Below are 278,869 nucleotides of genomic sequence, written 5' to 3'. Positions count from 1 at the left end.
GGCACCTAGGGAAAGCCGCAGATTTTAAAGCCCTGTGGAAGTTTGAGGGAGCGTGTCAAAGCCTGAGCTGAGATCTGGTGGTTTGCAGACGAAAAAAAGGGCTCCAGGAAGTGGGGAGTGGGGGGGGGGAGCCAAGCCAGCTGCTGGCATATCCCTTTTTCAATAAGCCGAGTGTGTTTGGAGCTCTGGAGGCAGTCTCTGAGAAGCCGGGGCCCGGGACCGTGGGACTATGAGCTACGTGTGTGTGAGAATCAAATATGGGGGTACTTGTGTCTCGAGAGGGCTGAGAAAGCTTGCTAGGGGTAGTGTCATTGCACCCGAATCCTTGGGCGCGTTGGGGCCATCAGAAGCCGTGCAGAGACTCCAGATGGCGGGAGACACAGTTCCCGAAGCTCCTTGAGTGCAGGCGTCTCTGAGGGCGCTGACGGGACTGTCTGTTGACTCTAATGTGGAAGGAAGATGTGTACATGAGCAGTGTGTTGCCTCAGAACCCCAGGAAAGGACCAGAAGGTGTGAGACGTCTGTGTCCTTAGCACATGAAACGGGCTTCCACTGCATCTCCTTGAAGGCGGATGTCGTCCTGAAACCTCACACTGCTGCCCAAAGAAGTGTGGTGGGTGCGGCTGCTCCGCTCTCAAACAAGTAGACTGGCCAGGTTGGTGGAAAGAAGGAAAGTTTGCTTTATTTCAGACGCCGGCGGGCCGGGGGGAGGATGCTGGACACCTGTCCAAAGGCCGACTGACCGCTCCCCCACCCAAAGCCTTCCTGGCAACCAGTGGGGCAAGAGCTTTTCCAGACAGAAGTGCGAGGGGGCTGCTATATGCTGAAACAGCACCATCAGCTGCTATATTTTCTCAAGAAAATACAGGAAAAGAACATTACTTAAGACGTGTTGCCTGACTAAACAAGGTTAAAACTATCTACTTGCTATTGAGTACTTTTGCACAGGGGCTGTCCCTCCTGACGTATAACTAAATTTGTCAGCACAAACTGGATGGGGAAGCTACAGGGGGAAAGGCACACACAAAACAGGTGTAGAAGTCATGCCGTTTTCAAATCCTTTCAATTCTCGTTCATAGTTCAGCTGATCGTCTTCCTTGAGACGCGACAAGGACGTCAAGTATCCCTCACCAAATCGTTGCCAAGTCGTTCCAAATGCCGTTTAAACCGGATTTGTCCGTATTGCTTCATCACGTTCTTTCTTAAAGCAACACGACATCTTGGGTGCAACGGAAACGAGAAACCAGTTTCTCGTAGCACCAGCAATCTTTCCTGTCAAACACTTCAAACTAGGTTTCATTGCACGCAGACAAACCAGTTCAATAAACTCCTTTAACACGTCTTGGTAGGGATGATTCATTTGGCAGAAAGCGCATCATCTTACCCTCGAGATAAGTCCACACAAGGTGCCTTAGACAACACAGGAGGAGGTCTTCCATAAGGAAGTCATTCTGGCTCTCTCGGAAAACATAATGAAGATCACCTTGCTTTCGGTCAGGCGGTGGCTGCGACTTAATTCGCAGGGGTGCCTGAGCGTCTCTGCAGAGAGGCCAGGGTCACTACAGACAGAAGCTGAAAGTCGTTCACCACTCTTGTAGTGAGGAGAGGCCCCGCACAGGGTACAGGCACCTAGGAAAGCCGCAGATTTTACAGCCCTGTGGAAGTTTGAGGGAGCGTGTCAAAGCCTGAGCTGAGATCTGGTGGTTTGCAGACGAAAAAAGGGCTCCAGGAAGTGGGGAGTGGGGTGGGGAGCCAAGCAAGCTGCTGGCATATCCCCTTTTCAATAAGCTGTGCGTGTTTGGAGCTCTGAAGGCAGTCTCTGAGAAGCCGGGGACCGGGACCATGGGACTATGAGCTACATGTGTGTGAGAATCAAATATGGGGGTACTTGTGTCTCGAGAGGGCTGAGAAAGCTTGCTAGGGGTAGTGTCATTGCACCCGAATCCTTGGGCGCGTTGTGGCCATCAGAAGCCGTGCAGAGACTCCAGATGGCGGGAGACACAGTTCCCGAAGCTCCTTGAGTGCAGGCGTCTCTGAGGGCGCTGACGGGACTGTCTGTTGACTCTAATGTGGAAGGAAGATGTGTACATGAGCAGTGTGTTGCCTCAGAACCCCAGGAAAGGACCAGAAGGTGTGAGACGTCTGTGTCCTTAGCACATGAAACGGGCTTCCACTGCATCTCCTTGAAGGCGGATGTCGTCCTGAAACCTCACACTGCTGCCCAAAGAAGTGTGGTGGGTGCGGCTGCTCCGCTCTCAAACAAGTAGACCGGCCAGGTTGGTGGAAAGAAGGAAAGTTTGCTTTATTTCAGACGCCGGCAGGCCGGGGGGAGGATGCTGGACACCTGTCCAAAGGCCGACTGACCGCTCCCCCATCAAAGCCTTCCTGGCAACCACTGGGGCAAGAGCTTTTCCAGACAGAAGTGCGCAGGGGCTGCTATATGCTGAAACAGCACCGTCAGCTGCTATATTTTCTCAAGAAAATACAGGAAAAGAACATTACTTAAGACTTGTTGCCTGACTAAACAAGGTTAAAACTATCTACTTGCTATTGAGTACTTTTGCACAGGGGCTGTCCCTCCTGACGTGTAACTAAATTTGTCAGCACAAACTGGATGGGGAAGCTACAGGGGGAAACGCACACACAAAACAGGTGTAGAAGTCATGCCGTGTTCAAATCCTTTCAATTCTCGTTCATAGTTCAGCTGATCGTCTTCCTTGAGACGCGACAAGGACGTCAAGTATCCCTCACCAAATCGTTGCCAAGTCGTTCCAAATGCCGTTTAAACCGGATTTGCCCGTATTGCTTCATCACGTTCTTTCTTAAAGCAACACGACATCTTGGGTGCAACGGAAACGAGAAACCAGTTTCTCGTAGCACCAGCAATCTTTCCTGTCAAACACTTCAAACTAGGTTTCACTGCACGCAGACAAACCAGTTCAATAAACTCCTTTAACACGTCTTGGTAGGGTGATTCATTTGGCAGAAAGAGCATCATCTTACCCTCGAGATAAGTCCACACAAGGTGCCTTAGACAACACAGGAGGAGGTCTTCCATAAGGAAGTCATTCTGGCTCTCTCGCAAAACATAATGAATATCGCCTTGCTTTCGGTCAGGCGGTGGCTGCGACTTAATTCGCAGGGGTGCCTGAGCGTCTCTGCAGAGAGGCCACGGTCACTACAGACAGAAGCTGAAAGTCGTTCACCGCTCTCGTAGTGAGGAGAGGCCCCGCACAGGGTGCAGGCACCCAGGGAAAGCCGCAGATTTTAAAGCCCTGTGGAAGTTTGAGGGAGCGTGTCAAAGCCTGAGCTGAGATCTGGTGGTTTGCAGACGAAAAAAGGGCTCCAGGAAGTGAGGAGTGGGGTGGGGAGCCAAGCCAGCTGCTGGCATATCCCTTTTTCAATAAGCCGAGTGTGTTTGGAGCTCTGGAGGCAGTCTCTGAGAAGCCGGGGCCCGGGACCGTGGGACTATGAGCTACGTGTGTGTGAGAATCAAATATGGGGGTACTTGTGTCTCGAGAGGGCTGAGAAAGCTTGCTAGGGGTAGTGTCATTGCACCCGAATCCTTGGGCGCGTTGTGGCCATCAGAAGCCGTGCAGAGACTCCAGATGGCGGGAGACACAGTTCCCGAAGCTCCTTGAGTGCAGGCGTCTCTGAGGGCGCTGACGGGACTGTCTGTTGACTCTAATGTGGAAGGAAGATGTGTACATGAGCAGTGTGTTGCCTCAGAACCCCAGGAAAGGACCAGAAGGTGTGAGACGTCTGTGTCCTTAGCACATGAAACGGGCTTCCACTGCATCTCCTTGAAGGCGGATGTCGTCCTGAAACCTCACACTGCTGCCCAAAGAAGTGTGGTGGGTGCGGCTGCTCCGCTCTCAAACAAGTAGACCGGCCAGGTTGGTGGAAAGAAGGAAAGTTTGCTTTATTTCAGACGCCGGCGGGCCGGGGGGAGGATGCTGGACACCTGTCCAAAGGCCGACTGATGGCTCCGCCACCAAAAGCCTTCCTGGCAACCAGTGGGGCAAGAGCTTTTCCAGACAGAAGTGCGAGGGGGCTGCTATATGCTGAAACAGCACCATCAGCTGCTATATTTTCTCAAGAAAATACAGGAAAAGAACATTACTTAAGACTTGTTGCCTGACTAAACAAGGTTAAAACTATCTACTTGCTATTGAGTACATTTGCACAGGGGCTGTCCCTCCTGACATGTAACTAAATTTGTCAGCACAAACTGGATGGGGAAGCTACAGGGGGAAACGCACACACAAAACAGGTGTAGAAGTCATGCCGTTTTCAAATCCTTTCAATTCTCGTTCATAGTTCAGCTGATCGTCTTCCTTGAGACGCGACAAGGACGTCAAGTATCCCTCACCAAATCGTTGCCAAGTCGTTCCAAATGCCGTTTAAACCGGATTTGTCCGTATTGCTTCATCACGTTCTTTCTTAAAGCAACACGACATCTTGGGTGCAACGGAAACGAGAAACCAGTTTCTCGTAGCACCAGCAATCTTTCCTGTCAAACACTTCAAACTAGGTTTCATTGCACGCAGACAAACCAGTTCAATAAACTCCTTTAACACGTCTTGGTAGGATGATTCATTTGGCAGAAAGCGCATCATCTTACCCTCGAGATAAGTCCACACAAGGTGCCTTAGACAACACAGGAGGAGGTCTTCCATAAGGAAGTCATTCTGGCTCTCTCGGAAAACATAATGAAGATCACCTTGCTTTCGGTCAGGCGGTGGCTGCGACTTAATTCGCAGGGGTGCCTGAGCGTCTCTGCAGAGAGGCCAGGGTCACTACAGACAGAAGCTGAAAGTCGTTCACCACTCTTGTAGTGAGGAGAGGCCCCGCACAGGGTACAGGCACCTAAGGAAAGCCGCAGATTTTACAGCCCTGTGGAAGTTTGAGGGAGCGTGTCAAAGCCTGAGCTGAGATCTGGTGGTTTGCAGACGAAAAAAGGGCTCCAGGAAGTGGGGAGTGGGGTGGGGAGCCAAGCAAGCTGCTGGCATATCCCCTTTTCAATAAGCTGTGCGTGTTTGGAGCTCTGAAGGCAGTCTCTGAGAAGCCGGGGACCGGGACCATGGGACTATGAGCTACGTGTGTGTGAGAATCAAATATGGGGGTACTTGTGTCTCGAGAGGGCTGAGAAAGCTTGCTAGGGGTAGTGTCATTGCACCCGAATCCTTGGGCGCGTTGTGGCCATCAGAAGCCGTGCAGAGACTCCAGATGGCGGGAGACACAGTTCCCGAAGCTCCTTGAGTGCAGGCGTCTCTGAGGGCGCTGACGGGACTGTCTGTTGACTCTAATGTGGAAGGAAGATGTGTACATGAGCAGTGTGTTGCCTCAGAACCCCAGGAAAGGACCAGAAGGTGTGAGACGTCTGTGTCCTTAGCACATGAAACGGGCTTCCACTGCATCTCCTTGAAGGCGGATGTCGTCCTGAAACCTCACACTGCTGCCCAAAGAAGTGTGGTGGGTGCGGCTGCTCCGCTCTCAAACAAGTAGACCGGCCAGGTTGGTGGAAAGAAGGAAAGTTTGCTTTATTTCAGACGCCGGCTGGCCGGGGGGAGGATGCTGGACACCTGTCCAAAGGCCGACTGACCGCTCCCCCATCAAAGCCTTCCTGGCAACCACTGGGGCAAGAGCTTTTCCAGACAGAAGTGCGAGGGGGCTGCTATATGCTGAAACAGCACCGTCAGCTGCTATATTTTCTCAAGAAAATACAGGAAAAGAACATTACTTAAGACTTGTTGCCTGACTAAACAAGGTTAAAACTATCTACTTGCTATTGAGTACTTTTGCACAGGGGCTGTCCCTCCTGACGTGTAACTAAATTTGTCAGCACAAACTGGATGGGGAAGCTACAGGGGGAAACGCACACACAAAACAGGTGTAGAAGTCATGCCGTGTTCAAATCCTTTCAATTCTCGTTCATAGTTCAGCTGATCGTCTTCCTTGAGACGCGACAAGGACGTCAAGTATCCCTCACCAAATCGTTGCCAAGTCGTTCCAAATGCCGTTTAAACCGGATTTGCCCGTATTGCTTCATCACGTTCTTTCTTAAAGCAACACGACATCTTGGGTGCAACGGAAACGAGAAACCAGTTTCTCGTAGCACCAGCAATCTTTCCTGTCAAACACTTCAAACTAGGTTTCACTGCACGCAGACAAACCAGTTCAATAAACTCCTTTAACACGTCTTGGTAGGGTGATTCATTTGGCAGAAAGAGCATCATCTTACCCTCGAGATAAGTCCACACAAGGTGCCTTAGACAACACAGGAGGAGGTCTTCCATAAGGAAGTCATTCTGGCTCTCTCGCAAAACATAATGAATATCGCCTTGCTTTCGGTCAGGCGGTGGCTGCGACTTAATTCGCAGGGGTGCCTGAGCGTCTCTGCAGAGAGGCCACGGTCACTACAGACAGAAGCTGAAAGTCGTTCACCGCTCTCGTAGTGAGGAGAGGCCCCGCACAGGGTACAGGCACCTAGGGAAAGCCGCAGATTTTAAAGCCCTGTGGAAGTTTGAGGGAGCGTGTCAAAGCCTGAGCTGAGATCTGGTGGTTTGCAGACGAAAAAAGGGCTCCAGGAAGTGAGGAGTGGGGTGGGGAGCCAAGCCAGCTGCTGGCATATCCCTTTTTCAATAAGCCGAGTGTGTTTGGAGCTCTGGAGGCAGTCTCTGAGAAGCCGGGGCCCGGGACCGTGGGACTATGAGCTACGTGTGTGTGAGAATCAAATATGGGGGTACTTGTGTCTCGAGAGGGCTGAGAAAGCTTGCTAGGGGTAGTGTCATTGCACCCGAATCCTTGGGCGCGTTGGGGCCATCAGAAGCCGTGCAGAGACTCCAGATGGCGGGAGACACAGTTCCCGAAGCTCCTTGAGTGCAGGCGTCTCTGAGGGCGCTGACGGGACTGTCTGTTGACTCTAATGTGGAAGGAAGATGTGTACATGAGCAGTGTGTTGCCTCAGAACCCCAGGAAAGGACCAGAAGGTGTGAGACGTCTGTGTCCTTAGCACATGAAACGGGCTTCCACTGCATCTCCTTGAAGGCGGATGTCGTCCTGAAACCTCACACTGCTGCCCAAAGAAGTGTGGTGGGTGCGGCTGCTCCGCTCTCAAACAAGTAGACCGGCCAGGTTGGTGGAAAGAAGGAAAGTTTGCTTTATTTCAGACGCCGGCGGGCCGGGGGGAGGATGCTGGACACCTGTCCAAAGGCCGACTGATGGCTCCCCCACCCAAAGCCTTCCTGGCAACCAGTGGGGCAAGAGCTTTTCCAGACAGAAGTGCGCAGGGGCTGCTATATGCTGAAACAGCACCATCAGCTGCTATATTTTCTCAAGAAAATACAGGAAAAGAACATTACTTAAGACTTGTTGCCTGACTAAACAAGGTTAAAACTATCTACTTGCTATTGAGTACATTTGCACAGGGGCTGTCCCTCCTGACGTGTAACTAAATTTGTCAGCACAAACTGGATGGGGAAGCTACAGGGGGAAACGCACACACAAAACAGGTGTAGAAGTCATGCCGTTTTCAAATCCTTTCAATTCTCGTTCATAGTTCAGCTGATCGTCTTCCTTGAGACGCGACAAGGACGTCAAGTATCCCTCACCAAATCGTTGCCAAGTCGTTCCAAATGCCGTTTAAACCGGATTTGTCCGTATTGCTTCATCACGTTCTTTCTTAAAGCAACACGACATCTTGGGTGCAACGGAAACGAGAAACCAGTTTCTCGTAGCACCAGCAATCTTTCCTGTCAAACAGTTCAAACTAGGTTTCACTGCACGCAGACAAACCAGTTCAATAAACTCCTTTAACACGTCTTGGTAGGGTGATTCATTTGGCAGAAAGAGCATCATCTTACCCTCGAGATAAGTCCACACAAGGTGCCTTAGACAGCACAGGAGGAGGTCTTGCATAAAGGAAGTCGTTCTGGCTCTCTCGGAAAACATAATGAATATCGCCTTGCTTTCGGTCAGGCGTTGGCTGCGACTTAATTCGCAGGGGTGCCTGAGCGTCTCTGCAGAGAGGCCCGGGTCACTACAGACAGAAGCTGAAAGTCGTTCACCGCTCTCGTAGTGAGGAGAGGCCCCGCACAGGGTGCAGGCACCCAGGGAAAGCCGCAGGTTTTAAAGCCCTGTGGAAGTTTGAGGGGGCGTGTCAAAGCCTGAGCTGAGATCTGGTGGTTTGCAGACAAAAAAAGGGCTCCAGGAAGTGGGGAGTTGGGGGGGGGGGAGCCAAGCCAGCTGCTGGCATATCACTTTTTCCATAAGCCGAGTGTGTTTGGAGCTCTGGAGGCATTCTCTGAGAAGCCGGGGACCGGGACCGTGGGACTATGAGCTACATGTGTGTGAGAATCAAATATGGGGGTACTTGTGTCTCGAGAGGGCTGAGAAAGCTTGCTAGGGGTAGTGTCATTGCACCCGAATCCTTGGGCGCGTTGGGGCCATCAGAAGCCGTGCAGAGACTCCAGATGGCGGGAGACACAGTTCCCGAAGCTCCTTGAGTGCAGACATCTCTGAGGGCGCTGACGGGACTGTCTGTTGACTCTAATGTGGAAGGAAGATGTGTACATGAGCAGTGTGTTGCCTCAGAACCCCAGGAAAGGACCAGAAGGTGTGAGACGTCTGTGTCCTTAGCACATGAAACGGGCTTCCACTGCATCTCCTTGAAGGCGGATGTCGTCCTGAAACCTCACACTGCTGCCCAAAGAAGTGTGGTGGGTGCGGCTGCTCCGCTCTCAAACAAGTAGACTGGCCAGGTTGGTGGAAAGAAGGAAAGTTTGCTTTATTTCAGACGCCGGCGGGCCGGGGGGAGGATGCTGGACACCTGTCCAAAGGCCGACTGACCGCTCCCCCACCCAAAGCCTTCCTGGCAACCAGTGGGGCAAGAGCTTTTCCAGACAGAAGTGCGAGGGGGCTGCTATATGCTGAAACAGCACCATCAGCTGCTATATTTTCTCAAGAAAATACAGGAAAAGAACATTACTTAAGACGTGTTGCCTGACTAAACAAGGTTAAAACTATCTACTTGCTATTGAGTACTTTTGCACAGGGGCTGTCCCTCCTGACGTATAACTAAATTTGTCAGCACAAACTGGATGGGGAAGCTACAGGGGGAAACACACACACAAAACAGGTGTAGAAGTCATGCCGTTTTCAAATCCTTTCAATTCTCGTTCATAGTTCAGCTGATCGGCTTCCTTGAGACGCGACAAGGACGTCAAGTATCCCTCACCAAATCGTTGCCAAGTCGTTCCAAATGCCGTTTAAACCGGATTTGTCCGTATTGCTTCATCACGTTCTTTCTTAAAGCAACACGACATCTTGGGTGCAACGGAAACGAGAAACCAGTTTCTCGTAGCACCAGCAATCTTTCCTGTCAAACACTTCAAACTAGGTTTCATTGCACGCAGACAAACCAGTTCAATAAACTCCTTTAACACGTCTTGGTAGGATGATTCATTTGGCAGAAAGCGCATCATCTTACCCTCGAGATAAGTCCACACAAGGTGCCTTAGACAACACAGGAGGAGGTCTTCCATAAGGAAGTCATTCTGGCTCTCTCGGAAAACATAATGAAGATCACCTTGCTTTCGGTCAGGCGGTGGCTGCGACTTAATTCGCAGGGGTGCCTGAGCGTCTCTGCAGAGAGGCCAGGGTCACTACAGACAGAAGCTGAAAGTCGTTCACCACTCTTGTAGTGAGGAGAGGCCCCGCACAGGGTACAGGCACCTAAGGAAAGCCGCAGATTTTACAGCCCTGTGGAAGTTTGAGGGAGCGTGTCAAAGCCTGAGCTGAGATCTGGTGGTTTGCAGACGAAAAAAGGGCTCCAGGAAGTGGGGAGTGGGGTGGGGAGCCAAGCAAGCTGCTGGCATATCCCCTTTTCAATAAGCTGTGCGTGTTTGGAGCTCTGAAGGCAGTCTCTGAGAAGCCGGGGACCGGGACCATGGGACTATGAGCTACGTGTGTGTGAGAATCAAATATGGGGGTACTTGTGTCTCGAGAGGGCTGAGAAAGCTTGCTAGGGGTAGTGTCATTGCACCCGAATCCTTGGGCGCGTTGTGGCCATCAGAAGCCGTGCAGAGACTCCAGATGGCGGGAGACACAGTTCCCGAAGCTCCTTGAGTGCAGGCGTCTCTGAGGGCGCTGACGGGACTGTCTGTTGACTCTAATGTGGAAGGAAGATGTGTACATGAGCAGTGTGTTGCCTCAGAACCCCAGGAAAGGACCAGAAGGTGTGAGATGTCTGTGTCCTTAGCACATGAAACGGGCTTCCACTGCATCTCCTTGAAGGCGGATGTCGTCCTGAAACCTCACACTGCTGCCCAAAGAAGTGTGGTGGGTGCGGCTGCTCCGCTCTCAAACAAGTAGACCGGCCAGGTTGGTGGAAAGAAGGAAAGTTTGCTTTATTTCAGACGCCGGCGGGCCGGGGGGAGGATGCTGGACACCTGTCCAAAGGCCGACTGACCGCTCCCCCATCAAAGCCTTCCTGGCAACCACTGGGGCAAGAGCTTTTCCAGACAGAAGTGCGCAGGGGCTGCTATATGCTGAAACAGCACCGTCAGCTGCTATATTTTCTCAAGAAAATACAGGAAAAGAACATTACTTAAGACTTGTTGCCTGACTAAACAAGGTTAAAACTATCTACTTGCTATTGAGTACTTTTGCACAGGGGCTGTCCCTCCTGACGTGTAACTAAATTTGTCAGCACAAACTGGATGGGGAAGCTACAGGGGGAAACGCACACACAAAACAGGTGTAGAAGTCATGCCGTTTTCAAATCCTTTCAATTCTCGTTCATAGTTCAGCTGATCGTCTTCCTTGAGACGCGACAAGGACGTCAAGTATCCCTCACCAAATCGTTGCCAAGTCGTTCCAAATGCCGTTTAAACCGGATTTGCCCGTATTGCTTCATCACGTTCTTTCTTAAAGCAACACGACATCTTGGGTGCAACGGAAACGAGAAACCAGTTTCTCGTAGCACCAGCAATCTTTCCTGTCAAACACTTCAAACTAGGTTTCACTGCACGCAGACAAACCAGTTCAATAAACTCCTTTAACACGTCTTGGTAGGGTGATTCATTTGGCAGAAAGAGCATCATCTTACCCTCGAGATAAGTCCACACAAGGTGCCTTAGACAACACAGGAGGAGGTCTTCCATAAGGAAGTCATTCTGGCTCTCTCGCAAAACATAATGAATATCGCCTTGCTTTCGGTCAGGCGGTGGCTGCGACTTAATTCGCAGGGGTGCCTGAGCGTCTCTGCAGAGAGGCCACGGTCACTACAGACAGAAGCTGAAAGTCGTTCACCGCTCTCGTAGTGAGGAGAGGCCCCGCACAGGGTACAGGCACCTAGGGAAAGCCGCAGATTTTAAAGCCCTGTGGAAGTTTGAGGGAGCGTGTCAAAGCCTGAGCTGAGATCTGGTGGTTTGCAGACGAAAAAAGGGCTCCAGGAAGTGAGGAGTGGGGTGGGGAGCCAAGCCAGCTGCTGGCATATCCCTTTTTCAATAAGCCGAGTGTGTTTGGAGCTCTGGAGGCAGTCTCTGAGAAGCCGGGGCCCGGGACCGTGGGACTATGAGCTACGTGTGTGTGAGAATCAAATATGGGGGTACTTGTGTCTCGAGAGGGCTGAGAAAGCTTGCTAGGGGTAGTGTCATTGCACCCGAATCCTTGGGCGCGTTGGGGCCATCAGAAGCCGTGCAGAGACTCCAGATGGCGGGAGACACAGTTCCCGAAGCTCCTTGAGTGCAGGCGTCTCTGAGGGCGCTGACGGGACTGTCTGTTGACTCTAATGTGGAAGGAAGATGTGTACATGAGCAGTGTGTTGCCTCAGAACCCCAGGAAAGGACCAGAAGGTGTGAGACGTCTGTGTCCTTAGCACATGAAACGGGCTTCCACTGCATCTCCTTGAAGGCGGATGTCGTCCTGAAACCTCACACTGCTGCCCAAAGAAGTGTGGTGGGTGCGGCTGCTCCGCTCTCAAACAAGTAGACCGGCCAGGTTGGTGGAAAGAAGGAAAGTTTGCTTTATTTCAGACGCCGGCGGGCCGGGGGGAGGATGCTGGACACCTGTCCAAAGGCCGACTGATGGCTCCCCCACCCAAAGCCTTCCTGGCAACCAGTGGGGCAAGAGCTTTTCCAGACAGAAGTGCGCAGGGGCTGCTATATGCTGAAACAGCACCATCAGCTGCTATATTTTCTCAAGAAAATACAGGAAAAGAACATTACTTAAGACTTGTTGCCTGACTAAACAAGGTTAAAACTATCTACTTGCTATTGAGTACATTTGCACAGGGGCTGTCCCTCCTGACGTGTAACTAAATTTGTCAGCACAAACTGGATGGGGAAGCTACAGGGGGAAACGCACACACAAAACAGGTGTAGAAGTCATGCCGTTTTCAAATCCTTTCAATTCTCGTTCATAGTTCAGCTGATCGTCTTCCTTGAGACGCGACAAGGACGTCAAGTATCCCTCACCAAATCGTTGCCAAGTCGTTCCAAATGCCGTTTAAACCGGATTTGTCCGTATTGCTTCATCACGTTCTTTCTTAAAGCAACACGACATCTTGGGTGCAACGGAAACGAGAAACCAGTTTCTCGTAGCACCAGCAATCTTTCCTGTCAAACAGTTCAAACTAGGTTTCACTGCACGCAGACAAACCAGTTCAATAAACTCCTTTAACACGTCTTGGTAGGGTGATTCATTTGGCAGAAAGAGCATCATCTTACCCTCGAGATAAGTCCACACAAGGTGCCTTAGACAGCACAGGAGGAGGTCTTGCATAAAGGAAGTCGTTCTGGCTCTCTCGGAAAACATAATGAATATCGCCTTGCTTTCGGTCAGGCGTTGGCTGCGACTTAATTCGCAGGGGTGCCTGAGCGTCTCTGCAGAGAGGCCCGGGTCACTACAGACAGAAGCTGAAAGTCGTTCACCGCTCTCGTAGTGAGGAGAGGCCCCGCACAGGGTGCAGGCACCCAGGGAAAGCCGCAGGTTTTAAAGCCCTGTGGAAGTTTGAGGGGGCGTGTCAAAGCCTGAGCTGAGATCTGGTGGTTTGCAGACAAAAAAAGGGCTCCAGGAAGTGGGGAGTGGGGGGGGGGGGGAGCCAAGCCAGCTGCTGGCATATCACTTTTTCCATAAGCCGAGTGTGTTTGGAGCTCTGGAGGCATTCTCTGAGAAGCCGGGGACCGGGACCGTGGGACTATGAGCTACATGTGTGTGAGAATCAAATATGGGGGTACTTGTGTCTCGAGAGGGCTGAGAAAGCTTGCTAGGGGTAGTGTCATTGCACCCGAATCCTTGGGCGCGTTGGGGCCATCAGAAGCCGTGCAGAGACTCCAGATGGCGGGAGACACAGTTCCCGAAGCTCCTTGAGTGCAGACATCTCTGAGGGCGCTGACGGGACTGTCTGTTGACTCTAATGTGGAAGGAAGATGTGTACATGAGCAGTGTGTTGCCTCAGAACCCCAGGAAAGGACCAGAAGGTGTGAGACGTCTGTGTCCTTAGCACATGAAACGGGCTTCCACTGCATCTCCTTGAAGGCGGATGTCGTCCTGAAACCTCACACTGCTGCCCAAAGAAGTGTGGTGGGTGCGGCTGCTCCGCTCTCAAACAAGTAGACTGGCCAGGTTGGTGGAAAGAAGGAAAGTTTGCTTTATTTCAGACGCCGGCGGGCCGGGGGGAGGATGCTGGACACCTGTCCAAAGGCCGACTGACCGCTCCCCCACCCAAAGCCTTCCTGGCAACCAGTGGGGCAAGAGCTTTTCCAGACAGAAGTGCGAGGGGGCTGCTATATGCTGAAACAGCACCATCAGCTGCTATATTTTCTCAAGAAAATACAGGAAAAGAACATTACTTAAGACGTGTTGCCTGACTAAACAAGGTTAAAACTATCTACTTGCTATTGAGTACTTTTGCACAGGGGCTGTCCCTCCTGACGTATAACTAAATTTGTCAGCACAAACTGGATGGGGAAGCTACAGGGGGAAACACACACACAAAACAGGTGTAGAAGTCATGCCGTTTTCAAATCCTTTCAATTCTCGTTCATAGTTCAGCTGATCGGCTTCCTTGAGACGCGACAAGGACGTCAAGTATCCCTCACCAAATCGTTGCCAAGTCGTTCCAAATGCCGTTTAAACCGGATTTGTCCGTATTGCTTCATCACGTTCTTTCTTAAAGCAACACGACATCTTGGGTGCAACGGAAACGAGAAACCAGTTTCTCGTAGCACCAGCAATCTTTCCTGTCAAACACTTCAAACTAGGTTTCATTGCACGCAGACAAACCAGTTCAATAAACTCCTTTAACACGTCTTGGTAGGATGATTCATTTGGCAGAAAGCGCATCATCTTACCCTCGAGATAAGTCCACACAAGGTGCCTTAGACAACACAGGAGGAGGTCTTCCATAAGGAAGTCATTCTGGCTCTCTCGGAAAACATAATGAAGATCACCTTGCTTTCGGTCAGGCGGTGGCTGCGACTTAATTCGCAGGGGTGCCTGAGCGTCTCTGCAGAGAGGCCAGGGTCACTACAGACAGAAGCTGAAAGTCGTTCACCACTCTTGTAGTGAGGAGAGGCCCCGCACAGGGTACAGGCACCTAAGGAAAGCCGCAGATTTTACAGCCCTGTGGAAGTTTGAGGGAGCGTGTCAAAGCCTGAGCTGAGATCTGGTGGTTTGCAGACGAAAAAAGGGCTCCAGGAAGTGGGGAGTGGGGTGGGGAGCCAAGCAAGCTGCTGGCATATCCCCTTTTCAATAAGCTGTGCGTGTTTGGAGCTCTGAAGGCAGTCTCTGAGAAGCCGGGGACCGGGACCGTGCTACTATGAGCTACGTGTGTGTGAGAATCAAATATGGGGGTACTTGTGTCTCAAGAAGGCTGAGAAAGCTTGCTAGGCGTAGTGTCATTGCACCCGAATCCTTGGGCGCGTTGTGGCCATCAGAAGCCGTGCAGAGACTCCAGATGGCGGGAGACACAGTTCCCGAAGCTCCTTGAGTGCAGGCGTCTCTGAGGGCGCTGACGGGACTGTCTGTTGACTCTAATGTGGAAAGAAGATGTGTACATGAGCAGTGTGTTGCCTCAGAACCCCAGGAAAGGACCAGAAGGTGTGAGACATCTGTGTCCTTAGCACATGAAACGGGCTTCCACTGCATCTCCTTGAAGGCGGATGTCGTCCTGAAACCTCACACTGCTGCCCAAAGAAGTGTGGTGGGTGCGGCTGCTCCGCTCTCAAACAAGTAGACCGGCCAGGTTGGTGGAAAGAAGGAAAGTTTGCTTTATTTCAGACGCCGGCTGGCTGGGGGGAGGATGCTGGACACCTGTCCAAAGGCCGACTGACCGCTCCCCCACCCAAAGCCTTCCTGGCAACCAGTGGGGCAAGAGCTTTTCCAGACAGAAGTGCGAGGGGGCTGCTATATGCTGAAACAGCACCGTCAGCTGCTATATTTTCTCAAGAAAATACAGGAAAAGAACATTACTTAAGACTTGTTGCCTGACTAAACAAGGTTAAAACTATCTACTTGCTATTGAGTTCTTTGTACATCGACTGTCCCTCCCAACATGTAACAGTTTTTCAACATAAATTGCATTCCCAAGGAAAACAGTGGCAGCTTATAGCCTGGGTTCAGTCTGGCCATCATGCAGTTAACATCTCCACGTGTTCCTTTGGTATCTATAACGTGGCTCACAGGCTATAGCTCAGAATATTATCTATAGCCCTTCAGAAACAGCTAAATATCCTTGACTATGCTTAATGACTACGTTATTATTAGTCTCTTTTGACTCCACCTTTGCTTTCCCATCTCTCACTTCTTTGATTGCAGTCATTCTTTGACTAAAGTTTTCCTCAGATAGAAGTAAGGCAGGCACATGGCGGGGCATGGGGCGCAAGGACCATAGGGTTCTGCTCCTGTTTCAATACCTGTGCTCCTGGAGAAAGGGGGATGCCGCTAAAACATTGTGTGCCCAGAGGGTGTGCAATGGAGATGCCGAGCCCTTGTGGTACCTGTGGGAAGCCTGGAAAGGGGGAATTGTGTCCCTTTGGGAGTGCAGGCTGTCTTAGATGAGAGACTGTTGACACAGGCACTGAAGAAAAGAAAATATGTGCCAGTTGTTGATTGAACAGAATCAGTGGTTTTGACAGTATTGGATATTGGGTCTGGGGGCTCTAATCGATGAAGCCGCAGTATTATTAGTAGTCATCCAGTATGGAATGCCCTAAATTTTCCCCCAAATTTTAGGCCAGGCAAGGTTCGGGTCTTAAACAGAGAAATGGGGATAATCATGCCTTTAGTAATTAGGGTTTTACAGAATTTTCATCTTTTAAGACTATGTTTTCATTTACTTTGGAGCACATTAACTGTTTTAACTCAGAGGGAGCGGTCTCTAGGATGCTGTTTTATGAAACCAATTCACAATCACAAGAAAATTGGTTTAATTTTAATGTATGTTACAGTGTCTCTGCCCATAAGGGATATTTTAAAACAATGGCTAGTATGACTGGAAATTTAGGCCAGGCATCAGTTACAGTGAAACATTATATTCTTCTATTTTATATGTAGATGGGCTTCCCTGGTGGCTCAGATGGTAAATTACCTGCCTGCAATGCAGTAGATGGGGTTCCATCCCTGGGTTGGGAAGATCCCTGGAGAAGGGAATGGCCACCCACTCCAGTGTTCTTCCCTTGAGAATTCCATGGACAAAGGAGCCTGGACGGCTACAGTCCATGAAGTTGCAGAGAGTCGGACACAACTGAGCAACCAACACTTTAATTTTTCATATGTAGTTACCTGCATTGCCAGCAGATTCTTAACCACTTAGTCCACTAGGGAATCCCCAGATGTCTTTTTATCCAAAATATTTCTGCAAACACTTTTCTGCAAACACTTGGACACACAAAACTCCTCATATATACTATTCATTAAGACAGGATCACACCTGGTTATGATGTGGCTCTGACTTCTGGGCTTTTATTTGTAAAAGCATGAGGCAAAGCAAACATCAGGGGCTCTTACTGGTCAAGAATGAGTGAGTGGATGTGGCGGGGGCCAAGCTTGCAGTCAACGCTGATGACAGCTATTCTCTCCAGGGTCGGGTGCTCTGAAGTCACAACCCCTACAACTTTCAGAGCATTTAGTGCAGCGAGAGCCGCTTCAGTTGTGTCCAACTCTTGGCAACCCCATGGACTGTAGCCCCCCAGGGTCCTCTGTCCATGGAATTCTCCAGGCAAGAATACTGGAGTGGGTTGCCATTCCCTTCACCCTGGCCCAGGGATTGCATTTCAGGCAGATACTGTATCATGCGAGCCAGTGAATTTAAAGTATGTCTAAATGGCTCAGCCTTGGGGAAGATGAATAGTCTCTGAAGAGCAGGGCTGCAGGCACTGACATTGGGCTCATTTAAATCTGGGCACATAGAACCTAGAATCCAGGAGGTTCCAGATGACCTCTGTGCTCATGAGGCTCCCTGTTATTCAGAGCTGTGGCTGATTCCCTCTGGGTAGATTCTGGGGAGAAAGGGCTTGTCTCTGATGAGGCTGGTGTCCCTTCCCATGTCCTCAGCGTCCCCTTTCTCACCTACAGCTTCCTAGTCTCTGTCTCCAATCCCTGCCCACAGTATGCCCTCCTGGGGTCCATGTTGAAGCTCCCCTAGTCTCGGTCTAGTCTTTCCCATCCCGCCTATCATATTGTCTAGGACTTCGACAGCCCTCCTCTGCTTGCTGAGCTCCTGATGAAGCACCTGGGAAAAGGCAGGGCAGAAGTGGGAGCTGTCTGTGGTGCTGGAGTGGATCAGCTCAGAAATCTTCCTAGGAAAGGAGGGCCCCAGGAAGGATTTACAAGGCAGATCACACTTGTGCTCTGTAGTGTTTTCGGTTTCTTCAACAGGACCACCATGCCTGAAAGGGTGAAAACTTCTCCAGCAGGTGTGTTTATTCCATCTGCAGCCCAGATTCTCACCCGAGTGGTCTAACCACAAATGAACATTCCTCACGTCATTTCCTGTTATTGCAATATGTTTTTCCTGTTTTATTTTATTTTTTTGGTGCAGTAGGTCTTTGTTGCTGTGTGGGGGCTCTCTCTCTGCTGTGAGTGGAGGCTACTCTCTAGTTGGAGTACACACACTTCTTGTTGTGGTGGCTTCTCTTGTTGTGGAGCATGGGCTCTAGGCAGGCAGGCTTCAGTAGGTGTGGAGCATGGGCTTAAATGCCCCAAGGCATGTGAAATCTTCCTGGACGAGGGATGGAACCCATGTCCCCTGCATTGGCAGGTGGACCCTTAACCACTGGAACACCAGGGAAGCCCTACATGTATCTTTCTTGTTACATGTAACTCTTCTTCATTTCAATGGCTAGATTGAATCCTACTGCTGTTGTGTAACCACTAAGTTGTGTCTGAATCTTTTGTGACCCCATGGATTGTGACCCATCAGGCTCCATTAGATTTGCTAGGCAAGAATCCTGGAGTGGGTTGCCCTTATCTCCACCAGGAGATCTTTCCAAGCCAGGGATCGAAGCCATGTCTCTTGAATTGGCAGGTGGGTTCTTTACCACTGAGCCACCTGACAAGCCCAGGGGGATCCTGAGGTATACCAAAAAGGGACTCAGAGCCAGGAAAAGCAAGATGATTGGCTAAAGGAAATCCAGAAGAAATGCCCCTTAAAAGTGATCCTACCTACCATGAGGCCCGACTCGCCCACTCTCTCTGAGCCCTCTGGCATGTGTACCCACAAGCACCCTTTCCCTCCTAATAAACACTTGCTTGCTTCACCATTTTCCACCTCTAGGTGGGGATTCACCTCTACATAGATAATGAGTCAGGGTTTGTCACCAGCCATTCACCCTGGTGGTCTAGTGCTTAGGATCCAGTGCTCAACCTCCCACAGCCCAATCTCAGTCTCTGGCCAGGACTGAAACCCTGCTTCAAGTCACTGCAGGCCGAGATCAGTCTCCTGCCTGGTTGTGTGCTGACATCCTTCCCCTGCTGGGCTGAGGATCCAGCCAGGCACAGGGCAGGGGAAGGACCAGATCTGGAGGAGCGAGGGCCAAGGGATCTGATCCCCCCTGGGTCGAGGGCTTGGGGAGGTTTTCAGAGGGCACATTTTGGAGGGGAGCCCTGAGGGGCTCACTGTGGGGAGCAGGGATAGTGCTGTGGCAGAAACCCGGGAGTTCGGAGGCCGGTTCCTAATCTGAGCAGAGTGGCCCTGGTGGTCTTGAGAGAAGCTGGGGGCACACAGGACCCAGACGCCAGTCTTCAGGGACTGAATAGGGTCAGAGCAGAGGGGAGGAGCAGCTCTTGTGAAGTCTTAAGAAAATGCACTGTTGTGTTAGAGGACTTATCAGTGTGAGATGTTTATGACCAAGATTTCAGTTTCCTTATGATTTACACATCCCAACTCTGCCTGCCTAACCAACAAGACTGATTTGAACCTGGAGAGACATTACTAACATGATGATAACAGTGTTCAGGAGACAAAGATTACCAGCTTGCCTTCCTGTATTGGTTTCACCACTGCAGGAACCAGGACAAAATATAGAAAAGGAATATTTGCTGTTAGCAGCAATGCACAAATGTTACCTTCCTGCCCGTGTGCCTATTCGGTGGTTCTTTGCGACCCTTTGGACTCTGGCCCCCCAGGCTCCTATGTCCATGGGGTTTCCCAGGAAAAAATGCTCTAGTGGCATGCCATTTCCTACTCCAGGGGATCTTACCCATCCAGAGACCAGATTCAAGCCCCCTCCATGTCCTGCATTGCAGGCATATTCTTTACCGTTCAACCACCCTGACAACGTGTACACTTCACCCTAAAGAAATAAAGGGCATCTGAACTCTCATGTGGCCTCCTGCCTGTTTCTGTGCCAACTTCCTTCTCCTGGAGGGCTGAGACGCCAGGCAGGGGCAGACCAGGGACGGGCCAGATTGTAACCAAGCAGGACCCACTGAGGCTTTCCCAGAAGAAACTCCCAGTCAAGTCCTCCACCAGCCTTTTATCTGTAGAAAATCTTTCACCAAATAATCCACTGAGGGGCTTCCCTGGTGGTCTGGTGGCTAAGACTCCACCAGTCAAATTCATGGGCTGAAGGTAGTAGGATCCAGGTCGGGGGACAAAGATCCCTCATGCCTTCTGGCGAGGATGGGAGAAAACAAAGAATAAATTTCATCAGAGCAGTGAGAAAATCCTGAAGGGGAAAATGTCAAACAAGACAAAATAATAATACTGAAGCCATCAAACAAAGTCAAGGACTTTTCTTCCTCAAGGTCTCTTGGTAATATTCTGTGCCTTATGTGTGAGCTATTTTGCAGTTACCGAAACCCCCACCAGGCTGAACAAGTGAACTGCTGCCCACAGCAGGTAGACCCCAGACTGGCTGGAACAAGAAGGTTGATGCTGCGGCCTCCCCACTGCCTCAACACCAGCCATGGCTCCATAAACACTAAAGACTCCACATACCCGCTCCAGGCTGGCACTCACGGTCTTGGGGGCACTAGGCCAATGTGGCCCATTTTTCCTAGCAAAGCAGTAAAGCTCTTTCTTTCTACCTCACCCAAACTTCTTTCGTACAGACTTCACTCTGCCTTGGTGTGCAGAAGCTGAATTTGGGTAACAAATTTGGAGTCCCGTGTGGAGTTGGCTTAGGGGTGACCCCCTGGGTGTCCCCTGGCTCCATCACACACTCTAGATTTTTCCTCCACGCAGCCTCTTTCCAGAAGGTTGGAACGCTGGGAAGATTCCTTCAGAGGTCTGATCTCCGAGGACTCAGCTCAAGAAGGCTGATCCCCAGTCATACTCGGTCCACCAAGCGGTCAGTGGGGACACCAACGGGGTAGAGGAGGGATGAGGAAGGGCCGCTCTAGAGGGTGGGGAGGCCACCTTCGCCTCAAGGATGTTCCTGTCTTCCTCCAGCCCATACCAGCTTGAATTTTGCTGCTCCAAGGAATTATTTTGAGGAAGGAGAAAGACAATGTCTGGGACATCGAGACATCTCGACCAGCATCTGGGTGAGTCCCCCGCTGTGTATCCAAGGCTCCTTCAACATGTACATCTGAGGAACATTTGTTTCCATCTGGGAACACTGAGTGCCTGTCTGGTTAGTTTTCATGTTGGAAATCCCACTTGTGAGGTCTAAGGACTAAGGTCATGGACTTGGCAGAAATTGGAAACAGCCACTCTGAGCTTTATGCTTTCTGGTGTCCTTCCCCTCGTATAAGGTTTCCATCAGCTAATGAGATCTGGTTTGAATTTCGCTCATGGGTGTCTGATCAAAAATGGGAAATGCTCCTTTGATTTCCTCTGATAACCTCCTAGGACACATTTTGGATGACTGGTGCAAAATGACCTACACGTTTAAACCTATCAATAAGGACAAAATAGTTTAACACCATGTAGTCACAATATTAGACTTTAGACTTTGGAGAAAATGGTTGAGATGGAACTCCTTTGAAATTTCAGAACTGGTTCTTTTTGCATGTGCAGTTGGAGAGAGATGGCTTGATGACACATTGTAGTTTTCTAGAACACTCACCCTGAGAGAACAAAGATATTCTTAGGAGAAAAGTTGATGTTAAGCTTCACCATGTCGCTAAGTATTAATACAAACACAGCCCACATTGCCTGCGTTTCAGCCTTGGCTTATTTAGAAGAACTGAAACCGAGCCGGGAGACGGGTGGAAGGAGGAAAGAAAAAGAAGCCTTTGACCTCAAGTGCGACTATTTGATGGTTCTCTCTGTTTTTCATCAACTGACAAGTTTAATTGCAGTGCCTGATTCATGAAATGTAAAATGATGATGAAACAGATCTCTGCTCGTGTGTATGTCTCCGTGTGTGTCTTTGTCTTTAGAAAATATTCCTGAGATTAACTTCTAAATGAGCTCTATTCCATTGACTAAAAGTACAATAAGCACTTACAAATGGAGTATTTCTGAGTCACAAAATCTTGGAAATGTTCAGTATTAAGTCTCTGTCTGGCACTGACATCAGTTTAGCTTGTTAACTGTGTCTGATTACTGGAGACACAAGACACCAACATTCTTTCACTGTACTTAGTTCTACTGCTAGTCACTAGGTCATACCTGTGGCAAAAGTCAGCAAGAAAGTTCACTCACACTGATAATTGTCATAAATAACTGAGATAAATGGTATAAAAGCTTTTAGGTAAGCTCTTTAAAAGAATTACACTTTATATTTTGGATGCTCAGGAATTTAAACCATTAGAGTTTTGCTAAATTAAATTCAATGATGAGAATTCATTGAATATTTAAATCAATTTTAGAGAAAACGGTGAAACATTGAGTTCTGAACAAGTCTATGTTTATTTACCTTTTCCTTTTATGAAAAAACACTAAACATTTTTAAATTTATTAAGTACATATCTCCTATGACAAAAGAAAAATTGTGCCCTAAAATATGCATGTCTTATACGTTATAAAATATACTTTTGATAAAAAAAATTAAATTGCCTATTTCTTGATTTTCAGTTTTAAGGGATTTTGCTAATATGATATGATTTAACATCTACTAAAAATACATGGGAATTTCAGCCTCAGCATCAGTCCCTTCAATGAACACCCCGGACTGATCTCCTTTAGGATGGACTGGTTGGATCTCCTTGCAGTCCAAGGGGCTCTCAAGAGTCTCCTCCAACAACACAGTTCAAAAGCATCAATTCTTCAGCACTCAGCTTTCTTCACAGTCTGACTCTCGCATCTGTACATGACCACTGGAAAACCATAGCCTTGACTAGATGGACCTTTGTTGGCAACGTAATGTCTCTGCTTTTTAATATGCTGTCTAGGTTGATCATAACTTTCCTTCCAAGTAGTAAGTGTCTTTTAATTTCATGGCTGCAGTCACTATCTGCAATGATTTTGGAGCCCAAAAACATAAATTCTGACACTGTTTCCACTGGTTCCCCATCTATTTCCCATGAAGTGATGGGACCTGATGCCATGATCTTAGTTTTCTTTTTTAAATCTTATTTTATATAACTTTACAATATTGTATTGGTTTTCTGAATGTTGAGTTTTAAGCCAACTTTTTCACTCTCCTTTTTCACTCTCATCAAGAGGCTTTTTAGTTCCTTTTCACTTTCTGCCATAAGGATGGTGTCATCTGCATATCTGAGGTTATTGATATTTCTCCCGGCAATCTTGATTCCAGCTTCTGCTTCTTCCAGCCCAGCGTTTCTCAGGATGTGACTTTAGCAAGAATTGTGTACATTTCAGGATTGATTAAGATTAAATATAAGTTAATTGAGTAAATGACTTTTATTATTAATAGTAAGCTGCAACAATCCTGGAATTTGGTTTTCTCTCTCTGTTAACAGAACACACTTTTTCTGGAATATGAGCTGCCTTGGAGAACAGATGGTAAGTCTCTTTCTCTAGCTAACTCTGAGTGTTCCAGAGGAACTGTGAGGCATCTCAGAGGGAAATACTAGATTAAGTAGCATCAATGGTATGTTAAACACCATGGGAAGCATTATCAAGTGAATGAGAAGCCTTCTCAGATTATACTGGGATGGATATTATTAACAGAGATTTGCTAAAAAAAATTATGAAATTCCTACGAACCTGGTAGGTCCCAATGTCATAATTAGGACATACCAGGGCATACCAACTTCTGCTACTGAGACATAATTCTGGTTATTGTAACCAAGTTTCTTAACCCATTACATTGTGCTCAGTTGTGTCACTATATCTTTCAGTCTTTAAGTCAGTCACACATAGTTGTTACACTCTGATGGTTTTGCAAAAGGTCTTCATCTCAAAGAAGATTCATAGGAGAGACCATTTTGACGAGCACTGCTGTCTGATCAGTTTCACATTATACCAGGCAACTAACTGGATAAGATATTTTAAAATCCCAGTTAAAAAACCCTGCTGGTATTATAAAAGTGTTTAACAAAAGATGAAATACTGAGTCAACTTGTACATATAGTTTTAAAGTTTATGGGTTTTTTGTTTTTTTTTTGCTCTGAAATATCATTGATCTGTTGGCTTTCTAGATAAAGCCCAGCCCTTCCCCTCAAGCTACTAATGATTGACAGCAATTGAATAAATGCCCTCTGTGAGTAAAACGGAAATATGTTACTTTTCTCTCGCTTGGTTTCTCAGAAGTTAGAGATGCTTAACTCTGAGCAGCCTTATCAGGTAAATAAAAATGACTGCCTCCTGACATTTGCAATAATCTTCATATTTGGGGGCCCTTATGAAGAGAGAAATCCGCAAGCAAAATCAAATGGCAGGATTTGGGCCTGGACTTCCTGAGGTTAGAATGGTGTTGGTTCCTTGTCTTCTGGAATTCAGTCTGAGACTCTCTTTTGTACATATGGTTTTATGATTTACTTATTTAGCATTCTTGGAGGCTGGTCTTTGACGTAGCACACAGGCTCTTCTTTGCTAGTGCGGGCTTTCTCTAGTTGCAACACTAATTGTGAGCGAGACAATTCCAGCTCTAGCCTCACAGCAAGGACCACTGAGACACCGCATAGTTATCACATGGAAACACTCAAAAACTCATCTTGCTTGTTGCCCTCTAAAATAGGAGGACTCTTTGGAAAAATATCACAAATCATTAATCATTATTCTCATTGTAATATGCTTTCATATTTTTCAAATGTTTGTCCAGGGGCTATGACAAGGTGATCAAAGAGAGAAATAATATTTCCTTAACACAAACTGTTGATGCTAACAAAGCTTGGAACTTGAGATTATTTCCAGCTCTTGTGTCCTTTCTTCAAATCAGATAGGTTGACTCCCCTTGGAATTGTAGCCAAGTAGGAACTTATGAGGCCTTCGTAGATCCCCATCCATGTGCACCTGCCTTTCATCTAGGAAAAACAACTTTAGTCAAGAATGTAATTAATCATAGCAGTGAGAAAATACAGAAAGAAAGGAAACTGTCAAAGAAGTCAAAATAATAATATTGTAGCAATTAAACAAACTCATGGACTGTTAGTTCTTCCTCAAGGGCTATCGATAATATTCGGAGCCAGGACCTTTGACCCCTTTTACAGAATCTGAAACCTCTGCCAGATGGAAGAAGTGAACTATGCCGCCCACAAGCAGGAAGACCTGAGACCGGTGGAACCACAAGGGTGATGCTGCTGCTCCCCAAGACCTCATCATGGACCCAACAGAAGAGCGTCCTCAAGTTGATCAGGCTCTGCTCCTTGAACAATATAAGACTCCTCAAACCCCTCCAGGACCAGACACATGGCCTTTCATTTATTTTAATATTTTATTTATTTATCTATTTATTTGGCTGCGTTGGTTCTGATTTGCAGATGCGGGATAGTCCCTACCTCTGGTGGGATCTTGCTTGTAGCGCAAAGACTCATCAGCTGTGGGGCAAGGGCTCAGCTGCTCCTGGACTGTGAGATCTTAGATTCCCCACCAGGGATCGAACCCACGTCCACTGCATTTCAAGGTGGACTCTAAACCACTGGACCCCCAGGGAAGTCCTAGGACACAGTCTTGAGGGCAATTTGCCTGCTTGGTCCCCCCTGTGTGGCTAAGCAGTAAAGCTAGTTTTTCCATTTCACTTAAATCTCTCTCTCAGATGTAATCTGGCCCCAGTACACAGAGGCCCAATTTTGGCAAGGAGATCTGGAGGGAAACCAGGAGCAATTGGAAGAACCGGATCCTGGGGGCAGGAGGGCTGAGGGACCTGAGTCCCAGCCGGGTGGAAGGCTGCGAGGTGCCAAACGGGACATTCCGGAGGGGAGCCCTGAGGAGGCGTCCTGTGGGCAGCAGGGGCGGCGCCCGCACAGACGGGCTCCTGATCTCAGCGGAGGGGCTAGAGGAACCCGGGCGGCCCCTAGAGGAGTCAGGGGCACAGGGCCCAGGCGCCAGTCTTCTAGGGACAGAATAGGGTCAGAACAGAGGGAAGGAGAAGCTCTGTGCACGGAGGACCCCCTGAGTGTGAGGACTGCCCCGGAGGGGAAGTGTGTGGACGACGGTGTGGCCTCCAAGAAGCTCCGTGCTTCCCAAGGCGGGGCCCAGGAGGCTGGCAGTTCCAACAGTGCTGGATGCACCTGAGGCCTCTATTTGCCTCAAGGAGGGAAACTGGGAATGCAGCCCCGTCCCTCCCCCATCAGAGTTATTCCTCACCCTGACTTTCCCCTCCCATCCTTCAGGGCAGTGCCCCTCTCTTCACCCCCTGCCCCCTAAACTCATCGCCCATCCCCAGCTTTTCTAGATTCTTCTGGGCTCTGCACACTCCTAGGCTTGCCCCATCCTCGATTCTCTGCCCCTCCCCGCACTCCAGGTTCTAGATTTCAGACACGCTGGGACCTGGGCTGCAGTGCTTCCACGTGGACACACATCTTGAGCCACAGACAAGAAGGAAAGGAGAAGGGACTAAAAACAACTCTACATACATGAACAGCTGGGGCAAATGATGCACGAGATAAAAAAAGAAAAAAGATCAAAACTCCAGTCACCCCTTTGGAGCTGGAGAACTAAAATGGGGTCCTGGACGTGATGCCTGCACACAGCACACCAGGCCTGTGGGCAGACCTGGCATTCAGCCCTCCCGCCCAATGCTGGACCCAGCCTGCCCTCACCCCATTTAGTGCACCAGATTTCCCATGTGTGCCCCTATACCCCCCCAACCCCCCAGGAGCAAACAAGGGAACTTGTCACTTGTTTGACTCCCTGTTGCACTCAGAGCCCCAATAAAACCTTGTCTGAATTTCCTGTCTGGCCTCTTATCAATGGAGCCTGGTGGACTACAGTCCATGGGGTCTCAAAGAGTTGGACAGGACTGAGTGACTGAGCATGCATGAAGGTCAACATGGGGACTACAAGTAACAGTGCAGTATAATAAAAAAACTTGTCAAGTCATTGCCCGTGGTCCTGTAATTTTCCAACTTATAGGACCGTCTTTGGTGTTCAGGAGTTCCTGGACCCCTTCAGAGTTCATGCCAACACTATGGCTCAGCGTGGGGGCCCAGTCATCCCAATGACCAACCTTGCAGTTAGGAGACGAAGGCCAGCCTGTCATCTAGGGATGGAAGTAGGGGTAGACATTGAGTTCAATATCATGGCCCGTGATTCAGTCATGCCTGCTGATGTGATAAAACCCAAATGAACAGTCTGAACACCAATGATCTGATGAGCTTGCTTCAGCATGGCTGAAGGTGATATGTCCCGACTCCATGGGGAGAAGACATGGGGGAGCTTGCATGTGGAACCTACCCTGTCTTTGACCTAGAGCTCTCCCTTTTGCTGCTTCCAAATTGTGGCTCTTGCTATAATAGTACTAATCATAAGCAGAGTATTCTCCTGAGTTCATGAGTTATTCTAGCAAAATACCCAATCTGAGGAAGTCATGAGATTCTGAATTTGCAGCAACTGGGTCAGAAATGTGAGTGGAGGGCTTCCCTGGTGGTCCAGTGGTTAGGAATCTTTAAACACATGGAACACGGGTTCGATCCCTGGTCTGAGAAGATCCCACATGCCTAGGAACAGCTAAGCCCATGTGCCACAACAACTGAAACTCATCCTCTAGAGTGCGTGCTCCTCAACAGTGAGAAGCTGGAGCACTGCAATGAAGAGCAGCCCCCACTTGTTGCAATTAGAAAGCCCGTGCACAGCAACAAAGACCCAGAATAGCCAAAAACAAATTTTAAAATAAAACTTTAAAAAAACAAACAAACAGGGACCTCCTTGGTCGGCCAGTGGTTAACATTCTGAGCTCCCGATGCAGGTGGCCCAGGTTCGATCCTGCGTCAGGGAACTAGATCCCAAATCCCACAACTAAGACCCAAGGCAGCCAAATAAATAAAATTTAAAAACAAACAATAAGAAGACAATGAAGCATGAGAGTTTCATGGCCTCAGGCACTATCCATGTCTCTGATCTCTCAGGTCTCCAGTATTCCAGGCATATGTTGGACCACCCTCCAGAAGGAGGGTACATTATTGTATCTTGTACCTCCTTGAAAGATGCTTTATGGAGCCACTGGCAGGACCTAATAAGAAAGCAGAAGTGCAGAGTCCTAGGAGCAAGGCCATGCCTCTAGAGCAATAGAAAAACAGTTCCTGGTTTTTCTATTTTTAAACAGGGGAGCCTAGCATGCTGCAGTTCATGGGGTAGCAGAGTTGGACACCACTGAGCAAACCGAACAACAATTTTTCCATGGGTCAGAGTTTGGGGTGATGGTTTCTGGATGATTCAAACATATTACATTTATTGTGCACTTTATTTCTAATCTAATGCTGCTGCTGATCTGTAGGAGATATCACTCTACATGACCCGGAGCTTGGGGACCCCTGGGCTAGAGGATGATGCAAACCAGGGACATCTGTGACTTGCTTTCAGAATATCTCGGGTTTTCATTGATTACTTTTTGTCACAGTCAAGCTTGCCATTGGAGGATTCTTTGAATTTTCAAACAAAGCCCAATGCCGCAGAAACCCTGCAGCGTCTCAAAATAAAACAATATTATAACCCAAAGGAAACAGGTGATTTCAGGGGCAGCTGAGCTAGCATGCATCAGCCACATCCTTCACAGCCCCCAGGAGATGCACACACGTGACCTCCTGCTGGCCTGTCCTGTACTGTGACCCTCAGCTCCCTCTGAACACAATTTCAGGCTCTCAGACTGCACTCACTGACCACAGCCAGACAGCCTTCACAGAAGTCAAATTAATGGAAGGAAATTGCTCTGTATAGGAGCCAAAGGAGAAGGAAAACAATGTTATGTCCCAAGCTGGTGGCCTTAATGCCTTCCATGCTTTAGCTGCCTGAGACATGTGGAATCTTCTCGAACCAGGGATCAAACCTGTGTCCCCTGCCTCAGCAGGCAGATTGTTATCCACTGTACCACCAGGGAAGTTCAATACAACCTTCATTAGGTTGAAAATTTTTGTCAAAAGCTTTTTCTGCATCTCTTGAGATGATCATATGGCTTTTATTCTTATTGCTGATTTGCAGATATTGAAAAATCGTTGCATCTCTGGGATAAATCTCACTTGACCATGATGTAAGATACTTTGAATGTATCATTGGATTCTGCTTGCTACTATTTTGTTGCAGATTTTTGCATCTGTGTGCATCAGTGATACTGACCTGTAACTATCTTTTGTGTGTGTGATGTCTCTTTCTGGTTGTGGTATCAGTATGATGCTGGTGTCACAGAATGTGTTCAGAAGCATTCCTCCTGCTGCAATTTTCGGGAATAGTTTCAGAAGGGTAGGTATTAGCTCTTCTCTAAATGTAGACTTTTGTTTGTTGGAAGTTTTAAAATTACTGATTCAGGGAATTCCCTGACAGTCCAGTGGTTAGGACTCTGCACTTTCCCTGCCAAGGGCCCAGGTTCAATCCCTGTTGAGGCAATTAAGATCCTGCAAGCCATGCAGTGTAGCAAAAAGTAATAATAAATAAATAACTGATTCAATTTCAGTACAGTAAGTTCCTTACATGCAAGCAAGTCCCATTCCAAGAGCATATTTATATGTCTAATTTGTTCATAATTCCAACAAATTTAGCCCAGGTACCAAACTAACATAATTGGCTAAATAGCACTGGACTTTAATAGGTCTATAATACTTTCCACACAACTAACAAATAGAAAACAAACACAAAAATGAAGAAAACATTTTTAATCTTACAGCATAGAGCCTTGAAAAGTGCAGTAGTACAGTACAACAGCGGGCATACAGGGCCTGGCATCAAGTGAAAAGGCAAGGAGAGTTACTATCCTTCTAGTTGGGAGAGAGGATATTCCCAGAGAAGTGAGACGTTGGCATATGTGAGAGCCTGTGCTCCCCCATCCTGGCCCTGACCCCTCTGTCTGTGCCTCCCCCATCCCAGCCCTGCTCGTCTTGGCTATTTCTATGTGTTAAAGTGTGCCCCCTTGCTGGGCTGAGCACTTGGAAGAGCAAACTTGGTGCTTACTTGGTCATTGCTGGATGTAGCTCAGTAAGTGTGGCATTGAGGACAGTACCAGAAGAGGGGGTGCTGCCCACACCCACCCAAACTCCCTGAGTGTTTGATGAAGGTGACTCCCCCATTGATGTCACCTCTATGTCCCAGGACATGGCCCAGAGCAACTCCCACCCAGACATCAGGGGCTACAGAACATGCTGGTCTTTTTTTTTTTTTTAATATTGATTTTTCTATTTGGATGTGTCGGGTCTTCATTGCATCATTCAGGATCTTTCATTGCTGCGCACAGACTCACTAGTTGTGACAAGCAGGCTCCGTAGTTGCAGCACGTGGGTTTAGGTGCCCCTTGGCATGTGGGATCTTAGTTCTCCGACCAAGGATCGAACTCGAGTCTCCTGCGTTGTAAGGTGGATTCTTAACCACTGGACCACCAGGGACGTCCCCTTGCTGTTCTTGAATAGTAAGTATTCCTTCCCAAATCGCCCCCATTGGAGAGCTGTCTCCCTGGGCATCTCTTCTAAAAATGTGGACTTAGGCAGGAGTGAACAGAAGCGCCCTACTTCTCTTCGGCAGCTATCTGCAGATACCTGCCCATCTCCTGCAGGTGGCGCTGTGACGCATTTGCATCGCGTCGGGGAACACGGATGAACCCTCGCGGCTCATCTGCTCACATCCACATTCCATTTTCAAACATCTGAAATAGTGCGGCGCAAGAGAAATACGGTGGAAGCCACTTATGTAATTTTAAGTTTTCTAGCAGTCATACTTTTAAATGTAAATAAGAAATGGGTGAATTAGCACAAGAAAATATGCTCAACATCATTAATCATTAGGGACTGCAGCCCGTCAGGCTCCTCTGTCCATGGGGATCCTCCAGGCAAGAATCCTGGAGTGGGTTGCCATGCTCTCCTCCAGCAGCTTTTCCTGGGATAGAACCTAGGTCTCCCGCATTGCAGGCAGATTCTTCACTGACTGAGCCACCAGGGAAGCCCAATCATTAGGGAAATGCAAAGTAAAACCACAATGAGATACCACCTTACACCTACTAGGATGGCTATCGTGAAAAAAAAGAAAGAAAATAACAAGTGTTGGCAAGGGACTTCTCCGGTGGTCCAGTGGTTAAGATTCTGCACTTCCAACTCAGGGGGCATAAGTTTTATCCCTGGCTGGGAACTAAGGTACCACAAGCCTCGGGGCACAGCCAAAAAATAAAAATAATAAAATAACAATAAGAATAATTAAATATTAAAAAAAAAAGTGTTGGCACGGAGGTAGAAAGTTGGAGCCCCTGTGCACTGGTCGTAGGGATGGGGATCGTGGTCATGGTCGTGTGGATGGCAAATGGTATAGCCAACAGCACAGCACTTCTCAAATAATTAAACAGAATCACCCATAGTCCAGCAATCCCACTTCTGAGTATATACCCAAAAGAATTTTTAAGAAAAGACTTCCCTCGTGGTCCATGGACTAAGGCTCTGCACTCCCAATGCTGGGATCCTGGGTTCGATCCTGGTTAGGGAACTAAATTTCACATGCCACAATTAAGACTTGGAACAGCCAAAAAATATATATATATTAAAAAAGAAAGAAAGCAGGGACTTGGACAGATATTTGTACACCCTTGTTCAGAGCGATGCTGTTCACCATAGCCAAGAGGTAGAAATGACCCAAGTGCCCACTGACAAATAAACAAAATGTGGTTGTTCATACAATGAAATATTATTCAGCCTCAAAGAGAAAGGAAACTCTGATACGTGTTGCAACATGGATGAACAAACCAGTCAGGAAAAGACAAATACCGTCTGATCCCGTTTACACGAGGTTCGTAGAGTAGGCAAATTCATAGAGGCTCAAAGTAGAAGGGTGGTTGCCAGGGGCTGGGAGAGGGCAGACGAGGAGTTGTAAAACAGGTACATTTTCAGTTTTGCAAGATGAAAACACATTCACACCACTACGTGAATGTATTTCACACTGCTGAATTGTAAACTTTAAAATATGGTTAAAATGGGGGCTTCCCTGGTGGCTCAGTGGTTAAGAATCCACCTGCCAGTGCTGGAGACACAGGTTCGGACTCCTGGTCTGGGAAGGTCCCATGTGCCTCGGAGCAACTAAGCCCGTGCGCCACAGCTACTCAGCCTGTGCCCGAGAGCCCGGGAGCCACAGCTGCTGAAGCCTGTGTGCCCTAGCGCCAGTGCTCTGCATCAAGAAAAGCCCCCGCAGTAAGCCCGTGCACCACAACTAGAGAGCAGCCCCTGCTCTCCGCAACTAAAAAGCCCGTGCAGCAACAAAGACCCAGCGCAGCCAAAAAAAAATTTTTTAATGGGCTTCCCTAGTGGCTCAGTGGTAAAGAATCTGCCTGCCAAGGCAGGAGACACGGGTTCGATCCCCGATCTGGGAGGATCCCACCTGCTGCAGAGTCACTCAGCCCGTTCACCACAACTATTCAGCCTGTGCTCCAGAGCCCGGGAACTGCCAGCTACTGAGCCCACACACTGAAACTACCGAAGCACACGCTTGAGAGTCCGTGCTTCAAAACAAGAGAAACCTGTACGCCGCAACTAGAGAGTAGCCCCTGCTCGCTGCAGTAGAGAAAAGCCCACGCAGTAAGGAAGACCCAGCACAGCCAAAAATAAATAAATAAATATTATTTAAAAAAAAAAATACAAACACAAAAACAACAGATAGGAGAAAGGCACTCTGACCTCCCCTTTGGTGGTGGTTTAGTCACTAAGTTGTGTCCGACCCTTTAAAAATGGTTAAAAGGGTAACTTTTATGTCATGTGTCTTACCACAGTAAAAGAAATTTACAAATAAACAGGTGAAATTAGCTTTAGTCATATTTTTATTTATCCCAACATACCCCAAATATTATCATTTCAAAATATAATTAACTTTTACAATTACTGAAATACTGAATATTGTTTTTATCGAACCCAGCTTGGAAATTCAGCATGTGTGTTACACTTACAGCAGACCTCAGTTAGAGCTAGCCACTCTCCAAGTGCTTAATAGCCATCTGCACACATCTCCATCATATTTGCAAAGACACCAAGAGTTTCTCTGCAAACCTCCCACAGCATCTAGAAACACCCCCACCATTCAGGGACCCACCCCTCAATCTCATCTCAGACACTTTCAGAGAAAGCACTTGCTCAAGGAGCACATGACCGTACCAAATTGGACATCTGCAGGTCAGTTTGACCTGCAAATCCCTCCCTTCCCCTGGCTTCTTACATAAGTTTGCGTATCATTCATGTGTCCATTGGAAGCACACTGGCAGGGCCTCAGATAGTCATCTCAAAGTCAGGGGGGCGGTGGTGGCCAGGGACTGGACTGGAGGCCCCCTCCAGTTTCCCTTTCAGCTCTCTGTCCTCCTCCTCTTCCTCGGTGTTCTCCTCTGCCTCCTCTTCCAGGAAGGCCACCAGTTCCTCCCGCAGTGCCCCCATCTCCAGTCCCAAGCTGCACAGCTGGCCCAGCAGCTGGACATCCACTCGGCGGAGGTTCCCCTGGGGTGGGAAGGGTCAGTCATGTGCATGACACTCCAGAAGGCAAAGGGCTAGTGTGCCTCTGCCTAGAAACCTGGGTGGGAGCAGCTCCCAGCTCAAGTCCCAACACAGATTCTTTGCCTAACCAAACTTTAGTCAGGATCCTGAACATTTTCAGGGGCCCATCAATACTTCTTTGTATCCGTAAAATCCAGTTTTAGCAAGAATCCCCCTCTTTGTATGTTTTGGGTTTCCCTGGTGACTCAGACGGTAAAGAATCTGCTTGCAATGCAGGAGACCCTGGTTCAATTTCTGGGTCGGGAAGATTCCCTGGAGAAGGGAAAGGCAACCCACTCCAGTATTCTTGCCTGGAGAATTCCAGAGACAGAGGAGCCTGGTGGGCTACAGTTCATGGGGTCATAAAGAGTTGGACTCAACTAAGAGACTAACAACACCCTCTTCCATATCTGATCAGATTCCTCGTCCTCCCCGCTCCTCCATCCCCCAGGTAATGGCTGATCACCCTGGCCTGCCTTCAGCAAGAATCCTGATAGATCAGTTTAGCCAGACTCCCCCCTTACCCCTGAGGTTGCCTCCTAGGAATTTTTCTTTTTTTTCCCCCCTTTTGGCTGTGCCACTTGGCATGTGGGGACTTAGTTACTCCACCAGGGATTGAACCCCAATCCCCTGCATTGGAACCTCTCTGAGGCTTAACTACTAGACCTCCAGGGACACCCCAGCCTCTTAGGAATGTTCTATCCCCTGACCCTGCTCCTTGGCCGTCAATTCCCAATTGCCCGTGCTATATTCAAAGTTCAGCCCAATCTCTCCTCTACTACAAAATCCCATCACAGCGGGTCTTTATACCTACAGCCTTGCCATCTTTAACAAGTGTCATCAATTACTTTTTCTTTAACAGTCCTGGCCCACAGCATGCGGGTGGAACCCTCACTGTGTCCCTGGACTCTGTCCGCCTGCTTCTGTCCTGTCTCCCACTGTCTTGGTCTCTCCATTTCATTGTCCCCTGCTTTCTCCACCTCTCTTGTTCGCTCCCTGTGTCTTGAGTCTTAGTCTCCGTCTCTCTTATTAGGTCTCCCTCTCTTGTTATCTGTCTCCATCTCTCTGTCTCTACTTGGCTGTCTCCCTCTCTGTCTTTTTAGATCCCATCTTTCTGTCTGTCTCTATTTCTCTGCCCCTGCCTTTGACTTTCTGCATCTCTGTCTTTCAGATTTAATATAAGCCTGTCTTTGGCTCTCATTCTCTGCATTCCATCTCTTGTCTCTCTCTCTCTCTCTGGGTCTCTCTGTCTCTATTACTGTCTCTCACTCTTGGTGCCGTTCTGTCTCTGTCTCCATCTCACCCTGTGTGTATCTGTCTCTGCCTCTGTTTCTCTATTCCTGTCTCTCACTTTCTGTCTTTCAGTCTCTGGCACCTTTTATTTTCATTCATCCCCATTCATTTATCCACTCCCCACTCCCCCATCTCTGATTCCTCTGAACCCCTCACTCACCAGCTCCTTCCAGATCCACAGCAGACTCTCCCTGGCACCTCCAGCGCCAGCCCCTGGGGACGCGAGGGTCTGACCCACCTTCTCCACTGGGGGGACTCCCCTCAGGGCCCGCGGGGGTGGGCCCAGCCCCGGGGGCACCAGTCCAGCCTGCCTCAGCTGCTTCCAGAGCTCCATAGCCTCTGAACTGCCGCAGCCAGTAACAGGAAGTAGCAAGGTCCAGAGTGACCTAGCCCCTGGGGAGTTGGGGGCGGGGGGAGGGGAGTAAAGGGCAGTGGAGGGTGGGGGAGCACCCCCTGGCATCACAAAGTCCGTTCTCCACAGAGAATCAGCAGCTTCGTGTGTGTGTGTTGGGGGGGAGGGGGTGGAGGATGTATGTATGTGTGTGTGTGTGTGTGCGCGCGCGCGCGTGTGTATGTGTGTGTTTTAATTGAAGTGTAACATCAGGTCTCTCACACGGATCCTACCTCAGCCCCTCTGGCCGGAGGTCAAACTCTACCCCTCCCTGCCTCTTCTCAGATGGACCCTTCACGTGTGAGCGGCCGCCCCGCCTCTTCTTGCCCCGCCCCCCTGGGTCCCGCCCACTGCTCCTCCCCAACGCCCCCTGCAGCCCTCTCCTCCACTTACCTCTATCTTCCCCTGGTTTGATCCTTGCCTATCTTCCCCACTCTGGCCCTTGCAGGGCTTCCCAGGCCCTGTGCCTGAGGAGCCAGGAATGGCTTCCAGGAGAACGATCCCTCAGCCGGAGTGCCTTGGTGTCCAGGCTGCTGGCCCAGGCTGAGCAGCAGTTCTGCCAACCCTGGACTTGTCCATAGACATTATCACTAGCAGTTCAGGCCCCGCCATGAACTGCAGCACACCAGGCTCCTCTGTCCTCTTCCGGGAGTTTGCTGAAATTCATGTTCATTGAGTTGGTGATCGATCCCTGGGTTGGGGAGATACACTGGAGAAGGGAGTGGCAACCCACTCCGCTATTCTTGCCTGGAGAATTCCATGGACAGAGAAGCCTGGTGGGCTAAAGTCCATTGGGGTCACAAAGAGTCAGACATGGCTGAGCAACTAACATTTACTAATGCCAGTTACAGAACCTAGGCAGTGACTTACTGTACAAATCTTCAACTTTTCTGTATATTTTCAAATTGTCCTATTAAAATGTTAGGAAGCTATGATGCTATTGGTCTCTGTCTCTTAGTGGAGACAGTTGATTCCTTTGGGAGAGTTCATTGGTTGAGATTTTCAACCGATGGGAGTTGAGTCAGTGCTCATGACTGATGGGGGAGTGTTAACAGAGCTTGGCAAAGCCTTTCCCTCCAAAGATGTAGTTCTACTGCTGTAAGCAATGGAAATTTAATTCAAATTCATTTAGGTAGAAATGGGAATCTATTTTTAGGAGCTTTGGGGCAGGCCAAGAGCAGACAGACATGCTGGATTCAGGCTTTAAATGATGTCTTTGTTGTTGTTCAGCTGCTCAGTCATGTCTAACTCTTTGTGATCCCATGGACTGCATGGACTCCCATGGACACTAGGCTTCCCTCTCCTTGACCATCTCCCAGAGTTTGCTCAACTCATGTCCATTGAGTCAGTGATGCCATCCAACCATCTCATCCTCTGTCATCCCCTTCTCCTCCTGCCTTCAATCTTTCCCAGCATCAGGGTCTTTTCCAATGAGTTGACTCTTTGCATCAGGTGGCCAAAGTATTGGAGCTTCAGCTTCAGCATCAGTCCTTCCAATGAATATTCAGGGTTGATTTCCTTTAGGATTGACTGGTTTGATCTCCTTGCTGTTCAAAGGACTCTCAAGTCTTCTCCAGCATCACAGTTTGAAGGTCTCAATTCTTCAGCTCTCAGCCTTTTTTCTTGTCATGATGTCTTTAGCAGCAGTAGTAGTTTAGTCGCTAAGTTGTGTCCGACTCTTGCGACCCCATGGACAGTAGCCTGCCAGGCTCTGCTGTCCTTGGGATTCTCCAGGCAAGAATACTGGAGTGGGACTCTGGTTTTCTCAATCTCTCTGCTCTCTTTGTCTCTTTTATTGTCTGGTATTATCCACATGGTGGTAGGAGAGTTGCTGGACGTCTCGTCTGTGGTAGATTGTATTATTTTCAAAATATTTTCTTCCCTCCCACTGGTCCTTCCCTTAGGAGAGGCTTTTGTTTCCCTCCTCCCCACTGACGAGTTTGGTTGTGCAACTTGTTTTGGCTGTGACTCCTGTTGGCCTTCTTTTGTACCCATAGGTTTCACTGGGTTCCAGGGACTGCTCTCTCCCTTTGACCCTTCAAGGATAAGGGTGTAATGGAGCCTCTCTGTGGCTAGTTTACAGGTGTTTGACCATCCCTCATTAGATACTCCTCACTTTGTAAATCGTGCTATTATTAAATGCTCAATTATCTTATTTGTGTGTGACTTACTTTTCTGCTGGGATCCTGACTGACACAGAATTCTGTTGGATAGATCTACCACAGTTTTTTTTTGTTTTTTTTTTTTTTTGTTTTTTTTTTTTTGAAGGGGCTTCCCTGGTGACTCAGCAGTGAAGGATCCGCCTGGCAATGCAGGAGATGTGGGTTCAATCTCTGGGTAGGGAGGATCCCCTGGAGCAGGAAATGGCAACCCACTCAGGTATTCTTGACTGGAAAATCCCTTGGACAGAGGAGCCTGGTGGGCTACATATAGTCCATGGAGTTGCAAAAGAGCTGGACACGACTTATCGACTAAACAGCAAAACAACAACCACCACAATTTATTGGTTGTATCTCATGCTCTACTGCTGCTGCTAAGTCGCTTCAGTCATGTCCGACTCTCTGCAACCCCATAGACAGCAGCCCACCAGGCTCTCCCATCCCTGGGATTCTCCAGGCAAGAACACTGGAGTGGGTTGCCATTTCCTTCTCCAGTGCATGAAAGTGAAAAGTGAAAGTGAAGTTGCTCAGTCGTGTCCGACTCTTAGCGACCCCATGGACTGCAGCCTACCAGGCTCCTCCGCCATGGGATTTTCCAGGCAAGAGGACTGGAGTGGGGTGCCATCGCCTTTTCCGATCTCATGCTCTACCACCTCTTTATTCTTTTGCCTTCAATCTTTCCCAGCATCAGGGTCTTTTCCAATGAGTTGGCTCTTCATATCAGGTGGCCAAAGTATTGGAACTTCAGCATCAGTCCTTTCAATGAATATTCAGGGTTGATTTCCTTTAGGATTGTCTGGTTTGATCTCCTTGCTTCCCAAGGGACTCTCAAGAGTCTTCTCCAGCACCACAATTCAAAAGCATCAATTCTTAGGCTGTCAGCTTTCTTTATGGTCCAACTCTCACATTCGTACATGACTACTGGAAAAACAATAGCTTTGACCAGACAGACCTTTGTAGGCAAAGTGATGTCTCTACTCTTTAATATGCTGTCTAGGTTTGTCATAGCTTTTCTACCAAAGAGCTAGTGTCTTTTAATTTCATGGCTACAATCATCGTCCATAGTTAGCATCAAAGATCTGTTAGGACTTCCCTGGTGGTCCAGTGGTTAAGAATCTGCCTGCCAATGCAGAGGCCACAGGTTTGATCCCTGGTCTCGGATGACCCCACATGCCTTGGAGCAACTAAGTCCCTGTGCCACAACTACTGAGTGTGCACAATCTAGTGCCTGAGCTCCACAACAAGAGAAGACACCGCAACAAGCCCACACACCACAACAGAGTAGCTCCTCGCTTGTCACAACTAGAGAAAGCAAAGTCTGTGTGCAGCAACAAAGACCCCCACAGCCATAAATAAATGAACAGATAAATATAATCTTAAAAAAGAAAATATAAATCAGACCATGGCATGCCTGTGCAAATGGAATAAAGCACAGTCAATTTCTTGCCCACTTCTCTGACCCAGTCTCCCACACCTCTGTGCAAGCTGGTCCCAGCTCTGGGTCTTTGCACTGGCTGTTACCTCTGCCTAAAACACTTTCCCCCCAGGCCCTTGAATGGCTGTTTCCTTCTCATCCCTCACCTCCACTTAAAAGTCAACACTTTACAGAGGTCTTTACCGATGGCCCTGTGCCTCAGTCACTCCCTATTATATGGCTTATTTTTATTTGCTTCTTATCAAACACTCTCTGCAATTATCTTGCTTATTCATTTGTTTCTTAACCATCCTCTCACTGACTGGAATGTTGGCTCCATTCCAGGGAGAGCCTTGGTTCCATGGTAATCTCACAACTCAGAACAGTGCCTGCCACATGGTAGGGACTCAGTAAATATTTGTAGAATGAATGAATGAATGAGTAATTCTACCCACAAGACTTCATAATGAATTTTCCCTTGAGATATAGCCTTGAACTCCAAACAAAAATTGCCAACACACCGCAATACTAGTCTTGAAATTCTGCCTCTGTCCCTTACCTTGAAATCTCAGATCACCATCTATTCGATTTTTCCCTTCCCTGACCCTGCTTTAAAGAAAGATGCGGGGCTTCTCTTATAGTCAGGTGGATAAGAATCCACCTTGCAATGCAGGACACACCGGTTCAATCCCTGATCCAGGAGGACCCGACGTGCCTAGGAGCAACTAAGCCCATGCACTGCAATTACTGAAGCCTGCTTGCCCTAGAGCCCATGAGCACAACAAGAGAAGCCAAAATGGGACCTGAAATGAGAAGCCCGAATATGGAAACTAGAGCAACCCACACTCTCTACAAGTAGAGAAAGCCCACCCTCAGCAACGAAGGCCCAGTACAGCCAAAAATAAATAAATATTTTAAAAAATAATGATTAAAAAATAAATACGTGGAGTTTCTCAGCACATCTTTTTCTGTTCTAAGGAAGCATTAACAGGTAGTTAGACCTAGAGGAACAGGAAAGCTCACAGGGACCTGTGAGTGCAGTCAGAGGGAAGGAAGGTACTCCAACAGCCCTCTCCTAAGGGAAAGACTGCTGGGTACCATTTTAACGCCCATTGGAAAGGGAGGTCCGACAGACTGCTAAACACAAGAAGAGTAATAAGTGTGTGCTCCTTTAAGAAGTGTTATTTGAAAAAGTGGGGAAAAGACCTAAGATCTCCAAAGAAGACATGCAGATGGCTAACAAACACATGAAAAGATGCTCAACATTGCTCATTATTAGAGAAATGCAATCAAAACCACAATGAGGTATCACCTCACACCGGTCAGAATGGCCATCATCAAAAAGTCTACAAACAATAAACGCTGGAGAGGGCATGGAGAAAAGGGAACCCTCTTGCATTGTTGGTGGGAATGTGAATTGATACAGCCACTGTGGAAGACAGTATGGAGATTCCTTTAAAAACTAGGAATAAAACCACCATATGACCCAGTAAAATCCCACTCCTAGGCATATACCTTGAGGAAACCAGGATTGAAAAAGACACATGTATCCCATTGTTCACTGCAGTGCTATTTACAATAGCTAGAACATGGAAGCAACCTAGATGCCCATCAACAGATGAATGGATGAAGAAGTTGTGGTACATACACACAATGGAATATTACTCAGCCATAAAAAGGAACAAATTTAAGTCAGTTCTGATGAGGTGGATTATTATACAGAGTGAAGTGAGTCAGAAAGAGAAAGATAAATATTGTATTCCAGGGAACATATGGAAAAATGGTTCTGAAGAATTTATTTACAGGGCAGCAATGGAGAAACAGACATAGAGAATAGACTTATGGACATGGGGAGAGGGGAGGAGAGGGTGAGCTGTATGGAAAGAGTAACATGTAAATTTATATTACCATATGTAAAATAGATAGCCAACGGAGAATTTGCTGTATGGCTCAGGAAACTCAAACAGGGGCTCTCTATCAACCTGGAGGGGTGGGATGGGGAGGGAGATTTGACGGAGGTTCATAAGGGAGGGGATACATGTATACATATGGTTGATTCATGTTGAAGTTCGACAGAAAACAACAAAATTTTGAAAAGCAATTAACCTTCAATAAAAAAATTTAAAAAAATGTTATTTGCTAGTCATGTCCAACTCTTAGGGACTCCGTGGACGGTAAAAGACAATAGTCCTCCAGGCTTCTCTGTTATGGAATTCCCCAGGCAAGAATACTGGAGTGGGTTGTCATTCCCTTCTCCAGGGGATCTCGCCGACCCAGGGATCGACCCCGAGTTTCCCGTATTGCAGGCGGATCCTTCATGGACTGAGCCACGACGGAAGCCCTTTAAGAGGAGCGCAGGAAAACGGAGGGGGCGTGGCCATAAGAGACCCGGTGGGTTGGATAAGATGAGCCCCTTCCGGTTACACAATCCTAGCAAGATGGCGGCGCCCAGGGCGGTAGGTGACCGAAGCTTTTAGAGCCCCCTAAATTAGTGTCCGCTCTGCTGTTTCTGCCTTCAGGACCTCTCTCGGCGCCCAGCGGACAAGGAGCGAGAAGGAGCAGGGGCTCTCTCCCGCTAAGCCTCGCTCTGGGCGCGGAGACCTGTGGTCGTCCGGGGCCGGGAAGGATCGGTGCGGGTCACAGGCAGCGAAGGAGAGAAACCAATGGGGAAGCAGGGCGTGCCTACTGAGAAAGTGCGCCAGACCAATCAGAGGGAGGGATCCAACGGGCTCTGGGAGTCGAGGGGCGGACTATAATGGGACCTGCAAAGGATAAGGGTTTGGAAGAAATTGGCAGAAAAACTGAGGTTTGAGGTCCAAGAGTAGGAGACCAAAGGTGAGGGAAACTCATGGAATAGTTAGGAATTATGATGGAAAACCCAAGAGGTGAATTTGGGAATTCCAAGGGAAAAGATCTAGGGGAAATTAAGGGGAGAATTTGCAATATTGTGGAAAGAATTTAGGAAGAATTCGCCAAAATCAAGGAATGGACCTAGGAAAATTAGAGTAAGGTTGGGAGCTTAAAAGGAATTTTAAGGAAAATAAGTATGTGGGCAAAACTATTGGGAGAATTTGGTTAAAGGAAAAAGAGAAACTGAAGCAGGTTAAGAGAAAACTTTGGAGGGGAACTTGAAGAGAGTTTGGGAGCTTCAAGAGGTAAGTTAAGGATGGTTTGGAGAGAAATTAAGATTATATTTGGGAGCTTCCCTGGTGGCTCAGTGGTAAAGCACCCTAGACCCCATTTCTCAGCAACAGGAGAAGTCACAGCATCAGAAGCCCGCACACAGGAATGGAAGAGTAGCCCCCCATCACAGCAACTGGAGAAAGCCTGCGCAGCAACAAAGACTCAGCATAGCCAAAAATAAAATTTTTTTAAAAATTGTTATATTTTGGGGAAAGGAATGCCTTATTTAGGAAAACTGGTGGGAAGTGGATAAAATTAAGGGGAGAATTTGTAGTACATTAAGAGTTCAGATAATAGAGGTTTGGTGAGAGACTAAGGGCTTGGGGGAAGTTAGGGGGAGAATTTAGGAAAAGCAGAAGACCCTTTGGCCAAATCAAAGATAAAGTTTTTTGGCAGCGCTAGGTCTTGGTTGCTGTGTGCAAGCTTTCTCCAGTTGTGACAGGCAGGGGCTACTTGAGCTGTGGTGCACTGGTTTCTCATTGCAGTGGCTTCTCCTGTTGCGGAGCACAGGCTCTAGGTCAAGTGGGCTCGGTAGTTGTGGCACACGGGCTTAGTTGCTCCGCAGCACGTGGGAGCTTCCCAGACCAGGGATCGAACCCATGTCCCCTGCATTGGCAGGCATTCTTAATCACTGGACCACCAGGGAAGTCCCAAAGAGAATTGAAGATTGATTAAAGAAAAGAACTTGGGGAAATTCTGGGGAAATTTGCAGATTCCAAAGAACTGGAAGGTCCTAGAAGATAAATCAGCAGGGAAGCATTGAGGAGGGAAAATTTGGGAGGAAAAACCGGGGAATCTGTCTGTGTGTCTCGCAGGAGGCTCTGGGTTCAGCTGCTCCTCCCCTCTCCTCCCCAGTCCTTGCAGCTAGTGGCCCCAGTATGGAACAGGGGTACCAGCAGCGTCCGTGGCCTGAGCAAGGCAGTGGACCCCGAGGGCAGTCAGAGGAAGGGGAGGACGCTGCTCCAGTTCCTGACTGACCGCTTCTATGATGTGGAGGCTGTGAGGGAGTACCTTCTCCGGAAGCAGGTGTTGAAGGTGCAAAAGAAAAATCGGTGAGAACCCCTGGCCTGCTCAGCCCTGCTGTCCAGGCCTCCCCGGTCTGCCTGCCCTGCCCTTGCCACTCCAGGAAGCCCTAGGGCTTCCACTGGGAGCCGTGCCCACGTGTCTCTTCATCTCCAGCCCACATGCTTCCCAAACTCTCCAGCTCATAAAAGCAATCCATTGCCCACTATCTCCTCTTGGAGGTCTAGCTGGCACTTCAGACCTCACATGGCTAACAGCAAACCTTGGTTTCCCCCTAAAACAGCCTTCTCACCCCCAAGCCTTCCCCATCCCAGTCAGTGGCACCATTGCCCATCTGTTGTTCAGACTACATTCTAAGGAGTTATCCCTCATTCCTGTCTGCTTCCCTTTCCTCCACATCCAGTCCATCAATAAAATACCAGAATATCCTAAATTTGACCAATGGTCACCTTCTGTCTGTAGCCTGGTGGGAGCCCTTTTATTTTATGGTTGGATGACTGCAGTTGTCTCCTGTCAGTCACCTTTTGGCCCCTGTTACAGTCTACACAGCAGCCAGAGGACTCTTAAGAAAGGAAGATGGATAACATTACCACTTTGCTTAAAACCCTCTTATGGTTTCCGACTGCAACTAGAATAAAAGCCAAACTCCAAGGCCAAAAATCTGGCCCCTTACTGAGCTTTGAGACCTCTGCCAGGGACGCCCACTCACCTCTCCCAGCCTGGCATCCTTATTGCCATTTATTCATCTTAATTCAAGCCTCTGAGCCTTTGCAACTGGCTTTTCCCTCGGCCTGGCAGACTCTGACCCTGAACTCTGCAATCCCTCTTTCATTCAGATCTCTCAAGTTTTGCCTCCTCCAACACGCAAACCAAATCACTCACCTCCATCTGCCATCCCGACCTGAGCCACTCCTAGTCTGTTCCCTCGGTATTAACTTCATCACAGAATTGCTACTCTGCGATTTGTTCTTAACTTGGTGGTTATCTGTTTCCCCTGTGAAATAACTGCAGGGGCAGGGACAATGATCCGCCTTGGTCACACTGTCCCCTAGTGCCCAGCACTTTAGAGGCGCTCAGTAAATATTTGCCATCTGACTCAGTCTGCCTGCATATCTCAGTCCCGTGCTATGGACTGTGACCCCCTCAGCAGCACCGGGGCCTGGCAAGGGGTGTGGTGCTTTAAGGCTCACCCTCGGCTACTCTTCTCCCGGCAGGTCCTTCACCTACATCAAGGAGCAATACGGCCCCTACGTCGCGGGGGCCTATTTCGTCTTGAAGCAGGGAGGCGCAGTCAAGTATGACGGCAAAGGTGTCAGAATGGGGGGTGGGGGTTGGGGAGGCGGGAGAGCCACTTTCTAAGCCTGGGGCTTATCCGTTGGATGGGCTCATGTCAGTCCGACTGGCTTCTGTGCACACCCTGGTCTCTGCCCGTTCCTGGCCATGTGGCTGGGGACTTGTTCCTGAGCTTCAGTTTTGTCATCTGTAAAATGGGATGGTGGTCATGTCTAACCTACACGGTGCGCTGTAAAGATTCAGAGACACTTTGCAGTCTGGACACTTGTCATGGGTCACAGGCCAACATAGCACATGTGCTCGGTCAGCACTGGTGTGTCTTTTCTTTCTTCCTTCCCCCTCCTCCTCCTCGTTTTCCCCCTTTATTTTCCTTCTTTTTTGAAAACACAATTCACATAGGCTTCATCTAGCCTTCTTCTTGGTTCCGATTAAGATTTTCACTTGTTTTGAGCACTTTCTCCAGCACCTTCCTTAGAAATGGTATACCTGTCTGTAAATATCTCAACGTTCACCCATCTCCAAGGATTCTTGTCTCATAGCTCTTTTTTCTCATGTTAATATCCATAATTTCTTACACCCTCAGCTTCCAGGTATGTAAAATTGGCCAAACACTCCATCTTTGATGGGGTTGTCAGGGGACCCAATGAGACCAGACATGTAAAGCCCTTAGCGCAGGGCCTGGTGTATAGTGAGTGCAGCAGGTTCTCTGATATGGTGCTAGGAGTGTTAAGAGGTTGGAAGGTTGTGGGACCCTGCTGACACTCGCTCTCTCCCAGGTTTCGGGACAGGGAGTGGATGCGGGCGAATGAGCAGGGCCTTTCCTCTCTCGAGTTCCGGAAGCTCCAGGAGGTGCCCGTGGAGGCTGTGGATGCCAGTGGTTGTGCCATCAACTACCAAGGCCTGGACAACCTCTGTGAGTGGGGTGGGGGGGGATGAGGTGGAGACGGACCAGGCTCTGCCCTTTCGTGGTGGGCTCCAGAAGGGCTGTCAGTGCCATCCTCCCTCTGCCCCCTGCAGTGGCCCTGAAGGAGCTCCAGTCCCTGTCGCTGCGGCACTGTCCCCACGTGGATGACTGGTGTCTCGGCCGCCTCTACCAGCTGGCTGACTCACTGCAGGAGCTCTCCCTGGCCGGCTGCCCCCGCATCTCTGAACGGGGCCTCGCCTGCCTCCACCACCTCCAGTGAGACCTCAACTCAGGCTGGGCCCCAGACCAGGGGAGGGCAGTACCCCCATCCCTGCCTCCTGGACAGACCTAGAGCTGGTGGTGGGTCAGCATAGATGAGCTGTGCAGTGAACCTCTGGGAGGGTGGGAAGACTCTTAGTCTTCCTGCCTTTTTGTATGAATGAAATTACAAGATATTTACACTGTTGTGGGACAGCAGGAGCCAGAGGTGTGCAGTTTGTAATGAACACAGTGGGTCTCATATACTTGAGCAAAGGTTTTATTCGAAAGCTGGGGGTCAGCATGGGGGCAGGTACACCCCCCACACTCACACACACAGACACCATCCTTACATGTGACCCACCCCTCCCCCCATCTTGCTTCCTCTCAGGAACCTCCGCAGGCTGGATATCTCCGACCTTCCTGCCGTGTCCAACCCGGGCCTCACTCAGATCTTGGTGGAGGAGATGCTGCCCCACTGTGAGGTTTTGGGGGCTGACTGGGCACAGGGCCTCAAGGTGGGGCCAGAGGAGCAGTCCCGGGATGCAGCCGGCAGCCCCATCCCCGCCTAGCCTTCGGCCCCTCCCCATCAAGCAAGGTCTCTGCCAGGCTGTGCTGAGTGCCCAGCAGCTCATCCTTCTGGCTCTGTTCGGCTCATTCAACTCGGGGGGTCGGGCTGGGGTGAGGGGAGGAGAGCCTGAGGTTGGGACATTTGTTCTCCACCGCCGGGGTGCTGTGGCTGGCTGCACCTAGCCTGAAGCTCACAGCTCCTCTCAGCTTGTCAGATAGCCCTCTCCACATGCTTCTCTCCTTCCCAGTTTCAGGAGCCCCCTTCTCTATCCTGGGGGAGGTAAGGGCCCCTGGCTGCAAGTAGCCCCGGGGAGCTGCACTCTCCCCTGTGGTTGCCCCACACCGTGCCCACTTCTCTGGCAAGAAACTTCTCTTGACTTCTGTCAGAAGTCGGATTATCCCACTTGCATGTGCTCCTGTTTCCTGCCAGGGGGCACTACTGGCATTCTACAGGGCTGATTCTTCCCTGTGTGGGACGACTCGGCTCACTGCGGGCTGCAGTATCCCTGGTCCATATCCACTACATGCGGGGAGTCCCACAGCGTTCTCCTTATTGACACTCAGCTCCAAATTCAACGTTGTTTGCTTTGGGCCTTTGAAGTATTGTCCTTTGCTAACTGGCCTGATAAGGGTTGCCAGTAGAGGGCGCCCGAGAGATGTTCTTCAAGGGAGGAAAGGCTTTTGCTTTGTGGCTCTGCTCAGGGGTGCTTGCTTCAGCTGCCCTGCAGTGCATGGTGGTGCAGGGCTCCCCGCATCTGCTGAGGTGAATCAGGTGGTCAGCAGCTTCCCCTGGCGCCCTCCACCCCCGACCCTGCACAGGACAGCCTCCACTGAGGTGTCTCTCTGAATGCCTCTCCACCATACCCCTGAAGGTGGATTTCCAGTAACTCCCAGGGCCCCTTACCAATGAATCCCCTCCTTATTTCATGTTGCTGTTAAAGTCATTGATTCTCTATATTAAACTTTCCCTGTTCAAATTACTGTGTGGCTTTTCTCTCTAGACTGGATCCAGACTGATAAGAGCCTTGGCATCTGGAGTGTTCCCAGAGATAAACTCACAAAGTGTTCCCAGAGATAAATTCACAAAGACAGGATTTGGGGGTTGGTTTGTTCCTGCCTTTGGCTTGATTGCACTACTGAGCTCCTTGGCAGTGGGAAATGAGACATTAGAAATCCATGGCCTAAATGTCATCAACAGGATGAATGGATAATGGTGCCTTTGGCTTGAGTCCACTGCTGAGCTCCTTGGCAGTAGGAAATGAAACATTAGAAATCCATGGCCTAAATGCCATCAACAAGATGAATGGATAACAAAGATGTAGGGGGTGTATGTGATACATAGTGAATACTACTCAGCCGTGAAAAAGAATGAAGTAATGCCATTTGCAACAGCATGGATTGACTGGGAGATTATCATATTAAGTGAAGTAAGTCTGACAGAGAAAAATATGATATCACTTATATGTAGAATTTTTTTTTAATGATACAAATGAACTTCAAAAACTCATAGACTTAGAGAAAAACCTAGGGCTACTGGGGGAAGGACAGGAGATAGCCTGGGAGTTTGGGAAGGACATGCACATGCTGCTGTATTTAAAAGAGACGGAGTTCCTTGGTGGTCCAGTGGTTAGGACCGTGCTTCCTCTACTAATGGCGTGAAAGGTTGCTGCCGTGGGCTGTGTGTTTCACCGGGACCCGTGACCTCCGGAGGAGAGGATTTCAATCTGGGGTCAGAGATGAGGCTTGACTGCTTGGGGAACTTTTTGTGTAACAAAAAAGTATAGAGATAGGAAAGCTTCTGACACTGACATCAGAAGAGGACAGAAAGAGGGCCCCCTTGCTAGCTTTTAGCAAGGTGTTTAATATCTGTTAGAAAGCTATTAATCAGATAAGAGAGACACCTCAAGGCTGAGGGAGTTTCACTAGCCCTCTCCCACAATAGATAGGATGGCATCCCCCAGCCATAAAACAATTGATAGGAATACTGGTTTGTTGAGCCATTATCAGCCCAAGGTTTGAGAAAAGAAAAAAGTTATTCTTGGGTGGAACCATTTTGAAGAAAGGCAAATTCTACAGCAAATACATAGTTTAAAAAACATTTCCACAAGAAAAACATTAGTTCGCTCAAAGCAGGTCGTCTGCCACTTGCAGTTTATTTCCTCCTGCTGCTTGGGAACCTCTGGCCTTCCTGCCTGTTACCCTCTCAGGCACACGTTCAATCCCTGGCTGGGGAACTAAGAGGGGTCAAACAAAAAATAGGCTAAATAACCAACAAAGACCTTATGTATAACACAGCGAACTCTGCTGCATGTTCTGTAATGGGAAACGGATTTGAAAAAGAGCGAACATGTACATGAATCACTTTACTGTACACCTGAAACTAACACACTGTTAATCAACTATTGTTGTTCAGACACTCAGTCGTATCCAACTCTGTGTACCCAAGGACTGTAGCTCACCAGGCTCCTCTGTCCTTGGGATTCTTGAGGCCAAGAAGACTGGAGTGGGTTGCCATTTCCTCCTCCAGGGAATCTTCCCAACCCAGGGATCAAACGTAGGTCTCCTGCATTGGCAGGCAGTTTTTTTTTTTTTTTTAAACCACTGGGCTACCTGGGAATACTCCAGTATAAAATAAAAATTAAGAAAATAACAATCCAAGGCATGCAGCAGCATTACAAAAATGTTATCGCCTGGGGTTGTGATGAGGTGCCAGTGAGGTGCCACGTGCCCTGGGGGGCCCTGTGGCTGCTGGGCGTGACACTGGCAGTAATGACAGCTCTAAAGATAGGGTTGGGCAGATTCCCTCAAGTGCCCAGCTCAGTCACCCGCCTCGGAATTGGCAAGCTCCCATGACAGCATTTCCCCCCCACCAAAGTTATTGCTCACAGATACTGCTGAAAATACAACCCCGTGTTTAGGTTTGTGGGTTGCTGAGTTATGACACTTGAATTCCCCAGTCTGGACAAGTTTCTTGTCTGGTGGTAGTGAGGGCGCTGACTGGTACACAGTGGGATCCAGAAACCTGGAGTCAGATCATCTGGTTGGACCCAGAGCAAACAGATGACCTCGAACCCCCGAGTTCCTGGAAGCCTTCCCTAACAATGTGGGGAGACCACCTGCGATTCTGCACTTGAAAACCTGGCCATGACCTCCCCTGTGCCTTGAAAGGAGACCTGCTTTTCTTGAGACTTACCACAAGCGCCCCCTGCTGTCACTAGACCCACAAGTGCCACGGGTCAAGCCTCAGCACGCTCCGGGGAGCGGGTGCTCATGGCGACCCAGAAGGGAACCGCTCTTACACAGAAGGGCAAGACCTGCAGACAGATGTACAGTCAACACTCAAGAAGCCGCACGGGAGTGGATTCTCAGGGTGTTAAGCCAGTGAGAGCGGACCTCACTGCACGGAGCAAAGCTCACTGATACAAGGCCGCTTACTGGAGACTGGATATAATGAGTTAGTTAGTGCAGCTGGTGTTGTCCTGACAGTTTTCTTGCTTGGCTGACTGGAACTTGGGACTCAACAGTGACCTATGGTTACTAAGGTGAGAAACCTGAACTGCCCAGGCATAAACTGGAGAGGGAAATCCAAAGACCTGGGGAGGCAGAAATGCAGGCTGGGGTCCACATTCCACCAGAAGGCACCCACCTCTCTAGTCACTCGACATCCGACCTCCTGTTCCAGTCGCTGGATGGTTTCTCTCACTGGAATGTCTGCAGACTAAGGCACACAGCAACCCGAACTGTCTGCCCTGCCCCTGGTCTGTGCTCTGGGAGTAGCTAGATGAGCCAAGAGTCGGGGGGCTAGACACCCCCTGCCCTGCCTGGGGGTAAAAAGGCTTACAGACCCCTTCCAGGAGCTCTCAGAGCCCTGCCCCAGCCCACTCTGGCTTTTACTCCATCAATAGTCCTCACCTTCTCCACACACTCTTCCTCCATCTGGTCCCATGGGCTCCATTACTCAAACTGCTGTTGCTGACAGGGTTCCTGCAGTGATTTGGACAGTTCCCAACCCAAGCTGGGGGTCAGGCCAAGCTCACCTGTGGGCGGGGAGGAGGGGGGTGCGGTTCCCTCACTCTCACCCCAGGCTCTAGGAGGTCTAGGATGAGCCAGCCCCACCAGCCTGCCTCCCCAGACAGCTGTAGCAGCCCCAACAGCAGAGGCCCCTGTAGGGCAGGGCCGTAAACACAGGCAGACACCCTCTGGTCCCGAGGGGGCCGGATGTGAGTGTTCCTGGAGTCACCGTGCAGCTGTAGGCGGGGCCGGCCCAGGGCTGGAGAGAGGGACCGGCAGGGACGGACTGCGGCCCTGCCAGGCACCCAAGGGAATGGGGGCGGGGGGGTGGTGGTGCCGGGGGTCAGCCCAGCTCCAGGGCTCCCGGTGCCCCCACTCGTCACCCTTCACTGCCCCTGGCTCGGCTCCCCCTCCACCCACTCGCTCCCCAGCTCCTCCCCAGCTTCCTCTCAGCCTCTCCCTGGCTCTGGCTGTTCGCCCACTCCCGGCTCTCTGCTTCCACCCCTAGTCCCTCCACCTGCCCCTCCACATTCTCTCCCCACCCCTTCCCTCGGGGGCTCCCCTTATCTCCTGCGGCTCCACCTCTAGCCTCTCCTCTGGGCCTCCCTGAGCCTCCCTCTCCTCCCGCCCTGCCCCTGTGGTCTCCCCGGCTCTCTGCTTCCTCAGCCAGAGTCTTCTCCTCCTCACTAGTCCCCTTCCCCCACCCTTGACTCCTGGCAACACCCCCCACCCCCCCACCGCCTCTGGCAAGGCCCCCTGCCCGCTCAGCACATTCACTGCCCGCCTCCTCCCCTGACCAGGCCCAACCCCTGGCCTCAGGCTTGGCCACTTTGGGGCTCTGCCTCTCCCTGGGTCACTCTGACACTTCCCAGCCCCAGCTAGGTGGCCCTCAGCCTCACCCTCCCTGGGACTCTCTCCTAGGCCCCCGGTTCTCCCCTCCTGGGTCTGCCGGCTCCCGTGCACCTTTCCCGAGGTCTTACCAGAAAACCAGCCCCGACACGCCCCAGCCCCATCCCTCAGGCCTGCCTCTTGCCCTCCCCCGCTCCCCTTCTCCCGCAGCCCCGCCCCAGCCCCTCCCGGCCCCTGGGGCCCTCCCAGCCCGCAGCAGCTCCCCTCCCCGCCAGTGGACCGGCTGGGCTGGGCTGGGCTGGAGAACAACACCGGCACCTCCGGACCGCGGAGAGAGCCGGACCGAGGCCCAGGGTGCTGGAGTTGGCCGGAGCTGGCCCCAGAGGTAAAAAGGAGGGAGTAGTGCCTGGGGTGGGGACTGTCGGGAGAGGACGTGACCCCTGTGATCCTGACTCCTGGTGGGGCGAGGTTGGGGGCAGGAATGGCGGAGTCACTGGTCTCTAGGGTGGGGATGGGGAATGGGGAAGACAGAAGGCTCTGGGCTGGGTGGAAAGAGCCAGGTGCCAGAATGGCAGTGGAGCGGGGATTCGCCGGTCCAGGAAGACCCGGCGTTGGGTGGTCGGTGGAGGGCTGGGTTAGGGTCTGGACCACAGAAGCCTCACAGGAGTTGCCAGGGCCCCGCCCAGCCCCCGCCCCAAAGGCCTCTGTGTCTCTTCAGCAGCTCCCACAGCCGCCCCTTCCCTGGGCCAGGTCATGCGCTGCCCCAAGTGCCTTCTCTGCCTGTCAGCGCTGCTCACACTCCTGGGCCTCAAAGTGTACATCGAGTGGACGTCCGAGCCCCGGCTGGGCAAGGCCTACCCAGGACCCCGCAGCACCCTGCCAGGCCCCACGCCAGCCAGCACTGAGCCCACCCTGCCGGCCAACCTCTCGGCCCGTCTGGGCCAGACTGGCCCCCTGCCCTTGGCTTACTGGAACCAGCAGCAGTGGCGGCTGGGGACCCTGCCTGGAGTGAACAGCACAGAGGCGGGGGTCTGTGGTGCTTGGGGGGCCGCCGCCGCGGCTGAGATCCCCGACTTCGCTTCCTACCCTGAGGACCTCCGCCGCTTCCTGCTGTGGGCCGCCTGCCGGAGCTTCCCACCGTGGCTGCCCACAGGTGGCGGAGGCCAGGTGACCGGCTGCGAGGATCCCGGTGACGTCCCCTTCCTGCTGTTGGCTGTCAAGTCAGAACCAGGGCGCTTTGCGGAACGACAGGCCGTGAGGGAGACCTGGGGCAGGCCAGCCCCCGGGGTCCGGCTGCTCTTCCTCCTGGGGTCCCCAGTGGGCCAGGCGGGGCCGAACCTCGGCACCCTGGTGTCCTGGGAGAGCCGGCGCTACGGTGACCTGCTGCTCTGGGACTTCCTCGACGTTCCCTTCAACCAGACACTCAAAGACTTGATGCTGCTGGCCTGGCTTGGCCGCCACTGCCCCGGCGTGAGCTTTGTCCTGCAGGCCCAGGACGACGCCTTCGTGCGCACCCCTGCTCTGCTGGACCACCTGAGGGGCCTGCCGCCTGTCAAGGCCCGGGGCCTCTACCTGGGTGAGGTCTTCACCCAGGCCAAGCCTCTCCGGAAGCCCGGAGGACCCTTCTACGTACCCGGGTCCTTCTTCGAGGGCAGCTACCCGGCCTACGCCAGCGGGGGCGGTTACGTCATCGCGGGGCGCTTGGCACCCTGGCTGCTGCAGGCAGCAGCCCGCGTGGCCCCCTTCCCCTTTGGCGACGTCTACACTGGCCTGTGCTTCCAAGCCCTGGGCCTGGCCCCCAGGACCCACAAAGGCTTCCTCACGGCCTGGCCGGCAGACCGCACTGCTGACCCCTGTGCCTTCAGAGACCTGCTGCTTGTGCGACCCCTCAGCCCTCAGGACAGCATCCGGCTCTGGAAACAGCTGCAGGACCCTGGGCTCCAGTGCAGAGCCCCAGAGGCAGAGGCAGGGAGGGGTGGGCAGGGCAGCCCCTGAGGGGTGAGGAAGGAGGTCCTGGAATGGAGGCTGCTTGAGCCCCTGCTGGGCCTTTTCTTTTTGTTTTTGAAACAAAAACACGCTCCGCATTCTGAGACCTGAAGTCTCTCTTGTCTACCGGAACCTGGGGTAGTGTACAGAGCAAGGCTCAGCTGCCCCCTGACCTTCACACCAGATGCTGCCCCCACCCTGGGCGAGGTCTGCTCTAATGGCCTAGCCGTCATGCTGGACACCAGCTCTGACCCATTCTTCAGGAGACCAGAGGTCATCTCTGGAGGGCCCCACCCCCATGCTATTCGCTGAAACTGACCCTCCAGCTTGTGAAAGTCTCTGGAAGAAGAAGACAGCTCAACAGCCTTGGCTTTACTCATCTCCAATGGAGGAGCTAGGGGAGTCCCAAGCCAGCCATGCTGGCCTCGCTTCCCATGTCCCCACTTCAGGAAACAGAAACCAGAGGTGGCAGGGAGCCAAACACAGAGACATAGTTTATTCACTACGTGCTGACCTCTCATTCTGAGTCAAGTTCCACAGACTGACCCACCACGTCTAGCCCCAGCCCTCAGGGGTGTCCAGTCCCAGAGGTGCCCTCGCCCAGCCCCTGGGAGAAGACTGTGTAACTCAGGGTGGAGAAGGGGCTGACCAAGGACCCCACCCAGTGTTACAGCCTAGCGGAACAGGAGCCACCTCAAGTACTGCCTGGCTCCTGAGCATGCTGGAGGCAGCTGTCTGAGGAAGCTGGCACCTTGCCAGTCCCATCTGCCCCTCAAACTGGGGCTGCCTCTTGGGGTAGTTGAGGCCCTACCCCAAGGGCTATGGGGCCTCACTTCTCGAAGTGGTCCAGCGGGTAGTGTTCACCATAGGTCTGGAGGTGACGTGCCAGAGACTCCTGCTGCTTGCGGAGCTGGGCAGGCATCTCCTGATACACGTCCGAGAAGATCAAGTTGGGGTTGGGCTTCAGCTTCCGCTCAGCCTGCTCAAAGGCCTCCATTACCTGGGAGACAAGGGGTGGTGGGCAGGCAGCCCATCCCTCACCCGGGAACCTACCTCCTCCTGTGGGACCTCGGCGAGGGGTTAAGACCTCTGAGCCTCAAGTTCCCATGCAGGTGACGGAAATAATCATCCTAACAGTGGTGACAGCTAACATCACCAATCCCAGGTCCTCCATCCTTAGTGGAACCAGGCACTGTACCAAGAGTACAGAATCATTTTGGCCTCTTAGCAGCCTTAAGAAGCAGGCAACTCGGGAGAGGAAAGTGAGGCAAAGAGAAGGACGTGTCCATGATGTCAGAGTCAGGAAGCGCGTGCTGCCCAACACCAGAGTCCACCCTGCCCACTGGGCTGCAATGTCCCTGGCATTCGATGACCAGGGCTGAGGAGGGCAGTGCACCGACTCTGGTGAGCACTTACACTGCATTTGGAGTAAGTGCAAGGCCTCAGACAAGCTTCTGAGGCGGGTACCCAGTATCCCTCTTCAGAGATGAAAGAGCTGGGGCCAGACATCTGCTGGGACACGGCCAAGGTGCACGTGTCTGGGCATCGTGACATCAGGGCTATCCCCAAGACTCCATTCAATGGCACTCCCCCTACGCCCCACAGCTGGGCTTCCCCGGTGGCTCAATGGAAAAGAATCCTCCTGCCAGTACAAGACATGTGGGTTCGATCCCTGGATTGGGAAGATCCCCTGGAGAAGGAATACGCCAGTATTCCTGCAAGAGAAATCCCATGGACAAAGGAGCCTGGTGGGCTACAGTCCATGGGGTCACAAGAGAGGCGGTTGCGACTTGAGCGACTAAACGACAACGAACAACCCCCCGGCCTCTCCCTTCTTGCACCCTTCCTTATGAAGCATCATGGCCCCTGGGGTGGGTTCCCACCGGGGCGGGGAAGCCCTGCCTCACCTTCTTGCGGGACTGCTTCCTCCAGGCCTTCTCCTGCTCGTCGTCCCACCAGCCGCGGCTCTGCAGGTGATGCCGCAGCCGGGAGATGGGGTGGTCCTGCTTGTCCCAGTAGTTGACCTCATCCACTGAGCGGTACGCCGAGCTGTCGTCACTGGTGCTGTGGTGCCCGATCCTACAGGGGGAGGGGAGGCCTGGGTCAGGCTGCGGCCCTGCAGGCAAGGGTCAGGAGGGCAGGGCTAGACTAGGAACAGAGGAGTGGGAATGGAATGGAGGCCAGAGGGTACAGGGGCAATGGGGTCGTGCTGTGGAGACAGTGACCAACGTGGGGGAGAAGCTGGGGACAGGCTGTCACGGTTGGGGGATGATGGGGGGCAGCCAGCAGGTACCTGTAGGTCATGGCCTCAATGAGGAAGGGCTGGTTCTCCGCCACGGCCCGCCGCCGGGCCTCCTTGGTGGCGTTGTACACGGCAAACACATCATTGCCGTCCACGCGGATGGACAGGATGCCGTACCCGGGGCCTCGAGCCGCTGTGGGGACAGAGAGGCCAGCCAGGCCCCAGGGCTCAGTCGAGACCTGAGCTGGCAGGGGAGGGGAGGGGAGGGGAGCGGAGGGGCGCCCAGGAGGGCCCTCACCTATGCCGTCCCCGCGGTATTGCTCCGAGGTGGGCGTGGAGATGGCGTAGCCGTTGTTCCGACAGAAGAAGATGATGGGGCACTCAAGGGTGGCGGCGAAGTTGAAGCCGGCATGGGCGTCCCCCTCGCTGGCCGCCCCCTCTCCAAAGTAACAGATGACCACCCTGTTGGCGTTGGCCCGCTTGGCCGCGTAGGCCGCCCCGACCGCTGTAGGAGCAGACACATGCGCGTCTCACCTGCGCTCACACCCCTGTTCCCTGACCCGGGCCTCTGGGGCTCAGGCTGGCGGTCGCCAGGCTCTGAGGGGAAGAAAACACCTGAGCCCCCGAGAAGCTCCCCACCTGGTCCTCTCCCCTCAGCTGACGGCAGCTCCATCCTTCCAACCACTCAGGCCAAAACCTTCAGCATCTTTGAGTCCGGTCATTCCCGCACCCGCTCCACCTCCAAAATGGGAATTAACATTTGACCTCTTCTTCAGCTCGCCCTGGTGGTCCCAGCCCCACCTCTGCCCTGCGTGCCTGAGCAGCCTCCCCCACCCCTGCTCCTCCCACCCACCCTGTTACCCTCCGGTTAAACCCTGAGCCAGGCCGACAGGGGACTCTCTCCTCTTCCTCCCCCAGCGGGGGTCCTCTGTGGGTCCAAGTGTGCTCAAAAGTCAAGAGCCGGTATCACACCCGGGCCGTTTTCCCTGTAGGCCTTATGACCCCTGACATATTCCACGTGTTATCTGCACTAGATGCCGTCCATCTTCCCCACCAGGGTCAGCACCCGGAGGCCTCAGCTCACTGCCTCTGCTCACTGCACCTAGAAGGTGCCCAGCACAGCACATGGACTCCGGACATATCCAACTGACTGACTAAACCGCTCACCCAAACAGAAGGTGGGGGCCCAATCCCACCTTATGGAAGTTCTACAGGATGGAGATCAATGAAAATGCTACCTCCACCCAGAAGGCTGCCCTGTCCACCTCCCACCTCAGACATAAACTGCTCTTGTTCTCAGATATCTAAAACTCACTAGGGGTGAACGTGCCCGGGACTCTGCTAAACCCTGCACACATCAGTTCAAGCGTCTGCCCTGGAGCAGACTGACCTTGTCTTTGCACTCTGTGGCCGCAGGCCTGGCCCCAAGTGGGTCTGCTTCACAAGCGGTCATCTTTAACAGAAGTCACACCGGCTGCGCTAAGCATTGTGAGCTCCCAGAGTCAGCTTCAGGGGAGTCAGACTCCGAGGACAGAGGAAGACCAGGGTTGGGGTAGAGAACCTGGGCTCTGGAGCCACCTGGTCCACAACATGAGAGCCAACTCTTGTTGCGACCTGCCAGTGACCTTTCGCGAGGAACCTGGCACACACTCAGTTCCACACGGCTGGCTGTGCCACTGAACAGACACGAGGTGAGCACAAGCACGGGAAACACAGAGTGACTGCCTGCCGAGCGCTACTAGAGCCCTCCCACGAGGGTCCCAGAAAGAGAGATCTTGTAAGTCTAGAGCCCAGACCAGTGCTCGGTCCTTGCGCCCATCAGGAGGCCCCGGTGGAGAGGTGAGGGCCCGAGGAGAGAACATCGTCAGTCTGCGTGTGTCGGGCCTGGGTGCGCATTCTCACCCTGGGGGATCTGCGTGGCCAGTGGAGAGGAGATGGTGACAAAGTGGCGCTCCCTGCAGCCGTAGTGGACGGGCATCTGGCGCCCCTTGCCCAGGTCGCTCACGTTGCCGTAGCACTGGGCCATGAAGAGCTCCAGGGGGTAGTCCCGGTACATGAGCACACCTGCAGCGGGAGGAGACAGGGTTACCTGGTGGGTATGGGGGGAGGCCAACCCCTGAAGGCTACCTCTTCGCCCACAGCCGCCTGCCGCCAGGCCCTGCCCCCCTGCCGGTACAGCCAGGGAGCCGGAGTAGGGCAGGGAAGGCGCGCAGAGCAGAAAGGCCTGGCTCAGTAGGGAGGCTGCTGTTCGGACCAACTGGCCTCTGCTCAGGAAGGCCACATGGTTTCATTTTTCAAAAGAAGGAGAAATTCAGCTTGCCTGTTTTTTCCTTTTGAGAAACAACCGATTTTTAAGTGTTCCTCTAATTCATTTACTTAAAAAAATCATACGAACCAAATAAATGTATGGGCCATGTTCATGACTCCTGGACTAAGGGAGGAAATATTCAAACCAGTTCTCAGCAGTAAAACCCCTGGTAGACACCCACCTCATCATCAAAATCCACAAGCACACACCTCTCTGACCCGGGCTTCATACCACTCGGTTGGCAGGGGCCCCATGCAGCCCCTCCAGTGTGAGGCTGGCAGGGGCCTCCGCTCCACTGTGAGGGGAACGGAGACAGGCCCCGGGAGCGCCGCCATCCTCAGTGCCCTTGTTCTCCCCACTCCAGAGACGGGAGACACCGAGTCAGCCAGGCGAGCAGCTGCCCAGTCAGGATGGGCAAACGGGGTCGGCCTTTCCTCCCGCCCCCCACAGGCGCCCCCTACAGCTGCCAGGATGCAGGGCATTCCAGGACCCGGGCAGGACGGCTCAATCCTGCAGAGGTTGTCAGGGCCCTAACAGCCCCCGTATGCAGGGCCCAGCTGGCGCCCGCAATGCCAGGCCCTGCCTGGAGCCCTCGCCAGAGAGAACCCCTCAGCAAAAACAGCGGGAAGCACTCGGCAAACCTTCCAGGGCCTGGCTTGTGGCCCACTGCCCGGGGAAATCTAATGATGCTGAACCAGAGTCATTATCATGGGGTGTCTGTCCTCCCAGAGTGTGTGGGGGTGGGGAGTCTGGTGCAGATGAGAGAGGAGACAGTTTGAGAGGAGATAGCCAGGCCAGCTGGTCCAGGCTCTGGACAGCCACCCTGGCCAGGCAACACCTCCCTGAAGAGCTGTTCAGGGTGCGAGGCCCTGGCCACAGCATCGCCTCCAACTTTGAGGGCTTATTCTGCACCGTATACCCTGTGCTGAGGGCTTTGTGTCATCTGCCCAGTGAAACTGTCTTGGGAGGGGTCCCCATCCCTCACGGTGAGGACGTGAGATGAGGAAGCTGAGGCAAGGAACCTGCCCAGGATCGTGCAGCACCTAAGAGGAAGGGGCAGATGGGGCTCCCTGCTGGGTCCCCACGCCAACAACTGCTGTGGAACCCCCAACTTCAGCTCCATTCTCCCCGCAGTCTCTAAATGCTCGTCCGTCTTCTTCATTCCTAGTCTGTGATCCTTCCATCCTCTCCCCCGTTCACTTAGAAATGGTTAGAACACACCGTTCACCTGCTTCTGCTGGGTGAGTGACCTGGCACCCGGATAGAGGCTGGCAGAGCCCTGAACATGTGGACGGGGGTCCTGCAGCCCTGCCTGCCCTCACCGCAGGCTCCCAGCAGCCCCACCACGCAGGAGTCACCACCCCATCGTAATCTCAATTTCTAGATGAGAAAAATGAGGCTCAGAGAATGGAAGTGACTTGCCCCAAATCTAACCACTGGTCACCAGCAAGGCATGGAAAGGTTAGGGGCACAGGTGCTTAACTACAGTACTGCCAGGCCTCTCGGAGGTGAAGCACCCCGAGGCTTCCCTGGCATCATGCAGCTCACAGAAGGGCACACTGGTAACTAATGTAGACCTCGCCTTCTGAGCAGGTGGGACTGAGCCTGACCTATCTCCACGGAGACCACAGATCCAGGGCCCCACTTCATAGGACCTGGCTGAGCTCCGACGTACCTGCCTCCCGGTATTGGCCAAACACCAGGTCTGTGTCGTCCAGGGCTGCCGCACTCCCCACGTGCGTCCCCTCTTCGCCATAGTTGGTCATGTAGAAGGATATGCGGCCCTGGGGGTAGAGGGGGGCCCGGGGGCCCGGGTTCAGTGAGGCCGGGCAACAACATACAAGTATCCAAATGCTGACTGCTGACTCTGTGATTCCGCAGATGCTTCCTGAAGGCCGGCTCTGGGCCAGGCCACACTGGCATGCCTGCCTCCATGGAAGAAGTGTCAGGTTGGTCAGAGCCAGGGTGATGGAAGCTGAAAGTGTACCCACTCCACCATGGAGAGGCATCATGGAGCAAGGCCTCAGGTGAGCAAACGTGGGGATGGTGGAGGTTTCCAGAGAGCCGGCAACAAAGGCCGGGAGGCCAGAAGGGCTGTGGTGTAAAGTGTGGCGGGGGGCGGCAAGGTTGGAAAGAGAGAGGCACCTGCTAGCTGGATGCGCCAGTGCCCAAGGTGACCCCCCTTCCTGAATGCCTCAATCCCAGGGCCTGGAAAAGCAGGTCCCCGGCCTCCCTTATAGTCAGAAGTGGCCCCCGGACACAGTTCTGGCCAGACAAGTGGAAGTCTGCTTTTGCTTTCTTGATAACAGAGATCACTGCAGCGCTGCCATCCATTTCCCCCACTTTGCAGAGCCATGAAGCCTGGACCTGTGGCAGCCATCTTGTGAACATAAGGCAACAATTACAGGAAGAAAGTCAAGCTGCCCAAGATGATGTAACAGAAAGGTAGGAAGTCTGGGTTCCTGACTGTGGTACTGAGCAGAATGGATTTCTAATTAAAGACCTAAGGACAGAGAGAATGAGGGGCAGTGATAGCAAAGGGACAGGGAACACTGCGGGTCTCGTTTGGGTAAATGGGTGGATGGTAGCACCCATCCCTGAGAAACGGCCTGAGGGAGAAAGAGAAGCGAGTCTGGGAGGAAGGTGCTGAGGTCAAGTCTGGACAGGCTGAAATCTGTGAGGGACACCCAGGGTGAGAAGCCAAGTAGATCTGGGGCTAAGAGGTGAAGTCTGGCTGGAGACCCGGGAGCCCTGGCACAGAGATGGGCGGTAAGCAGGACTGCATGGAAGGTAAATCACAGTCAGGCCGGGCTCCGCAGGGTGCCCTGTGCCCAGGCCTCATGTCCCACAGGCCTAGCCTCCCGTCACAAGCCGGGAACCAATGAATAATACTTGCTTCCAAGTGGGGAGCCAATTAAAAGTTAATTGACCGCCCGGTGCCAAGCGAGTGGGTGGATGCTGAGCGCTTGGCTGGGCTGTCAAGGTTGGCGTGGGGAGAAGCCTGAGAGGGGGGAATCCCAGGAAACGGGACCTGGGCTAGTGGAAGAGGTCACTGGCTGCCTATCCAGCACCTGATCCCTCTTCTCTTTACTAACAGGTCTCACTGCACCACCAGCAGCCACCGCCCAGACTAACAGACTGCTTTCTCAGTGTCCCTGGCAGCTGGGAGTGACCAGTGACACGTGTGCTGTTATTTGGTGGGACTACCTAGGAAGTTCTATAAATGTGGGTGTGGGGAGATAGCTGGGCAGTGCCATGTCCAGCCTTCCACCTTCCTTCTACTTCCTGCCTGGGGTAAGACGTGATGGAGGGCTCCAGCAGCCACTGTGCTCCTGAGGGGCCCTAGAAGCCAGAAGCCAGTACTGGGTGTCCAGTGACACTGTGGTGCATCAGTCCCAACCACCTGTTTCCACATTTCTTTTATGCAAGAGAAGGAAACTACTAATCTGTTTAAACTATTGCTTTTATTTTTGTCAGGATTTGGGAGGTGTTGAGGGAGGGCTGTCTGCTACTTATAGCTGAGCGTCATCCTAGCTAATAAAGGCTGGAACCTGATGGCCAAGCTGATCTTACTGAGGGTTCCCAGTGTTGGCCAATGGCCAAGTGACCTGATGTGTGGGTCTCACGGAACTCCCACTCCCACCTTCTGGGATGGGATGTGTTCTCGTTATTTCTACTTTTTTTATTTAATACACTAAAGAAACTGAGGCAAAGACAAGAAAAACCATCTGCCTAAAGTCCCAGTGGTGACTTGGGCCCATGTCATCAGGTTCCAAAGGTCCCGTGTGCACAGTCAATCCAGGGGCAGGAAGGAGCCCATGAACATGAGTGGATGGGAGGCGGGGCCTGGCCCTGAGGCTGTGCAGAGGGGAGCGGATGGCTGAGCGCCACAACGGGAGACAGGGCAGACAGGAAGGGCCGGTCTTGATCTTGTGGACGACAGGAGCCAAGGGAAGTTTCTGGGCAGGGTGGAGAACCCACACACAGCGCTGCTGTGAGCTGGTTGCCCGCATGATCTGCTTGGAACTGTCCTCGGTGGGCCTCGGGCTTCGTCCACAGTGGGGTCACCTGGGGGCTTGATACAAGTGCAGATTCCCAAGCCCATCCCCACTTCTGACCCAGCAGCGGTGGTGGAAGCTGAGGGACAGCCGGCATCCTCCCACTTTTCTAACAGGAACCCCATGCCCCTGCTCTTAAGTCTCTGCAGCCCATGAAGGACAGACTCCAGGCCTCTGCTCCCATGGTTCCCAGGCATGAGCACACAGCCCCGGCCTGGCCGGTCAATCTCACGGGTTGGTTCAAAGACGAATCTGTCTGTGACCAAAGCCTGGCCAATAAGCATCAGCCCTGGGCCTTCTGCTGGAATGTTAGGGACCAGACATTCTCTTTCCACTGCTAAGTAGAGAAGGTAACAACTACAAGGCTGGTATCCATGACAAATGCCAGTTTCACTGTTTCTCAGGCTATTATGTACGCCACCATCAACCCTCGCAGCAACCCGATAAAGTAGCTAGAAACCAGCAAACTGAAGCACTGGGAGGCTGAGCAACTTTCTCAGGATCACAAAGCTAGAGGGTGACAGAATGAGGACTCCAATTGCAGTCCTGCTCCAAAGCCCGCACCCTGAACCCTTTCACTGCCCCCTCTCTGTGAGCCTGTAGCTTCCAGAGACCACTGCGGCTTGCATGAGGGAAGCCAAGGCAAAGGAGAGTGGAAAAGACACTCGGAGAGAGAAACAGGTTTGATAACACTTTTTGAGGCCCCGGGTACAGCCATGCCTGAAACAGGGCCTTGTAGACTTGCAGGTATTCGAGTCAACAGGCTCCCTCTCTGCTGAGCCTCGGGCTCTGTCTGCTGAAGCTAACACTGCTGGGTGTCCCTCCACAGCGCACTGGACACAGGCGCTCCAGGAAGCGCCGAGGGTCACCCGGTTCTCAGGACTGTGAGTGTCTGAGACGAAGGGCCATCCAGTCTCCTCCTGTCTTCCCGCCCCAGCACAGCTAAGCCCCAGCCCAGCAGACAACAGGCTTCCTGTGATCCGGTTCAACCTTCTGCCCTGGGGCAGGACCACCCCTCATCTTCTTCCTCCAGAGCCCCAGGAGAACCCCAGGAGGTCTAAGGACCACAAGACAGGGATCTCCATTCCACTCCCTCTTCTTTGGGTGCTGTCTTTTGGCCCAGACACAGGTAGGGTGGGCAGGACCTCAGGTAATCCCAGGCCCCCTCCCCAGCCTGTCCCCACGCACCTGCCTCTGGGATTCATAGAGGATGCGGTCCATGGTGTTGAGCAGGGTCATGCTCTTGTAGAATTTGAGCACCTTCTCCTGGGGCAGCTGCAGACAGAGGCACAGACAGACGTGGGCCAGCTGGGGCCAGAGAGGAGATGGGCAAGGGGCTTGGGCATGGGAGGCACAGGGTTGGGGGGAGGTGGCCTCTTACATGGGGATCCTCGCTGGGGTTGATGATCTGGCCCTGCCGGTCCATGACCCGGTAAATGGGGATCCCAGAGATGACATTGGGCTGGATGAATTCGAGCTTGTCTATGAACTCCGCTGAGGCCCCTGGGAACTGCGGCTTGTCATCCAGGGACGAGAAGTGCTGCTGTTGCTGCCACCTGTGGCGGTGCTGGGGAGAGAGGGTGGAGGGGAACACCCAGGTCAGGAGCAGCAGAGGTTCCCTGTGCTGACAGGCAGCACTGCTGGTGATGCAGCTGCCAGGCCGCGGTGGACTCTGGAGCCAGACACACAAGGTCTGATTTCCCGCTCCATCACCTTCCCAGTGTGTGGCTTTGGGGAGGTTCCTGTAACTGCCCTGTGTCTTGGCTCCTAGGCTGTAAAACTAGGGTGAAAATCATAGTATCTATCATACAACGTTGTTGTGAAGCTTAAATGATCTAATAAAGTGGCAGGTGGCTCAGGAACCGGTAGCTATAATTACCAGAGGCCCAAATTCCTCTCCTGGCATTCAAGGACTCTCAAGGCTGACCGCAACTAGCCCCTCCTCTCATCTCCCATGGTGAACACACACACACACACACACACCCACCCAAGGTGTGCTCTTCACCGACCCCTCTACCCACAAGGAGACCACTCGAAGCCAGTCTCTCAGCTTAGAGTTTAAGTCTGGGAGCCCTTAAAAGTCAGCCTGCCTAGGCTCAAATCCCTTGCTGGGACCATGGGAATGAGCGTCTCCCTCCTCAAGTCTCCCTTTCTCACCTGTAACACGGAGAACACCTCATGGAAACACCAGGGAGGCTTAGACAAAAGCACGCGTATAGAACGGTGAGCAGAGTATTTGTACCTATCGTGAAGGTGCAAAGTAATGCTGATCCTTGTTTCTACCACATCTCTGCTCTCATCTACACTAGAAGGCCTCCTCCCCCATCTCCTGGCAAAGAGCTCCACACGCTTCACTGCCCTCTCCAGTCCTAACCCCCTCCAGGAGCCCAGACTGACTCATTCAACAAATATTTGAGCACCTGCTTCATTTCACAGCCTGTACTAGTCTGTGGGGACCTAAGAGAGGCAAGACACCTGCCCCTGCCGCACAGCAGGGAAGACAGATCCTCAACAAGTAACACCGGGGGGGGAGCCGCGGGTGATGTATGTTCTTCCAGGAGAGGCTGTGGGGTGAGAGCAGAGTGGAAAGAGGGGACAGTTCCCCTGAGGAAGTGATGTGAGAGCTGGGACCTAAAGGATATCTAGGAGTCAGGGAAGGAGCATTCGAGGCTGGGGTAACAGAACACATGGGCTTCCCAGGTGGCTCTAGTGGTAAAGAACCCGCCTGACGATATGGGAGATGTAAGAGACGTGGGTTCAATCCCTGGGTTGGGAAGATCCCCTGGAGAAGGGCATGGCAATCCACTCCAGTATTCTTGCCTGTATTCTGCCTCAGATATGCAGACGACACCACCCTTACGGCAGAAAGCAGAGGAACTGAGCAGCCTCTTGATGAAAGAGGAGACTGAAAAAGCTGGTTTAAAACTCAACATTCAAAAAACGAAGATCATGACATCCGGTCCCATCACTTCATGGCAAATACATGGGGAAACAATGGAAACAGAGACTTTATTTCCTTGGGCTCCAAAATCACTGCAGATGGTGACTGCAGCCATGAAATTAAAAGACGCTTGCTCCTTGCAAGAAAATCTATGACCAAACTGGACAGCATATTAAAAAGCAGAGACATTACTTTGCCAACAAAGGTCTGTCTAGTCAAAGCTATGGTTTTTTCCGGTAGTCATGTATGGATGTGAAAGTTGGACTATAAAGCTGAGCACCGAAGAATTGATGCTTTTGAATCGTGGTGTTGGAGAAGACTCTTGAGAGTCCCCTGGACTGCAAGGAGATCCAACCAGTCCATCCTAAAGGAAATCAGTCCTGAATATTCATTGGAGGGACTGATATTGAAGCTTAAGCTCCAATACTTTGGCCACCTGATGCGACCCTGATGTTGGCAAAGACTGAAGGCAGAAGGGGACGACAGAGGATAAGATAGTTGGATGGCATCACTGATTCAATGGACATGAGTTTGAGCAAGCTCTGGGAGTTGGTGATGGACAGGGAAGCCTGGTGTGCTGCAGTTCATGGGGTCGCAGAGTCAGACACGACTGAGCAACTGAACTGAACTGAACTGATTCTTGCCTGGAGAATCCCATGGACAGAGGAGCCTAGTTGGTTGCATACAGTCCATGGGTTCCCAAAGAGTCAGACATGACTGAAGTTACTTAGCACGCATGCACGGCAGAATAGGCAAAAGGCAGAACGTGAGGAGTGGCATGTATCTGTGGAACTGGGGAGGAGTCCTGTGGGAAACATCGCAGCCCCTGGCTCAGAGGTGGCCTGGCAGGGAAAGCCCGGAAGGCCACATGCGCACCAGGAGAATCGATCCCATTTCTCAGCTCTCCAATTAGACAGCCTTGAACCACCTGTGTCACAACAGAGCCCCTTTTAATAAAGGGGTGCCAGGCTGATGTCCCCAGACACAGCCCTCACCGAGTGCTCAGAGCACGTCTGGGAGGCAGGGCGCACTTACTATTGCCCTTCAGACAAGGAAGCTGAGGCTCAGGGTGCCCGTATCACCTCCTATACCAGGCCCCAGAGCTAAACCAGGCGGATAAGTCGGGACTGGGCTTCAAACCTGGGCAGGGCTGACAGCCAGACCCCAAGCCCAGGCTCCCCACCCCAGCTGTCCACTTCCAACAGGTAACCGGGGTCCTCTCTCGGCTGGCTAACTGTGGCTTCACTTCCCAGAGGAACTGAAGCACGCCGCCTGGGCTCGTCCTGAGCTGGGTCTCACACGGGGGTGCGCAAATGGGTTCCCCACCTTCCCTCCTTTAACTGAGGCAAAGAGGCCAGTGGGGGAATGTGAACGAGTGTGCGTTTCTCTGCATTTGTGGTGGTGAGGAAATAAAGGAAATTATGCTCCGACGGCAGGCCTGGGCCTGCCAAGGCAGGGCAGCTGCTCTGCTCTTGCAGACCACCCCCTGCTTTCAGGGTGCTCACGCGGGCTGGGCCCTCCCAGCCACCTGGAGGTGTCTTGTCTCCCCTACACACACCATGAGCTCTGGAGGCAGGGAGCATATCCACATGGGTTTACAGGGCACACTCTTCAACAGGAATTACTGACCCAACGCATGAATGAGCAGGTAAGTTCACTGGCTTGGAGTCAGACCAACCTGGATTCCAATTTCTTAGCTCACTGCACAGCCCTCTGCAAAACAGTGTCTCTGAATTTCTTCATCTGTGAAAAGGCTGCACAGGGTTACAAGTAGTACCTCAGATAAGGTATGCAGAAGGTTCACCACAGGTGTGGGACCTATTATATGCTCAACAACTGGTAGAAGGGGGAGGGGGGGGGGGACCAAAATCTAGGAAGAGAAATGAGAAAAATTGACTGGCACCTTGGGAAGATGGGGAAAAGGGGAGTTGGGGAGGACTGCCTGCATCTCAGACCAGATGCTAACTCCAGACCAGGCCCCAGTGGACACTCGAGACTGAGGTGCAGGGAGACTCCATCTGAGGCAGGGCTCTGGGACAGGAGGCCAAGGGCCAGCAGGACCCAGGAGGACAGAGTCGCAAGGCTCAAAGCAAACCCCAGTGTCAGGGCATGGCTATCTGCCTCCAGAGGCTGGAGGGCTACCGGCCGGGCGCTGTCCCTGGAGCCGGGCCTCGGCGGTGCCCCGCATCCGGGGCCTGTAGAGATGAAGGTGGTACCCATACCAAGGGTACTGTGCTGATTCCATGAGCTTTCAGAGGGCTCCGCACAGTGCTGGCCCTCAGGAATGGCTCCATCATGGGGCAGGGGGAGGGGGCGGGGGTGGAGGGCACTCTGTGAATCACATGCAGAGGATATATGCCTCTCCACCCATTTTCCTTTCTTTTTGGTGTGGGTGGGTTTGTCCTGGTGGAATCCTGCAGAAACTGCACAGATTTACACAAAGCCTTGAAGCCATGCCCTCTCCCAGCACAGGACCAAGACATGCTCTGGAAGGCCAGGTCTGCCCCACAAGTACTGAGGGGCAGTACTTGTGGGAGCCATAGCACCTTAGTTAAGGACAAGGACTCCGAGTCCATCACTGCTTCCGGGATGTGGAAATACAGCTCCCTCAGTTTCCTCATGTGTAAAGAAGGTTGGTGTGCCGATTAAGAACTCCTGTGTGTAGAGGACCTCGTGCCTGACATATAACTAATGGTGGACAAATATGAGTAGCTAACAAGTGTGCCTGATGGCTGTTGTGGTCAAGCAAGGCATCAGTGAATATTTGCTCTAAGTCAGGCCCTGAACTGAGGGCTGGAGACAACGGGGAGAGATGGATGATGGACACTGAACACAGGAGTTACAATCAGGAGGGGCGATCTTAGAGGAGGCAGGATCGGGAAGGGTCCACACAAGTCAGTTAGGGTGAGGGCTGGAGGGCTGAGCGGCCTGTGCTTGAATCCTGGCTCTCCAGTCAGGTCACATTGGGCATGAGACCACCTCCCTGAACCCACGAAGAATTTCTACTTCAACAGTTGGTGGTGGGCGGGTAGAAAGCACCTGCTATACCTGCTCACTATCTGTATAGTGTATAAGCCTTTCACCACCTCACTCTCTGTATCACGTGCAAGAGGAAAAGCCTCGGGGAAAAGGAAGAGGGAAGCTGAGGCCTGCAGAACGAGCAGGGGTGAGCCAGGCAAAACTGGGAGGGGGGAACATGTCAGTTCTCCGTAAGGACAAAGGCTGAGGCCAGAGGAGAGACCCTGGCACCGTGCAGACCATCTGGCTGCGGCACGTTAATGACAGCAGTTAGGACGTGCGTCTGGGCCACACCAGGCCCGTGCTGTATGATGTCCATGTCCCACTGGACCCAAGGAGGGCACCACGACCACACCGCCATTAAGAGAAGTGGCCCCAAGGCTCAGAGGGGTTAGGCAACCTGTCAGCGATCCAAGGAGATTGGGAGCAGAGATGCCAGCACATGAAGCCAGGTAACCTGACCACTACAGGGAAGCTGGAAAGGATGGTGGGGTCCATCCTGGGATGGCTCTGTGGATGGGGCCAGGGAACTGGGTCCTCTGAGGCTAGGATGGCTAAGGTCACCTCAGCCAGCGCTCTCACTGCCCTCAAAGAGAGCTAAACCCTGGCTCTACTTCCAGCTGAGGAATGTCAGTGCCCTCATGAGCGGCCTCCCTTTTCTGGGGCCCGAGTGGGGCCGGGGCCTGGCTGGGGAGGCCAGGGAAGGCTGGAGACAGGTCAGGCTTTTTCTGGCCTCAAGGACCTGGGGGGTTTAGCAGCACTAAGCTCCCCAAGGCACTGAGGGGTAAAGCATCCTTGCTTTGCATCAGGCAGAGCCACAGCAGTGTCGCTGTCCCTGGAGAAAAACAGCAGCTCCCATTTCCTGAGCCTGCATGGAGCGCATGGTGTGGGTGGCAGTAGTGGTTTAGTCGCTAAGTCGGGTTTGACTCTCTGCGGCCCCATGGATGGTAGCCCACCAGGCTCCTCTGTCCATAGGATTTTCCAGGCAAGAATATTGCCATTTTCTTCTCCAGGGGATCTTCTCCAACCAAGGACCGAACCCGAGTCTCCTGCTTGGCAGGAGGATTCTCTTCCGCTGAGCCACCAGGAAAGCCCTAGGTATGTGTCATAAGCGCTTCGTAAGAACCGTTTCCTTTAACCCTCAGATCTCTCTCTGAGGGAGGCATTGCTGCTATCCCTGTTCTACCGATTGAGACTGGTGGTGGGGGCGGGAAAGCTTCTCTGAAGAAGTGACCTGTCTGCCCACAATGGAAAGACCATATCCCTGCCAAGGCGGTGGGAGCTCACCCAAGGGAAGGGAAAATGCCAGTGGGGCTGAAGTGTAGGGAGGGGAGGGCACCCCACCTTGCCACCAGCCCCAGGCAGAGGCTGACAATGCACACCCAGTCTGAACTAAGCAGGATGCGGTAAGACCTGAACTGAAGTCCTGCCCCTGCTCCTCCGGGCAGTTCTGGAGTCCAGAGCTCCAAATTCAGACCTCACCTCTCTGAGCCTCAGTTTCCTCCCCTGTAACAGAAGAAAACTACCAGTACCATGCCTTGCAGTGTTAAATATAACAATGGTGTGAGCTGGCCCTGTCGATGAGAAAGTGCTTCATTAAGACACCAGCCAAGACGGAGATGATGAACTACTGTTTCATGCTGCAATATACTCTGGGCACCAACCACGTGGAGATGCTGCACAGGGCCCTGGAGTTCTAGAGCCCCCAGACACACTGCCTGAACAGCAGGGTCCGAGAAATACTATTACTGATAATTCACACAGACCCAGCTTTGAGGTGCTCCCTGACTCCCAACTGGGCAGGAGGCACTCCAGTCACCCTACCTGCTAAAGCTCAGAGAGGTGAAATGACTTGATCAAGATCACACTTGCTTCTTGGGGTAGTGGCTGAGAAAACAACTCAGGACTCCAGGACAATCAAGTTCCCTTCCTCCTCTTCTCCCTGAACAATAAAACGTCCGCTAGAAACAGGACTGAGGGCAGAACCAGCCAAATGCCTCCAAGGCAACAGGGCACAGCCTGAGTAAAGGGCAGTGAAAGGAGGGGCAAGCAGGCGGGGGCTGGGGGTGGGTGGAGAATAAGGAGCCTTCCTTCCAACAGCCTGCACCAACAACCCAATCAGTCCACTACAAGCACAACCTCCCAACCTGCCTCCAAGATACCATCTCCTGACTCCACCCTGACTGCCTAAAACTGCATCATCCAACATGGCAGCCACCAACCTCTTCTAGCTATTTAAAGTCACTAAAGTTAAATGAGAACTTCAAGGGCTCTGTCACACTAGCCACATTTCAAGGGCCCAGCAGCCATGGGTGGTTAGTGGCTACTGTACTGAACAACGTGGATATCATCATGAAAAGTCAGCCCGCCAGGCTCCTCTGTCCATGGGATTCTCCAGACAAGAATACTGGAGTGGGTTGCCATTCCCTTCTCCAGGGGATCTGCCTGAACCAGGGATTGAACCTGTGTCTTCTGCATTGGCAGGCGGGTTCTTTACCATCTGAGTCATGAGGGAAGCTGCTACTGGACACACCAGGCCCCAGATCTTTGAGTAAATGCTATTACTCCTTCCTCTTCCCTCCAAAAAAAAAAAAAAGGTTTTTTACGCTTAAAAACAAGTGAGATAATTTAAAGTGGAGAAGAAACAGGGACTCTCAAAATACACAGAGAATTCCCTGGTGGTCCAGTGGCTAAGACTCCACGTTCCCAATGCAGGGGGCCCAGGTTCGATCCCTAGTCAGGGAACTAGCTCCCTCATGCCGCTAGGAAGACCCAGTACAGCCAAATAAATAATTAAAGACCACCGCCCCCTGCTTCCCTCCCCACCAACAGACCTCACTCAAAAAAAAAAAAAAAAAAGGAGGGAAGGCCAGAGGGAAGAGTAGCAAGGAGACTGAGCCAGAAAGGAAGCAGATTTAATCAGCCATGAGTGACCTTTCCCTCCTCCCACTCAGTCAAGCTCACCCTCACTCCACAGGCTCAACCAATGGGCTCTAGGGATGGAGCTGTGGAGGATCTGACTGCCCAAATCAAAACCAAACCCCAAGAGAGACCAGCCCAAAGGCAGGGACTCTCCCACCTCCCTCTTGCTCCAGTAACCTTTTTGAAATTACCTGCTTCAAGTGACTCCCTTCTTAGGTCTTCCCACACATTATTCACAGCCCATCCTCCTCCCATTTCTCCCTCTAGCAAGAGCTTCTTCCCAGATTCCATCTTCCCTTCCTAATGGTTTGGGATCAGATGGTGAGATCCAACCCCACAAGGTCTGGATAGAATTCCCACCAAGGCCTTCACCAATCCAGGCCTTTCCCAAGTCACTCCCTTCTTCTTCCCCCATCTCCGAGGTGAGTTTTTGTCCCTTCCCTCCAACCTCACTTTCAACAGTGGCTAACACTCCAATTGCCCTCATCATATGCCAGATCCAGTTCTTAGCACTTTACAGATTTAATTTTCACAACTCTACAAGGTGACCATTGTTAGCATTTTACAGAGAGGAAAATCAGGTCCAGAGAAGAGCAGTCCCTTGCCCAAAGCTACAGAGCTAGAAAAAGGCAGATTACAGAACAAGGCCTCACATGATTTAGCATGAGCCAATCTTCTTAACCACTACTCTGTTATATGCAAAATCTCAGTTCACAGCTTTTCTCAGCCCCCTGCCTCTCTGCCTCTAAACAGTGGTTCCCATCTACATTTCTGCTGTGCGAGCCTGCCATTAGCAGCATCAATCTAAAGGGAGTCTGCTCCTTTTGACAAGAAACAAGGCATTTCTCCACTGTTTCTAAGAAATACGGACTAAGTGCTCTGCCAGGACCTCTCCCCTCATTAGTTCAACAAATATTTACTGATCACCCCCTCCTTAGAGTGACCAAAACCACAAGGTCCTTGACTACCATTCTATATCGGAGGCACAGGATCCACGAATTTTTATAAGTATTTTATCTTTATTTATTTGGCTGCACCGGGTCTTAGTTGTAGCATGCAGGATTTTTAGCTGCGGCATCTGATCAGATCAGTCGCTCAGTCGTGTCCGACTCTTTGCGACCCCATGAATCGCAGCACGCCAGGCCTCCCTGTCCATCACCAACTCCCGGAGTTCACTCAGACTCACGTCCATCGAGTCAGTGATGCCATCCAGCCATCTCATCCTCTGTCTTCCCCTTCTCCTCCTGCCCCCAATCCCTCCCAGCATCAGAGTCTTTGCCAATGAGTCAACTCTTCGCACGAGGTGGCCAAAGTACTGCAGTTTCAGCTTTAGCATCATTCCTTCCAAAGAAATCCCAGGGCTGATCTCCTTCAGAATGGACTGGTTGGACCTCCTTGCAGTCCAAGGGACTCTCAAGAGTCTTCTCCAACACCACAGTTCACGAACTCTTTAACTGCCAGCATGTGGGACCTAGTTCCCTGATCAGGGATGAAACCCAGGCCCCCTGCATTGGAAGGGCGGAGTCTCAGTCACTGGACCACCAGGGATGTCCCACAACGATTTTTTTTTTTTTTTTACGCAGTTTATTTAAAAATCAGAATTGGAGCAAAGAAACACGGGGAACCATAAAAGTTCCTGAAAGGGCAACTGATGTCTCTCTCTTCCTCCTTGAAAGTAGACTCTGTATTGAGAAGAAAGTCTTTCCCTTACAAACAATTTTCTCCAGCTCCTGAGGGGAGAGAGCACACCCTTCTCCCGTATTCTCCAAGCGGCCTCCCCTGGGGATGGGCGGCAATTAAGAAACTACCTCTCTCTCTCCAAGTTTTCTCCCTCCTTTAGGTCACAAAGGAGCTGCCTGGCTTTTCTTCTCCTAAGGAAGTGGAAGTTATTCCCTTGCATGTCCTGTCCAAGTGGTTCTCCCAGCCCTCGTCCTTTCTCTTAACAGCCCTTCCTTCACTTTCTACAGGGACCTAAGGGAACCCCCTCACTCTGAAGACCGCATAAACATTCCTATACCTCTTTCGAGAAAACTCTCAGGTGTCCCAGGTACTCACAGATCTAGCCAGCCCACGAGCCCCAAGCAGCCGCAGGAGCGGGAGGCCCGCCCGTCCCAAGCCTCGACTTGGTCTCCAAACCCTCGCCGCCGCAGCCGTCACCGCCATCTTGGCTGACCATCCCTCGGAGATCCGCCCCTCTCCTCGGCGAGACCGGGGCTGCCCCTTCATAAGCCTGACTCAAATGCCAGCCACACCCTACCAAGAAACCATACGCTACTAGTTCTGCAGCCTCTGGGACACAGATGTAGGTGCATAAAGCCACCTAACTTCCTAAAATTACTCTGACCGCCTCACGTTAGTTATTCCTGTAACCGGCAAAGAAGAGGACAACCCGTCCAGCGCCTCAGGGTTTCAGGGCCGGGGGCCTTGGGTAGGACGAGCTCATGCCAAGGCCCGCCCACTCTTCTCTTCTGTCCAATGGCTTTCCTGGACTTTCGAGGCGGGAGTGGGAGGGCCCAGATTGTTAGTAAACGCCGAGCCACGTGCGGGCGCCCCTCCTGGAGCCCCCGGGTCGGCGCGTGCGTACTCTGTACGCACCTCGTACGCAAGCGCGCGCTTCTGGGCGGAAGCAACAAGCCCCGGTTGCACGTGGGCTCCGGGGCTATGGAGGGGGAAATGCAGACTGAATCGAAGATCCGGGCTGATTCTGGGACAGAGCCCGGCCCTAGGGGCCCCGGCTGTAGCCTCCGGCACTTTGCCTGCGAACAGAACTTGTTGTCCCGGCCTGATGGCTCTGCCTCTTTCCTGCAAGGTAGGAACTACTAGGTTGTATTATTTTGGGGGGGGCGGTTACAGTGTACTGCTCTAGCTGGTAAAAATCTCTCTTGAACTGGTGCAGTTCTTGCCGGGGTGGACACTACTGCATACGCAGGTAGACATATATCTCTCCGTCCAGACTAGCAAGGAGAAGATTGTTAAGTACGCAGAATGTGAGAGGGCAGACCACCTCTAAAGAATGAATACTCCAGAATAGGGGAAATCTTCTTACCCGGGGGTCTCCCTTGACTAGGTTCCTCTCCGGTTTCCCACACACGCACCCTGGGTCCATACATCCCAGGCTGAGGCAAACCTGTTTGTTTGCATAAATGCCCAGTGGACTGTCACCACTTCCGGTTTACTCCCTAGCCCGGTGGCAGATCTTTTATCCAAATAGTTACTTCTCAGATTGATGGTGATGTCCCCAGCCCCACCTCTTGGGTTAATGTCCCTTTGGGATACACAACTTTCCCTATATCCCTAAGATTGAGGCAGTTCTTACCTATTAGGGAAATATCCCCTTTTCCTAGCTAAACAACTCTGAAACTAGACTCAGTTCCCTGATCCCTCTGAGGGAAATATTCCTCTGGGGATAGGCCTAAGGGTCACCCCCATAAATGCTTCAGACCCTGCTCTAGGGCATTACCTGAAACCCAAATACAAAACCTGCTTTCATTCATTCTTTCATTGAACAGGTACCTTTGCTTATTATTGTTCTGGGCACTGAGAAAAAGTAAATAAATTTTTTAAAAATCCCTGCTGTAACGGATTTGACATTCTTACATTCTAGTCAGAGAGACAGGCAAAAGATAAGTAAAATAGGTAGTAAAAAACTGGAGAAAAATACAGTAAGGATGTAGAATGGGGTGTGCCAGAGAGGGTTGCAGTCTTAATTAGGATGGTCAGGAAAGGCATCAACTGAGATGGTACCTTTTGAATAAACACATAAAGATGGGACTTTGCTGGTGATCCAGTGGCTAAGACTCTGAGCTCCCAATGCAGGGGGCCTGGGTTCAATCCTTGGTCAGGGAACTAGATCCCACATGGTGCAGCTAAGAGTTCGCATGCCCCAACTAAAGATCCCGTGTGTTGCAGTGAATACCCAGTGCAGCCAAATAAAAAAATTTTAAGGCAGTTTTTTTCCCCTAAAATTGGCTTTTTGCGGGGGGAGCAAACCCTAAAGAGATCAAGAGGAAAGCTTATAAAGCATTAGGAACCACAGGGCCCTGAGGCCAAAACTTGCCTGGTGTGTTTGAGGAACAGTCAGGGGGATAGGGGTGCCTGCATCGGTGACAGGAGGTGGGGTGGAGGTAAGGAGGCCTGCCCCTCATATAAAGTCTCGTGACTGAGAATGGAGCCATGTGATATGCTTGGAATATATTTTTATAGATTTTAGACTTTCTGGCTGCAGTGTTGATGGCAAAGGGCATGGGGGAAAGGAGGAGAGGAGGGTGGCACAGACCAGAGTGGGAGCAGGACACGTGGTGAGAGTCAGAAGGTAAAACCGACAAATCGCGGGTAGTTTGGTTTGGGGGTATGACAGAGTCAGAGATAACACTAAAGTTTTTTACCCAGACCAGCCGTGCTGGGAGAAAATGAGTTCAGTTGGAAACATTACATTTGCAGTGCCTAATAGACTTTCCCATGGCAGTGTGGATTCGGCAGTCGGACATACAAGACTGGAATTTGGGGGTCCTTTGGCTCTAGATGGCAGTTCAAGCTACTGATTGGATGGAATCACCAAGAAAATTAATATAGATGGAGAAGAGAAGAACTTAGAACTTAGCCCTGTGCCTTCTAGCCTGGGTGGAGCTAGGAAAAGACATTGAGAAGGAGCAACTAGTAAGGTAGGAGAAAAACCAAGAGAGGGTAGTGACCTGGAGCCTGGAGAACGTGTTTGAAATGTAAGGACCAACCAACTGTTTTGGTCCGGCTGAGAGACTGAATCATGTGAGGATGGACTAGACCTATGGGTTGACAACTTGGTTGTCTATTGTAGGTGGTTCAGCCAAGAGTCACTCTGGGACTTCCCTGGTTAAGATTCTGAGCTCCCAGTGCAGGGGACACGGGTTCCATCCCTGGTCCAGCAAGCTTCCACATGCCTTGCATCACGACTACTTGAGCCTACACACCCTAGAGCCTGTGCTCCCCAACAAGAGAAGCCAGTGCAATAAGAAACCTACGCATCACAACGAAGACCCAACGCACAGCCAAAAATAATAAGTAAAATTTCGAAAAGAAAAAGCTGTTCTGGTGGAGGGGTGGAGTCAAGGAGGAAAAGAGTCAGTGAGCGGAGACAGCTCTTCAGGAGCTTTGCTGTAAGAGGATAAGATAGATGGGCCAGGAGTTAGATGGATGTGGGGTCCAGAGGGGAGGGAATTGCTAGAGCCATGGCCTCGGGAAGATGAGAAGGGAGGCATTCTTGTGCCCAGGTGAAGCACAGACAGCACCTTTGGAGTAACAGGAAGGAAGACCCCACTGTGGATCTAGTTCTGCTTGGATAATTTCCTCCTCCAGGGTCCATTCTCCTGGAGTCAAGAGAGTCCCTCAGTTGTATGGCAGCTCTTCCTCCCCTTCCCCAGAACAAAAAAGCCTCTACCTGGGACCTCCCCAGGCTTCGCTCTCTTGCTCAGTGCAGGTGCCTGGAGGTTCTTAGAATTTAAGAAATACTGAGCCCCTTGTGTGTTCTAAAAAAGAAAGAAATACTGAGCCCCTTGTATGTTCTAAAACCCCAAAGCCCAGGACCCTGGAGCAGGATCCTCTGCAAACCCTCACTAGACTCTCCAGTGAGGTTAAAAGTGCCAAGCCCCAGAACCCACCTATGCCAACTAAGGCCAGCCCTCTTTGTGCTTATTGTTTAGTCACTCGGTCGTGTCAGCCAGGCTTCTCTGCCCATGGGATTATCCCAGCAAGAATACTAGACCAGGTTGCCATTTCCTCCTCCAGGGGATCTTCCCAACCCAGGGATGCCAGCCCTCTGTATTTTTAAATGATCTGCCATAGCGATTCTGGTTGCAGGCCTGTGTTTTGAAACCGTGCTGGAGCTCCATGTCTTCCCACTGCAGGTTGCAGGTCCAGCTGCACGTTAGAATGGTCTGTTGGAGCTCTGAGGCTCCCAGTACCTGAGCCCCAGCCCCCAGCAATGGGATTAAGGCTCTCTAGGGGAGGGGCCTGGGCATCTAGATCTTTTTAAAGTTCTGCAGTGAGCTCAGTGTGCATACAGGGTTGAGAACCACTGTGTTCACTAGTGGGTTTTTGTTTTTGTTTCCGTTTTATTTCTGTTCTTTGGTCAGGTCAGGTTTTAGTTGTGGTGCATGGGCTTAGTTGCTCCATGGCATGTGCGATCTTAGTTCCCTGATCAGGGATCGAACCGGCATCCCCTGCATTGGAAGGTGGATTCTTAACCACTGGACCACCAGGCAAGTCCCCTTCAGTGGTTCTTTGTAACTGAAATATAGTAGAAAATATCCGAGTACGTCAAAGCAGCAACAGTAAGAGTTGTTTTGGGAGGCGTTCATTCCATTTACATCCACACAGATTTGTGTGAGTTTTGGGTCCTGAAATGTATTTGAGTCTAAAATGTATTTCTTCCAGGGAGTTAGGATCAGGAATGTTTGGAAGCTGCTCTTGTAGTCCAGTCTACCCATTTTGCTGATGGGAAAACTGAGGCCCAGAGAAGTAGGCAAAATCAGCTGAGATTACAGAGCCAGGAGGAAATAAGCAGGTGCCAGGACCCAGCCCTGCATATTCATCCCTTTCTCAGGTGTCCTGACTGCTGCCGAGTTTGGGGATGTGAGCCAGAGGGAAGAGAACTCGGCCTGGGGGAAGCTTTGGAAGGAGAAGTTGGGACCAGCAGCAGTAAGAAGGAGGAAGGTTAGCACTCAGGAAAAACTTCCTGTTAAAGTTAGTAATAGTAGCTAAAGTTCTTTGGGCACTCAGCAACTTAGCAGGCAGCATCCTAAGTGTTTCTCTTTTTATCTCATTTAATCCTCATAGCTGTGAAGGATGTCCTGTAGGTGTTTGTGTTGGGTTTTGTTGTTGTTGTTTTTTTTTTTTTTTTTTTTTTTTGGCTGCACCGGGTCTTAGTCCCAGCATGCAAACTCTTAGCTGTAGCGTGTGGGATCTAGCTCCCTGACCAGGGGTTGAACCCAGGCCCTTTGCATTGGGAGCTCAGTCTTAGCCAGCAGACCACCAGGGAAGTCCCAGGGACGTACTGTAGTTATCCTCATTTTACAGATGAGGAAGTAGAGGCAGAGACATGAAGCAAATGCTCAAGGAATCACTGCCAGCAAGGGGTGGGCCAGAGTGAGGGTGACGTGGGGACCCCTGGCCACCCAGCTCAGGGCCCACAATGTTAAGTGCCTCGTGTCAGACCCCAGAGGCAGGGAAGATGCAGGTGAGCTCGCCCATGCTTTCTCCCCAGGGGATACCTCCGTCCTGGCCGGCGTGTACGGGCCAGCTGAGGTGAAGATCAGCAAAGAGATCTTCAACAAGGCCACGCTGGAAGTGATCCTGAGGCCAAAGACCGGACTGCCTGGTAACTGGTCCTCGTGCCCGGTGTCCCCGTCACTGCCCTTTCTGGTCTCCACTCCTCCTCTCAGCTCCCCTCAGCTGTTTCTTCTTCGCCAGCTCTCTGCCTGTACGTCTCTATCACTTTTCTTCCTCTCTCTCTCCATCTTCTCTCCCCCCTCCCCCCTTCTTTCCTGGCTCCATCTCTCCTCCTTTCCATTAATCTGTTTTTCCACCCTTTTACTCTCTGCCCCCCTCACTCCCCAGGGCTGGGTGCACTGGGATGGGAATGGATAGCAGCACTGGACATGGGAGAGCTCTGAGGTTCTCCTCCCCCGGGAGGCTCCCTTGGTGGGCGCTGGAGGTGGCGGGCATTAAGTGGGTGGCAGTCAGGCCTTGCCTCCCTCCCACTGGGACTCCTCTCTCATTCCCGCAAATTCTTCCCGGGCCAAGACTGCAGGCCCTTTCCTGGAGGCTTGGGTGGGACATATGGAGACAGGTGAGCCAGCTGGACAGGAAGAGCCTGACAGCCCAACCCCACCCCACCCCTGATTTCCGCAGGCGTAGCGGAGAAGAGCCGGGAGCGGCTGATCAGAAACACATGCGAAGCGGTGGTGCTGGGAGCGCTGCACCCCCGCACCTCCATAACTGTGGTGCTGCAGGTCGTCAGCGATGCTGGCTCTGTATCCTTTCCTCCAGGAAGTCCTCCAGAATCTCACTGATTGCCCTCCTTGCCGATGGCCATGTACACACCCTCTCCTAGTCTGCTTGACAGATGTCAACTTGTAGGAACAGTAAACACGGCTTGAGTGTTACTGTGTCAGGCAGTTTATACAGCACGGACAACTCACACTTCTAGGAACTGGCAGTGCCAGGACATGAGCCCAAGCCATGTGGTTCTAGAGCTCAAGGCCCCTAGCAGCTGGGTCCTGGTCTCATGTTTCAGGTGAGGAAACCAAGGCCAAGAGGCGGGAGGTCGCTTACCCAAGGTCACACAGCTGGAAGGCAGCAGAGGCTGAATTCACACACAGGCCCATCTGACTCCAGAGCCTGTGCCTTTGACCTCATTTCTGACCCTGAGCTTGGATTTGAGGCTCAACAAGTGCAGGAGCCCTGAGCAGGCAAAGCCTTTGGTTCGGCAGCTCAGCCTTGGAATGTGGCTGTGGTTTGGGTGCAAGAGGCAGAGGCCCAGAAATGGGCATTTCTAGACAGCTTTGTGGATGTGTGTGGCCCTGCATTGGGCAGATACTTCACAGATGGGGGAAAAGGAGTACTGTGAACCCACTTCACAGATGGGAGATAATGGAGGGTCAGTGGCAGAGGTGGGGCTGGCTGACTGTAAAGCTGGGCCCTGGGGAGGAGAGACTTGAGGAAACTGAGCTGGGGCTGGCGGTCTGACTCAGGCCTGTGCTCACCTTGCACAGGGCCAGGGCCACACCTCTCCCCTGGACTGCCGGCTCCCTGAGGACACTGACTCCTCCCTCTGTCATCCTGCCAGCCTGTCGCCAGCTAGCACTGCTTGCTCAATTCCCCAGCCCCGGGCCTGGTTCTGCCACTGCCTCCTTGTTTTATCTTGAAAGGCTTTTTACCTTTGTTTTGCTGAAGGTGCATACCTGCTGAGTATCATTGTGATCCCTGACTGAGGCTCAGAGAGAGTAAGTAGCTTGTTCAAGGTCACACAGCTTAGGGGTGGCAGTTCAGGTTTGGAACCCAAGGATACTAGATCCCAGGATTACTCTGCCTTTTTGTGATCGATTAGATGTCTGGTATTCACAGGCACTGGCCTGGTGAACCGGAGGCATGGATGTGTTCTGCTGACCAACTTTCAGTAGAAACTCTTAACATGGGAACTCCCTGGCGATCCAGTGGTTGGCACTCTGCACTGTAACTGCTGAGGGCCTGGGTTCAGTCGCTGGTGGGGGAACTAAGATGCCACAAGCCACATAGTGTGGTCAAAGAAAAAAAAAAGAGGAAAAAAGAAACTTAACCACTGCCTGTGGCACTCAGCTCCTGGCCTGTTGCCTGAATGCCGCCTGCATGGCCCTGGTGGACGCTGGTGTGCCCATGCGGGCCCTCTTCTGTGGGGTCACTTGTGCTCTGGACTCGGATGGGACCCTCATGCTAGACCCTACTGCTAAACAGGAAAAGGTAAGTATGAATGGTGGGGTGGTGAAAGGCCCTGGGCAGGCACCCTCCCTCTCCTCCTCCTCTGGGCCTCGCTTCTCCAAAACAGTTGGCTGGTACCAGCTCTAATCTGCTGAAGTGACAAGGGAGTTGATTTTAAGAGGTTCAAAAAGAAAAGCAAAAACTTAGAGTTTCTTCTTCAGTGGCTCAAGTTCACAATGTGCTGGGGCTCCAGTTATTCCCAGTTATCTGCTCAGGACTATGACAGTCACATCCAGTCAGGAAAGCAGAAAGAAACCCCTTGGGAGCTTCAGACGGGGGGGCGGGCGAGTGGAATTGAATGCAGGGAACTGGTCACAACAGCCGTGATGGAAGAGCTGAAGAAGCAAAAGGGAAGAAGGGAGGCCCCCCCTGAGATGAGAAGCCTGAAGCCAGCTCCTGCTGGGCGCTGTTGGGGACATGGGAGCAGTCAGATCTAGATGAAAACAGACAGTCTGGCTCTGGCCTGGCTGCTGAGGTCTGCAGCCACCCTTTCTCCATGACGACTGTGGTGGGTGGTACGCCCCAAACTCCTGTGAGGACCCAGATGCTGCTTTCTCCTTCCTCTCTTGTCTCCCACCAGATTCCCGCTAGAACCAAACTGGCAGGGGAACCTGGGAAATAGAGCTTGCTGGCTTCCAGCCCCAGAGAGCAGAGCACTCTGGGAGGCACTGAGGGATGACCATCACCGTGGCTGCCCCTCTGGGGCAGAACACTGTGCTTTGGAAGCCCCTGTCAGAGCCACGTGGTGGGATCACGTGGGGAGCGATTCCCTAGGGAGGGGGTTATGTGTAGACTCCCCTCAAAAAATACACTTGCTACGTGAGGGCCTGGCTGCAGGAAAAGCAACCCCCCCGCCACACACACACACCTGCTTTGGGGCCAGCTGAGATTGTATCTGAGGGGAGGGTCCCAGGTCTTCCACCTTGTACCTCTCATTCCTAGGAGGCCCGGGCAGTCCTGACCTTTGCCCTTGACAGCGTGGAAAGGAAGCTGCTGATGTCCACCACCAAGGGGCTCTACTCCGACGCCGAGGTACCACTGCATAATTGGGGGTGAACACCAGGCCCTTTCCACCCCCCTGACACGAGGTCCGGTCACTATTGTAAGAGGCTTAAGGGGAACCCCTTCCTTGCACCCCTTCTGTAAATAGGTTTTAAAGTTTGTGGCCATAGAAGCCTTTGTGGGAATTTTAAAGGGAAACCCAGATTTCCACCTGAGAAGAGGGGCTCAGGTGGAAATCAGGACACAGGGCACTTAAAGCCTCCCAGCTTCCAGCTCAGAGCTGTGCACCCTGGAGTTCGGGGTGTCTGAACAGAGTTTGGCACCTGCTGGGCCAAATGGTCACCAAGAACATTTACCACCTGGCCCTCCTGTGAATCCAGGTATACACGGCAGTAAAGATTTGGGGTCTCAAGTTCCATGGCTTTTAAGAGTATTCGGAGTCACAGGGCCTCTGGGTCTGAAATTCCAATCTCTGGGTCTGGAGCTCGGTGAGCCTGGGAATGCTTCTGGGGGCAGGAAGCCTGACGCTGTTGGTCTGAGGGCCTGGAGCTGTTTAATCAGCCCTGAAGCCTTCTCTAAGGAGACCATGAAGTGAGGAAGATGATAATGCACGTGGAGTAACCCCCTCACCACTACCCTCCCCTGGGGAGCGGGGCTCCCGGTGAAAGGGGAGGTGTTAGGTTTGGGGGTCTCTGGGAGTCAGGTGGGGCTCCCGGCACTGACCGCCCCCTCTCCCCTCCCAGCTCCAGCAGTGCCTGGCTGCAGCCCAGACTGCCTCCACACACGTCTTCCGCTTCTACCGGGAATCGCTACAGAGGCGTTACTCCAAGAGCTGAGGCAAGCCAGGGCAGGCTGCCCCTCCCACCACCTCCAGCGTCAAAGAAGCCAGCAGGCCGGCCCTGCCGAGAAAAGAGTGGCTATAGCCGAGAAAAGAGTGGCTATAGCCGGCCCCCTGGGCATGGGGGACGGGCACAGACCCCGCCCCACTCCAGGAAGACACTGGTAGGGTAGTGCATTCACTGAATGAAGCTACTCATTCTAACAGCCCCATGAAACCGGGACTGCAGTTAGAGTGCGCAAGCCCTGCTGGGTGCTAAGGCCTCAGCAGTGAATGAGGCTCAGGTTCGAGGAACGGTGAGGTGATAGACAAGTAACAGTAGTGTGTGTTGGATGGTGGATGCTATTTAAAAAATAAAACAATACTAAAAAAATTTTTAAAGGGGGTTTAGGTGAGTTCATGGTGGGGAAAGGGGACAGATTCAGTACATCAGTTGAGGACACCTTCGTGGAGAGGGGGCATCCGAGGGAAGTCCAGGAGGAGGCCAGGGATGAGCTTAGGGAATCATGGACACATGGTGGGGGAGGACCCCTTGGCAGAGATAGGCAAAGGTTCAAGAACCAGCAAGATGGCTGGTGCGGCTGGAGCAGAGGAAGGGAGGGCAGGAGGGAGGGAGGAGATGGTCAGGGAGACAACGGGCTTCGTGTGCCTTGGAGGGCAATCTACCTCTGAGCACTGCCTTTATCCAGCAACCCCCTGAGGTGGGGCTGTTATGGTCCCTATTTTAAGGTAAGGAAACAAACTTAGGAGCCAGTTAACTGCCAGAGGTCACTAGCTAGTTAGTGGTGGAACACGGGTCCCTCTTCAGAGTCCAGACCCAGAGTCCCCACTATGCAGACCCCAAGAGAGTCAGCACACTCTGGACCTCAGGTCCCTGACAGTGAACGGAAGTGGCTGAGGCCTGTTGATTCTCAAGTCGGGTGGTAGCACCCCATGAGGGGCTTCTGGAAACAGGTATATTTTCGGTTCTGATTTGACTGATTCCCACAGGTGGGCCACATGCCTGCCAGATCCTGTCTGCCACTGACATTTGGGGGGTTATGGTAAAAATGACATGTTGGGGAAGGGGGTCCTTTGCTGCAGCTTCACATGGGTGCACTGACTCACACAATTGCCCCTTTGGGCAGGTGTCATTTCTATCCCCAGTAACCAAGGAAATGCATAAATAGCTTGAAATTACGCTCCGTGAAAATGGTCAGGAGAGCAAAGACAGTGAATAATGTTTTCTTGCAGGATTAAATGGCAGTGTGCCTGTGCACGCTGAGTCGCTTCAGTAGTGTGCCACTCTGCAACTACGGACTGTAGCCCACTAGGCTCCTCTGTCCATGGGGTTCTCCAGGCAAGAATACTGGAGTGGGTTGCCATGCCCTCCTCCAGGGGATCTTCCTGACCCAGGGATCAAACCCACATCTTTTCCATCTCCTGCATTGGCAGGCAGGTTCTTTACCACTAGCGCCACCTGGGAAGCCCCAAGATGGTATTAAGTGGAGTGAAGAAAACTAAACAGCTCTCACTTCATTACTTGATAATATCCAACCTGGGGAGGTTGGCCATGGCATGTGGGATCTTAGTTCCCCGACCAGGGATGGCACCGTCCTCCCCTGCATTGGACATGTGAAGTCTTAACCACTGGACCACCAGAGAAGTCCCTCAGGCCCCATTTAATATTATCGGACAAGCACATTAGGCACAGGGCTATTTTGCTTGCTAGCACTTTGATGCTTTGAGGCTCCAGCTGTCCCAGTCTCAGGCTGTGGGATGCAGCTGCCTTGGACCCCAGGTGGGCCAGTGATAGGGTGCCTGGCAAAGACCTTGGTGGCACCAGAGCTGCCCGCTCCCATTTTCCTCCCCCAGGATGGGGAGCCTGCACAGTGGAAGCCAAGAGATGGGAGACCAGACCATTTCACTTGACACCCTGAATCCAGTTCTCTCTGTTTTCCTCCCCTTTGTTGTGTAAAAGAGTTAGATTTCTGCCACTGCTTTAAAGGAACTCAGGAGGGGACTGCTGTGTAGACCGTATGATTCATTTGGTCTCTACAACTGCTCCAGCTGTGGGGGAAATCAGTCCCATTTTGCAGATGGGGCAAAGTGAGGCTCAGACCACAGGGTTACACGGTGAACTCCGAGGAGGAAGGACTTGGAACCTCGCTTTCCCTAATTCCCTGCCGACCACCCATGTTCTGGAGAGAATGTTCTGCCATCTGGGAGCCCTCCGAGCCTCCATGGATTCTCCCTTCTCTGGCTCTGAGGTGTCCAGGAACACCCCGGGGGACAGCCTGTCACTCTGGCCCCGCCTGTCCACCTGCCCACACACTCAGACAGACACAGGTTTGGCGGCAAGAGTGTCTGGTGTTTAATCGCTCTCTGCGGCCTCCAGGAAGGTGGGGAGGGAGGGGGCGGCCCAGCCCACTCCCGTTTCTGGATGTTGCCGCTGCTGCCCCGTCCGCCGGGACTCTCCACTTCGACCGCAGACGCGCTGGGCGGCCGGCCTCTGGGTTCACAGCGGGGGCCGCAGGGGCAGCTAGGGCGGGTCCCGGGAGGCGAGGTAGGCGGCCAGGGTCACCAGGGCGGCCGCGTACGTGCACACGCCCAGCCCGACGGCCAGGACCCCCAGCAGGAAGGCTCGGCGGGAGGCGGCCCCTGCCCCCTGGACGTCCCCCTGGGCCCAAGCCTTGTTGGTCTGTAGAGGCGTTGGGCAGCGGTGACTCACGCGTCCCCTCATCCCACCCTGCTTCCCGCAGCCCGACCCCTCCCCCACCCCACACCCTTGTATTCATATGTTCCAAAAACAGCGAGCAGCTACCGTGGGTCAGGCACAGCTGGGCACTGGGTTTACTGGGTGACTAATAAAAATAGACATATATTACTATATGCCACAGTTCTAACTCATTGAGCTTCACAATGACCCTGAGGTAAGAATTAGTCATCCCCATTTTACAGATAAGGAAAATGAGGCACAGGCAAGTTAAGTGGCTTGACCACCACCTTACCAGAGGCCGGGGGGCAGGCCTAGGAGTGGAGCTCACTCTGCACTCCCCTCTGTGACAAACACGCCTCACTTCACTCCTGAATATTTCTACGTGAATCCTCTTCATCACTTCCTACCCCCTACCCCAACCCACCCAAGCAGGGCTCCTCTCATTTGTTTTCTTTCAAATCTCATTTTCTCTTTTATATCCAGTCCCCTCTCAACCCCACCCAGAGACTGACCTTCTGGGCCAGGCAGAAGGTGGCGATGCCCAAGGGCCAGAAACAGCACAGCATGGAAAAGACAGCCAAGCCGAGGTGGTCGTGGGGCAGCAGCGGGGAGAGGGGGCCGCCCCCGCCCCAGTCCGAGTCACTGTCACTGGATGAGACATCCTGTGGGCAGGAGACGGCCTGAGTGGGCATCTCCATCGCCTGAGTGGGCATCTCCATCCCCCGTCCCTGCCCCACTGCTCTGCTCCCCATGCCCCCAAAGACACCAAGAGAGAAAAATGTTCCCAGAGATAGACTCTTGACCCCTCTATATCCTGGATGCCTCTGAGGGGAAGCTTTGGACCCTGCCTCCTGAGAAAAACCTCACCCATGCTCAAAAGCTATGAGTTCAATTTCAAGAAGTTCACAGGTCCAGCCATGGGTGGGTATTACAGCTGCTCATAAGCCCTGAGTTATAAACCCCTGAAGTAGACACAAAAACCAGTGGGGACCAGAACCTGCAAAAAAGATGGAGATCAGAGGAGAGCGCTCTGGTGGCCTGAATTACTAGGACAAACCTGCCTGCTGAAACCACAGGTTCTAGGTTTACATATATATATATATCAGTTCAGTTCAGTCGCTCAGTCGTGTCTGTCTCTTTGTGACTCCATGGACTGCAGCACGCCAGGCTTCCCTGTCCATCACCAACTCCTGGAGCTTGCTCAAACTCATGTCCGTCAAGTCAGTGATGCCCTCCCACCATCTCATCCTCTGTCGTCCCCTTCTCCTGCCTTCAATCTTTCTCAGCATCTGGTCTTTTCCAATGAGTCAGTTGGAATGTATATATATATATTTAATCTTGCATCAAATAGCTCACAAGACTTTAAGGAGTTACTGTAAGGCCAAAACTGAAGTGAAAATCAAAATTAATTTAACAGAGAAGGTCCCTTCTGCCCAGCAGGCATTTCCCGATCCTGGAAAAATTAATCTTTCATTCACACCCTGAACTAGATTAAAAATGATCTCTGAATGGCAGTGCCCCTAGGCAGTTGACAGAAGCAGACCCAAATCCTTTGTGGACAAGGTACTTTGATTCTAACCCTCAAAACCATTTTTCAAATACAATAACCAACAAGCCATCAAAGATAACCAGGTACACAGGAACCATGGAGGAGAACTAGCAAAATAATAAGGCCCTGAAAGTCTTCAAATACTGGAATTATCAGACACATAACCATGTTGAAGTGAAGCTTACTGCCACGGTGTGGCGGACTGTTTCTAAAAATGGCCATAACCACCTCTCCCCTCCCACAGGCTCTTCTTACAGTGTGACTGATAATCTTCCCATCAAGGGGTGAGGTCTGTGTCCACTTTCCTTGAGTCTGGGCAGGCTATGATTCATCTGTAATTGATAGAATGTGGTGGAAATAATACCACACGACTCACAAGCCTAAGTCAGAAAAGGTGAGGCAGGTTCAGCTTTGTTGAAACACTCCTGCCGGAGGGCTGGAGACACATTCGGAGTGCTGCCCTGAAGCTTACGTGCTATGAGCCCAAACCAGCCCACATGGGGTGACTCCTGCGGAAGCCCTGAGACCACATTAAGAGAGAAAGACCCAACCAGACCCCCCTGCTGCTTCAGACCCTGACTGTTCCAGTTCTGGCCACTGGCTGGCCTCGACCTCATGAAAGACCCTGAGGCAGAACCACCCAAGTCCTTCCCAAATTCCCAACCCATGGAAACCATGAGCCATGATAGTGATTGTTGTTTTAAGCTACCAAGTTCTGGGTGATTTCTTAAACAGCAGTAGCAACAGGAAAACCATGCTTTGCAAATAAAAGACAAGCTTGAGAATATGGACACGGAATAAGAAATGATAAAAAATGACATTAACTGGAGGGGAGAAAAAAAGAGACAGGTGTAGAGATGCATCAGCTTTAGAGAGACAGAGAGAGAAAACAAGGGGGTCAGAAATGACTGGGAAGAAAGAGCCAAAAGGAACAAAGATGAGAGACGAATCTGGAGAGAAAAAGGTAAAGAAACCGGGGGAGAGGAAGAACAGGAAAAACCACAACTGGAAACCCAGGAACATGCATGCAGTTGGGAAGTGAGACTCCAGGCCAAAGATGGGCACTCCCCCTGCCAGCCTGCTGGATGTTAGCCACAGCTGGGCTTCCCGCCAGCCCCCTCCCCCAGTTCCCACTAGGGAGCCTTCCTTAGTGGTGCTGCTCCTACCTCAAAGTCGGGGGTCCCTGGCTCCCCTAGTCCTGCACTCACAGAAGGAAGAGATGGTGGCAGAAACTGCCAACCCTTCAGCGATTCCGCAAAGGCTGTCTCTCGAAAGGGAGGCCCCAGCTCAGGCTCACTGGACTTCTGGATGGGAAGCTCACCACCCACCAGTAGGGGCTGTTGGAGCTCTCGAAGACTGGGGCTGTCCATGGCTGGGGAGAGGCTCCTTCCTAGGGTAAGGGGAAAGAACAAGACAGGCTGTTAATAGTCTCACCTTCATCTCTCCCCTGACTCCTGGCTTTGGAGAGACTCCAGGCAGAGACTAGGTAACTGAACCATCCTAAGACCCATTTAAGCAAAACTGAGGTCTAAAGAGTTAAAAAGGGACTTCCCTGGTGGTCCAGTGGCTAAGACTCTGCACTCCCAATGCAGGGGGCCCAGGTCCAGTCCCTGATCAGGGAACTAGGTCCCACATGCCTCAATGAAGACTGAAGATCTCGTGTGCTGCAACTAAGACCCAGCATGGCCAAATAAATAAATAATTTAAAAAAGAGTTAAAGAGGATGGTCCAAGTTGTGGGGGGCGGGGTGGGGGGTGGGGGTGGACTCAGGAATCTGGACATCCAGTTCTGGGCTTCTCTCTCCTCAGGGCAAAACCACATACCTGTTCCACAGTTACTCCAAACCATGCTTTACACACTTACTTGGCCCATGAACTACACACCCATCCTGAGTTCACACTCCCATCCCTCTCCCGCACAGCCATCCCCAGTGATGCTTAGTCCACACACCCCCTGTGCCCCACAAGCCTGCATATTCAATACCCAAGTCCCCTGCCACACATACCCAACCAGGCAAGCCCAACCCCAACCTGTGCACACTCATGGCCCAAGGGACAGTTTGCCCCAAACAACATGAGCTCCCAGGAAACACCCCTCTGAGGCCTGCAACCTTCTTACACACTCACCCCAAACAACTCCTTGTACATTCATCCTAATCCCCTCAACATCAGAATTTCCCCAGATGTACGTATATGCACAGGCTTCCCACACATGCAGATGGAATACTCTCCTGTTTCCATCACTTCCCCTGCACACCTGCCCCAAACACCAGGGTCCACACACCCCTCTTACTCCACCCACATTCATGACCCACACCCACCTGCTCCCCAGACACCTCCTGTTTGACCAGAATCCACCGCTGCACCCCTCCCCCAGAACACCACCAACCCACCACACACTCCACTCAACCATAGAGAATATTCTTCTGGCCCTCACGATCGCCTGGGGGGAGAGGGGGGCGTCCCCAAGTCTCCCGCCCTCAGTCCAAACCTGGCTTGAGCCGATTTCCTCGCCAAGGTTTTGCTTCCCTGTCCCTAAACCCAAGACCTGGGGTAAAAGCGGTGCTCCCGGCCCGCAGCTGCGCCCCTCACTCACCGCCCACAGCCATAGGCCAGGACCTCCTGGGTTCCCTGCACAGACACCCGACCCGACCCTGCCGCCCAGGGTGGGGGCACTCAGTGAGCCTCGCCCTCCCCGGGGTCGCTGCGGGCTCAAGGTTTCCGCGCTCAGCCCAGAGCCCCTCTCAGCGCCCCGGGCCCGCAGCGCGCGGGGGCGGGGATGGGGGCGGGGTGACGGGCTCAGGGGCTCCGCCCTCCGCGGAGGCCCGAGGATGGGGCCTTGAAGGCCGACTCAGCGCTGGGCGCGGACCCCTACCACCCTGGGTGTGGAGGAGCGGGCGGGAGTCTCTAAGAACAGCGGGCCCTGACTCCCTGAACCCAGACCCTAAAGCTGCAGGACGGAGGAGGGAGCACCCCGATTCTCCAGGGCCTTCCTGGCTTGGCCCCGCCTCCAGCCCACCGCCCTCCCCGCTGCCCAACAGTCAAAGCAGCAACCCCAGCTAACTGTGGGCACGGTTCTTAGTGCTTTACATACACACGTTATGTATATACACGGACACGTTTATTCCTGAGAACGACCTGAGAAGCACTGTCCTTGGTGGTCCTCTCGTGCCCAAGAGGAAACAGGCGCCGAGAGTTAGAGCTTGCCTAAGAGCGTGCGGCAGGGTCGGTGGGTGCAGTGACCCACGCCCTGCCCCTGCGTTAGATGCCCTGCATTCATCATCTCACGGATTCCTCTCGATCTCTCCCTATTCTGCACATCAAGCAACTGAGGCTGAGAGATGTGTGTGAGTTCACTGGTCCGAGGTAAGCAACTAGTACCAGGACCCACAGGCAGATTCTAACCCAAGGCTGTATTTCTTGCTGGCCCACGTAGAGGGGTGAAAACAGAGGCAGAAGGTGAGGTGGGGGCTTCCAGGGAAAGGGCCGGCTGTGGAAGTGGGCCAGGGATGGTGTGCTGGTTATCAGGTGGTATAGGCGGTAGTTATGAGTTAACCGTTTGGACCCACACAGACCTGAGTTCCTTTCCAGGCTCTTCAAAGCACTCACTATGTGACCTCTGGATAATAGCATCACCTTTTTGAACTGCAATTTCTCCATGTGTAAAATGGATTAAGTACTCCCTGTCTCTTAGATTGTGATCACATATATAAAGCACTTCGATTAGGGGAAATTAACACATGTCCAGCATTTGCCCTAAACTAGGCACTCTGAACGTGTTTAATAGTGCTTAGGAATAGAATTATTTATTAATGTAGCCATCATCTTCAGTCTGATGAAAGAACTCTTCTCACCCTACAGGCCTCGACCTCCTTCAAGGAGGCCACCCAGTTTGCACTGGCTTCCCTGTCTCTCGGAAGCCTTCTGTCTCACCAGTCCCAGACAGCCAAACTGGAGGATTCCCTTCCTGATGTGGGGCCGACCAGAGTTCTCTCGCTCCAGGGCTCTGGGGCTCTGTGCCAAGAGTCCAGACGCTGGAGTTGGCACAGGCCCCACTCCCAGGGAGAGCAGATGGTGTCTGGAAGTGCACTTGGCTCAGTCAGATATTCTGGCTGACAACAGGCGGGGAGACCCACGGGAGGATAGAGGAGGAGAGGGAGCAGAACTGTTCTATCAGGAGAGATAACTGTTATTCTTTATTATCTCCTTAACCTTGCTCTTATCACTGTGAAACATACTACATACTTTGGCTGTTTGTAGTTTGAATTCCCCCACTTCAGTGCCAGCTGCAGCTGAGCTGGGATTTGCTCTCTTTTGTTCACTGCTGTGCCTCGGGGCCTAGAACAGTGCCTGGGTGCAAAGCAGGCCTTCAATACCTATTTGTGACATGGGCACATGAATTCTTACCAGCTTCCCTTTTTTACTGAGGTTGAATCAGTACATTTTACTGAGGCTGAATTTACTGATTTTTACTGAATCCCTGAGCAACATGGGGCCCCCTGACCCCCTAGGCCACCCTAGAGTTTTTTTTTTTTTTGGTCACTCTGCATGCAGGATTTTATTCCGTGGATGGAATCTGCACCCCTTGCAGTGGAACTGCAAAGTCCTGACCACTGGACCACCAGGGCAGTCCCGCACCCTAGAGATTTATTCACTTCACTACATTGTCTAGCCACCATCAGCCTTGTACAGTCTCCCTGCCCCTTCCAGGGTTCTTGGGCTTTGTGATGGTCCTGAAATACTGAACATGAAATCCCAGCCAGGGTTATGAACAGAAGCCTAAGCCACTGAGTGAAAGTTTGATAAGGAACAGGACATGTATTTAGTCTCAAAGGATCCCCCCACAGATAACTTATTACAAAGGGAAAAACAGTATTAATGGACAACGTCAGCAGACACCACTTAAATCAGGTGGTAGAAGTGAACATCACCAGTATTGGAACAGATCAACATCGTGTACCTACTGATGTGCACTTGAAAAGGAAGGACATGACATCATTTCTATGATGCTTCTGCCAAAAATGCATCATCTGAATCTAATCATGAGAACACATAGGACAGAACCAAATTGAGGGACACTTTATAAAGTAGCTGATCTGAACTCTTCAAAAATGTCAGTATTGGGACTTCCTTGGTGGTCCAGTGGTTAAGAATCCACCTTGCAATGCAGGGGACGATGCCAAGGATTAACTAAGTTCGTGAGTTGCAACTATGAAGCCTGCCTCCATTCTGGAGCCCATGTGCCACAACTAGAGAGCCTACGTGCCACAGCTAAGACCTAATGCAGCCAAATTAAATATATATTTTTAAAATGTCAGTGTCATGAAAACAAAACATAAAAATCTAAAAGTTGGCAGCCTGTTCTAGGTTAAATGTGACCAAAGAAACATGGCGGGCTTCCTAGGTGGCACTAGTGGTAAAGAACCCACTTACCAATGCAGGAGACATAAGAGGCTCGGGTTCAGTCCCTGAGTCGGGAACGTCTCTTGGAGGAAGGCATGGCAACCCACTCTGGTATTCTTGCCTGGAAAATTCCATAGACAGAGGAGCCTGACGGGCTACAGTCTGTGGGGTTGCAAAGAGTCGGACATGACTGAAGCGACTTAGCCCGCACACAAAGAAACATGAATCTGCCTGCAATGTAGGAGGCCTGGGTTCGATCCCTGGGTTGGGAAGATCCCCTGGAGAAGGAAATGGCAACCTACTCCAGTATCCTTGCCTGGAAAATCTCATGACAGAGGAGCCTGGTGGGCTGCCGTCCATGGGGTTGCAGAGTCAGACACGACTGAGCAACTAATACTTACTTACTTAAAGAAACATGACAAATAAACACAAAGTGTGATCCCAGATGGAGAGCAGATGGTGACAAGGTGTGTTATTGGGACAATGGGAGAAATTTGAATATAAACTATGAATTAGATGATAGTTTTATATCAATATTAAATTGATACTTGGGGAAATGTTAAACTGGTATTGATCTTGGAGAATTTTACTGTTAAAATAATATTATGAGTATAATATATGTATATGTGTATACATATATGTACACATATGTGTATATATGTGTGTATATACATACATATATATATGAAAAGAAATCAAGTGAAAAATTGAACAAAACTTCACAAAAAGAGAATTCAAGGTAGCAATGAACATTTAAAAATTACCCAACTAATCATCAGGCAAATGCAAATTAAAATCACAGTGTGATACCAATACACCCTCATCAGAATGGCTAAATGATAGAAGAAGCCACCAGGAAGTACTGGTAAGGATGTGGAGCAGGGGAACTCTCATACATCTAAAATTGGTTTAACCACTAGGCTTAATGAGCATCCAAATTGGTTCAACCACTAGGAAAACTGGGCAGTTTCTACTATAGCTGAACATATCTTGTGTGTGCGTGTGTGTACTTAGTCATGTCTGACTCTTTGTGACCCCATGGACTGTAGCCTGCCCAGCTCCCCTGTCCATGGTATTTTCCAGGCAGGAATACTGGAGTGGGTTGCCATTTCCTTCTCCAGGGGATCTTCCCAACCCAGGGATCAAACTCATGTCTCTTGGGTCTCCTGAACTGGCAGGTGGATTCTTTACTAGTGAGCCACCTAATGACCCAGCAATTCCAGTCCAATAAGATATGAACATATGTCCACCGGAAAACAGGTTCCCATCAACAGATGGATAAAGTATAGCATCTTCACACAGAGGAAACTATATAGCAATGAGAATGAAAGAACTACAGCCACGTGCAATGGCATGGGATAAATTTCACAAAGCACTGAGCAAGGAACAGCAGACACAAAGTAATACATACTGCGAGATTTCATTTATATAAAGTACAAAACCAGGCAAAATTAATGCATATTGTTAGGAGTCCAGTTAGTGGTTTCCCTTGGGGACATCCTGGATGAGGCATGAAGGGCATCCTTGGAGGTTAGTCATGTTCTTTTCATGAGTTGATTTCTGGTTACCAAGTATGTTCAGTTAATGAAATTTAATTCAGCTGTTCACTTATGATTTGTGCACTTTTCTGTACATATACTGCCAAACATTTATTTTTGAAAATGAGAGTTCTATCTAAAGATATGGATAACCTTCCAAGATGTATCACTGAGTGAAAAATGCAAGATGTGGGAATTCCCTGTGGTTCAGTGGTTAGGACTAGGCTCTTTCACTGCCGAGGACTTGGGTTCAATCCCTGGTCAGGGAACTAAGATCCCACAAGCCACTCTGCTTGGCCGAAAAAAAAAAAAAGCCAAGATATAAAAGAGGATGAACAGTCACTCTAATAATGAGTACAGCATTTCCTCCAAAAATTAAAAATAGAATTACTACATGACCCAGCAATTCCACTTCTTTGGGTGCATACCCAAAGGAACTGAAAGCAAGGTATTAAAGAGATGTGTGTATACACCCATGTTCATAGTAGCTGTATTCACAATAGCCCAAAGGTGGAAGCAACTCAACTAGATGAATGGATAAAGACAACAGAGTGTGTATCTAAAATGGAATATTATTCAACTTTAGAAAGGAAGGAAATTCAGTGATGTCCACTTTGTAATGTATAGAAATACCAAACCATTATGTTGTGCACCTGGAACTAACATGGTGTTGGAGGTCAACTATGCTTCAAAATAAATAAATAATTGCCATATAATTTTGAAACACAAGGAAATTCTGACATGCACTACAGCATGGCTGATCCTTGAGGACATTATGCTAAATTATGCTAAATGAAAAAACCCAGTCATAAAAGGACAAATATTGATTCCACTCATATGGGGTACCTACAGTAGTCAAATTCATAGAAGTAGAAAGTAAATAGGGGGTTTCCAGGGGCTAGAGGAAGGGAGGGTGGGGTGGGAGTTTTTGTTTAATCGGTACAGTTTCAGTTTTGCAAAATGAAAAGAGTTCTAGAGACATTGCACAATTATGTGAATGTACTTAAGGCCACTGAACTCTTCACTTAAAGATGGATAAAATGGTAAATTTTATGAGTATGTTCTCACAATTTAAAAGACTTTAAGAATAAAAACTACATAAAGAGATATTCAGTGTGCTTCTTGTAAAAAATATGTAAAATGTGCTGTCTCAGTAACAACAACATGAACAGTAAAAACCATCAATAATAATAGACATTTATAGTGCTTCTTATGTGCCAGGCACTACCCTAAATTCATTGGGCAGTTGTATTATTATTATTAGGCATTTACATTGTTATTATTGCTGCATAACAAAATCCTCCTAAACTTTAGTGGGTTAAAACAACAAATACTACCATCAGACATACTTTCTGTTGGTCAGGAATCTGTTGATGGGTTTGTGGGCTGACTCTGGGTCAGGGTGTCATGAAGTTACAGCTGGCATGGTGGCCAGCTGCAATAGTCACCTGAAGCTTTGCTGCAGCTGAACCATCTCCTTCCAAGATGGGTCTCTCACATGGTACTGGTTTGTTTGGCTTTGGTTCTTCCCCATTTGGGTCTCTCTGCTGGCTGCTTCCCTGCTGTCGCATTGTGGTGGCTGGGCTCTCTCAAGGTAAGCCATGCAAGAGATAAATGGAGGCGGAATCCTCAATGCCTTTTATGGCTTAGTCTCAGAAGTCACACAGTAACAATTGTACCAGGAGCTACTGGAGCAAGTTACAAAGTGCAGCCTATACTCAAGAGGGGCAGGCTCCACCACCTAGTGAAAGGAGTGTCAAGAATCTGTGGACATGTTTTAAATGTCCAGCTTCATACATTCATTAAATTCTGACCATAATCTAACACGGTGGGTACCATTACTCATTCTCCTGTTACAGACGAGGGAACTGAGAGGCTAAAGGTCAAACGGAAGGGCCAGAACTAAGACTTAAATCCAGGTAGGTGAACTGGGAAGCATTTTCTTAATCACTAACATTACCAGTGGGAAAGAAACCAACTGAAGAAAAAATATTTAAGAAGGAGCTTTTTATGAGACTTTTGTTTGTTTGTTTTGGGGCCATGCTGTGTGGCATGTGGGATCTTAGTTCTGAGACCAGAGAACGAACCCTGTGCCCAGTGAAGTGGAATCAGAGAGTCTTAACCACTGGACCACCAGGTGAGTCCCATGTATAGGACTTTGATGACTGGCTGGACATGAGACGTGTTGGAGTTGAGGATGACACCCATGACCTCCATATTCCTTTGATACTAGGAGATGAGATGTGTATCCAAGAGAAGTGAGACAGCAGGAGGTGAAGAACATAAAGTTTTGGGACAGAGTGAGAGAGAACTATGGGCTTCCCAGGTGGCACAGTGGTAAAGAATCTACCAACCAATGCAGGAGACGTGGGTTTGATCCCTGGGTCAAGAAGATCCCTTGGAGTAGGAACTGGCAACCCACTCCAGTATTCTTGCCTGGAAAATTCCATGGACAGAGGAGCCTGGCAGTCTACAGTCCATGCAGTCACAAGAGTCGGACGCAACTGAGCACGTAGCACAAGACAGAACTATGGTCGATTTGGTTTAAGGATAAATCATTTTGCCCTAATTTCTTCTTCTTAAACAAAGCTGATAATTACCCACCCTGTGGGATATCTGTGGGCTTCCCTGATGGTGCAGTGGTAAAGAATCCACCTGCCAATGTAAGAGACGTGGATTTGAACTCTGGGTCAGGAAGATCCCCTGGAGAAGGAAATGGCAACCCACTCCAGTGTTCTTGCCTGGAAAATCCCTATGGACAGAGGAGCCTGGCGGGCTACAGTCCAAAGGGTCGCAAACAATTGGACACGACTGAGCACACACATGGGATATCTAAGGATTAAAGGAGATCATGCTTGCAAAACAATCAGTTTACAGTGGCTGGCACAGAGAAATCACTTGATAAATGGTAGCTTTCAAATATACCTATTAGTGAAATATTATCGAATATATACATATTGAATTATTTTTTTCTATATAAATACTATCTGTGGAGCCCTACACCAAGGTCACAGGTGTAAAGCCTTGTACCAAGTCCACAAATGTGAAGGCCCGTACTAAGGTCATCTCAGGAACTGACCAGAGCCCCAGTAGCAACCATTGCCATGAGCGCCCCCCAGATCTAAACCATTCAATTCCTTGATCCCATATTAGGTAAAAACACCCACTCCATTATTCACCCTGTAGCATCCTAACCAATCACCTAATGCCACCCTTCCAGCAGGAGTTTTGTCTTGAGGCTATAAAAATAGGCTACCAGCGGATGAAAGGCGTTGGCTCTCTCTTGAGCCGGCCTGCTGTTCCAACAGTCAGCTCTCCCTGCTCTGTCAGGAGGTAGGCCTGCTGTTCTAAGGGCATCTCCCTCTCGAATAAACTCTATCCTCCTCTCATTCTGCCTCATGTCTGGAAAATCCTTTCTAACCTGCACACAATCCACGACACTGTCCCATTGAAATGTTGCCCCCCTTCCTATAACTTTGAGCTGGTGACTCTAACTTTTGCTGTCCCCATTTTACAGTAAGTAGGGGAATAAGTTCCCTTTGGACTCCTGGTCTGGGCTGGAGGAATAAGGCAGGAACTAAGGTTCAACTGGAGTTGGAGGGTGGAGAAGGTACTGCTCAGGAAATCAGAACGTGTGAGTGCCTCAGTCACTCCACTTGGGGTCATGACATGGATGAGATAACTGAGACCTAGAGCTGTGCAAGGTCCTAAGTTACTGACAGAGTCCAGCCTTCAAAAACAAGATTTTCTGCAGATAAAGTGGGCCTCAGTTCCTCATTTCTCACCCCTTCCCCCACCCCACCCACTCATTGCTCAGAATCAGCACTAACAATGAAGAAATGGGCGGTATTTCTGAGAAGGAAGTTGGATTTATCAGTCTTTGAGGAGCTTGGGGAAACTCTAAAAAGGAACCCCGCCAACCAGATGAAGTTTATTTCCAGTTAGGAGGCAAAGGGATGCATCCAAACTCGTGAGATTCCCCCTTAGCTCTGGCTCAAGTCGGTCTTGTGGTCCCTGTTGAGAGACAGTTTGAGGGGTAATGGGGCATGGATGGATTTGCTTATTTTGTTATGAGAATATCTGAGACAGACAGTGTTCAAACTTCTTCGCCGCACTCAACATGGCCACAACCGGGCGACGCCGCAAATGGCTGAACCGTGGGTCGTGGCTGGAGAAACTTCTTACCCAAAAATGGAGACGGGTGGGGGGAAGAAAATGTCAATCACAACACAGTCCCGCCCCCAAAATGCCGCTAGGGCCAATTAGCAACCCGCAGGGCGGGTGCAAGGCCAGGGGAGGAGGCTGCCGTTGCCCCAGCAACAACCTGGGAGGCAGAAGGCGGGCGCGGTCTCGAAGAGATCTGCGCCTCAGCTCTCTCGCTGCCAGGAAGGTCCTAGGAGAGGCGTGAGCCAGACCTGGGAAGTCAGCGCCTGCGGAGAGAGGGACAGGTCAGGCCCATGAACTCCAATCCCTGCCAGCGTTCTCGCCTCTCTTAACCGTTAGGTACTCTGGGGTAGGAATAACGCATGCGCGGACTCACAGGCGGGGCTAAGGCGCCCAGAGACGCATGCGCCTCATGGACTTGGGGGGTGGGGGCGGAAATCTAACGTGGGAGGCGGAGTTTTGTGTTGTGGGCGGAGCCATTGGGGCCCCTGGGGCGGGACTTTCCGCGGCGTTGAGTCTAAGAAGAAGTTATTTTAGAGGCAGTCTGAGTTACGCGCCAGCTCTTTGTAGAGTCCGTTTCTCGCCCCTCATTTTTCTGAGACTCTCCTGGAGAGGCAGTTAGTATCATGGTTGAAACCGCAACCTCAGTGGTTTGACGAAACTAGCTTGGAATCCCACGTATTGCTCCTTACTTGGTGGGCCTCAGTCTTCCTATCTATTAGGTGGAGATAATTGTACACTTTTCTCATAAGGCTGTGATTATATTTTCCCCTTTCAGGGCAATGGCTGAGGTGCACGTGATCGGACAGATCATGGGGGCCACCGGTTTCTCGGAAAGTAGCCTGTTCTGCAAGTGGGGCGTCCACACAGGTATTCCCCGACATGGTTCATTTCCCCACCGAAACCTCTCAGTCTAGCTGCTCCGCCTTCTTTCCTTGACCCCTTGGCTCAGTCCCTGGTCCTCAGCTTCTGTCAGTTCTCAGGACTCCTACCCCTGACCACATTCTGTTCATGCGAGTCTCAGGCTCCCTTCTTATCCCTTCCCATCCCACCTCTGGGAACTCTTGAGTTCTAGTCTCTCAATACACATTCCCTGAGGGCTTCCCATGGTGGTGCTAGTGGTAAAGAATCTGCCTGCCAATGCAAGAGACATAAGAGACATGGGTTTGATCCCTGGGTCTGGAAGATCCCCTGAAGGAGGGCATGGCAACCCACTCCAATATTCTTGCCTGGAGAATCCCATGGACAGAGGAGCCTGGTAGGCTACAGTCCATAGGGTCACAAAGAGTTGGACACGACTTAAGTGACTTAGCACACACAGCAAGGATAGGGGACTATAGGCTTGACACACCCACCTACCCCCAACACACACTCCCAATCCTCAAAACATTTAACAGCCCTAACAACACTATTTGGCTTTCATTCACTGTCTTAGAGGTACCTTGGGTGACTCCTCCATCTTAATTCTTTGCTTTACCATCTCCGTTTATTGAGTTCTTAAGGTGAACGGAAGTTTCCATCTTGGAATTAAGAGGAGAGACCACCCTCCTGTATTCATATTTCTCTGTGAAAACGTAGGAACCCGGTTCTGATCGTCATCCAAGTCCATCCACTTGGATGGATAAGCCCAAGAGGGACCTTGGAAGTCCCAGTTTTCATGCCTTTCCATCAGAGGCGGTAGAGGGTGGTGGTTAGTGTGATAGAGCCACGGGTCACCAAGTCTGGGCTCAAATACAAACTCCCTTACCTATTAATCGGGAGCCTTTGGACTTGACCTTTTTGAGCCTGTTCCCTTGTCTGAAAATGAAGCTAACAGCACCTAAGAGGCAGCAGAGTACTGAGAGGTTAAGAGCAGAGACTGCCTGGATTCAAAACCATCTTCTGTTTATTAATTATGTGACCTTGGGCACTTGTCTTTGCCTCGATTTCCCTGTCTGTACAATGGGAATAATAACACTATTTACCTCATGGGGTTCTTATAAGGACTATATGAATATCAACAGCCCTTAGAAGAGGACCTGGATTTGTAAGTCCTTGTAAGTGCTTGCCTGGCTTGTGTAACAGCTGGATGGGCTCTTGTTTCTAAGCCTGGGATATGTTGTCTAGCAGAGATACATGTCCATGAAATGAGTGTGACCATTGCCGTCATCATCGTTTTAGGTCCAGACTCCTTTGTGATTTCACTGGTGGATAGACTAGTGGCTGAGATTCCCTGGGAAGTTGGGATCCTCCAGTTGAGTGAATAAGACAAGCCTGGAATCAACTCGGTTTCCATCGCCCTACCACTCATCAGTTCTGTGACCCTGGGCAAGCGCTGTTCCCTCTCAGAGCCTCAGTTTCCTGGTCCGTAAAATGGGACTATTTGTCCTTCATAGCAGCGTCAGAAGTCTTGTATGTGAGAATCCTGACTCAGGGTCTGTTGCTTTCCTCACTTGGCCCAGAAGGGAGCAATAACCAACATGATTTTTATTATTTCAGGGGGGCTCTTCGCCAGGGAGGAGAGGCTCTCTCTTCACGAGAGAGAGCCGAGGGGCAGTCAGATAAGGGGCTTGGTCTCTGCTCTCAGTCAGAACTCTATTTGAGGAACTTCCCTGGTGGTTAAGACTCCACTTAAGTGGTTAAGACTCCACACTTCCACTGCAGGGGACACCGGTTCCATCCCTGGTCGAGAAACTAAGATCCCCTCGTGCTTCAAGGCATGGTCAAAAACAAATAACAAACAAACCAGAAACAAAACAGAACTCCATTTGAATTAGCTCCACTGTGGGATTTGGTCTGCTTCGGTCCTGCTGTAGGCCCAGCGTGGAGAACAGTGCTTAGCACAGAGAAGGTATTCAGTAAAGGTTTGTGGAATGAATGGCCAAGTGCCATTCCTTCTCAGAGTCTGTTTCTTTACCTGTAAGAATAGGATTGTATTAGCCTCCACCTCCTAGGATCATTTCTTTGTCCAGCAAACATGTATCGAGCACCTTCTGTGTACCAAGATCTGGGTTTGCGGTCCTAGGGATCCAGTACTTTATGAGATCCGTGCTCTCTTGGGGCTCACAGTAGGGGAGACAGAGAATAAACAAACAGATAAAGACATGAGTCCAATGATTAGAGATCGTGTACTAGGTCCTAGGAAGAGATGAGCTGAGAGATGATGTGAGAGGGACTGGTTAGTTTGGGGATAGGAGGGTGAGAGAGAACACCTCTGTGAAAGTAGCACTTGAGCTGATCCCTGAAGTATGAAAAAAAAAAAGTCTGGGGACATCCAGGAGCAGGGTTTTCTAGGCAAAGGGAACAGCCAGTGCAAAGGCCCTGAAGAGTGGAACAAAAATAGAACCAGTGAGGCCAGAGAGTGGTGAGGAATGAGGAAAGTGATGAGAGATGAGCTCAGGAAGGTGGTGGGTGGGGGCGGGGAGGGGGCAGGGCACAGGCCAGGCCTTGCAGGGCCTGTGGGCTATGGAGGAGAATCTGTAAGCAGGGGGTGGGGTGGGGATTAAGAGTCCCAGAAGGCGGATTAAATGAATTCATTACTAGAGCGCTTAGCACAGCGTCTGGCATTTGGTAAGCACTCAGTGCATTTTTGCTGTGACTGTCACCCTCGGTAGGATTGCTATAACGATGCACCTTTCACGATATGCTCTGTTCTTTTGTTCATGAAGGACACCCTTGGCCCCATCTTGGTCCTCGGACTAGGGCCTCTAAATGTGGAATGAGAATAGTAATATAATAAAGTGATACCCGGAGAAGGCAATGGCACCCCACTCCAGCACTCTTGCCTGGAAAATCCCATGGATGGAGGAGCCTGGTAGGCTGCAGTCCATGGGGTCGCTAAGAGTCTGACAAGACTGAGCGACTTCACTTTCACTTTTCACTTTCATGCATTGGAAAAGGAAATGGCAACCCACTCCAGTATTCTTGCCTGGAGAATCCCAGGGACAGGAGAGCCTGGTGGGCTGCCGTCTATGGGGTCGCACAGAGTTGGACACGACTGAAGCGACTTAGTAGCAGCAGCAGCATCAAAGGGATACCCAACACTTATTCAGCAGGCACTATGCCATGGACACTTCTTAGTGCTTCGTGTGTATTAATTCATTTAATCATCTCACAAACCTGTGAGGGATGCATTATTATTATACCCACCTTACAGATGGGAAGATGGAGGCAGAGAAAGTAACAAGCCCAAGGTTGCACAGGCAGGAAGAAATAGTGCCAGGATTTAAATCTAGACATTTGGCTCCAGAATCTACACTTTGCAACCCTTGACCACCACCCCCCCCCGGTTCGAGGGAGAAAGGGGGTTCTGCAGCCACAGTGGGATCCCCTTCCTGAGGACTGTCTCCTGCCCCTCGCCCTGACCTCATCCATGTCCTGGCTCTCACTTGCAGGGGCAGCATGGAAGCTCCTGTCAGGTGTGCGGGAGGGCCAAACACAGGTGGACACCCCCCAGATAGGGGACATGGCCTACTGGTCCCACCCCATCGACCTGCACTTCGCCACCAAAGGCCTTCAAGGTGGGTTCCCAGCCTGGGCCTCAGGCTAGACTAACTGGAGGTGGGTTAGCAGCACCCCCATGCTACCAGAACTGGAACCACCAAGTGCTGGCCCTGCTTCCTGTGCCTTTGGGTCCCTTTCCTGACCAGACTTGGCCCTGGAGAGGCTGAGCTGAAACCTCCCCAGGCCAGCTCTAGAGTTTGTTAGAACCAGGGCAGAGGCCAGGGTGAAGGGGGCAAGGTCAAGGGGCGTGTGGGGGGAGAGAGACGTGGCTTTCACAGAGACAAAGCAAGAGAATCTTCCATCAGAAGGAAGCTGGGAGGCACTTCCTGGAGGTCCAGGGGTTAAGATGCTGCGCTTCCAGTGCAGGGGGCCTGGGTTTGATCCCTGGTAGGGGAACTAAGGTCCCACACAATACTTGGCTCAGCCGAAAAAAGAAAAAAGGAGGAAGCTGGGAGAGGGTTATGAGAGAGACAGAGGTAAAGGCTAGTGGCTGTTCTGCAAGCAGGGTTTTTCTGCTGCTCAGAGAGTAAATGAATGTGTGAGAGAGGAGGGGTATCAGAAAACCTTTTCTGGAGGAATATTTGTGTCATTAGAAAGGAGTAGATTCCAGGAAATGGTCTAGATAAATATGCCATATATTTCTATCATATAAATAATAGTTACTGAGTACCTGCCCTGTGTCAGAGGGGGCCAAGGAGATGTCAGTGATGAGACAGCCCCTGCTAGCCCAGCTCTTTTCCCATACAGATCATCTCTAGGGAGAGAAAGAGCTATCCTGAGTGGCAACCCAGAGTGGGCAGGCCTGGATGAGGGATCCTGAAGGACTCTGGGAGCCCAAAGGAGGTGCCTTACTCTGCTGGGGAGTTCAGGGAGGGCTTCCTGGAGGAGGGGGAATGTTTAGCTTTGCTGTGAAGAGTCAGTAGGAGCCATTAAAATGGAAAGATGGAAGAGGGTTCTGGGCAGAAAGCCATGTGTGGAAGGGTCAAGGGGGAAGGTGAGTCAGGGGTATTTGGAGGATGGAGGGTGAGCAGGGAGACTACAAGGGGTGATGTGGCAGGGGACAGGGAACAGGCCCTGCAGGATCTTCAATGCCAGGCCACAGAGTGGAGGCCATATCTGGGGAGCCAGAGCAGGTGATTGACAAGTCAGATTTTGCTTTTAAAAGATCCCTCTGGGGACTTCCCTGGTGGTCCAGGGGTTGAGGATCCACCTTCCAATGCAGGGGAGATAGGTTCAATCCCTGGTCAGGGAACTAAGATCTCACATGCTGTGGGGCAGCTGGGTCCACATGACTACTGAGTCTGTGGGCTCTGGAGCCCTAGTGCCGCAACAGAAATCCCATGTGCCACAACTGAGACTTGATGCAGCCAAACAAACAAACAAACAAAAAAAGATTGCAATTAAAAAAAAAAAAAAAAAGATCCCTCTGGCTGCCTCATGGGTGCTGGATTGGAAGGTGAGGCAGGCCACAGTTCTTTCAGCTCTTAAGGATCCCAAATACCCTTGCCGTTTCTTTTCTCATTCTATTAGGAAATCCCATTAGCTCCACCTTTGGAATGCATCCTGAATGTCATCACTCCCCCCACCCCCATCACCTCTCACTCTGCTGTTACCATAGAGTCTTTACTGAGGTGTCCCTCCTGTGAACACCTAAGTCAGGCCACATTCCTCCTCTGCTTAGGACCCTCTGTGGTCCCCACATCACTCAAGGTAAAAGGCAAAGCCTTACCATGGAAGGACAGGGCCCTGCTTGATCTGATTCTGTCTCCCCTTCCCCATCTGCTCCAGCCACATCAGTCCCACCAGGCAGCTCCCACCTCAGGGCCTTTGCACTAGCTGTCCCCTGTGCTGGGAGCACTCTTTCCTAGATAGCCATATAGCCCCCAGTCTCTTCCCTCCTTTAGGCATTCCCTCCGATGTCACCTTCTCAGTAAATTTTTTCTTGATCACCGCCTTCTAAAACTGCATGCCTACTCCCACCCTACCCAGCTTATTTTTCTCCAGAGCAGTTATCACCATCTGACATACCCTATAATTTGCGTATTTACTGTGTTGGTTGTCTAAGATGTCAGCTGCACAAGGGCAGAAATTTTTGTCTGCCCTGTTCACTGCTGTATCCCCAGCTTCTAGAACAGGGCCAAGCTCAGAGAGACTCAGAAAGGAGGGTGAAATGGGGCTGGATCTCCCAAGCACTTTGCCTATAGGGTGAGGAGCTGAACTGTATCTTGAGTGAGGAACTGGGAAATCTATGGAAAGGAGAGAAAGATGCTTCCAGCTGCCAGGTGAAAGATGAGAAGGCAAGAAAGAACGCCCTGAGGCCAGGAAAGAGGACAGGGTGTGGCCATGGGGAGGGAAGGAAGGAGGCATCCAGGACAAGGCCCAACACCCTCACCTGGGGACTGGGCTCCCCAGAGGTGGGGATACAGAGGAGGAGGCCAACAGAGAATTCAACAGAGGCCAGACCTCACGGGTCTAGTGGGTTGGACTTTATACTGAGAGCATTAGGGAATCATGGAAGGGTTTTGAGCAGAGGAAGAACCTGGGTTCAGAAAGATCCCTTTGGCTGCTCTGTGGTGGTCCAGAGGAGGAGGGTGGGGCAGAAACCTGGCAGGGAAGCACTGGGCCTGGGTTCTTCAGGAGCAAGAGGCTGGGCTGTCCCCCTTTACCTTTCCTCCCTCCCTCCTATCCTGCAGGCTGGCCCCGGCTCCATCTCCAGGTGTGGTCCCAGGACAGCTTCGGCCGCTGCCAGCTTGCAGGCTATGGCTTTTGCCATGTGCCCAGCAGTCCAGGCACCCACCAGCTGGACTGCCCCACGTGGCGACCCCTGGGCAGCTGGCGAGAGCAGCTGGCGAGGGCCTTCGTGGGTGGCGGGCCTCAGCTGCTGCACGGAGATGCCATCTACAGTGGGGCTGACCGCTATCGCCTGCACACCACCTCCGGGGGCACCGTGCACCTTGAGCTGAGCCTGCTGCTGCGCCACTTTGATCACTATGGGGTTGAATGCTGAAGGAGCCTATAAGGATGGCTGGCCCCCAGTCATATCTTGGGACACCCCATAAGGGGAAGGATGGTGCAGTGGTCAGAAGCATGGGCTTTGGAGACTGTATGCCTTGACCCAGCCAAGGCTGGTGCAGCTTCTAACCTGACTAGCGCCTCAAGCCCAGTGGCTGCCACTCCCAGTTCCAGTTTTCCCATCTGTAAAATGGGGGCAGCAGGTGTGTGGGCTCACAGGGGTTGGGTGCAGAGAAGCTGCTGGCACATGGAAGGGCTCAATAAAGGTGTGGTGCTTTTCAAGTGTGGGTGCTTTTTTGACCTTCATGTGTCAGACGTGGGCCAGGGGTAGGGGGATTCCTCCTACTGTTACTCTCCTCCTCAAGCCCCCTTCCCTTGCCCTCTGCCTCAGCGTCTGACCCCCTTCCCTACTCTGGGTGATGCTCTTAAGGGCCCCCACTCCTTGGGGGTTCCCCCTGCCCTGTGCCCCTTTCCCCAGTGGCTCCTTAGCTTCTGGCTGACCCTCTTCCCCTCTGCCCCGGTTTCCCACTCTCCACTCGAGGCGGTTCACCTCGGAGCCCCTGTATTCTGCGTCCCCATTCTTTTAGCCTTGCGCACTACGTAGGTCTTTATGCTCTCGCTGACCCCCGGCCCAGTCCTCAAAGCCACACGCATCACTGCCGCCCGCTTCGGTGGCGCTCGACCGCCAGGAGGCAGCACCCTGTTGGTGGGGCGGAGCCGGGTGTCCGCCCCCTCCCCCCGGGCTAAAGGGACCCCCCTTGGAGCCCGCCCACGCAAGATGCGGACCATGGCCCGGCCCCCCCGTGCCCTCCCCCTGAGGGCCGCCCCCGCCCCGCGCGCTTCCTGGGTGGGGCCGGGGCGGCTTCAAAAACCCCCGCCGCCCCTGCCGGTCCCAGCTGCCGCCGCCCTTCGCGCCCCAGGCCGTCCCACCTCCCTCCTCCCACCGCGGATCCGCCAGACAGCGAGGCCCCCGGCCGGGGGCAGGGGGGGACGCCCCTCCGGGGCACCCCCCGGGCTCGCAGCCGCCCGCGGGGCCGAAGAGCAGCCCGAGGCCCCAGAGTCTGAGACGAGCCGCCGCCGCCGCCCCCGCCGCCGCCGCCGCCGCCGCCACTGCGGGGAGGAGGGGAGGAGGAGCGGGAGGAGGGACGAGCTGGTTGGGAGAAGAGGAAAAAAAGTTTTGAGACTTTTCCGCTGCCTCTGGGAGCCGAAGGCGCGGGGACCGCAACGCGCAGCGCTGCTCCGCGAGGCAGGACCTGAGGACCCCAGACAGCAGCAGCCCCCGCCACCGCCTCGGAGGCTTGCTCCCTCCCTGCCGCCTATACGGCATTCCCCAGGCACCCCCATTCCGGACCAGCCATCAGGAACCGCAAACCCGACTCCCGCGAAGACTTGACCCCAGACTTCGGGCGCACCCCCCTGCACGGCCCCCCAACTCCCCAGCCTCTCTCCTGAGCCCCCGCGCATCCGAGGACCCTTCTCCGGGATCCGGGATCTCTCTCAGACTTGCCTCAGCTTTCCTATTCAAGATCACCCATCTCTAGTACCAGAGCTCACCCATCTCGGTTTTTTTCCGTGGGATACCGAGAACCCACCCATCAGAGCCTCCCCTCCAGCTCTGCTCCGTTCTCCCTGAAGGCCTCAACTCTCCCCGCAAACAGACCCTCCTACCTTTTCCTCGGGAGACCCCCACCCACCCCAGCCCCTGTAGGGGCGGGGCCTCCCTCTTCCCACCCCAGCCCAGCTCGCGCTCTCGGCTGTGCCGGGGGGCGCCGCCTCCCCCATGCCGCCCTCGGGGCTGCGGCTGCTGCCGCTGCTGCTGCCGCTGCTGTGGCTACTAATGCTGACGCCTGGCCGGCCGGTCGCCGGACTGTCCACCTGCAAGACCATCGACATGGAGCTAGTGAAGCGGAAGCGCATCGAGGCCATCCGCGGCCAGATTTTGTCCAAGCTTCGGCTCGCCAGCCCCCCGAGCCAGGGGGATGTGCCACCCGGCCCGCTGCCCGAGGCCATACTGGCCCTTTACAACAGTACCCGCGACCGGGTGGCCGGGGAAAGTGCCGAAACGGAGCCTGAGCCAGAGGCGGACTACTACGCCAAGGAGGTCACCCGCGTGCTAATGGTGGAATACGGCAACAGTGAGCTCGCTGGGGCAGGGGACCCTGGAGGGGAGCCCCCAGGGGGCGCCGGAGTGCAGGGGTCACGGGGAGGAAACGCTGGTAGAGGAAACTGGCTGGAGGAAGAGAACCCCCGGGGGCGCCGGGAACGTGTGTGTGGGGGGGAGAGGTCCCAAAGAGATAGCGCTGAGCTCCCTAACCCCAAGGTATCTGGTCTTGAATAAGAGATAGTGAGCGAAGTGGACCGCTTTTAGAGGGCGACGGGATCATGCGAGATCGTGTGGGGAGTCCCTTAGAGTGAGAGAAGCGAAGCTATTCGAAAAAGACTTCACCTTGCAGGGTGCTCGAGAATGCAGGGGGTCGTGGGAGCGGGGCTGCAGAGAGGGATCTCGCTTTGGGAGAAACTAGCACCCCGGCATTTGGAAAAGGAGAGGTAGTGGGGAAAGCTGACTCAGAGTTCAGAGGCCGTGAGGCAGGAAGATTCAAGGACAGAAAAACAGAAGCGAATCCCAGAGGGGTGCCAGGAAAGTAGAGAGAGTGGACCCGCATGCACAGGACGCGAAGAACACGCGAGATTGAGGGAGGGCTTAGAAAGAGAGGCGGGGAGAGGGTGATAAATGTGAGGTCGGAAGGGGACGCGAGGTTGTAGGGTGCGGGAAACTAGCGGGAGAGAAGCGGATACCCTAGGATGTGCCCGGGGGTGGGGGCGGAGGGTGCCCAGGATGCGCCAGGAGGTGCTTTTAATATTTCCCAGACGGACTGTAAGAGGAGGAAACCCAGAGAAAGAAGCGCGCGCTCCCAGGAAACCTACAATACTGGGTCGTGGGAAGGGGTTTACAGAACGGGAGGATAAGCGTGGGAAAGGTGGGCCTGGAATGGGGTAGAGGAGCGACGGATGGTGTCATGCTGGGAGCAGCAGGGCCCGCCACCCTCCCGCCGCTGGCTGGAAGGAAGAGGGCTGGCTGAGTGAGGAGTCGTAGTAGGGAGAGAGAGCTGGGTGGATGCGACTCTGCGAGACCCGGGGAAAAGACTGAGCTTGTAGGGGTTGGAGAAGCCCCACGTGGGTGCCACGCGCGGGTGTGTGGGAGGAGCCTGCGCTTCCGGAAGGAACAGGAGGACCCCGCAGAGCTCTGCGGAGAGCCTAGACCCCAAGCTCCTAGTTCCTCTCTGCGAGGCTGGGGAAACCCCAGCGTCCGGCTGTCTAGCCCTCCCTTCCCTTTCCTTCTTGTGCCTCGGGGTTGGGGGCGGGGGGTTACGGGGCGGGGATCGCGCGCGGAGCCTGGGGCGAGACGAGGCAGGTCCGGTCCCCGCCCTCGCGACCGCGGCGACTCCCGCCCTCTTCACCCCTAGCTCAGGGCGGGGCTACCCTGGGCCCGCCCTGTCGGCGCCCGCGCGGGTACCCAGGCGTCCGGCTGGGCCCCGAGGCTCGGGGGCGAACCCCGCCCCCCGCTCTTAGTTTCCCTCGTGGGCAGTAGACGTGTGCGTCTCTGGCCCACTTGGGCGCCCAGTTGCGGCTTCAGTCAGATGACATCCCTACAGCCTACCCACCCACATCTCCGTCTCACCTTTTCCGTCGACGCTTCACCTTCGTTGGAAAGGTTTTTCCAATGCTGACACTTTCAGTTGCTCTTCAGCCCTCTTCTGTCTCCATCTCGCTCCCAAACCCTCCGTCTGTCTTCCCGTTTGTCTTCTGCCTTTCTGTCTCTCCCGCATCCGTGTTACTCTGACCCTCTCTGGGTCTCCTAGTTTCTCTCTCCATCTCTTCCCTTTTTCTCTCTTTTTCTCCTCAATATCCTACTTCCATCTCTCACTCTGACCTTTCTTGCTCCCTCTATCGCTCTTCCTCCCTGTCTCCTGGGCCTGGGCTCTGCCCTTCCGTTTGGGTCGGCTGAGTAACTCTTGGGCCAAGATAGGGCTTATTCGTGAGGGAAAGGGGCCAGCCCGGCTAGAGACGGGAGGAGCAGGGGAAGGAGGCGCTCAAGAGGGTCTTCCTCTGTCTTTTCTCAACATGTCTCCACCATTTCCATGCCCCCACTGCAGAGGCCTAACGAAACTGCTCCAGTTGATCATGGCCTGCCCGCCTCGTTCCCAGTCCCCAATTTTTCCTGAACTGGGAGTCTTCTTAATTTTGTTTCCCTTCCCCCACCCCTGCAGCCATCCTTATCTAGAATGAACTTTACTTTCTCTAACCAGTTAAGGGAGGAAATACTACTACTAATAACAAAAATAATGTCATATTAGCAGGGAGGGAGCATAGCCTAGGGATTAAGAGCATAGGCTCTGACCAGACTGGCCAAGTTTGAATCCCCACCCCACACTGTAGTTTCCTGGCTGTGTTGCTTAGGGGCAAATTGTTTCCTCTCTTTGCCCATCTATAAAATGGGTATACTAATAGAATCTTTCTCATGGGGTTGTTGAACACACATTAGAGTAACCACTGTATGTAGACTCTGTGCGACATACTTTATCTGCATCATCTCATCTATTTCACACTGTCATCCTGTCATCAGTCCTTGGCTTATAGGTGAGAAACTGGCACAGAGAGACGAATTCATCTGCCCAAAGTTCCACTGCGCTTCAGTTAGGAGAGCCTGGGTTGGGAGGCAGAGAACTTGATGTCAAGTAGATTTAACAGCTCCAAGAGGGAATGTGACTTGCCCAAGGTCACAGAAGGCAGCAAAGGCATAGTCTTATCCAAGCGCCCTTTATCTCTCTGCTTCAACATAACTTGCATTTGAGGCTCCAGGTGCTGGGGAGGCCTGAGCAAGCAGAGCAGCCCCACCCCCAAGCCAGCTTTGTACTGAGGGGCCACTTCCTACCTGATGAGAGGGAAGGATGGATAGGACCCTGTTTAAAGAGCTAGAGGAATTTCCCTGGTGGTCCAGTGGCTAAGACTCCAAGTTCCCAATGCAGGGGACCCAGGTTCGATCCCTGGTCAGGGGTCTAGATCTCACACGCTGCAATGAAGTGTTCGCATGCTGCAACTAAAGACCCCACATTGCATGAAGCCCGAAGATCCCACACAACAACTAAGACCCTGCACAGCCAAATAAATAAATATTTAAAATAATAATAAAGAGGTGGAAACAAACTCAGAGAGGAGAAGCTAGTTACCCAAGGTCACACAGCTAAAATGTGTCAGGGTCGGAGTCCAACCCAGAGCTCTTCGATTTGGGGTACACTAGCTCCCCTGCCCCCTTGCCAAACACTGACAGCCCCCCCACCCTCGACTCTTTCTGCCTAGAAATCTATGACAAAATGAAGTCTAGCTCGCACAGCATATATATGTTCTTCAACACGTCTGAGCTCCGGGAAGCGGTGCCCGAACCTGTGTTGCTCTCTCGGGCAGAGCTGCGCCTGCTGAGGCTCAAGTTAAAAGTGGAGCAGCACGTGGAGCTGTACCAGGTGGGGGCAAGGGTCCTGGAAGGTGGCCTGGGCTGGGGTGGTCCCAGGACGGCCGCAAGGCTGGTGGCTGCAGGGTCCACACGGACCAACCCTGAAGGATGAGGGAGCACAGAGTGTGGAGTCTCCTAGAGCCCTAGAATGTTAAATGCTTAGCAGCTGGAATCTTTGGAGCTGGACTCTGAAAACTCAGGACAAGGAAAGTTGGAATCTTTGAAAAGTTGGAGACTTTCAAAATGCCCTGTGCCCACCAAGTAGCCACTAGCCACATATGGCCATTTAAGTGGATTAAAATTAAATAGAAGAAAGAATTCAGTTTCTCAGTCTCACTGGCCATAGTTCAAGTGGCTCGTAGTCACATGGAGTGAGTGGCTGCTATTTTGGACATCACCGATAAAGCCCATTTGCATCGTCACAGAAAGTTCTCTTGGATAGCTCTGTTCTAGAAGAGTCTCCAGGAAGAGTCCAGAAAATCTGGATTTTCTTGAAGGTTATGTGACCTAGAAGCCCTGTCAAATGGTGTGTTAGATTCAGTGGTAGATGTTAGACTCTTACGACGAGGAAGCTTTGATACTAACTGCTCGGAATCTAGAGAACTCGGCTTTATGCTGCCAGTTCCCAGGGCGTCATTCCTCGTGGATGTCAGGCGTCTGCAGCGTCTAGGTTTCTGGCACATCGGACTCCTGGGTTTGTTGAACTTGAATCTCATAAAACTTCTCGGGTTCATAGAATGTGTAATTCTTGGGGTGCCACCAAGTGCTGGAGTTATGGAATGACTTCGAACATAACTTCTAGAAAGCAATAGACTAAGAATTCAGAGCTGTATCGTCAATGACCTCTATGATGTCAGTAGGAGAATTTTACCCTCATGAGCTGTCCAAGCTGAAAGGAACTGGGCATTTCACCAGTGAGGAAACTGAGGCCAAAAAAGAGAAAGGAATTTTCCACAGCCATGCCGGGATCAAGGCTGGAGGCTGAAATGCCTAGTCGTGGAGTTGGGTGGTTTCTGTGAAGCCCCTCAGTGTGGATGTCTGGGAGGGGGACTGATGGACTGTGTGGAGACCCATTTTGGGGAGCAGATGGAGTGAGGGGTGCAGGGTACATGGGTGTTTGTGGCAGCCTCTACCCACTATCTCACTCCCCAATCCTTCATCCCCCAGAAATATAGCAACAATTCCTGGCGCTACCTCAGCAACCGGCTGCTCGCCCCCAGCGACTCACCGGAGTGGCTGTCCTTTGACGTCACTGGAGTTGTGCGGCAGTGGCTGACCCGCAGAGGTGAGGACCACTTGTCTGCCCCACCTCTGTTTTGTAACCCATTTTTTGTCCTGGGACCACCCTGCCTAGCACCCCCCGCCCTGTGTTGGTGCCAAAGAGCCCAGACCTGGCCCTCCTCCCAGACACTCACACCTGAGTGATTAATGGTTAATCCATTCTTGAGCACCTGCGTTGTGCTGGGTGATGCTGGAGACACAGAAGTGACGAAAACAGCTTCATCCTGACCTTCGGGAAGCTCCTGCTCCACTGCTGGGGTTGGGGGACTTGGGGAAAGACCTGAAAACCGGGTAGTAATGTCCCAGTGTGGGCAGGGTTGGGATGGGGAGCCCAGGGGAGGTGCCTGATGGAGCCTGGGAGGTCAGGGAGGGCTTCCTGGAGGAGGGGATATTGGAGCTGTGTCGGAGGGATACATGGGGCCAGCCCGGGAAAGGAGGGAGGGGCAAGAGTGTTCAAAGCAGTGGGATAGGCTGTGCAGAGGCCTCGAGTCCAGGGAAAGCCTGACACACCTGTTCTGTCTGGAAGAGGACCATCTGTCCTGTCATGTCGAAGGCCCCAGTGCTCACATCTCCCTTCCTAGTCTCCCTCTCATTCATTCCTTCATTGGGGTAAATGCTAGTAGGTTCCTGCTCTCTGGCTGGCCCTGTGCTGGTAGGGTGGGGGAACACAGTGGTAACCATGACAACCTCTAGGCCTGCCCTCATGGGACCTGCACTCACTTCTAGATACCCAGGAAATTGTTTCCCAAAGCCCTAGCAGGCCATGATGGCCAGGGTGAGCAGGGCCGGGATGGGGGAGCGCATAAGTGCTATAGGAGCCCAGAGTGGGCACCCTAACCCCTCTGAGGGGATCCAGGAGAGCTTTCTGGGTGAGAATGATTGTGTTGAGACTCATGGAAGAGGTGATGGTTTGACCATAGGAAAGGATGGGAGTTAGGGGGCAGGTGCATACTGGGACGAGTGTCCTGAGCTGACTGCTGAGTCCAGAGCACCCGATACAGGGTCCCACACAATAGTGGGTGCTTAGGGAAGCATTCATTCAGCCATTCATTCAAAAAACCTTTCTTCTGGGATGTATGTATACATTCAGCTGATTCACTTTGCTGTACAGCAGAAACTAACACAGCATTGTATAGCAACTACACTCCGATAAAAGTTAATCTAAAAAATAAGAACAACTGATAAATACTGCTATGATTATTAGATATACATATTCTTTCAAAAGGGCTTCCCTGGTGACTCAGATGGTAAAGAATCCGCCTGCAATGCAGGAGACTAGGTTCAATCCCTGGGTTGTGAAGATGCCCTGGAAAAGAGAACGGCTACCTACTCTAGTATTCTTGCCTGGAGAATCCCATGGACAGAGGAGCCTGGTGGGCTACAGTCCATAGGGTCCCAGAGTTGGACACAACTGAGTGACTAACACACTATTCTTTAAAAAATTTTAATAAAACCCGTTACTTTTGTATATTAAAAAAAAAAAAGAAGGAAAACCTTTCTTCTGCACCTGCCTTGGGACAGGAGCCTAGGTCCTTGCATCCCATCCCAGCCCTGCCTGTGGGCCTTGGCTTCCTCATCTGTAAAATGGGAAACTTTGGTGAGGATTAAAGGAAATACCACACAAAGAGTGTTTAGTACAGGGTCTGGCACCCAGCGCACTCAGAAGATGTTTGTTTTTAAGATGGAGGGCCAGGCCCAGCAAGGAACAAGAAAACAAGGTTCCCTGCCCCTGTTGTATCCTGCTCGCCACTGAAAACAATGAGGGAAATAAATAGCCAAAGACAAATGTTAGAGCTACAGAGGTCAGTGCTTTGGAGAAAAAAACGGGTGTTGTCACAGTCGGGGGAGGGGCTGTGTCCCCGAGGGCCTCCTGGAGGAGGTGGCCTCCGCGCTGAGACCTGGAGGAGGAGAAGGAGGCTGCAAGGCCAAGAACTGGAGTGAGAGGGTGCAGTGAGGGGGCAGGCAGGGGAAGGGGCAGGAAAGAGATCCCCCCATACCCCAAGGGTTTGCGACTTCCTTCCTCTCCTGCCCACCCCCGCAGGGATGGGTGAGCTGCCCCCCTCATGCTGGCTTCCCTCTCCCCACTCCCACAGAGGAAATAGAGGGCTTTCGCCTCAGTGCCCACTGTTCCTGTGACAGTAAAGATAACACTCTTCAAGTGGACATTAACGGTGAGGCCCCCTCCCTGCCCCCCACCCCCGCCGACACCCGGCAGTGATGTGTCTGTCTGTGTGTGTGTGTGTCCTCCCCCGCCCATCCCCGTCATTCATCCATCTGAGTGTGTGTGTGTATTCCCAATCCTCCCCACCCCCCTGACTCCCAAAACCAAAGCAGGGTTCAGTTCCGGCCGCCGGGGTGACCTCGCCACCATTCACGGCATGAACCGGCCCTTCCTGCTCCTCATGGCCACCCCTCTGGAGAGGGCCCAGCACCTGCACAGCTCCCGCCACCGCCGAGCCCTGGACACCAACTACTGCTTCAGGTGAACCTTGCAGCCTTCTGGGCTGGGGGCGTCCTCGCCATCCGCTGAGCGGCCACCACAGGCTGGGCACGTGGCTGGTGCTCTGCTTGGGCTAGCGTCTCCTTCAGCCTGGAGGGTTCAGGGCATGAGGTCCGAGCCTGGGATGCTGGAGTGTGTGCGAACTGGGAGTCCTTGGATGTTGAGATCAGGCGGGTCTCTTGCTGGTTGGTTGGCATCGGAGATTTATTAGAATGTGGAACACTGAACATGTGGGACTTCAGTATTGAAAGGTCTCCGTGTTAGATTTCTGTACTGTGGGCAGATTGGGGTTTGAAAACGTTGGGATTCTAGGATGTTAGAATTTGGTATTAATTATTGAAATCTGAGAATGTTGGATTCAAGGACTGTTGGGTTCTTAGAAGTTGGGAATTCAGAACTGGAAGATTGCCCATGATGGGTACCATTGACAGACTGGAATCTCCCATTTTGGCAGGTTGGAGTGCTTGAATATTAGGTCCAGAATTGGTGGAATCCTGTGTTTAACTTTTAGCCTCCATAAATGTTGGAGTCGGTGAAAGCCAGAATACTGGCACCTTAGAATATTGGGACTCAGTCTTATTTATTTATTTATTGATCACACTGAATCCTCACTGCTGCTTGTGCTTTCTTTAGTTGAGGAGGCGTCTCTTGTTGAGGAGCATGGGCTCCAGGTGCTCTGTCTCCAGTAGTTGCGGCTTGAGCATATGGGATCTTCCCTGACCTGGGATCAAACCCATGTCCCCTGCATTGGCAGGTGGATTCTTAACCACTGGACCACCAGGGAAGTCCCAGTGCTAGAGTCTTGTTAGAATCTTGGAAGCCTGTGATCTTAGAAAGTGGCAGCTTGAACCTCTTGGGAGATGGGCTCAGAACTGTGGAATGTTGGAATGCAGTTTTGAAATATTGGAATTCAAGAATACCAAGATCAAAAAAAAAAAACAAAACAGAATGCCAAGATCCTCGAGAGTGGGGATGTGGGAATTCTAGAAAGTTGGAAAGCTGTTGCTATGTTAGAATCTTGAGATGCCAGTGTATTGCAGTCTAAGAAAACTGAGAAGTTGTAGTCTTGGAATTTTGAAATTCAGAGTTAGAATATGGCAAATTTAGAATGATAATCCGACGTTGGCCCGCCTCTGCTAAGTACTTTGATGGTGCCTTTGGGCTTTGTTGCATGCACTTCTCCTGTTGGAAAGTCAGCTCTGTTTCCAAGATCCTTCATCACCAGATCCTACCCTCTGCCCAACAAACCCATGAACGAATGGATAGATTAAAGTCTGAGTGCCATCCTGCTATAACATTAAGAGAAAGGCAGCCAGCCATGTGAGTGACACAGTGTCACTTAGGAAGTCTTGCCAAAAAATCAAACCTGAAGCCCATCAATAATGGTAGGTCCAACTCCCAATTTTCCAGAAATATAAGGACAGAGAAACATGTTAAACAGCCACCATGGGCATGCAGTCCGCAACATCTAGACTGTGGGAAACCTGACCCAGTTTCTTCAACAAATATGATACAAAGGGATGAAATAGAGAGATGGGTTTGTATAGATTTTTAAAAGAATCTCAAAAGATGTATCAACCAATAGCCATGTATTGACTTTACTTGAGTCTTTATGTATGCAGACTGTTTTTAAAATTTTATTTACTTATTTGCTTTTTGGCCTTGCTTCACGGTTTCCAGGATCTTAACCTGACCAGGGATCAAACCCATGTCTCCTGCATTGGAAGCATGGAGTCCTAACCACTGGACCACCAGGGAATTCCCCAAACTTTTTTTTTTAAGATATTGGGACTTCCCTGGTAGTCCAGTGTTTAAGACTCTGTGCTTCCAATGCAGGGGATGTGGGTTTGATCCCTTGTCAGGAAACTTAAGATCCCACATGCTACATGGTATGGCTAAAAAATAGATAAATAAAATAATTAAAAAGATACTTATGAGACAGTTGGGGAAGTATGAACTCTGACTAGATATTTGATGGTATCAAGGAATTACTGTTAATTTTTTGTGTGATGCTCTAAAGTAGTCTAGATTTCCTTGGAGATAGAAATATTTATGGATGAAATAATACGATGGATGACGTGGGTTTCAAAATCATTTGTCGAAGGAGAGAAAGTGGATGCGGGTAGAAATACAGTGAAACTAACCATGACTTGATGTTTGCTGGAGCTGGATGGTAGAGACACAGCAGTTAAATGTAAGATTCTCTGCTTTTGTGTATGTCCTATGCCTGTGCTGTGCTCAGTCGTGTCTGACTCTTTGCGACCCCATGGACTGTAGCCCGCCAGACTCTTCTGTTCATGGAATTTTCCAGGCAAGACTACTGGAGTGGGTTGGTGTATGTCCGAGACTTTCTGCAATAAAAAGTTATTCTTAGCTTAACCACTATCTCCACTGGGAAGCCTCCGTGACCCTTTCCCCAACATCCAGGGTTGGAGAGTAGCTCAGGGTCACCTGGAAGGCTTGTTAAATGTGGCCTGCTGTCTCCCAGCCATCCCCATCCCCCAGTTTCTGATTCAGTGCATCTGGGGTGGGGCCTGAGAACTTGCATCTCCCACAAGTTCCCAGGCGATGCTGCTGCCACTGCTCCAGGAACCCCACGTGGAGAGCAGTTGAGTTGAGTAACGGAATCACACACTTCAAATCAGAGGATCTCAGCACCCCAGCAGAGCTGGACCAGAAATGATAGATTTTACTGGACAGTGGTTCTTCCCCTTTTGTGAATCTAACACCTTTTTGAGAAGCTGAAAGCCAGGAACCTTTTCCCCCCAGAATATGTCTATACATACACACATATCTGGGCTTCCCTGGTAGCTTATCGATAAGGAATCCGCCTGCAATGCAGGAGCTACAGGAAACAAAGGTTTGATCTTTGAGTCGGGAAGATCCTTCAGAGAAGGAAATGGCAACCCATTCTAGTATTCTTGCCTGGAGAATCCCATGGACAGAGGAGCCTGGCAGACTGCAGTCCAGGGGGTCACAGAAGAGTCAGACGTGACTTAGCAACTAAACCACAACAACACACATCTGTGTGTATGGTTTAAAGAGCTCAGACCCCTCCCTGAGCCTGTCCATGGACTTCCTGATGTCTCCTCGGCCCTTAACAATATCTTATTTGATCTAACGTTCCCTGCATCTTTGTACAGATGAAGGAACTGAGGCCTAACCAGACTGAGGAGGGACCAGACTGAGCTCACAGGAATCTCAGTTTCCTGACTTCCTTCTTGAGGTCCTGTGGCTCTTGGAAAGGCCTTGTCTTGCCCTGGGAGAGCCTGTGGCATTGCCTCCTCCCGTTCTGCTTGAGCTGACATGGTTGGGCTGGGCAAATGAAGTCAGAGACCTCTGGCCCTGAGCTCTACCACCTACAGCCTACATTTAAACAGACAACATCCCCCTTTCTCTAAGGCTCAGGTTATTCCTCCTTCAAATGGGAATAATAGTATAAGATCTGCCTTGGAACTTCCCTGGTGGTCCAATGGCTAAGACTCCACACACCCAATGCAGGGGGCCTGGGTTCAATCTCTGGTCAGGGAACTAAGATCTTCATATGGCAACCAAAGAATTCACCTGTTGCTGCAAAGACCTGGCACAGCCAAATACATATTAAAAAAAAAAAAAAAAAGACCTGCCTCGTAGGAAACTCTGTATTGATTTTTAAATAGGAAAATACATGTACATGGACCAAACCTAGAAAGGATATTCAAAGACTCGCCAGTTCTGACCCCTCAGTCCCCCTCCAAACAGACTTTTATTATATTCGTGCAGGCTTTTCTCTAGTTGCAGTGTGTGGGTTTCTCACTGCAGCGGCTTCTCTTGTTGCAGAGCACGGGCTCTAGAGTGCAGGGACTACCGTAGTTGCAGCACATGGGCTCAGTAGTTGTAGCTCCTGGGCTCTAGAGCACAGGCTCAATAGTTGTGGTACAAGGGTTTAGTCACTCCACAGCATATGCGGTCTTCTCGGACAAGGGCTCAAACCCGTCTCCTTCATTGCAAGGCAGATTCTTTACCACTGAGCCACCAGGGAAGCCTGAGGACTGACTTTTGCATCTGAGCCTGGGACAGAGATCATGAGTACATGGCAGTCGTCTTACCCACCACCACTCTCCGATGTGCTTCTGAAAAATGTAACATATTGACCAATTAATTTATACAGCCAACACTTGTATACACTTGTATACAGCCAACACGCGGCAGGTGCTGGGGACTGTTATGGGCAGTGGGGACACCTTTAGGGACAAAATAGACAAAAAGTCCTGTCCTCAGAGGAAGACAGGAAATGAACAGATGAACAAATCAATCTCTAATAAAAGAGCAGGTGGCAGTAAGTTCTAAGAAGGAATATAAATCCAAGGAAGAGGAAAGAAAGAAATCGTTTTGATGATTTGTTTTTCCTAGTCTGATTTAAACTTTTTATTATGGAAACATTTAAATGTATAACCAAGATGGTAAAATGAACCCCATACACACTCATCTAGATCAACAGGCATTAAGATTTGCCCCCTTTCAGTTGCAGACATTTTTATATTTCCTTGCAGAACTGAAATGCCGTTATTACGCTAAATGGAATTAACTATCCTTTTTTTTTTTTTTCTTCGCTGTGCCTCATGGCATGTGAGATCTTTCCTGACCAGGGATCGAACCCATGCCCCCTACATTGGAAGCACAGGGTCTTTACCAATGGACTGCCCAGAAAATCCCTAGGAATTAACAATTTTTTAGATTGGTGTTTTAGGTAGAATCATCCAGGAAGGTCTCTGAGGCAATGACGTCATTTGTTTAACTGATATTTATTGAGCACCTACTGCATGCCAGGCAGTGTTGTAGGAGGGAAGACTCCCCAAAGTGAAGGATGTTTGAGCACATGTATAAATGGAGTGAAGAAAGAGAGCCAGAGAGGGTATCTGTGGGAATAGCAAGCCAGGCAGAAGGAACAGCACATGCAAAGGTCCTGGACTGGGACTCAGGAACAGCAAGGATGCTAAAGTGGCCAGAGGACAGTGAGAGAGGGGGAGTGGGGAGGGAGTTGAGATCAGCTAGATCTGGTGGCTCCTTGAGCTTGTGGCGAGGACTTGGGCATTGGGCTTGTTCAGAGCAGAGGGGCAACATGACAGTCTCTAGTATGTGGCCCCAGAAGGTAGGGATTTGTCTGTTTCATTTGTACTGAGTCCACAGTAGACCCCAGCCCAACACGCAGTAGTTCAGTAAACATTTGTTGCACACTTAGAACATATCAGTACACATGGACCTGCACTGTGTTGTTTATGTTGCAGTGTATAGATGTGGTGTGATCTGGGTAGCTGTCCCCTGTGGACAGTCATTTGGCTTCTTTAGGCTTGGTTTTTTTTTTTTGGCTGCACTGTGCAGCATGCAACGTGGAACTTCCTTGACCAGGGATCGAATCCACGCGCCCTACAGTGGAAGCTTGGAGTCTTTTTTTGTTTGCTTGTTTTTTGTTTCTTTTTTTGTTGTATTGAAGCTTGGAGTCTTAACTACTGGATGTCTCCCTGGGAACTCCTCATTTGGTGCCTTACAGGTGTGTTTTGAGCGCTGCCTGAGATAATGCTTATGAGGATGCCCTTAGTGCAGTGCTGGACTAGAGGAAGTGCTTTATCAGTGTTAGCGATGATCACTACTATTATTGCTGTTATTACCACAGAGGGTGCAAGGGAGACCAAGTTGGATACCATGCTGGAGGGCAACCAGGGTGAAACACACACACTCCAGGGGAGGAGGGGCAGCCTTCTGCTCTCCTGACAGTGTTTTTCCCTCCCGCCTGCAGCTCCACAGAAAAGAACTGCTGTGTTCGTCAGCTCTACATTGACTTCCGGAAGGACCTGGGCTGGAAGTGGATTCACGAACCCAAGGGGTACCACGCCAATTTCTGCCTGGGGCCCTGCCCTTACATCTGGAGCCTGGACACACAGTACAGCAAGGTGCGTCTGAAGCCTGACACCCCCTGCTCCCCAGCTGGGGGTGGGATGGGGGTAGCAGAAACCGAGGGAAGAGAGGGAGAAAGAGAAGTCAAATCAGATGAATTGGCAAGATGGTAGTCAGAAATACAGGGGAGAGGAAGGTTAGAGGGGAGGTGATAATGGGATGGGAGCAAAGCTCGAGGCAGGGTCTGTAAAGTTAGAGACTCAAGGGAGTGGGAGACAGAGATATGCGGAGACCTAGTGGTAAAGAACCCACCTGCCAGTGCAGGAGACATAAGAGACAGATGTGGGTTCAATCCCTGGGTCAGGAAGATCCCCTGGAGAAGGAAATGGCGGCCCACTCCAGTATTTTTGCCTGGGAAACCCCATGGACAGAGGAGCCTGGCAGGCTACAGTCCATGGGGTCACAGAGTCGGACACGGCTAAAGTGACTTAATCCCAACTTGGGCGAGGGAAGAGGTGGGGAGATGGAAGGAGAATGAAAAGGAGACAGAATGAGAGAGAAAAAGGTAGGAGGGTAGAGAATTCGGAAGATGGAAGGAGAAGAAGGACAGTGAGATACAGGCCAAGAGTGGAACATGGGGAGAGGCAGAGAACCAGAAAGACACGGAATGAGATAAGAGAGAGGCAGATGGGGAGAGAGGCTGATGGGGAGAGAGGCTGGCAGGGTGGCGGCATCCTCCCCACGACCCCCGACCCTGACCCCGCGCACCCGCCCCGCAGGTCCTGGCCCTGTACAACCAGCACAACCCGGGCGCGTCGGCGGCGCCGTGCTGCGTGCCTCAGGCGCTGGAGCCCCTGCCCATCGTGTACTACGTGGGCCGCAAGCCCAAGGTGGAGCAGTTGTCCAACATGATCGTGCGCTCCTGCAAGTGCAGCTGAGGCCCCGCCCCACCCCAACAGCCCCCGCCCCCATAGGCCCCGCCCACCCGGCAGGCCCGGCCCCGCCCCCGCCCGCCTCACCAGGACTGTATTTAAGGACACAGCACCCCCACCCCACTCCCATCAAGCCCACCTGGGGTCCATTAAAGGTGGCGAGAGGATTGGGTCTCTGTGTCGTTGGGCGCGTCACGGCGTTCTCCCTTCTGACTTCTCTTACCCCCCTCCCTCCCCTGCATCTGCCTCTTCCTGTCTTTGTCCACCATTCATTTGCCCCTTTTCACACACAAACTTCCTTTGCGCTTGTTATGTTCCTTACTCCTAATGAACATTTAGATTTATTTATTGTTAGGTTTTTTGATTGAGCACCTTGGACCCTATTTTAAGTGTCTTATAGTAATTAACTTTTTAAACCACCATAACAAAGCTCTGAGATAAAGAGATTGATAATACCCACTTTAAGAAAACCGAAGCCCAGAGAGGTTAAGGAATTGTTCCTGCCCACCAAGAACCTACTTTCTGGGGAGGAGACAGACATAGTAGCGTTGTGCAAAAATAGGAAAGCAGGATGGGCTAGAGATGGCTTTGGGGAGGAGGGAAGGCTTCTTGGAGGAGGTGGCATTTGGGACTTAAAGGAAGCCAAAATGGCAGCTTGGGGGAGGATGGGGGAGCGTGTTCTTGGTAGGAGGACAAAAGCAAAGGCCTGGAAGTGAAGATGAACTTGGGGTAAGCTACACAGGAAAGAGGCCAGTGCGGTTAGAAGGGAGGGGCATAGGGAAGGGTGTTAAGATCTGAGTCAGAAAGCAACACTCACAGGCCAGAGAGTAATAAAAACAATTCTCCACGCCAGGTATGGAGCTTCTAGCTCAGGGCATTCTCCCCACAGCTCAAGAAAGCAGGGGTTGGCAAACTATCTCCGGAGGCAAATTCTGACGGGCTGCCTATTTCTGTAAATCAAGTTTTACTGGACCACAGCCATGGTTGTTCCCTACTGTACTGTCTGTGGCTGTTTTAGTGCTACAAGGGCACAGTTGAGTAGAAACTGTGCAAAGTCAAAAACCTTTACTATCTGACCCTTGATAGGAAAAGCCTGACAACTCCTGCTACAGGGATCATTTGCTCCCCATTCCACAGATGGGAATACTGAGGCACAGAGAGGTTAAGTGACTTGTTAAGGTCACACAGCTAGCAAATGGCAAAGCTGGGATTCGAATCCAGGCAGCTGGAGTTGAGGGTTTATGCACACGAGTTCTGCACTGGTCCCACCTTCCAGACCCCAATCAAGGAACCTGTGAGAACCTGTTCTCTGAGGGAGGCAGGCACCATGACAGGGTTTTGAACAGAAGAGGGATGTGATTTGACCTGCTCAGAGGTTCCTTCTGGCTGATGGATGAGAGCAGAGTGAAGCGGGGTGAGGGTGAGTACAGGGAGACCGATTGTCCAGGAGAGAAATGACAGCACCTTGAGCTGGGGTGGGTTTCCCTTTGCTCTGTTTGTTCCCATCTGCTGGGGTTTTGCTGGTGAACTCTCCCCTGCTTCCTCTTTCTCTGGCCTCTGTTTCCCCTCTTCCTCCCTGGTTTCAGTTCCTGTCTCTCCCTTGCCCTTCTCCTTAACCTGTTTGGCTCAGTGACCCCCCTGGGGGAGGATGGTGTGAGTGCTGAGCTTCCTTTTTTGGGGGCGGGGGACAGCGGCTCTAGGTCAGGATGTATGAGTCCCAGCATCTGCCCCCTCTAGCCCAGACCAGCGGTAGACATGTGGTCACTACTCTTGCCCCAGGTCTGGGAGCCATAAAGGGCCAGGCGTGAGATGGGGGACCAGAGGAGGTCTCTGTTCAAGGAAGTGTCACCATTGTTAGCAGCCTCTGGTGTGGAGGTGCCGGCAAGGACGCGAGGATACAACGAGTAGTCACTGCAGCCCCACGAGGATGTGGCATATGTATGCACACATTCACATTCACACAGAGGTTCAGATACGGGTAAAGGTCCCACAGCGTCCCAGTCGCCTGAGTGCCACAATGGACACGCACACAAACACCTGCAGGACCCACGAGGCATTGGCTGGGAGAGCTGGTGCCAGTGTGACACACTGCCCCATTCCATGCACACAGTCCAGGCTTGGAGTTCCGCTGGGACACACCATAAGCAGAGACTTCAACGGGGACACGGCAAGACGCAGTGACCCAAGTTTTTCCTGTGGGGTCCTGGTCACAACCACCGCACAGCAGACAGACAGGAAGAGGAGTGTCACGCACACACTACTCGCAGCATCCGAGCCGGTCAGGAAATGAAACAAGAGACTCCGGTTGCGACCCACCAGCAGTTACACAAACATCCTCCAAGGGGTCACCGTCACCCACAGGCACAGCGTGCACGCACACGGCCTGACACGTCACGGCCCCACCCAGGCGCGTCCCACACACGGAGACCTGACACGTCAGGACCGCGCAGACTGCCGGCCGGGAGGGCGGTCGTGCCTGCTCGGCCTGACAGCTGCCGCTCCACACGCTCAGCCCGGGGAGTCCCCCCACGGCCCTCCGGATGGCGGCCGCCCCGTCATACCCAGACGCGCTGTCACACCCCGGGCCCCAGACGGAGAGTCCCCCACACCCAGACACACCCCCGGGGCCGCGGCCCTCACACGCCCGGCTCGCGCCTGGGCCCGGGACAAGTCCCAGCCGCGCACCGGGCCGCGCGCTCCCGCGGCCTCCGAGCCCCGGCCCCGCCCTCGGGCCACACCCCGCCCACCTGCCCGGGCGCCGGGGGCAGGGAAAGCTGCGGGCTCAGCACCTTCCGGGCCGCGGGGGCGGCCCCCGCGCGGCCGCTCCCGCACCGGGCCCCCGCGGGGAGGCTGGGCTCGGTCCGGACCTCGCAGGACCGGCCCCCAGCCAGCCGCAGAGGCGAACCCGGGGGTTCGGGGGGGCCCGCCGCTCCCCTCCCCCGCCTCCGCCGGCAGCCGGGGCGGGGAGGGAAGTCGTGGGGGGAGCCTGGGTTCCGGCTGGAGCCCCAGCTTCCCGTCCGGCCCCCACGGGGCAGGAAGCAGGGCCGAGGGAGGCCAGCCCAGGCCTTCCTGCCCCCTCCCCCAGACGTGCCTGGGACCTGGGACGGGGTCAGCGAGAGAGGGAGAAAGGGAGGGGGGCGGTGAGGCGGAGGGAAAGCAAATCCCCTTCTGCCTCGATCTCTGGACATCCAGTGTGTTGGTGTCTTTCGTGTTTTTAATGTGAATGTGTGTGTGTGTGACTGTGCTGCATTCGTGGCGTTTGCACCTGCTTTGTGTTTCTGCTGTACAAGCCGGTGTGCACTCTGGTTTCTGTGTCCTGACACCATGTGACTCGGTTAGTCTGTGTATGTAAATTTGTTGTGTCCCTGGGGTGTGTTATTTCTCTGGATTTTTTTCTCGACACCCTTGCTCTTCTCTAGGTGTAAATTTATACATTCTTAGCTTAAGTTTGAGTAGAAGTGTATTTAAGGTCTGTGAGAAAAGTGTGTTTCCAGGAGGTATAGTGTGTGTGTGGTGTTTCCTACTGAGGCTGTTTTCAGTATGTGTGTGTAACAGTTCCCAGTGTGTCTGTGGGCGAGTGGCTTCTGGGTTACATTGTTTCGTGATCAGTGTGTGTTGCTGGTATTCTGAGCATGTTTGTGTCTGTGGGGTGTGTCTGCCACATGCTTGCTGTCCTCGCGGTGTGTGTGCGTGTCGGTCTCCGGGACCAGTGTTCTCAGCCTCTGTGGTGTCTGTGAGCAGGTGGTGTCTACATTGTGTCCCCACATGTGGGCTGATGACTTCAGTGTGTGAGCAGCTGCGTGGGTCTCTATTTTGTGCTGTCGCTTTGGAGTTTTCAGTGGAGTGTGTGCTCACGTTCACGGGCAGCTGCATGTGTGGGGCTGCATTTGTGCTCTGGTGTCTCCAGGGCAGGGGAGCATCCTGTGTCCCCAGTGAAGCCGCTGGCGTCCCAAGCGACACGCCTGGCGGCCTCCGTGCCGAGTGGAGGCTGGCTGTGTCTGCGGCCGCGTCCCCTTGCAGGCTGGTGCCACGTTGGCTCGGGGCTGGCTGTGGCGGGCAGGGCAGGGCAGGGGCTGTGGTGGGCACTGGACCCACGCCCGGACCTCGGTATAAATATCTTGAGCTGCCGGCGGCTGTGTTTACTCGGCCCCAGCCCGGGGGCGGTAGCAGCCCGGCAGGTCCTTGGGGGCGGGGGGTGACCAGGCCACAGCAGAGTCACTTCCTTCTGGCCAGACAGGCCACAGCCTCGCTGCCCCTTCCCGCCCCCTTTCTGGGTGGGGGCGAGGTGGTGACCCCCTCATCCTGGGCTCCCAGGGGCCACCAGTGAAGCCCTGACCCGCACATTCCCGTTGGGCTTCCCAGGATCTGGGAGAGAGACCAACAGTGGGGACGAGGGGGGTGAGCCAGGAGACAGCAGAGAGGGGTAGGAAAAAATGAGGGTGAAGCCAAGAGGAGCAGCTGGGGCGGGGAGCTGCGACAGAAAGGTATGGGGAAGTAGAGACTGAGAGGGAGGGAAAGACAAGGAGAGAGAGAAAGGTGGAGGGCAAAGCGGCAGAAAGAGAAGGGGCTGAGAGAGGGGAGATGAAAAGTGGCAGGGAGATGCTGACAGAGCTGCAGAGACAGCCCCCCAGAGAGAAGACGGAGTGAGGGGAGGAGCAGAGGAAGGAGGGGACAGTGAGGAGAGGGGCTGGGACAGGTTTGGCTCTGGCGGGACACACAGAGGTGTCAGATGTGTGTGTGTGTGAGGGGAGCTGGCTGCCAGCAGAGCCCGAACGGGAGGACAGACCGGAGACACGGGGGTGGGGGCCGGATGCCCTCGGAGGGGCTGTCCCCTCCCTGACTCAGCCTTTCCGCCCACCCCAACCCCAGGAGCGGGAGCAGAGGGGTAGGCGCTTCTCTGGGCACCTCCGTGTCTCAGAGGCTCTGATGGGGGTGTGTCTCCAGGCTCCACCTCTGTCTCTCGGATACACACGCTCCTGCTCCGCCATCTGACTAACCCTAATTCTGACTCAAAATGCTGTCTCTCATCACTTAAAAAATTATGTAACAAATTTATGTATGGCACAGTATATCACAAATTTAATGATCAAATGAAAAACGCACAGGTCATCCAGGGCTGATATTTGTGGTATGAAAGACCCCTCACAACTCAAGGGCATGAACACAAGCACCTGAGACAAACATCCCCCTCTCTTCTTCATCTTTGCAAGCTGTGGGTCTGGCTGACACGGAGGGCCTTGCGCCTCCTCCGAGATGCAGTGTCAGTGCTGAGAGTATGTACTGCACAGGATCTCTGTGATGGTTCAGTGATTCAGGTACTGACTAAACACTAGAAGATTCCACATGTCTCTGGAGAGGAAGGGCAGTGCCTAGCATACCAGGAGGGCCCCAAAGGCGTTATCCACTGTTAGCGGCCTCAGCAGCTGACTCTCCTTCAGTCAGTACCCTTGAGAAATGGGTGTATCCGTCCATGCCACGTGGCCCTGAGAGTGGACAGGCAGGCCAGGCGCGGTGGTCTCTAAGACTTGGCCTTGAATATGTGACATCTCCTTTCTGGGCCACCCATGGCCCACACATGGAATGGGACGGAGCCCCTGCTTCCTGGGGCTGTCTGGAGGTTCAGTGCAGCATCAGGCACCTGGCTAGGGCCTGGCACAGGACCGAACTGCTCAGGAACTGGAAGCTTCCTTATTCAATCGAGCACCCCCTCAACTCCAGCCTCCATCCAGCTTTCAATTTCTGTGTCTGGCTCTAATTCCAGTTGACCCAGAGGGCAGAGCCAAGCCCTGGGGGTCAAGTGCTGTGACCCCAGGAGTCCTTGGGATCGCCCTTCACCCTGGGCCGCATGCTGGAGGAGGCAGTTTTGAGAGGGCTTTCAGGCCAGGCCATGGCCTGGCTCACGGGAGTGAGGGGTCCCCACACCCCTCTTCTCCAACGCATGGCCTGTGTCCTCCCCCCGCTAGCAGCCAGCCTCTTCTGTGTATGTCTGCTGGGGGAGCATGAGCTGAGTGCGGGGCCATGGGAAGGCAGGACGCCTGGGTTCCCACAGGCCGGCTGCTGAGTCACCAGGCGGCCATCTGGCTCCCATTAGCCCAGGGCGGCAGGGGGCTCCGCGGGGCTGGCTCTGTGGCTGGCTGGGGGCAGGGAGGCTGGGGCCGACTGTGTGTATATGTGGGATGACTCAGGACCCATGATAACAGCCTGTGCGTATTCGGGGAGTGTAAACAGGAGAGGGAGAGGGAGGTGGAGGAAGTGAAGGAAGGAAGGAAGGGAAAATTGTGGCTGGGAGAGGGATGCTGGGAGGGGAAGAGTCCACCCTACCCAACCTGGCAGGCCCATGGTCCCACGTTGCTCCTGCCCACCATTCCCAAACCTGAGCCCTGAGGGAGAGGTGAGAGCAGGTGGCCACTCCCAGGGTCTCCCCAATGTCCACAGCGAGGCTGGGTTACTCAGCAGCCAGGATGGGGGATGCTCAGGGCCTGGGGAGGGGGCAGGGATCCTGAAACCCAGAGATAAAGGCAGAGAGGGACAGAACCAGCACAAAGGCTGAAAGAGATGGGAATGTGTGGCCATGGATCCCGAGAGCTGAATCCACAGGAGACAGTAGGTACAGGCAAGGAGGTGCACCTGCGAGCCTGAGACCCCATTGCAGAGTGCAGGAGAGTCAGGGCAGGATTGGCGGGGGCAGAGTGGTGGAGCACTGCTCTGAGGTCAACCGGGCCAGTTCCAGCCACAGAGGGCCCCCTGGCCTAGGTCCAGGGGAGGATGTTCATCTCGGGCCGTTGTGGGGACAGGGGCCAAGGCACAGAAGGAGGGGAAGAAAGAGAAAGGCAGAAAGGAGAAATAGGGAGGTGGGGAGAGACAGAGACAGCAGGAGCTAGAAAGGCAGAGAGAAAGGGGGTGGGAGGATGCCCAGGCAAAGTTGGGGTGAGGGCATGGAGACCACCGCCAGGCTTGATGGTACCGGGCAACCGCCCTGCTTCTGCTTAGAGAAAGTCCCTGAGCTGGCCTGTCATCAGCGGCCTCGTGCGGGCGGGAGGCGGCCGCAGCCGTCAGTCCCCATCCAGCTCTGGGCTGGGCGCGTCCTCAGGCTCCTCCTCGTCGAAGTACCTCTCCTCCTCGTCCCGGGTCACGATGTCCAGGTTGTCAAAGTCGGGGTTGTCATCCACTGTGCTGCAGGGGGAGGGGCTGTCAGGGATGGGCTCTGCCTGCACTTGGGCCTCCCCAATTCTCACCCGGTGGAGGAGCTGGGGCCCGGGGTGCCCCCCGAAATGAAAGGCCATGTGCTGGCAGCTCTAAGTTGGAGCTAACTTACAGTTGGGTTAGGCTGGGTCTCTGAGGGCTTCACACAAAAAGTAACACTTGCCAAAGAAAGATCTTATAAGACAACTTCTGGTTTCCTCTTAAAAAGCTGGAAGATGCGGTGACCCATGGGCCCACACTCCCCGGAGGCTGCTTCCCAACCAGGAAGATTCTGCCCCCCACCCCCACCCCAGGGAACATTCGTTGTAACTGGGGACATTTTGGTTGTTACAACTTGGAGGGGGGCTGCTGCTGGTGTTCAGGAGGTACAGGCCAGGCAGGCTGTTCAATGCCCATTGCACGCAGGACAGTCTGCACAAAGGATTATCTGGACCAAAAGGTCCACAGTGCTGACAGGGAGAAACCTTGTCCTCAGGCGGCCAGGGGTCCAGCTGTGAGGAGGACCCTCCCAGGCCTGCTCACACTCTCCGGTGCAGGAAGCCTTGTCCGGTCCAGCCCCCTCCCCTCTGATGAGACCGCCTGCCTCCCTCCTCACCCCTCACCCACCCTGCCGGGAATGCTCTTCCCCCAGGCTTTCGCATGGCCTACTCCTCCCCTGCTGCAAGTCTCTGCTCAAATGTCACCTGCTCAGCCTCTCCTGGCCACCTCATCACCCACCCCGCTGCTTTTTCTCCCTGGCTCCCTCACTAGATTGTTTTTTTGCCTTCCTCACTGGAGTGGGATGCCCTTGGACAGAGAACCCTTCCACTGGTTTTGTTCGCTGCTTGATCCCCAGAGTCTGGACATGGCTGCGCTGAGAACCTAGTGGTGAATGCAGGCCAGCAGCTCCCCCACCCCCCGAGATGGGACAGGCTTCGGCCCACACCACTCCCCATACTGGGTCTGACTTCCTCGTGGGCACCTGGCTTTATGATGGCAGTGGTGTCCTTACCGAGTGCCCAGGCACCCCACTCACTGCTTTGTGTGGAACCCTGAGAGTGATAAATGTCGAAGTGGATTAGCCAGAATTGCCTCTGGAGCTGGGGATCCCAGACTGGACCAGAGATGCTCTAGTACCAGGGGCTGGCGTGGCTGAGGCAATGAAGACCGCCATTCTACTGATGAGACCCGAGGGGCTGCTTGTTCACGTGTTGTGGGGGGTGGGCCCTCTGCTGCCATACCTGATGTTTTGGACCACAAGGCGAGGCTGCCACAGTTGACAAAAGCATCTATCTTTTCACTCTGATACTTCACTCGCCTGTGTCCTTTTCCTTGATGCAAAATCTCTTTTCACCCAGGTGGCCTGGGAATCTTATCTCTGGGGTTGTACTGGAGAAATGAACAACCAGCACGGCACGGGCGCCCAGCACAGGCCCCTCCACACCAGGCATCACCCTACCAGTGATGACTTCTTGCAGCATGAGGAGGTCTGCGGTCCTGGGGACACTTCAATCAGGCCGCCATACCATCTACCTGGACAGGAATGTTTCGGTGGTCTATCAACGTGGAGCTGAATGTCAGCCCTGCTCAAATCCCTCTTTCAGGGGAAGGGACAGAGGCTCAGAGATGGACAAAGCTACTCCAGGGTCACCCACTGACCTCTGATCACCCCTGGGCTGGGTGAACCCAGGGCCCCTGTCCTGTGGGGTGCCAGGCTGGGGGACCAGAGGCGAGGGCAGGGGAGCACCTGTAGTCAAAGTCCCCATCCTTGCCATCCAGGAAGCGCTGGTGCATGCGGCTGGTGAACTCTTCCCGCAGGATCAGCCTCTCCTCCGAGTCAGGGACCCAGGCCTCCGAGTCTTTGCCAGGTCTCTGGTCTGTAGGGGAGACGCCCAGGGTGGGGGTGTGTGAGGGGTGCACAGAGAGCTGCGTCCCTCATGCTGGGTGGCCCTGGGAACAGGGCAGTGACTGCGATGGCCCCGTCCCTACCTTCCCAGGGCATACATCAAACCCGTGACAATGCGGTGTTTTGGAGGCCGCAGAACAGGGTGGACCTGACACCTGAAGGAGGGCGGTCAAGGGAGGGCCCTCCAGGCGGAGGGAACAGCATGAGCGAAGGCCTGGAGGTGAGGGATGTCCTTCAAGGAGGGGGACAGGGATGCTGGAGAGGATGGAAGGGCTGGGGGGCTCAGGGCAGCAGGGGAGGATGTGCCGTCTGTTCCTGCAGGCGCTGCCGCCAAGGAGCCAAGGCACACAGGCTGGGGCTGGGTGTGCCGACGCTGGGGCCCCCTGGCCGCTGGCCTCACCTTCCTCATCTTCATCCTCCTCCTCGTCCTCCTCCTCCAGGCAGGCCTCCTCCTCCTCCTGCTGCTGGAGCAGACGCTGCTGCAGCTCCCGCTCCTGGTAGGACTGGAGCAGCAGGTCGGAGAGCGGGCAGGTGGGTGTGCCAGGGGGGCCAGGCTTGGGTGGCCGGTGGGCCGGGGTGCGGGCGCTGAGCTCCTCCTGGGTCAGGTACTGCCCAATGTACTGCTCATACAGGAGTGGGGCACGGAAGCGCATCTGCTCGTCGCTGAAGTACTCGCCCCCTGCACGGAGGAGACAGGGTGGGCGGGGGGTCAGGGTCGGCGGGTGAGGCAAGGGGCTGGGTAGGGGTGAGCATCTGGGCAGACCTGTGTCCACCCAGGCATGGAACCATGCTGACCGGAAGCTGTAGACACACAAGTGTGTGACTGTCCAATTCAGGAATGCAGTAAAACATGCACAGATGTCTGAGGTCGTGACCACGAGCACTCACGAACGTGTGTGAGCACGTGAACGTGACCAGGCCTGTATCTACATGTGGACTCACATGTCGCAAGTTTGTCGGGTGCAGTCAGGTTGCTGGACATTCTGGCCCGAGGCCCTGATGGCCTGGGGCCCCTGTGCAGCTGTACTGGCAAGAATTTGCACCCCATGTGTGCGTGCACACATCAGCACACTGCTTGGGCCCCTGTGTCTCAGAGCTGGTGAGCAGGGCATTGTGAGCAGGATGCACACGGGAGCCAGTGTGTAGACCATGCATGCCTGTCTGCTGAGCCTCCTTCTGGCTGTTGCCTGGACACGCCTGCACTGCTGGGCACGTTAAGAATATATCTGCATGGAGCGGGCGTGCGTGTGCACGGGATCAGGTCTCGCAGGGTACCTGCCCAGGCGTGGGCATCCCTGTTGGTCTTCCAAACCCCACACCTCACCCCTTAGGTGGGCCGGGCTTCCCTGCCCCTCAGTCTCAGGGCCTTTGCACCTCCCCTGGCTGTCTGCCCCTGTAGAGGCAGTTCTGTCTCTTAGATAACGGTTCTGCCTGCTCAGCCCTGCCCTCAAGAGCCCTGTCTTGGGCTCCGTCTTGTCCCCCCTCTTACCCCCATGTCTCTGTTTCCGGTGTTTCCCACCACAGTCGGTTTCTCTCTCTCACCGGCACACACTCTCTCTCTGGGTCTCGGTTTCTCCCTCCCCTCCTCTGCCCCTGTCTGCCCCCGTCTCTCTCTCTCTCCTGCTTCCTCAGTTGCTTCCTCAGTTTCTACCATCTCAGCCCACTTCCTTCATTCACTCACTCTTCCTCAGCTCTTCATCCCTGTGCCTCATCTGTCACTGTGTCCCTCCCCAGTTCCCCTTCTCTATAGCCTGTGCCTTCTCTCTGACTAGAATCTTAACTCACCCTCTCCTTCATTTGCTCTCATCTTTTAACATCTTTTAGTTCTGGTGTCTTCGGTCACAAAGCTGCTTGTAATTACATCATGGTCAAAAAGGTACCAATGTTACACAAACATTTTTAAAAAATTTAAAAATTAAAGAAAAGAGAAAAAGGTACTAATATTTTCTTTCCTGTTTTGTTTAAAAGATTTTTTGAGGTGGACCATTTTTAAAGTCTTAATTGAATCTTGTGACAATACTGCTTCTGTTTTGTATTTCGGATTATTGGTCCTGAGGCACGTGGGATCTTAGCTGCCTGACCAGGGGATGAATCCGTACCCCCTGGACTGGAAGGTGAAGTCTTAACCACTGGACGCCAGGGAAGTCCCACTGATGTTTTTCTCCATGCTTTTCACATGTGTGTGTGTTTCAAGAGGCCTTTCCTGAACATATTCCCCGAGGTTTCTGGCAATGCCTCTTTGTACAGTATGAGGTAGGGACCTGGTTTTCCTGAGGGATGACCAGTTATCACAGTGCTGGACACTGTGTCCTTGACCCACTGGTCTGAAATGGCACTTCTGTCATCTGCAAGATTCCAGCCCTTCTCACTGCCTGTGCCATTCTCTCCCCGAGACCCTGCTTGTCTCTCCCTATCGCGCCCTGTCCCCTTACATTTCTGTCTCCGTCTCTCCAGGATCTCCGTCCATTTCTGCTCTCGCACCCGTTTCTACTTCCTGTGCCGCAGTCTCCCCTCCCCCTCAGTCCGTGTGCCCCCACACCTTGGATGAGCTCACGCAGGGCAGCGTAGCGGCGGTTACGCAGGCGGGTGCACAGCGTGCGGGGTCGGGTTGTGCCTTGCCGGGCCACCTCAGCACAGTAGAAGTCTGCGCGGTGGTCACCACGCAAGTGTCCAAAGCAGGCCAGATGCTCCTCCCGGAGGCCTGTGCGGAAGCGCTCCAGGAACACCAACGGCTTCTCGTGGTACAGCTGGCCCAGGATGGCCACCTTCTCCGGCTCCGTCAGGTCAGGCTCACCCTGCTGCTGGCTGCACACGGGCAGGCGGCTGGCAGCCACCGCGTGCAGCATGGCACTCACCGCCGGGTCCTCCACCTCAGGGGGGTCCGCGTCTAAGGCCCTTGGCATTCCCTCTGCTGCTTCCGCCTTGTCCTGGGGTCTGGGCAGGACCGGCGTCCAGCTCAGCTCCCCCCAGTGCCCAGGACTGGGCTCTGTGCAGCCTGTGGGGAGAGGGGAGATCAGTCACTCCAGGGATGGGAGAGGGGATAGAGAGTGGGTGGCAGGGACTGAGTGCTCACTCACTCACTCGTTTCACATTTAGCGAGCACCTGCTATATTCTGGGCACTGTTCTAGGCCTAGAGAGACCACCCTAAGCAAGAGATTGACAGTTCAGTGGGGAAGGCAGACAAATGGAAACATAATTAGTGAAAATAATAGTGTTAGGTGGTTCCAAGAGCTGTGCAGGAAAATTAAGAGGGAAGGAGGAGGGTATGGGGGTCAGGCTGCAGTTTCAAGTGGACAGTCAGTGAAGGTCTTGCCAAAAAAGTGACATTTCAGTAGAAACCTGAGGTCATCAGGGACTGAGCCATGAGATTCCTGTGGGAAGTGGCAGAGGAAAGAGCCAGTGCAAAGGCCCGGAGAGAGAAGTTTGCCTGGTGTGTTTCCTTAGTCCTTGACCACTTCATTCACTGATTCACTCAATTTTGCCTTTTCCCTTGTTCATGAAATCATCAATACATTCACTAACTCGTTCACTCATTCATTCATCCTTCTCTCCTACTCACACACATCCATCTAACCACTTTTCAGCAACTCTAAATCTATGCTGGGCCCGAGCTGGGCAATGCTGAGGATCCACTGAGGGATCCAAATCAGCTCCCAAGGAGCACCTGGTCTGATGGGAGAAGACAGACAAGGTCAAAGCCAGTACAGGCACTGGAAACAGAAAAGCTGAGGGCTGGGCAAGCCTTGGTGAGAGCTGTTTCTCAAAAGTGGCGGGAACTGGAGCAAGGCTACTGCAAGCAGGAAATAAGTGAAGAGGGGAAGTAGAGACAACTCCTTTAGGTAGCTTGACTTGGATGGGGAAGAGAAAGAGGGTGGTGATTATAGGTGCAATGGGCTTCAGGGAGTGTTTTAATCACTGAGGCAAGAGAAGACTGGGCTGGACCATGTAAGGGGCTGTGGAAGCGAGGACAGATTAAAAAGATGCTTGAGAGGCTGACTAGGACAAGTCATGGGATTGAAGGGCTGGAAGGTGAGGAAGGCATTCAGTTAAGGTCCAGGCCTCTGGCCAGTAAACTGGTCAAACTGTCCCTGACACACAGGCATGGATGAGGAGCACGTTTGGGGGAAGATGTTGAGACCAATTTGGGACATGGATGGTATGACAGGCCCAGGAGACACCCAAGGGAAGGCATTTATGAGACTGCTGGTACCTGGGGCTGGAGACTTCTTAGGAGAGAAGTGTTGCTCTGGGGACAGTTACAGAAGTCATCAGAGACAAGGAAAGCAGTAGAGCTGAAGGAAATAAGTCATGGGGAGGGTACAGGAGAGTGTGTGAGGGATGAAAAGAGAGAAGGGACTAAGAAAGAGCCATGACTGCATGGGAAGGAGGCTGTGAGAGGCTAAAAATGGCCCCCCAATATAGCCACATCTTAATTCCTGGAACCCGAGAATGTTAACCTTACATGGCCAAAAAATCCCACAAAACTCAGAAGGTCTTTGCAGATGTGATTAAGGTATGGACCTTGAAACAGGGGGATTCTCTTGGATTATCCTGGTGGGCCCTAAATACCATTACAAGTGTCCTGTCAAAGGGAGATTTGATGCACCCAGAGGAGAAGGCAAGGTGAAGTCAGCAGCAGAGATTGGAGTGATGTGGGAACAAACCAAGGAATGCAAGGAGCCACCAGAAGCTAGGAGAGGTGAGGAATGTGTTCTCCCTTAGAGCCTCCTCGGCCCTGCTGACACTTTGATGTCAACTCAGTGATACTGATTTCAGACTCCTGGCCTCCAGAACCGTGAGAGAAGAAATTTCTGTTGTTTTAAGCCACTCAGTTTGTGGTCATTTGCTACAGCAGCCATGGGAAACTAACGCTGGCTGAGCAGGAGGAGCCTGAGAGATAGGAAGGAAATCAGAAAGAATGGTGTCACAGAAACCACAGAAAAACATTCAGTAAAGACAGAGGGATCAATGGCATCAAATTCTGCAAGTAGTTTAATAAGAAAAAAACCCTGAACCTGGCCATGTGGTTTAACTACAGAGTAGGGCTTCCTTGGTGGTAAAATGGTTGAGAATCCACCTTGCAATGCAAGGGACATCGGTTCGATCCCTGGTCCGGGAAGATCCCACATGCCTTGGAGCAAATAAACCCGTAGGTCAGGACTACTGAGCCTGTGCTCTGCAACAAGAGAAGCCACCACAGTGAGAAGCCCACGCATCGGAACAAAGAGTAGCCCCTGGCTCTCTACAACTAGAGAAAGCCTGCATGCAGCAACAAAGAGCCACCCCAGCCATAAATAAATAAATACATAAATCTTTCTTAAAAAGTAAAAACAAAAACAAACTACACAGGGAGGTCACTGGGGACCCTAATCAGTGCAGTTTCTGAAGGTAAAAAAGCCAGACAGCAGTGGCTGGGAAGAGGAGGCAAATGTAAATGACTCCTTGGAGAAGATTAAATGGTATCTGGAAGGTGGCATGGAATCGAGGGATAGCTTTTTAGGTTAAAACTTTTTTTTATTATTATGGAATATTTCAAACATGCACAGAAGTAGTACAATGACACCCCCCTCCCCCCCAATATACCCATTATCCAGCTTCAACAATGGCCAATTCTTGGCCTGTGATGTTTCAACCAACCAACCTCCTAACCGCACCTCACCCCACATACCCTGAAGCACCAGGACAGTATTTGGATGAGCAAAACAAAAGCATTTTAGGTACTGACGGGAGAGGCATCAGGAGAAATAAAGAGGCTGAAAACACAAAAGAGAGCACAGAAATGGATTAACGACCCTGAGTAAGCACACGGGACTGTGGACTTTCGGGGAAAGGGAATTAGAGTGAAATGCGGGAGGCGTTAGCAAATAAGAGTTTGCGTGTGAGGGGAGGAGTCAAGGGAAGGAGGTAACATGAGAAAGCAAGGTTGGCTGAAATAATGGGAGAGTTAGCCCGGGACAGGGACAAGTTTGCTAGCTCGAGTTAGCCTGGTAAGGAAACGGGTTAGCCCGGGCCACGGAAACAGCTGGAAGAGGTTAATTTCGGGGGAGGCGATGGGATAAAAGAGGTCAGCCTGAAGCGGACAGGTAAGGCCGAACACAGGTGCCCTCTTTTATAGAGTCCCTCCTTCACCTTCAAGGGGAAACATTTCACAGTGACACTGCAGCCCCACCCTCCTGCCGCCTCCGCGCGGCCAGGACCTCACCTTCACCAGGTTCCCTCGCCGCGGTCGCTACGGCCTCCATCCCGATTGTCTACGACTTGTTACCCGCCGTGGCGAGATCCTAACACCAATTCCGGACGCAGGTCCTTAGAGGCCACTTCCGGCTGAGTACATGACTGGGACCGGGTGCTCCACGGCATTAGGAACCAAAGTTCCGGGACGAAGGAGGCCCTTCCTATGCGCACGCGTGCTGCTGTCCGACCCCGCTCACTTGAGCCGGGCAGGAAAAGGGCGCCAGGGCCAGATAGGCTCTTCCGGGCCACCCCCGCCAACCCGAACTGCTTCGAAATTGTGGGGTATCAGGAGGGAAGCACTGTTCAACCTGTGCGCTACTGACCCCAGAGCCCAGCATGCTTAATTTGGGAATGGATGTATCACCACCCTTCATGACCTTTGAGTACTTGGGCTCTGGTTTAGACCTATCCTCTTCACCACCTCAAACAATATTTGCTAAGTCTTGTAGCATGCCTGTCATCACACCCAGTCCCTGGTTAGCATGATTGGTGGTGAGATCAGAGACTGAATGTCCCACTCTGTTTCCAGGACCTGAAGAACCTGCAGGTGTGGAGAGAAAACCTTGGTCTTGATTTGCCCTAGGTGATAGGTAAGGACTGGCATTCAAGTGCTACCAGTGACCAAATGGGCAGGGCTGATGGACCCACAGGTTCAGCTAAGGGAGCTGTCCGTCCCAGTCTGGAGGGCCCAGGGAAGGTTTCTTTCTGGGAGTAAACGATACCCTGAGACCTGAAAGATGAGCAGGAATTAGGATAAGAGGGAGGAAGAGAAGGGTCTTATGTAGGAAGGGGGCAAGGCAAAGCCCTGGAAGGGAAGGCGGGTATCCATGGTTCTGTTTGCTTCAAGGACTTCAGTATGGTCAAGGAGTGAAGTGAAAAGTAAAGCCGCTCAGTCATGTCCGACTCTTTGCGACCCCATGGACTGAGGAGCCAGGCTCCTCAGTCCATGGAATTTTCCAGGCAAGAGTGCTGGAGTGGGTTGCTATTTCCTTCTCCAGGGGATCTTCCCAACCCAGGGATTGAACCTGGGTCTCCCACATTGCAGGCAGACGCTTTACCATCTGAGCCACCAGGAGTATGAAAGTTCTAACTTGGCCCTGACCAGACTGCAAGGATCAGAGAATCTCATGAACCTATGCAAAGTTCAAAATACACATGCATTTCCAAGGCAGAATTTCATGGCATTTAGAGCCTAAAAGGGATTTGTGACTCTCCCTGAACACCCTAGTGATCTGAAGTTTGAAAGGGGAGTGGCAAAAGATAAAGCCAATGAGGTCACCAGGCCCAAGCATGTGTGCCATGTAAGCTGAATTAAGTAGCTTGAGCTCCTTTATCCTGTGGAGAGCTAAAAGAGGGTGAGGGCATCAGGGTAAGGGACTGGAGGACAGCGAGATCTGTGAGGAGGCTGATGCAGTAACCCTGATATTATGGCTGAAAGCAGAGTAACTTCCTATTTGCACTCCCAGGATAAGGGATCTGGAGCAAAGTGGCTGAGTTGCTGCTTGGAATAGATGGAGACCACACTTAGATGTTGCCAAGAGGCCAGCAGAGGGCACTATTGCCCAACACATGGACCTGCAGCAAGGGGGATTTACCAGCCTAGAGGGCTTGAGGCCCTCTCAGCAGGGAGGCCACTCTAGGATCACTTGTAGCCCAGTTAGGCATCAACCTTGGCTCCATCTCATGTCAGATGCCTCACATTTGACCTCAAAGGTAGTCAACCTTCCTCTTCCCTTTTTTGTAGCCCATGTCCCCTTCAGAAGGCTCTGAGATAGTTCTGTGAGAGAAGAGGTGGGCTGAACTGGCTCCTCCTGTGTCCCAGCCTTGTCCCTCACAAGGGGCCAGAAGCACAGCATGCCCAGAGGGAATGAAGAAATGACTCAAGTTGCCAGGGAAGAAGGACAGGCTGTGGGGATGCAATCTTTTATCCCAGATCATTCCCACTTAAAAAAAAATTTTCCCCTTCTTCAGGAAGCCCTCACCACACCCTACACCCATCCCATGCTCTCACAGCTGATCTTGATGCTGTTACCATTCCACGAGAGGTCTGTGTCACTTCTGGACTAAGACCACCTTGAGGGCAGGGTCCAAGACCACCTAGATCATGCTGTGTCCTTAACACTGTCCAGAGTGGGTGGATAAGAGAGCAAAAACTGACACTTACTAGCTGGATACATTAATTCCTAGAACCCCACTAGCCTGGATCCAGGAGCAGTCAGAAACCATCTTAAGTCTAGCACCCAGGCCAGACCTAATGTAGATGGGCAGTCACACCCAGGGGTGACCCCAACAGTCCAGCCCTAGTTCCCAAACACCGACCCTACCTTGCTGTCTGCTGAGGGACCTGTTACATCCTATTCACAAATTCTGGGAGGGAATGGGGGCTGTGGGTGGACTGAAAGGTGCAGAAACCAGAGAACCACTTTAAAAGTGAACTAGTGGATTTTAAACTGAGGGCCCCAGGTTTAAGGGGGCACACCCAGCACCAAAAATGGGGAAAGGCACACAAATCCCACCAGTCCATCCTAAAGGCGATCAGTCCTGGGTGTTCACTGGAAGGACTGATGTTGAAGCTGAAACTCCCAATACTTTGGCCACCTGATGCGAAGAGCTGACTCATTTGAAAAGACCGATGCTGGGAAAGATTGAGGGCAGGAGAAGGGGACGACACAGGATGAGATGGTTGGATGGCATCACCCACATAGTACGTGGGTTTGGGTGGACTCTGGGAGTTGGTGATGGACAGGGAGGCCTGGTGTGCTGCGGTTCATGGGGTCGCAAAGAGTCGGATACGACTGAGCGACTGAACTGAACACAAATCCCACAGTAAGTATTTAATGAATGAGTAAATAATGTCCCCTTGTAAAGGCCCCCACCCCAAGTAAAGGCCAACTGCAGTAACACTTCAGCGTTGAAACCCTGCTTCCTTCCTGCTAGGAGGTGCCATGTCATTTATTGAAAACAAAACAAAAACAAAAACAAAACAGGGCAAACACATTTCTTAATAAGTGCAGTTTGTTAAAAGTTCTGTTAAAACATATGGGTCAAGGGGAAGTAAAAATAATCAGAGGATCACTGTAGGAAAAACCTTTAGGTCTGGCACTGGGAGACCTCTGAAGAAGAGCAGTGGGAGAAACTTCATGTTCTGAAGGGTAGGAGCCCCCCAACTCCCTTCTTCCCTCTCACCCGCTTAATCCCACCAGAAACTACCAAGACGCCCAGAATAAAAGGTTTCAAGTTCAATAGTCACACTCTCTCCAAATACAAAAAGCAGGTACAATTCAACTCAACACAGAAGCTTGTGTGCAAAGTTATGGGAAACTGAGACATTGTATAAAAAGTTAGGTTAAAGATGATTCTGTGGTTTTGTTTTGTGTGTGTTTTGAGGGTGTGGTTCTTCCTCTGTCACCTGAACTCAGCAAAGAAATGGTTATCCTGATGAAATATCAACAGCCGACCCACAGTAAAAACGGACAAGTTCTAAAAATTAAAAAAAAAAAAAAAAAAAGCATAATTACCAAAAAAATATCTGTCACTGCTTCCTCCCTCTGCATTTTGCTTTTTAAAACTTGTGTTTTTTTAAGTTTTTGATTTTTTTTTTTTGTTTTAAATCCTGAAAAGTAGACAGTAAAACAGCTCCTGGAAGAATTTACAACCAACTGCATGAGAGTCTGGGAAGCTGAGGGGCTAGAGCAGGGCTGGGAGGAGAGGACAGGAAGGGGCCCTCCCCTCAGCCCTGTAGCCTCACTGTACGACCAAGGCAAGGGATGGGGGTCTTTAGTCAAAAAGGAGGAAGGGAGGAAGAGGAGGGTAGAGGGACGAACAGAAAATAAAAGGTCATTGTTGCCTGTTTGAATCCAGAGGAAATGCCCGGCCCTGTGTGGGGGAAGAGCCCCTCAGAGGGGAGGCAGCCCTGGGAGGACCCATCCCCCAGCACCACGGGACCCGGTAGGGATGGATAAGGAGGGCTGAGGTGGGCGCTGGTGGAGGAAGCCGGCAGGGGCCTCCAGGACACATGGCTACTGTGTGCTTGTGCCCCCCTGTGTGTTCCCGGAGTAGCTCCCGTAGTCATAGTTCCCGTAGTATGGCGGCCACTGGCCCTGGTTCTGATAGTACTGGTTCCACTGCTGGGCGTACTGGGGAGAGAGAAACCAAGAACACGACATGTTCATACAGACCCACATCTGGCTCCTCCCCGATCACCCCCCACCATGGTACAGTGACGTCAGTCAACAATAGGTCTCCTGACAGAGAAACCAAGGTACCTTGGGAGGACAAGTGAATGACCTGATGTAGCATGGGTGGGCAGTTAGAGACTGAAGCCCAGGTCTCCTGGCTTGCCAACCTACTGCCCTTTCAAGTATAGCTAGATGTGTGTGTGTTACACCACAATCAAAATACTCAAAAATAGGTACGATGGCCCAGCACCAACCAATCAGAATGGACACTGGCCATGGTGCTGAAGCAGGGTTTGTGGCCCCCTTTGCTTGCTGCGCTGGGGAGAGGAACTAGAATGGCAGTTCCTACACTTAGCAGCCAGTGTGGCAGTGGTCACCAAATAGAATGGCTATACTCGATGGACACCAAAAGACTGCCCATCTTCTTAGGGATAAGCAGGGACATGAGTCTGGGAATACACATCCATGTGGGGCCCCATTCTACCTTCCCTGCTTCTGGCACTTACCTGTTGATACTGGTTATAGCTGGGCTGAGGGTAGGTCTGTGCCGCTGGGGGCGGTGGTGGGGTGTAAGGGGCTGGATTGTAGCCGCCATAGCTCCCATAGTTGTAGGCAGGTGGTGGCGGAGGCGGAGGTGGTGGGGCTGTGTAGCCCTGGCTGTACCCTCCCTGGTTGTAGGGAGGTGGCTGGCTGAAACTCGGCTGGAAAGTGGAAGGGAAAAGAAAACCAGGTCTCTGTGAAACAGCCAGCTCAGCTGGGATGGAGGAAGGGCCTTTATAAGCAGTGGGCCCACAAAGGAATGTCCATGGGGGAGGTTGTTCGAGGGCTAAGAAGGGGGTGGGTCAGCTCTGTGACCTGGCAGGACAGGGAAGGATGCAGAGCTCTATCCTGGACTCTAATCCCAGGCCTGAGACTCTCGGGAGCAAGGCACACAGCATCTCTTGAAAACCTAGGCGTTTCCCCACCCCCTGCCCCTGTAAAATGAGAATTACAACAGGACTACCCCTTTGGACTGCCTTGCGTATTCAGTAAGCTTATGTGCACACTCCATTGAGCACAATAAATGGTGGTATTTGTTACAGGAAGACCAGCTAAGGAAAACAGCAGTGGCAATTCCTAAGTGCTCCCCATGTCCAGGCTGTATCCTTAACTCATCTGACCCCCGATCAACTCTCTGAGGTAGGTTCCATTGGCTTTATTTTATAGAGAAAGAAGGGGAGGCCAGGGAGGTGAAATCAACAGGGCCCAAGTCACACGGGCAAAAAGTCGTGACTTGCCTCCAGGTCCGCCTATTTCCAGAGCCTTACCTGCAAAGCTATAACGTTATCTTTCCCTCACAGCAAACCTTGGAAGTGAGTTCTACTAACATCTGTAGGTCTTTATGAGGAAAACAAGGTTCTGAGAGGTAAAGCTGTTTGTCCAAGGTCACAAAACCAGAAGGTTGTGAGGCTGGGGCTTGAATTTGCATCTGTTCAACTCCTGTTCTAGGAAATATTCTGGTTAGACTGGGACTAGACCATACACCTGTGTCCCCTGGCAGCTGCCTCCAGGCGTGGCGAGTGGAAGGTGCACAGTCAACGGGGACTGCTGGTTACAGGGCCCGTGCACACCAGAGCCGAGAACTGGCTCTCTGAGAACTTGAACTGAGCTGGAGCTGCTTAGCAGTGAAGCTCTCAGGGCAGAGGTCAAGTCCTCACCAACCTCAGGGTCTGTCTCCACATCCTAAAGACAAAGGGTCACCCCTTCTAGCCTGGGCAAGAGGTAACTCCAATGCAGTGCTCTCTTGGGAATTCAGTGAGGCCAATGACAATACAGCCAAGAGAAATGCACTTGCTCGTGACAACACAGATGGCCCCGCGGGTGACAGAACAGGCAGGTTCCCAATTTACTCTGAGTCTGGGAGGATCTGGGAATATCTAGGGTCTGTTCCAGCTGAAAGCACTGGCAACAAAGAAGAAAGGGCAGAGCTGGAGCTAAGAGTGAGGACCCATGGCCCCACCTCCTCTCACCTGTACCACACACACACACACACGCACGCGCGTGCGCACGTTCATCCTCTCACCTGTACCACACACACACGCTCCTCGTCTCACCTGTGGAGGGCTGTAGCTGCTGACAGGAGGGGTGCTGGTATTGGCGCCTGAGCCGGGGATGTTGCTGTTCTTGTTGTAGCCGCTGGCCCCTGGGGGGTTCCTAGCAGGGCTGTAGGTGGGCGGCGGTGGAGGCTGCTGTGGTGGCGGCTGTGGTGGTGGTGGCTGCTGTGGTGGAGGCTGTTGCTGGGGAGCCCGGTTGTAGCTGCCTCGGTTGTTGGAGTTGTTGTTGTCCCGGTTGTTGTTACCCCAGCGGTTCTGGTTGTAGCCACCACCTCCACTGCGGTTGAAACCTGCATTGGAGAAGCAAGTAAGAGTCCCCACTGTTCTGACTGGTTGAGACCCTCAGGCGTCGGGCTGTCTTGGGGACTGCTGTGGCTCCAGCATGACCATGCACAGAGAAGGTCCAGTGAACAAATCAAGCACCCCTCTGGCCTTCCCCAGAGCCCTGGGAGCACCCAGTCATCAAGGCCTGCTGACAGGTTTGTCCTGCCCATTGGGCTATGGGCTTGGAACCAGGGCCGTCTTGGTTTCTACTGTGTCTCCAACATCTAAGTGCTTGGCCAAATGAGCCAGCCTCTCCGCGAGTCTTTGGCCCCGAACCCTTTCCCCAGCCCCCTCCTGGTGGCTTCAGAACCTTAGCTTAGGCATTAGCACTTCTGGGGGCCTTTCCTGAGCCCTGCTCCTTTGCAGGCTGAATCACTGGAGCTCACTGTACCCCTGGGGTTTCCCATTCAGCCCAGCATCCTTCTGGACTGTCACCAAAGGGTGACAGTGTCTGGGTCATGGCTCTGTCCCCTAAATCATCCAACACAAGACTGAAACACAGTAGGGCATGCTTATTAAAATCATGACCATACACTTCAGACATAGCATAACTTTGTGACTAAGAACTTGGGCTTTGGATCCATCACTTGATACCAACTATGGATTCACCTGGGTGAATTGAGCAAATTAATCTCTCCAAGCCCGTTTCTCCATTTGTTTTAGAAGCAAAAACAGTCCTAATATTTGCCTTGTGCCAGGTCCTGAGATGGGACCCAGGATTGGCCCTTCTTCTCAAGGAGCTCATGGTCAGATGAGGGGTGGGAAAGACTCACAAAAATAATAGCAATGTGACACACAAATGGGCAAGGCCTTCAGGGGTAATGTTGGTGGGGGGTGGGGTGGGGAGGGAAGAGATGACAGTGGGAGTTTCTCTGAGGCCCCAGACTTTGATTTATCTCAGTTCTCTACCAGGGCTCAGCCAACAGCTGGTGCCAAGGAAATGTCACCTGCTTACTGAGGAAGCAGTCAACCCTGACCCCAGAACCACAAGCGGGAGAGTTCAGTGTGAAATGTCTCACCTCCTCGGTAGTTGCCGCCTCCACCGCTGCCTCCTCCTCGATTTTGGAAGCCTCCTCGGTTGCCCCCTGGGGGACCTCGGTTGTCATAGCGCTGGAAACCACCGCCACCCCCGCGGCCCCGGAAGCCACCCCCGCCTCGGTTGTCAAAGCGCTTTTCAGGCGGCGGTCCAGCCCTGCGGCCCTCCTCGTTGTACTGCCTCACCAGCTTGTCTGCTTCCTCTCGCTGCAGCTCAATGAACAGCACCTCGTCCAGGAAGTCCCCGACATCAGGCAACGTGAAGTTGGCTAGGAGGAAGGGAGGGTGCCAGAGGGAGAGGAAAGGCGGTCAGCACCTTCCGAGGGTTAGTCTCCTTCACCCCCAGGACACTGGTCTGCCAGAAGGGAGGAGGAGTAGGGGACCACAGTGTGAGCAACAGAGGAGAGAGAGAGAGTCCCAAGCTCTGCCTCCCTGACAACAATAAGGGGCTAACAATGACCCTCTTCTCCTTTTTCTGAAAAGGTGACTAAACTCCACCAAACCACTGTTTGATACCCAGGAACAAGCCAGTCAAGGGGAATCACCATCCTCGTTTATTATGGAGAAGCCTCACTGAGGCTTGCTCAGCCAGCCCACCCAGTGGGTGCCAGAGGCAGAAGACCATGCAGGTCTCCAGCATCTGTTCCCACACACCCTCTCCCACATCCTGCCCCAGCCCCACCTAATCTGAAAAGCCTGCCCCCACAGGGATATGGGCGGCTCTTTCAGTCACAGCTGTACTACACAGGCAAGGGACAAAGCAGAAGCAAAGAAAGAACAAATTCAAAAAAAGAATACTCAAGGAGCTGGGGTGGGAAAAACGGGATAAGACACTTTTCCCCTTAAGGGCCTTGCAGCAATGTCCCCCTGGGAACCGCTTGTCTCCTACCTTTCATTTCTAAGACCGCGTGATCTGGGACATCCTTCCCTTCTTCGTCAGTTCGCTTTATTGTTCGGTCTTTCAGGTCCTCATCAGTGGGACAAATTACAATAGCTTTGCGCTGGAAGCCTTCAAATGGTCTCATTTTTCGTCTCTGGGCTGACCCATAAACATTTGTCTAGGGGTAGGGATCGGAAGAGGCAAGAGGTGGCACATTACAAGTTGGTTTTTCCTCTGCAGGGTAATATGTGGTCAGGGAGTGAGAAAAGGATACCAGTTCTCCTAAGCAGATAAACTCAGGAAACTGCTCCTTCTTCACTTCTAAGATTCTTGAATCTACCCTCAGAAAACGAAGTGACTTGGGAAAGTGGCTGCTGACAGTCACAGGACAGGAGATTCCTAATTTCTGGGCTTTGCTTTTTAATCCTATTTGTCCTTGGTATTGTACATTACAGCTCTCTTGGCCCCTATTCTAAAAGTAGCATGTGCTTACTGTAAAAAAAATTCAGAGTACAAGGTGTAAAGTGTAGAGTAAGAAGCCTTTCATCCACCTACTGCTGCTATTCCTACTTCCCAGAGATAACCTGTATTGAATTTCTTATGTATTTTTAGAAGTATCTGTGTGCTTCTTAAAACCAATGAAATCAAACAACACACACTCTTCGGAAGCCTTTTTTTCACTCAACATTTATCATTTTTCTGTGCTGTTGCTCTCCCTTTTTTTGGCCATGCTGTGCAGCTTGAATGATCTTAGTTCTCCAACCAGGGACTGAACCCCGGCCCTAGGAAGCAAAAGCGCCAAGTCCTAACCACTGACTGCCAGGGAATTCCCTGGTGTTCTCCCTTATTATTTGTAGAACAGATGCCATAATTAACCAGCCCCTTTGACAGTTGTGTAGATCATTTTCATCAACACTGTTTCTTTTATCCCCTTAGTCCTGCTCTGAAACACCAGCTGCACCCACAGGCTTCTAAATTAGGGTGCTTGGCAAGCCAATAGCTTGTGCTGTTCGCAAGTGCAGTTTTGCTAGTAACTTTCTCTTTGCTTCTTCTGGGTGATGGTCAGGTGCGTCCTGAGCTGGTGCTGGCAGAGAGTGATTCTCTAGGCCACACCTGATTGAGAGCACAACAGCTTCCATTCACTGCGTACCTCCCACATGCTGGGCCCTTTGGGGCTGGGGCCCAGATCTATCAAACCCCAGCAGTCCAAGGACTCAGCCTATGTACCTGAATCACTTGGACACCACTGAAAAAGACAGCAGCTGGAAACCCCCTATAGGGGTCTTCCTGAACCCCAGTCTCTGGAAGTGGGGCCCAGACACACATACGGGTGTCCTTTTCACATCCTGACACACAACAGAACTGGAGTGATAAGGAATACTGCATTTAAACAACTTTCAGTGGCCCTGAAAGGTAATCAAGGGAGAAGCCACAGAGGGGAACAAATCTGTAAAGAGGCCTGCATGCACAGACAGACAAAGATGCAGCCTAGCAGGGTGGAAAAAGCCCAGCATCGAGTTCCAGTGTGGCTACTACTGACCATGGCCAGTCTGTGTTATTGCTTCATCCATGAAATGCGGGAGAAAAGCCTCTCTCCTGGACTTGGTGAAGACTGACCGGAAAAAGGACCACAAAGCAACTGACCATGTGTGGGGATCTCTGGAGTAGGGGCTCCGTTGTGGCCTCCAGGATGGAAGCTGCCCAGACAGACGCCAGTGGTGCAGGGCAGAGGCTTGGCACACCCCGGATCTAACGTGACCTGGTCAAGTCACACCACAGGGCCCTGAGTGAGTGACTTCCTCTCAGAGCCTCAGTCTATCTACCAAGTCTCAAACCCTGAAAGGGGGAAATTAGAGGAAAATCATATGATCACTACTAAGACTGAAGGAGCTCAGGAAAGTAAAGCCCTTGCGTAGTCCAGGGTCTGGCTCACAGCCGACACTCAACAAACGGAGGTCATGGTTGGCGTGATGGCTGATGGTTAGTGGCCATCACTGGGTGGGCTACACTGGCTCTTCTCACAACCCGGACCAGGCGAAAGTCAAGCTACGGTGATTTCCCATCAGAAGGACAGGAACGGCGAGTCAGGGTAGAAATCTAGGCTCTGGGGAAGAGCCTCGAGGTTGAAATCACGGCTGTGCCCTCTATTTGTGAGGATGTAGACAAGCCACCTAATCAGTCTGAGTCTCAAATTTCTGCATCTGAAAGACGGAGATCCCATTACCCTCCCCCTGGCTCTGGTGGGAATTTGCAGATGTGGAAATGTTTGGCAGGGAAAGAAGTCTGAAATTGGGGCCAGCAGGACTGATGCTGTCCTGGGAGAGGCTTCCCAATAGGGAGCATCAAGGAAAGTTTGAGGAGAAGATGAAACACAAGAGAGTCTATTCAAAAAACACGAGGAACAGAAGCTGGGATGTGGGTTAGCCAGAGACCAGGGACCGCAGTGCACACCTGTTGGGAGATCTGGTCGGTGGGTGTAGCTGTTCTCTAAACCAACCCAACCCCGTGGCTCTGACACACACAGCATTTAGAGGGTCTTCCTTGTTCCCCAGGGAAAATGTCTCAACCTTCATTGGGGGTGGAAGTGAAGGCGTACACATGCAGTCATCTGTGCCCTGAGCCACATAAATGGTGAAAAAAGCACACTGGTTACAAAGGAAAAGTCAAGTCCTTCTCCTTGCTGCTCTTCCTAGGCTCCATTCCTAAAAGCGAATTAGGTGGCGTCTGGTCATAGGAAGATAGAATTTGACTTCCAGCTAAATAATGAAGCTTCCTCCTGGCACACAACCCAGATGGGCAGGTGCCAGGGGTGAGTGTGGCCCCAGACATTCTGTGGACAACTGATGGACAGTGGACAACTGATTCCACTGTTTGCTTGCCCATAATAAATGATCAGTGATCCTATTCTGATTCCTCTGAACCTCAAGGACGTGGATAAACGCCTCTTGGAGGTTTTCTATGAAGCAGACCCACCCTGTCCATGTCCTGATGAGGAGACAGAGAAGCATTGCTGTCCACAGGGGCCAGTCCCCACAGCTTCTTGATGGGAGGTACAGGGAAGAGCAGACGGGACTCCTCAACAGCTGGCCTCTGTCCTGGAAAGTGGCTAGACAGCGAGGGATGGCTCCTCAGACACTTCAGAGCTGAGATGCTGAGAACCCTTGTGGTGACAGTTTGAAGACTGCACCTCCCTCCCCTCACTCCTTGGCTTGGGGAAAGGAAGAAGAGCATCTAAGCCACACCAGCAAAAATGCAAATACTTGGCTTTCCTAGAGGGAAGGGAGTTAGCTGTTGGTGGCTGTTGCCACAGCAAACACAGTGAGGTCAGAGCCCCTGGGCTGGCCCGGCACTGCTGTGGTCACTGGGGGCTGCTGGTGGCTGTTGCTAGGAGACCAACACAACAGCTAGGTCAGCTTTTCCAGCTGTGTGGGCTCCTGCTGCCTCATTCCTGCTTCTCTCAGTCCCACCCTGCTTGAAGATGCTGACTTGAAGGAGGTCTGGGCTGTCTGTGGTCCCTGCCTCCTGGCTACTCCCCTTCCTCTGTGATGTGGGCCAAAGGACAGGGGTTGGGTTTCTCCGAGCAGCTGCCTGGGTAGTTGTGGTGTGTGGCAGTCTGGGGCAGGCAGGAGGGGACACAGCAGGCTGCTCACAGCCTAAAATCTCTAAGAGACACTGTCTCCTGTCAACTGTCCCCCTTCCATAACTCAACAGGGTCAGGCTGGCAGCAGGAGAAACATGTGTGAATCCCACAGAAGCAAGCTTAAAGCTGTTGACCGAAGAGTTCACTCTGGGTTCAGCATGAGGTAAACCCAGTAGAATGAACCACATGTGCAGACACAGAACTGGCGAGAGTGTCAACAATGGAATGGGCTGAGGTTCTGGGAGGATAGAAAAAACACCCTTTTCTCCAATGCCTGTCCACAAGAGGCAGTTTACTCTGGGTCCCCACAGTAGCCCTGGGTCTCTGTTTCAGGAAAAGGCATGGCACCTGCCCACGGGGATGCCCAGGAGGTACAACCACCTCGAGCTGAGGCAAGGTTAATGATGCTGTCATACTGTAGACTCTGGTCATTTGCCTGGCCTGGCTCTGGGCTGCTGGATTCCTAAGAGAACTCCTAGCCTCAGACCTCAACTCTGGGAGTGGCCTGGGCCCTCACTTATGGCCCTGAGGGGCCTTCTGAGAAGCCTCCAGGAGGGCTGGTCTGCTGCCTCACTGAGGCCAGCTCCTGCTCTGCATCTGGTAGGCCAGGGACAGGCCAGGCGGTCTCCCATTCCAGAAGATTCCCACTGGCAACAGAGGACCTAAAAGAGCCACTTGAAGCAATGTGGCCTACTGCTGCTTTTTCTCCTCAGCTGTTCCACAGCTCTGACACCCACAGGATCGGAAGAGGACACTCAGGTCACCATGGAACCAAGGCAAAAGACACCCCCCACCTCGAAACCTGGCCTTTCCTGGCTTCTGCAGGCACACTCCCCTCTCAAGAAGGGGCATTTCTGGGGTCAAACTAGGTAACAGGAAACCCAGAAAAGCCAAACATGGGGAGGTCAGACCACTCAGGAAAAACCAGAGGAGGAAAAAGACAGTGCTGGGCTGAGATCCAGGGGCTGCAGGGACTCTTCCTGAAGTCCCAATCCTGGCTCTGGGAGCCCCATCTAACTGAGGAGTCAGCTGCACATCGACCTACCCTTCACTGCTAAGGCTGGTGGGGGAGGAAATGCCAGGGTCTGGCCTGGGGCCTGCTCTGAATCTTCTACACACACATCTACCCACACAGGCTTTTCTGGTATACCCTTTTTGATGTTTAAGCCAAAACAGGTCAAACAACTGGCTTCAGACCTCTTTCCAGGCCTCAGTAACCTCTGGTTTGGGGCCCCAAGTCAATCCTCCAATCTGTGGTTAGCCAGAGAACCCTCCTCCCCACCCCCCACCTTCAGAGTTTGCATTCTGTTGCCTTGCTGTTGGCCTGGAGCACTTGGCCTGACCTATATGTTCCTTCACCAGGAGGCCAGCAGCCCTGGAGACCACAATGGCACCTGGAAAAGCCCTGGACCCTGTCCTGAGCGAGTCGACATAAGCTGAGAGGGCCAACAGTGAGTCTTTACAGTGCTCAGCAGTTCTGTGCCTGGCTGAGGGGCTGGGGGCCTGACCTTCAGAGAAAGCCCATTTTGCAATGTTGGACGGAGATGTTAAGACAATCTACCCAAAGATTATAAACATTCTCCACCAGGCCCTATATGTGAAATGGGTTTCACAGCTGATTTAACTAGCAAACTGAGAAAAAGGGAGGCAGGGAATACTTGTGGTATCCAAAAAAATAATTCTCAAGGTATGGCCTACAATTCCAAAATGCCCTGACAAGAAATGGGACAAGGTGAGGCCAGGGTTAATTTAAACAAAGTCTTCAAAGGGGAAGAAGGCTGGCTGTACACATTATTGATGGGGCTGAGCTGGGGCAGCAACCCTGAGTGGCTCTTGGACTACCCTGTGCCCAACCACCCCTCCCCCATAAATGCAGTCTAAACATCAGCCCAATTAGTTGTTTTATCAAAATCTAGTATTATGGGATCATATCTGTCTTCACAAATGTCAGTCTTTAGGGCTTAATCCCAGGGTTGCAGCATCAGTCACTAGACAAAAGTACACCTTTCCAGGGAACTCCTTGGTGGTCCAGTGGTTGAGACTCCACATTTCCACTGTGTGTGTGTGTGTGTGTTCCCCTGCTTGGGGAACTAAGACCCACCCCACCCCACCCCCCCACCACCCCGCACAGTGTGGCCAAAAGAGAACTAAAAAAAAAAAAACCACCCACCTTACAAAAAAATTAAAAAGTACGCCTTTTCCATGTCCGCCTCCCAGAAAAGCAGAGCCCGGTGTAAATCCTGTACCCCCCCACGACAGAAGAGTTGGCAGCAGCCCTGCAGTCTGGCTGACTTTCAGTTTCCTAGTGTAACTGTTTCATCAGCAAACCAGATTTCTACTCTCAGTATCTAACTGGCAACTGTTTATCTGTCATGAAGAACCATCACCAACTAGTAGTCTTTTATTTTTGTCTTCAGTTCTGTGTATTCCTTTCAAAGGTTGGATATTAAGGAATAAATTTTTCAACTCTGAACACTAGATTACCAGTGTATTATAAAAGGATATACTGCAGGAACAACTTGATGGAACAGACGCAAAGGGCACACTATATGGAACGTGCCACCCTCCCCGAATCTCCACTATTTACCAACCCAGCAGCTCTGGCTTGTTTTCTGTAAGATGCTCTCTCCTATGCAAAAGTACCTTGATCCCTTGGAGTTTCGAACCACCTTTCTTTCTTTTCTTTCTAAAAGGTTGTGAGTTAGTTGGATGAATAATAGATCCATCTATCTAACACTGCTCCACATGGCTTGTGGGATCTTAGTTCCTCTACCAGGAATTGAACCCAGGGGCCTCCTACAGTGGGAATGCGGAGTCCTAATCACTGGACCACCAGGAATTCTTTTCACCCACTTTCTGATCAGTCAGTCACTAAAGCCAGCTCCAACCTCGGCAGGAGCCCTTTAAACTCATGTTAACCAAACACCCAGGGCCACACTCATGGAAGGCACTCTAGATGAGGCTGCCAGCTCAGCAGTGCTACTTAGTTTTTGTATCTGCACACTTATACAAAACCTGCTACTTGAGAAAGGCTTCAGGACAAACGTCAAGGATGATGTCTCACGGGATACTAACAAGGAACTTTAACCTTTTGGGCCGGTCATACTTTTAATGTGAAGAACCCTGCTCTTCACTGAAATGCAGGTAGAAAATACATGACATATACATGTACCTGACAGTCATAAAAGCATGCTGAGAGAGGCTGGGACAGATCCACTCTGTAGATTAACAACAATCTCCAGCTACTACATGTCAGTCTCCATGTTAGGTGTGTGGGCACCATTTTGAGCTCTGTTTTCCAGATCAGGAGACTCAACAATCAAAGGATAAAGGCCGCTGCCCACAGGCATGCAGCTAGCGAGTGGCAGAGCTGGGATTCAAGTCCAGGACTGTTTGGCTCAGAAATCTAAGCCTTTCCATTTCACACAACTGCTCTCACCTGATGTTCTTTGGGCTGCTGCGGGCTTGAGCCAGGTCTGGATTGCTGCCCCCCAACCCCCCAGCAGACTGGACTCAGAAAGTTGTGTTAAGAGTCTGGGACTGTGCCACCATGTATAGCTGACCTCTGACCAATACTGTAGGCCAAGAGCATTATGGGGGGAAAAAAAGAACCAGAGAGGACTTCCCAGGTACCCAAAAGGCCCGTTCCCTCTCCTGGGGGTTGATGGTCACCAGGAAGTACCTGATCTAGGATATAGTTGCGCTTCTTGCGGGCAGCAATCTGGATGAGACGGTTGAGGCACTGAGTGGCCTGCTGGATCAGGACATCCCAGCGGCCGGCGTAATTTCGCTGACGACGTAGGCCCATTACCTGTGGGCAGGGAGTGGTGAGGGGTGGCTGGGGGTCCTGTTTGCTAGGCAGCAGGCGGGGGGTTGGTGGGGGGGGGGTAAAGAGGGGCTGCGCTTACCCGCATCTTATCCATGATGGCATTGGTTCCCAGGATGTTGTACTTCTTGGAGGGGTTGGAGGCTGCATGTTTGATGGCCCACGTGGTTTTGCCAGCAGCGGGCAGGCCCACCATCATTAGAATCTATGAGAACAGGACCAAGAGGGGCGCTGTGAACAGTGTGTACCACGGCAGCCTGGTATCACCCCTCGCTGGGGACCGTGAGGGTGACTCTAAACCTCACAGCCACCTCTGGGAAATGGAAGCAGTAACAGTGTCTACCTCACAGTATTGCTGTTGGGAGTGAAAGAGATGAGGGTTGTGAGACTTTCAGCAGAGGGCCTGCTGTTATCATGAATATTAACATTTCTGTTTAGGCAGGATTCAGGGGTATCTGACAGGAAAAGGCCCACGGAATAGGCACAAGGAGTGGTACAACATTCCTGGAGTCTCAGATGGGGACAGACTGTATGTGCAAGGACAAGCATCATTTCTAATTAGTACCTTTAAAATCTGGCAAACACTGGATGCAAGTGAAATGCCCAAGGAAAGAAAAATAGTTTGAGGCTACTAACAACAAATTTCACAGAGGTGTTCACGTGGTTAAGATAACAGCTCACCAAAAAATGTTAAGTGAAAGGGCAGGGTATCAAAATGCTTACTTATACTGTAAGATCTCAACAATAAAACGTGTGTTTAACTGATACCTAATACAGAAAAAAGCATAGGATAAACTTCAAAACTCTTAAAAGGAAACAATTGTAGATGGTGGAATTATGGGAAACTCTCCTTTATACTTCTTAATTTTCTAAAATAAACGCAAAATCACTTATACACCAGAAAAAAAAAAATTATTTGAGAATTAAGACCAGGAGTACAGCTTTTGCAGCCAAATCAGCTCCAAGCCCAGGTGCCATTTTTGTTCTCAGACAGGCTTGGGCAGGAGTGTGGAGCCACAAAACCTCCTCCAAGAACCTGCTCACCAGAAAGTGCCTTCGCACCCTTTTTCTGCTAGAAGGCCTCCTTTCTCAAGATTCTGACCTCATTCAAGGAACAGTGTGGCAACTTCTGGGATCTTTCTGGTATTTAGTTATAATAGTCCAGCCCTCTTTGGTCTAAGCCACGCCCACACCCCTCCCTCTCCCCAAATCTAGGACGCTCCTCCACACTCAGCTGCAGGCAGGCCTCCTGTCTAGGCAGCAGCGTGGCTCTGCAGAGGCGGCCACCCAGGCAGGCTTCCAGGTCCCTCACCTCACACTCTGCCTTGCTCTTTGGTCCGACGGTGCCCCGGATGCGCTCACTCAGGGGAAGGTGCTGGATGAAGGTGAAGCCTGGGAGGACGGAACAGTAAGGCTCTGCCCGCTGCCCGAAGTTGAACTCCACTGCGCAGTTCTTCACCAGGACGTGGGGGTAGAGGGCCTGACCCCCTAAGGCTTCCTTCTGGATTCGGAAGGCAATGCCCATCCACTTCCCATTTTTGGTGAAGGAAAGTTCCACGTCATTTCCACATTCAAAGTCCTAGGGGAAAAAAGCCAAAGAAAGGTAAATTCCAATGCTCCAATGCGTAAGGTACCAGGAACCATGAGTCAGGGAGCAGATGTAAGGGGTGGAAACAGCTTGCACCCCAGATTCAAGTGCAGCCCTCCTCAACATATGAATGTGTCCGCCAGCCCCAAGGAATGGCTCAGACCATATGCAGCCCAAGGCCCTCTTTGGCCATAACCCAGAAGTGGATGTGAAGTGTGTAACTTTAGGAAGTTCCAAGTATTTGAATCTTGTGCCTAGCCTGAGATGGAGTGGAAGCTGTCCTGTCCATTCTCAACTCCCACAAGATAATGGATGGAAAGAAATTCACAGCAGGGCCTGTTAAGTCAAGCCTGGCTCCACAAGTGCATCCATTTATATGTTCAACACGTGCTCCCTGAGTTACTGCTCTTCTTGATGCATATTCTAGTCATCTGAGCCTGATAAGAGTTCAGAGCCTAGTGGGGAACCAGACAAGGACATTATCCTAATTCAGTGAGAACACCCATGCAGGATCAAGATTCTCTGAGGAGGAACCTGTAAGCCAAGTCCTTAACAATAAATGGGAACGAGCCAAGTTTGGGGTGAGAGAAGATAGTCCTAAAGAGAAGTTCTTACGTACAAATCTGGCAGTGAGAGGACACAGGGTCAGACTGGCTGAAGCATAAAGAACTGGGAGGTGGTGACTTCAGGTACAGCCAGACAGCTGCAAGGGACCATATTCATTAATTCAACAATTCACTGAGTCCTGACTGATCAGCTGAGGTTTAGTGTTAAGATCCTGTTTTGGAAGGCAGACAGCTTTAGTTCTACCATTTACTACATCTTCAGTTTCCTTATCAAAAAAGATTCCACAATACAGCAGAATTGTGCTAAGGACTAAACAGGTTAATGTATTTCCCACAGTGAGAGCACGAGTGGGTGGTCTCACTCCCAGATGCCAGACACTGCTCTAGACTGGAGCATGGGGGCGGGGAAGTTTAGATTCCTGCTGATGGCAGCAGAGCAGAGCCCCTGACTTGTTCCTAAGAGCAGAACTGCCTGGTCAAAACTGTGTTTCACAAAGATCACTCAGCTGCAGAGCAAAGGTTAATAACTAACCTTTGGGGTCGTAAGCAGATGGGAGCAAAGGCTGAGTGGTATTCCTTCCCCTCCTGCATGCAGAGACCACCTTGGGACTTGCCTTTGAGCAGCTGTGAAAGCCCCCTTCCCGCAAGGAGCCTTCTCGCCACCCTCCTCAGTGGTCACAGGGCATAGTTCTACGTGGTCCTGTGTGTCTGTAAGCGCCCATACAGGTAGAGATCACGCAGGGCAGACACACAGACTTCTGCTGGACTAAATCCTGCCTCAATCCCTGCAGGATGGTCCCTCCCATATCTTCTCACCTGAGCAAGAATCGCCCAGGTCACTTTTGCTCTGTTGTGGAAATGAACATGGCAGAGGCTAACCTTTCTTATGTCCACCAGCTTCACTACAGGAACTTACCTCCCTGTACGGAAACCAGCACCCTCAACTGACAAATCCAGCACAACAGGGCCAACAGTCAAGGAGGCAAGCATAATTGTGTCACCTCTGCTAAAATGTCCCTGGGTGCCACTCTAGGGCCTCAGGACCCAAAGTCCTAGCCTGGTGCTGTTCAAAGTGTGTGTTTTCACAGCCTCGCCTCTCACACCTCTTTGTACTGTCCCCAAGGTGCCGAATATTTCACTCCTTACGGTCTGCTGAAGTGAGCTATCCTGTCCTCTCCACCTGGAAGGTCATCTGGCCCTGCTTTGTGAGTGCTGAGAACTCAAGCTCTGACACCAATGTCCTCCCCACCAGTTCCCCTTCAGGTCACTCATCTTTCACACCCCTTCTTAACCCTTCGCTCTGAATCTTTTAAAGAGATGCCATCACTTCATGGCAAATAGATGGGGAAACAGTGGAAACAGTGTCAGACTTTATTTTTTGGGGCTCCAAAATCACTGCAGATGGTGACTGCAGCCATGAAATTAAAAGACACTTGCCCCCTGGAAGAAAAGTTATGACCAACCTAGACAGCATATTCAAAAGCAGAGACATTACTTTGCCAACAAAGGTCCATCTAGTCAAGGCTATGGTTTTTCCAGTAGTCATGTATGGATGTGAGAGTTGGACTATAAAGAAAGCTGAGGGCCGAAGAACTGATGCAAAATTTTGAACTGTGGTGTTGGAGAAGACTCTTGAGAGTCCCTTGGACTGCAACTAGAGATCCAACCAGTCCATTCTAAAGGAGATCAGTCCTGAATATTCATTAGAAGGACTGATGCTGAAGCTGAAACTCCAATACTTTGGCCACCTGATGTGAAGAACTGACTCATTTGAGTAAACTCCGGGAGTTGGCGATTGACAGGGAGGCCTGGCGTGCTGCAATCCATGGGGTCGCAGAGTCAGACGTGACTGAGCAACTAAACTGAACCGATCCTTTAAACAAAGGAAACTGAACACAGAATCTTAAAAAACAGAAGTAAAGATGAACTGGTTGAAGCAAGAGTCAAGGCCCAAAGTTCCCAAGTGCCACACACTCAGAATGTCACGCCCGAATGAGAGAGCTTGGGGAACACACTCACGTGCTGATGACACATTAAACTGCTACAACCTCTCTGGAGTTGGAGTCCAGTCTTGACAGTAGCTATCAAAAATTAAAACTATACCTCTGACTCAGAATTCATACTTTCAGTAGCATATATTCTACAACTGTATGCCCACAAGAACTCAAGAATGTGCAAACTGTTCACGCCAGCACCACTAAATGTGCTCCAATGGGGAAGTGGGAGACTAAATCACACAGGACGTCCATGAATGTGAACATGAAAAGCCTTCCAAGATACTCTGGTCAGTGGGAAATGATAACCTATCACTGCAGCATCAACTGTTCCAAGAAATAACTTTCAGGTCCACCAGGGGAAACTGACACCTACATTAGAATACGAGGAAGCCACTAAGTAAAATGATGAGAAATTAACCAAGTGTCTATTAAGAGAGGACTGATTATATAAATATGGTAGATCAACACAATGACTGCAGACTATATAAAAGAACAAAGAAGTCCTCTAGGTAATGATATTAAAAAAACCTCTAAGATATATAGTTAAACAAAGACAGATACAGAATAACATGTGTAATATGCTACCTTTTGTGTAGAAAAGAAAAATAACAAGCACCTTTCCTGTATTCTGATAAAGAAATGTTGAGTACCAGTGGGCTCATGTGTACGGGAGGGCATATGTGAACCATGGGTGGAGGGGAAGGGTCTGAAGAAGACTTTATACTGTATACCTTTCTGTATGTCTGGATACTTTTAAAATCCATAAGAATTTATTAACTATCCAACAGTGTTTTAAATTGAGCTAGATTTATACTTTCTGTGCAGACAGGGGAAAGATAGCTGGGATTTACTGTTAAATTGAAAAAAAAAATGCGAGGTTTGGAACAGTGTGCATAATATAAACATGGTTAATTTTTATTCAAGAAAACGTGTGTGTGTGTGTGTGTGAAGTCGCTCAGTCGTGTCCGACTCTTTGTGACCACGTGGACTGTAGCCCATCAGGCTCCTCTGTCCATGGGATTCTCTAGGCAAGAATACTGGAGTGGGTTGCCATTTCCTTCTCCAGGGGATCTTCCCAACTCAGGGATCGAACCCAGGTCTCGTGCATTGCAGGCAGACGTTTTATCCTCTGAGCCACTAGGGAAGCAAGAACACATGCTTTTTATTAAAAAGATAATGAGGTCATGACTGACAAAAGACGACTGAGAAACTGTTTTAGACTAAAAAGACATGACAAGAAAATGCAATCAGTGATCCTAGACTGGATCCTGAACTACAAACCAAACTGCTCTAAAGGATATTGTTGGGACAGCTGACAAAACTTAACCATGGACTGTGGAGTAGATAATAGCATTAAATCAACATTAAATTTGATTACTGTGGTTAAGAGAATAGCTTTATTCTTAAGAAATGCATACTAAAGTATTAAGGAATAAAGACAAAGTAGGCATCTTACTCTCAAATAGATCAGATAAAAATCATATACATACACATACATATATTTAAGAAAAATGTTAAAGCAAACATTAGAATCGGGACAAGGTTCTATGAGAATTCTATGGCTTTTCTTTAAATTGGAAATTCTTTCAAAGAGGGGAGAAAAAAAGAAAGAAAGAAAAAAGAGTACCCTGTGTATAAATATGAGGGAGAGAAGGAAGAAGGAAGCAGGAAGAAGGCCAAGAGGAAGCATCCACCTGGTTAACCACTCTCCCTGGGGCTTCATGGCATATTTTTACAAACATTTAACTTCCAATGATCATAGTGTTAAAGAGCATTTCCTGAGCATTCATTCTCTGCCAGACATTGTTGTAAGTGCTTCTAATGGTTTACCTTAATGACACCACATTAAATTCTGAGGTAGGTGTGAGAATTCTCACTGAGAGGAAACTGAAACACAGGGAGGGCAGGCTGTCCAGGGCTGTGAGTTGAAAAGCAGGGTCTGTGCCTAGGGATTCTGGCCCCAGAACCATCAGTCACACTCTATACCTTTGTGAGTGCTGGTTACTGCTCTTGGGAACTAAAGTTCAGCAGCAGTTCAGGTTTCTTCTACCTTGTTCTGTTTTGCTTCCACCCGGAGAAGGCAATGGCACCCCACTCCAGTACTCTTGCCTGGAAAATCCCATGGATGGAGGAGCCTGGTGGGCTGCAGTCCATGGGGTCACTAAGCGTCAGACACAACTGAGCGACTTCACTTTCACTTGTCACTTTCATGCACTGCAGAAGGAAATGGCAATCCACTCCAGTGTTCTTGCCTGGAGAATCCCAGGGAGGGGGGAGCCTGGTGGGCTGCCATCTATGGGGTCTCAGAGTCGGACACGACTGAAGCGACTTAGCAGCAGCATCCTCCTCCTAAAAGGCAATGCACTACTGGAAGCCTGGCTAAACCAATGAGGTGAAGGAAGGGAGAAGTTCTGGGATGAGATGATGCTAAAGTGGGGGCAAGAGCCAACACCACTGCGCTTGAGAACAGATAGGCTATTTCATGGGCTTCCCAGGTGGTGCTGGTGGTGAAGAATCCGACTGTCAATGCAGGAGACAGAAGAGACAAGGGTTTGATCCCTGGATCAGGAAGATGCCCTGGAGAAGCAAATGGCAACCTGCTCCAGTATTCTTGGAGAAAATTCCATGGATAGAGGAGCCTGGCAGGCTACAGTCCATGGGCTTGAAAAGATTCGGACACAACTGAGTACCTGTGCATGCAGACTATTCCACAGCAAAGGAAAGTAATTCCTTAGTTTGCTTAGGAAATGGCACTCTGGTATCTAGAAGTTGTGCACGTCTGACATCCCCAAACATCTTCAGGATGCCATCCAAAAACTTTGCACAAAAGACCAGAGGGGGAATAATGGCAGAATTTTGCACAAAATGACCACAAACATTTCAGTGTGTCAAAGAGAAACAGAGGTATGATGAGAGCGGCTGGACAAAGGGCAGACGACGGACAGAGGTATTCTGAAAAAGATGTTGCAGGTTGACCTCAAAGGACCAACATTTGGTTCTGCTAACTCCCACGGGCTGCCAGCACTCACCGCAAAGCAGCCAATTACATCATTCTCTGCAAACTTGTCTCCATAGTTTTCAAAGCGGCTATTGGTGGACTTCTTCCCAGTGCCTCCGTAGCCATAGGAGAAAGGCTCTTCGCCTGAGGGAAGAAACAGGCAAAGGCAGGTTAGACCTGTGATGGTCACAATGACCTTTATGGCTATTACAAAGTTTTAAATTAAAACAAATTAAAGAAACATTTTCTTTGCCTGTTTTACTAATCAGGTGCTTTTGGGGGAGGAGGTAAGAAAGCTTCCATTGAAAGGAAGCCCTTCATCATGCAGAGTTTCTGAGGGTTTGATGGCTTTAGGTATTAAGTCCAAGAGTCGGAGCTGACCTGAACTGCTTTGAACAGAAAGGGAGAACTGGGGAAAAAAGGGAGGAGGAAAGAGAGAAGCTGGGATGGAGGAAGGCTGTACACTAAGGCACATTTCTTCCTTGTGACATTCAACATTCAGTTAAGTCTCCTAACAGTGTCTGTTTTTGGTGTCAATGAGTTCTGGTCAGAAATCAGTAAAGGGGTTTTGCTTCTGCAGACCATGAGGTCTAACCCATAGGAAAGGTACCGATTTCCTCAGGCTACACAACTGGGTTCTGAAGCAAGATGACTGAGACCCCAAGGGCCCTGGCTGACATCTGAGTTACAGAGATATCAGGCCAGAAACCTAAGTTCTGCCAGTAAAGCAGGCGCCAACAAGCATGAATTCCAGGCCCAGCTCTAGCCTGAATCAGCTGTGTAACCTGGACATCTGCTTGACTGTTCTGGGCTTTGTATCTTTATCTGTATCAACTGTTCTCCATTTACATCTCAAAACTGAAACAAAGATAAAAGGAGATGACATATGAATCTTAAATAAAACTGCTAATACACATCAAAATGAAAACTGTACACTGCTTTTAACCTACCAATTCTACTTTTAAGGCTCAGACTAATTACATACAAGGAGAGCTCAAGTGTTTTACTGTAAAAATTTACAATCAACGTAAATGACCCACAAAAATTTATAAATAGGTAATACAATTATAAAATGAAAAATTACACAGTGGTCAAAAAATCTATACTTATTTACAAAATATAACCACCAACATTAGATGGGAAAAAAGAGTCAGGCTACAAAAAAGTTCTATAACGTATCCGATTTGAGATACACAAAGGACAAAGAAACTGTCTCAAAGAATGTAGATGAAAATGTTGGCACTAGTCATTATCCCACAGGTTTAGAAAGATTTTCATTTCCCCTTCTCTGTAATGGCCTGAATTTTCACACGGAGCAGACATTATTTTCACAATCAGAATGTTTACATGATCAAGAAAGAAAGTCTCACCATCGGTCACTGAAATCAGTCACCTGGGGCCAGAAGGTCATTAGAGCCTCGGGAATCTGTGAAAATTCAAAACCTCTCAAGACAGCCCCTCCCTGCCTCTTTCCACCAGCCAGCCCTGGCCCCACTTGTCTTTCTCTTTTACTCTGGGTTAGGCTCTGGACAGAAGATTCCAGACAGAACTCAATGGAACTTGAGGACCTTATTACTTTCACCATGGTTTGAGAACAGGAGACAACCGGTCTTTTTTTTTTTTTTTAAAGGGAACAGTTTTCTGAAGAGAACTTTGGACCCTGTTCTTAAAGATGAAAGATAAATTTTTTGTAGAAAAGTTGCTGTATGACTGTGGTCCTTCCAGTTGAATCCTATAAGTCTGAAGCTAGGCAGCCCCACAAACCTAATCCCTGTGTCTATTCCACCCCAGGGCAGTTCTGTTCTGGGTCCAATGCGGGAGAGAGAAGCTGAGGAAGCCTGAGAATCCAGGGATCAAGGCACCCGCGCTACTCTCTGGATTGCTTGGCTGACCTCCCTTACCTAGCTGAGTGCTGCAAGAGTCCAGGGACCAACCAATGCGGACCACGTGTGGGTCGGGCTCTGTAGACGGAAGGTGCTTCACAGAGATTTCTTCATTGATCTGGGACAAAGAAAAAGAAGGCTCAGAATTGATTCTCTGGAGGCTGACAGTTTAGGAGGCAATACAGGTGGGATGTGCACAGATGTTAAAAAAACAGGAATGGGTTCTGTGGCTGGGGAACATGTATCTGAGTTGTCTGAAGGGCCAGCTATACCAAAACCAGGGCCTCCAGAGGGCTCAGGAGAGTTCAGGGCCACAGAGATGGGAATTTTAAAAAGAGTTATTTTTTAGCTTTAATACTTGGACTGCAAAGAGATCCAACCAGTCCATCCTGAAGGAGATTAGCCCTGGGATTTCTTTGGAAGGAATGATGCTAAAGCTGAAACTCCAGTACTTTGGCCACCTCATGCGAAGAGTTGACTCATTGGAAAAGACTCTGATGCTGGAAGGGATTGGGGGCAGGATAAGAAGGGGACGACAGAGGATGAGATAGCTGGATGGCATCACGGACTTCAGTATGAGTGAACTCCGGGAGTTGGTGATGGACAGGGAAGCTTGGCGTGCTGCGATTCATGGGGTTGCAAAGAGTCGGACACGACTGAGCGACTGAACTGACCGACAAGGCAAACAGGGACTCTCACAACATTTGGTGTGAACACATAAATTGATGTAATGTCTTTAGAGGGCAATTTAACAGTCTTATTATTAACAGCAAATGCACATGCTCTATAACCAACCAATTCAACTTTCAGTCTATCCTAGAGACATACACACACACACAAAATGCAGTGTGGTGGTCTTCATGTTGAAAAGGAAGGAAGGAAGAGAGGGGAATAGGAAGAAAGAAAAAACCACCTGCAAAATACCAGTCACATTAAGGCACATCCACGCCACAGAATGATACAGCGGTTAAAATGAATGAAGCAGGGCTAATACACTGGTACGGAAAAACGTTCAAGATATATAGTATTAAGTAACAGGAGCAGAAAAAAGAAAAGGCATCTTCTGACTTCACTTTTAATTAGCAGTTAATTATCTAATAACCAATATTTATCTTATTAGTTTGTGGCTTTTAGAAAGTTACACTAGTAATTGACTTTTGGACACACGATTTTCACATTTTAACGTCTCCAGAGTCAGTGTCTGTCTTACAACTGATGTCTGAAAGCACTATGTTAGTGTAACTGGCAGCTTCTCTATGCACACAAAACAACGTGCGACTTAGAATCAAGTGTCTTAGTCAAATATGATAACCCTTGGTCTTAGTTTCCACCTCGGAAAAATGGGGGACAACAGTACATATTTTGTGATGAGACTGTGAAGATTTATGGAGATATCCATGGAAAGAACTTGGCACTGCACCTAGCACATGCAAGGTATTCTACAGATATTAGCTATCATAAATAAGTTTGGATATACAAAGGATACACAAGAAACTGTTAACACATAAAGTATCTCTAGAGGGTAGGATGGGGCTGGGAGGATGTGAGTATAACTCTGGTTTTTACTCTTCTGTGCTCTCTGACCTTTTACTAAACATGACCAGGTATTACTTTCATAAATACACTTTGATGTGGAACTGTGGAGGGATAATGGTAGAGGATATCCGGATAGCAGAACCCTACTTTGCCCTACTCTCACCTGGCCTCCCTTTAACTGGCCAGGGCCAATTCTTTCCAGTTCACTGTTTTTCCAAATAACTCCTCTCCCCAGCTCTACAAACATGTCACCCTCGAATGGCTGGCTATACAGCACCTAGGTCAAACCCCATCAAGGAAAAAATCCGCTTAATGAAGCAACATATGGTCGCCTTGTTTTCCCCATATAATATTTAGCAATGACAGTTCTCTTGAATTCATTTTACTTTTTCTTTGGCCTGAACATAAAATGCATGTTCAATCAAATTTCTTTTGCAATCATGGCTCTGATCAAGGATGGACCTGCTTTCTGTCCCCATCCCTCTACTGCTCCCACTTACCTTCATCTCAAAGCACACACGGCCCCTTCTGACCCCGTAGCTGGCACGGGCTCCTGACCACAGGTATGCAAAGCCTTCAATCGTGAGCGGGTAGCCACTACTCCGGTCTCGGGCCACCTTGAAGTGGAGGTCGCAGTTGTCTGTGGAGGAAAAAGCCTGTAGTTGGCTGATGTTTTAATGGTCCCCAGAGGGACAGGCCGGAGAAGGCAGTGGCACCCCACTCGAGTACTCTTGCCTGGAGAATCCCAGGGATGGGGGGAGCCTGGTGGGCTGCCATCTATGGGGTCGCACAGAGTTGGACACAACTGAAGCGACTTAGCAGCAGCAGCAGCAGCAGAGGGACAGGCAGAGGTAAGTTTCCTAAGAGTGTTAACCAAAAGTACACAAGCTGACATGGTGTGGGGACAGGTTCACGAGAAGCCAGCCACACCACCTAACCATTCTCTCTTTTAGCACAAAGGCCCTGCAATACTGCAAACTGGACTGCACAGGATGAAAGCTGCCACTCCGCAGAGGAACTAGGGTTCTTCACCTGGCCAGGGTCCAAGGATGGCTGTCACGGGGGCTCCTGCAAATAATACACACATGCCTCTCTAATGGGGCTAGTGGTAAAGAACCCGCCTGCCAGCGCAGGAGACATAAGAGAGGTGGGTTCGATCTCTGGGTCTGGAAGATCCCCTGGCGGAGGGCATGGCAATCCACTCCAGTATTCTAGCTTGGAGAATCCCATGGACAGAGGAGCCTGGTGGGCTACAGTCCATAGGGTCACAAAAAGTTGGACACAACTGAAGTGATAGCATGCACACTTGCTAGGGAGAGGGTCAATATCCTTTCAAGTGATTCTAAAATTTAAAAGGTTAGAGTCTCAAGTGATTTTAGAATTTAGAAAAGATTAACTCCCAACACCATAAACTTCAACCATCTCCCATGCTAACTCTATCAGTGTGGGATATCAGTCAGGCTCCCGCCAAGAGCGGCACCAACAGCTGACCCTGATCCACTCCCGCCATCCAGGACCACGGTCAGGTGCGCCACAGGCTCCCAGCTCCTCGCGTCGGCCCAGGACTCTGCTGCTCAGACTCTCCCCACTCTGCCAGGAGCCACCCATGTCTCTGGGAAAGTCCTTCCTGTCTGTCTCGTCCAGTAGGCTCTCTCCTTTCTCTAAAGGCTGAGTGTCATGGTCTGTACATTTGGCATTTAATCAGATGCTGCTTCATGAACCACTGCCACCCAATACTTAAAAAATTAACACTCCGTTTTACTCTGAATCCTTAAGATCCTGTGATAAAAGGGACTGTATACGAGATGTCTTTACCTCTTTTAAAGCATGTAGCCATTGGTTTATAAACACGAGCTATGTAAACAAGTACACGAATGAACTGCTGTTAATTTTCTGCTCTGTTGAAAAGTGCAGTCCTCAGACTTGACTGGGCTTCTGGGTGTGTTCAAAAATTCAGATTCACAGGCCCTACCACTTAAGAGTTTATCTGAGGAGGCCTGAGGAGGGACAGGACCTCTACATTCGTTCCCCCAAGTATTTAGATGCACAGTCAAGGGGGAAGTCACTTATCTAGAGGAAACAAAACTGAACTGGGGGACAGAGAGCAGGGCAGGCCAGGTTAATGCCTGAGGAGACAAGGCAGCATTGGTTTCACCAGGAACGTGAGCAGCAAATGGAAACTGGGGAAATGGCCGTCAAAGAGTTAAGTTTCCCCAGCAGCACTCAGGTTCCCTTCTTGATTAGATGACAACTTTACAGGGTGTTCAGGGTTTTCCAACTTGCTCTCTGATGAATGTCACTGAAAGTCCCCTGAGGTATAAGAGCAGGATTCTTCCTCTCTGAAGAGAAGCTTGGAGAAGTAGAATGACTTGACTGAATCTCACAGATAGAGCTGAAGTAAGTCTTCTGTCTCCAAACCAACACCCTGACTCCAGGGCTCTGCTAGTTCTCACGTCTGAACTAACTGCTCTGGACGGTGCCGGGTGGGGATTTTGTGAAGGTAAAGGCAGTTTCCTTACACTGACTGAAGACAGTATCAAACAGGCACTCCAAGGACTCACATGTGTCAATGGCCACAAGGGTGTCATCGAAGTCATCTTCATCCTCTTCAGCCGGAGGCTGAGGAGATCGCCCCCTGCATCATAAAGAGGTATCAGTCACAGGAGAACAAGGGAAGGGACCTCAAGTTTCTGCTGGAATTTACAAGTGGCCTCCAAGCTGCTTCCTGGATTTCAAGTTCCTCCCACAGAGGTTAGCAAAAAGAACTCTGGAACCCTACATCCTTGCAATGAGAGCAATGACTATTAACTACCAGGGCGGGGTCAGGGACTGGAAAGGGTGTGCTCTGCTGAAGAGGGCCATGAGAATCATTTAGAGAACTTTTTGAAAAATACCACGCTCTCACACCCTCAGATTCTGATCCACCCCTCTACATGCTGAGCACTGCCTTCACACTGAACTCTGCTACTGATGGGAGGTTACAGTAGCCCAGAGGGTACTGGGCCAGGAAGGGCAATCTGTAAGAATTTGGATAAACCTGTTATTATAATCTGTCCTTATTCCAGGCTTCCTAAAACTCCACATCTGAAAGGATTTGAAATGACCCATTTTTGTCTTCTTCTCTTTTAAAAGTGTCCTAAATTATGAACGAAATTTATTCCAACCAAAATACTAAAAGGGACTATGTGAAAATACTGGTGGTTTCCAACATATGGGAATAAGGTAGAAGTGTGCAGTCTAATGTGTAGGGTCCTCCCTGAGACAGTCTGGATGACCTTAGTCTACCATATGCTCAGGTCAGGTCATATGCAGGGCAGTGGGGCAAAGGACTAAAAAGGCAGGCTGGCATCTCACATGTGAATGGCAAGGTGTTTGAACTTCATCCTTCAAGTAATGGGAAGGGAGAAACTGAGGGAAGGATCAGAAGTTTAGCAAAGTTCAATCTGTAGTGGGTATAGGAAGAACTGGGGGAGAGTGAGAGGGCAGAGAGACCTCAGCTCTGCCCTCTTGGCTAGTAAAAAGACCCCGGGGGGAACTGGGTTACAGACACTGAGACCTATTGGAAAAAGGATGACCACTGCCTCACAGACCCACCTCCTATCCTCTCGGTGCTCAAAGTACCCCCGTCCCCGGTTTTCTTCATAAGGCCTCTTGCGACTCTGGAATTGTTGTCTGTCTGGTTTGTGTTGAGATGCTTCGGGTGGGAGGAAGCTGGTGGGTGCTTCTTGCTTCATCTCTGTCTTCACTTCTACAGTCAGGACAAATCCAGATGGTTAAGACACTCAGAAACTCTTCAGTTATCACTTTTATGGTCCCCTCTACTTCAGGAGATAATGGCAGGATCCTGACTATGGTGATGAAGGTCTGGGCACAGGCTCTTGCGAGGTTCAGTGGAAGCCTGCTGAGGGAACCGAAAACGCTGTACTGGAGGACAGGGCTAGAATAAAGTGAGGCTGGGGATGACCATCCAGGCCCAGTAGCACCAGCAGTTGATAGGGTGAGAGATGTCAGTCAGATAATTCTCAGGCTTCGTGCAGAGGAGAGGGGACTTCAGCACTAAACAAGGAGAAGCTCTCTAAGGCCCTACTCAAAGGCGAATGACTGCCTGGGCTACCTTGCCAAAGGCAAAGTAAAGTTGGGAAAATTGGGAGCTACCATTGCATGCACCAAGTAGGAGGGAGCCCTAAAAGCCTTCTACCATTTCACAATTGTGCATTCCATAATTTCTTCTCCCAGAGAATCTCTTCACTTCAATTCTTACGGAGCTTCTTCGGTCTAGCAATGGAGGGGAAAGTCAGTTCAGCAGTGCTGTGGTCCCCCACCTAACTCCATGGGCTTTAATCACTATTACAAAGCCCAGAAGTGCTCCAGAAGGGAGGGTCTGCATGTAAGCCAGCCCACAGGTGGGATGGCCTTATTAAATCACCCCACAAACAGGAAGTCAGGATGGGATAACACTCTGTGGACCACAGGAATGCCCCAGGCTCAGGCAGATTCCAAGAATCTGTGCCTGCTGAGACCAAACTGTGGGTTCAGACTCACCTCATCTATGGATACTGTGGGTCACTCACATCACATCTACACACTTCAGCATTCAACTCAACACCACCTTGGAGCACTCCCTGGCTCTGGCACACAGACAAAATCTCAGAGAAGGCTCCTCGTTCACTAGGGCAGAGATGGTGCTCAGCCACATGGACAGAGCTTCCTTGGTTCCCATCACAGTACTGGGCTCATGGGAGGCCCTGATAAATGTCTGCACAGAAAACAGTCTCCTTGGGCCAAATGATCCCACAAGTCTCACAGAGCCTGACACAAATCTACAGTTTGTAACCTACATTCATTAAAATCCTGAGCCACTCTCAAGAAATGTTTGGGGATTTTACTTTGTGGGTGAACCAGAATGGAATCAAACAGAACCAACTAGACTGACTACAAAAAGGCACTGAGACCACAGCACAGTGAAAGGAGCACAAGACTGGGAGTCAGTCCTGGCTCTGTCGTTACTCAACAGTAGGACCCCGCTTCCCAAATACTAGGTAAGGAATGCTGCGTATCAACCAAGAGCAGTGGCCCAGAAGCCAATTTAATTTCCGGGATCCAACCCTAAGCCCTCAACCTCACCCATCTGTAAAATGGGGAGAGATCTACATTATAATTGTGCTTTCCAAGCTTCTACTGTAGAAAACTTTGTTCTACAAAGACACATTTACATATTTGGGAAATGCTGGGTTTAAACAATGTGACACAGAGTTTTTCCCAATCCAGGACTCCTCAGCATTTTTAATGAGCACAGTGACTCTCCCAGAGGTGGCAAGGTACATGCCGCATTTTTCAGATGCATTTAGCCAAGGAACTCTTCTCTGAAAAGTCCTTAGCAATATCTCCTGGAACAATATTCTTCAGAACATGGCAAATACTAGACTAGATTTCGAAGGTCCTTTCTAGCTTCAACATTCTAAGATTCTAAGTAAGACTCAGATATTGGCCTCCAGGTCTAAGCTCTCCAAGATGTTGGTACTAACATCTGATGACAGATACCTTGAAGACTCCCCTATCCTAATACTTGAAAGTGAGAGAGACTAAGTTCTTCCCTTCAAAAAGATCTTGCCAGAGTGACCAAGCCCAAAGTATTGCCTAAAAGGAAGATACAAAGTTTCTGGGAAGACAGGCAGTAGGCAAAAGGTAAAGGCCACCCACACATAGATTACCTCTCCTTCAAAAGAGATGTATCACATGCGCTTTCCTACCTGGGCGATAGGCCTGCTGCTGCTGGTCCATTTCCAGTGGTCTCCTCTCGTAGCCTGACTCGTTCTCTTGCTTGATGACCTGCGTCTCATAGAATTGGTTCTGCATGGTAATATTGTCCATGACATCTTAAAACAAAAAATGGCCAGTTAGAAGGGTATTTCTTGGGACTAGAGGTAGCTTTTAAATACAAAACGATGCCATCCCCACTGTGGACAATCAGTCTTCCAGAGGCTAAAAGATGTGAAAACACCTTCAGATGGAAACCCACCTGGGCAGTCAGGGGCCCCAGCTGCCTGAGGACAGGTCCTCTTGCCCCTCAAAAGTTAGAGATCTATCTGTGACTAGGTTCTACAGAATCCTAACACATAAAACCAAATGAAGCAGAAATGCTGTTTGGAGCAAGGAGATGGGAAAGTTGGAGAAGGGGTCCAACTTGACCTCCCCTCTAAGTCCCCACTGGGGTGGGGGGCAACTCCATGAACACAGTTTAAAAATTACCAGCCCAGCTGTTCTCTGACATAGTATAAAGCTTAGGGAGTTGCCTTTAGGTTACAACCTTAAAAATTGTTCAGAGCACAAACCAGTCCTCTGTCCAACCCAATTCACTATTCCCACTTGCATAGCCAACTCTCCTTATGAATTTCTTCCACCCTACAATAGCTGTAAAGGTAAGGGATAACCATCTCAGTTGAAGAGGAAATGGGGGAGGAAGGAAAGGACCTGTTAAGAAAACAGGAGTCATGATAATAGTGGCCTTCAGACTCATTAGGGATAAGCCCTAAAATATTTGGAGTTAGGCAGGAAGTGTTTCAGGAAGGTGTTTTTGTGGGTCCAGGAGGAACTCAACTGAAGGGTGGCAAGAATAATAATATCAGGGAATTTCCTGTGGTTATGATTTAGTGCTTTCACTGCTGGGGCCAGGGTTTAATCCCTGGTTGGGGAACTAAGATTCCACAAGTTGTGCAGTGCAGCCAAAAAAGAAAAAAACAATATCAACTATTCATGGAGTAGAGTACATACTATACACCACATGCTAGGATGTAACTAAGAACAAGTTTCAGCTTAGTCAGACAGACACACATTAAACAAATCTGAAAGTACAAAAATTGTATTGTGTTAAGGGCTCTGAAGAAGTACCAGGGGCTGAGATCAGGGACCCAGAAAGTAACAGATAAGCCTGGACTCAAAGGATACACAGTAGTGACGATAACCCAGTGATGAGAATGGAGAAAACATTCCTGGAGTTTGGGCGACACATGAGAAAGCTCAGAGATGGGACTAAAACCTGAAACTCCTTCAAGGAGAACCCTGTAGCCAAACCCAGAGAGAACATTGGAAACCTAGGTTGAGTAGCAAGCAGGTTCTCCACCCCAGGGGCAGGCTCTGCAAGATGCCTCCAGGGCCCTACTAGTGGCTGTGCCAGGACCAGTGAGGCGGAACTACGGGGAAGGAGAGACTATTCTGCTGCTTGCTAACTGACTGGATCCTTTCTCAGAGGACAAATGTATCTGGGCACAAACCAGGTGCGGCCCAAAGGGAGGAAAGTCACACAGATCACGTGGTTCGCTACAGGTCTGTTTACCAGGGCTGAAGGAAGGGTTGGAGGGGGGCATAAAAGGGGCTCAAAGGATTTTGCTGTAATGGGTAGGAGAGAAAGGAAGACACAGAATAACTCCTTAATTAGAACACAGGGGGCCCTTTCATACCATTGCATTTCTTCCAGGCCCTAAGCACAGTGTTGTTCTTGCCACAAAAGCCTCATATCTTTCTTTCCGAGAATCTCTCCTGTGCTCACAGAGGAAGCCTCGCCCAGAGAAGCTTATGATTCTGGGGCCCTTCTCTGTTCTCTAAAACATTTACCTCCTAATAACAGGCAGGCCCAGTGCTAAGCCCCTTACACATGTAATCTCATTCATCCCCAAGCGGGGAGGGGGGCACTATTATTATATCCCAATTTTACACACAAGGAAGCCAGAGCTCAGAGGTGAGGTGACTTGCCCAAGACAAAAATCTGAGTCTAGAGCCTGTGCCGTAAAGCATATCACTTTTCTTTGGAGGCATTTCCAGCCACTGGCATTCCTGCCAGGGTCTTGCCTGCCCTAGGCAGGTACAGGGCCACTCCTCCTTCCTTGACAGGTTTCTGCAATGGGAAGTACTCCTCCCAGCATCTGAGTCCTAGACAACCACCCTCCACCCCAAATCTACCCTCAGATTGCCCTGCTCTAGGAAAACACATAAATACCCTATGCCAACCCCAAATCTAGTCTCTTCCCTGATCCTCTTGCTTTCCTCATTTCTTCAGTCCCACAGCACAGGGTACCCTCTTTTTCAGGTAAATAATACAATCTCTGGATGCCAGAGTTCTTTCTACTTACTCTCCAACTTTTCCAATCACCATGTCCTCCTGTCCTGCTAGAAAGCCACCCGCTTTTAACTTGATTTACTTCCTCGCATACCAGGGTCTCTTCCCTTCAGAAAGTCACAGATCTACTCCATCCCCTCTCCTTCAGTGTCTGATGCAGAGGTTCTCAACCACCCCTTGAGGCCTCTCCAATCCCTAGGCACACACACACAAAAACCCTGCTTCTGAGGACAGAGGAGCCCTCTCATGGAGATGCTCAGCCCCAGAAACAATCCCCCCCTTCACCCTGAGGCCCCCTGCCAAGTCAACAAGCATTCTTTCACCCTCCACATCATACACACTCTTCCCTTCCCTATATATAACACACCAGCTACACACTCTTTTCTTGGGCATGATCCTCTACCCCTAGATAATCCCTCAACTTCAAACTCCACCAACCTGTTATCTACCCCACCCACCCTCAGCTACTCTTTTTCTCCATCCTGTTAATCTAAGACCATTCAGCAGGAGCCACTGCGTTATATGTCCCCAGTGCCTTCCTAGCTCCAGACCTTCAGGTACTTCACCCAGTGAAGTAGCCTTCTCTCCCCCACCAGCTGCTGGACATCGATGTTCCATATATCTTCTCTAGAAGTCAGCCAAAAGGGCCCCAGATGGCCAGCATCAAATGCCCAGGTTGCTCATGCCTCAAGGCTGGCCTTTCAGCCCTGGATCTGAGACCCTCCCCCAGGCCGTCCTCACACTGATTGGGTCCCCCATGGTACACATGGTGGTCTCTCGCATCCCCTAAAAGCTCCCCAGTCAACCACTAGAACGCACAGTCCGTCAGACCCTCCCTGGCCAGATACCGGAACTCCATCTTACCAACCCATCCCAATAACAAACATGAGAATTCCCCGGTACCCCATCCAGCAGCAAACTCCAGGATCCTCCATCCTCAAAACGGTCCCAGCCCTGAAAACACGGCTCCCAAGCCTACCCAACTCCAAATCTTAAGATCACCATCTTTAAGATCTCAGTCTCCTAAAAGAGATCCCCTTGTTCTTCCGACTGTCTTCGGTTCTAAAAACCACAGTTTCCGGTTTCTGAGCCGCAGGCTCGGGAATCCTCTACACCCCCACCCCGGACCTTCCTCATCTCCGAAACCGAGAGCCCCCACTCCAGTATCTTCCCTGCGCCGAATGCCAGGATCCACCCTCCGGTCGTCCCGCGGGCCTTGTCCCCCGATCCTTTTCAGCGGCGGGGAGCGGTATCCCCCGATCCTCAGACCGTCTCCCCGACCTCAGGCGCCGGACTCCCGCGTCCCACAGCCCTTCCTCGGCCCGGAGTCCGGGCTCCCCGGCCCCCGCCCCGCGCACTCTCACAATGTCCGTCCGGCCCCGAGTAGCCGCCGGGCTCCGGGTGCGGCTGCAGCCCGGGCGGCGGTGGCTGCGCGGTCCCCTCCAGCTCGGAGCCCCCCTCGGTCTCGACCTCCTCGTTGTTGTGCCCGGGTCGCCCCGGTTCGTCGTCGGCCTCGAGCTCCCGCTCGTCGTCGGGCTCCTCGGCCTCCAGCGCCGCCTGCAGCCGCTCAGCAAGCTCGGCCTTGAGGCCGCGAGTGTCCAGGCCGCGGCGCTGCAGCTCCTCGCGAAGTTCGTTCACCTTCAGACGGCGCACATCCATGGCCCGGGCCCCCGGGGTGGCCCCCGAGCCCGGCCCGGCCTCCCAGGGCTCTGTCCCCCTTAAACCTTTCCTGTCAGCAGGCGAAGGGGGAAAGGGGGGGGCCCCCACTCCAATGGCGGCGGCGGCTCAAAATGGCCGCCGCCGCCACCTCCCCCCTCCTCCGTGGCCTGGCCCGATGCAACACGGTTGCCAATTGGCCACCTCATAGGAGCAACGGGCGCGGGCCCAAGGGCTCAACCAATCAGAGCGCGTCTTTCAAAAGAACAGCAATGAAAGGGCTTAGGAGCTGCCGGGGAGGAAGCGTTGGCCTACGTCGATGCCGGGACCGAAACGGGAGGGCGGGAAAAGGAGGGAGGAGGGGCGCGCAGTGATTGGGTAGTGCCCGCGCGCCCGCTCCCGTAGGGTCAAATGAGGGAAAGAGAGTAAAGATTTGGGCCAATCAGTGATGGGGTCTCAGAATGAGCGCCGCACGGCTTTCCCTGCGCGGTCCTTTCATCAAACTAGTGTCTCTGTAACACATATCTTGATTGGTCTAAATCTCCCGCCCCTAGAGGAGTCCAAGCGGGTAAAACCACCAGAACCAATCAAATGGAGAGTCGGCAGACCCCCCCCCCCCACCCCCCCACCCCCTTTCACGATTGCCTTTAAGAAACCGGAAAGAGATGAATTCACTAAGGACCTGCCCCTTGCCGTTAGGGCGGTTTCAAAACAATCTGTCCACCAATCTCAGTTACTGACTTATCTGACTAAAGCTAGTATAGTTGCAGCGTTTTAGGAAAACCTAAACAGATTGGCCATTCTGGTTACGGACGGCCTTACAAATTTCGCTGTAGAGGAAGTATATGAAATCGAGATTAAGTAGATAAATTATTCTTAATCTGGAAGAAACTCAGTTGCCTGTAAGAAAAGTAACCCTTTGACTTCAGAGTCCTGAAACTTCGAAAATAAAAGCTAGACTAACAGCGGGAGAAAAGTTATAATGGAGAATCGCACCCTCTTCTCTTTGATAGTACATTTCATCGAGCGCCTCCTTCCACGATCGTAGCTGAGCTGTCTTTATGGTTGGTATCTTACGTGAATGGACGCTCTGCACGCGATCATAGAGCCTTTCCCTCTGGAAAGACCTCAAGTTCAGGGGTCTGTACCCAAATCCTCTATAAATTACTGTTCGGTAGATCCGCCTGTTTGGCGTCAATATGATAAACTCAAACACACAGGTCCGTAGTTAAGGCTCTGTTAAACGTCACAGTTTTACAATGTCTAACCCTGTCGCCTAACTCAAAAGACACAAAACTTCCGGAAGGTACACTATCGAGATACGCAATGCAAATGCCCGCTGCCCACGGAGCCATATCTAAAACCCACGAAAGCCATACACAACCTCTACTTAGACAAAGGCGCACACACAACATAGATAAACAAATGGCGTGTGTAGGATCAGATGCATCCATTCAGGGGATAGTACACCAAACTGCGATGTAGGTGTGCCCATTAAGGTTGGCACAAGCAGGCAGCATCAAATGATATAGACACAGGACAGTTACACTACAAGCTTACACCACGGCAACCTAGACACACAGCACCCACTCAGAAGCGGGACAGACACTCACGTGGGCCCGTAGGTTCCAGTCCAGACACCCCGCCCCTCGCCCACGTCCGACTTCCTCTCTCCTCCCAGCTTCCCACAATGATTTGTTCTAAAAAAGTTTGTGGCCCGGATTGAACTGTTTTTCATTCTCAGGACCTACCACTGGGGGGCGTCCGGGCGCTGCCAAGGGTTCCTCCGTCTGCTGCTAGACACACCCAGGAACTTAGCCTGCGATTCGTGCAAAACACCGTGCGTGGTCTTGTCTTGGCAGGAATCCTTTTGTGGGCCCGTGGTTATCGGAGGTACTCTGTGCTTGTGTTTCTATGTGACTCTGAACGTTTGGGTCTGTGAGTCCCCTTTAAGTACTCTGTGTCTGTGTGTGTGTGCTCAGTCATGTCCAACTCTTTGCCACCCCATGGACTGTAGCCTCCCATGCTCCTTCTGTACATGGCATTCTTCAGGCAAGAATACTGGACTGGCTTGCATTTCCTTATTCAAGAGATCTTTCCGACCCAGGGATCGAACTCGCATCTCTTGCTCCTCCTGCATTGGCAGGCAATTCTTTACCACTGTGCCATCTGGGAAGCCCCCTCAGTTCAGTTGTTCAATCGTGCCCGACTCTTTGCGACCCCATGAATCGCAGCACGCCAGGCCTCCCTGTGTCCATCACCAACTCCCGGAGTTCACTCAGACTCTCGTCCATCGAGTCAGTGATGCCATCCAGGCATCTCATCCTCTGTCGTCTCCTTCTCCTCCTGCCCCCAATCCCTCCCAGCATCAGTCTTTTCCAATGAGTCAACTCTTCGCATGAGGTGGCCCAAGTACTGGAGTTTCAGCTTTAGCATCATTCCTTCCAAAGAAATCCCAGGGCTGATCTCCTTCAGAATGGACTGGTTGGATCTCCTTGCAGTCCAAGGGACTCTCACGAGTCTTCTCCAACACCACAGTTCAAAAGCATCAATTCTTCAGTGCTCAGCTTTCTTCACAGTCCAACTTTCACATCCATACATGACCACTGGAAAAACCATAGGTACTCTATATGTCTGAGTATTTGTATTTGTATCTGTTTTACTCTAGTTACTCAGGTTTCTTCCTATTCTTGGTTGACCACCTGCCAGTGCATATTTGTAAACATGTTTCTGTAATTTTGTGTTTCTCTGTCTGAATTTGTATCTCTGTATTTGTGACCAAGAGTGCTTGAGTTTGTCCGTTAATTAAGGAGTCTGTTACTTTGGGAAATAGAGAGGATCTCTGTGTGACCTTGTGAATATCTATGTGCTTCTTTTCGTCGAGTCTGGCAAGTCCGCTTTTCTTTGTTTGCCTGTCCTTTTGTCTTTGTATCTGTTCACATCACCCCTCACCCTCTTTAGTGAGGGGAGAACTCCAAGACCCCCACCAAACCCTCCTTTTTACAGAACCTGAGTTGCCTGGGAAAAGGGCCATATGACAGCCAAGTGGAGACAAGAGGAGACAGAAGCATGGTTACAAAGTTTTATGTGATCTGAGCCCCACTGGAGGTGCCAGGGTTCACACTCTGTTCAGGAGGCATAAAGGACTGGCTCAGGGGAGCAATATGGCCCCCAAAGGAGGGATATTGTCCTCTGGGGAAAGGAGGCATGTCCTCTGGGGAAAGGAGGCATCTTTATTGCATTGCACAGGTTTGAGGGGGCACACCCCCACATGAAAGGAAGAGGAAGCAGAGGTGGCTAAGAAGGGAAGGGTCACACAGGATAAAACTATAAGGTTAGAACCTCAGAATTTTACTTTGGAATTCTAGACCTTTAGAATCTTATAACATGTGGATCTTGGAACCCAGAATCGTAAAACTTAGAACCATGAATTCCTAGACCCTTAACTAAAATCCTGGAAAGAGAAGATGCAGCATAGAACTTAAAGGTGTCCGAAATTAAAAATGATTAGAACTTTGGCATCCAGTTTGTCACCACTAACTGTGGACTATCTATACCATAGATGCTGAGGATCCAGAATCTTGGACCAATAGGATCTAGAATGCCTTGGAACACAGAACAGAACAACATTAGAATCTTAGAGTTTAATAATCTAGAATCTTGAAGCATATGATCTGGAATCTTAGACACAGAGACTCTAGGTTCTTAGACTAAGCCTTAGAACATCACATCTTAGAACATTAGACCTTAGAACCTCCATCTTTAGACTAGTAGAACTTTTGAATTGCAGATGCTAGCATTTTAGATCTTCAGGATCCACAGTCTCATAACAAGGATTTCGAGGATCATAAAGCCTTAGACTCTGTCACTGACCATCATTAGAATCTTAGAACTTGAGAAGATCAAATCTTGCGGCTTATGATCTGGAGTCTTAAAACCAGAAAAGTTATACTCTAAGAGGCTCAGAACTTCAAATTTTAGAACATAAGACCTTAGAACCTCCATGTCTAGAACTGTAGGATTTTTAGAATTGTAGGATCTAGTATCTTACACCCTCAGGACTTAGAACCCTAGAAAAACAAAAATCTAAAATCACAGAGCCTTAGATTCTAGAAATAGAATCTTAGAGCTTTGTAACCTAAAATTTCATGGGCTTTATGAAGAATCTCAGAACCAGAAAAATCTAGAGCCACAGCATGTCAGAGCCTTAGAATGTAGGCCTTAGAACTTCCGTGTCTAGAACCTTAGCACTTTAGAATTAGAGACTTGAATTCCAAGTCTTTAGACTCAAAGACTCAGCTTTGAAACTTAGACCCTGTGAATCTAGAGTCTTTAAACCTTAGAATCTAGAATCTTGGAATGTTAGACCTGGGAGGGCCCTCAGGGATTTCAGTCTAATCCCTTTCTTTTACGCATGGGGACACTAAGGTGTGGAAAAGGGAGAGGATCTGTCTGGGATGGAAGTGGAACAGGTAGGAAGAAAGGGCTATGGTTGGGGGTAAGGTCTGGAGTGGGAAAGTAGGGGGCGGGTCCCCCAGTGGCAGTGCCTAGCTTGGGTCCTGAGAGGAAGTCCCAGGTGGAGGGTGGTCTCAGGCGCCGTCCTCCTGCCCCGGGGGTGCTGGGGAGCTCCTTTCAGCAGGCAGGATGGGGCCGGGGGCTGTAGAAGGGCAGAGGACATAGCGGCCCGCAGGATGGACTTCGGCGGCAGTGAGGCAGCTGCAGGAATCCTTAGGGTCAGGCTGAGCTGGGGGGTCCGCTCCTCCAGCAGCTCCAAGTGGTTCAGAATGACCTCCACCCTCATCCATGTTGACATAGAGGATTTCGTCTGGCTCCTGAGCAGGGGGCAGGGCCTTTAGGGTATTCTCCAGGTCTTCCCGCAGCTCTGCAAAACTCGGCCGGTCCCGGGGGTTTAGTTCCCAGCACCGGGACATCAGGGCGTACCTAGGGCAGCAGAATGAGGGGTGGGACACTGAGCAGGGGCTCAGACAGGGAACCTCCTGGGAGCTTGAGGGTATTTTAGGACACTCGGGACTGAGGGCATTTCATGGGAGTGGAGGGAACTGTAGCAGTTTCGAGGGGGGCACCTGTGGGGATTTGGGAATTAGCAAGAGTTTCTAAGGGGAGTCCTGGAACAGACACTCAGGAGCTGGAAGATGTCTTGGGAAATCTTTCTGGGTGTGGGGTAATGTTATGGTGAGGTTTTGCTAGAGCAAAGCTTCCCAATATGGCTTCTCAGGACAGACTCTAGATCAAAGCTTTGCAAGCTGTTGGCTTCTCAGGACAGACTCTAGCATCAAAGCTTTGCAAGCTGTGTTGGTTTAAAATACGAACTCAGGACTTTCCTGGTGATCCAGTGGTTAAGAATCCACCTGCCAATGGAGGAGACACAACTTCTGTCTCTAGCCCAGGAAGATTCCACATGCCACGGGGCAACTAAGCCCACATGCCACAGCCACTGAAGCCCACATGACCTAGAGCCCGTGCTATGCAGCTGCAACTAGAGAATAGTGCCTGCTCTCTGTAACTAGAGAAAGCCCTCGCACAGCAGTGGAGACGCAGTGCAGCCTGGGTCTCCAAAAAATAAATTTTATATATATATATACTCAAATTCTTTGACATTCCTCCCTTCAAAAGATAGAGCACTGCATTCTGATTTGGTACCAATGATAGTGTGTGTGAGACTTCTTTTTTTTTCTTTCTTTTTTTTTTGCCATACCACGTGGCATAGGAAACTACTGAACACATGCCTCCTGGAAGTGCAGAGTCGTAACCCCTGGACTGTTAGGGAAGTTCCATGGTGTATGTGACTTCTGAGACTAGGTTGAAAAGGTATTGTGGATTCCTCCTTGTTCTCTTTGTTGGGATGCTCATCTGGGGGAAGCCAGCCGCCATGTCATGAGGACACTCAAGCAGCACTGTGGAGGGTTCCATGTGGCAAGGAACTGAGGCCTCCTGCCACAGCTATGTGAGTGAGCCAGCTTCCAGTCCCAACCTTCAGATGACTGTAGCCCCCCTGATATCTTGACTGTAACCTCACTGAAACCCTGATTCAGAATCAGCCTGCCAAGCTGTTCCCAGACCCCTGACATTCAGAAACCATGTGAAGTAATAAAAAGCTTGTTGTTTTAAGCTACTGGATTTGGGGGATATAGATAACTAAAACACCAGCTATACAGCCTTTGGCAAATGATCTTCCCTTGATGTGGGTCTCTGTTACATCATTTACCCAGGGGAATACTAATGGTGCCTTGAGTGCCTATGTGCTCAGTTGCTCAGCCGGGTCTGACTCTTAAACCTGATGCACTCTGGCTGGCCAGTCTCCTCTGTCCATGGAATTTTCCAGGCAAGAATACTGGAGTGGGTTGGCATTTCCTTCTCAAGGGGATCTTCCCGACCCAAGGATCGAACCCGTGTCTCCTGCATTGGCAGGAGTGGTATTGTTTATCACTGTGCTAACTGGGAAGCCCTACTAATGGTGGCAACCCACGTCAAATGCCTGTAGTAAGGACCAAATGACTTCATTTCATGCAAAGCACCTGAAACCATGCCTTCTAGTAAGTTCTATGGAAATTTTCACTCTTCTTACTCCCCTCAGCTCTTGGAACACCCAAGGAGGACTTGGGGAGTCTGAAGCCCCAGGCTGTCGCCTCGTGACCCAAGTAACATCTTCTCTTTATCCCCCAAGTTCTCTTCTCTGTGTATTTCATGGAATGGCAAAGTGTGATAAGTACCACCCTAAAGGATTCTGAGAACATCTAAGGGGAGCCCTGAGAGTTTGGAGAAGTTCATTATAAGGGTTTGGAAGAGGGTTGTGGGTGTTGAAGAGCACATGGGGGAAGCATGGGTGCTCAGGAGTCTGGATGGAATTAGAATTCTTTGGGAATGGGAACTGCAGCCCACAGATACCTGGCAGGAGACTGATCCAGCCTGAATTTGGCACAGAGCAAAGGAAGAAAGGGCACCTTTTGTTCATTCATACCTCTCGGGCTTCCCATGTGGCATGAGTGGTAAGAACCCGCCTGCCAACACAAGATACAGTAAGAGATCCGGGTTTGATCTCTGGGTGGGTTGGAAAGATCCCCTGGAGGAAGACATGGCAACCCACTCATGCCTGGAGAATCCCATGGACAGAGGAGCCTGGCGGGCTACAGTCCATGGGGTCACCAAGCATTGGACACAACTGAAGCGACTTAGCACACCTCTCGAGCTATTAGTGGTTCTGAGGAGCATGGGTGAGGGGCAGATAGGTTCCTCAACAGTCTGAGGGATTCTGTGCAGGTTTTTCTTTTTTTGGGGGGCCGTGCCAGGTGGCACGTGGGATCCTAGTTCCCAGACCATGGGATCAAACCTGCGCCCCCTGCAGGGGGGAAGCTTGGAGTCCCAACCACTGGACCACCAGGGAAGTCCCTGTGCAGGTTTTAGAAGGTCTTGGATATGTCAGGGCCATGTGGGGTGCTCAGAGTTTGGTGATGGAATCCCATAACATAGGGGAGGGGAATCCTGAGGGTCCTCACAGTCCGTCCAGACAGTCCACGGGCTGCTTCAGGCGGTTTCCCTGGCGCAGGTAGTCATAAATCTCGCTATTCTCCACTCCTGGATATGGGGTTTGCCCTCGCGTGGCAATCTCCCACATCGTCACCCCAAAGGACCACTGTCGGGGTACAGAAGGGAGAAAATTAGAGGGTCTCTCCTGCACAAAGACGCCCTCACCCAACACACAGATACACCCACACTTACATGTACACAGATGTCTTTGTGGGTGCATCAGAGCTAGTCACAGAAACACTCTTGTTCACGTACACACATATGGAGGCAATTTGTGTGCACACCTAGACCTGCTCACCCATGCACACACTTACACACTCCATGGACACGTGGTCTAGGGTCACCCTCCACACCCTAGCTATACACGTGTATACGCTTGCCACTGCCTCTGCCAACCTAAGCTGTCTGCACAGTCCATGTAGCAACCTGTCACCACGCACACATAGCCATGTGCACACCCCCCCAGCATGTCCACACCACCGTTCACAGACGCCTACCACACACGGTCCATGTGGACAGGCCCCTGCTCAGGAAGCCCTCATGTCCCCAGGAGCCTGGGTCGGTGTGGGATGATCGGGCCACGCCCTCCCCCTACTCCTGCCGGGATACACGTACCACATCACTCTTGCTGGTATAGACACGGTCTGCCAGGCTCTCGATGGCAATCCACTTGACCGGCATCTTGGCGATGCGTCCCTGACGGTAGTAGTCCCCATTGTAGATCTTCTTGGAGAGCCCAAAGTCAGCCACACACACAGACATGTTCTCGTTCAGCCTGCCCAGAGTGGGGGAGAGGAATGGGGTCACAGCATTGTCCCCTCCACCAGGAAGCCTGCCCTCACTCTCAGACATGTCTCTGTCTCCTGCCTGGCTGTCCTGCTTCGGGGTGGGGATTGGCCAGCCCCCAAACCTGGGAGGGAACTATGTTACTTCTTATACCCTCTGTGAAAGGTGGGTCTGAAAAGGGCTGCTAGGGGGCCTTCCCAGCTCTGGCTTTTTGCCAGATTCTAAGGTCCTTCCCAGGCTCCTTGGGTTGGATTCTCTGACATTTAAAAAAAAATTTTAAATAGTTATTTGACTTCACTGGGCCTTAGTTGCTGCACTCAAGATCTTCACTGTGGCATGCGGGATCTAGTTCCCTGACCAGGGATCAAACCCAGTGCCCCTGAGTTGGGAGAATGGAGTCTTAGCTACTGCACCACCAGGGGAGTCCATTGCACTGGGACAACCCAGAGGGATGGTATGGGCAGGGAGGAGGGAGAAGGGTTCAGGATGGGGAACACATGTATACCTGTGGCGGATTCATTTTGATATTTGGCAAAACTAATACAATTTTGTAATGTATAAAAATAAAATTAAATTAAAAAAATTTTTTTTGACGTATACTATATGTATACAAAAACATGCACAAATCTTAAGTGGAGAGCTCACTGGATTTTCACAAACACACCTATGTAACTAGAACCAAGATTAAGAAAGAGGATATCATGGGGCAGCTGTGCAACGGAATACCATACAGCAAAGAACAAGAACTACAGATACATCCGAGAACATGGACTGATCTCAAAAACTTCACGCTGAGCAAGAGATGCCAGACACAGAGGAGTCAAAATTGCAATTCCATTTACATGACGTTTAAGAACAGGTGACAGAAGTACAGAATAGTTGTTATCCCTTGAGGGCAGTGGCTGGGAAGGGCAGGAGAGAGCCTGCGAAGGGCCAAGAAATGTTCTTTATCTTGATTTAGTGGTGGTTGTTTCCATGGGTCTGTGTGCACGCTCACTCACTTGTGTCCAACTCTTTGCAACCCCATGGACTGTAGCCTACCAGGCTCCTCTGTCCATGGGATTTCCCAGGCAAGAAAACTGGGTTGCTATTTCCTCCTCCAGGGGATCTTCCCAACCTGGGGATCGAACCTGAGTCTCCTGCATCGGCAGGTAGATTCTTTACCACTGGGTCACCTGGGAAGCCCTTCCATGTGTCTATAAATATGTAAACATTCATTGAACTGCACGCATAAAATGTGTATATTTTAGTGTATGTAGAATAAACATCATTTTTTTTTTAACAAGAAAGAAAGATTACCAGACCTTCCTTCCTAGGTATAATTACCCCTTGTAGGGTGACTGACATCTTCACTTCTAACAGTGTGGATTACTTGTGTTTGTTTTTGCTTTTTATATATATATAAAATTTGAATATGGATTGGATCGGAGACTGTGTTACGGAATTATTGTTAATCTTCTTAGGTCTGAAAACAGAATTGTGATTGTTTAGGCTTAAGTCCTTATTCTAGGAGACACCTCTTGAAGATTTAGGGGTGGAATGTCACCATCTTGGCAACTTACTTTCAAATGGTTGAGGGGAGAGAGAGAGACAGAGAAGAGAGGAGAAACGTGGCAAAATCTCAACAAGGAGGAGATATGGGTGATCACGGCACAATGTTTTCAACTTTTCTGTAGATTTGGAATTTTTTCAAAATAAAAATTGGGAGTGGGGTATTCCCTGGTCCAGTCGCTAAGACTCTGCACTTCTGCTTCAGGGGGCACTGGTGCAATCCCTGGTTGGGGAACCAATATCCTGCATGCTGTGTAATGGGGCAGGAAAAAAAAAGAAAATTATACAGTTTTGCTGAAATAAGCTGGATAATACCTAAATAAATTGGAAAGCTATGCCATAATCATGGATTAGAAGACCCCAAAATGTATAAAAGGCAATTCTCCTCAAACTGACATGTGCATTCCATGGAAGGTAATCAAAACCATTTGTGAACATTTGCACGTCTTATTGAAGATTCTCTGATTCTCCAACTCCAACTTCTTTTTAAGAATTTTTTAAATATTTTTTTAAGTATTTAAAATATTTTTAAGAATATTTTTTAAATATTCTTAAGAATATTTATTCTTTGGCAGTGCTGGGTCTCAGTTGTGGCATGCAGGATCTTTTAGTTGGGGCATGTGAACTCTTAGTGGGTCAAGCCCAGGCCCCTTGCATTGGGAGTGTGAAGTCCTAGCCACTGGACCACCAGGAAAGTCCTCTCCAGCTCCAATTTCTGAGTCCAACATTGTAATGAGACTAATATTCTAAGCTTATGTGTCACACACACACACATAGCCCTTAGACCAGGTTCTGGGCTATTTTTTGCTTGCCCCTTGGAAAGGAAATCAACCCTGAATATTCATTGGGAGGACTGATGCTAAAGCTGAAACTCCAATACTTTGGTCACCTGATGTGAAGAGCTGACTCATTGGAAAAGACTCTGATGCTGGGAAAGATTGAAAGCAAGAGAAGGAGGCGACAGGATGAGATGGTTGGATGGTATCACCGACTCAAAGAACACGAGTTCGAACAAACTCTGGGAGATAATGAAGGACAGGGAAGCCTGGCGTGCTGCAGTCCACGGAGTTTCAAAGAGTGGGACACGACTGAGTGAGCAACTGAGCAGCAGTGACTTAGCAGGGGGCGTGGTCTCTTTATCCAATGTGTCCACTGCCCAAGTGTAGCCCCAGGCAAGACACTCAGCTTGGAGGGGGACAAAGATGAAGCTTAAATGTCACCACCCTCTTGGGTTTCCTCTGCCCTTTTGCTCACATCCTGCTACCCACTGAGCCTGCCCCCTCTCCTGTTCTCTGCACATTCCAGCACATGCGGGATCTCAGTTCAGAAAGCTGGCCCCAACCTCCCTGCTCATCTCTCTCTTCCACTCCTGAGCTCAGACTTGCTTGAGGTGTGTGTGTGTGTGTGTGGCACCTTCTTCCATCCTGGGAAGGAGGGTGGGGGTGGGTCCCTGAAGAAGGGGGATTCCTGGAAGGCTGGGCACTCACATGCAATTCCTGGCAGCCAGGTCCCGGTGTATGAATCTCTTGGTACTCAGATACTCCATGCCACTGGCAATATCTGCCATGAACTTCACCAGCATCTGGGTGGGCAGGAACTGGGCGGCGGTGGGCAGGACATGACGGGGTAGAGATCAGCGAAGTCCCAGAAATCCATCCCTCCGCCCTACCAGCTCTGCCCTATGATGCTTTCCCATGCCTCTGAGACTTAAACTGCACCCCTTTCCATATCAGCCCTTTGTCACCCCCTCCTACCTTCCTCTCCTGTCTTGATCTCCCATTGCGCTTGCCCTTGACATACACTCCAGCAGGGAACCCCCTTTCTGGTCTTTCAACAAGCCATGCTTGTTCCCACCTCTGAGCCTTTGCACATTCTGTGCCCTCTGCCGGGACCATTTCCTCCCAGATTGCCCACTTCCCACCAGTTAGCTCCTCTTTGGATCACCTCCATAAGACCTTCCCTGTTCACTCAAACCAACTGCCTGGCCTCCCTGTCACTCATCCTGCTCTATTTCCTTCCTGGCACTTAAAAATTATCATGCTTATTCATTTGTTAACTTGTTTATTGCCTGGTCCCCCCACCTCTGGCAGACAGCTCCTCCACGAAAACAAGCTCTTGGTCTCCATCACCTTCCTAGTGGCTGAGCAGCGCTAGGTACCTAATGCGTGCATGTGTACTTAGTCGCTCAGTCATGTCTGACTCTTTGCGACCCCATAGACTGTAGCCCACCAGGCTCCTCTGGCCATAGATTGCACAGGGAAGAATACTGGAGTGGGTTGCCATTTTCTTCTCCAGGGAATCTTCCCAACCCAGGGATGGAACCCATGTCTCCTGCACTGGCAGGTGGATTCTTTACCACTGAACCACCTGGGAAGCCCTTCCATGGGTCTATACACAAGAAAACATTCACTGAACTGCGTGCAACAAATATGCATATTTTAGTGTACGCAGAATAGACATCAGTTTTTTCAAATAAGAAAGAAAGATTACCGGGTACCTAGTAGGTGCTCATTTAACACTTGTGGTCCAGATAATAAAATGCCCTCACCACTGGCTGGTCCCCGAGCCGGGAATAGAGAAGGAAACTGTGTAGGTCTCCGTGTTTCATGAAAGGTAAGATGACCACGGGCGCCGGGAAGCCTTCTCGTTCAGAACCCTGGAAACAGACGCCTGAGTCCCGCCCCCCCCCGGCAGTCTTGTCACTGGAGGTGGGCAGAAGGGGACGCCAACCCCACTCCCACCTCTGTTTCTCCCCACTCCCTCTCAGATCTGGCCTCCAAACTGTTGGGGAGCGGGGGGTGGTGGTGGCAGGGACCATGCGTCAGAGAAGCCATGTCCAGCACTGGTTCCCAGGGATGTTTCTCCAGACCTCCTGGGGACCTCAGCTATTTCTGGGAAAGGTCAGAGGTCACATTCCGAGCGGAGGGAGAGAGGAAGGGGGGAGCCTGCTCACTCTGGGAGGGGGGGCAGAGGAAGCCTGGAGGTTTGATCTTCCCAGTGCCTGAGGGAGGGTTCTTCCCTCTGGTGCAGCCTGCATGGGGCCGCCAAATCTGCCCCTCCCTCACCAATGAGCCTCATGACGTTGGGGTGGTCGAATTCCTTCATGCAGACGGCTTCACTCAGGAAATCCTCCAGCTCCGACCTTGTGCAGATGGCAACTGGGAGGAGAGAGGAAAGTGGAGGAGGCGGAGGGAGGACTCTTTTCCTCCTCCTCCTCCTTATTACCATCATCATCTTCTTCTTCATCAAGCGTGACTAGTAAGTACCAGGGGCTGTACTCAGCGCTTGGCATATTAACCCATTTAACCCTCTGAGGAGCTTCTATTTCCCCATTTTAAAGATGGAGAAGGGAGCTACAGAAGGATGAGATGATTGAATGGCATCACTGACTCGACATGAGCTTGAGCAAACTCAGAGAGATAATGAAGGACAGGGAAGCCTGGTGTGCTGCAGTTCATGAGGTCACAAAGAGTCTGACACAATTTAGTGACTGAACAACAAGAAGGATGGAAAGACAAGGCACAGAATGTTTAAGAAATGTGCCACAGCTTGCAAGAGGAACAGGCAGAGTTCAAACCCAGGCAGGCTGGCTCAGGGGTCCATGTGTGGGCTCTGTGCTAGGCTGCTTCCTAGCACACTCCCAGCAGCCCTAGGATGCAGACGGTTGTCCCTGTTTTAGAACTCAGGACACTGGCTCAGAGAGGCAAAGTGACTTGCCCAGCATCACACAGCTGGGATTCAAACCCAGGTCAGGAACATAACCCAGTATTCAGAAGGCAGTCAATAATGAATGAATGAATGAGTGATGCCTCCATAACCCAAGTTTTTTAGCCCTTGTGATTCTGAAATGATCATTCCTCCCTCCAGCATGACCCTCTAAGCTTCATCCCTATGTGGAAAAGCTTGACCCTGGCCTTTCTGTGCTGTGTGAACTCGGACTGGACTGGCTCTCACCCTCTCTGTTGATGTAGATAACATGGTTTTAGTCCACATTAACTGTGTGTACTATGTGCCAAGCCCAGCATTAAGTGCTTTGACATATAATACCCTAGGAGGTAGGAACACTATGATACTTCTTTCCGGGTAAGGAATGGTAGGCTCAGAGAGGGGTAGTCACTTACCTGAGATCATAGTGAAAGTGTTAGTCGCTCAGTCATATTCGACTCTTTGCGACCCCATGGACTGTAGTCCACCACGCTCCTCTGTCCATGGGATTCTCCAGGCAAGAATACTGGAGTGGGTTGCCATTCCCTGCTCCAGGGGATCTTCTCAACCCAGGGATTGAACCTGGGTCTCCTGCATTGCAGGCAGATTCTTTATTATCTGAGCCACCAGCTAGTAAATGATGAAGCCAGGTATGCCTCATTCTGGACCATCTCATGCTCTGCTATGTATCACATGGGGCTGGTCCCTGAAAACTACATTGCCCAGGCTCCCTTTCCTGCTGTTTCCTGTTGGAACCCGCCAACGGGAAGCACTGATGGGAGACCGGCAGGTGGGCGAGAGGAGGAGAGAAATCAGGGCGTTTCACCCTCTCTCTTTCCGCTTCCAGTATTGCGTTGGTGGTGGCTGTGTCTCCTTTGTGTTTCAAGCTCCCACAAGGTAGCCCCTAACTCTGTGATGCCTCAGTCCCATCAGCGGGCCCTGGCTGTGGGCTCTGGTAACTCCGCGTCCTCTCTCTGCCCCTTCCGGCCACTTGCTGCTGCTAATCTCTAGGTTGTCTTAACTGCACCCTGCTGTTCCTTCAGTTTTCCCTGCACCTTTGTAGTAATCTCCCCATATTGAGTTCCTTCTGTTGAAGGACCTGGCAGGAACTTAATTTCTTGTCTGGAAACACTCAAGTTCTAGGGTTGGGCTAAATTGCTGTCACCTTTCCTGTTCTTCTACCTCCTTAGGGGCACAGGGGAGGGGCCAGAGGTTAAGGGATGGGGCTCCCACATGGGTGCACAGGTATGTACATACTCACTCTTCATGGTCTTCACAGCCACCTTGAGGACAGAGTCGTCCTGGTTGAGCTGGCCTTCCATCACAGCTCCGAACTCTCCTGTGGGGGACCAGAGAGAGACTTGAATATGCATGGGAGGCACCCCCCCCCCCGTTGACTTCAGGGGGGACGCTGTAGGAACTGCATTTCCTGTGGTTGGGTAGGGGTGAGGAGATGAAGGACTGCATGGCTCAGGGAGATGTGTGTGTGTGTGTGTGTGTGTGTGTGTGTGTGTGAGGTGGGGAGCACTCACCCTCTCCCAGGGTCTTCCCCAGAGCCACCTTATGCCGGTCCACCATCACATCCCGCAGTTTCTCCTTCAGCTCTTCGCTGATGCCGAGGCTGTTCACTGCATGGGGGGTGGGAGCAGAGCTGACATCCAGGCAGCGCCTCCAATAAGGATACAGGCGTGCCTCATTTTACCGCACTTTGCAGATATTGTGTTTTTTATGCACTGAAGGTCTGTGGCAATCTTGTATCAAGCAAATCTATCGCTACCATTTTTCCAATTTGCTTTGTGTCTCTTGTGTTATATTTTGGTAATTCTTGCAATATTTCAAACCTTTTCATTATTATTGTATTTGTTATGATGATGTGTGATCTTTGATGTTAGTGCTATAAGTCACTGAAGGCTCAGATGGTGGTTGGCATTTTTTTAAGCAGTAAAGCAATTTAAGATTAAGGTATGCAGGGACTTGCCCCACTAGTTCAGTGCTTAAACCTCCAAACTCCCACTGCAAGGGGCAAGGGTTTGATCCCTGGCTGAGGAACTAAGATCCCACTTGCCATGATGTGGCCAAATTTAAAAAATAAATAGATAAAATTAAGGTATCTAAATTGTTTTTAAAGATATAATGCTGTTGCATACTTAGTACACTTCAGTGCAGTGTAAACACAACTTTTTTGTTTGTTTTTGTTTTTATGTTTCTGTTTGTTTATTTTGGCCCCACTGCATGGCATGTGGGATCTTAGGTGGAACCTGGGCCCCTGCAGAGGAAGCATGGAATCTTAACCACTGGACTGCCAGGGAAGTCCTACACATAACTTTTATATGCACCGAGAAACCCCAAGATGCACGTGACTCACTTTATTGCATTATGCACTTTATTGTGTTGGTCTGGAATCAAATGTGCAGTGTCTCCCAGGTATGCCTGTGTATTGTTGTTTATCATTGTTTAGTCACTAAAGTCGTGTCCAACTCTTTGCAATCCCAAGGACTGTAGCCTGCCAGACTCCTCTGTCCATGGGATTCTCCAGGCAAGAATACTGGAGTGGGTTGTCATTTCCTTCTCCAGGGGATCTTCCCGACCCAGGGATCCAACCCACATCTCCTGCATTGGCAGGCGGGTCCTTTACCATGAGCCTCCAGGGAAGCCCCATGCCTGTATACCCATTGTTAAAATACTGAAATAATTCTGCATTCATTCAGGATTAGCTACTGCCCTGAACACTCCCAACTCCCACTTTTCCTTTAGACCCCCCAGATCTTCCCCCAGAGCAGTAACTAAAGGGTTAGAGCCTGGCACGTAATCTTGCAGTAGTGGCACCTTGATTGGTTAACACCCTGCCATACCAGTTGTTCAAAATTTTTCTTAACTTTTCATTAAAGTATATCCTGCAAAAATCATAAGTGAGCAGCTCAATGGATTTTCATGAACCAAACACAACAGTGTGTGTCTAACACCCATGTCAAGAATAGACTATGACCTGTCCTTTCGGGGGTGGCCACTTTCCTGACTTTTCTTACCCCAGATTAGTCTTTCCTGTTTGGGGATGTTATAAACATGGAATCACATACTATGTTCTCTTTAGTGTCCAGCTTCTTTCACTTAACACGACATCTCTGAAATAATTGTAATGCAGTTGTTGTGTGTTGTTGTTGTTTAGTTGCTAAGCGCTGTCCAACTCTTTGCGACCCCTGGACTGTCAGCTGCCAGGCTCCTCCGTCCATGGGATTTCCCAAGCAAGAATACTAGAGTGGGTTGCCATTTCCTCCTCCAGGGGATCTTTCTGACCCAGGGATGGAACTCATGTCTCCTGCATTGGCGGGCGGGTTCTTTACCACTGAGCCACCAGGGAAGCCCAGCTGCTGTGTGTAGTTGGGTTTATTCATTTTCACTGCTGTGTAGCAATTGTTCTCCAACTTATTGGCCCCAGGACCCTTTTACATTCTTAAAATTATTGAGACTTGAAAAAAGCTTTCTTTTACATGGGTTGTCTACACAGCAATATTTACTGTGTTCACGATGAAAACTGATATGATTTCCTTTTTTCATTTTTGGCCGCACCACGAAGGATCTTATTAATGATTCCCCAACCAGGAATTGAACCCGAGCCCCCTGCAGTGGAATCTCAGGGTCTTCACCACTGGATCGCCAGGGAAGTTCCCCAGACAAATTTTCAAAACACAAGAATATACAAGCACATCCGTCAACAGAAGGATGACATCATCACATATTTGGAAGCCTTTGGAAAACTCTGCAGAGCACTTGCAAGAGAAGGAGGGTGTGAAAGGGCAAATGACGTCTTGGTATTATTTTGAAAATAGTTTTGACCTCATGGACTCCCTGCAAAGGTCTTGGGGACCCCCAGGGACTTGGATCACACTTGGGGAACTGCTGCTGCATGTTATTCCCATAAATTGCTATGACCTCCTCACTTCCTCTTCCTTCTCCTTTGCAATAAATGTCTTTCCCAGCCCCTTCGGGTATCTCCCTGGGGCCCCCAGCAGTCTTCTCCCTGGGTGCTAACTCTAGAGGAGGCCTAACTCTGTCCCCCTCTTTTTTTTTTTTTTTTTCTGGATCTGTTTTCCCAACTGGAGAGAAGAAGAAATTTGACTAGGTGGCTCCTGAAGTCCCTTCTTAGCTGGGACCCTCCATAAATGTTATAATCCTCTAACACAGGGTCTATTATAGTGCTAAGATTCTATGATTTTTAAGATCCTAAGAGTCTATCAAGTGTTAGTTGCTCAATCATGTCTGACTCTTTGCAAGCCTATGGCCTGTAACCCTCCAGGCTCCTCTGCCCATGGGATTCTCCAGGCAAGAATACTGGAGTGGGTTGCCATTCCTTCTCCAGGGGATCTTCCTGACCCAGGGATTGAACCCGGGTCTTCTGCATTGCAGGTAGCTTCTTTACCATCTGAGCCACGAGGAGAGCCTTAGAGTCTATAGCACTGGATTATAATTTTTTAGGCCAATTATAAGTTGCGTATCCTCTCACACATCCTCTACTTCCAAGAGGCAGTTCAGAGGATGAACTTGAGAGTGGAACCGCCTGGGTGTGAACCCCAGCTCTCCAGCTTACAAACTGTGTGGGCTCCAGTAAGTTACTTAGCCACCCTGTGCCACAGCCTCCTCACTGCTAGTGGGAAGGATAATGTGCCTACCTTACCGGGTCGTCATGGGGATTAAATTAAGTGACATGTGTTGAAGCTTAGAACAGCACCTGTGGGACTTCCCTGGTGGCCCAGTGGTTAAGAATTCACCTTCCACTTCAGGGGACACAGGTTCGATCCCTGCTTCAGGAAGATCTCACATGCCTCAGGGCAGCTAAGGCCATGCGCTGCCACGACTGAAGCCTGCGCTCCCTAGAGCCTGTGCTCCGCAACAAGAGAAGCCACTGCAACGAGAAGCCCTCAGATCACAACTAGAGAGTGGCCCACACTCACCGTAACTAGAGAAAGCCCGTGACCAGCAATGAAGACCCAGTATAGCCAATAAATAAATACTTAATTTTTAAAAAGGAACAGCAGTGGTCACAGAGGAAGTGCTAGGGTTGGCTGTTATCCTCAGCATTGTAAGCACCTCATCATGGGCATTTTCTTCATTGCCATCATCATCATGTTTATCGTCTTCATCATCATCATTACGTGGTTCTAAGAGCCTATGACTCAGAGTTTGGCCTTTCTAAAATTTATTGTGTCTAAGATTCAATTATTCTAAAGTTGTGTGTGTTCCCACAGTCCTGCTGTTCTTAGGGTCTGTGGTGCTAATATTCCAAGGCCTTCAGAAACTTTTGGTTCACACATCTGCAGAAGCCCAGCAGGCCCAACACTCGATACTTCTTATCCCAAACCCAGGCAGGAGGCATGGGGCTCACTTACAGGTGGCTTCAGTGGTCCTCCGACTGTAGGACTTGCGAACACGGTACCTGACCACCAGCTCACCCCTCTCCACGGTTGGTTCAAACACCTCTCTAGGGGGGCACAGAGAGGAGGTGAGGGCAGGGCAGAGTGACGTGGAACCCCCTCCACTTCCACCAGCAGTGGAAGCAAGCACCATCCCAACCCCCTACCAGCCCTCTCCTCCAATGTCTGCTGAGAGCCTCTTGGGCTGCTGCCTTCTGCCTTCCATTCACTCCCCAGATACTTGTCCTCATTCTGATTCTTGGTACTCTCTCCTCCTGTGCCAGCCTCCTCACGGTCTCCCCACCTCCAGCCTCTCTATCCCAGTCCAGGTCAGCCTCCCGACCCGCGTGGTCCCAACTTACCCATAACGGGTCTCCTTCTTCCGCCGGTGGAAGAGGAACAGGGCCAGGATGAGGACACAGGCGGCGGCCACAACTGCTCCCAGCAGTACATACCACCAGGGCCACGAGAAGGCAGGGGCTGGGGGTTCACTCACTGTCAGGGGGTACGCAGGACAGGTCATGGTGGAGGTCTTGGTTCCTTGGGTCCCCAGGGGGGTGGTGTTGAAGGGAGGCAGGTGTAGGTTCATTGGGTGATGGACAGGGCTGGACAGGGCATGCAATGGATATGAAAGGAGTGGACGTTGGAGGAGGAGTGTGAGGGGATGTCCCTGGTGGTCCAGTGGTTAAGAATCCACCTTGAAATGCAGGGGATTTGGGTTTGATCCCTGATCAGGGAACTAAGGGGCTTTTCTGGTAGCTCAGTGGTAAAAAGAGTCCGCCTGCAATGCAGGAGGTACAGGAGATGTGGGTTGGATCTCTGGGGTCAGGAAGATTCCCTGGAGGAGGGCATGGCAACCCACTCCAGTATTCTTGCCAGAAGAATCCCATGAACAGAGGAGTCTGGTGGGCTATGGTCCATAGGGTCACAAAGAGTTGGACATGACTGACACAAGTGAGCACACACACGCGGGCATAGGAAACTAAGATCCCACATGCCTAGGAGCAACTAAGCCCGCGTGCCACAACTACTGAGCCTAGGTGCTCTGGAGCCCATGTGTTGTAACTAGAGAGTCCACGAGCCACAAGGAAAGATCCTGCATGATGCAACTAAGACCTGACGCAGCCAAATAAATAATTTTTTTTTTTAAAGGAGGAGTGTGAAACTCCTAGGATGAGTGTGGTGAGTGCAAAGTGGGATGGATACTTGGGGAGTGTGCAATGAGTGTGGAGGAGTGTGGGATGGGAGTGAGAGAATGTGCGGGATGGGCTGTGAGAATGGAAGGACGGCTGGAGGAGCATGGGAGGGCTGTAGGTAAATCTCAAGTGGGGTACCTGCGTGTGATATGTGTGATGATTATGCAAGGAGGGGGCACTTGGGTGTGGAAAACAGTTGAGCAGGGATAGAATGTGTGTACTGTGTACAAAGCATGTACAATGGATATGCAAGGAGTTGGAGGCTCCAGGGACCAATGGCCAAGGGACATTTTTGAGGAGTGTATGATGACTGTGAAAGCGTGGTTTGTTTGTTTGTTTGTTTTTTGCCACGCCTTGCAGCTTGTGGAATTTTAGTTTAGGGGTCGAACCTACGCCCTCAGCAGTGAAAGCACTGACGCCTCACCACTGGACTGCCAGGGAATTCCCTGGAAGGGCTTTCATAAAGCAAGGGATGAGAGTGAAATAAATGTGCATAGGGGCATGGTGTGCAAAGGAGTGTGTAAACAGTGCCAGATGAGTATTTGAGGAATTGGGAGTATGTGAGGATTCAAGGAGTATTCAAGAAGTTTTAGATACAGGGTAGGGGCAGTGATTTGTAAGGATGTAACTTTGGTGTGAGAGGAGTGTGCAATGAGTGTGCAAAGGACGTGGGAGGGGAAGATGAACATGAGATAAGTGAAAAGGATATGCAAAAAGGTGGGAGTGAATGTGTAAGCAGTGGAGGATGAGTGTGTGAGTGTACCAAGAGTCTGGTGTGGTATGTGCAGAAAGTGGGCATGGGTTAGGATTAGCTCGAGGTGAGGGATACTGTGTAAGGAGTGTCTAGTGAGTGTGCAAGGAGAGTTGCAGAATGTGAGATCATGTGTATTGAAAGTCTTTCAGTGCCTGCAATGTGGGATGCATGGTGAGTGTGCAAAAAGTATCAGTTTGTGAATGAGAAGTGTGAGTGTGCATTGGGTTTGGGAAGCCCATGAGAAGAATGAGGGGTTATAATAGGATGAATGTGAAAGGAGGGTGGGGTTAGTGTGGAAAGAGTATGCAAAGAAATGCAAGAAAACGCGTAAGGAATATTTAAGGACAGTGGGTTGAGTTACAAGAGGTGGGGTGTAATAGTGCCAGGAGGGTACAATGGGTGTAGGAGGAATATTTGGAGAAATATTTGAGGAAGATGAATATGAGGGGGTAACTCATCTCTCTGTCCCTCTACCTGTCTGTTCATCTACTCACCCACCTATTTATCCATTCATCCATTACCCACCCATTCATTCATCCATCCACCATCCACCCATTCATTAATCTGTCTATCACCCACCCATTCATTCATCTGTCCACCACTCAGCCATGCATTCATTCATTGGTCCATCTACACATCCATTCATTCGTCAGTCCATCCATCCACCTATTCATCCACCATTCATCAAGTACCCACAATGCTCTGGGCCACTCCAGGCACTTCCATCAAGGACCACACAAAACCAAGAAGCAGAGGGTTAGAGTGATGAGTTTGAGGAACACGAAAGGGATGTGCAAAGAGAATGTGCAGTGATGGGGCCCTCGGTGGGGCTTGGGGGAAGGGAGAGCAGGAGAGGGGGCGTGGAAGCCCTTACCCAGCTGGTGAATTGGCTGTCCTTGTCCTGCGAGGAGAAAGGACGGAGGGAGGACATGCTTAGAGAGACTGGTAAGACACGGGAGAGAGGAAGTGGGGCTCTCAGGAGGCTTCCAGGTAGGAATGGAGCCTAGACTGGGGTAACGCCAAAAGGTACAAGGAGCAAGTCACAGGCATCTGGGATAGACGTGGTCCCTGTGGGTAGGCTGAGGGAGGCTGAACACAGCTTTGCAGCTACCTGGGCGCCAGGGCTCCAGGGGCACAGGGAGGCTCCAGGGTCCATCCCCAGCCGCGGTGTAGGCTGCCACGTACACCGTCAGGTTGGGCACAGACCCCTCCCCTCGCAGCTCCAGGGTCACCTCTCGCTTTAGCCCTACGTCCATCAGCACCTAGGACGTGCAAATAAGGCATCAGAGTAGAGCTCCAGCCTCAGCGCTTAAGCCCTCAGCCTCAGCCTCTCAACTCCCCATCTTTCTCAAAGCCCACTCCTCATCTCCAGCCCCTCATCCCCTACCTCTTTCTATCCTTCGTCTCTCATCCCCCATCCTGTCCTCTCCTTTCCGTTCTCTATCCCTACACTCATTAAAATATCAGCTTCACGGGGTCCAGGACTTTGTCTTCTTCACTGCCATATACATTCTCAGGTCCTAGCACAAGGAGGCGTGGAACACAGTACTGTTGTTGAAAGGACCGAATTCTCATCTTTGCCCCCTCATCCCTCCATCCCCTTCTAATTCCTCACTCTTTCTCCCATCTATCTCTCCATCCCAGGGTGCTGCTTGCTCAGATAGTACCTTCATATTAATTAGAAAGAGACACCCCTTCCTCAACGTGCTATGCAACTATCTGCTGTAAAACTGCCCTAGTAAATATGTCTACTGAAATGTTTTGTACATGATTCATAAATTGTTGTTGTTCAGTTGCTCAGTTGTGCCCAACTCTTTGCGATCCCATGGACTGCAGCACGCCAGGCTTCCATATCCTTCACTATCTCCTGTAGCTTGCTCAAACTCATGTCCATTGAGTCGGTGATGCCGTCCAACCATCTCATCCTCTGTCGTCCCCTTCTCCTCCTCCCTTTCATCTTTCCCAGCATCAGGGTCTTTTCTAATGAGTCGGCTCTTTGCATCAGGTGCCCAAAGTATTGGAACTTCAGCTTCAGCATCAGTCCTTCCAGTGAATATTCAGGGTTGATTTCCTTTAGGATTGACTGGTTTGATCTCCTTGCAGTCCAAAGAACTCTCAAGAGTCTTCTCCAACACCACAGTTCACAGATTCATAAATAGCCATCTCCTAACTCTCTCCTGGGGGCTTCTCAGGTAACTCAATGAATGGTAAAGAATCACCTGCCAATGCAGGAGACGCAGGTTTGATCCCTGGGTTGGGAAGATCCCCTGGAGAAGGAAATGACAACCCACTCCAGTATTCTTGTCTGGAGAATCCCATGGACAGGGCGCCTGGCAGGTCCTTGGCTACCGTCCAGGGGTCGCAAAGAGTCAGACATGACTGAGCGACTGAGCATGCACACATGCAGCCCTCTCGTGGTCCCCTTTAACCGCCCAGAACGTGCTCTGCTAGCACGGGTGATCGCATTCTACGCAACCTGCTCAACTGTCCTTGTCTGCCTTGTCATCTTTTCCTCCCCAGTCCCTTCCTCTACAGCCACTCCGCCCCAGCTCAGCCAGCAGCACCCACCTCAGGCGTATCCTGACCTCGATAGGCCAGTCGGTACCCTAACAGGGTGCCCTGCAGCGGTGCCCTTGGCTCCTGCCAACGCACAAGGGCTTGACTCCCATTCCGCATGGCGCTAACATTCTCAGGAGGGCCCAGGGGCACTGGAGGACAGGGAAAAGGGGAAGCTGGCATCCCCACCTCTTCCTGACCCCCTTCCCTCTTCCCAAGGAGTAGGGGCAGGGTGCAAAGGACAAGCATGCGGGCAAGTGGCGCAGGTCTCCCATGAGCAGGAGCACAGAGATGAGGTCCGGGAGAGATGCCAATTGGTGATGGGACAGGAGGGAGATTGAAGCCACGTGGGGTATACAGGTGAGAGGAGATGCTGGGGGTCATGCTGATGTATTCAAGGGTCAGTGGGGCAGTGAACGATGTCTCCCCGCCACCAGCCCCTTCTTACCTCCTTCCGGTGTCTCCACAGGAAGCCAGTGGGTCCAGGGTGAGGGGCCCTGGCTACTGACACAGGCCACCCGGAGGTGGTAAGGGGTGTGAGGATGGAGGCTGCCCAGCCGTAGTCGATGAGGGGGAACGGACGCTTGTAAGGTGAGGGGCTCCTCTGGGGGGTCCGGCTCTCCCAGCCAGGTGCCCACCCTGTCGTCTGACAGCACAGCCTGTTGAAGAGGGAGGGGGTGTTGAGGACAGGGTGGCCACACTCAAGGCGGTCACACAACTCTCAATGGTAGTGATCCTGGTGTGATGACACAATTTTGCAAGGATGTGTGTGTGTGTGACGATTCCATGTTCATGCAACATGGGCACCTGGGTTTGCAAAGCGAAGCCACCCAGCTCCACAACGTGGCTCTGCCATCAGTTGCAAAAGCCACTTCTAACAAGACTTTATCTCTCTGAGCCTCAGTTTCCTCATCTGGAAAATGGGGGCTTAGAGGAGCAAATGCCTTCCAGGGATGCTTAAAGGTTCAATGTAAGGGACTTCCTGGCAGTCTGGTGGTTAGGACTTTATGCTTCCACTGCAGGCACAGGTTTGATCCCTGGTCAGGGAGCTAAGATCCCGAATGCCATGTGGCATGGCCATACAAAAAAATTAAGTGTAGGACAGCTGGACAGTGCATGGCAGGTGGTCAGCATCAATAATAATGACATTCAACCACGGGCAAAAGCAGTGTCCCACAGTAGAAGTCAGAGGAAGGAATTCCCTGGTGGTCCAGTGGTTAGGACTCTGTGCTTTCACTGCCAAGGGCCCAGGTTCCATCCCTGGTTGGGGAACTAGGATCCCGCAAGCCTCCCATAGCTAAAAAATAAATCAGAAGAGTGGGCATCTCTGGGGAGTGAGGGAACCTTCAACAGCTGGGAAGTGTCTATATTGATTCAGAGAGTGGTCACATTGGTTAAACAATCTAGGTGTACACCAAAGATTATGAACATTATATATTTTAATTTAAAAAAATAGAAAAGGACTTCCAAGGTGCTCCAGTGGCTAAGACTCTGTGCTCCCAATGCAGGGGGCCCAGGTTCGATCCCTGGTCAGGGAACTAGATCCCACATGCTACAACTAAGACCCGATGCAGCCAGAGAAATAAATTTTTTTTTTTAAAGCAAAGTCTTCTACAAACCTAAACTCATTTGACCCTCACTTTAGCTGTGCATTGTAAGTATGTGCTGTCTTTATGCCCATTATACAGATGAAGGCACTGAGGCTTGGAGAGATGGAATCACTGATCCGAGGACACTAGCTTGTCATTGATGAAGCTGGGACCTGAACCCATCCTATCTTCAAAACCTTTGCCCTACTGACAATAAGAATATCCTTTTAAGAACATCAGTAATGGTAATAATACTCTTCTGTCCAGAGATGTAATGCATCTTAATGCTGAAGAGCACAGATACTGGATCTGGGATTCAAATCCAGCCTCTCCTACTCCCTAGTCCTGTGCCTCAGTTTCTTCATCTGAAAAATGGGATAACAACAGTGTTTCCCTTCTTCACAGGATTAACTGAAGTGATACCCTGTAAGCATGTAGCAAAGTGTCTGTGCAGGGCTTCTCTGGTGGTCCAGTGGTTAAGAATCCACCTTGTGATGAAGGGGACATGGATTCGATCTTGGGTCTGGGAATATCCCACATGCCATGGGGACGTGCGTCACAACTATTGCGCCGGCACTGTGCAGCCCCCAAGTGGTGACCACTGAAACCCCGTGCCCTAGAGCGCATGCTCCACAGCAAGAGAAGCCACCACGACGAGAAGCCCGCACACTGCAACTTGAGTGCAGCCCCCGAGTAAGCCTGTGCACAGCAACAAGGACCCAGTACAGCCAAAAATAAATAAATATTTAAAAAGCAAAAAGAAACAAAAAAAGAGTGTCTGTGCAGATTGAGTGTTTGTCATTGTTATTTTGTGTGTGAGAGATTGTCTGGCCACCAGTGTCAAACCCAGCATATCCTGCAGAGCGGCAAAGGCTTCTCCACCCACTTGGTCCCCAGGACTGGCAAGATCAGGATGGGAGGGACCACAGCTGGGGAGGACGTCCGTACAGCCCTTCCCCACAGAACCACAAACTCATCACACCCCCACAATCCACAGCCACGCAGCTCAGGGGTGCTACCTTCACCCTGGGGAGCACCCAGGCAATATAACCACGATACACACTGTGCTGGGAAAGAGTTACTGCTCACAACCAGACTCCATCGGGTCCAAATCTTCGCTTGGATATTATTTGCTGTCTGATTTTTTTTTTTTTTTTTTGGCCATGCCATGTGGTGGCTTACGGGATCTTAGTTCCCCGACTAGGGATCAAACCCTTGCCCCCTGCAGTGGAAGTGTAAAGTCTTAACCACTGAACCACCAGGGAAGTCCCTGCTATGTGATTTAGAGTGAGTGTTTTTACCTCCCTGGGTCTCAGTTCCTGTCTCTGGAAAATGGGCCTCCGAGAGTCTCTACCTGTCAAGGTGAGAAGTTTACTGATATAATGCCCATGAACTGGCTTGCCTATCCTGTCAACAGCTAACTTATTTTGAGGGTCAGCTTTGTCCCAAACACCCTGCTAAGCACGTTAGTCCGGAATGAGCACCCATGGGGGTCAATTCCTTTTTTTATTCCCATTTTACAGATGCGGAAACAGAGGCCCAGAGAGATCCAGCAGCTTGCCCAAGGTCATACAGTCCCTGAGTGGGGAAACCACAGCAAGGCCTGGGGAGGAGATAGCAGGAGTGGGGGAGGTGGTCTCCTTGCCTGCTCTCTGACCCACACTGACTGTCCAGAAGGGGAACCTCGGCCGGGACAAAGGGGACATGGGCGCAGACTGTCAGCCTCCCCTTGCCCACCCCCACTTCTCTTTTCCCTCGCACGGCTGTGACCCTCCAACTTGAACCCTGAGCTCATGCACAGCAGGAAGTGAGACCTGGAGAGGGAAGAGGGCACACTTCTGCTTTTCTTGGGGGACACTGGATGGATGTGGGTTGGGGGTACAGCTGGCGTCTGACCTGGCATTTGAGGTCTTCCCAAATCAGCCCAGCTTCTGGGATTGAAACAGTTTTAGCCTTTTTAGCCACTGGGGAAGGCAGGTCACTTCCCCTCTCTGGGTCTCAATTTCTTATCTTGAAAATGGGAAGATGAACAATCTTTACTTTCTGGGGTTAAAATATCAAGTGAACGTGAGGTTGTCCCCAGGGCCAGGGTCTTATAAGAAAGGTAGCTCCTGTTTAATCAAGCACTGGCTCTAAATGGCCTTTCAGAAGTGCCCTTTGGGTTTGACAAGACAAGGGTTTGGATCCCACCTCTGCCACTTCCTGGCTTTGTCCTGGGCAAGTTGCTTAACTACTCTGAAACTTAGTTTCTTTTTGAATTTTTTGGCCGCACCATATGGCATGCGGGATCTTAGTTCCCTGACCAGGGATCAAATCCATCCCCCATGTGGTGGAAGAGCGAGTCTTAACCACTGGACCACCAAGGAAGTCCCTGAGCCTTAGTTTCTTCATCTGGAAAATGAGTGTATCCATAGACTCGACTCTACAAAACACTCAAACAAGTATGTGTTAAGCTGCAACACAAGGCCCAGCACATAGTGGCTGTGTTATTGTTTTTGTTCTTTAGTTGCGTCTGATTCTTTGTGACCCCCTGGACTGTAGCCCACCAGGCTCCTCTTTCCATGGGATTTCCCAGGCAAGAATACCAGAGTGGGTTGCCATTTCCTTCTCCAGGGGATCTTCCTGGCCCAGGGATCGAACCTGTGTCTCCTGTGTTGGCAGGCCGATTCTTCACCACTGAGCCACCAGGGAAACCTAAGCACATAGTGGACATGCAATAAAAATTGGTCATTGGGAGTTTCCTGGTGGCCTAATAGTTAGGATGCTGGGCTTTCATTGCCGTGGCCCAGGTTCAGTCCCTGGTCAGGGAACTGAGATCCCAAAAGCCATGTGGCATGACTGAAAAAAAAAAAAAAAAAAGCTGGTCACTATTCAATATTGTGATTTCCCATCATGGGCATTGTCTCATCCTCACTTAAACTCTCAAATCTCAGACAACTTCAGGCCAGAACCAGATCTCGTATTTGGAGATGTGTGTTGGTTTGTTTTTCTTATTCTAGAGCAGGAGCAACTTCAGTGCCGAAGGCTGGGTCCAGCTCACCTCAATTATCAGGTATTCTTCCAGTAAACGTTTCCTACTCAGTGTCTGGCCCTGCACTGGGCAGTAATGGGAACCCAGAGATTTCCCTGGTGGTCCACTGGTTAAGACTCCACGCTTCCACTGCAGGAAGGGGAACTAAGTTTCCATCTCAGGTCAGGGAACTAAGCTCCCACATGCTGCGTGGCAGCCAAAAAATAAAAATAGTAATAATTTTTAAACATAAAGAAATAAATAATGGGGATGCAGTGGTGGTTGAGGCAGCTCAGCCCTGCCCCTCCCAGAGCTCACAGTCCAGTGGAGAGATAGACTCACCCCCAGACAGTGACAAGCCAGAGTGGTCAGGGATGGGATGGGAGAAGCCCAAGGGCTGTGAGCACCCAGTGGTGAAAGATGGCCCTGGTCCCTGCTGTTTCAGGGTTTCTATTCTGGCTAGAATCAATTTCACCAACACTTAGAAAATGAAAACGGCCAATAGCTTTTTGTTTGTTTGTATTTTGCCATGCTGCTGTACTTGCAGGATCTTAGTTCCCCAACCAGGGATTGAACCCATGCCCCCGGCAGCAAAAGCATGGAGTCCTAACCACTGGATGGCTAGGGAATTTCCAAAAGCAGCCAATAGTTTATTGCATGCTTTCCAAGTTCCAGATACTATTTTAAGTTTGTTAAATGCAGTCACTCACTGAATTCCTACAGCCAGTCTACCAGGTTGGGACTACCGTTATGCCCATTTTACAGATGAGAGAACTGAGACCCAGGGACGTTGAGTCACCCACCCAAACTCATGCAGCCAGCAGCTTGTTGGAGCTAGGATTTAAACCCAGGACATCTGGCTTATCCCAAGGTTCTACTGCCTCTCAAATGAATGGCTGGGAAAGGCTGGTATCCCAGGGACAGGATGAGGGCTTGTGGCTCTGGGTGGAAGGAGGGCTGAGATGGAGGCAAGGAAAGGCTGCGGTCTCACCTACCTGCAGAATGCAGTGGGTGAGGGGGTAGATGCCGCTCAGGCCTGGGGTCCAAGCCACCTCCAGTTCTGTTGGCTGGGTGGAAACCAAGTGGAGGTCGTGGGGCCGCTGGGGGAGCACTGTGGACAGATGAGGGGAGGGACTGGTCCTGTGCCCGAAGCTCCTTGCCCGGCCCTCTACCCCAGCTCTGACCTCTGACCCCAAGCCCATACCCTCTAACACCCAGGTCCCCAGCTCCCTCTCCTGTCACCTGTGATGGTGGCTGTGCGGGATGTGGTGATCCCCTTGGCGTTGTGGGCTTCACAGGAGAAAGAAGCAGTCTTGTTCAGGCCTGGGGAGTCATGTGAGGGGGGCCCGGTCAGAGAGGGGAAGGAGGGGGTTGGGGCCCGGCTGAGCATGCCCCACCACACTCCATCCCCAGGATCAGTCCAGCCCCCAGTGGTGCCTGCTTGAAGGGAGTGTCAAAAAGAGAGGTGATGTATGGGGAATGCAGACCTCCACCCCCAAAGACAGGCCAGCTAACACCACCCCGACACAGACCTAACCCCCACCAAGACAGACACATGTACACATACACACACACAGACACACACTCACACACAGACACCACAAACATACGGCCCAACATACAGTTATACACACAAACATACACACTTACATACAGAAACACACATACTCATACCTAGACACAGGCAAACACACAGACATATACACACAAGCACAGACACAATCACACTGAGCCACAAGACACCCGTAGAGGCGTACACACCTATTAGACACACACCTAAGAAGCAGGCCTTCATGGGGTTGTGTAAACATAGGCGTGTTTGTTCATTCACAAGCTCGGTTGTGACCAACCTCTCTCCCCCAAACTCAGTTGCTCTAGCCCCACTGGCCTCCTGGTGTTTCTAGAAGGTACCAAGCATATTTCCACCTCGGGAACTTTGTACTTCCATTCCCTCTGCTTAGAAAAGCATTCCCACAGACATCCACCCTCCTTCACACTTCTTACTCAGACCTCACTTTCCAGCCACTCTGTCCCTCCCCAAGCACCTTGTCAAAAATTGACATTCCCTGGTGGCTCAGCTGGTATGTAACCTGCCTGCTATGCGGAGACCTGGATTCGATCCCTGGGTTGGGAAGATCCCCTGGAGAAGGAAAAGGCTACTCATTCCAATATTCTGGCCTGGGAAATCCCATGGACTGTATAGTCCATGGGGTCGCAAAGAGTCAGACACGACTGAGTGACTTTGACCTCCACAGCCAGCCTCCTCCCTGCTTTACTTTCTCTCTGTGGCTCTCCTCATGACAGTGTCCTTCACATGGTCCTGTGTCTCCTGTTCGCTGAGTGTTGACCCGGAGGGTCAGGGGTTTCAGCCCTGCTGTATTCCCACCCCGTCCCCCTCCCCGGGGCCCAATATGGCCTGGTACACAGTAGGTGCTCCATAAATGTTTGTTGAATGAGTGGCTGGATTGGTGTGGATACATTTGTGTACTTATGAGCATTTCAGGGTGTGTGCGTAGCAATGTGAGCATGTGTAAATCCATGGGTGAGTTCGTGGAGGAGTCTTGAGTAGCTGTTTCTGAGTGTCTGAAAGCGGGATTGCCTTCCCTTCCCCAGTGTGGTGGTGGTGGGAGCACAGGCAGACACACATACACACATACGCACACACACAAAGGCACATACAAGTACACAGGCAAACACAAGAGACAGACACACAAACACTGAAGACACAACACGCAGAGCTATAGAAAGTCCAAATTCACACTCACAAAGGCACATACAAGTACACAGGCAAACACAAGAGACGCAGACACACACAGAGACGCACAACACACAGAGCTATACAATGCCCACAGATTCACACACACACGCACACACACAGCGTCTGGGTGACAGGATGTAAGGAGGACCAAGTCTTAAATCTGTGTGTGCTGCAGGTCTGTATCCATCTGTGTTTGCGTGTGAGTGTCTGTTGGCCTCTCGGCAGCTCCCGCCTTCCTCTGCGCTGCGCTTGTTCCCACCACCATCAGCAGCTACCCGAAGACACAAAGTTTCCTTTTCTCAGGCGGCAGAGGGAGTGGACGCAGGCAAAGGCGGCGAGGCCGGAAGGGGGTGGGCAGGGGAGCTCCAGGGCTCCGCTGCCCGGGCCGCGGTTCCCAGCCAAGGTCAGGTGCCCGCAGCCCCCGCGGGCCCAACCGAGGGACAGGACGGCCCCGGGCGGGTTGCCCGGGGAGGTGGGGAGGGGGCTGCGGGAAGCCTGGGTGCCCTCCAGGCACCTGGAACGTGGGGGCCCCCGCCAGGGTCACGGCGCTAGAGCCCGCGCGGCCCGCCGCCCGTAAAGGAGCCCGCGGGCGGGAGGGGTCTGGAGCCCGGTCCCGTTCTGACCGCAGCATTCCTGCCCCCGCGTGAGTCACCCCAGCGGGCCCCCCCGCACTTCCGGCCGGCCGAGATCCCCCTAGCCAGGCCCCAGCGGCCCGCACCTTGAGGGAGGGATGGATCCGGGGCGAAGGGGCCTGGGACCCCCTCCCTCCCGGCGGGCTCTCGGGCCAGATGTGCTTTCCAGATGTGCCGGCCCTCCCCCACCCCAGAGCGCAGTTCGCTTTTTCCGAGGGAACGGGAGGGATGGAAGCAGAGAGGGGCCGCGCCCTGAGTCAGATCCAGGGACAGACGCACACAAACGGACGGAATTCCTAACACGGCACCACCACGAATTCCTGCATACACGCACACTGAATCACACTTAACATACAGGGGCAGTTGCTGGTCCTCAAACAGTAAACAGCAACACTGGTCAACTGCCGCGTAGGCTACTGTCACAAACCAGCAGTGACACAAAAACATACTCGTTGACTTATATGTAGACACAGGGGGCTGACATTGACACATAGACACACACATGCCCACACACAAACATAAGCACACAATCAAACAAGCCCGCACGGACTGCAGACACCTGTGTGCGTTTAGTCTCAGTCCTCTCCAACTCTGCGACCCCGTGAACTCTATGTAGCTCTCCAGGCTCCTCTGTCCCCGGAATTCTCCAGGCAAGAATACAGGAGTGGGTTGCCATTCCCATCTCCAGAGGATCTTCCCCACTCAGGGACTGAACCTGGCTCTCCCTCGTTGTGCTGTGCTTAGTCCCTCAGTCGTGTCCGACTCTTTGCGACCCCATGGACTGTAGTCTGCCAGGCTCCTCTGTCCATGGGGATTCTCCAGCCAAGAATACTGGAGTGGGTTGCCATGCCCTTCTCCAGATCTTCCCAACCCAGAGATCGAACCCAGGTCTCCGGCATTGCAGGCAGATTATTTACCGTCTGAGCCACCAAAGAAGCCCTACAAACACTCAGTAACACAATATACACCTAGGCTGAAGCTGACAAACACACCAGCCTCCCTGCAGATTGAGATACATCCGCCAACCGACAAATGCACACTGAGGCTGAAGTGGACAAACATACACAACAGGACGCAGGTCAGGTTGATGTCGGTGCGCTCGCACACAAACACAGCCACGCCTTGCAAACAGAGCCGGACACACTCAACTCGCTTCAGACACATTCATCAAGATGCAGAGTGATACAGAAACACACACTTGCATAGACACACAGGGCTGCTGCAGACACACAAGCGTGGAGATGCTGCCAAGCGCATGTAGGTGATGCAGACACATATATACACGGGCTGGTGAGGACCTCAAGTTCATCCACCAAGAGGTAGTCAGGGCTGGGACTGACACACCAGAAAAAATAGAAGCTGAAGAGTATTGTTATTACCTGCTGTGAATCCCACACAGACACACACACTTCTACAGGGATCCATGGGACAAAGCTGTACACCAACATTCTCACCCTGCGACATACATACAGATATCACAGAGATATCCATACACAGACAGCCACAGTGGAAATGAGGAAACACGCCAAGTTGTCCAATGACCCATCCTGACTCCACAAAGAAAGAAAATCCCCACCAAGACGCACTCACACCTAGAGGAACACACCTGTAAGCTGACATGGTCACCTCTATACAGTGAGGTGTGCAAAACAGCCTTCAGACACACGGTGGCTGTGGTCCATCACTCTGCCATCTCTCCTCACACACACATACACTATTCCACCCTCACACAGTGAGTCACAGCTATGAACGCACAGAGAGGGATGGATACCAGGCCAACACTGAGATTCTTAGTCACACACACTTACACTGACAGCCCCTGAGAAACTTACAGAAATATGCTGTAAAGACCCAAACACGGGCTTCCCTGGTGGGGCAGTGGATGGGAATCCCCCTGCCAATAAAGGGGACATGGGTTCCATCCCTGGTCCGGGAAGGTCCCACATGCCACGGGGTAACTGAGCCTGTGGACCACAACTACTGAGCCCTCGAGCTCTGGAGTCCCATGCTCCACAACAAGAGAAGCCACCGCAAGGAGAAGCCCGTGCACCGCAATGAAGAGTAGCCCCTGCTCACCGCGACTAAAGAAAGCCAAAGCAGTAAAGACCCAGCACAGGCCAAAAAAAAAAAAGAGAGAGAGACCCATACAGTGGGACAGATGGCTAAACTACAAAACATACCTAGTAGTGCGTGCACACACACACACTCACACACACACATCCGAGACATTCTCTGCAGCTGGCCCTCACTAAGGCACACCCTCATCCAGAGAGGTTGATGCTGACAGAAGCGCTGAGACACAGATCCAGAGGGCCAGGGACACACCCAGACCCTCCCACCACGCCCTCCACACGGGGACACACACAGACCCCGCCTGGCAGCTCCCATGCTGATAAGCACACAGATCCTCTCACACCTTCGCCCTCCCCTTTCTCCCTCTTCCTAGGATGGGCTCGGGGATCCATCCCCTCCGCCCCCCTCCCCGTCCGGGGTCCTGCCAGGCTGACTCAGGCCTGGAGTGAGCCCTGGGCCTGAGTCACTCCTCTGGAGGCCAGCATGCTCACCGCTGCTTCCTCGCACACTCAGGGCCCCCGGAATGCTGGAATGTGAGCCCCTCCTTCCACCCTAAGAGACCCTCCATCCGGAGCACCCTCCCAGTGCCAGCAGATGAAGGTAGCAGGTTGGGGCTGCTGGAAGCGAATGGCTTCCAAGGTCCAGCCACCTCCCTCTGAATGACTCAGCCTCCCCCATCTGTGTTCCTCTGTCTCTCTTTCCTCAGTGAGGGGAACTCCCTGTGCCCAGGGTCCCTTAACTCTGCCTGACCACTGCGTGACCCCCCAAGCTAGGTTCTGCCCCATCTGTGAGGTGTGGAAAGAGATGGTCACCCTGAGACTGGGAGGGTGTCATCTGTCACTCAGCCCTGTCCCGTCTCTCTCCTTCTTGGGTTACATCTGCAAGGAGGAGGAGAAGAGGAGGACCCAGTTGATTCCGGTGCCCTGCTTGGGGTCAGGGGCTGACAAAGGGGCATCGGGCCCACACACACTTGGCCATGGAACAGCTCAGAGGAAACCCAGGACAAAGGACGCTATTCAGAGAGGCTGGCGTGAATGGAGGGAAAAAGAGCAGAGACGACAGAGAGACAGGGAGACAGACACAGAGAGAGATGGAGAACAGAGAGACGGAAAGAAAGCACAGAGAGAGAAATGAGATCGATGGGGACAGAAATGCAGAGACAGAGATACTCAGAGACAAAGAGGAAAAACTAGAGAGAGACTCAAAAACAGAGAGAGACAGACAAGGACAGAAGGATGAGGAGAGCCTCAGTGGAGGCATGAAGGGCCCCTTGCTTCCATCCCGCCTGGCCCTCTGTCCCGAGCTGATCATATTCCTGGACTCACCTGGAACGCGGAGTGTGTGCTGGGGGCTGTGGTCCATGGCTGAAGCCAGGGAGACAGCATCCTGGAGCCAGAGGAGGTCCACGGGCTCTGGGGGTCCCTGCGCCCGGCAGCTCAGGTTGAAGGGAGTGTTGGCAACCACAGTCCTGTCCTCAGGCTCCTCCAGGAAGTAAGGCAGGCCTGGGGGAGCAGTGGTAAAGGCTGGGGTCCTTCTGATCCCCCTAGGGGTCTGACTCGCTGCGAGGATGATGTAGGCTGCTGGGTCTTTGACGCCTATGTCTGAGCCCTCAGGATACCTCTACTTCCAGGACACAAGGTCCCATATATCCGACTCCTCTCAATGTCTGACCCCCTTCATGTTTCTTTTCCAGAATGTCGCTAAGTTGTATCTGACTCTTTTGCGATCCCATGGACTGTAGCCTGCCAGGCTCCTCTGTCCACCAGATTTCCCAGGCAAGAATACTGGAATGGGATGTCATTTCCTTCCTTCTCCAGGAGATCTCTCTGTCATCTCTCCCGACCCAGGGAGCGAACCCGCATCTCCTGCCTTGCAGGCAGACTCTTTGACCACTGAGCCACCTCATTCCACTTTATCTATGAGGAAAGTGAGCCATCCCCCCAATCCCCAGCAATGGGGGATAGGGTTAAGTCTCCCGGGGTGGGGGAGAGTGGTAAGTTGCCTTGGATCTCTTATCTGAAAACCCCCAAGATAGCTTTTCCCCTCAAAACACATAATCTGCTCCCCTCCCCAGGCTTGCCCCCAATAATTTACAGACTCCTTGCCTGACCCTCCCAAGATCTCTGACGTTCCTAGGCCTCATGTTCCTAGGCCTAGGACACCCTGAATCCACCAGCACCCTCTGACCCCTCCCTCAGGACTCTTGCCCTCCCAGGACCTCGGAGCCCAGGGCTCACCTTCCAGCCCCACGTAGCCAGGCTGAGACACAAAGGTCTTTTCTCCCAGGACCACGGCGCACTGGTACCATCCTGCATCTGAGAGCTGCAGAGACGAGATTCTGACAGGGCGAGAAGAGGGACAGAGAGATTCAGGGTCAGAGCTGGACCTGGCAAGATGGGGGTCCTCAGAATTGAAAGCGGGGAAGGGGGTCTGGCCCGGAAACTTGTAAGAGCTAGGAAGTGGGTGCTATTATTAACTCATTTTACAGAAGAGGAAAGCGAAAGCCGGGGTGAGTTACGTCACATGGTCAGAGCCACGCAGCTCGCGAGTGGCCACACTGCCATCCAGCCCAGGTGGGGCTCCTGTGAGTGAGTGCCCACTTGGCCTCACGTGGTGGAGGTGTGGGGACAGGAGGGACATGGATCACGGCTGGTCGGAGGGGGAGGCTGGGCACCTGAGTTGGCTGACCACTTTCCAGTCATCCTGCCCGTCTTCGCCCAGGGGCACCTGGGTCTGGGTGCTGTCTGCCAGCTCGAGGACCTGTCCATCCCGAAGCCAGGTCACCTCAGGGGGCTCCCCCTGAACCTGGAGCTCACACCGAAGGGTGCCCATGAGTCCTCGGGCACCGGTGATGTTCCCCGGACTCCCCACGAAGGGGGACACTTCAGTCTGTGGGCCTGCAGGGAGATGGAAGAACATTAGCTCGGGAACCCCTGCTTCCCTGGACTCCTCGGTTCCACCCATGCCGGCCTGCCTACGGCTGCCAGGACCCCGCCAGGCCCTTAGGCCCACATAGTTGTTGAGTGACCTCAGCTGGGGGGGCGGAGGGTGGAGGCTTCGTGGGTAGGATGGGAGCCTTCCCAGGGGACTGGGGTCCGGCCTCCATCCCGTTGGGAAGTAGGCCCAGCATCTGGCAGCCTCCCACGCCCTGACTGCCCGGCTGGCCTGCCCCTGCTTAGGGTCTCTAGAGACTTCACAGACTGGGCTGGTGGATGGTGGGGAAGAAAAGGAGATGGGAGGGAGCTAGGGGAGAGAGAGAGAAATGGGGAAGGAGAGACAGAGAGCGGAACCGGAGAAAGTCAGGCAGACGGAGAGGAACAGAGACTCAAGAGAGATCGAGGATGAGAGACGGAGAGACCCACCTAGAGGGGAAAAAGTTGGGGGAGAGACAAACAGAGGGAGACAGAAAGACGCAGACAGAGACGTAGATAAGAGACACTTTGAGCACAGGGCGAGGGAAAGACAGAGAAATGGAGACCCACAGAGATGGCGGGCGAAGGCAGAGCCCCCAGCCCTGGAGGTGGGGCACACGTACAAGTAGCACTGGGGTGAGGAGAAGTGGGGGTGACAGTGATGGGAGTTTCCCCCGGGGCTCCGGAGCCTCCTCACCCTGCTGCCTGACTTCGGGGTCCCTTACCCTCCGCTCAGCCCCTCTCTGCGAGGCCCCCAGGTCAAGCCCAGCCCCTAGCCCTCCGCGTCTCCTGTCTGTCTGTCCCATTGTTCTGTGTCCATCTCTTCCCCATCTCTGGGGCTCCCAGTTTCTGTTTCTTGTCCTTTTGTTCCTCTCTCAAGGGTCCCCTTTTTTTTCTTTCCCGGCCTCTCTTGATTTGTCTCTGTGTCCCCCCTTGTCCCCCTCTCTGTTGTCCCAAGGAAACCCCCCGAGCCGGCTCAGGACTCAGCGCCGCCCCCCTCAAACACCTGCCATCCGTTCCCCTTCTCCTCCGCCAGCCCCTCCACGAGAGGTCCCTCCCCACAGGCCCCCCATCCTCACTCACCCTTGGGAGCCACGCGCCCCCAGCAGAACAACGCCCAGCACCAAGCCAACAGGACCTTGCCCATCCTCGGGGCACCAAGCAGTCAGTGCCAAACTTTCCTCAGAAGTTGCTGGGCACCCTGCGAGGGAGGGGGCAGGGCCGGGCTGTCCCCGACCCTCCCCCCAGCTCCCAGCTCCCCCCGCCCTGATTTGGCACTGCCCGCCTGGCACAGCGTGGTGGTTGGGGGGTGTCCCTCGCGGGCTCGGCTCAGCGGGCCGCCTTCCCAGCTCCTCTGCCTCCTTCTCTCCCTCCCAGACTTCGGGCAACACTTTCTCCGCCCCTGGCTCCCTGTCGCTTCTGCCTCCGCCCACCGGCTTGGAGCCCAAGAGGCCACCTGGACTTCGAGGGGTTAACTCAGAGAGACAGGACCCGTTCAGTCTTAAAGGGGCCCTGGAGCGAAGCTGAGGAGGGGGCAGGGGCCCCTGGCCGCTGTGCCCCTGCTCTGGGGCCAGCGGGGCAGGGAAGCTGAGCGGCTCTGTACCCCGGCTCTGGGCGCTGTCCCTCTGGGCTCTCTCTCCGTGCAGTCTGGTAAACATTCCTCCAGAACTCCACTCCCCTCTGCGACGCCCCCCTCCCCTGCCTCCACCCCCAGCCCAGCCCAGCCAGGCACTGCCCCTTTGCACTCGCAGCTCCTCAGACCAGGACATACACACACATACAAACTCAGATGTCATCCACACACACAGACACACACGAGAGGCTGGGACAGGAGGAGACACGCAGGGACATGCCGCCGGCCCACACTCAGACAAGCCGGGTCAGGAGCGCCTCCATTCCTGGAAAAAAGTCTCAGAAACCAGAAAGGGGAGGACACCGCTGTGTGGGCATCCCCGGGGTGCACTGATGCGGGGGCGGGGTGGGGGGAACATCATACCCCCTAGTACCAAATAAAGACCAACAAACATGGGCACAGAAGCAGGATGCCAGTGGGTGGGCACTCACGGGGGTTGGGGTGGGGGTAGCCTGAAGACCTGGATGGGAATCCTGCCTCTGCCACTAACCCCATGACCTTACAAGGGACCGGCCTCCCTAAACCTCAGTTTTTCCATCTGTAAGCTGGGAATAAGGACAGAACCTACTTGGCAGGCTACAGGGACAGGGCACTCGTAGTTCCGGCGCACGTGGTAACGACAGCTGACTAGGTGTCCTTGATTTTTCTGCATCTCACAGGTCTGTCTCTGGGCACTTGCATGTCTCCCTCTGGTGGTTTGCGTATTCTGATCCTGCAGATCCGGTGCAGATGTGCTGGTTTCTCCAGCTTGTCCATTTCCCCTCCCCATGTGTTTTGCACATGGGGTGTGTGTGTGTGTGTGTGTGTGTGTGTGTGTGTGTGGTCTCTCTGAGCCTGCGTGTTTGTGCAAGACAGGCTGAACTCCCAACTCTCTGCTCTTGGCCGTTCTGCTTCTGTACTGGTATCCCCACAGCTCCTCACAAATGCCTTTCAGCCTCTCCAGGTCTCGCCCACCCGTCCCTTTTCCTCAATCCTTTCCCACCAGGACCTTGCCTTGGCCTCCTCCCAGGCCTTACCTCCTCCAACCCATCTCCCATTTGTAACCAGAGGGATGTTTCTGAAACTCAAATCTGACCCCGTTCCCTCCCTGCTTAACGCTGGCCCCTCACTGCCCTCGGGATGAGCCCTGGGCTTCTCAACTTGGCACTCAGGGCTGAGGCTTAGCACCCTCCTTGAGCTGTCTTATATTTCAGTGGAGACCTCAGCATCTATCCTGCCTCCTGACCCTCAGGGTCTTCTCAAATACCTCCTACCCTCAGTAAGTTTCTAGCTGCCATGGAGGATTAGACTCAGCTAACAAACCTCTCTCCTGCCTGGCCCTGCTCTCTTCTCCATGACCTCAGCCTGGTCCAGCCCCATCTTCTCCGACCTGGACTCCTGCTCTGGCCTCCTCCCTGGTCTCCTGGCCTCTACTCACCCTCCCTCTAACCAGTCAATAGCAAGAAGAATGTCTTTTGGGATTTCCCTGGCGCTTCAGTGGCTAAGACTCTGAGCTCCCACTGCAAAGGGCCCGGATTCCATCCCTGCCCAGGGAACTAGATCCCACATGCCACAACTAAAGATCCTGCATGCCACAACTAAGACTCCGCACAGCCAAATAAATAGATATTGAAAAAAACAAAAAAAGAGAAAAAGACTGTCTCTCAATCCCAAATCAAACCCATTTCCTCCTTTGTCCCAAATCTTCCATGATAAACCCCCAAACTGCTTGCCTCGTGCCCCCTGATGTCCACCACTTGGCTCCTTTCTCTTGCTTACAGGTCTCCGGGCCTCTTCCTGTAGCCCTTTGTCCCCAGCTCCTGCACGCCCCTCAGCCCCATCTCAATTGCCCCATTTCCATGGCATCACTGCCTGGTACTTCCCAGTCAACTCTAGGTCCCCGTGTTATTCACTCCCAGCACTTTGTCCTTTTCTTTGTTTGTTTTTTTCTAAATATATTTATTTATTTAATATTTTTCTTTGTTTGTTTGTTTGTTTTAAATACATTTATCTGCATGTTTGTTTGGCTGCACCAGGTCTTTATGTGATAACTTTAGTTGTGGCATGAGAACTCTCAGCTGTGGCGTGTGGGATCTAGTTCCCCGAGCAGGGATCGAACCTGGGCCCCCTGCATTGGGAGAGCTGAGTCTTAGCCACTGGACCACCAGGGAAGTCCCTGTCCTTTTCTTTGGTGACGCTGCATGAGTTTTCATGATATATTTATTGGTGCAACTGTGTGTCTTGTGTCTTCCTTCTCCTGCTGGTCTGTGGGCTCTAAGAGAGCAGGCATTGGGTATGTCTTGGTCATCACTCTGTCCCCACCACCCTGTAAAAATCTTTCATAAAGGGGTCAGTTAATTATTATGGCATTGTGGAGGGGGGATGCAAATATTTGCAATGATCTGCCCACTTGTTTGAATATGTTGGGGGACCATACGCACCTAATGGACCTGCTGTGTGCACGGCCAAGTCGAATCTGTGTTCATTCTCTCAAGAACTGTTTGCTCGGGACTTCCCTGGTGGTCCTGAGTGGTTAAGAATCTGCCTTTCAATGCGGGGGATATGGGTTTGATCCCTGGTAGAGAAACTAAGGTTCCCACGTGCCGTGGGGCAACTAAGCCTGAGTGCGACAACTACTGAGCCTACCAGAGAAACATTTATCAGGATGCATCATGGGCAGTGAAGACAAATACATCAAGGGAAAGGATATCAAGGGGGTGGAAAGTGCTGTTTTAGGGAAGGTGGTCAAGGAAGGCCTCTCTGAGGTTACGATCAAGGTCTGAAGTAAATTAGCAAGTGAGTGAGTCATGTAAGGAAGGGCATTCTAGGCAGAGGGAATAGTCAGTGCACAGGCCTGGAGGCCAGCTTGCGGAGAACTCCAAGGAGGAGACCCGTGTGGCCTGAATGGATGGGGGTCACGGAGGAAGTGACGTCAGAGAGGGTGTCAGCCTGGCAAGGAAGACTATGGGCTTTTATTTTAAATATGATAGAATGCACTAGGGGGCTATTTTTCCTACCCAGCTTTATCAATGTATAATGGACAGATGTATAAAGGACTTCTCTGTAGCTCAAGTGGTAAAGAATCTGCCTGCGATGCAGGAGACCGGGGTTCACTCCCTGGGTCGGACAGATCCTCTGGAGAAGGGAATGGCAATCCACTCCAGTATTCTTGCCTGGAGAATTCCATGGACAGAGAAGCCTGGCGGGCTACAGTTCGTGGGGTCGCAAAGAGTCGGATATGACTAAGTGACTAACACACACAATGGACAAAAGTGTATAACATATTTAAGGGGTATGGCATGATTCACTACATGTATGTATTGTGGAATGGTTACCACAATGTATTTAGGTAACCCATTCGTTGCCTCCCACAGTTACCATTTTTTTGGTGTGGATGGTGAGGATATTTATGATCTACTTTCTTCGTAAATTTCAAGTATACACTACAGGGGCTTCCTTGGTGGTCCAGCGGTTAGGAATCTGCCTTGCAATGCAAGGGACACGGGTTCGATCCCTGGTCCTGGAAGATTCCACATGCCTCGGAGCTAGTTGCCTTTGTACCACAACTACTGAGCCCATGGGCCCTAGAGCCCGTGCTCTGCAACAAAAGAAGCCACAACAGTGAGAAGCCAGAGCACCACAACTAGAGAGTAGCTCCCAATATATGCAACTAGAGAAAGCCCATGTGCAGCAACAAAAACCCAGCACAGCCAATCAATAAATAAATATGCAAGACAGTATTAGCTATGTTCCCCAGGTTGTATATTACATCCCAGAGTTTATTCATTTTGTAAATGGAACTCTGTACCCTTTGACCAGAATCTCCCCATTTCTCACCCAGTCCCTGGCAACCACCATTCTTTTACTTTTTCATTTAATTAATTAATTATAGGTGGTGGTTTAGTCGCCAAATTGTTCCAACTCTCATGACCCCATGGACTGTAGCCCACCAGGCTTCTCTGTTCATAGGATTTTCCAGGCAAGAATCCTGGAGCGGGTTGCTCTTTCCTTCACCAGGGGATCTTCCTGACCCAGGGATCAAACCTGGGTCTTCTGCGCTGCAGGCAGATTCCTTACCGATTGAGCTACCAGGGAAGCCCCTGTTAATTATTAATTGAGAGATAATTGATATACAACATTACATTAGTTTCTGATGTACACAGACATTCAGTATTTGTATATATTGTGAAATGATCACCATTGTAAGTCTAGTTTAACTTCCATTACTACACAGTGACAGGTTTTTTTTGTTGTTGTTAAGAGAATATTTAGGATCTACTTTCAGGGGTCTTTCCTGGGGGTCCAGTGGTTAAGACTCTGCTTCCACTGCAGGGGGACCAGGTTCAATTCCTGGTCAGGGAACTAAGATCCCGCATGCTGAATTGCACAGCAGAAAAAAAAAAAAATCTTTTTTTGGGACTTCCCTGGTGGTTCAGTGGCTAGGACTCCATGCTGCCAATTTTGGGGGTGGGGGCGGTCGGGGGCGGGGGTTTCAATCCCTGGTTGAGGAACTAGATCCCATATGCTGTATCTATAGATCCCACATGCCCCAATTTAAATAAATAAATAATTTTAAAATAATCTATTCTCTTAGCAACCTTCATATGTATAATACAGTATTATTAACCATGATTACCAGGCACCTAGTACATTATATCCCTCTCTGTTTCGTGATTTTTCAGTTTTTTTAAGATTCCCCATATAAGTAATCATATTACAGTTTGTCTGACTTAATTTCACTCAGATAATGTCTACAAGGTTCATCCATGTTTGTCAGAAATAGCAGGATTTCCATCTTTCTTATGGCTGGACAATATTCTGCCACTTATCTATGTCACTTTCCCTTTCCTTTTCTTTTTTTTTTGTCTGCATCAGTGTGTGACACTTCCTTGACTAGGGATTGAACCTTTGTCCTCTGCAGTGGAAGCACAGAGTCTTAACCACTGGACCACAAGGCATGTTCCTATGTCACATTTTCTTTATCCACTCATCTGCTGACACAGATTTGTTTGTGTGTCTTGGCTATGGTGAATAATGCTACCATGGACACAGGGGTGCAGATATCTCTTGAGACACTGATTTTGTTTCCTTTGGATATATATCAAGAAGTGGGATGGCTAGATCCTATATAACAATTTTACTTTTAAGTTTTTGAGGAGCCTCGAAGCTGTTTTCCATAGTGGCTGCACTAACTTACATTCCCACCAACAGCACACAAGTGTTTGATTAGGGGAGTGACCTGATTTGATTTGGTTTCCAAAGATCTCCGGCTTCCCTGGTGGCTCAGTGGTAAAGAATCCGCTTACCAGTGCAGGGGACACAGGTGCAATCCCTGGTCTGGGAAGATCCCACATTGCTGCAGAGCAACTCAGCCTGTGGGCACCACAACTATTGAGCCTGTGTTCTAGAGCCCAGGAACCATGATAAGAGAAGCCACTTTGATGAGACGCCATGCACGGCAACTGGAAAGTAGCCTTTGCAGGAATGAAGACCCAGGACAGCTGTAAATAAATAAATATGGCTTTACTGAGACCAGTAAGTGAAAGGTTGATGGGAAACTTTCTAACAGGGGCATCAAGACCTGGACACACTACATGGGACAATTTATTATTGATGCTGGCAAGGGACCCAGCACTCCCTAGCGAGGAGCTCTTGCCAGAATAAGCCCACATCTGATCTAACTCCCAGTTTACAGGGAATTCCTGGCAATGGAAAGACATTTTCTTGAGTAGCACCCCCAAGAAGCCATCAGCCAAATGTGGGATGTGACCCAGTTTCTTCAAGAAATTAGTGGCATTACCAGAGGAGAAAAAGGGGGAGAGATAAATTAACAATCTGGGATTAAAATATATACCTGGCTATATATAAAATAGATAACAAGCATCTATCATATAGCACAGGGAACTATACTCAATACATTATAATAACCTATAATAGAAGGGAATATAAAAAAGAATTATATAATTATGTAGATGTATAATTGAATCACTGTGCTGTACATCTGAAACTAATACAACATTGTAAATCAACTATATTTCAATAAAAATTAAAAAAAATAAGTAGCAGTCAAAAGACTGGGGAATGATTACAGCTTAGAAGATTTCCCTGGTGGAGCAGTGGTAAAGAATCCACCTGCCAATGCAGGAGACATGGGTTCGATCCCTGGGTTGGGAAGATCCCCTGGAGAAGGAAATGGTAACCCACTCCAGTATTCTTGCCTGGGAAATCCCATGGATAGAGGAGCCTGGTGGACTACTGTCCATGGGGTTGCAGAGTTAGACAGGACTGAGAGACTGAGTACAGCATCCAAATGAAGGCACTGCGGGGTGAGCCTGTGAGTGCTGATTTGAGAAAATACGACCACAAAGTACATTTCTGGAACCTTCGGGGAAAGACGAACACTAACACTGCAAAAGAGCTAACTGTGATAGGTGTGAAAATGTGGATCATGGTTGTGACTTTTTAAAAATCATTTTGTTTATTTTTGGCTGTGCTGGGTCTTTGTTGCTGTGCAGACTTTTCTCTAGTTTCAGTGAGCAGAGTTGCAGAAGCCGCGGGCTTCTGACTTCAGCGGCCTCTCTTGTTGTGGAGCACAGGCTCTGGGGCACTCAGGCTTCAGGAGCTGTGGCTCCCGAGCTCTAGAGCACAGGCTCAGTAGTTGTGGGGCACGGCTCAGCTCCTTTGTGGCATATGGGATCCTCCTGGATCAGGGATCCAACCCGTGCTTCTAGCTTTGGCAGGTGGATTCTTTACCACTGGGCCACCAGGGAAACCCCAGAGTTGTGACTTCTAAAAAGTGGATTTTAGGGAATTCCCTGGCGGTCGAGTTGTTAGGACTCCAAGCTTTCAGTGCTGAGGGCATGGGTTCAGCTGGGGAACTAAGATCCCGAGAGACACATGGCTAAAAAAAAAAAAAGAAAGAATAGATTTTAAAGGGGGAGTTGTTTGAATAAGTTAGGAGCCTTTGTTGGACATAATAAAAGTTTTGTGTATAGATAGTGTGATGGTTATACATTGTGAAGGTATTTAATACACTTACAAGTGGTGAAAATGATAAATGGATATATTTTACCCACTCCCCCCCCAAAAAAACTGAAGACCACACTAATTGTAAATACTTTTACTTTGGGGTCCAATAATTATTGTTAAGCCATTCTGAGTTTATGTTCTTCTTTGCTTGCTACTACAATCATTCTAATATGTCAACTTTCATAATAATGCAGTACAAGGTCCATCGTTCCATAAATAAATGAGTTTGCTGGTATTTCTGGTTCCAAATTTTCCTGAATGTGAACTAGCAAAGGAAAGCTAGTTGTTGCCTTAATTAATTAATTAGGTGGCACCTTACGCATGTGGGAACTTAGTCCTCTGAGTAGAGACTGAACCCATGCCCTTGCATGGGGAGCATGGAGTCTTAGTCACTAGACCACCAAAGACATCCCCACTGCCTTAATTTAAATAAAAAGAGCAAACCTCAAACCTCATTCATTCCTTTTCGTAGCCTACTGACATAAAAAGTGAGTGAGTATTCAGTCGATAAGTCGTGTCCAACTCTTGTGACTCCATGGCCTGTGGCCCACCAGGCTCTTCTGTCCAGGACATGAAAAGTAGCATTAATAATAAACCCAAGAACGTAACATATATTTTGGTGCCTGTGAAGTTCCAGAATTTTTCACATCCCTTCCTTTAAATTAAGTAAATATTTTATTGTTTTTGTTTTTAATTATTTCTTTGGCCATGCCATGTGGCATGTGAGATCTTAGCTCCCTGGCCAGGGATCAAACTTGTGCCCCCTACTTTGGGAGCATGTTAAATTGTGTGTCTTTTAGATGCTCAACCCTCAGTGAAGGCATCATTAACTAGAAAGTGGCAAAGTTAAGATGTAACCCCAGTCTCGTCTTTCTATTTTCTATCATATCACTACTCTGTGCTACCTCCGTAGAACTTAAGCCAAAAAATAAAGTGATGACATCATGGAAAATTAAAAAAAAAAAACTTTAGCCAACAATCTATGCATCGCTGAAGCTTTCAGAGGCCTATATCTGCAATCTTTTGTTTGTTTTGGCTGTGCCAAATGGCATGTGGAATCTTAGTATCCTGACCAGAGACTGAACCTGTTCCCCCCACGTCACCCCCAGCAGTGGAAGGGTGGAGTCCTAACCACTAGACTGCCAGGGAAGTCTTTGCAATTTGTCTTAAAATGCCTTAAAAAAGAAAAAAGAGTTGGATGGGCAGGTGGATAGAAATGAACTGATGAAGCAAGGCAACCAAGGTGGGAGAATGTAGGTAGTGTCCCACGGATGTTCCCGAATAATCCCTTCAACTTTGCTGCATGTTTGAAAATTGTCATAATAAAATGTTGCAGGAGAGGGGGGACTTCCCTGGTGGGCCCAGTGGTTAAGAATTTGACTTGCAATACAGGGCACTCGGGTTCGATCCCTGGTCAGGGAAATAAGATCCTACATGCCACAGGGCAACTAAGCCCGCAACGGGGCAGCTAGGCTCAACTACTGGGCCTGTGAGCCACAGCTAGTGAGAAGCCCACGTGCTGCAATGAAGAGCTGGCGTGCTGAAGTTAAGACCCAACACAGCCATAAATATATAGATAAATGAATATTTTAAAAGAAAAAAAATCGTCAGGTCCAACATATTGACTTTATAAAAGAAAATAAGAAATGGAAAAAAAATGTTGGGGGAATGTCTTTTCCTATTAGGAATGTGTATTCAATTATTTTCTGAGATTGGCTTTAAAATCATCGTAAGAGAACGACTGCTGAAATAAAATTAGCAGAAAGTTGATGGTTTATCGAATGAGGCCGGGTCACGGGCCCACTGTCCTATTCTCTCTACTACTGTATATTTGAAAACTTCCTTACTAGATAGTTGACAAATAAAAAGATGCTTCTGGCTCCCTTGTGAAGAGAAGGGAGGGAAGGGGTGGCAGGAGAGGCCAGACTGAAGGGTAGGGTTTGTGTTTCAGCATCTGCTTTCAGTTTGGGAGGGTGCCCAGGGTGCTGGGAGGTCACCTTCGGGGTGTCCCAAACTGAGGTCCCCCCACGGCCCCAAGCCCCCGCCCCCAGTCCTGCCCCTCCCCCTGCCAGCCTCACCGGAAGTGAGGCCTAGGACAGCTCCCCTCCCCCCCACCTCCACATCTGCTACTGATGTCAACAGCCAGGGTAGGCGGGGGCCATGTTTTTCAGTTCCCGCCTAGCCTCGAGGGAGGGGTGGACCCCCGTCCCCACCCCTTACTCACAATGATGGACACTGTCACACTCAGATTAGGCCCAGCCCTGGGGCCAGAAACAAACTTTTATTGCAAAATGGGGACCTTCCAAGTGGCAAGGACGTCAGACCTGGCCTCTTCCCTGACACGGGGAACTGGAATCTGGCTCCTTCCATGGGGTCTAGCTGGGACTGTGATGCAGAGTCAGGACGGTGGGTCAGTGTGTGTGCTGGTGGGGGCGGGGGGCCGAGCAGGGGAGGCTAGGCCTTCCCTGGAGGCGCAGTGGCAAAGAACGTGCCTGCCCATGCAGGAGACATAAGAGACATGGGTTCAGTCCCTGATATAAGCTGGCGTGTATGTGTGTGTGTGTGTGTGTGTGCGCGCGTGCGCGCTACCCTGGCCTGGGGGTCCACGTGTGTCCAACTTTACCTGGTCCCCAGGCTTGTGTGCACAATTGCACACTGGGTTGTGTCTGTATTTGGGGGCTTCTGAGGATCAGGGTACCTGCAAAGGGGATGCCCTTGGCTGAAGGTGCAGAGGAGGCCGCAACTGCGGCCCCCGAGGCTGTGTTGTGTCTTATCGGGGAGATATCCAGCAGTCAGGCTTGTGTCACACACATGTGGGCTGGCTGTGTCCTTCGAGGGTTGGGGGCCTGTGGATGGCGACAGTCTTATGCCTAGATAGCAGTAGGGTCACCAAGGGACATACCTCTCCGAGGACATGTGTGTGGTGATGTGACCCAGCCCGGGGTCTCTGCTCCAGGCTCCCAGAGACGGTGGCACCGGTAAATTTGATGTGCTCAGAGGGCATGTGGGCCACAAACACTGTGGCCATTTCCGTGAGTTGTAAAGGCAGCAGCTGAATGCCCATGTGTGGGCTATGAGTCCAGGGTGGTTGTGCTGTGTGTTGAGTTGGTGGGTTATCTGGGTATGTGGTTGTGATTTCAGATGGGCTGAATTTCTGTCTTTAGAAAGCAGTGTGGTGCAGTTGCCTTATGGTTCTCGTGGGTGTGTCTGGGTGCTGATGACCCTGTGGATGTGGAGGCTGAACATACGTGTGTGAATATACACCTACACGGGTGTGAATGAGGCTGCCTGTGGTGTAGACGCGTGGCTCTGGAGACACAGCCGTGTCCATGCCCACCGTCGAGGCTGCCACCCTCCCAAGGCTCCCTCTGTCATCCGGTCCACACAGCAGGTAGGGGTGGGGTGGAGGTCAGCGGGGCCGGAATTGCAGCTGGAAAGCTTGGGGGATGTTGAAAAGGCCACTGATGGCCGGCTGGAGGCTCAGGGTGCCCGGCGGGCATGGGCCCTCCAGTGAGAAGGCCTGCAGGATGGCGGTGAACAGGAGGAAGAGTTCGGTCCGAGCCAGGCCCTCCCCGAGGCAGACACGCTTACCTGGAGGGAAGAGAGAGGTGGCGCTGGGCCAGCCGCCCTCCCTGCCAGGCACAGGGGGACCGGTGAGCGGGCAGGGGCGGCCCCAGAAGATACCTAAGGAGAAGGGCAGGAACGCCTCGTGCTTCTTGAACTTCCCGTCCGCATCCAGGAATCGGCCTGGGTTGAACTCCTCGGGCTCTTCGAAGACGGCGGGGTCATGCAGGATGGAGCCAAGAAGGGGGAAGACCTCTGTGCCCTGTGTTGGTGGTAGTCGCTCAGCCATGTCCGACTCTTTGCAACCCCATAGACTGTAGCCCGCCAGGCTCCTCCGTCCATGGCATTCTCCAGGCAAGAATACTGGAGTGGGTTGCCGTTTCCTACTCCAAGGGCATCTTCCTGACCCAGGGATCGAACCCGGGATCGAATCTTCCTGACCCAGGGATTTCCCGCACTGCAGGCAGATTCTTCACCATCTGAGCCACCAGGGGAGGTCATAACAAAGCCACAAATATCCAGACTCCCCTGGTGGCCCAGTGGCTAAGAATCTGCCTTCCAACGCAGGGGACATTTGTTGGGGAACGAAGATCCTGCATGCCGAGGGGCAACTAGAGAAAACTATACTCCGTAACGAAGACCCAGTACAGCGCCCCCCAACCCCGCCCTGCCTCCAAAATTCTGGCCCCTAAGCTCTTGGAAAACAGTGGGGACATAAAAAAATATAAAAAACACCCCAAACTACAAATATCCCTCACCCTCGAGGTTTTCAGTTCCTGAGGGCAGAACACAGCAGTCTGGAGTCTGGGGAAACTGACTCACAAAACATAGCAGCATCATGTTTACTGAGTACTTTTACGGATCAGGCATCTTATTAAGTATTACATATATTACCTCGTATATACTATATACACATATTATACTTACTCACAAAGATACACAAACTCACTAAATCTTTTTAACAAGTCTGCAGGTATGTGTGAGTGCTCAGGCGTATCTGACTCTTTGCGACCCCATGGACTATAGCCCACCAGGCTCCTCTGTCCATGGGATTTTCCCGGAAAGAGTGCTGGAGTGGGTTGCCATTTCCTTCTTCATTTAACAAGTCCAGGGAACAGTTATTAATATGATCCCTATTTTAAAGATGGGGACTTCCCTGGCAGTCCAATGGTTAGGACTCTGTGCTTCAACTGCAGGGGACATAGGTTTGATCCTTGGTCAGGGAGCTATTAATAGTTGCAAGTTGCGCAACCAAAAAAAAAAAAGATGGGAAAACAAAGGCTCAGAGATCTTAAGCAACTTGCTTGAGGCAAACATCTGGACATGGCTTTGGCAGAGCTTATTATTTTTACATTTGTTATTATACCTTGAGGGTACGCTGTGATTAAGCTGTGGCTATCCTAAGCCACTTAGCTCAGAGTCCAGCTTTCTGCCACTATGGTTTTCTGAAGGTGAAGGGTGGGTGGGTGAGGGCTGTCCATGAAGGCATCCCCCTGCTCAGATTTGGGGAGACAGGCAGTCCCTTCAGCTGAGATCAGAGTCCCCGTGTTCCCAAGACTATGGTGGAGGGTGAATGAAGGTCAGGAATCTGAGGAGGGGGTGAGGGACCTCCTTTATCCAGGATACTGGCTCCTGGGGCTCTGAATTGGGAAGGTTGAGTGAGCACTGAGGAGAAGGTCATACTGTTGCTGTTCAGAAAAGAGATGAAAAAAAAGAAGAGAAAGACAGATAGCAATGGTTAAAGCATAGGCTCTGGGCTTAAATCCTACCCTATTGCTCACAGGCTGGGTGAGCTTGGCAAATCTAACCTCTCAGGGCTCAGTTTCCGCATCTGTAAAGTGGGCATGATAAAGCTATAGTGTTGCTCCGAAGGTTAAATAAGGTAAGACGTGCAAAGCGTTTAGAATAATATCTGGCACAGAGCAGGTCCTCAGCCACTGACGCCTGTAACTGCTGTTGCCATTATCGTAGTTATTGTCGTTGCCATGGTCGCTGCTTTGGCAGTAGCTGCTGCTGCGGGGTACATAGGAGCCCCACTTCCTGCACAGCTCATTTGGTGTTTGGGGCTTTTCTTTTTGGCCACGCCACATGGCATGTGGGACCTTACTTCCCCTACCAGGGATTGAACCTGTGCCCCCTGCATTGGAAGTTTGGGGGTCTTAACCACTGAACCACTGGGGAAGTCTCTCATTTGGTGTTTCACAAGCGTCATTTCACAGATTCCTTACAATTTCAAATTGATAATATTATTGTTTCTGACTTAGCAGAGAAGTAGATGGAGGGCGAAGTGATTTGCTCCATGTCTCAGCTAGAAAACAGCAGGACAGGATTCTAACTGTTTTGAGTTGGATTCTACAACGAACTCAAGGAGCAGCTTGCCAGAAAGGCACTTGCGGTTTCCAGGGAGATGTCGCCCCCTGGTGGCGCTAGCTGTGAGTTGCTCTCAAATGAAGGGGCAGGAACTAAGTGTGTAGGTGTGGAGGGAAGGAGAGCCTGATTGCCTTTGCAGCGAGGAGAGGAATGGGGAGGGTGGAGGGGAGAGGCCTCCGTTGGCCCTCAGTTCTCAACTTGCTTCCCTGCCTGTCACCTTATCTGATTGTCTCAGCCACAACTGGAAGGAGGCAGAATAGCGGGGCACAGAGGAGCCTGGTGGGCTGCAGTTTGTGGGGTCACAAAGAGTCAGACTCCACTTAGCGACTGAACAATAAAGAATTAGGATCCATTGGACACATGGGCAAACAGGCTCAGAGACGGCATCAAAATGCAAGAGAAGATGTACACAGAAGGAAACAGAGGTGCAGAGACAAGAACAGAAAAAGAGAGGAAGATGTCATCCAGAGAGGAGAGAGAGAGAGGAGGGAGACGAAGACACAGAAAACCAGACCAAGATCCAGAAACAAAGACAGCGAGGGGCTCGGACCCAAGGCTCAGGGGACAGATAGCCGCTGCGTCTGGCTGATGGGAAAACCTACCTGTGGCAGGGTGTACCCCCGGAATCGGGTGGTCTTGGTGAGGGCTCGGGGTATTCCCATGGGTACCAGCGCCAGCAGCCGCTGCGCCTCATGCAGAACTGCATCCGTGTAGGGGAGGCGGGCTCGGTCCCCCAGGCTTGGCCTCTGGCCGGCCCCCAGCTCTCGTATCAGCTCCTCCTGCACGCGCTCTGCACGCAAGAAGAGGAAAATTGGAGGTCAAAGGCTGGGCGGGGTCCTGTGATCTCCCCTTGGACATCTCACCTTCTTCTTCTTCTTAAAACTTTTATTTATTTATTTAGCTGTGCTGCCCAAATCTTATTTTCCTGACCAGGGATCGAACCCAAGCCCTTGGCAGTGAAAGCGTGGCATCCTAACTGCTGGACCACCAGGGAACTCCCATCTTGATCAGTTATGGTTAGGCGTGAGGCTGGCGGGCAGGGAGGGAGAGTCCTCTGGCCCTCCACAGCCCAGACATCCTGTGTGCTGGGCATCACGTCTCTTTTCTTCCAATTCCCACAGCAATCCTGTGGTGGGGGGGAGCAGCCATTATGTAGCCCCATTTCCCAGATAAGGACACTGAGGCCTGGTGAGCTGAAATCGCAGCTGACTCCATTCCACCAAGGCCACCAGGTCCCAGCTTCCCTGTCATCCCATCCCACTGGCTCGATGGCATTTGATGGAGTGGCCTCCCCCTGAAATGCTGCAGTGCCTTGGGGCACATTCCTAGCCCTCCCTCACTAACACAGCTTCAGGTCTTGCCTGTGCTCTGATAACCCCAGTTTGTTTTTTATCTTCAGTTCTGACCCGGGTTGGATGCCTCCCCCTGGTGGTCCCAGGCTCCTCACACTCAAACTGTCTCCAAATGGGGCTTCCCCAGTGGCTCGGTGGTAAAGAACCTGCCTGCCAACGTAGGAGGCTCAAGTTCGACCCCTGTGCTGGGAAGATCCCCTGGAAGAAGAATGGCAACCTGCCCCAGTATTCTTCCCTGGGAAATTCCATGGACAGAGGAGCCTGGTGGGCTACAGTCTGCAAAGAGTTGGGCACGACTGAGCAATTGAGCACGCACGCACGGCCTCAGCGTCTCCCCTGAAATAGCTCCTTATCCCTCTGCCCCGATCTCAGGGTGGCCTCACGGCTCCCCTATCCCCTGGCCAGAGCCCTGGGCCTGTCCCTGGACGCCTCCCTCCCTTGTCATCCTCTACCACCTGCCTACCAGGCCCTCTTCCCTCCTCACAGCCTGGCAGAGCCCTGTTCTCTCCCACCCAGGTCCCTGCCCTGGCTCCACCCTGACCTCCTGGCATCCTCTTTCACACTCTACAACCTACTTCTTCATGACAGACCAAAACATTTTTCTAAAATGCTAATTTGACCTTGCCCTCCCCTGCTCAACAGCCCTCCATGTCTCCCCACTGCTCAGGGTTAGGCGTACAATGTACCACCAAGGCAGCAAGGCCGGAGACATCTCCTTTCTCATTTCACTGTGCCTCGGGCTGCAGCAGCAGTCCCCAAACTTCCCGCTCCTCAGACACCCTGGATGTCCGGGCTCATTCTCGGCTCCATGCTCTGGCTCAGACTGCCCACTCTCCTGAATATTCTTCTTCTCGAGCCCTCCCTCCTGTTTCCGGGGCCCGGCTGGTGGAGAAGGCTCCTACCTTGGACCTGAGGGTATTTCAGCAGGAGCAGCAGGGTGTAGCGGATCGTGGTGCTGACGGTCACCGTCCCGGCAAACAGCAGATACACGACCGTCATCAGCAGGTTCTTGGCGGTGAATTCTGTGTTTGGGTCTTGCTTCTCCTGGGAGAAACCAAGCAGAGGGACTCAGACAACACGGGCTGCAGGCAGTAGAGACCCAGCACAGCCACGTGTAGGGCATAGGGCAGCAAGTGAAAAGCTTTGTCAGGGAGTTTAAATAAAATGTATGGGCAAGTCGGGTCTTGACATTACTTCTGTTGGCTTGAAATGGTTTAAAAATGAAAGAGTGGCTACGATTAAAAAAACCCAAACAGAAAATGACAAGTGTTGATGAAGATGTGGAGAAACCGGAACCCCTATCACCAAGGGGACATATGAAAGGGTGCAGCGGGGACTTCCCTGGTGGCCCAGTGGTTAAGAATCCGACTGCCAACTCAGTAAACATGGGTTTGATCCCTGGTCCGGGAAGATCCCACATGCTGCAGAGCAACTAAGCCTGTGCACCACAACTACTGAGCCCACACTCCTAAAGCCCGTGCTCTGCAACAATGAGAAGCCCGTGTTCCACAAAGAAAAGTAGCCCCTGCTCACCGCAACTAGAGAAAGCTCAAGCGCAGCAAAGAAGACCCAGTGCAGCCAAAAAAAAAAAAAAAAAAAGCAGGGTGCAGCTATTATGGTAAATGGTATAGACTGCTGTACCTCCAAAGCTACAAACAGGATTACCATGTGATCTAGCAATTCCATTTCTGGGGATTTATTCAAAAGAGTACAAAGCAAGAAAATAAATAGAAAGCAGGATCTTGAAGGACATTTGCACACCCCATGTTCATCACAGCATTATTCACACTAGCCAAAAGGTGGAAGTAATCCAAGTGTCCACCGATGGATGAATGGATAAAGAAAATGTGCTGTATTTATACAATTCAGCCTTAATAAGGAGGGAAATCTTGTCACGAGGTACAGCGATAATGAATCCTGAGGACATTACGCTAAGTGAGATAAGCCACAAAAGGACAAATACTGGTGGCTCAGATGGTAAAGCATCTTCCTGCAATGTGGGAGACCTGGGTTCAATCCCTGGGTCAGGAAGCTCCCCTGGAGAAGGGAATGGCTACCCACTCCCGTATTTTTGTCTGGAGAACTGCATGGACAGAGGAGCCCTACAGGCTATAATCCATAGGATCACAAAGATTCAGACACAATTTAGCTACTAACACACACACATGAGGTGCCTAGAGTAGTCAAATTCATAGAGAAAAAATGTAGAAGGGGATGGCTGGGGGCTGGAGGAGGGAAGACGGGGGAGCTGTCTTTTAATGAGTACAGAATTTCAGTTCTGCTGGCTGAAAAGAATTTTGGCAATGGGTGGTGATGATGTAATATCTAACACTACTAAACTGTATACTTCTTTTTTTTTTTTTGATCATGCCACACAGTTTGTGGGCTCCTAGTTCCCTGACCAGGAATCGAACCCAGGCAGCAAAAGCATGGAGTCCCAACAACTGGACCACCAGAGAACCTCCAAAATTTTTACATTTTAATTTTTTACAGAAGTCTGGTTGATTTATGATGTTTCCAGTATATAGCAGAGTTATACAGATTGTATTCAGAATGTATAGAGATTCAGTTATACACATATAACTGAATCATACTATATATATTCTTTTTCAAACTCTTCCATTATAGGTTATTACAAGACATTAAATATACTTCCCTGTACTATACAGTTTATCTATCTGTTTATCTATTTTATATACAGTAATATCTGTTCATCTCAAATATAATTAAATCTTTTTAATTCAAAAAATGAAAGGAAATGGGAATTCCCTGGCAGTTCAGTGGTTAGGGCTCCATACTTTCATTGCTGAGGGCCTGGGTTCAATTCCCAGGGTTCCCAGGGGAACTAAGATCCCACAAACCGAGTGGCATGGCCAAAAAAAAAAAAAATAAAAGTAGGGCCACAGAGTTAAGAAAAAAATTCCTCTCTCTCCATGAACAGGGTGGCTGCATGTATTCAAAGACTGTGGCCCTGAATATCTCCCCTAATTGCAAAGTGTGTACAATTAAAAACTAGTTATTTCTACAGGGGTCATCGTACTGCGAATTTTCTCATATGCTGGTTGTTCTCACTTAATTAATAAAGAGGACTTTCTTAGTGTAATTTTCTATTGCAAGGTTTCGTAAGTAAACGATTGTAACTGATAGGAACTGTCCTGTGTGGGTGTGGGGAAGTGACGGTCAGGGTTGACAGCAGTGGGTCAAGGGGCTTGAGGCCTGGGCAGGGGGCTGAGGCTGGAGGCAGGAGAAGATGCAAGGGACTCAGACCCGCATTCACAGAGCGACGTGCAGAGAGAAAGAGGGAGGGTGACAGAGCGTCCCAGCTGCACCACCCGGATGGGGGCCGGCCAGGAGGTCCCCCAACCCTAACCTTCCTCGCCTTTGCCATCTTCAGCAGGAAGGCGTCCACGAGATCGCGCGCGGGGCCTGAGGCGCCCAGGCTCCCCTCATGCTGCCGCACCTGCTGCACGGCGAAGGCGGCCACGGTGCCCAAGTGGCCGAGGAGCTGCATGTGGGGGCCCGGGAGGCGCTGTAGGAACCGGGAGAACATCTCGTAGGTCTGCGGGGAGAAGGTCAGCTGTTTCCATGGGGGCCCTGCACCAGGGCAGAGGGGCAGGTGGACAGGGCGCTCTGGGGTTACCTGGAAGAGGCGGGCAGGAGCCTTTGGGGAAGGTGGCCAGAGAGGGGTCCCAGCCACTTACCTGGCCCCACGGGGAGCTGACCCCCACGGCGATGCCGCCAGCCGCCCGGACCACAGCCTGGAACTCCTCATTGTCGTAGGGGAGGCGGAGGTCGAAGACTAGGGAGCAGATGATGTTGCAAGTGGCCTGGGCCAGCAGCAGGGAGGGGTCAAACGGCCGTCCTGGGGAGTGGGGGGACAGCGGGGAGGCTGTGATGGAGACAGGCAGAGCGGAACTGACTTGGGCAGAGCTGGTCCACAGAGATGGAATAGGCCCGACACCACCAGAAAGAGACAGGCACAGAGGGAGACAGAGACAGCAGATTGAGATAGAGAGAGATAGGGAGACAGAGTCAGCGAAAGAGAGATACTGAGAGAGACAGACTGGGAAAGAGAGTTGGACATGGGGTATTCCCTGGGGTCCAGTGGTGAAGATTCTGCACTCTCACTGCAGGGGTGATCAGAGAACTAGATCCCACATGTCACTTGGCTTGGCTTGGCCAGGGGGAAAAAGAGAGAGAGAGTGAGAGATAGACTTACAGGAGAGAATAACAGAAAAATAGAGAAAGGTGGCCCAGTGGTAAAGATTCCACCTTCCAGGGCTGGAGATGAAGGAGATGCGGGTTTAATCCCTGGGTCGGGAAGATCTATTAGAGGAGGATGTGGCAACCCGCTCCAGTATTCTTGCCTGGAGAATCCCATGGATGGAGCAGCTTGGCAGGCTATAGTCCACAGGGTCACAAAGAGTCTGACATGACTGAGCACACACAGAGAAAAAGAAGAGGCAGAAAGAGTGATGTGGCAGTGCCAGGGGCACGGGCCCTCAGGGAGACAGCAGGGCCGACGAAAGGTGGAGGAAGACAGAGGCGGAGTAAACAGAGCTCCTAGCCTGGGCCCCAGGGAAGAAGTTCCTGCCATACTCGGCCGCCGCTGACCTTTTGTCCCCTGCAGCGCCTCCACCAGACATCGGGCCTCCGCCTGGATCAGCTCCTCGCCTTCTCGCTTCCCCATGCCCAGGTCCCGCAGGGCCAGTGTGGTGAACTTCCTCAGCTGCCTCCATCGCTCCCCGTTGGAGAAGAACACCCCTGCACAGACGGCTAGGCTCAAGGAGGGACTGGCCCTCCCCCTGATCCCCAGGACTCCTCCCTTCCTCCCAGGGAGGTGCCCTGTCCTGAGTCCATATGAGCCTAGTCCAGGGAGGAGGACTCAGGAGGTACTCCATCAGTGCCAAACCTTGCATCAGAGGCTGACCTCCTGGGGAGTCATTAACGGGGATTATCCAGACTCCAGATAATTCACCGAGGTGAATGAAGATGTCTTCCTTTCTTCTCTCTATCCATCTTTTTATTCCTCTATTCACCCACCCATCCATTTATCCTTCCTTCCTCTTCCTCTTTCTCCCTCCCTCCCACCCTTCTATCTATCTATCTTAACATTTATGCAGGTCTCAGCTGGCCCAAGCGGTAAAGAACCTGTCTGCCAATCCAGGACATATAAGAGAGGCGGGTTCAATCCCTGGGTTGGGAAGATCCCTTGGAGAAGGAAATGGCAATCCACTCCAGTATTATTTGCTGGAGAATCCCATGGACAGAGGACAGAGGAGCCTGGTGGGCTACAGTCTATAGGGTTCCAAAGAGTCGGACATGACTGAAGTGACTTAGCATGCATGCATGGGCATTGGGTCCAGGGAAGGAGGAGGAAGGAATTGCACTGTTTTCCTCTTTATCCAAGAGACTTGCTCTGGACAGACCCTTCCCTGTTCTGAGCTGTTTCCACTTGTAGAATGCCAGCCTACAGTGGCCTCCTGGATGCCTCCTTCTGGATGTCCCCTGCCCATCCATCCCTCCACTGGGCCCCACACTGGCCTCAGCATCTCTCCTTGGCTCAGCCACCAAGCATCCCATTCCCTGCCCAGAGTCCTGCATTCCTTTCCCGACCACCTCCCTTCCCCACTCCACGGCCCCAGCCCTGGTCCAGCCCAAGCCCCTCTCTGGACTCCCACACAGGAACCAGAGGACCTTTCTAACTCTGACTCTGTTGTTTTCCAGGAAAACCCAAAGTCTGGCTTGACTCAGGCTCTGCATGATCAGGCTCCGCAGATGTCTCCAGCTTTGTTCCTCATGCACCCACACTGGCCTTTTCTCACTTCCTCAAAGGTGTCAGCATGTCCCCTCTGCCTCTGCCCCTGCTGATTCCTCTGCCTGGACCACTCACCTCTTCCTCCTCACTGAACTAACTCCACTCAGCCTTGAGGTCTCAGCTTAAATGTCACCTGCTTTAGGAAGCCTTTCCTGATTCCTTCCATTCTCCCTCAACTCCCTCTGCTCCTGTGGCCAGTAAAGGTCCACTCTGTTCTGCTTTCAGGACTATGCATGCATACTCAGTCATGTTTGACTCTTTGCAACCCCATGGACTGTAGCCCTTCAGGCTCCTCTGTCCATGAAATTTTCCAGACAAGAATACTGGGTTGTCATTTCCTCCGCCAGGGGATCTTCCCAACCCAGGAATCGAACCCGAGTCTCTGGCGTCTCCTGTATTGGCAGGGGGGTTCTTTACCACTAGTACCACCTGGCTTTAGAAATCTAGTCTCTCCCTTCATTGTCTTCTCACATAGCTCATCACTTCCACAGCAAAACATGTCATTACATTTGTTACTGCTGTGTTCCCAGTACCCAGCCAGGTGTAATAAAAAGTTGTCAGTCGATGAATGCATGCTCATCTCACCTCCGTGCTTTTGTAGGTGCTAATCTCTCTGCCTGAAACACTGTTCCCCTAACCCTGAGTCTCAGCTCAGACTCCGCATCTTTCAGGAAGACCTCCTGGACAGGCTGGGCCAGGCGCCTCCTCCGATTCCACCAGTCCCAGGGCTTCCCGCAGGCCAGCCCTGATCTTTCTGGACTGTGACTATCTGGTGACAAGTCTGTCTCCTCCTGACCTGTGCACTCTGGGAAAGCAGGGCTGAGGCTGTTTATTCACTGCTATGTTCCCTAGAGCACCCAGCACTTGCCTCCTGCTTTCAATCTTAACACAGACTCGTTTGTACATTTTGAGAGTTTGCCCACTAATTCCCAGTGTCTCAAATGCTTCCCTTTTCCTCCCAACCCTGCGGCTTCCCCTGGAGCAGCAATAACTCTACTACAACCAGATAACTAATGAGTGCTGACTTTGAGCAACCTTCAGTAATAGGTAATAGGCACTGTTATCATCCCATTTTACAAATGAGGAAACAGAGGCCCAGAGACCCTGAACCACGCACAGAAGGCCACAGGCCAATAAATGGTGGCAGGCTCTGAGTGAAGGGACCCAGCAGCCTCCAGCTCCCCTTGTGACTCACCATGGCTATCAAAGGTCCCGTCCAGCGTTGCCACCGTCCCCCGCCCGCTGAACTCCTCGGCCTGACCTCCCAGGGCCTCCTGCACAGCCTCATGCCCAACCAGGACCACCACGCGCCGCCAGGGTCCCAGGTACACGGTGAACACCGGTCCATACTTCTTACTCAGCTGGGAGCAGGGAGCAAGAAGCGTGAGTGATGTGCGGCAGGCTGCTGCCTCTCAAAGTCTGTGTCTCCATCGCGACCCCTTGTCTCTGGATGAACCACCTAAGAGGGACCCCTTCTGCTTCTGCCTCACCCCAAACGGAAATAGTCCCTTTGGGAGATTCAGTTCTTGTTTTGTACCAGGCTCCCAGCCCCCTGCCCCCAAAAGCTCTCCTTCCCCAAACTCCATCACCCAATGCACTCTCTGGTCCCCGTCCCCTTTCCCGGCAGAGCCCTAACTTCTGACGCCAGGATGACCCAAGACCCACCGTTACTCCCACAACTCAGACATATAGCGGCAAAAATGGGCACGGATGATAGCGGTGGGCTTCCTTAATCTCTGCCCCCCCCCCCAAAAAAACTGACCACCCCTTTGAGTCACTGCTAAATACTCAAATTCTGGGAGCAGATATCACCAAGCACCAGCACTATCTCTCTTCAAACAAGCCCTCTACCTGCCTTGCCTTGTATGGAGGACCCCAGAATGGGGAACCTCTGGCCTTTCCTCTCCGCCCCCCCACCCTGAAGAGGTTGGGGCCACCCCAGCCTTCTTTCTCTCCCCCACTTTCTCTTTCCCAGGAGTTTCCAGCTCCCTCCTAGCTGAGTTCCACGTATTCTCCACCTCGCCCCCGCCCCGCCCCCCCCCCCCCCCACCCCCAGCCCGTATCCCCATCAGTCTGGGCAGACAGATTCCTGGAATCCTCCAGCCTCTAACTCCCCGCGTGAGGGGCGGGGGGTGGGGTGGGGTGGCACACCTTCTTTTCACTCTCTGCTCCCTCCTCAGGAGACTCACCTGTATCTCCCCGATACCTCTCCCAGTGGGACAAGCCACCACGGTCTCTTCTGCTTGAGGTCTCTTGTCTCAGCTCCAGTTCCCTGCACCCGGCTCCAACCTTCCTAGGATTCTCCCAGTCTCTCTAACCCGGGACTCCTGCTACTCTGGATCCTGCTTCCGACCCCTCATACCCTCTCCAGGATTCTCTGCCTCTCCTAGTGCCATCCCCACCCTAGCCTCCTTTCTCACCATCACTCCCTCAACTATCTCAGCCCGGGACCCTTACTCCCACCCCATCCCGGGGCATCCGTAGCCCCTTCGCCTGTATCTTCTAGGATACTCAAGGGCCTCTCTGCGTGGTCTCCCGGTTTGGGGTCCCCTCGCGTCTCTTGGCCCTGGCACCCCTCCCACCCGCTCTCCTCTAGCCGGGACGTCACGCGGCCGCTCACCCGCAGGAGCCCCAAGTAGAGCGCCCCGGGCCGGAGCTGCAGGAGGTTGCCCAGCAGCGGCAGCGGCGTGGGCCCCGGGGGCAGGTGGCCTCGGGCCCAGGTCTCAGGCAGCACCAGCGTCACCACCAGAAGGAGAAGCAGCAGCAGCAGCGCCCAGGTGCCCGCCGCCTCCATCTCTGCAGGTCTGCGGCTTCTCAGGTTCTCAGACGCCCCACGCGGCCCGGCCCGTCGGGGGCGGGGCGGCTCCCTCCCTCCCCGCCGGAATCCGGCCGAGGGAGGCGGGGCCGGAGCCTCTCCCGTTGCATGCGAGCGGGATTCTCTCCCCGCCGCCGGATTTCTTTCTCCCAAAGGACCACCGCCGCCTGGTGTCGGGGACACACTCCCCAACGGTCCTAGGTCCCCCGGGCTCGAGGGGGCAGAGACCGCTCCCCGCGCCCCAGGTAGGGCGTGGACCCAGGGGGAGGAACCTGCAAGCCGGAGACTTTGGCCGCCTCCCGGAGGCCACACCCTAGTGCCTGGCGGCGACCCTGCGCCGCCCTCCCGAGCTCCTACCTCCTTCCTCACTGTTATCTGGGTGTGTGTGCTCGTGTGCGGGCTTGTGTGGTGGTTCTGAGCCGGTTTCCTCCAGCATCTTACATCTTCACCATGAACTAGGAGTGGGGGACGGGACCTTTAACAATATGTAAAATACATAACCAACAAGGACCTACTGTATAGCACAGGGAAGTATGCTCAGTGTCTTTTAATAACCTGTAATGGATGGCATCACCGACTCGATGGACGTGAGTCAGTGAACTCGGGGAGTTGGTGATGGACTGGGAGGCCTGGCGTGCTGCAATTCATAGGGTCGCAAAGAGTCGGACACGACTGAGTGGCTGAACTGAACTGAACTGAATGGAAAGGAATCTGAAAAAGGAAAAAAAAAATATATACACATGTACATATATATTTGGGCTTCCCTGGTGGCTCAGACAGTAAATAATCCGCCTGCAAGGAGAGCTCAGGGAGACCTGGGTTCGATCCCTGGGTCAGGAAGATCCCCTGGAGGCGGGCATGGCAACCCACTCCAGTATTCTTGCCTGGGAAATCCCATGGACAGAGGAGCCTGACGGGCTACAGTCCAAGGGGTTGCAAAGAGTCGGACACAACTGAGCAACTAAGACAGCACAGCACACACACACACACACACACACACACAATATACTTATATATATGTTGTTGTTGTTCAGTCGCTAAGTTGGGTCCAACTCTTTGTGACCTCAGGGACTGCAGCATGCCTGGAGTTTGCTCAAACCCATGTCCATTGAGTAGCTGATGCTATCTAACCATCTCATCCCCCGCCCCAGCTTCTCTTCCTGCCTTCAATCTTTCCCAGCATCAGGGTCTTTTCTAATGAGTTGGCTCTCTGCATCAGATGGCCAAAGTTTTGGAGCTTCAGCTTCAGCATCAGTCCTTCCAATGAATATTCAGGGTTGGTTTCCTTTAGGATTGACTGGTTCAATCTTGCTGTTTAAGGGACTGGAAGGAGTCTTCTCCAACACCATAGTTTGAAGGCATCAATTCTTCGGCTCTCTGCCTTCTTTACAGTCCAGCTTTCACAATCATACGTGACCACTGGGAAGATCATAGCCTTGACTACATGGACCTTTGTTGGCAGAGTAAAGTCTCTGTTTTTCAACACACTGTCTAGGTTTGTCGTAGCTTTCTTGCCAAAAAGCAAGTCACATATACACATATATATGTGTGTATATTTATATGCTATGCTATGCTATGCTAAGTCGCTTCAGTCGTGTCCGACTCTGTGCGACCCCATAGACGGCAGCCCACCAGGCTCCATCGTCCCTGGGATTCCCCAGGCAAGAATACTGGAGTGGGTTGCCACTTCCTTCTCCAGTGCATGAAAAGAGAAAAGTGAAAGTGAAGTCGCTCAGTCGTGTCCGACTCTTAGCGAAGCGACCCCATGGACTGCAGCCTACCAGGCTCCTCTGTCCATGGGATTTTCCAGGCAAGAGTACTGGAGTGGGGTGCCATTGCTTTCTCCAGTATATGTGTATGAATATATACACACATATATAAAATACATAATCAACAGGGACCTACTGTATATCACCTGGAACTATACTCAATATCTTGTAATAAACTATAATGGAGAAGAATCTGAAAAAGAAAATAAATATACATGTGTACCTATATATATATTATGTATTTATATATACATATGTAATGTATATATAATGTATATATAAATATGTATGTGTATATATAGACACATGTATATCTACATATATTAATTATACACATATATATGTATGTAAATGGGCATGTGTAACTGAATCACTGCTGTACACTGTACTTCAATAAAAATTAATTAGTTAACAAAACGAACAAAAAAAAATAAAGAATCTAGGTTCAGAGAGCCTTAGGCCACACAGCTAACAAAGGGGCTCAACTAGAATTTGAACTCAGGCCAGTTTGAATGATTGACTAAACTATTCATTCACTTCACAGTATAGCACAGTGGTTAGAACCATGATGTCTAAAGCCAGACTACTTGAGTTCACAGCCTAACTTCTCTGTGACTCTGTTAACTCATCTGTAAAATGGGGATCTGTTTTAGAATTAAATAGGTAAGTATGGGAATTCCCTGGTGGTCCAGTGGTGAGGACTCTGGGCTCTCACTCCCAAGGGCCCCTGTTCAATCCCTGTTCCAGGAAATAAGATCTCACAAATAAGAGGCCAAACATAAAAGAAAATAAAAAGATAGGTATGTATGTGAAAAAGGGAAAGTGAAGTCGCTCAGTTGTGTCCAACTCTTTGTGACCCCATGGACTGTAGCCTGCAAGGCTCCTCTGTCCATGGGATTTTCCAGGCAAGAATACTGGAGGGGGTTACCATTTCCTTCTCCAGGGAATCCTCCTGACCCAGGGATGGAACCCGGGTGTCCCGCACTCTTTACCGTCTGAGCCACCAGGTATGTGTGTACATAGCTTAAAACAGGGCCAGGTGCATATATAACAAATATTAAACAAATGCAAAGCTAATATTCTTCTGACTAATTACTGCGGTCTAATTGTAAATAAGACTTTGCCGGTGCAGCTATGAGTAACAGAGAGAACCTTGCCCTCTCAGAGCACCTGCTGCTGCTACTGCTAAGTCGCTTCAGTCGTGCTACCCCATAGACTCAGAGCACCTACCCCTGTGTAAATAAACTTGCAAATCAAGACAATTTAAGGAATCTCAGAGGCCAGCCGAGGGAACGGGCTCCTCCAGGCAGAAGACAGTTACAGTATCTGGTCTATGATGTACTCCAGCATCTGGGGCAGTGCCTGGCATAGGGTAGATGCTCAATAAATGTCTGTGGCATCACAGACTGAATGTAGGGGATGAGGATGTTGAGGTTGACAGGGACGTCACGGGAAAGATTTTGTGTTTTATTTCTAATGAAAGGGGAAGCAGTGGAAGGGTTTCTAGCAGGAAGTTACTCTGTTTGCTTTGCATTTTCATTTAGCGTTTTATTAGGAAAACTTTAAAACATACAGTAGACACCCGTATATTCACCACCTAGCTTCCACTGATAACATTTTAACTATCCTTGCTTTGTTATGTATCTATTCTTCTTGTCTCATCAGTTCATCTTTTTTTTTTTTAATGCATTTCAAAGACAGTTGCAGACACCAGTATCCTTCACTCCTAAACACATCCGCATGCATATCATAACTAGCATGCATCTGGCATGCTAGAGTTAATATTGGTTTACAGGTCATTCCTTGCCACTTCCCAGGTAAATCTACACACAATGAAAAGCACAAATTTCCACTCATGAGTACATCCTCCGTGTGGCCCCAAAATCCTGTGGGGATACAGAGAGTTACCATTATCCCAGAAGCCACCACGCCTCTTCCCATCACCCCTTCAAACATTCATTTTCTCTTTGCATTTTTTTCTTATCTCTTAAAAAAGATTTATGTATTTATTTTACTTTTTGGCTGTGGAGGGTCTTTGTTGCTTTTCGAGAGCTCTCTCTTGTTGTGGTGTGTGGGCTTCTTATGGCAATGGCTTCTTTTATTGCAGAGCAAGGGCTCCAGGGTGCACGGGACTCAGTAGTTGCAGCCCGAGGGTTTGGTATTTGAGGCTCGTGGGCTCTAGGGTGCTGGCTCTGTAGTTTGGCACACGGGCTTAGTTGCTCTGCGGTGAGTGGGCTCTTCCCTGATCAGGGATCAAATCGGTGTCCCTTGCATTGCAAGGCCACTCGCAGTGAAAAGTGCAGAGTAGTAACCACCAGAGAATTCCCCTCTTTTTGCATTTCAAAAGATCTTTCTGTCTGCCTTTAGAAGAAGGGACTGTTGGGGAGTGGGGAGCAGGGGAAGAAAAAGCTGGGAGGCCTGTGCAATCAAGGTCCAGGCAAGTGATGCTAACGACAGGGAGCAGGGTGGCTACCAATGAGAAGAGAAAGAAATGGATTTACTTTGAATGTATAAATACTTGGAGGTAGAGTCAGAAGGGTTTCCTGACAAATTTGGCTTGAAGGCGAAGGAATTCAGGTTGTTTCTGTCATGTACTAACAATTCTGGAGAGTAAGGAGAGACTTTTTATTCCAAAAGACTGTTGCAGTAGAGGGGACAGAGTCTATTGCAAAGACAGTGAGCAACCCCTGAATGTGATAACCCAGAAAAATGTATTTTCTAGCGAGACCAATGCTTTCCCTAATCTCGGTTTGTTTTTGTCCTCAGCAAGTGGAAACATGACGCTTTCCTTTTACAGAGGTGAGGAAGGAGATGGGGACAAATAGAGGTGAAAAACTGGTGAAGCAAGTTTTACTGGAGGGAGGGGAAATCAGGAATTCTCTTCTGGTCCTGAGAAGTTTGAGATGGGTATTAGCTATCCCAGGAGAAGAGCCAAGTGGACAGGCAGGTTAGACGTTGGACCTGGGACCTCCCAGGACCCTCTGGAACAGGGCAAAGGAGAAGCTTAAGGACTCGCACCCACTTCATGGTAACGAAGTGTAGGCCAGCCTCTTCTCATCTCTCTCTGGTTTCAGATGACACTTTTGGGTGTCAGAGGCTAGAATTGAGACTGTAGAGAACATTTTGGCCTTTTTTTTTTTTTTTGCTGCACCTTGCCATGTGGAACTTTCCCAGAACCAGGGATCGAACCCACAGTGGAAGTGTGGGTTCTTAACAATTGGACCACCAGGGAAGTCCTAGCCATGTTTTGAGAGAAAGGGCTCTGGCCTAGAATAGAAATTTCAAGATTGCAGAGGTCTAAGAGTCTAACCACGTTTTAAGATGAACTTGGTAAGTTCACAAGAGTCTAAAGATTTCAAGACAAATTCCTATAGGTAAGTTCACAAGATTCTAAAGATTTCAAACTGCAAATTCCTATAGGTAAGTTCACAAGATTCTAAAGATTTCAAGATTTCAAGACTTTCCACCACTGTGGTAGTTAAATTCAAGTCCCTCGTGGTGGCCAATGGGGCCCTTTTGGGGGATCTGTCCACTGGCTGCTGTTTGACATCATCTGGGCCCACTTTGTTCTATTCTCAGAATGGTCCACTCATCCTGAGCACTGGCCTTCTTTCAGTGTTTTAAACAGCAAGCTGGCCTCAGGGTCTTTGCATTAACTCTCTGCCTGAAATGCTTGGCCTAGAGATTGAGACTGGCTCATCTTCTGTTCTCAGCTTAAATGCCAGTCCCCTCTGGAAGAGACTGTCATAGATAACACAAGCAGTATTCCCTTCGTCCCCAACCCCAGACCTTGCTGTAATTTATAAAATAAGGTACTTAATAAATATGAAATTAATTAATATTTTCTAAGCCTCTACAATGGGCTTTCCTGGTGGCTCAGATGGTAAAGAATCCGCTAGGAGTAGGGGAGACCGGGCTTCAATCTCTGGGTCGGAAGATCCCCTGGAGGAGGGCATGGCAACCCACTCCAGTATTCTTGCCTGAAGAATCTGCACGGCCAGAGGAGCCTGGTGGGCTACAGTCCATGGGGTCACAAAGAGTCAGAAACGCTGAGCGATTAAGCACCTACAATAATAATGCCTGGCATAGAGGCAGTTTTGAATATGTTTATTAAATATATACAAAATTGTCTTCATAGCCTTTTATCACTACCTGGAAGCATCTTTTGTTTCAAAAAAATACTATTTATTTATTTGGCTGTACCAGGTCTCCAGACCACCTGACTTGCCTCTTGAGAAATCTGTATGCAGGTCAGGAAGCAACAGTTAGAACTGGACATGGAACAAAGACTAGTTCCAAATAGGAAAAGGAGTACGTCAAGGCTGTATATTGTCACCCTGCTGTATATTGTCACCCTTATTTAACTTATACGCAGAGTACATCATGAGAAACGCTGGGCTGGAAGAAGCACAAACTGGAATCAAGATTGCTGGGAGATATATCAATAACCTCAGATATGCAGATGACACCACCCTTATGGCAGAAAGTGAAGAAGTAAACAGCCTCTTGATGAAAGTCAAAGAGGAGAATGAAAAAGTTGGCTTAAAACCCGACATTCAGAAAACTAAGATCATGGCATGGGATCTCAGTGCAGCTCCAGAGTGTGAAGTCTTAGCCACTGGACCACCAGGGAAGTCTCCTGAAGTATCTTATATATTGATTCACATTTTCATTCTGCCTTCCCCCTCCAGAATATTCTTCCCATGAAGGCAGGAACTTCTGTCTGGTTCACTGATGTGTTCCAGTGTCTGGCACAGAGTAGGTACTCAATAATTATTTTGTTGAATGAGTGATTTGAATGAGAGATTTGCTAGTCTCTCAAATTCATCTAAAGAGCAATCAAGGTTTCCAAAATCTCAGTCTACAGAGCAAAGATTCCGAGATTCCTAGGGTAGATTCTTCAATAACTGGGTCATCTGTGGTAGATCCTATCTCTCTTCCCCTGGACCAGGAGATGCTCACATATCTTATTCAGTGACTGACAGCTGAGCCTGGGCTCCCCCATATCAGCTACTTCCCACCAGACACCCTCTGGGTTGGGTAGGGCCCTGGGTGACTTAATTTTGTATTTTTATTTTTTGGCAGTGCTGTGGGAATCTCGGCTTGCAGGATCTTAGTTCCTTTACCAGGGATCAAACCCAGGAGCCCTGGGCAGTGAGAGCATCAAGGTGTCATCAGTGGACCACCAGGGAATTTCTCACTGGGTGACTTTAAATTTAGTCTACTATGATGGATTTTAAGAGACTGCTCTGGGGGTTGTCAACCCCAGGGTTCCAGCAGGCTGTGTGGTGGGTGTGTTCTATAAGTTGCTGGGGCTTTATTTTGCTTGGATCCTCCAAGCCTTACAGTTCTAGAACCTGATTTGCTATCTGGCGGTGAGCCATGGCCCATCTGCTCTCTGGCTTATTCCTTGCCCCAAATATTCTTTCCCCAGCTCTGCTTAGTTTCTTTGCCTTCCCTTCTGCAAAGCTACCCCACCCAGCACCCAGAACAGGGCAAAGGGGAAGTTTAAGATGAATCTTGCTTCCTTCCTACTATACTGGGCCTAGGGTTTCCCTGGATTCTAAGAGCATCCTTGGCTGTGAGTGACATGAGGAAAGGAAGGAAAGTGAAGTCGCTCAATCGTGTCCGACTCTTTGTGACCCCGTGGACTGTAGCCTACTAGGCTCCTCCGTCCATGGGATTTTCCAGGCAAGAGTACTGGAGTGGGTTGCCATTTCCTTCTCCAGGAGATCTTCCCAACCCAGGGATTGAACCCGGATCTCCCGCATTGCGGCAGATGCTTTACTGTTTGAGCCACCAGGGAAGCCCAAGTAACGTGAGGGACTTGACTATGCCACAGTTCACAGGCGGCAATATTCTTTGGCTTTCTACTGCTGTCTCCTGTCCCATCCCTCATCCATCCACTCATTTACTCTCTCATCCACCACTTCATCCCATGCTCTTGAAACCAAGTCCCCCTAAAACCACATTCACCTGCTGAGTTTATGATTAACTATTCAAAACTGTATTCCGTTTGTTGTCTGGCTCCTGTTCCTGTCAGGATTGAGGAGTATCGAAGAAAGGGGGGATTGAAACTGAGCAGGACACTGTGGGACCTCCCTGGGTATAAAAACCCTTCTATGTCCCCCATTTCTTGTTTGTAGAAAAAAGCTTTAGTCTCTTAGGCCTTCTTGGCGTTCCAAAGAACAGTCTTCAGCAGTTACTAATTAGGGAAGTGAGGGGATGCAGAGACAAAGGAGGAGCAGTTGAGCAGGGAAAGTAATGATGTCTTAAACAAAAGTTTGTTGATTCTGTCCATAAAACAGAGTCCTGGTTCCTCCTCAACTGATACGTACAACAATCTGTGCATATCTTTGAGTTTTCTGCAGACACTAAGAACCCCCAACCCCTGGTCCAAGGGTGGAGGATGGTGACTACATGGACCACAAGCAAGTAGACACTAGACTGCCTGGAACCAGAAGGTTGATGATTAAGATCCCAGAAACATCACCCTGTTACCTGACCATCAACCAATCAGAGGAAAGTCCATACGCTGCAACCCTCACCACAAATGTTGCCTTTAAAAGTCCTCCCCTGAAAGCCATCTGGGAGTCTGGGTCTTTTGAGCATGAGCTACCCGTTTTCCTTGATTGGATCCCCACAATTGGCTCCCTGCTGTACTTTTTCTTCAAACAACCTGGTATCAGTAGATTGGTTTTGCTTCATGGTAGGTGACTGGACCCAGGTTGGCTTCAGTAATACTCTTACCCCATCCTCTCTTTTTCTGAGACCCTCTATGTATCATACCCTGTAGTGGGGCGGGTGGCAGGGTGGAATAAAAGTAAGGCACTGCCCCATACATTCAGGAAGGCAGCCAAGGGCTGAGATAAAGAAAATTGTAGGTCTTTCCTGCCATGGCTCTTGCTCCCTTCCCTCTATCTACAACTGCATCTGATTATTATCTGGTTCCATGCTTTGTTTTTGTTTCTCCCTAACTTTCACATAAGGTTACCATCCCTCCTCCTCAGAGCCTTTTTCAAAGTTTTTGTTTATTTGCTTGTACTGGGCCTTCATTGCTGTGTGAGGGTTTTCTGTTTGTTGTGGTGCATGGATTTCTTACTGCAGTGGCTTCTCTTGCTAAAAAGCATGAGCTCTAGGCATATGGGCTTCAATAGTTGCAACACACCGGCTCAGTAGTTCTCACGCACAGACTCAATTGCTCCGAGGCATGTGGAATCCTTCTGCACCAGGGATCAAATCCATGTCCCTGTACTGGCAGATGGACTGCCATCCACTGTACCACCAGGGAAGTCCCCCTTTTCTGTTTTAGAAATAATTATTTCAAATTCAGAGATGGGAGAGTTTTTTTTTTAAAGCAATTTATTTTATTATTTTCTGGCTGTGCCATAGGCATTTGGGATCTTCGGTACCTGACCAGGGATTGAACCTGGGCCTCCTGCAGTGAAGGTATGGAGCCCTAACCACTGGACCACCAGGGAATTCCCAAGACAGGACAGGTTTTGAAGAACTGTCATGATTCAGTGCATCTACACACTTTATTATATGTTACCATTTTTACCATGTATTTATTTAGGGAAAGAAAAAAACTCTGACTCAGTGTTGGGGGGTGGTCTCCTGTATCCTCTCCTGTACCACCAGGGAAGTCCCCTTTTTCTGTTTTAGAAATAATTATTTCAAATACAGAGATGGGAGAGTTTTTTTGTTTTCTTTTTTTTTTTTTTAAAGCAATTTATTTTATATCCCAGATGTCATATTTCTCCCGCCCCAGGGAAACCACTCTCTTACAGTTACTAGTCTGACATAACTTTTCATTCTTTTATTACATATGTGTGCATCCAACACAAGATTTGGGAATCTTTTGCAGGTTTAAGAACTGAATACACAGGACAGCACATATCACACACATATCTTTCTGCAACTGGTCTCTTTTTCTTCCATTTTTGGGGTCACTCATATCCAGTCAAGGCAGCTTTTATGCATTTGTTTCAACTCCAGGCAGGCAGTTCATGGAACGGCTTTGACAGTTTCTCTTATATAAAGCATTGAATCTTTCTCTTGGTTAAGAATTTCCTCATTTCAAGTGCCTGAGTCACGGGGGTCTGGTTCCTTCTGCTGCAGCATTTGGTTTCAATCTCTCCTCTCCTATCTTTCCTTTGGATCCAACCTAATCTCCTCTAAGCTCCTGGCATCCAGGCCTCCAGGCTCCCACCTACCTTTCATTCGAAGCCAGAGAGGGTCTTTATTTATTTTATTTTTTAAAAAATTATGATTTTTTGATCTCGCTGCATCGCACATGGGATCTTCTCTGACCAGTGATCGAACCTGCACCCCCCTGCAGTGGAAACACAGAATCTTAACCACTGGAAAGCCAGGGAAGTCCCAGAGAGTCTTTAAATTACCCATCTTTGATCATTTATCTGATGCTGGTTGTGTTCGAAGCCCAGAGTTGGACAGGGTCCAGGGCAGGGGCAGGGTTCATCTTCCCCACCCAGCAACACCCGACCAGGAAGACACAGACATAAGTGGGATGAAAGTGTACAGTCTCAGCAGCTGGCTTTGGAATTCTCTGAAGGAAATGGCAACCCACTCCAGTATTCTTGCCTGGAGAATCCCATGGACAGAGGAGCCCTGCGGGCTGCAGTTCGTGAGATCACAAGAATCAAACATGATTTAGCGCTTTCTTTCTTTCTTAGGCTTGGCTGATGAAAGTATGTGGTTTGGCCAGTTGGTCAAGTTGGGGTGGGGTTGGGGGGTGGGAGTGGGGAGTGAGGGGGGGCGGGCTAGGATGGTGTGGAGTGGTTTTGCATTCAAAAGGAACAGGAAGAGTCTGAGGCTGGCTGGAGTGTGAGCTTTGAAGGGCTAGAACCTCCAGTTTGGAAACTTTTGAGAACAGGAATTACCTGAATTCAAGTGTCTGTTTTGCCACTGCCACAGCTCTCTGTGTGATTCTAGCAAGTTATTTTAACCTTGCAGTTTTCCCCATCTGTAAATGGGGCTCATAATTATACCTACCTGCCAGGAATTTGGGGCTTCCCTGGTGGCTCAGCTGGTAAAGAATCTGCCCGCAATGTGGGAGACCTGGGTTTGATCCTGGGTTGGAAAGATCTCCTGGAGAAGGGAACAGCTACCCATTCCAGTATTCTGGCTTGGAGAATTCCATGGACTCTATAGAGACGGCAAAGAGTCGGCTAGGACTGGGCAACTTTCAGTTTCAGTATCTTTCACTGGTGGCTCAGCAGTTGGATCCCCGGGTGGGGAAGATCCCCTGGAGAAGGAAATGGCAACCCACTCTAATATTCTTGCCTGAAAAATTCCATGGACAGAGGAGCCTGGAGGGCTACAGTCCATGGGGTCACAAAAGGGTCGGATGTGACTTAGTGACTAAACAAGCAAGAAAATAGTAAACCCAGACCCTTTACTCCCCACCCCAGCCTGGGTTAAGGAATCTCCTTTGGGCTCCTCCTAGCATGAATCTTATTATCACTCCTTAATGCCTTAAGAGAGGAGTCATCGATACCTCGGATGAAGAAACTGGGGCAGAAGAAAGTCCAGGTGACCTGCTCAAGGTCATGTAGCTATCTGTTGTTTGGGGCTGTTCTTTCCCTATTCCTCCATCCCTACTCCAGAACTTGCCTGGTACAGACTAGTTGTCCTGGACTATGATGAAATAAAGGAGTGAGCCCCCGCTGATGCCCACCCTTCCCTATCGGGTACGACCCCGCACTGCGACACCCCCGATCCACTCCCACTAACTTCTTCTGCCGCTCACACAGGACTTCCACCAGGGGGCGCTCTCCTCCCCACCAGTCACCGGACGTGAGCGCTGTGAGCTGGAGAAGGGAGGTGACCAGAGACCCGGGAGAGACCCCGAGACCGGAGGGAGCTGGAACCTGCGAGGGATACCCGTACCTGCTGCCAGGTGAGGGTTCCTGGATTCAAATCCCGGCACCGACCTTGAGAAGCTGTGTAACCTCGGGCAGGCCAGCTAAAAACCTCCCTCTAGTTCAGTTTTTCATTTGGAAAATGACTGATGGCCGGTCCCGGCAGGCAGCATACGTGCTATACGGCTCACTGCTGTGTCGTTCTGGGTGTGCGTCCGTGTCAGGTGTGGCCCTCGGATCTCACAACAGCCCAAAGCAGTCTCCACCACCGTTTTTTACAGAAATTCAGTTACACAAGTAGCAGATGATTATAAACTCAAAAATCTCAAAACACTGGGAGTTCCCTGACGGTCTAGTGAACTGTGTAGCTTGGCCAAAAAAAAAAAAAAAATCTCAAAGACTGCAGGGAAAGAATCCCTTCAACTCCTCATTCCCTGGCCCTGACCATTTCAGCCCCCAGGCTTAGCCTTCAAGCCCGGGAAACACCTAAGAGGTTACTCATGTTCTCAGATTTGTTGCCGGAACTGGTGTGGACTGGTTCCACTATTTTCTATCTTTCTACCAAAGGAGACTCACCCTTAGATAGCTGACAGAAAGCCCTGCCCGGGGACAGGAGGTCACTGGCTCCCAGTGTTACTTTGGAAATGTCACATTCCACTTGGTCTCCAAATTTCAAGTAAATTCCACCTGCATTTAGGGCTACGTGTTATTTCAATATGCCCCAGCTTCCAGAGGAGAAGGAAATGGCAACCCACTAGAGTATTCTTGCCTGGGAAATCCCATGGACAGAGGAGCCTGGCGGGCTATAGACCATGGGGTTGCAAAGAGTTGGACGTGGCTTAGTGGCTAAACACACACACGTGCCCAGCTTCCATAATAATTGGCTGGAGGAGAGCCAAAGGGCCAGGAGGCAGAAAGGCATTCTGTCTGTGCCTAGGGCTAGAGGCCCCAGTGAACCCCAGTTTCCCCCTCTTAACTCCAAAGTGGATGCCAGCTAGCTCTGTGCTCAGGCCTGGCTGGGCCATGCTGGGGTCACAGTGGTAACATAGACAGCTTTGCCCTCTAGTGGGGTAGTCAGATCAGTCACGCTGACTGCCCAGTGTGGTCTGGGCTGGCCCCGGGGGTGGCATAGGCAGAGGGGTCAGACCCCATATGGGGAAGGTACAGGGGACTGTGGGAATCCACAAAATGTGCCTGCCCCAGCCTGGGAGTAGTGGGGATCAGGGAGGGCTTCCTAGGAGGCAGCATCTCAAGTAACCCTGAGAGAACTACTCTAAGGAGGTGAGGAAAGGGCCCAGATTATATCAAAGTTTTGCAACAAAGAGCAGGTGGTCTGAACATTAAAAGATTATTGTTAATTAAAGAAAACCAGATATCCTAAGTAAAGTAATTTAGCACTTTTCTATGTATGGGAAGGTGCAAAAGTCCAGGCTCAATGAAATCGTTCCTTTCATATGCACCTCAGCTATCTTAGGGCCAGTATCCTGTGTTTCACATCTTGAGCTGTCCTGGGGCTCATCGTAGGGTGTGGCTGCAGTCTGATGGCTGCTCAGTTCAGTTGCTCAGTCGTTTCGGACTCTTTGCAGCCCCATGGATTGCAGCACGCCAAGCTTCCCTGTTCATCACCAACTCCTGGAGCTTGCTCAAACTCTTGTCCATCAAGTCGGTGATGCCATCCAGCCATCTCATCCTCTGTCGCCCCCTTCTCCTCCTGCCTTCAATCTTTCCCAGCATCAGGGTCTTTTCCAATGAGTCAGTTCTTTGCCTCAGGTGGCCAAAGTATTGGAGTTTCAGCTTCAGCATAAGTTCTTCCAATGAATATTCAGGACTGATTTCCTTTAGGATGGACTGGTTGGATCTCCTTGCAGTCCAGGGGATTCTCAAGAGTCTTCTCCAACACCACAGTTCAAAAGCACTAATCCTTTGGTGCTCAGCTTTCTTTATGGTCCAACTCTCACATCCATACATGACCACTGGAAAAACTAGCAGTTTTTGGCTGCTAGATGGCAGGTATTCCTCTCCTTCCTGCATGCCCTTAGGGCTTGCTGGCTCCTATTGGAGGGCTGAAATCGCTGCTGACTGTGACATCCTTGTTTGCTGATATAGTACTGGTATGGTAGGAGATACTCCATTTCTCACTATAAAAGAATAAAAAAGAAAAAATCTGATAGATTAAAGAAAAATAGGATGAGGATAATGACAGAGTTTAAAAAAAAAAAATGAAGTGAGTCTCAGGGGTTTAAAATCAAAGTGTCCACTAAGTTGCTTCTGTCTGGCAGCTCTAGGGGAGAATCTGTCCCCTGCCTCTTCCAGAACCTAGAGGCTGCCCACGGTCCTTGGCTCATGGCTGCATCAGGTAATATCTGTTTCTGTTATTGCAATCTCTGTCTCTGACTCTGACCCTTCTGTCACCCCTTATAAGGACCATTGTGATTACAATGGGCCACCAGAAGAATCCAGAATAATCTACCTATCTCAAGATCCTTAACTTAATCACACCTGCAAAGTCTTTTTTAGCAGGTAAGGGGAGCACATTTTGAGTATGAGGGCAGGGGCATCTTTTGGGGAAAGTGAAAGTTGCTCAGTCATGTCCAACTCTTTGCAACCCCATGGACTGTAGCCCACCAGGCTTCTCTGTCTGTGGAATTCTCCAGGCAAGAATACTGCAGTGGGTTGCCATTTCCTCTTCCAGGGGATTTTCCCAAGCCAGGGATCTAACCCAGGTCTCTTGCATTGCAGGCAAATTCTTTACTTTTTGAGCTACCCTGGGAAGCCCATCTTTGGGGGAGGGGGCTGTTATTCAGCGTCCTGCTCGGGGACAGAGCAGATCCAGAGACCTCAGTCTCTTAGAGAATTCCTTCAGGAATCAAATCATGGGATTCCTTTGGTTAGAACTTCCCTCTGCACTCACTCTCTTCCTCCCTTCAGTTCCTCTGTTGAGTTTATCACCGTTTCTTCTTAAATCAACATTGGGTTTTACATTATCATGACTGTGTAATAGAGTTCACAGCTGGGCCATGTAATGACTTATAGCTACATGTTCTTTCTCCTGCAGGTGTTTTTCTTAATATTGATAACGGCTTTGTCTTTTGTTTGTTTACTTTTCTAAGCACTGGCCAGTATTTGATCCCCAGATTTTGACATAACCAGGAAACTTTCACTGTGATCAAGCATGTCAGTGAATCGTCATGAGACTAAAAACCTCATGGGTCACTTTGGAAGGACACTGAGGAATAAATTCATTTTGGGGGGAAGTTGATATATATAAAGGGAAGAATCAAGCATTTATTTTGCTTTTTAAAAATAAAACTGTACTTTGGGGGCTCCCCTCCTCTTAAGCTGAAGATCTTGATTCTTATTTATTTGCTTTATCTTCAGTGTATCATCTATATCTACTTATGCATCAGAATCATATGGCTGTATCGTATTTCATACACGCTTGTACTATGATTCGTTTTAAGTTAATTTTGGGTGTGGTGTGAAATAAAACTAAGATCATGGCATCCAGTTCCGTCACTTCATGGCAAATAGATGGGGAAACAATGGAAACAGTGACAGACTTTATTTTCTTGGACTCCAAAATCATGGTGACTACAGCCATGAAATTAAAAGATGGCTGCTCCTTGGAAGAAAAGCTATGACCAACCTAGACAGCATATTAAAAAGCAGAGACATTACATTGCCGACAAAGGTCCGTCTAGTCAAAGCTTTGGTTTTTCCAGTGGTCATGTATGGATGTGAGAGTTGGACTGTGAAGAAGGCTGAGCGCTGAAGAGTTGATGCTTTTGAACTGTGGTGTTGGAGAAGACTCTTGAGAGTCCCGTGGACTGCAAGGAGATCCAACCAGTCCATCCTGAAGGAAATCAGTCCTGAATATTCATTGGAAGGACTGATGCTGAAGCTGAATCTCCAATACTTTGGCCATCTGATGCAAAGAACTGACTCACTGGAAAAGACCCAGATGCTGGGAAAGACTGAAGGCAGGAGGAGAAGCGGATGACAGAGGACGAGATAGTAACTCAGTGGCATCAGCAACTCAGTGGGTATGAGTTTGAGCAAATTCCAGGAAATAGTGAAGGACAGGGAAGCCTGGTGTGCTGCTGTCCATGGGGTCGCAGAGTTGGATACGACTCAGCGACTGAACAATAACAACAAATGGCTTCCAGTCCCATCATTTCATGGCAGTTATATATTTCTTTTCTTTGTGACCCTATGGACTGTAGCCCCCTAGGCTCCTCCATCCATGGGATTCTCCAGGCAAGAATAATGGAGTGAGTTGCCATTCTCTTCTCCAGGGGATCTTCCTGACCAAGGAATTGAGCTTGCATCTCCTGCACTGCAGGCAGATTCTGTACCACTGAGCCACCAGGGAAGAGGCTTGAAAGGATAGTCTGTAGGAAAGTGAATTGTCAAAAAGATGTTTTCATCTCAGCTTGACAAAAATATGAAATATTCAACAAAAAATAAAGCTTGATGGGATTTTGATTGTGTTCAGAATTCTTTATTCTACAGATCAGTGGAGCACTGATGCTTCAGCAGTCTTGACTCATCTGATTCTTGAACATGACGTATCTCTCATTGATTCAGTCTTACTCAGTTACCCTACTAATATTAGGTGGTTTTCAGTGGACAGGTCTTGTGCATATTTTATCAGATTTATGCTTTAGTCTCTCATGAATTAGATGTGATGGAAAATTATGTATATTTTGTTTCAATACATATGAAAAAGTACCCACAACAAATGAGTATCTGCCCAATGAATTGTTAAAAAGTGAAAACCCAGGTTAAGAGGCAAAACATAGCCTGCATCCCTGATGCCCCTTTACTGCCCCTCCCCATGACTCCTGCCTCTCTCTTCCCAAAGAAAAGCATTTTCCTGACTTTCATGGAGTTTTAGTGTGTTTAGCCTTTTACCTCCTAAGCAGGGCTACTTACCTGCCTGTTTTTGTGGGACTTTGCATAAATAAAACATTTAGTACATATAGTTTTGTGTGTATTTTCTTTGCTTAAAGTTATGTTTTTTTTTTTCTTTTAACTTTTAAAAAATATGATAACAAACTTACAGGAGACTTGGAAAATAGAGAACAAGATTACATAGAGTTCCACTATCAAAGTTATGTTTTTGAGATTCTTTCCTATTGCTGTTGCTGTTAAAGAGAACACATTTTTAACTTCATTTAATTTTTAAAACTTTTTGGCTGTGGGTGGAGCTTGTGGGATCTTAGTTCCCCAGCCAAAGATTGAACCCAGGCCCCGGGGCAGTGAGAGTGAGGAGTCCTAACCACTGGACCGTCAGGGAATTCTCTCATCCTTTTTATTGTGTGAAACTGCAGTTCATTCATTTTTCTTGCTTTACAGGAATTGATTTTATGACTGTGGCAATGGACCTGTTTTGGTCTCTTGCCTTTATTATTATTATTGCCTTCATTTTTATGTAGGTATAATTTACATACAGTAAAGTGCAAACAAAGCTTTTAAGCAGACAGCTTAATGAGACATGTTCATAACAGATAAAGAATTTTTTGGTACCCTGGACCTCTCTGTCCTGCCCTTCCTCAGTGATAGCCACTGAGTAGAACCACTGTTCTGACCTCATCTAGAGTACTTTTGCCTGTTTCAAAATTTCACCTAAATTCAAATTGTTTGTCCACTTTTAAATTGGGTTATACGTTCTCCCATTACTGAGTTTTGAGAGCTCTTAATAAATTCTGGATGAAAGTCCTTTTATTAGATTTAAACAACCCTTCACCTAAATGGAATCACATGCGATATGTAGTATGCATTCTTTTTCTAAATTTTAAAACTTTGGGGGCAATATAGTTTTAAATGTACAGAAAAGTTTCAAAAATGAATATAGTTCAAGTAACATCCATTTGGTGGCTCTTTATCCAGATTAGCATCGGGTTAACATTTTATTTCATTTCCAATATCATTTGACTCTCCTCTCTCTCTTTGTCTCATATCTATCTAACATTTTCCTGAATCGTTCAGGATACATGACTGCACACAACATGGCCTTTTACTCCTAAATATTTCAGTGTGTATTTCCTAAGAACAGAGATGTTTTCTCATATAGCTGCAGTCTGGTTATCAAGTTTAGTGATGTTAAGTTAACACTGATACAATACTTTCATCTCTACTCTTTATATTCCAACTTTGTCAATTTGAGAATCAATTGACAACTTTGAAAAAAGAGGTTGGGGAATCCCTGGTCCTCCCGGTGTGCTTTCACTGCCGAGGGCTTGAGTTCGATCTCTGATTGGGGAACTAAGATCCCAGAAGCCACAAGGCCAAAAAGAAAAATAAAAGTGGCTGAGGCTGAGTTGTGCTGTTGTCTGAGTGATCCACACTCCAGAGGCATCACAACAGCTGGTGGCAAAAGCCCTGAAACCAGACCACTGGGAGTGATCCAGCCTCTGAACCCCTTCAGCAAAGTGACCTTGATCAGATTCCTCAAACCCCTTCAGCAAAGTGACCTTGATCAGATTCCTCACCAACAAGATGGGGACACTTTTAAGAATACATAATCAGAAGTATGTACCAGTGAGAATGGATACAATGTCTGGACTTTGCTTCAAAGTAATTCTGATTTGGCAAGGTGTAGGAGGAGGGGATTGTTGAGAGTATGGATGAAACAAGATTGGCCATGAGTTGATCATTGTTGAACCAGGATGATGGATACATCATCACCAGTTTTTTTTAAAAAAAATATATCATTTTATTTATTTATTTTCAGCTGGGCTGGGTCCCCTTTGCTTCTCGGGTTTTTCCTTCGTTGTGGTGGGTGGGTGGCTACTCTCTGGTTGCAATGCACAGGCTTCTCATTGCGGTGACTTCTCTTGTTGCAGAGCATGGGCCCTAGGGTGCAAGACCTTCAGCAGCTGTGGCTCGTGGGCTCAGTGGTTGTGGCTCCTGGGCTCTAGAGCACAGACTCACTAGTTGTGGTGCATGGGCTTAGTTGCCCAGTGGCATGTGGAATCTTCCCAGATCAGAGATTGAACTGTGTGTCCTGCATTCGCAGGCGGATTCTTTACCACTGAACCACCAAGGAAGCCCCATCATCCAGTTTTGGGTATGCCTGAATGTTCTATAGTAAGATTTTTTTTTTTTCTCCCAAAGAAAGAAGAGTAAAATAAAAGTGGAGAAGGGTGGAAATTATTATTAATTAACTGCCTTAAAGGTCTGTTAGGAGGAGGTATTAAACAAGTTAATTTAAATGCAATCTAAGTAAACCATTTAGATCAGTGCCTAGCCCATTTTAAATGCTATATATTAACTATTTATGACAGAAAGTGAAGAGGAACTAAAAAGCCTCTTGATGAAAGTGGAAGAGGAGAGTGAAAAAGTTAGCTTAAAGCTCAACATTCAGAAAATGAAGATCATGGCATCTGGTCCCATCACTTCATGGGAAATAGATGGGGAAACAGTGGAAACAGTGTCAGACTTTATATTGGGGGGCTCCAAAATCACTGAAGATGGTGATTGCAGCCATGAAATTAAAAGTCAGTTGCTCCTTGGAAGGAAAGTTATGACCAACCTAGATAGCATATTCAAAAACAGAGACATTACTTTGCCAACAAAGGTCCGTCTAGTCAAGGCTATGTTTTTTCCAGTGGTCATGTATGGATGTGAGAGTTGGATTGTGAAGAAAGCTGAGCGCTGAAGAATTGATGCTTTTGAACTGTGGTTTTGGAGAAGACTCTTTGAGAGTCCCTTGGACTGCAAGGAGATCCAACCAGTCCATTCTAAAGGAGATCAGTCCTGGGTGTTCATTGGAAGGACTGATGCTAAAGCCGAAACTCCAATATTTTGGCCACCTCATGAGAAGAGTTGACTCATTGGAAAAGACCCTGATGCTGGGAGGGATTGGGGGCAGGAGGAGAAGGGGACGACAGAGGATGAGATGGCTGGATGGCATCACCGACTCGATGGACTTGAGTCTGAGTGAACTCCGGGAGTTGGTGATGGACAGGGAGGCCTGGCGTGCTGCGGTTCATGGGGTCGCAGAGTCGGACACGACTGAGCGACTGAACTGAACTGAACTGAACTACTGTTCAGTTGCTCAGCCGTGTTCCACTCTTTGCGATCCCATGGACTTCAGCACACCAGGCTGCCCAGTGCTTCACCATCTCCCGGACCTTGCTCAAACTCATGTTCATTGAGTCAGTGATGCCATCCAACCATCTTACCCTCCGTCGTCCCCTGCAATATCCCTTTTATCTTGTTCTCTCTTCCTCCAGAAGCAGTTCCAACAGAGCACCACGAGGTGGCGCTGTCTCATAGCGCCATAGGTAGTCAGGCGCAAGAGACGCTCAGCTCTGAGAATGACTTCCACTCTGTTGCTTCCTGGCTAAGATCTTGGACATTTACTATCTCTGCATTTTGTTTTATTTATTTCTAAAGTGCCTCGATCGACCACAGACTGGTGGGGACAGTAATAGGCTGGTTCAGTGACAGTGATGTAAAGTGTCTGATGCATTGTCTGGTGCATACCTTTCCAGGCACCTCTTTCTGGGGCTGGATCTGGCCCTGGGCAGTGTTTCTCATCTCTCCTTAGGGGATTGTCCATCTGCAAGTGATTGGGAGAATTTGGAGAGGTTACAAACAAGGTGAGAGATTTCTCCCCTAGCCTTACCACATGCATTCCTTTTATTGTTGTTGCTTGGCTTCACAGCAAGTGGGATCTTAGTCCCCTGACCAGGGATCAAACCCAAGACCCCTGCATTCGAAGTGTGGAGTCTTAACCACTGAACTGTCAGGGAAGTCCCTGGCATGCATTGCTATTACAGATCAGCCTTCCAGCCACAAACAACACAGTCTTCCTGTAAGACAGGAAGTTTTAGAAATCCACTCCCCTCTCCGTTTTTTAATTTTTAAAAAACTTTTATTTATTTTAATTGGATGGCAAATATCCCCCTCCCCCAGATTTTTTGAGAGGCGATTTACATTCGAGTCTGTAAGAATCTGACCTGAGTTAGAATTGCCATTCTATTACCTGTAACCTATGTTATCTCACCAGTCTGCCCCTCAATTTTCTCCTTTATAAAATGAATATCTATATGTAAAACATACCTCTCACAGTAGTATCATGAAGATTCAATATGATGCTACACGGAATAAATAGCAGCATTTGGAAATTCCCTGGTTTCCAATGTTTAGGACTTGGCACTTTCACTACTGGGGCCTAGGTTCAATCCCTGGTCAGGAAACTAAAGATCCTATGAGCTTCACAGGATGGCTAAAATAAAATAAAATAAAAAGCAGCTTTTATTAAGATATTGAGATGATTAAGCTAACATTTTGAGAGCTTATTATGTGTAGGGCACATAATAACACTGTGATTCTCATAGTGACATCATGAGACAGATATTAATATTAGCAATGATCCCTGTATTATAGGAGAAGGTACTGAGGCTCAGAGAGGTAAAGTTACTTGTTGAAGGTCACACAGCTGGTACCACAGCAACTTTGGGATTTAAACACAGGCAGCTATGGCACCCCACTCCAGCACTCTTGCCTGGAAAATCCCATGGATGGAGGAGCCTGGTGGGCTGCAGTCCATAGCGTCGCTAAGAGTCAGACACGACTGAGCGACTTCACTTTCACTTTTTCACTTTCATGCATTGGAGAAGGAAATGGCAACCCACTCCAGTGTTCTTGCCTGGAGAATCCCAGGGGCAGGAGAGCCTGGTGGGCTGACGTCTATGGCGTCACATAGAGTCGGACACGACTGAAGTGACTTAGCAGCAGCAGTAGCAGCTTGTCTCCAGAATCTAAGCCACTAACTATTATGCTAGTCTAGCCACCCTCATCCTCTTAAACCACCTTGCATGCCCAGAAGTCAAGTTTCTTCTGGACCTGAGGTCTTTGAACAGCCAGAGCACCTCCATCCTGGCCACCTCCTGGATAGGAAGGGGTGATTCAAGAAGTACAAAACCCTCCCTTTGACCATGAACACCTCCACCTTAATTGTCCATCAAGGTCGGTGGGAATCCTTGTTGAAACACAGGTCGCTGGCCCACTCCCAGGGTTTCTGATCCAGGGGGTCCAGGGTCTGGCCTGAGAATCTGCATTTTTAACAGGTTTCAGGTGATGTTGATGCTAGTGATCTCAGCAACAAGACTGAAGGAAGCTGTGTCCCTGACTGACCACATGGAGGGGAGCCACCTGCCATCTTAGACAACATGCCTACTTCAGGAGGGTCACGAAAGAGAATGAGAACCTTCTATTTTACTTAAACCATTGTATTTTAGGATCTTACAGTTATAGCAACTTGGCCTTTACATTAATATAGACCTTCTCTGGGCCTTCTTATCTTATTTATTTATTTATTTTTGGTGGTGTTGGCTCTTTGGTGCTGCACACAGGCTCTCTCTAGTTTCAGCGAGTAGGGGCTACTCTTCGTTGCAGAGCACAGGCTTTAGGGGCACAGGCTCAGGAGCTGTGGTGCACAGGATTAGCTGCTCTGCAGCATGTGGAATCTTCCCGGACCAGGGGTTGAACCCATGTTCCTTGCATTGGCAGGCAGATTCTTATCCACTGTACTACCAGGGGAGTCCTGGGCTTTCTTCTTGGAAATGTTCTGATGGATACCTTAGGTCCCATCTACAGTCAGTAACATGGCTGACATTTGTCTATAGTTGACCAGCTCCGTTGACTCCATCAGGTGTCTAGCGCTCTGATGACGGTTGCTGAGAGGCACACCCTCCAGGGTGGGGTCCAAACAGTGAATGGGTGTGTGGCTGTGCAGGCTGTTCCCTGCACACGGAGTGAGCAGCAAATGCAGCTTGCTTACACTTCACCTGTCAAGTCATGCACCTTGGAGCAGAGCTGCATCCAACCACAGGAGGGCAGTTTTGTTTTTTGTTTTTTGGGTTTTTTTTTCCCCAAGAAAGCATTGCTCGCCAAACTTTGCACTTTGAGGTATGGCTCTGCCCAGATGAGATCTTGCTTCCATCTAGAGGGAGAGCCTTTTTCTGATTAACACAAAGGCACCCCATTGACCCTGAGCTTAGATTCAAGAACCAGGAGTTGTCAAGATTTCTGGTATTACAGACAAGCTCCGTGGAGTTCTGTAACTGAGTGAGGGCTCATATGCCCACAGCAGAGAAAGTCAACCTCTGATAGCGGGTGTTTGCAACAAAGTAAAGCTTTATTTGTGGGGCTTTCCTGGTGGGTCAGATGGTAAAAAAAAATCTTCCTGCAATGTGGGAGACTCAGGTTCGATCCCTGGGTAGGGAAAACGCCCTGGAGAAGGGAATGGCAACCCACTCCAGTATTCTTGTCTGGGAAATCCCATGGACAGAGGAGCCTAGTGGGCTACAGTCCATGGGGTCGCAAAGAGTCAGGCATGACTGAGAGACTTAACACGCTTGCATTTGTAGGACAGCAAGCAAAGAACTGGGAGACAAACCTCAGATCCACTTGAACCTGGTCTTCGAGTTAAGGATATTTTAAAGAGGAAGATTGACAGAAAAGATTGAGCATCATCTTCTGATCTTTCTTAATCATAGTTCCAGGAATCAGGAGGTCTTCAGTTTACAATTCTTTGGCCAAGTAGCCCATGGCTTAGGGATCCCTGAATTCATTTTGCCCTGGGGAAACCACCTGAGCTTGTAGTATATCTTTAATAGCAGTTTTAGTGCACTAATGATATGACAACAGCAATCTTAGTCATCTGATTTTGGTGAAGTAGTGTTGGAGAAGGCAATGGCACCCCACTCCAGTACTCTTGCCTGGAAAATCCCATGGATGGGGGAGCCTGGTGGGCTGCAGACCATGGGGTCTCTAAGAGTTGGACACAACTGAGCGACTTCACTTTCATGTCTCACTTTCATGCATTGGAGGAGGAAATGGCAACCCAGTCCAGTGTTCTTGCCTGGAGAATCCCAGGGACAGGGGAGCCTGGTGGGCTACCATCTCTGGGGTCACAGAGAGTCAGACACGACTGAAGTGACTTAGCAGTAGCAGCAGCAGTGTTCAGTCAGGCAGACTCTGGGAGATGGGGAGGGACAGAGAGCCCTGGTGTGCTCCAGTCCATGGGGTCTCAAAGAATCAGACACGACTTGGCAATGGAACAGCAACAACAGCACAGGATTGAGGTTAGAGGGGGTGAGGATGGGATTGAAGCTTGAGGAGACACGCAAGGGAAGAAGGTCTTGGAAAGAGGAATTAAATCATAAATGTGGTAAGGGAACTCAGTTTTAGGGGGACTTGGTTTCCTTCCCAAGAATTGAAGCACCCCCCAGGGGTCGAAGCAGGGTCTCGTGCATTGCAGCTAGAATCTTTACCAACTGAGCCAGCAGAGAAGCCCTAGTCTGTGGTCGATCAAGGAAAATTTAAGATCCATGAACAAGAAGAAATAAAGCAGCACAACCCCAGGAGGGAAATCTCTTCTAAACTCCATTCAGGCTAGACAAGGAAGACAAGGTGGAGAATTAACCCTCAGAGAAGAGGATTAGAGGCACCCATGTTGGTTACTGCGGATGGTGACTGCAGCCATCATTAAAAGACGCTTGCTCCTTGGAAGGAAAGCTATGACAAACCTAGACAGCGTATTAAAAACCAGAGACATCACTTTGCTGCCAAAGATCTGAACAGAGAGCTACAGTTTTCCCCGTAGTCATGTATGGATGTGCGAGCTGGACCATTAAGAAGTCTGAGCACTGAAGAATTGATGCTTTTGAACTGTGGTGCTGGAGAAGACTCTTGAGAGTCTCTTGAAGTGCAAGGAGATAAACTAGTCAATCCTCTTAGTTGAGGCATGAGGATCCAGTTCCCTGACCTGGGATGGAACTGGGCTCCCTGAATGGGGAGCATGGAGTCTTAGCCATTGGACCCCAGGGAAGTCCCAGAGGTAAAAATTTTTAAGCAACTTGACTGCCAAACTTAGTATTAATATACCCACATCCTCATGTAGGCTTCAAAACCATGCTGTGCAATGAGTACTCTTCTCATTTCATTTTATAGATAAGGAAACAGAGGCAGAGAGGCCAAGACATTTGTCCAAGGTCACACAGCTTTGGATTCAGGCCAGCGATTTCAAATCGACTCCCCCATGTATGGACCCCATATGATCTCTCTTTACAGCTGGAGAAACTGAGGCACAATAAGGGGAAAGGGCTTGGTTAGAACCTTGGTCAGTCAGGGCTAGGTTCCTCTTTAGAAGTCAGAGAGAAGTACCTGGGCCATTTTGGGCTTGGCCTGGAGGACACACATGCCTTTGCAGGTAGAATACACAGAGTGGGAGAGGCAGCAGAATAGTTCTAAAAGAATTCCTCAGGAGGTTAAGGGCCCATGCCTGCTTTGTTTACAGCTTTGTCAAGAAGGGCATGAAAGAGTTTTGCACAGGAATGTCTGCAAACACAGGTCTCTTATTCAGACTTCCCACCTCCTCTTCCTCACTGCAGCCCTTTCTTTGTCTGCATTTTGCTGGGGAAACTTGCATGAGACCCTTCCTTCTCTGACCTTCTCTTCTTTTTAAAAAAAGTATTTATTTATTTATTTGGCTGTGCTGGGTCTTAGTTGCGGTACCTTTGTTGTGGTATGGTGGTGCTGGTGGTAAAGAACCCGCCTGCCAATGCAGGAGACTTAAGAGATGCAGTTTCCATCCCTGGGTTGGGAAGATCCCCTGGAGGACAGCATGGCAGCTCATTCCAGTATCCTCGCCTGGAGAATCCATAGAGAGTGGAACCTCGTGGGCTACAGTCCATGGGGTCGTATGGTGTCAGACACGACTGAAGTGACTTAGCACACGTATATGCACGTGGGATCTTTAGTTTCAGCATGTGAACCGTTAGTTGCGGCATGTGGGATCTAGTTCCTTGACCAGGGGTCGAATCCTGGCCCTTGCATTGGAAGTGTGAAGTTTTAACCACTGGACTACCAGGGAAGTCCCAGTTCCTTCATTTTCAAAAATTAGTATAAGTGAGGAGCTCTAGGATAGACTTTGGAGGCAAAAACAGCTTGCGTTCAAGCCACATCTCTGCTGTATGGCGACCTTGGACATATACTGAGCCTCGATTTTCCTCCGTGAAGTGGAGGTGAAATGACACAAGGCCTGGCCTGTCAAACTGTCAGGCAGTGCTGACTCACAGCAGGCTCTCTAATAAGAGCATTCTTGTCATTATGAACGTTTCGGTCAGAAATGTTAACATTGGCATCATTGCAAGGAAGGCTTATTGTTTGAGGGATTTTTTGCTGAATTTTTTTTTTTTTTTTGCCATGTGGCATGTTGGATCTTATTTCCCTGACTGGGGACTGAACCTGTGCTCCGTGATGTAGGAGCACTGGGAAGCATGGAGTTTTAACCACTGGGCCACCAGGGAAGTCCTGTTTGAGGGTTTTGGAGCTGGGTGGACCTGGGGTCAAGTCCATCTCTCCTGCATTCTAATCCTGACCAGAGACCACCACCCCTGTCTGAGCTGTTTCCTCATCTAGAGGACAGGGATAGCTGACTCAGAAGATGAAAGAGTTCAATCATGTAATTTCATGAATGTAAATTGCTCAGTGTAAAGCTAGTTTGGACTAAGAAAAACTCTGTCAACATTAACTATCATCCTGAGATTCTAAGATCCCTCAGCACTGCACCCACCCTTCCAGGTGCATCTATTACTGAGTCCAGGCTCACTCTTATTTGGAAAACCAGCTGAGAAGCTGGCTGACTGATGTGTCAAAATAACCATCTTACGGGATCTGGATGCCAGGTTCTTTTATAGAACAGAAGTGAAGGAAGGTGAAGAAACAAGGTAAAAAGCCCATTAATCTTGCCTATATCTCCTAGAATGGCAAACTTCGGGCAGGGGAATGTGTCAATCTCCTCTTTCCTGAAGCCATTCACAGGTAGGCAGGGTCAGATGATCTCTCTATGAGCTGAACACAGGCATTCTATCCCTACAAGTCAAGCAGAGGGGAAGGGTTCCCTAAGGCAGGCCATTATGCATGATTATAATAACAAAAGCAACATAAAGCAAGTTAAAGGAACAATTCCAACATGGAGTTAGAATTGGCTCTTCCCTGCACACATCAGTTCCTCTGGACGGCTTTCCTCCCAAATGACGGTGCTTCAGCCCCCAACCTGCTTGTCTGGAATAGCAGCAAGATCAGAGCAACCCCAGCCCTTTGTGTATCTGGGAATTTCCCATCCACCCATTGTCCCAGCCACCATCCCAGCTCCAGCATCATCTTCCCCACATCTTCCCTTGTATGCGCCTTACCACCAAATCCTGTCCATTTTACCACCAAAGTATCTCCACTTAGAATATACTCAATCTGGGGGCCATCTTATTTAACCACTTATACTTGTTTTCCTGTTTGAAGAATATGGGGCAGAAAACAGAATCTATCAATATATCAGAGGATTGTCAAAAGCATTAAATAGCTAAAGATTGAAAAGCTGAGTGTCTGAGACATAGTAAGAAGTCAATAAAGGAACTCACCAAAAAAAAAAAGAAAAGAGTTGAAACAACTCTGCAGTCCAGGGTGACTCGCATAAGAGGGGTTAAGTTCACAAACAACACACTGGCCCATCACACCATTTGCAATAGTATTCTTTTCCTGACAAACTGACCCTGAAATAGGAAACAAAGCCTCCAAATCCTTAAAAAAAAAGGGCACCAGAGAGTCAACCTTCATAGCTATTAATAACACTCCAGCCAGGTACATGCACAAACGTGGAACTTATACTTGAAAGTACTTGCTTAAATGAGAATGCTATGTTATAGGAGATCTCACGGTGAAATGGCCAAGATGGGGCTCTTGACATTCTAAGATTTTTTGTTCTGTGTAAACTCTAGAGAAAGCCCACTTGAAAAAACTATTTCCCCGCCTCCCTCAAAATTCGGACTCTAAGGGCACAGAAGTCCTGTAAGATGGAAGAGTCAATATTGACTTTTCCATGCTAGATCTGTCTCTTTGACTTAACCCTGACCCTGGTATTCTTTACCAGGGCTTCCCTGGGACTTAGCTGGTAAAGAATCCCCCTGCAATGCAGGAGACCCCAGTTCGATTCCTGGGTTGGGAAGGTCCCCTGGAGAACGGAAGAGCTACCCTCTCCAGTATTCTTGCCTGGAGAATTCCATGGACAGAGAAGCTTGGCAGGCTACAGTCCATGGGAATGCAAAGAGTTGGACACCTAAAACCTAACCTGACTCAGGTTTGATCCCAGGGTCAGGAAGATCCTCTGAGGAAGGGAATGGCTACCCACTCCAATGTTCTTGCCTAGAGAATTCCATGGACAGAGGAGCCAGGCAGGCTGCAGTCCACAGGGTCACAGGGAGTCAGACACAACTGAGTGACTAACACTAGGAGATATTTGCAAGACTAATGGCCTTTTACACTTTGTTTCCTCACCTCCCTGCCCCATCTTCTAATTCATAAACAAACCTGGCATCCAGACCCTGACAGGATGGTTATTTTGAGATGTTAGTCTGCTGTCTTCTTGGTCAGCCAGCTTTCTGAATAAAGTCCTATTCCTTGCCTCAACACTGTGTCTCTCGGATTCGTTGGCCTATTGTGGCAAGCAGAGTGAGTTTGGACTCCATAAGAATCCTAAGAGGAGCTTGCAATCCTCTTCAGGTGACTTTGTGATGTAAATGTTCTGCCTGCTTTTCTCAAGGAACTTTTCTGTAAGTGATAATTCCAGGACTTCCCTGGTGGTCCCATGGTTAAGACTGTGCTTCCAATGCAGGGAGTCCAGGTTCCATCCTTAGTCAGAGAACTAGATCCCACATGCTGCAACTAAACTGAAGATCCTGCCTGCTGCAGCAAAGATCCTGCATATGGCACAGTCAAATAAATAAAGACATTTTTTAATAAGAGAGATAATTCTTAAAATTGAAAAAAGAGACCTTTTAAAACTCAAAAATTTAAGTGTCTTCTCCACAAAACAGTACAAGACGTTAGCCTTCAGAGTGAGCAGACCTAACATATCTCAAGAAGAGATAAGAAAGCCTTCTTCAGCGATCAATGCAAAGAAATAGAGGAAAAGAACAGAATGGGAAAGACTAGGGATCTCTTCAAGAAAATCAGAGATACCAAAGGAACATTTCATGCAAAGATGAGCTCATTAAAGGACAGAAATGGTATGGACCTAACAGAAGCAGAAGATATTAAGAAGAGGTGGCAAGAATACACAGAAGAACTGTACAAAAAAGATCTTCACGACCCAGGTAATCACGATGGTGTGATCACTGACCTAGAGCCAGACATCCTGGAATGTGAAGTCAAGTAGGCCTTAGAAAGCATCACTATGAACAAAGCTAGTGGAGGTGATGGAATTCCAGTTGAGCTATTCCAAATCCTGAAAGATGATGCTGTGAAAGTGCTGCACTCAATATGCCAGCAAATTTGGAAAACTCAGCAGTGGCCACAGGACTGGAAAAGGGCAGTTTTCATTCCAATCCCAAAGAAAGGCAATGCCAAAGAATGCTCAAACTACCCCACAATTGCACTCATCTCACACATTAGTAAAGTAATGCTCAAAATTCTCCAAGCCAGGCTTCAGCAATACATGAACCGTGAACTTCCTGATGTTCAAGCTGGTTTTAGAAAAGGCAGAGGAACCAGAGATCAAATTGCCAACATCCGCTGGATCATGGAAAAAGCAAGAGAGTTCCAGAAAAATATCCATTTCTGCTTTATTGACTATGCCAAAGCCTCTGACTGTGTGGATCACAATAAACTGTGGGAAATTCTGAAAGAGATGGGAATACCAGAGCACCTGATCTGCTTCTTGAGAAATTTGTATGCAGGTCAGGAAGCAACAGTTAGAACTGGACATGGAACAACAGACTGGTTCCAAATAGGGAAAGGAGTTCGTCAAGGCTGTATATTGTCACCCTGTTTATTTCACTTATATGCAGAGTACATCATGAGAAACGCTGGACTGGAAGAAACACAAGCTGGAATCAAGATTGCCGAGAGAAATATCAATAACCTCAGATATGCAGATGACACCACCCTTATGGCAGAAAGTGAAGAGGAACTAAAAAGCCTCTTGATGAAAGTGAAAGAGGAGAGTGAAAAAGTTGGCTTAAAGCTCAACATTCAGAAAACAAAGATCATGGCATCTGGTCCCATCACTTCATGGGAAATAGATGGGGAAACAGTGGAAACAGTGTCAGACTTTATTTTTCTGGGTTCTAAAATCATTGCAGATGGTGACTGCAGCCATGAATTAAAAGATGCTTACTCCTTGGAAGGAAAGTTATGACCAACCTAGATAGCATATTGCAAAGCAGAGACATTACTTTGCCAACAAAGGTTCGTCTAGTCAAGGCTATGGTTTTTCCTGTGGTCATGTATGGATGTGAGAGTTGGACTGTGAAGAAGGCTGAGCACCGAAGAATTGATGCTTTGGAACTGTGGTGTTGGAGAAGACCCTTGAGAGTCCCTTGGACTACAAGGAGATCCAACCAGTCCATTCTGAAGGAGATCAGCCCTGGGATTTCTTTGGAAGGAATGATGCTAAAGCTGAAACTCCAGTACTTTGGCCACCTCATGAGACGAGTTGACTCATTGGAAAAGACCCTGATGCTGGGAGGGATTGGGGGCAGGAGGAGAAGGGGATGACAGAGGATGAGATGGCTGGATGGCATCACTGACTCAATGGACGTGAGTCTGAGTGAACTCCGGGAGTTGGTGAGGGACAGGGAGGCCTGGCGTGCTGCGGTTCATGGGGTTGCAAAGAGTCGGACATGACTGAATGACTGATCTGATCTGATTTATAAACGAGTTAATTTTATATTGTATCTGATCCATGACTAAAGTTTCATTTTTATTTCTATTTTTAAAATTCATGACTAAAGTTTTAAAATGAAAGTTGAGATCTGTGGTTATGTCTGTCTATATGTCTATTTGTGTGCATTATAGATATAATATTTTTTTCTATCTCTGAATGGTATTACCAAAACTAATTTGTAAAAGACCTCTATTTAATTGACATAAAAGTAAGTGCAAAAATTTTAGTAAAATTCCAGAGGATCTGCACAGTCTTTTGGTAAAGTATAAAATTTTGGATGTAAAGTATTTGATTAGTCAAAATAAGAAGACTGGACAGGAAGATGATCCTGCTGAGTGAAAAAGATGCACAATGTGAGAATTGTGAGTTAAGTTTTATTTGGGGCAAAATGAGGACTGCAGCCCTGGAGGACTGCATCCCAAATAGCTCTGAGAAAGTATAGTAGTTCCAAAGAGGTAGTGGGAGAAGGTCAATATATATGATTTTGGTGAAAGGGGAGTTCAATGCAATCAAGCACTTATTTTACAAAAGGTTTTCTGCTAGTCACAAGGAGCTGACGTCACCATGAAGGGATCTGGTGCTTCGTTAGATATGAGAAGATGCAAAGATTGGGATAATCAGATGAGCTCCTAAAAACATCAAACTACGTAAAGATTTGTTCCACCAGCTTCCCTGGAGCATAGAGTGCCTCATCCTCCACACACTGAACTCATTTCAAAGTGCGTCAAATGTCAACAGCTGCAGCAGCACAGGATTCAATCTTTGCAGAGGCAGATGGCTAATGTCCTTGGCAAGTGCCAATTTGTAGTTGATAATCCCTTGAGGGATGAATTAAACAAAGAACAAGAAGGTATTACAAATACTACTTCAAGAACTTCCTTCTCCCATTAAAGACCTTGTTCTCACTCTCTCGGCTCCGCGCTTCCAAGAAGACCAAGAAAAGAAGGAACAACGGTCGTGCCAAAGAGGGCCGTGGCCACGTGCAGCCTATTCACTGCACCAACTGTGCCCGATGCGTGCCCAAGGATAAGGCCATTAAGAAATTGGTCATTCAGAACATCGTAGAGGCCGCAGCTGTCAGGGACATTTCTGAAGCGAGTGTTTGCGACACCTATGTGCTTCCCAAGCTGTATGTGAAACTACATTGCTGCGTGAGTTGTGCCATTCACAGCAAGGTTGTCAGGAATCGCTCTCCAGAAGCCCGGAAGGACCGAACACCTCCACCCCGATTTAGACCCTCGGGTGCTGCCCTACGTCCTCCACCAAAGCCCATGTAAGGATCCAAGTCCTTAAAGACTGAAGAAATACTGGTTTCTCTGAAAAGACAATAAAATAGAAATTATACTTTATGTAGCATGTTGAATATATGTTGCCAGATGGAGTGGGGTTTGTAACATCTTATTTCTGTCTTTGGTCTCCCCAGTTTGCATAGCTTAGGGGTGGGGGCGAGGAATTAGGGCATCTGTGTTTGATTAATTCATCCTGGCAAATGGCTTAAGTTGGTGTCTTAAAAATGGGGAGGAAGCTAGCAGAGTGAGGGATTCTTTTTAGAGAGAAAATGAAGATATTTAGGACTACTGGTAAATATACTTGGTGCCACACTGAGAAAGTTTCTATAAGAAAGCACATGTTTTAGGAAGCTGTAAATGGTATTTATGAGTTCGCCACTTTACAGAATGCTAATGAAGAAACACAAGCTGAAATCAAGATTGTGGGGAGAAATATCAATAACCTTAGATATGCAGATGACACCACCCTTACGGCAGAAAGTGAAGAGGAACTCAAAAGCCTCTTGATGAAAGTGAAAGTGGAGAGTGAAAAAGTTGGCTTAAAACTCAACATTCAGAAAACGAAGATCATGGCATCCGGTCCCATCACATCATGGGAAATAGATGGGGAAACAGTGGAAACAGTGTCAGACTTTATTTTTTGGGCTCCAAAATCATTGCAGATGGTGACTGCAGCCATGAAATTAAAAGACGCTTGCTCCTTGGAAGGAAAGTTATGACCAACCTAGATAGCATATTCAAAAGCAGAGACATTACTTTGCCAACAAGGGTTCGTCTAGTCAAGGCTATGGTTTTTCCAGTGGTCATGTATGGATGTGAGAGTTGGACTGTGAAGAAGGCTGAGCGCCGAAGAATTGATGCTTTTGAACTGTGGTGTTGGAGACACCACAGGGACTCTCTCGAGAGTCCCTTGGACTGCAAGGAGATCCAACCAGTCCATTCTGAAGGATATCAGCCCTGGAATTTCTTCGGAAGGAATGATGCTAAAGCTGAAACTGCAGTACTTTGGCCACCTCATGCGAAGAGTTGACTCATTGGAAAAGACTCTGATGCTGGGAGGGATTGGGGGCAGGAGAAGAAGGGGACGACAGAGGATGAGATGGCTGGAGGGCATCACTGACTCGATGGACGTGAGTCTGAGTGAAGTCTGGGGTTGGTGATGGACAGGGAGTCCTGGCGTGCTGCGATTCATGGGGTCGCAAAGAATCGGACACGACTGAGCGACTGAACTGAACTGAACTGAACTGAATGTAAAATTAGCTTACTTCTTAATGTAAAATTGCTTACTTCTTAATTTGCACTAGAATTTAAGTATCTTAAAGGTCAAGGATTCTAATTAACATATACAATTAAAATTACTACAAAGTTAATAAAGAAAACATCTTCGTGTGTAAGACCAAAAAAAAGTACAAAGAATGGAAATGGAATTTGTTAAGGGAAAGAAAGTAATTTTGTCCTAAAGCTGGTTATTTCTAAATGAGAAAGAAAATAAAGGATAAACTAAAATGGACATAGAAAGATGTAAAAGGTTTGTTTTTGTGAGAAAAAAGGAATCTTTAGAAAGGAATTTTAAGCGTGGCCAGGACTGGCTAAGATGAAAACGAATTTAAGTTAATGAGTAAGCTAATGCAAAATTAAACTTTGTCTTTTCGCTCTGTTAAGAGGACAAAGTTTTCTTGAATACTGATCTGCTTTTGATAACAGATTGTGAAGTTGTTGTTTTTTTAACCTTTTAAGTAATCTGTTGTAACTTCCTGTATTTGCTTTTTAAAATATTTTATTGTCATGTTTGCCGAAGAACTGATGCTTTTGAACTGTGGTGTTGGAGAAGACTTTTGAGAGTCCCTTGGACTGCAAGGAGATCTAACTAGTCCATCCTAAAGGAGATCAGTCCTGAATATTCATTGGAGGGACTGATACTAAAACTGAAGCTAGCTCCAATACTCTGACCGCCTGATGTGAAGAGCCGACTCATTGGAAAAGACCCTGATGCTGGGAAAGATTGAAGGCAGGAGGAGAAGGGGGCAACAGAGGATGAGATGGTTGGATTGCATCACTGACTCAACAGTGAGTTCAGGCAAACTCTGGGAGATACCGAAGGACAGAGAAACCTGGTGTGCTGCAGCCCATGGGGTTGCAAAGAGTCAGACATGACTGAGCGACTGAACTGGACTGAACTGATTGTCACGTTGGTTAAGCAAATAAGCATTGTTTCACAGTGACTATGATTCAACTTGACCAAGTGTTTTAAAATCTTTTGATATATCCATCAAATAAATTCTCAAATAAAATTCTAAATGAAATCCCTTTATTATCTAAGTAACCTTGAGATTTTCAGAGGGCCCCTGAAACATCTCAGAGAGATATTAAATTAATTGGCTTATTTGGTACATAAAATTACATGGGAACCATTGTCAAATAAGTGATAACCTGCTTAGGTCATATTGCATAGGTAAATGTTAATAATGTGTGTTCTAAAATTATATGAAATTCCTAAAATCTGTTATATGTTAGTATTAATGTCATCATTCATAATTCTAGTTATTATGTTAAAATGTGTATCATAGAAATAACCAAATTTTCTTTGTCAATTACATTATAGTCAGATCTTTACCATGCTATTTTAAGTCTTTTGTCATTTACAGACAGTTAACATTTTACTCTCATGCTTTTGCAAAAATGCTACATCTTCAAGAAAGTTCATAGAAAGGACTTTTTGACAAGAACAAACTGCTGATAAACTTTCAGACCATACCTTTGAGCTGGGTAAGAATTTACAGAACTCTAATATAGAAACCAATGGCTTCATAAAACTACTAGCCAAAGATCAAGAATTAGTTACCTAAGACTGAATGGACTGAGGAATGATTATAATTTTTTTAATCTTTGTTTTCCAGACATAAGGAATCTTTCCTCTCGAGGTAACTACAACTTACAGACATTCGATATCTTTGTAAATAAAGATGAAACATTTATTTTTTTTTTTTGCTGCATGGCTTTCAGGGTCTTAGTTTCCTGAAAGTGAAAGTCGCTCAGGCATGTCCTACTCTTTGTGACCCTATGGACTATACAGTCCATGGAATTCTCCAGGCAAGAATACTGGAGTGGAAAACAAAAACAAAAACAAACAAAGAATACTGGAGTGGGTAGCCTTTCTGTTCTTCATGGGATCTTCCCAACCCAGGTCTCCTGCATTGCAGGCAGATTCTTTACCAACTGAACCACAAGGGAAGCCCAAGAATACTGGAGTGGGTACCCTTTCCCTTCTCCAGGTGATCTTCCCAACCCAGGAATCGAACCAGGGTCTCCTGCATTGCAGGAGGATTCTTGACCAACTGAGCTATCAGGGAAGCCCTAACCGGAGATCAAACCTGAATCCAGGCAGTAAAAGTGCCAAGTCCTAACCACTGGACCAGCAGAGAATTCCCAAAACATTTATCTTTTTCTCTCTACCTGATCCCTTCTGGTGGGATCCCTCCAAAATCCCTCCAGAATTTCTTGTGCCACTACCCTCCACCCTGCCCTGGCACACACGTATTCTGGTGGCATGGCACAAGAAAAGAAAAAGACTCCTGGGAGTCAAAAAAGGAGATTTGATCCCAACGAAGAGCTTTGGATAGGACCAAACAGGAAGCCTATCCTTCCATCTGGAGCTCAATACTTTATTTTATAATATATTCATGAGCTAGCTCATTGGAACCCAGACAAGATGGTATTATGGGGTAAACAATAATTTTGGAAGGCTGTTGGGAGGCACAGTGCAAAATAGCCTTGAAGGAGAAGGTCCGTGGGAAAATGGCAAAAAGCCAGAAGTACCCATGCATTGTGTACTGATTGCTGAAGAACACTTCCTGCCTTTGGCTATGCTCGGCACCTAGATTTAACAAGTAAACATTAAAGATGTTGCTTGAGAAAATGGGTCATGGATAAATACACGGGTCATTAAGAATGCGCTATTCCTTGAAGTATCTTTTACTGATTATATCCTAGCCTTGTACGTCTTCTGCTGGCCGTATGCTCTAAGCTCTTTGTTCCTTGCTCCTATAAAAAGACTTGACTGCAGAAATAAACTTGTCAGTCCTAGTATAGACTGTCCAAGTGTTGTTCTTTCAGGTTCACCATTTCCAAGTCCTGGGAGAGAAAATTCCAACAAGTGGCGCCAAGAACAGGGACTTGACGGAAGACTGAACAAAGTGGTGAGCCCTGCAGAAAGAGGTAAGCAGGATGGGACAACATAGCAGTAAGATTCCTTTCATTTCTATAATGCACCACTTTCCGAAACAAAATGGTATTAATGTTTCAAGAGATCAGTTGAATGATTGCTATCATATTTTCCTGGAACATAATCTGTGGTTCCCAGAGGAGGGGACGCTCAATCTAGACATATGGAAAAGGGTTAAGAATAATGTTTTGCGAGCATATCGGCAAGGAGTCCATATTCCCCCTCAATGGTGGGTTACATGGTCACTCAAATGGGCTGTCATAGAACAAACTGAAGGGCATAATGTTGATTTGGAAGTAGAAACTGTTCAGTCTTTACATGAATATGAGCTTAATGAACAAGATATGCAAGGTGCTTTGAAATATAAGAATGTTATGCTTAATCAGACACAATCCCTGGAAAAACAGCTTGGAGACGTATGTATACAGGATGTGTCAAAACTGAAGCCACTTAGAGCGGAGATCATTTCATTCAACGAACAGCCCAAATCTGAGGTTTTTCCTTCTGCTCCGCCTGTGACAGCAGTCGCTAACTTTGCTCGTACTAATCATTTCACTCCTCCTCGGGAGATACCTGCTTGCGCTTTCGCTTTCCCAATACGGTTTGATCAGCCTGCCCAAGGCCAGAATGCTTGGGCTGGTCTAGATTTTGGCATGTTGTCCAGCTTTAAGAAAGCATGCACTCTGTATGGACCTACTTCTCCTTACTGTGTAGAATTCCTCAGAGGATGGGCTGATCATTGGATGCCATATGATTTTTTTTTCAAGTAGCAAAGATGATTCTAAATCCTCAACAATTACTTCAATGGCAAATATGGGTTAACAAAGAAGCCCAACAAATGATAATTGACCAGCAATCTCATGGTAACCCTGCCAATTTAACTTATGATATACTTACTGGAATGGGAACCATGGCCGATATGACTGCGCAAATAGCTAATATTTCCCCTCAGATGTTGCATTTCATTAGAGAAATTTCTTGCAGAGCATGGGCAAAGGTTGATAATGTTAACTCTGATGGTTCATTTGTCAAGATTACCCAGGGACATGAAGAAGAATATACCCAATTTATAGAAAAATTAAAGGATGCCATCAAAAAAATCTATCAAAGATGAAACCTTACAAAATATTATTTTAAAGCAACTTGCCTTTGAAAATGCTAATGAAGAATGTCAATCCATGCTTAGGCCAATTCAAGAAACTAGTTCTCTTATGGAATATCTGAAAGCTTATAGAGATATCAAATCTATGTCCCATAGAACAAAATTAACGGCACTAGAAACTTTTAATATGCAAAAGGCTGCTAATGCTAAATGTTTTAACTGCAAGAAGGCCAACTATATGAAAAAACAATGCCACATGCCAGTGCAAACAGCTAAAAATAATCTTACTTCTAATAAAAAAAGTCCCCTGGGAGTTTGCCCAAAATGTAAAAGGGGATTCCATTGGTTGAATGAGTGTTGTTCCAAATTCGATAAGGATGGAAATGCATTGACACCAGAGGCACAACAAAAACAACAGGGAAACTAATAAAGGGGCTATCCTCTAGCCCCACTACAAAAGGAGGACCCAACATTATGACACTGCAAGCAGCTACATCTAAGAGTGCTTGCATTGATATACCTAGTCATTATGACATGGAACTAATAGAATTATACAATCCTCATAAAATCCCCACTGGATATTATGGTCCGATCCCACCTGGAACAGTTGGACTAATTTTGGGATGTAGCAGCTGTACAATGAAAGGTTCAGTAGTATTGACTGGAGTTGTGGATGAAGATTATGAAGGAGAGATACATGTCATGGTGAATGTCATAAAATTAAGAAATGTATATCTACAAAAAGGGGAAAACTTTGCACAATTATTACTTTTGCCCTGTGTCAAACCAATGAGGGCATCTGATAAAATTAGGCAGGGGGATTTTGATAGCACCAATCTTACCACCGCACTATCTACCTTATTAAAGGAACATCAAAAGCCTGTGCTTACTCTAAAGATACAGGGAAAAAATTTCACAGGTATGTTGGATACAGGAGCTGACATTTCCATTATTAGAACTGAAGAATGGCCCCTTGAATGGGGTAAGACAATGGCTCCTTCCAGACTACTGGGGATAAATAAGGCCGATGCCACACAAACTTTCATCAATACATCCTATTTACAAACTTGTGGTCCTAATCAAATTGTAGCTTATATCAAACCATATATTACCAATATCCCTATTAATTTATGAGGAAGGGATTTTCTCGAACAAATGAAAGCCACAATTTCTCTAAATGAGCCTTTTTTGATGGGGGCCATTGAGTTAACACTGCTGCCTCTCGATTGGGAATCTGATGCCCCAGTATGGATACCTCAATGGCCCCTGACTAAAGAAAAGTTGGCAGCTCTCACACAATTAATGAATGAGCAATTACAGAAAAATCATATAAAGCCTTCATTTTCCCCATGGAATTCTCCCGTTTTTGTAATAAAAAAGAAATCAGGAAAATGGCGAATGTTGATAGATTTAAGAAATGTTAATAATACTATGATTTCTATGGGGCCATTACAACCTGGATTGCCCTCCCCTTCCATGGTACCGAAAGGCTAATCTTTAATTATTATTGATTTACAAGACTGCTTTTTTACTATACCTTTGCATCCTAAAGATAGAAAATGTTTTGCTTTTTCAGTTCCCTCTATAAATCACATGGCTCCTGTTAAAAGATTTCAATGGAAGGTTTTACCTCAGGAGATGATGAACTCTCCTACCATTTGCCAATATCTCATATCTATTTTATTACAACCCAGTAGCGATAAATATCCTACTGCCTTCATAATTCATTATATGGATTACATACTCCTTTCCATGGAATCTGAACTTTGTTTACAACAGTTATATGACGAAGTCACCACCACTCTTCAAAATCTTGGCCTACTTGTTGCGCCAGATAAAAGTCAATTAAAAGCACCCTTTAATTACCTAGGACATGTTATGGAAGGGTCTAAGATAAAACCTCAAAAAACTCAAATCTCTGTGCATTCTCTACACACATTAAACGTTTTTCAAAAATTGATAGGAGATATTAATTGGCTTCGGTCATCTATTGGCATTCCCACCTATGCATTACAAAATGTATTTAAAATTTTAGAGGGACCTCCTGACCCTAATAGTCCTAGACAGCTAACAAAAAAGCGAAAGAAGAATTAAAATTTGTTGAAAAACACTTTCAACCATCTTTCTCAACTCGGCTGGACCATACCCAACCGGTCTATTTATATATATTTCCCACCAAACATTCGCCTACTGCAATCATAGCTCAAAACAGCCCGGTAGAATGGGTATATCTACATACTAAGCAGTCAAAGAAAATTGTATCATACATTAAGAAAATAGGGCAAATAATTGTATCAAGAAGGAGCCATATACAAACCTTAACTGGATTTGATCCATATGCAATACATGTCCCTTTGACAAAAAAGGAATTACAAATTGCCTTACAGTATAACATGACCATGCAAATAGCATTAAGTGACTTTCAGAACGTTATCTCATTCCATTTGCCAAAAGGAAAATTATGGGACTTCCTACAATTTACTAAATTTATAGTAACTAATATCATTGCCTCCCAGCCTATTTCAAATGCACCTACCTATTTCATTGATGGCAACAAGAAAGGCATAGCTGGGATTATCGGCCCTGATATCAAAGAGAAATTACCCACTACCTATTCTTCAGTACAAAGAGTTGAATTGTATGCTTTATATGCTCTTTTGTCTCTTCAACCATTATCCTTCGATGTATATACTGATTCCAAATACCTTGCTTCCCTTTTCCCCAGTTTTGTTACCGCCTTTCTATACAACCTGGATAAAGAATTATATATTCTTTTTTCAAAGACTCAAGCCTTAATTCGATCACATACGGAACCTTTCTTCATTGCACATATACGTGCTTATTCAGGTTTACCTGGCCCCCTGGCAGCAGGGAATGATGCTGTTGATAAGTTCATAGCTCCTGTCTTTACATCTGTTATGGAAGAACATGCTAAAAGATTGCACTCTAAATACCATATTCCCCTCACTGAAGTGAGACATATCATTAAATCCTGTGACGTCTGCGCTCCTCTATACTTATGTACCACAGTTTCAGGAGTTAATCCTCGTGGGCAACAGCCTAACTCCCTTTGGCAATCTGACTTCACTCATTGCTCCTTAGGAAAGTTTTCTTTGCTTTTTATCTCAATTGATACATTTTCAGGTTTTATATGGACAGTGCCTGTCTCTTCAGAATCCAGCAAACACGCCATTTCTGCACTTTCACTCACCTTCCCTGTTATGGGAATACCTTCGGTCTTAAAAACAGATGATGGGCCGGCATCTACCTCTCACTCGTTTCGTTCATTTCTAATGGAATGGAATATAATACACATCACGAGGATACCCTACAACCCCCAGGGTCAAGCCATTATCAAAAGAACCCATCGTACTCTTAAAACTCATTTGTTAAAACAGAAAGGGGAAATATGGAAGAGGAGATACACTTCTTATCCTATGAACCCTCAATTGTTATTATCTTTAACTCTTTATTCCTTAAATTTTTAAAATTTACTAAAAGATAGTTCTGATACTCATGCAGCAGACATTTTGCAGAGGAAAACAGTAAGAAACTGTTAGAAGCCAACACACCAATATGGTATAAGCAGTTTAATCAATGGTTGCCAAGAATCTTACGACTCCTAGGCAGAGGTTACGGTCTTGTCGTTGCAGATGGAGAAGAAATCTGGGTTCCACTTCACCATGTCCGTTACCGAGAAGGACCCCAAGACCAGACTTCCCTGACAGGTGACGTAGCTGACACGAAGCATCTCGTCAATGACCATAGAGGAGCCGAAGAGAAAACGTCAACGTCTGAACCCCTACCGTAGGACCTGAGCAATGGCATGTGTGGAAGATTCCTGCTGCATTGGGCGCTTTGCCAATGTGTATGGGACTGTGAAAGCCTTAAAACCTCAAAACTATACCTTTTTATACGATAGTACAGGTTATATCCAATCTTGTGTGCACCTCCCATACATGTTTATTGTAGGTAACTTCGATATAGATCTTTCTGCTAAGATTGTTAACTGTACAGCATGTGCCTTGTATACGTGTTTAAACCATACTATTTCATATCATTATGTCAACATTGCAATAGTCAAGCAAAGATCCGATTTGTGGCTTCCTGTTAACCTAACAGAACCATGGACCGACTCTGTATTTCTCTCAGTTTTGCTCAAATATGGCTTAAGGAGGTCAAGGCGCATAATAGGATGGATTATTGCTGGCATTCTTGGTCTAATATCTATTGTTCCAGTAGGAACCCTATCTGGTATGGCACTACACAATTCTATACAGATGTCTCTACTCAAGACTCCATGCTTCCTACGACAGAGTCCAACTAACAGCTGCCATGCTTAAACTAAAAACAAAAGGAGAATATGTTGGGAGGCACAGTGCAAAATAGCCTTAAAAGAGAAGGTCCGTGGGAAAATGGCAAAGAGCCAGAAGTACCCAGGCATTGTGTACTGATTGCTGAAGAACACTTCCTGCCTTTGGCTATGCTCGGCGCCTAGATTTAACAATTAAACATTAAAGACGTTGCTTGAGAAAATGGGTCATGGATAAATACATGGGTTGTTAAGAATGCGCTGTTCCTTTAGTATCTTTTACTGATTATATCCTAGCCTTGTACGTGTTCTGCTGGCCGTATGCTCTAAGCTCTTTGTTCCTTGCTCCTATAAAAAGGCTTGACTGCAGAAATAAACTTGTCAGTCCTAGCAGAGAAGGCAATGGCACTCCACTCCAGTACTCTTGCCTGGAAAATCTCATGGACAGAGGAGCCTGGTAGGCTGCAGTCCATGGGGTCGCTAAGAGTCAGACACGACTGAGCGACCTCACTTTCACTTTTCACTTTCATGCATTGGAGAAGGAAATGACAACCCACTCCAATGTTCTTGCCTGGAGGATCCTAGGGACGGGGGAGCCTGGTGGGCTGCCATCTATGGGGTTGCACAGAGTCGGACACGACTGAAGCGACTTAGCAGCAGCAGCAGCAGAGACTGTCCAAGTGTTGTTCTTTCAGGTTCGCCGTTTCCAAGTCCCAGAGAGAAAACTCCAACAGAAGGCATCCTTTACAACAGCTCAGAAGATTTATTCTTCAAAGATGTACTATTTGCCTAAAATGTTACTCATGGAAGCCATTGTATGGTTCTCAAGGACATTTTCCTTTACCCTCAGGTCCCTTTGAAATTTGGCAGCTGGATTTTATACAAATGTCTCCCTCTCAAGGTAATCAACACATTCTTGTTATGATTTGTGTATTTCACATTGGGTTGAAGCATTCTCATGCAGACAGCCCACAGCACAATCAGTAGGGAAACTCATTTTCAAAAGGGTGACCCTCTTTCGGGGAGTCCCCTCAGAAATGTGATAGTCACTCAGTCATGTCTGACTCTTTGTGACCTCATGGAGCCTGCCAGGCTCCTCTGTCCATGGAATTTTCCAGGCAAGAGTACTGGAGTGGGTTGCCATTTCCTCCTCCAGGGGATCTTCCCAACCCAAGGATCGAACCTGGGTCTCCGGCACTGTGGGCAGATTCTTTACCATCTGAGCCACCAGGGAAGCACCCTCTTCCCTCAGAAATACATAGCCATTAAAAAAAAACATACATAGTGATAGAGGAACTCATTTTACTGGACAAATTGTTTAAGAATATTTTAAGATTTGGCCAACTATGGAGCATTTCCATGGTGATTTTCCTCAGTCTTTTGGGTTAATGGAACCAGCTGGAACAATTAAAACCCAATTGGCTAAAACTGTAGACGCTAAGTCCATTCCACTGACCCTCCTCAACCTCAGATCTACACCCTTTGATAGAAACATCACTGGTTTCCTTTAGAGATCATCACAGGGAAAGTAATGAAATTGGATGATGGATTATATGAACCCATATTCTTGAAAGGAAACATATCACATTATAACAAAAGTTTAATTGAAGGTGGAGCACATGGTCTCTCACCTTAGGCTATCGTTCCAGAAAGAATTCTTCTGGCGATTGAGGGCTTACTGCCTGTGGTATGTATTTGCTTTAGTGAGCGCATATTCAGTCGCTAAGTTGTGTAAGTTGCGTCCGACTCTTTGTGACCCCGTGGACTGGAGTTGGCCAGGATTCTCTGTGCTTGGAATTTCTCAGGCAAGAATAATGGAGTGGGCTGCCATATCCCCCTGCAGGGGATCTTTCAGACCCAGGGATCGAACTCATGTCTCATGCATTGGCAAGCAGATTCTTTACCACTGAGCAACCTGGGAAGTGCTAGAGGCAGGTTCAAATGAGGCCAGTGCTCAGAAATGTTAACTGAGAAGACCCCCACCCCCACCCCCTCCCCAAACTACCCCATCTTTGCCCTCTTTCTCCATATCCTTGCTGGATTAACTGGATGTGAATTCTCTGAGCTGAAGACCCCACCTCCTCCCAGGAATGTTGCATTATAGTTCCAACAAGGCTCAATAAGAATAGACACCTGATATATGGCAGGAGCAAGGTAGGGAGGCTCATTGCTGAGTCCAGCATTAACTCTTTAGGTGCTGTTTTCTGGGGAGATCGGGGGATTCTGGGGTGGCCAGGGCCACATGGGAGCAGTAGGGGAGACCCTCAGGGCAGTGGCTATTTACCATGAAGTCCAGGAAGTATTTAGATATCTTATCAATATTATAGCCTTGTCAGTCCTGGCCCCAAGATCCTAAAATGCTAAAGGTCTCTAATTTAAGAACTCCAGCTCCATGTGTCAGTGTGATAACAGCAGGGAAGAGCATGGACTTAAACTTCAGCTAGACCTGTCTTTATGGGGCTTCCCTGGTAGCTCAGCTGGTAAAGAATCTGCCTGCAATGTAGGAGACCCTGGTTCGATTCCTGGGTTGGGAAGATTCCCCTGGAGAAGGGATAGGCTACCAACTCCAGTATTCCTGGGCTTCCCTGGTTGCTCATAAGAATCTGCCTGCAATGCAGGAGACCTGGGTTCGATCCCTGGGTTGGGAAGATTCCCTAGAGGAGGAAATGGCAACCCACTCCAGTATTCTTGCCTGGAGAATCTCCATGGACAGAGGAGCCTGGAGGGCTAGAGTCCATGGGGTTGCAAAGAGTCACATGACTGAATGACTAAGCATAACAGAGACCTGTCTTTAATTCTGCCCCTGCCAGTTCCTACATCTCTTGGAGCCCCTGTTTTGCTGTGTGTAAAATGAGACAATACCTGTAAGGTATGAGTCCAGGATTAGCCCAAACAAATGTCACTTCTTGGAGATTGTTCCTGGGTTTAGTGTAAACCTTGACAGTTGTTTTGTTTTGTTTGCTTTTTTTCTTTTTGTAATGCAATTGCTTGACATAAGCTTTGATTGTCAGAGGCATCCATTTCATAGGTATCTGCTTCCAAGGTGCCTTTCTCAAATAAACACATTACTGGCTACAGGACTAGGTGAAGAGCCAGCCCACCTTCTCCCACTGAGGCCCTTTGTTTTAGAGCTCTTGGTTGACATCGATAACTTTAGATCATTTGGGTTGCTTGCTTTTTTCTCTTCTTACACTTCATTTATTTTTCCACACTTTATTTTCATTTGATTTTTAAATCAATTAACTTGGCAGCACCAGATCTTAGCTGCAGCACTTGAGATCTTTAGTTATGGCCTGTAGGATCTAGTTCCCTGACCAGAGATCAAACCCAGGCTCCCTGCATTGGGAACGCAGAGTCTTAGCCACTGGACTACCTGGGAAGTCCCCTGTCTTCCCACACTTTAAATTCATGCTCTTCTGTTTTGAATTCATCAGTGAGGAGTGGGCCAGTGAAACCCTAGGTGCCCATTCTTGACACCAATAAAAGCAGAACCCCAGGTTTGCCCCTCACCCCTCCGCACTCCCCACCCCACCACCTCACCTATACCAGAGACCTCACTGAGTGGCTCCAGCTGTGCTATGTAATTTCTAGGTCTTGTAAATAATAAATCTCTATTTTTTTCCCCTCAAAGTTTCTTGATGGTTATTGCTGAAGGGCATCTTGCAATCATAATAAAAACACCAAGGGCCAGTCCAACCACAAACAGCACTTATTGATAGCCTGAGGCCAGAAAAACACTGGGGATTTAGAAAAGGCAGAGGAACCAGAGATCAAATTGCCAACATCCATTGGATCACAGAAAAAGCAAGAGAATTCCAAATAAACATCTACTTCTGTTTCATTGACTATGCTAAAGCCTTTGACTGCATAGATCACAACAAACTATGAGAAATTCTTAAAGAGATGGGAATACTAGACCACCTTACCTGCCTCTTGAGAAAGCTGTATGTGGGTTAAGAAGCAAGTTATAACCAGACAGGCAACAATGGACTGGTTTACAATTGGGAAAGGAATGCATCAAAGCTGTATATGGTCACCCTGCTTATTTAACTTCTATGCAGAGTACATCATGTGAAATGCCAGGCTGAATGAAGCTCAAGTTGGAGTCAAGATTACTGGGAGAAATATCAACCACCTCAGAAATGCAGATGATATAACCCTCAGGGCAGAAAGCGAAGAATTAAAGAGCCTCTTGAAGGAAGGTGAAAGAGGAGAGTGAAAAACCTGGTTTAAAACTCAACATTCCAAAAATGAAGATCATGGCATCCAGTCCCATCACTTCATGGCAAATAGATAGGGAAAAAATGGAAACAGTGGCAGATTTTATTTTCTTGGGCTCCAAAGTCACTGCAGATG

General features: G+C 50.2%; 13 protein-coding genes and 7 long non-coding RNA genes across 54 annotated transcripts; 11 read left to right on the top strand and 9 right to left on the bottom strand.

Annotated features, from left to right (window-relative positions):
- The first annotated feature begins 1,355 nt into the window (after nt 1-1,355).
- Nucleotides 1,356-25,676, top strand: LOC112580295. Of its 15 annotated transcripts, none has more exons than XR_006640145.1 (7): nt 1,356-2,276; nt 2,700-5,517; nt 5,941-15,250; nt 20,900-20,994; nt 23,320-23,362; nt 24,001-24,062; nt 25,012-25,676. It is a non-coding gene; the product is annotated as an uncharacterized LOC112580295 (long non-coding RNA). The 15 variants fall into 15 exon arrangements; XR_006640150.1 differs by lacking the exon at nt 1,356-2,276 and having other exon boundaries at nt 2,343-5,517; nt 5,941-7,137; nt 7,562-15,250; XR_006640152.1 differs by lacking the exon at nt 1,356-2,276 and having other exon boundaries at nt 2,343-5,517; nt 5,941-10,383; nt 10,807-15,250.
- Nucleotides 25,677-32,714: 7,038 nt separating this feature from the next.
- ERICH4 (glutamate rich 4) lies at nt 32,715-35,415 on the bottom strand. Its single transcript, XM_044930685.2, has 2 exons — nt 34,886-35,415; nt 32,715-33,396 (listed from the first exon to the last, which is right to left on the bottom strand). The coding sequence occupies exons 1-2, from the start codon at nt 35,183-35,185 to the stop codon at nt 33,175-33,177; spliced, it is 522 nt and encodes a 173-aa protein (XP_044786620.1). The 5' UTR covers nt 35,186-35,415; the 3' UTR covers nt 32,715-33,174.
- A 5,657-nt stretch (nt 35,416-41,072) lies between these two features.
- DMAC2 (distal membrane arm assembly component 2) lies at nt 41,073-46,897 on the top strand. The gene is made up of 6 exons (XM_006052053.3): nt 41,073-41,145; nt 42,728-42,924; nt 44,110-44,190; nt 44,965-45,101; nt 45,206-45,368; nt 45,742-46,897. The coding sequence occupies exons 1-6, from the start codon at nt 41,095-41,097 to the stop codon at nt 45,920-45,922; spliced, it is 810 nt and encodes a 269-aa protein (XP_006052115.3). The 5' UTR covers nt 41,073-41,094; the 3' UTR covers nt 45,923-46,897.
- On the bottom strand, nt 45,844-50,274 carry LOC123465099. Its single transcript, XR_006640169.1, has 2 exons — nt 49,114-50,274; nt 45,844-48,154 (listed from the first exon to the last, which is right to left on the bottom strand). It is a non-coding gene; the product is annotated as an uncharacterized LOC123465099 (long non-coding RNA).
- On the top strand, nt 50,275-60,871 carry B3GNT8 (UDP-GlcNAc:betaGal beta-1,3-N-acetylglucosaminyltransferase 8). 6 transcript variants are annotated; one of them, XR_006545792.1, is made up of 4 exons: nt 50,275-51,165; nt 59,198-59,343; nt 59,667-59,761; nt 60,414-60,871. XR_006545792.1 is itself a non-coding variant. In XM_044930690.1 (2 exons), the coding sequence occupies exon 2, from the start codon at nt 51,534-51,536 to the stop codon at nt 52,773-52,775; it is 1,242 nt and encodes a 413-aa protein (XP_044786625.1). In that variant the 5' UTR covers nt 50,453-51,165; nt 51,531-51,533; the 3' UTR covers nt 52,776-52,872. The 6 variants fall into 6 exon arrangements, 3 of the variants coding, with proteins under 3 accessions (XP_044786625.1, XP_044786624.1, XP_044786623.1); XR_006545793.1 differs by having other exon boundaries at nt 50,453-51,165; nt 59,626-59,761; XR_006545795.1 differs by lacking the exon at nt 60,414-60,871 and having other exon boundaries at nt 50,453-51,165; nt 59,667-60,322.
- BCKDHA (branched chain keto acid dehydrogenase E1 subunit alpha) lies at nt 53,233-72,468 on the bottom strand. 2 transcript variants are annotated; one of them, XM_045163252.1, is made up of 9 exons: nt 72,311-72,468; nt 62,756-62,941; nt 62,563-62,682; nt 58,992-59,100; nt 56,911-57,072; nt 55,307-55,513; nt 55,060-55,201; nt 54,674-54,845; nt 53,233-53,766 (listed from the first exon to the last, which is right to left on the bottom strand). In XM_045163252.1, exons 1-9 carry the CDS (start codon nt 72,416-72,418, stop codon nt 53,596-53,598), a joined length of 1,377 nt encoding a protein of 458 aa, XP_045019187.1. In that variant the 5' UTR covers nt 72,419-72,468; the 3' UTR covers nt 53,233-53,595. The 2 variants fall into 2 exon arrangements, with proteins under 2 accessions (XP_045019187.1, XP_006052119.2); XM_006052057.3 differs by having other exon boundaries at nt 62,563-62,649.
- On the bottom strand, nt 56,495-56,853 carry LOC123330124. The gene is made up of 2 exons (XR_006545791.1): nt 56,731-56,853; nt 56,495-56,633 (listed from the first exon to the last, which is right to left on the bottom strand). It is a non-coding gene; the product is annotated as an uncharacterized LOC123330124 (long non-coding RNA).
- Nucleotides 72,469-72,812: 344 nt separating the features above from the next.
- On the top strand, nt 72,813-81,965 carry EXOSC5 (exosome component 5). Of its 2 annotated transcripts, none has more exons than XM_044930683.1 (6): nt 72,813-73,064; nt 77,493-77,606; nt 78,140-78,261; nt 79,586-79,726; nt 80,687-80,832; nt 81,490-81,965. In XM_044930683.1, the coding sequence occupies exons 1-5, from the start codon at nt 72,917-72,919 to the stop codon at nt 80,798-80,800; spliced, it is 639 nt and encodes a 212-aa protein (XP_044786618.1). In that variant the 5' UTR covers nt 72,813-72,916; the 3' UTR covers nt 80,801-80,832; nt 81,490-81,965. The 2 variants fall into 2 exon arrangements, with proteins under 2 accessions (XP_044786618.1, XP_006052120.2); XM_006052058.3 differs by having other exon boundaries at nt 72,825-73,064; nt 80,687-80,776.
- A 1,948-nt stretch (nt 81,966-83,913) lies between these two features.
- Nucleotides 83,914-89,175, bottom strand: TMEM91 (transmembrane protein 91). Of its 3 annotated transcripts, none has more exons than XM_044930681.1 (4): nt 88,427-89,175; nt 87,040-87,221; nt 84,795-84,944; nt 83,914-84,264 (listed from the first exon to the last, which is right to left on the bottom strand). In XM_044930681.1, the coding sequence occupies exons 1-4, from the start codon at nt 88,437-88,439 to the stop codon at nt 84,106-84,108; spliced, it is 504 nt and encodes a 167-aa protein (XP_044786616.1). In that variant the 5' UTR covers nt 88,440-89,175; the 3' UTR covers nt 83,914-84,105. The 3 variants fall into 3 exon arrangements, with proteins under 3 accessions (XP_044786616.1, XP_044786617.1, XP_006052121.2); XM_044930682.1 differs by having other exon boundaries at nt 83,914-84,105; nt 86,998-87,221; nt 88,427-89,172; XM_006052059.3 differs by having other exon boundaries at nt 86,998-87,221; nt 88,427-89,170.
- Nucleotides 89,176-97,036: 7,861 nt separating this feature from the next.
- On the top strand, nt 97,037-104,711 carry B9D2 (B9 domain containing 2). 2 transcript variants are annotated; one of them, XM_006052061.3, is made up of 4 exons: nt 97,037-97,274; nt 97,714-97,805; nt 101,309-101,434; nt 104,111-104,711. In XM_006052061.3, the coding sequence occupies exons 2-4, from the start codon at nt 97,718-97,720 to the stop codon at nt 104,422-104,424; spliced, it is 528 nt and encodes a 175-aa protein (XP_006052123.1). In that variant the 5' UTR covers nt 97,037-97,274; nt 97,714-97,717; the 3' UTR covers nt 104,425-104,711. The 2 variants fall into 2 exon arrangements, with proteins under 2 accessions (XP_006052123.1, XP_006052122.1); XM_006052060.3 differs by having other exon boundaries at nt 97,043-97,219.
- Nucleotides 104,712-105,314: 603 nt separating this feature from the next.
- TGFB1 (transforming growth factor beta 1) lies at nt 105,315-129,333 on the top strand. Of its 4 annotated transcripts, none has more exons than XM_025269146.2 (7): nt 105,315-106,564; nt 109,788-109,948; nt 111,106-111,223; nt 113,313-113,390; nt 113,551-113,701; nt 119,496-119,649; nt 129,066-129,333. In XM_025269146.2, the coding sequence occupies exons 1-7, from the start codon at nt 106,210-106,212 to the stop codon at nt 129,279-129,281; spliced, it is 1,233 nt and encodes a 410-aa protein (XP_025124931.2). In that variant the 5' UTR covers nt 105,315-106,209; the 3' UTR covers nt 129,282-129,333. The 4 variants fall into 4 exon arrangements, with proteins under 4 accessions (XP_025124931.2, XP_025124932.2, XP_006052124.1 ...); XM_025269147.2 differs by having other exon boundaries at nt 105,316-106,564; nt 113,554-113,701; nt 129,066-129,324; XM_006052062.3 differs by lacking the exon at nt 129,066-129,333 and adding an exon at nt 120,373-120,692 and having other exon boundaries at nt 105,316-106,564.
- CCDC97 (coiled-coil domain containing 97) lies at nt 125,583-135,994 on the bottom strand. Of its 3 annotated transcripts, none has more exons than XM_006052064.4 (5): nt 135,817-135,994; nt 132,153-132,608; nt 130,014-130,292; nt 129,455-129,584; nt 125,583-127,698 (listed from the first exon to the last, which is right to left on the bottom strand). In XM_006052064.4, exons 1-5 carry the CDS (start codon nt 135,854-135,856, stop codon nt 127,578-127,580), a joined length of 1,026 nt encoding a protein of 341 aa, XP_006052126.4. In that variant the 5' UTR covers nt 135,857-135,994; the 3' UTR covers nt 125,583-127,577. The 3 variants fall into 3 exon arrangements, with proteins under 3 accessions (XP_006052126.4, XP_006052127.4, XP_025124934.3); XM_006052065.4 differs by having other exon boundaries at nt 125,583-127,693; XM_025269149.3 differs by having other exon boundaries at nt 127,564-127,698; nt 129,367-129,584.
- On the top strand, nt 134,840-143,464 carry LOC112580292. Its single transcript, XR_006545790.1, has 4 exons — nt 134,840-135,697; nt 136,378-136,438; nt 141,109-141,205; nt 143,345-143,464. It is a non-coding gene; the product is annotated as an uncharacterized LOC112580292 (long non-coding RNA).
- Nucleotides 138,772-173,905, bottom strand: HNRNPUL1 (heterogeneous nuclear ribonucleoprotein U like 1). Of its 3 annotated transcripts, none has more exons than XM_006052069.4 (15): nt 173,775-173,905; nt 168,143-168,268; nt 165,987-166,140; nt 164,954-165,027; nt 162,893-163,032; nt 160,875-160,974; nt 159,005-159,117; nt 153,137-153,403; nt 151,907-152,029; nt 151,681-151,809; nt 144,368-144,536; nt 143,463-143,747; nt 142,120-142,409; nt 140,533-140,727; nt 138,772-139,984 (listed from the first exon to the last, which is right to left on the bottom strand). In XM_006052069.4, exons 2-15 carry the CDS (start codon nt 168,261-168,263, stop codon nt 139,868-139,870), a joined length of 2,277 nt encoding a protein of 758 aa, XP_006052131.1. In that variant the 5' UTR covers nt 168,264-168,268; nt 173,775-173,905; the 3' UTR covers nt 138,772-139,867. The 3 variants fall into 3 exon arrangements, with proteins under 3 accessions (XP_006052131.1, XP_006052129.1, XP_006052130.1); XM_006052067.4 differs by lacking the exon at nt 173,775-173,905 and adding an exon at nt 171,870-172,314; XM_006052068.4 differs by lacking the exon at nt 173,775-173,905 and adding an exon at nt 171,976-172,115.
- Nucleotides 173,906-173,919: 14 nt separating this feature from the next.
- LOC112580293 lies at nt 173,920-178,393 on the top strand. The gene is made up of 2 exons (XR_003104634.2): nt 173,920-174,054; nt 177,890-178,393. It is a non-coding gene; the product is annotated as an uncharacterized LOC112580293 (long non-coding RNA).
- On the bottom strand, nt 175,230-210,317 carry AXL (AXL receptor tyrosine kinase). Of its 4 annotated transcripts, none has more exons than XM_044930679.2 (20): nt 210,240-210,317; nt 208,399-208,621; nt 207,962-208,062; nt 207,050-207,226; nt 201,504-201,584; nt 201,257-201,372; nt 196,111-196,321; nt 195,675-195,814; nt 194,218-194,368; nt 193,981-194,007; nt 191,519-191,651; nt 191,133-191,224; nt 187,281-187,376; nt 187,010-187,087; nt 185,109-185,201; nt 184,592-184,713; nt 183,531-183,640; nt 180,322-180,481; nt 179,676-179,812; nt 175,230-177,102 (listed from the first exon to the last, which is right to left on the bottom strand). In XM_044930679.2, exons 1-20 carry the CDS (start codon nt 210,292-210,294, stop codon nt 176,751-176,753), a joined length of 2,655 nt encoding a protein of 884 aa, XP_044786614.1. In that variant the 5' UTR covers nt 210,295-210,317; the 3' UTR covers nt 175,230-176,750. The 4 variants fall into 4 exon arrangements, with proteins under 4 accessions (XP_044786614.1, XP_006052132.1, XP_025124930.1 ...); XM_006052070.4 differs by having other exon boundaries at nt 209,720-210,281; XM_025269145.3 differs by lacking the exon at nt 193,981-194,007 and having other exon boundaries at nt 209,720-210,281.
- Nucleotides 210,318-219,520: 9,203 nt separating this feature from the next.
- LOC102416080 (cytochrome P450 2S1) lies at nt 219,521-233,478 on the bottom strand. The gene is made up of 9 exons (XM_006052071.4): nt 233,002-233,478; nt 231,577-231,742; nt 229,178-229,327; nt 228,265-228,425; nt 227,934-228,122; nt 225,466-225,607; nt 223,814-224,001; nt 220,962-221,103; nt 219,521-220,868 (listed from the first exon to the last, which is right to left on the bottom strand). Exons 1-9 carry the CDS (start codon nt 233,173-233,175, stop codon nt 220,687-220,689), a joined length of 1,494 nt encoding a protein of 497 aa, XP_006052133.4. The 5' UTR covers nt 233,176-233,478; the 3' UTR covers nt 219,521-220,686.
- Nucleotides 233,479-244,338: 10,860 nt separating this feature from the next.
- LOC123330123 lies at nt 244,339-248,431 on the top strand. The gene is made up of 3 exons (XR_006545789.2): nt 244,339-244,887; nt 247,129-247,205; nt 247,960-248,431. It is a non-coding gene; the product is annotated as an uncharacterized LOC123330123 (long non-coding RNA).
- Nucleotides 248,432-264,152: 15,721 nt separating this feature from the next.
- On the top strand, nt 264,153-265,326 carry LOC102390727 (40S ribosomal protein S26-like). The gene is made up of 2 exons (XM_025268281.2): nt 264,153-264,172; nt 264,430-265,326. The coding sequence occupies exons 1-2, from the start codon at nt 264,153-264,155 to the stop codon at nt 264,863-264,865; spliced, it is 456 nt and encodes a 151-aa protein (XP_025124066.2). The 3' UTR covers nt 264,866-265,326.
- A 3,551-nt stretch (nt 265,327-268,877) lies between these two features.
- Nucleotides 268,878-274,772, top strand: LOC102416631. Its single transcript, XR_003104632.2, has 2 exons — nt 268,878-269,092; nt 273,855-274,772. It is a non-coding gene; the product is annotated as an uncharacterized LOC102416631 (long non-coding RNA).
- Nucleotides 274,773-278,869: the final 4,097 nt, after the last annotated feature.

This window comes from Bubalus bubalis, chromosome 18 (assembly GCF_019923935.1).
Source record: "Bubalus bubalis isolate 160015118507 breed Murrah chromosome 18, NDDB_SH_1, whole genome shotgun sequence".
Classification (NCBI taxonomy): domain Eukaryota; kingdom Metazoa; phylum Chordata; class Mammalia; order Artiodactyla; family Bovidae; genus Bubalus; species Bubalus bubalis.
The sequence above is the reverse complement of the archived record's forward strand: the minus strand, read 5'-3'. Positions and strand labels throughout refer to the sequence as shown.

Coding starts and splice junctions, on each gene's coding strand:
- EXOSC5 (XM_006052058.3), top strand. CDS start 72,917: ATGGAGGGGGAAATGCAGACTGAATCGAAGATCCGGGCTGATTCTGGG. Junction 73,065..77,492: donor CTCTGCCTCTTTCCTGCAAG/GTAGGAACTACT, acceptor CTTTCTCCCCAG/GGGATACCTCCGTCCTGGCC. Junction 79,727..80,686: donor CTACTGCTAAACAGGAAAAG/GTAAGTATGAAT, acceptor TCTCATTCCTAG/GAGGCCCGGGCAGTCCTGAC.
- B3GNT8 (XM_044930690.1), top strand. CDS start 51,534: ATGCGCTGCCCCAAGTGCCTTCTCTGCCTGTCAGCGCTGCTCACACTC.
- LOC102390727 (XM_025268281.2), top strand. CDS start 264,153: ATGAAGGGATCTGGTGCTTC. Junction 264,173..264,429: donor ATGAAGGGATCTGGTGCTTC/GTTAGATATGAG, acceptor AATTAAACAAAG/AACAAGAAGGTATTACAAAT.
- TGFB1 (XM_025269146.2), top strand. CDS start 106,210: ATGCCGCCCTCGGGGCTGCGGCTGCTGCCGCTGCTGCTGCCGCTGCTG. Junction 106,565..109,787: donor AATGGTGGAATACGGCAACA/GTGAGCTCGCTG, acceptor CTTTCTGCCTAG/AAATCTATGACAAAATGAAG. Junction 113,702..119,495: donor GACACCAACTACTGCTTCAG/GTGAACCTTGCA, acceptor TCCCGCCTGCAG/CTCCACAGAAAAGAACTGCT.
- CCDC97 (XM_006052064.4), bottom strand. CDS start 135,856: ATGGAGGCCGTAGCGACCGCGGCGAGGGAACCTGGTGAAG. Junction 132,609..135,816: donor GGCGAGGGAACCTGGTGAAG/GTGAGGTCCTGG, acceptor CTCTCCCCACAG/GCTGCACAGAGCCCAGTCCT. Junction 130,293..132,152: donor CCTGCGTGAGCTCATCCAAG/GTGTGGGGGCAC, acceptor TCCTCCGTGCAG/GGGGCGAGTACTTCAGCGAC.
- LOC102416080 (XM_006052071.4), bottom strand. CDS start 233,175: ATGGAGGCGGCGGGCACCTGGGCGCTGCTGCTGCTGCTTCTCCTTCTG. Junction 221,104..223,813: donor GGGGGTACACCCTGCCACAG/GTAGGTTTTCCC, acceptor CCACCAACACAG/GGCACAGAGGTCTTCCCCCT. Junction 220,869..220,961: donor GTTCCTGCCCTTCTCCTTAG/GTATCTTCTGGG, acceptor TCTTCCCTCCAG/GTAAGCGTGTCTGCCTCGGG.
- AXL (XM_006052070.4), bottom strand. CDS start 209,783: ATGGGCAAGGTCCTGTTGGCTTGGTGCTGGGCGTTGTTCTGCTGGGGG. Junction 207,227..207,961: donor TGGCTACGTGGGGCTGGAAG/GTGAGCCCTGGG, acceptor CTGCTCCCCCAG/GCCTGCCTTACTTCCTGGAG. Junction 180,482..183,530: donor CTGGCTGCCAGGAATTGCAT/GTGAGTGCCCAG, acceptor CACTCTGGGCAG/GCTGAACGAGAACATGTCTG.
- B9D2 (XM_006052061.3), top strand. CDS start 97,718: ATGGCTGAGGTGCACGTGATCGGACAGATCATGGGGGCCACCGGTTTC. Junction 97,806..101,308: donor CAAGTGGGGCGTCCACACAG/GTATTCCCCGAC, acceptor TCTCACTTGCAG/GGGCAGCATGGAAGCTCCTG. Junction 101,435..104,110: donor CGCCACCAAAGGCCTTCAAG/GTGGGTTCCCAG, acceptor CCTATCCTGCAG/GCTGGCCCCGGCTCCATCTC.
- DMAC2 (XM_006052053.3), top strand. CDS start 41,095: ATGAGCCCCTTCCGGTTACACAATCCTAGCAAGATGGCGGCGCCCAGG. Junction 42,925..44,109: donor AAGGTGCAAAAGAAAAATCG/GTGAGAACCCCT, acceptor TTCTCCCGGCAG/GTCCTTCACCTACATCAAGG. Junction 45,102..45,205: donor CCAAGGCCTGGACAACCTCT/GTGAGTGGGGTG, acceptor TGCCCCCTGCAG/TGGCCCTGAAGGAGCTCCAG.
- TMEM91 (XM_006052059.3), bottom strand. Junction 84,945..86,997: donor CAGGGACCCCCGACTTTGAG/GTAGGAGCAGCA, acceptor TCCTGCCCACAG/GATGTCTCATCCAGTGACAG. Junction 84,265..84,794: donor CCTTCTGCCTGGCCCAGAAG/GTCAGTCTCTGG, acceptor ACGCCTCTACAG/ACCAACAAGGCTTGGGCCCA.
- HNRNPUL1 (XM_006052067.4), bottom strand. CDS start 172,164: ATGGATGTGCGCCGTCTGAAGGTGAACGAACTTCGCGAGGAGCTGCAG. Junction 166,141..168,142: donor GCAGCAGGCCTATCGCCCAG/GTAGGAAAGCGC, acceptor TCCTGACTGTAG/AAGTGAAGACAGAGATGAAG. Junction 160,975..162,892: donor GTGTGTGCTTTGAGATGAAG/GTAAGTGGGAGC, acceptor TCTTTGTCCCAG/ATCAATGAAGAAATCTCTGT.
- ERICH4 (XM_044930685.2), bottom strand. CDS start 35,185: ATGCCAGGGGGTGCTCCCCCACCCTCCACTGCCCTTTACTCCCCTCCC. Junction 33,397..34,885: donor TGTGGATCTGGAAGGAGCTG/GTGAGTGAGGGG, acceptor TTCCCACCCCAG/GGGAACCTCCGCCGAGTGGA.
- BCKDHA (XM_045163252.1), bottom strand. CDS start 72,418: ATGGCGGTGACGGCTGCGGCGGCGAGGGTTTGGAGACCAAGTCGAGGC. Junction 62,683..62,755: donor ACCCCAGCGAGGATCCCCAT/GTAAGAGGCCAC, acceptor CTCTGGCCCCAG/CTGGCCCACGTCTGTCTGTG. Junction 54,846..55,059: donor ATTGAGGCCATGACCTACAG/GTACCTGCTGGC, acceptor CTCCCCCTGTAG/GATCGGGCACCACAGCACCA.